Here is a 224,853-nt window from a genome sequence, read left to right as displayed (position 1 = left end):
TTCTGTAATGTTAAACATGCTAATGCTAACATGTTAATGCTACCAAAACCAGCTAACATTGCTTAATGCATAAAATGCTAATGTTAACATGGTTAATGCTAAACATTGCTACATGTTAACTGCTATCCCATCGTGTTAACCATGCTAATACTAACATGCTAATGCTTAAACATTGCTAATGCTAATGGCTAGCCCATCATGTTAACATGCTAATGCTAAAATGCTAATGTTAATTGCTAGCCGAAGGTAGCGGCTCTCCTGTGTCTAAATAAACATGTTAAAATGACTGTTTGAGGTGTGCTTTTTGAATACAGACCCCCAGCAACAGCCCACTCGTCACTCTCAAAATTTCTTTTCTAGTACTAAATTTGCTGAGCAGTGTCGACGGGGCCAGAGTCAGGCACACTCAAATAATTTCTTTAGAAATTTTTCTAGTTGATCGACTACTCCCCACCAAGGCCTCATAGACTCCAATGTTATTTTGAGCCGAAATAGAGAGACAGACACACCACACACAGGCAGACAGACAGGCAGACAGGCAGACACGCGCACACACACACACACACACACCACACACACACACACACAGACAGAACAAGCACACATGCACGCACACACACACACACACGCAGTTGGAGGAGCAGACGCAGTCTGTAATCCCACCTGACGCAGGTTCACTTTTCGCCGAAGCCTCTAGAAGGAGCAAGAGGAAGCATGTTCTGGACACGTCTTAATGTCAGGACGAGAGAAAACAGAAAAGTGGATAAACTGGAAAAAAGTGATTAAAATCTCGGAAAAAACCAAAGGGGAATCTCCCCGACGACCACGACCTGCAGGAGTGCAGTTGGAGGATTCGCTCGGGTGAAGAATCGCAGCGGTGAGAGATCGTCCTGCTGTGCTAATGCTAAATGCTAAAACGCTAATGCTACAAGTAAACGGCTAAGTCCGTGAGCTAACCACTAGCCTCAATGCTATTCGGAGCGCTAGCTCCGGGGCTAATCAGCACTGCTAGTCACACCAAGTATTGATGAATAAGCTCTGATGTAACAATTTTGTCTAGCTTTTACTTGAGTTATGGTGTGCTATGTGTGTGACTGTGACCATATTTGTTTATTTTAAGCACATTAAGTTTGGTTTCTTACTGTGAACATTACAAGAGTTTACTTTTTGTTATTTGGATAATTAATATGTTAATTGCATGTAAATAGACATATTATATATGTGATGGTACTGTTAGAAAAATAATCATTTGGTATCATAATATACTTATAATTATTTACCTTTTGCTACTGAGAAATTGTGATCTTATTTTGCAATACAAGTTTAGTTAAAGCACTTATTCTTCACGAATATAGAGACAATTTAAAGTGATTCATAGTTTAAGATCTGGGAAATTGAAGTAATATGTTCTGATCCTACTTATTGTAGGTCAGGTTTTTGAGGAACCCTTGATTTCAATGAGCCTGTCTGGAGGACGGAGCCAGAGAGAAGACGCTGATGGCGAGCCGGACCCTGGAGGATCATAGACGTACACCCGGAATTGAATCCTTTTGCTCACTTTTACACATACACACACACCCACACAATCGTGTGGCTGGACTGACACCTAAGGGTGCAGTATAGAGAAGTGAACAGAACATAAGAAAAAAACACGTGCAGCTGCGAAAACTTTTTATTTTGTTATTATTTTCTATACCTACCTGGGTAAGGCTGTTGTATGTATTTCATGTGGTTTATTATTCTCCCCAGCTTCATATTAAATAGGGGGCATTGTTCTCATTAACAAAAAGAGCCACAGTGTCGTGTCGTTCATGTGCATCGGTTGGTTACACCTGGGCTCCGTAGCCGAATTTAAATCTTCTGTTTCTTATTCTGGCCATTAGTTCAAGTTATTATTATCATTACTAATACTTAATAACTAACTAATATTCTGCTTCAGAAGGGTTACACTAATATTAACTGTTAGCCCATCAGCGCTAACATGCTAATGTTAACAAGGCGAATGCTAAAATGCTAATGTTAACATGCTAATGCTAACATGCTAATGTTAACTGCTAGCCCATCAGCGCTAACATGTTAATGCTAACATGCTAATGCTAACTGCTAGTCCATCATCGTTAACATGCTAATGCAAAAATGCTAATGATAACATGCTAATGTTAACTGCTAGCTAAAAATGCTAATGTTAATTGCTAGCACGTAACGCTAGCTGCTCCTGTGTCTAAAAAACATGTTAAAAATGACTATTTGAGGTGTGCTTTTTGAATACAGACCCCCAGAAACAGCCCACTCGTCACTCTCAAAATTTCTTTTCTAGTCTGCTGAGCAGTGTCAGTAATAATGCATGGGGACGACGGGGCCAGAGTCAGGCACACTCAAAATTTCTTTAGAAATTTTTCTAGTTTGTTTTATTGTCACAACAGAACAGAAGAACATCAAAATATATTAAAGTTCTGATAAATAAAATATATAAAAATTAGGGCTGTCAATCGATTTAAAAAAATTAACTAATTAATCGCAAAAATGTCTGTAATTAATCGTGATTAATCGCGATTAATCTATCAATAAATGTATCAATAAATTAAATGCATTTTCTGAGACTGAAGCTTTTAATGAATATTTATTTATGGAAAATGATCAAATTAATGTAGAATAAACTCAGATAAAGTATAAAATTCATTCATGTTATTGGCTTAAGGTGCACATATGCACAGTGCAACAGAAAAAAAGCCAGAATGAGGAAATATACTGACGAGTGCCACACTCCTGTAGTGTAGACTGGGTGTTTTGCTTTGAGGTGATATGTTAAAGTCGTGTTACTTCTGTGGAATTAAATTCGGCTTTGCAAACTGTGCAAATTGCCTTGTTTTTGTCCAACGAGCCGTCGGGCAACTTTTTAAAATGAAATGTCCCCAAAAGTCCTTATCCATCTTTACACCATAGACTCTCTTTAGTTAGGATAGCTATAGATATGACAAAAGACAGACTCTCCTTTAGTTAGGATAGATCATAGATCCATACATAGTACACGACTCTCCTTTAGTTAGGATAGATCATAGACATATACATAGACTCTCCTTTAGTTAGGATAGATCATAGACAATATACATGACTCTCCTTTAGTTAGGATAGATCATAGACATATATGCACAGACTCTCCTTTAGTTAGGATAGATCAAGACATATATGCAAGACTCTCCTTTAGTTAGGATAGATCATAGACATATATACATAGACTCTCCTTTAGTTAGGATAGATCATAGACATATAGCACAGACTCTCCTTTAGTTAGGATAGATCATAGACATATATACACAGACTCTCTTTAGTTAGGATAGATCATAGACATATATACATAGACTCTCTTTAGTTAGGAATAGATATAGACATATATACAGGACTCTCCTTTAGTTAGGATAGATCATAGACATATACACAGACGCCTCACTGAGCAGGTTGGTCCGTTGCTGCGATACGTTAACGTGTCCGCCATATTGGATGTGGCAGATCTGCCCGTAAACTAATACAAGCAGGGCCGGTTTTAGCTATGGGCAATGTGGGCGACCGCCCAGGGCACAGTCTCCGTGAGGGCTTTAAGTTAATGCCCTTATACACCCATTCACACACACACTATATATCTGGGAAACAAAGCTCTACTTTGCCACATCCAAAATGGCGGCCGCCACCGGAAGTAAACAAAACCGCGTTAATTGCGTTAATTTTTTTTAACGCGTTAATTCTTTAAAATTAATCGACAAAATTAACGTGTTAATTTTGACAGCACTAATAAAAATACAAACTTAAGATATGAAACTCAAAGTCCTTTGAACAAATAAAGGACAACACACAATAACAAAAATACAAAACAAAAAAAACTAAGTTACTACCATTAATTAGGTTGGTAAGCTTCATAAATATAACTCTGAACAAGACTGGAAAAAAAAAGTATATTTCTATCTAAGTTCTATAAGTTCTGATAAATAACAACAGCAAAATATAAACTATATACAGTATATGAGGTAGTGTACTGCATCAGTCCTCCTCTGCATTCTCTCCTTTCAAAGCGCTTCACCTATCCTCATAAATATTCCCTATGGTGCTGAACACTCTTTCGCTTTCCACAGAGGAGGGTGGACAGGTGAGGTACTGCCTTGCTAAAGCTGACAGTCTGGTAAAACGGTTGCTATTGTGTTTCCACCAATCATATCGATTTCCACTCTTTCTGTCAATGACAGGTTCTCTGCAGTACCGTTCTAGCTCTCGGATTATCCCCTCTGGTTCCACTGCCTCACTGGTGGAAGGAAGGAGCACAGTGTTGTAGACTGGGTACTTGGTCCTCTGTTCTCGGCCTTTTGGGATCGCTCTCCTCAGAGTTTCAGTGGCAGAATTTGGTGGACTGGTTTCAACCAGGTTTTCACTTTTGTCAGCATTTTTGGTTCCAAAGGATGCTCTTCAAAGTCAAGGACACAGGCAAGCACCACCTCTTTAGAGTCCTTAACTTTTGCAAACCTTTTTTGCAAGCTATCCAGCATGGTTTTTCTGTTGTTTGAATACCTCTGGTGGTTGGTCCCTCTGACTCCATGTGCATGGTAAAATGCAGGATGTGGATGAGTCTGCTCTACTGAATTCCAGTAACACCTCCTCCAGCTGTGCATCTTTTTGCGTTGATGGGCCTTTTGTGAAATACTCCCATATTTGACTTCGTCCACCACTTGCCATCTGTTAAAATATAAAGTAAACAAGGCAGGTAAGACATACAAAATAAAAAGAATATTATTACTGCTACAGCCACAACTATTACTATTACTAATACTATTATTATTATTATTATTATTGGCAGTAATAATTTAAAAAATCAATGATGATAATATTATCATCATCATTATTATTAAACAAGACAAAGGTCACTCCTAATGTGCTTTAATGTTAGTCCCTATTGAGCTACCTTATAATTACAATGTCAAACTGCTTATCCCTTTACCTGCACTCTTAATTCTATCCATCAAGCTACAACAAACAATTTTCAATCATCATTTGCTGCCTCCCTTCTAAAATCTACTACTTAGTGATGCACTAAATCCATTATGTGACTATGTGTGAAAAGCTAACTTTTATGCACAAGCTGTTTGATACTTTTTCTCTATGTCTATGCACTATGTACTCCAAGCACTGTGTCTGTGTCACTCCTCGCATGCCTAACTTACGTTTTTACAATGTCTGTAACTACAGATATGCTAGTTATAACATATAACTAGTATCATTACTTTATTTAGGCAGAATAAGTCTGTTGTGGTTTCCAAGCTTATTAATGTTAGCGGTCTTCCATTGATAGTCATGACATTAGCTAGCTTTGTGGTTAGGTAAAGTCTATGATAATTTAGCAGTGGATAACGTCATATGCTGCTGCAAATGATTGTAAAACATTTCCAAATAATGGGCTGGGGAGAGATGATACGTCTCATTGTTATAACTGTCACGCTATTAAAGAAATACATCTTCAGTCACATTGTCAAGAGTTAAACCGACAGTCAGTCAGCTATACTGTAACAACTAACGTACTAGCTAAATTCGTTTCACTCTCAGCTTACACCTAACAACAGCAAAACTGGACATGGTAGTCATGAATTTTGTCATGCTTATTTGAGTTTAGAGAACTGATGGGGATGTTCTTTTAATTGTTATTCAAGCAATGTATGTCTCATGACAGTTGCCAGCTTACCATGAACACACTTCACCGATGATCTCAGTCGTGGATAACCCGTTCTCTCTGCCCGACTCTGGCTGGATCAGCTGGTTGTAGGGTTTGTAATGCAATGCAACAGCAACACTCATAACGTGGTTGAAGGGGGTTTCGTCCATTTTTTAAAGTATTAATTTATCAGCCATTATAAATGCAGATACCTGTAGTTTGGAAAATGCCAATGCCCAATATCAGCCGATAATATTTGCCCGCCGATAAATCGATCGGGCTCTAGTCCAGTTACTGCAATAGTATATTTCTATTGTTGATTGTAGTGTTGACTGTAATGGTAAAAACACTCATTAAAAGTAAACTCAAACTAGTTGTCAAGCAATAGTCCTCCTGTCTGAGTTTCGCAGCTTCATGTGTTATTTTACAGTAAAAGGAACAGTCTCAGGCAGACATCAACAACTGCACTTTACGTCAATTAAAAGTGCTACTCTTAAACATTTCTGTACCTTTTACTTGATCTGGTCTATGAAATCTTCTCTGTGGGCACAGCACAGGTTCTTCATCTGTATAATTACTCAAATAAACCATCCCCATTGTCAATTATGCTTTCTTGACTCAGTCATTCAAGCTGGTGCAATATGCTCACTGTTTAATTCCAGTAACAAGTCTTGACTTCTTCTTCAGTGAGACATGGTTAGGTTAGAAGAGAAAAAGTTAAGTTTCCCTGCCATCTCCATTGTCCTAAAGAAGTTCATTGTAGTCTGTTTTGTAGCTGCAGAGTGGATCATTTGCACTCATACTGGACCACATTTAAAACGTGTTGTCCCCATCAGTCACTTTGACATAAAATAAGATGAGAACACAAGGTCCAGGTTAAAAAATTAGGAAATTAAGTTAACCTTTAAGGCATCTAGGGATAAGCTCCAGCTCCCAGAGGTTAGAGAGCATAGAGAATGGATTTATGGATATTGTTTAATATGTGCTTAGTGCAGTGTGACTGAAATTCATTATTGTCTCATTTAGCAAGACTAATTTCTTCTCCATTTATCTTGTGTCCTCATCTTTACTGCACTGATAGCTGCTCTTGCCCCTTTGTATGAAAGCTTGAATCGATCAATTCCTGGTTTACTCTGAGAAGACAGTCAAATGACAGACACTGATCATTCAAAGTGAGCTGACAGGGACGCCGAAGTGTGCATTTAAGTGCCCATTTGAGCAAAGCTATGATTAGGCAGATTGGACAGGATGAATGAGCCATATATGCAAATAAGCATATGTTAGGTATATGTGGCACAGGCAAATTAGCATATATTATAATACAGCTACTACTGTAATGTTTGGTCCAGCTAAAATGTATTTGGTGAAACTGATCTCCCATTTCTACCTTAACCCTCTGGTGATTGCTCGGACAAAGTTTAAACTGTAAATATACTGGCAGCTTTGCATGCTGTCATTATGGAGACCAGCAGCCAGCAGAAGACCTTGTAAGGTTTCAGTTTAGTGAAAATGTGGCAACAGTCCTGGATAATATGATAATGTTCATAGCCATCCAGGAGAACTGGACTCTGCTTTTATAGTGCAGACAAAGTGAGCCCGAAGTGAAACTCAAAGAGTAAAAAACAAATTTAAGGAAGTTAAAGCTCCTTTTGAAGAGACTTCTGCTTTATGTACATGTCAGCAGCATTGGTGGCACTTGCATTTCAAAGGTACTTTGGTGGAGTTAAACTCTGTAAATGGCTGCGGTTTTGACAGTACATGAAAAGGAAGCATGTTTCACAACGTACAACTACTGACATTTGTCAAGTCTCAGAACTCATCAGCTACTGTCTGACAACTAACTCAGACTACAAACCAGAACATTTGCAGGGCTAAAATCTTGGGTTTTCGCCTTGTGATTGTGTATTCATATGCAGATATCTGTTTACAGAGATTAACATTTTCCTGAACAGCATTTCAGATAAAAAGAGCACCAATGAAACATACCACAACATAATCACAGCTACAGAAAGCAGCTCCACACACAGTCTGGCAGCAGGCTATGGAGAAGTCTGCTCTATATGACAGCAGAGAAAGAAAAGTTTTTCACAGATATCGCATCTGTTGCCAAACTTTAAACTTTCATTCATAGAAATCATTAAATTAGAATCCATTTGAGCAATAAAAACAGGTCCCATTTTTGATATTAATAATGGTCAACATTTGTTTATGAAAAAGAAATTCAGTGTTCACCTTGCAAGCTAAACCACATGTCCGAACCAATCAGCAACCTCCATGCCATGTCCAACTTCACAGCAGAAATAAACATGTTTACAGCCTGGTACAAAAAACAGTTTTGCTCTCTATAACTAATTTCCCCGTTCATGACAACTGTACTGAGAGTGAATTTATATACAACTCACCTGTTCACATTATATTAAGGCTTAAAGTTATGCAGAATTAACAGCATAGCCACATTGATTGACAGGTAAGTGCCATTACAGATGGCTTGTTTGAGCACCCAGACTTCATTCAGCCAGCCTCAGGTCTGTAGATGATCCACATCTTTGCCGGTTTTTAGATTAGCCAGGAGTCAGAAGAAGACTGGCAACACAGCAGCATTCCAGAGCGACATTCAGTGCCTTGTTTGGATTAAATGGCCTGCTACATTTCTGTTGAAGATCACTCTCACCATGTTTAAAATACACAATGTAACTAACTGATGAACACAGAGAAGCAATTTATAGCTAAATAGTCAAATACATTTTTTTTTTCACGAAAATATCTGACTATTGCTAAAAGAGGACTAAATGTTGGACTGAAATTCATCGGTGTGTGTCCGAAGCAAATTAATACTAGGAGTGCTCCTTGTCTGGCAGGCTTGGAGTTTGAAGGACTGCACATTTTCCCATTAAGTTTTTTAGAAATCCCAAAGTTTGCTGAGAAAGTGGTGCATGGCTTCTTTCGTGCCCACACAACATGTACTGTATAAATGAGGCCCCTGGTCTTGGCAGTAAATGAATCAGCAACAGCAAGTAGTGGCCTCCTCACCAGCTCTCTCACCTCCTTCCTCCAAATTCCACTTCCTCCTCTCCCTCCTCCATCTGTTGTCCCATGAGGTATCATCATGGTAAGTTATTCTGGCCTCTGCTACACTTGTCTTTCTTGTTCTTTTTTCTATTTCATGCTCAGGGCATAAAAAAATGTGTAAAAGCTTTTTGTGTGACAAAAGGATTATATAACAACAGAGACAGATGAACAGTGCCACTGTAGTGCAAGAAGAATGTCATGATTACGCAGGAACTGACCCAATGCAGGCTCAGACAGAGGTTGGCAATAGAAGGGGATTTATTTGTGACGTGGGAAGAAAGGGGAAGGAGATGGTCCGATGATGAGGTGGAGGGAATAGCTGAGGTGAAGCAGTGGGTGGAATAAACAGTGGGGGCACAGAATGTAGGATGTCCGGAGATGGTTGGTGGAGAGCAGGCAAGCAGGTATATGGCAGGAGGTGATGATGGTGGTGGACCTGTGCACAAGAGGATCAGAGGTTAAAAAAAACAGACTAGGAAACCAACTGGAAACACAGTTAAGGAGGTCCAAACGTAGACTACCACAGTAGCTGAATGATCTGACAAGGTGTGGGAGGAAGGCCAGGGTTTGTATGCAGTTGAGGTGATGAATTGATGGAAGGCAGGTGAGCTGAAGAATGGCAAGTGTGCTTCATCCGTGATTATCCAGGAGAGAACAGGGAAATGTGCCACGCCCACAACACACAAACACTGACCCTGAAAATACACTGCATGCGCTCAGGTGCATCCAAGCATCGCAGTCGTTCCGGAGCCGTGACGCAGCGGGGACCGAGACTGTGTGAACTGACACATTGACTAAAACTGAAACGTATCCGCCACGGCGACGGAGCTGTTCCGCATGCAGTGTATTTTAGGGGTAACAAGGAGAGACTGACAAGTAAACACCCGAAAACAAGGATGGGGAACACAGGGAATCAATAGAGTCATGGCTGCCATCATGACAATGAAGATCATATTAAGAATGACTGGTCCAATTTTATTCCTAAATATGTAACACACAACTGGCTGAGCATCTCTGTTCCATGCTTTATGTCAACATGTAACTGTCACGAGTATTAATATTGTTTAATTGTTGTATTTCTGGACCAATGCACCTCTTGTTTTATTGCTCAATCTTTTTAGTGTATGTGCTGCTCAGGTCACTGCACACACAGCACGTTGTACATTAAGACTTCCTGCCCTTAGTTGTACACATCACAAATTCCATGGTAATTCCACTCAGAAGCTTTCAAAAGACAGCACCAGTGCTTCTATACATCTACATACATCAGAGTCAGTGTCACACATTTAGATCATTTTGAACAGCTGCCTCAGAGCCATGTTAACTCAGAGTGAATAAATAACACTCCAATCAACACTTGTCATCTCCTGTCAGCAAAAACTCAGCTCCAATTAGAGCTTGAAAAATGGCTTTCAGGCTGGTAGAAGCTTACTTAAGGGCACTTTGTGGACTGGTGTATCTAGTTATTTTTGATACGATGTTATCTTTTATTTAGTGTTCTTGTTTGATCTTGTTAGGGAATTGTACAAAACCACATACAGAAAACCACAGAGTGCAGAAAAGTGAACCAAAGAGTTCCACTAAAAAGTTCTGAACACATCTGGATACACCTGGGACACTATTTGTTGCCATGGTTTGTGGGTCATGAAATTCCTGAAGTCGGCTATCCATTAGTTTCTTTTTTAATAGTCAGATCGCATGGTTGAGATATTATTGTAGATATTTGCAGGTAACCTTGCATTCGTTTTTTGCTGATTACTAACCGCCATTCACATTATAGTACGTGTTATGAATATAAATCACGTAATCAGAATGTTCAAATAAAATGATGGACTGAAATGCTTATGATGTGTCTTTCATTCATCTCTGCCAATATATTTATATGTTCTCCACCCACAGGCCCCCAGACACACCTGGTGGAGACCTGCACTCTACGAAGTAAAGATTACTTATGGAATTAACATTAATTAGCGAAATGACCTGCCACCAGAGTCATTAGTCATCTTAACTGGTGAAAGTGATGGTTAGTTCAAAATTAAAAGCTGCTACCTGAATGATTTGTACACAATATGCTAATTTTGCTAATTAGACCTGCAAATCACACATTTGTTTCTGTTTCGAATTGATTTATATTGCCAACCTGGCTGTCAGAACATATTTAATCACCAGTGCAAACAAATTATTTTTTACATTCACACACTCACTGGCATATAGCGATTATGGATGAGAAAAAACACAGTAAATTAAAGAAAGGATTCAACTGTATTATCAACTTCATGAATTATTATTATTATTATTATTATGATAATTATTAGTACTAGTATTAGTATTACTATTGTTTTCATCTTCACCAGCACATACTGTATCTACCACTGGATCAGACTGACCTCAAAAAGCAAGCTCATCTTCTCAGTGGACTCACCCTGTTTACCAAAAGCATTTCTATGTGCACACACACGCGCACACACACACAGACCACACACACAGTCAGGAAGAGGTGTGTGCAGATGGATATTGGTTTTGCAGGACACAGGAGTGTCTGCTGGCTACTGATGAGATTGAGGTTGCTCAATTCAATGTAACCTTTTTCCAAACAACAACAACAGTCCCCTGAGAAGCCACAAATTAGAGGAAACAAATGTATGATGAAATTACCACAACCTACTTTGAAACACAATTTGGGGAAAAATTCAGTGGAAGGCCTGAAGGCAGGCAATTTCATCTGTCGCTTTAGCTGCTTCATTCTTAATCACTAACAGTGTCGTAGCCTCCTGGTGTTTATATCGAACCACTGCAATGCCATGGCAGTAGGTGCCCTTTATGGATAATTGGAGGTGTATGTCACTCACACAACCTAGCGCCAAATACCAATGCTGTCTGCCACCCAGTGAGAAGGTATCCTATTGAGAGGAATCGGAAATTGCCCTCAGATATTCGGAGCACAGAGTCTCACAAAGGTGTGATTTTCAGGATAGGTGAGCAGAACTGTCCACTGATGAAGCCCTAAAAATGAAATACCTCTCAGCTGGAATGGCTGTGGCTCAGGAGGTAGAGCGGGTCGTCCACTAATCAGATGATCGGCGGTGCGATCCCTGGTTCCTCCAGTCTGCATATCGAAGTGTCCTTGGGCAAATTGCTCCCGAAAGCTGTGCCATTGGTGTGTGAATGCATATGAATGGTTAGCTCCTAAAACTGATGAGCAGTTGGCACCTTGCATGGCAGCTAATGACATCAGTGTATGAATGTGTATGAATGGGTGAATGAGATATGTACTGTAAAAGAGAGACTAGAAAGACTAGAAAGGAGATATATAAGTACAGTCCATTTAGCTGCAGCTGTGGTTCTTGGGACATCACAAAGTAGAGAGTGACTGTTTTATGAGGTAAAACCTTCTATGTGGAGTTTGCATGTTCTCTCCGTGTCTGCGCGGGTTCTCAGGTACTCCCCTGTCCTCACACAGTCCAAACACATGCAGGTTAATTGTGTGTCTATATTACCCCTATGTTTGAATGTGAGTATGAATGGTTGTTTGTCTCAGAGTGTACTCAACTTCATGTTGACTTAAACTGGAGGAGACAGAATGTATATTTTTTGTGTTAATCAAACAGATCTAATGAAGTGTAATAAGATTAAAATTTCCGCCACAAAGCTCTTGCAAACTGATGTTCAGATTGACTTGAAATTGGGTTCCCACATTGCCCTGACGTATCCATACATATTTAACTGTTACCCTTTCATTTTCCATTTGTTCCAGTCCAATTAGGACATCATCAGATCATAAGTGCCATGGATGTGTAAAGTAACTCAATATGTCACAATCACAGAGGGACAAAATGGGAAATCTATTTCTTTTAGGAAATGATTGTCTTCAGTGTGTTTATCACACAGTCAGAGCATGTGAGCAGGCAGGGAGTGCAGGGATTTTGAATAAAGTGCAGAGTGGTGTTGTCCTGCTCCATTTTCACTCCAGCACCACTGGTACCACTATAAGTGATGTGATTAGTGTTATGACTGTGGTCATATTTGTTTGTAGTCTCCTGTGTTTTTTGTGTGCCCTGTGTTTGTGTATCCATTTCATATGCAAATCCCCGGGAGGCGATTGGTGGAGGGGTTTCCGTTCCTCACCCGTGAGTGGCTCCACCTGATATATAAGGAGCTAAGATGGCGGCCGTCAGGCGGACACCAGCACGTCTTCATCCTCCTCCTCTCCCAACTAGCCACATGTCCTATTGTAAAAAACCTTTGTATGAAATTAGAATTAGATTTTTGTTTAAAGAGTAGGGGTGGACTGCCATTTTGTTTTGATCATGTTTTCTCCTGTTTTTCGTTAGTTAGGAAGGAAAGTTTATTGTGATTTTGATTTTCTGAGGAAAGAGATTTATTTTCTAGATAGTTTGTTTTGGTTGTTGTTTTGGCCTGGGTCCACCCTGAAGATGATTCCTTAGTTATAGTTGTTTGATCTTTTTAGTTTTGTAAATAAACCATTTTCTTTTGTACATAACACTTGTTGTAAGTGGCTACTTGGGACTCGGGGAAGATTGGGACACCTATTTCTTGTTATGCTCTAGGCCCCTAGACTGGGGCATAACATGAATTGGGGGCTCGTCCGTCTTGTTGCGTTTTGCTATTTCAGTGAGTAAATTGTTTTTCTGGTTAGCAGTAAATTTTGGTGTGTGGGGGGAATTATGGAGTTTGCACTGGATGATTTCATGGTCAGTCCATCTCTGAGTAAAATTGAAAAATGTAGAAAGACAGACCTATTGATTTTGGCAAATTGTTATAATGTGCAAGTGCCTTACAGTGCCAGGAAAGCACAGATTAAGCAGTTGCTGTGTGCGGAGTTGGTGGAGCAGGGCGTCCTTCCAAACCCAGCTGCGGATGCGGCTGAGGCTGCTGCAGGTGACAAGGCCAGTGACGTACCTTTAGCTGAGGTGAAAGCAGCGGAGGCTGCTAGCACGCTCACTGCTGGTGTGGAGCTTGGAACAGTCACAGATCCAGTCATGGGGAACATGACTATAGAGGATCTCAGCCTAGCCCTCAAAATAAAGGAGGTTGAAACTAAAAATAAGCAGCTGGAGGTGCAGGCTATGCACCTGCAAATAAGAGCTCTTGAGCTTGAGAAAGAAGCCCCTGTAGCCTCCACCCCGGTGTCTCCTCTTGGCCCCAGCTCTGCTTCTGCTCCCACTTTTGACATCAGTAAGCACATTGTACTAGTCCCTCCATTTCGTGAGTCCGAGGTGGACTCTTATTTCAGCGCTTTCGAGCGAATAGCTGCTGCCCTGAGTTGGCCAAAAGAGTTCTGGTCACTTCTCCTCCAGTGTAAACTCGTAGGGAAAGCTCAGGAAGGCTGCGCCAGTCTATCTGTTGAAGATAGCCTTAATTATGATGTCTTGAAGAAGACTGTGTTGCAGGCCTACAAGTTAGTTCCCGAAGCGTATAGACAGAAATTCAGGAATAGCGAAAAAAACTGCTAACCAAACCTATGTGGAGTTCGTGCGCGACAAGAGCGTTTTGTTTGATAAGTGGTGCCAAGCGTGTAATGTTAAGGCCATAGCGGAAATGAGAGAGCTCATATTTCTCGAAGAATTCAAGACATGTTTGCCTGAAAGAATTGTGGTTTATTTGAACGAACAAAAAGAGACATCGGTAACAAAAGCAGCTGTGCTGGCTGATGAGTTCATTTTGACCCACAAAAGTGTTTTTTCTAAGCCGACACCTCGTGTTTCACAGGTAATGCCCAAGCACAGAAACAGATCGCCAAAGCTAGCGCGTAAAAGCACTTTACCAGCTGCGGGTGAGAACCGCGAGTGTTTCTACTGTCATGAGCCAGGCCATCTGATTGCTGTCTGTCCAGCTCTTAGGAAAAAAACACACCACAAAAACACTAAACCTCCCGCAGGTGTGGGTTTCATAAACACCGCATCCCCGCCTGAAAACCGTCCTGAGCCGTTACCTATCACAGAGGTACAAGGGGAGGTTGACCTTCGCTTCAAGCCGTTCATTTCTCATGGGTTTGTGTCTGTAACCGGTAAGGAATCTGATAAAGTGCCGATAACTGTTCTTCGCGATACCGCCGCCTATCATTCATTCCTGCTGGCTACTGTCCTACCACTCTCCAATAAAACTTGCTCGTGTGGGGAATCAAAATGAGTGAAATTAACGCCCCACTTCACATGATCCACTTGGATTCATCGCTCGTTTCAGGACATGTGAAAGTTGCCGTACTTCACGGTTTCCGATTAGTGGCATTTCATTTATTTTGGGGAATCTGGGCGGAGGAAATGTGTTTCCTCTTCCCGAAGTAGTTAACGATCCCATTTCAGTTGTGCCTGTCCCACCTCTGTTTCTTCTGTGTCTGTGCCAAAATTGTAGGCTCGTAAATTGGGTGAAACTATGAATTTGTCTGAATCATTCATGGCTACGTTAGGTGAGGGTGAGCCCTCCTTTTCAGTGTCTCCTGCTACTGAGGGTGACGAAGTAGCAAAATGTGTGAATGAGTTGTTTCCTACTGATACGGATCTGAGTTTGAATGTCACCTGTGAAATGTTAATTGATGCTCAGAGAAATGATCCGTGATCCGACAGAAAATCGTATGTGTATTTTCCCGACTCCACATGGTAAATCAGGTGGTGGTACCAACGGCATTCAGGGCACAAATTCTGAGTCTCGCACATGATTTTAGCATCTACTTTAGCTGGCCACCTTGTATGGAAGAATTATCCTATCTTTATTCAAGAGCGCACATTTTCAGTGAGACCATGATTTCTCCTTCTCCTATCTAAAACGACGATAACTCTTTTTAGGGTTATTTAAGATTCATTATACATAAATAAGTTGGCGTCTTAAATAGGTGACAATTCAAATAGCTGGCTAGTATGGTAAATTGGTGTATTTTAAGAGAGAGGCAGTTTTACAAACAGACCATATACCCGCCCCTGCGGAGCGCTCAAAAAGAGCGAAGGAACACACCCAAGATTGGGCCAGACTATAGCTGTCTCCCTATTGGCTGGTGAAACACACTAATTTAAGCGCAGGGCGGGACATCCTTCAGTCTGAGCAGACACTTCAACCTGAGAGGACGTGCTGTTTTGTGCGAGAGCAGAAAAAATCTGAGCGCACAGGACATGTTTTGAGTGCGAGCACATTAGATTTAAGCACGAGCACATTAGATCTGAGTGCGCACAGGACATATTTGAGTGCGAGTGAAATGTTTGTGTCCAAGCAGAAGAAATGTGAGCACAAGCATGTGATTTTTGAGTCCAAGCACACATTTTGAAAGAAAGCAGCAGAAATCTGAGTACGAGCACAAAATCTGAGCACGAGGACAATAAATCTGAGCACGAGAAGGAGAAATCATGCTCTCAGACTGAAAATGTGCGCTCTTGAATAAAGATAGGATAATTCTTCCATAACCTTGGTATTAAAAAAACCTACCACCGTGTGTTGCGCAATCTCTTTTGGCCCGGCTTAAAAACCGACGTAACAAAGTATTGCCGCACCTGTCATGTGGGTCAAGTTGTCGGAAAGCCAAATCAAACTGTCCCTCCAGCCCCCCTGCATCCAATTCCGGTGCTTGGGGAGCCGTTTGAACGTGTTCTGATAGATTGTGTAGGTCCCTTACCGAAAACTAAATCAGGACATCAGTACATTTTGACAGTGATGTGCGCTGCGACACAGTACCCTGAGGCCATCCCGCTGCACACGCTCCAAACCAAACCCGTAGTGAAAGCCCTCACTAAATATTTTACAACTTTTGGTTTGCCCAAAACAATACAAAGTGATCAAGGCACAAATTTTACATCCAAACTCTTTGCGCAAGTAATAAAAGAACTAAAAATCACACAAAAACACATAACATCCAGTCCTTACCATCCAGAGTCCCAAGGCGCACTTGAAAGGTTCCATCAAACCTTAAAATCCATGTTGCGAAAATACTGCCTGAAGTCTGACTAAGAGTGGGGTGAGGGTCTCCCTCTTCTGTTGTTTGCCGTGCGTGAAACTCCTCAGGAATCGTTAGGTTTCAGTCCTTGTGATTTGGTCTTTGGCCACACTGTGCGTTGTCCTCTTCAGCTCCTTAAAGAAAAGTGGCTGTCAGAGTTGCCAAAACCTGAACATAATGTGCTGGATTATGTCAGTTCTTTTTGCGAGCGTCTCAGTTTAGCATGCCAGTTAGCTCACGATAATTTGGCCCAGAGTCAAGTGAAAATGAAGCACCGATATGATAAAAAGTCAGTCCTCCGTGTATTCCAACCCGGTGGGGAAGTTTTGGTCCTGCTTCCGTTACCTGGATCCAGCTTGCAATCACAGTTCTCTGGTCCATACACGGTGGAGAGAAAAATCAGTGACACAGACTATGTTGTTCAAACTCCAGACCGGAAAAGAAAATCCAGAGTGTGCCATATAAACATGCTGCAGCGCTACTTTTCCTGAAAGAGTGATCTCCCACAATCTCCTACTGCTGTGTCCGTGATGTCTGTGTCCGTTGTTCCGCCTCAGTACAGTCTTGTTGATGACGGTTTGGCCGAGAAAAGTGGCTTGATGCCGGCCGCTCGTTTAAGAAATTTAGAGGTACTGAGTAATTGGGGTCCATGCAGCGAAGTGAAACTAAATTTTCAGCGGTCGCAAATTTTGCCGGATTCTCACGAAAATCGGCACAGAGTATATTCAGGCCAATACGCACAAAAGTTATTAGTCGGATTTCTCAATTTCGACGTTGTTTGTGTGCTAGAGCCAATCGAAATCAGCGGCGAAGGTGCCAATTTCGATGTCAGCTCATATCTCAGGAACGCTTTGGCGAAACAAAACCAAATTGCATGGCATGCTTCGAGGCTGTGTCCCAAGTGCAGGAAACAAATATGGTGTCATAACGTCTCTAGGGGGCGCTATAATTAGCAAAACATTGTTTTTGCTCATATATCCTGAAGTGTTTGTATTTGAAATGAAATTGTCATATCCACAGATACAGTGGGTGGCCCCATTGATAGTTGATGCCAACTTTTCATGTTAGCCAATCGCTGTTGGCGGCAACGCCGCCAAACAGGACGTTTGCTCATATCTCGGCAACGCTTTGACTTCCGAAGACCAAATTTGGTCACGTGCATCGAGACCCGCCCCAAAGTGTGCCAATAAAATTTGGTGTCATTTGTCCACTAGGAGGCGCTGTAATTGACAAAATTGCATTTTTGCTTGTTTGTCTTGATGCGTTTGGATATGGCGTTAAATTTTCATGTCTACTAATACACTGGAAGGTCACAATTCAGGTCGTATCCAAATGTTCACGTCTGCGTAAGATTGTGGCTGCCATATTGGATTATGTCAAAAGTGAAACTACATTTTCAGCGGTCACAAATTTTGACGGATTCTCACGAAAATTGGCACAGGGTATATTCAGACGAATCCGCACAAAAGTTATTAGACGGATTTTTCAATTTCAACTTTGTTTGCATGCTACAGCCAATCGAAATCAATGGCGAAGGCGGCGATTTCGATGTGAGCTCATATCTCAGGAACACTTTGGCAAAACAAAACCAAATTACATGGCATGTTCAAGGCTGTGTCCTAAGTGCAGGAAACAAATATGGTGTCATTTCGTCTCTAGGGGGCGCTATAATTAGCAAAACAGCCCATAGGATTGTATGGTAAAAAGTTGTGAAATTTGGCACATTGATTGAGGACAGTCGTATGTGTAATGTCACCAAGTTACATGTTGCCAGTAAACACAGTATAGCGCCACCAACGGGTCAGAGTTTTAGGTACATTTGTACATGTAACTTTTGAACCGTTAGCCCGATTTTCAAAAACAAGGTATCGTTGGATTCCTTGGATCATAGCGACTTCAATGCACCCTATGACGTCATAATGCGCCATGATAGATTTTGCGCAATCTTGGATTTTGTTGAAAGTGAAACTAACTGTTCAGCGGTCGCAAAAATTGGCACAGAGTATATTCAGACCAATCCGCACAAAAGTTATTAGACAGACTTTTCAATTTCGACTTTGTTTGCGTGCTACAGCCAATCGAAATCAGAGGCGAAGGCGTCGATTTCGATGTGAGCCCATATCTCAGGAACGCTTTGGCGAAACAAAACCAAATTTGATGCCATGCTTTCAGGCGTTGTCCCAAGTGCAGGAAAGAAATCTTGTGTCATTCGGTCAATAGGGGGCGCTGTAATCCGCAAAAAATGCATTTTTACTTTTTTCTCTTGAGGTCTTTGGATGAAAAACTAAATTTTCATGTATGCTAATAATTACTATTATTACATTACATGATTGCATGATCTGCATGGGCCCCTCATTGCTGCTTGCAGCTATATTTTGGAGAAGTTTTTGTCCCATCTCTCTGCCTAAGCCTGTGCAGATATTACAAAGTTGATTGGGGATAACTTGTTGCTTTTTTCGGATTATCCCAGTCAAACTTCTGTCCTGTACCACGACATTGATGTGGAGGGCCACAAACCAATAAAACAACATGCCTACAGAGTAAACCCGACTAAAAGGGCCATGATGCAGCAGGAGGTGAGTTATCTGATTGAGCATGGGTTAGCTGTTCCCAGTATAAGTGTGTGGAGCTCACCCTGTGTTTTGGTTCCGAAACCTGACAGCACCCCTCGTTTTTGCAACGATTACAGAAAGGTTAACTCAGTCACAAAACCTGACTCCTTTCCACTCCCCAGGATGGAGGATTGTATAGACCATAGGTCGGCAGTAGGCGGCCCGCGGGCCAGATGTGACCTGCAAGCAAAAACATCTGGCCCGTGAGATTGTTTGAACTAGAGAAAGAAAATAAAAATATAAAATATACTTTTTAAAAATCGGACTGCCAGTCTCAAAAATGCTTTATTTGGAAACTTCATTTTCCAGAACAGAAAAATTTCCTCAATCTAAATGGTTATTTGTTTAACTGGATACAAGAGTGAATAAGCACATCAGCAAGGTGCAGCGTGAACGCTCAACATGCAAAAACAAATGAAGTCAGTGGACAGTGCCTGGTGCTGAAATTCCAAACTAGTCCTGTTATGACCCCGGCTCTCGGGAAGCAACACAGGTGACAAACAAGTGTGTACATACATCTACTGATGCCTAATCTGGACACATCTTCAGTGATGTTCCTGGGATCATTGGACGTTTCGGGTCTTTCAACATCATATGCCCTCCTCCAGGTGACCCAGCCGGGGCTGATCAGACCCCAGCTTGTGTCCAGCTAGCTAACTACCATGACTCCATGGCTCCCCTCTTTTGAGCCACAGCCATCTTGAGGCTCTCTCTGCCGCATCGGTGGTATTGCGGATGGCTTTCCTCTTTCTCTCACCCTCGATACCTAAACTACTAAAGGCTCTGGCCAAGGAACGGGCTGCAAATCCTCTGCATCCAACCTCCACAGGGAAACACCTTGCTCTCCAGCCAGCCTGCTGGCAGTCACTGACCAGTCCTGCGTACTTGGAGAGCTTCCTCTCGAAAGCTTCTTCCAGGCGATCTTCCCACGGGACTGTCAGCTCCAGCAGCACTGCTTGCTTGGTGGACTCAGACACAAGGACAATGTCTGGGCGCAGGGTGGTGACTGCAATATGGCTGGGGAACTTCAGCTGGTGTTCAAGGTCCACCAACAACTGCCAGTCTCTTGCAGACGACAGGATGCTTGCAGATGATGTTCTTCTCGCAGGAGTTGGCTTGTCCCCAGCTCTGACAAAGGCGATGGTTTTCTTGGAGGGTCGGAACTGCTTTGCCCACGCCAGTCCTATGCTGATGGCTTCAGCAATGGTCTTGAGGACTTGGTCATGCCTCCACCTGTACCGACCATCTCCAAGTGCCCTTGTACAGCAGCTGAGGATATGTTCCAGGGTTCCTCGCTTGGAACACAGTGGGCATGCTGGTGTCTCTGCTATGCCCCATATGTGCAGGTTTGATGGGCTTGGAAGCACATCATACACTGCCTGGATGAGGAATTTGATGCGGTGAGGCTCAGCTTTCCAAAGCTCAGCCCAGGTCACTTTCCTTTCGACCACATTCTCCCACCTCGTCCAAGCTCCCTGCTGCTTCATCCCCACTGCCTTGCAGGTTCTCGTCTCCTCCACTGCTGCTCTCACCTCCTCCTGAACAAGTCGTCGCCCTTCCTTCCCCCTGGTGTTCATTTGGGGAGTTGGAAAGGATCCTAGCCCTGCTCGGCTTCGTGTGACCACTCCCACCAGGCTCCTGTGACGCAAAGATGAGTAATCAATGAATTTGGCAAACAAAATGCTATTCAGTTTGTTGCAGCAGAGACAGGGCTTTTATTGCTACTCTAAACTGATAACATCTTGCCTTTCACAGGATGCATGTTACTCCTTGTGGCTGGATATAGTGGCTACAGGTCATAAGTCCCGCACCCTTCATAAAAGTGACACTAAAAACTCAAATTACTCTTCAAATAAAGTTTCTCCAAACGTGTTTGTAGGTAGTTATTATCATGATAATCCATGTCCAAGAGTCCATTTCCCCGGATAAGATGGGATTTATTCGTTTTTTGCCACTATAAACACACTCCTCGAGCTTTTATTTTGGCACTTCCGGTTATCGGCATTTGAAATTGCATATTAGCTAAATATTTAGTTTCACCCGAAACATTTAGATTCAACATTTAGATTTAGATTTATATTTAACATTTTGACTTATATTTAACATTTAGATTTAACATTTAGATTTATATTTATATTTAACATTTATATTTAACATTTAGATTTAGATATAGATTCAACATTTAGATTTCTATTTAACATTTAGATTTCTATTTAACATTTAGATTTCTATTTAGCATTTAGATTTAGCATTTAGATTTTACATTTAACATTTAGGTGTAACATTTAACATTTGGATTTAAATATTTAAAATATCTCTAAGTTCACAAATATTGTTCTAAATGTGCAAAAAAGTGACTCTCAAAAATTCAAACCAGTTTTTTAAACATGTTTTTAGCTAAATGTGACAAAATGTTGCTGTTATTTTCAGAGTGAGATGCTTTACAAACGGCACCACATAGATACCATGTCCGTGTTTTATACCATCTATGGTTTTAAGCTAATTAGCTGACACTTGCAGTTAATAAACACACTTGTCTATTGATTGCATGTACTCAAAGATGAACAGCACACTGAAACTTCCAGTGACGTCAGTAAGAATTTCAGTGTTACATTGGAATGCTTTTGACTGAGAACAATGAGACATGGCAGAGATATTCAGTCCTAAGATGTATCCAAGGCTATATACAGGCCTTCAACCTCAATAACTCCATTCTGAATGTGTGATTTATTTATTTTCTTTCCTTTGGCTGACACTTCATTCAAGGATGTAACTAGTTTCCAGTACAAATGCAAAGTTTAACTGATGAGATCAGAAAAACAAAAGATATTTTTATGCACTTCAGCAACAGAAAACATGTAATATGATTCAACATTTAATGTTTGGCTTTCTACCCACTCCCAATCAACAACTAGCTCATTAAGCTGCAATAACACCTGTCTCTGATCAATAAAAATAAAGACATACAGTATATTGTCATAGAAACAACTACACACTCCATGAGCTATGGAGCTTGCTTGCCTCAGTATCCAATTTTATTCATACCCATAAATTCCTGTGTCTTTCCATGCAGCTTCCTGTTGGTACACGCATTGGCATCAGATTATAAAGATTATAAGCAGGCAATAATACTTTTTGAAAGTGTTTATTTGCAGGTTGTTTTTAACGAATGCCAAACTCCAGTAAAAAGGAAGAAATAGAAAATAAATGGAAGACATGCATAATGCTCGACAAAACATTTTGTTTTGATTAGTTTAACTTTGTTTTGGCTTAAATGTGGTGACAAAATGAAAAGAGTGGCTTTCAGACTTCCTTTCTCAGGAGTACGCTTTTCTTTTGGTGGGGCTTTTCTTTGTCATTACTTTGGACAAATTTGAAATTACAGATGACAAAAAAACAAAAAAACAAAAAAAAAAGGGGGGCAGTTGTGGCTCAGGTAAAAGGGTTGTTGGCTCCCACCATTCTGTGTGTCGAAATGTCTTTGGGGAACATACTGAACTCCAAATTGCTCAAAAGTTGTGCCATCGGTGTGCGTGAATGATTATTCTACTTTCTGGTGAGCTGTTGGCACTCCACATTGCAGCCAGCCTCAGTGTAAGACTATGTGAATCAGTGAATGTGACATATCATGTAAAGCATAATTAGAAAGATGGGATTATAAACCCATTCACCAAAAGTCACATGGTTCTGGTCACATCTGACTACAGGCCTACATTGCACACTGCAAATAGAAGATGCACTGACTGTTACACAGACTGTCCTTCAGCAGCATGACCTTGACTGAAGCACCATTATTGTGACACTGAATTCTCCAGTGTGAAGTAAACAAATTTCAGGTTGTGCATCTTTTTTTTTTCATTTCCTTTTCAACAATGACTAGCCATTGGTTTGTGTTTTGATTTTTCAATGACTCAATTTTTGAAATGACCTTTGCAGCATTTTAACCAAATGTATAAAATTTGTAAAGTAAAGTATCCACATCCACAACAAAGAGGAAAAGGACCTTTTAATGGTGCTGATATGATGGCATGCATGAATCATGTGACTTATTTGTCACTCAAGCCTTTACCTACTCCAAAGAAGAAAAACTGAAAACATCTCATTTGTGTGCATCAATAAGGTCAGTGTAACCTTCCTCAAATTAATACATGAAACTAATATTCATTTCATATCTCTATCACATTTTCAACATGATTTTCCACCATTTGAGTCTAGACTGGAGTTCTTTTCATCGTGGCATTTCTTTGCACTCTCTGTGACGATTTCATGTCACAGACTGGAGAATTAGTGCCACCAGCTGTTTATCCTGATGTGCTCACCTCCTTATATTTGCATGACTATCATAGAAAAATTTTCATTTTCATCAAATGTGACTACATTTTGCACTAAATTTGAAAGATCTCATCACATTAATTGTCTTTACATTCTTTCTTCAGGCAATGTGGTGGCTCACATACCCAAAGGTTACCTACATGTAACTTTGGGCTCCCGGTACGATCACCTGTGAGAATTTTTTGAACTGGTGTGTTGTGTGTGTATCAAGCTGTCTTTTCTATTTCCCCTTTATAAATGTAGTTGGATGTGAGTCAACACTCCTAAATATAACACAGAATTTTGCTTCTGTATGGGTTGATTATGTTTTGGGTTATATCAGTCACAGCTATGGAGGGATCTGTTTTCATTTTTTGTCACAGGTATCTGTCGATCAGTAGAAATCAGCTTTGTATTAGATTCTTTAAACTCTTCATCTCTCCTTGTTTTCTAATGCACACCAGGTTATGCAGCCCATTGGGCTTACTGTTGTAACATTATGCAAATTGTGTAATAATGATACCACAAAAAAATGAATAAATAAATAAATAAATAAATACCACATCCTAATTGCTGACTTTGGAATTATTCACAGATATTGTTTTAAATAATTTTTACAGTGACATAATCTAATTTAATTCTGTGCCCCAAATATTCTTAATTATGACAGTTTAACAGAACAAGAATGCCAAGAAACACTTCTTGTACTTGGCAGTCATAAGCATTGGAGGCCTGTGTGGCTCTGCTGTGTGACTGAAGACACAACAATCATTTATCACACTGACCACATACAGTATGTTCTGACTGTCAGTCACTGTTCCATTCTTTAGTGCAGTCCAATACTTCCAGCACTGGCCAGAACATAACAGTGCTGAACTTATGTCTGCTGCATTACAGTGAGAAGATATTTGATGAGTAGGCCTACATGTAGCCTACCCCACGGTCTCCTCCTCTCCGCCTTCTCACTCTGCCATTGGTTAGCACGAGGCAGGCTCCGGGATGATGATGCCTGGAAAGGGGGGTAAACTCGGAGCGCACGTCTCCCCCGCTGCGCACACACGCACAGCAAAAGTGAAGTGAAGATGCTTCTTACCTTTCGTTCAACAGTACAGCCCGTAAACCAGTCACTTCTTCTGCTTCTTCTCCTCCTACCACAGCGCCAAACTGTCCCCTTCCCTGGTTTACGGAGCTCGTCCAGCTCGGAGGAGACGCGAGGAAGCACCAGAGATCCGGAGCCCCGTCGCCCTGGTAGCGTATCTGTGGAGAGCTACGCGTCGGTATGGGTGCGCTGACAAAAGGACGTTACCTCTCCATGACTGGCCTCCTGCTGCTTGTTTATTGCACAGTGTCGGTGATCTCCAAAGGTAAGAGCTGTGTCCGCGTGCATGCATGGCTACTTGGTTTACCCAGGGTGCTAAACAACAACAACAAAACAACAAATCAACAAACAGCCTTCATGTGCCATCCGCGTGGTTACGCACCGCTTGTCACGTTTCGGTCGTGTTTGCACTTATTTTTCTGAAGCTTTGCAAATGTACAGCTGTGCACCTTCATTTTTCAGCGTGAGGTTTTGAATCACGCTCGGACTTATTGTGACTGTTGGAGCTTTCTCTTCCCCCAATGCGCAGCAGAGCTTTTGATGTTGATTCATCAAGCCACAGCTCATACTGTCAAGTTCCCACACTGTTTATCTTTTTTCATATCAACCTCAAATCGTTGTGAATTGTCCCGGTTCCACTCTAATGAATCCATCATCATGACCGCGCTGCATCCAGCAGCGGGCTTTTAATAGAGACACGCCTGTGCAACAGGCATGTCGTTTTCTCCGTGAGTTACTGTACTGATTCTCCGGACGCCTGTCTTCATTATAAAACGATCCACTGCTGATATCATGAACTGGGGACAGAGTCAGGGAGAATTAGGGGCTGTGGAGGGTTGTTTGGGCAGGGCGCAGGGAAAGGCAGTTCTGTTGTATTCAAGCACAAAATTAGAAAGCATCGTGCCACCGACGCACCTATAACGATTTCTGGACATCAGCGGGGTTACATGCATTTTTATGGACATTTTGATAATTAGTTGAGGCGTGTGTGGTTTATGAAAAGATCATGAACATATTTTACTCTTATTCAAAAACACACCTGAATGTGGGCTGGTTGTGTCAGGCGGGGGGCCTGATGAGGACTGAGCATCTGTCTGAGTTTCATGTTATTTTTTTTATTTTCTTTTAATATATTAGATTTAGAGCCCATATAACAAAATAAAAAAAGGAGATGTGACATTTGATGCAGGGACTCTTTAGAGCTGAGGTTTCGGGGTGTTAGCCGCTTCACTGAAACCCATTTTAATCAAATGTTACAATGCAAGCACACAAATCTACAACAACATGTTTGCCTTCCAGCCATCTGATTGTTTTCATCTGAACTCTTCAAGAAATTGACATTCACATAGGTTGAGTGTGTACCATGATGCTATTTGAATCTGATATGATTTTACTTTCCTCTTCATAAGACTTTAGAGATTTTATGCTCTAAACTCACTGCATGGCAGCCCAGCTGGACTGAGTGCAGTAAGAGATTGAGGTCAGAGCATCAGGACTCCATTGCTCCACTGAACATAGGTGTGCAATGTCCAGTGTTAGACTGAGCTCAGGAGCCCTCCAGCTTTTTCATCTTCTCTGTGAGTCTCTGGAATCTGTTGAGTGGTTTCTATATTACAATTTATTGGTGTATTGTGAGAAGATTGAGTGCTAAACACTTAAGTTACTGGGCTTTTGAGAGTTTTGTATGCAGCATGCATAAGTGTTATTACGGGGCAGTATTGTTTTGAGCTTATTTTTGTAAAAACGTAGACCAGTGTCATGTCCTGTACAAATATGAAAACCAAAAAAGCACTTGTTGAAAATAAACAGAAAAACAATGAAGGTACATTCTAGGAAAAATAACTAAATGTATAATTACAGTGCCGCTATTTATTTAAACCAATGCCTTGTGATCCCTCAAAATAAAACACTGCCTTCTGGCATCCTCCATCATCACAGTTTGGTGCAGTATTTTTATGAGCCAGGAGAAGTTTAAGAGGTACTCCAGCTATTTATTATTGCACCTCTATAAAGTTGGGGGACTCACAAAAGACAGATTTAAAAAAAAAAGAATGATAAAAAGGAGAAGCAATGGCCGAGGTATACAGACTTTTAGTCCTTGTTATGGGTCAAGCTCAGGATCCTACAATTCCTGCAGTGTGTCTTAATTGCATCATTATATTGCCCTTGCATGACAGACGGCATAAGTGTGAAGCCTGATGACATCATCGAGATTGTCTGATGACTAGCAATGTGTCATCATAACGATAAATTCCCGCTGATGATGTATGTGCGCAGCCCAACACGCATATTGACAAATATGGCGGAAGGCAGAGCAGATACGCCGGGCAGCGAGGAGCTCTTTCTCACACTCCGGCTGCCAATCAGACACTGGGTCGAACCTCCACAGGCAGCCTGAAATGTCTCTGAAGCAGAGACTATCCAGGTGGATTCATGGACTGAACTCTGATCATCTACCTGTGCGTGTTTTCACTTTGTTTATTTCATGTACCAGCTTCTAAATCTGAGTCTGACTCGCAGTTTACGCCGCAAAATATAATGACACGAAGAAGTTTAATTAGATTTGTGTCCGATGATGAGAGAGAGAGAGAGAGAGAGAGCGAGAGAGAGAGAGAGAGAACGCTGTTATTAATCAGAGAAATAAAAAGTTGTTTCCTGATTGTTTCACAGTGGTTACATTTAGCATGTACAGACACGCCCACCACCAGCTCCCCCTAGCCTTTATTATTGTTTTGGTCATAGATTTATAGTCATAAAGATTAGGCTGAATTGGTGTTTATTTATTGTCATTTTTATTGTTACCGTGATAAATACCAGAAATGATCAGGATACATTTTGTAGTCCATATCGCCCATCCCTACTGATGACACCATTATTATCTGAAGACAAACAAAGAAATGAAGAGTGCCCCCTCATCATTTAGACAAGCAAATGTCTGACTTATTGCAAAAATCCTTATTAAATGTTACAGTGTTGATCATTAGAATTTTATTTTCTGTCCACTGACTGATCAATAAATCTCTTTAGCTCTAGAAGCAGCAACATAAAAACTCACTTCATGCACCCAAAATGCTTCCATCATGTCTGCACGAACCAAAGAGAGATGCACACCTTGCGTGTTACCATTTCTTTGCACATTACATCAGTCAAAGGCCATAAACGTAACAACAGGTGTCCTCACAAGGTCCACTCTATGAAGCAAACAGCAGCAGGACTCGGAGCTCACACTCAGAGAGATTTAAACTCTTAAGGATCAGCAGTGATGTTCACAGGCCATGTTAGCCGAGGCGAGACTCACGCAAGGGGTCACAAAGGAGGGCTCTTCCCGTGTAACACGGCTGTGAGTAAGCATGGTGTGGCCCAGAGGGAAACTTTAAAAGGCTTTTCAAGCATGTCGCACAGCACTGGTCATGAAACACACAAGAGAGACTTCCAGCTTCCTGAGCAGTGATATTAGATGACTGGTCACTTCCTTATAGATGAGGTTTCAGCTAAAACCATGTATTTATCTCTCTTAATATCTCTTAATGAAGCCCTACTGTGGTTATGTAATATCCCCTATACTCATGATGAAGATCTTGTTGATTCCATTTGACACATAGGCATCGTCTTTATTTGGGACTTGATTCATTTTTGTGACGTCTGATTTAACAAGAGAGCAGGTGTGTGTATAGAGTAAAGACAAATAATGATTGTCTTATTTGATAAGTTCATTTGCCAATAATTCATCACGCTCTGCTCTAAGTTTTCCTAATGCTCTATATTATTAGAAGAACATCTTATGAGATCATGGTTCTCATCTGCTAATGTTTACCCTGCTGGAAAGATTGCACACATGTACGGGCCCCTGGTGGTCAACTCATTAGATAAATATTACCACAAACAGCTTCTTGTAGCGTCACACATTCACAATTGAGTCGAGTCAGTCGCCACATGGCATGTGGTGTTGTGACTCTCTGTTTTCTGTTCACTGCAATCTCATTCAACATGAGGACTCATCAGTTCTCTCCAGGCTTTAGTTCAGCATTGACCTCACACTGCAGATTGCACCGCTGCGTTCTTGCTCTTCAGGTAGGACAAAGAAAAAAAAAAGAAAAGAGAGGGAGGACAAAGGATGTACAAAACTGTGGCTACTTTTGTTTTCTAGAAGAAAATGGAAATCTCAAGGTTTTTTTTTTTTTTTTTCCCCGTGTACAGGGCTTTCATGAAAACAGACAAAGGTCAAATCTGTTATTTTCCCTCAGAGAAAGTAAAGGGGCTCTTATATTTTCCCTGCCGATCCCAGAATGAATCATCATAGTCAGGCTGCCGTGGGTGACAACGTGCGCAGTTCAGTGCCCAGATTTACATTTAAATGAAACCAAATGGCTGTACATTCAGAAATGATATACAGTAATGATGATGGTAATAAAAGCAAAGTCCTCCTTCATATTAGACAGGCTTCTACTTGGGATTGCTGTCATTTGGGGCCTTTGCAGGTACAGTCAGTGAGTTATGTCTTTGCTATGTCAAGACTATTACCTTCACATTTCAACGAGTGGATTCATCAGCATGCTGCCTAAGAGACTTAATGTAGTCAGCAATCAGCCCGGCAGCTCATTGGATTCTCCTGTTCACTATGTGGCTGAATGATACTTAAACATTCAACTTTTTCCAGCTAGTGCATGTCATCTGTAGCTGTAGGTTTATGTGGCAAAAAGCCCTGACACATTCAGGGTGCAAACAGCCAGGTTCCAGATCATCCACAGACGGCATCTTCCTGCAGCTGAGCCAGAAGAACTGTGACAGAGAACCAAAATGGCAGTAAGAGTGAATGAGATTGCCGCAGCTGTAGGCTGTTGTGGGTCAACTTACAGGGATAAAAGCAGCACATGTATTTTATATACAAGAAAAACATTGAAGCCGCACAAAAAATGACTGTAAAGTGATAGGTGTTGCTGAAAGTGATAAATGCACAGAGAAATATCACCTGACTTTGCAGTTCCCCTCAGTTCTAATTATTGTTTTAGCCTCTCTTAGTTGTTGTTTTGGTTTTATGCTTCAGTCTCACAGATTTTTGCTTTGGATAAAAGCGTCTGCTAAATGACTAAATGTAAATGTAAATGATTTAAACAACCGCTGTTCTAGCAGCAGCAGATTACTTAGGAAAAGCTTTGAACTCACTGTAAACTACCTGCCTAACACCAGTTAGCTGGTAAACATAATGAAGCATTTAAGAGCCAGACATTTTCCCTTGGGAGCCAACTAAAACATATCTACAGTAAAACAACTATATGTTAGAGGTTGACTGATATTGAGTTTTTAAAGGGTGATATAATAACGATATGTCGGAGCAGGAAAAATACGATTACCGTCCCTTTCCCTGCCACCTGCCAATATTTGACTGAATTATACACTGAATAACTGAACATTGAACATCGAGGTCAGTAATTCCAGTTGAGAAGCCAGAAATGACGATGGGATGCAAAATGGCGAGGTGATGTCTACAGTAGCACCCTGACTCTGAGCCAGGGTCCCAGGCAAAGTCAAGTCTGACAAAGGTAACATGTTATTCATACTGGGGTACGGGCTGATATTTAGAATTCCTCTGAAAATGCTTGAGTCACGATGGCCTGATCTGTCCTGGATGAAAGCTGTGGTTTCTATCTTACTTAATGTGAGGGGACGGTAATCAGGACAGGGTGAGAAGGTCTGCTCAGCCATGGTGCTGAATCATGTAACAAAGCTGCAGATACCCTTCATTCATCTCAGTCAGGAAATTCAATCAGTTGTGCTCTTACAGCCACACGTCTTCATTCCACAGTCCCGTCTAGATTGTGGCAGGGTAGGTTTCTCTTTAGATATAGCGGTCTTTATATGATACATGTGGAAAAAAAATTTTCTCTGTTTTTTCATTATTTTCAGCACCTGCAAAAGAAGACCCCGAGGGTGAAACACACTTGGGAATTGAATGTGGTGGGCGGAGGATTCACTGTATGGTATAATGATGAGGAAAAAATGACGTAGGCAGGTAAACTGCCTTTGAAAGAAGTGCCGAAGACCACTTGTATTGTTTATTGTTGCAATGAGTTTCAAAGACATCTGTATTGATGTTTAATTCAATATTTATTCATTTTAGACATTCAGCTGATGTTTTAACACAAAGTAGCAATGGCCCAGTCTTAATTTAGTCTGCATTGTTTATTGCAGAGGTCAAAACAACAGACAGACAGCATCAGCAAAATATATTGTAAATATCCATGGAATATTTATACATCATAAATAATAGATAAGAACTATGGATAGAAATAACATCTAGATAGAAAAACTAGTTTTTCTATCTCTGTATGGGTGACTTGTTTTGTACCTAAACACACACACACAAACAACTGTAATAAAGTGATATACAAAACTGTGTTTAAATATTCATAGCTATTAATTGAATATCATTTTAATTTTTCTAATCTTTCAAGATTCTTACATGTGCCCTAAATAAACACATATTTATTGCTGCAAACTGTAATTAATCACACTTGTGCTGTGGAGCAATTACTCTCAAGCTTCAGCACAAGTAGAACAGTCTTTATGAAAAAGCAGCGCTAATGTGTGTGTGTGTGTGTGTGTGTGTGTGTGTGTGTGTGTGTGTGCGTGTGTGTGTGTGTGTGTTTCACATTAATTTGGCCTTTGCTGTAGAGCAATTGCTGGCACTGTATTGGTGCAGTAATATACTCCAAATTTAGAGGTGTCAGGCTGCGCAGGCTCTGTGATCTTCTTCATATCTGTGTTTACAGATCGTGTGCACCAGATGAGCTTTTTACAAGGCCGCTTTATGATAGCATCCTCCAAGCAGCCATAAGACCTACCGTGCATGTGTGTTTGAGAAAGTGAGATGCACGCACGCAGACATGCATAGTAATTAGGAAACCCACACACAGCTCTGTTTAAATTTTATTTATACTACATTGCTGGATAGCATCTGACTGTGTGAGGCGAGTGAAAGGCAAGACCTCATCTCTTATCAAGCCGGGGAGAATTAAATATTGTTATCGAAAAACATGCCCCGTTGATGTGTGGGTCATTGCTGAAATCTTTGTAAGCTGATCTCAAGTAAATGACCCTTTGAATGACTTCAAGTGACTCTCATAGTCCAAACCAATGTATCAGAGTGTCATTAATTTTTAGATTGCATGGCGCTGACCACCTTTTGTTTCTATTAGCCATGATAGTGGCTATATGGATATGTCTGTCTGTCTATCCACCATAGGATGTCATGCAACTTTGTACATTGCTAGTCTTGAGAGGATAAATCCTGCTTACGTTGGTGACTTCATCTATTAACAAACTCCATCAGCCTCTATCAGATAACAATTGTCACTTATCCTGTGAAATATTTCAACACCCACTAGATGTGTTGTCACAATAAAAAGCTCTGAGATGACTCCGGTGATGCCCTGACTTTACCTCCTGTGTCATGTGAGGTTGACATTTGTTGTTTCAAATGAAATATCTCAACAACTAATTGATGGGTTGCCAAGATCTGGCACAGACATTCATGTTCCCTTTAGGATGAATTAGTGATCCCCTGAATTGTCACTTTACAAAATGACATTCTGTCCTATACTTTGGTCTATAGTGGTAAACATGCTCAACATAATAATAATATAATTTGGGCACAGTTTGTGATGTCGCTGTTGCGTTATCGTTTTGGTCCCTTCCCCACACGGCTTCATGCCACGCCAGGAGCATTTCAGAAGCAGAGCTTCTTGCCCTTTGTTTACTTGCTCAGATTTGGTCATATTTTTTTATTTATTTTCAGGGATTATACTCTAATAAAACAAAATTATGAATATTATATTAAATGTCTGCCATATTCTGTCAATAGAGCCTGACTGGACCTTTAAAGCCAGTATGGATTGTTGAAAATAGAGACAGCGATTTAAGGGCAAGATTTCATTTAACTGCTAAAGCAGCCAGAACAGTAACCCAGCGACATGAGCTGCCTCCACTGAAAGGCAAGTATTTGTAGAAAAGCCTCTCCGAGTAGATCACAGGTATTTTCCTGGACACCTGATGTATGGCCTTTGATATAACTACCCTGATGGTTCTCTGCTGTTGCTTTACTCTCTTTCATGGCCTTGGGTCAGCTGTTTAAACATGTCCTCTGTTGATCCATAGTGCAGCAGCGGGCCTACCGGGACAGAACACTGCTGAAGGACAAGTTGTGATGAATGGACTGTGAGCAGCGGTCTCAGCTCGCTGTGTCCTGTCCTGCCTGGAGGACCTCTCAGTCTCTTGCTGTTGGGCACACGTTAGTCATTGGACCATGCTGTTTGTGACCAGCGGCTGACACACAGGTGTTGCAGAAAAGGACACAGAAAGACTTTGATAGTGTAATAAACATCCATATGATGGACACGACTATGTAAAAATTAGTGAGTTTAGTAATTCCTTCTTAAATATTGTTATTTTAAAGCCCCCCATGAGCTGCTGTCTGCATGTTTACTCTTTAAGAATGTGTAGGTTGGAGATAAAATACAAAGGACGAGCCTCAGCTGCACTGTGCTGCAGTCCTGGAAAAATAACCAATAACCAACAATCATCTGATTATTTGTAAAGCAGAACAGATCTACTGCTGATTGGTTGGTTGGAGAAAATGAATCTGTCACAATTTGTTCTCATTCCAGCTTCTAAATGTCAGCGTCTGCTTCTCTGTTTTAGAGCATGGACTGTATATTTGATATCTCTGTGGACTGTTCAGTCACCTCGGCTCACAAATGCTGTCTTTTTAAGTCGAACCTTAAGATTTATGATGAAATAATGAATAATTAACAAAATACTTATTTACATAGGCAAGTCCATAGTTATGTTTTGGATATTTATGTTACATAATAAAATTACATTAAAACATTTTTAAATAACTGTACAGGACCATTTACCATAAACAGTAACAGAGACTATAGTACTTGTAGCCCATTCTGGTGTTCTGTATGAACCTCATCAGACACCGTAACCAGACTGAATGCACATGCGCAGTGTGTTGCCGCTCTGTGTTGTTAGCTCCCCAGGTTTTCATACAGCTACTGTGTGTTTGCTGCAGCATCCAATAAAGCTACTGTGGATTTAAAGTGCATAGTCACTTATTCTTCTCACACACACGTCGATAGTACTATAACTATTGCTACTGCTGATTAGGCTCTTTTTAACCACTATGGTCATTAAAGTACAACTTTGACCTTAAAAAGATGGCGAAACATGAAAGCAGTCCAGTGATGATTGATTGATTGAATCATTGCAGGAGTCTAACAATCAGACAGATTTTTTTTATTTTAGGAATGATTACATTTAAAAAAAACATCGAACTGAAAGGTGAGAATGCCAAACATTTGTAAACGTATTAATTAATTAGATGTAATTTGCCCTCCAGTGTGCTCCTAAGGATTCAAATTTTTTACAGAAAACAAAAACTAATTAATCTCAGTCACTGCTTTAAAGGGTGCCCTTTTTGTAAATGATTTTAATGATGCTTGTAATTATTTGATGTCTGTCTGATCTGCCTATTTGGTCACTTTTTTATTTTATGTTTTTGTGTTTTCTGGCACTTCCGTTCTTAAAATCTAGCCTGATAAAAGAAATAGTACATTTAATAATGATGATAGTAATTGTAATAATTAAATTAACAACTTGTTAAATGAGGCCTACTGATACCTGGAACACTGTTACCAGACTACAGAGCATCATGTTAAAGAAAGAAAACATTCCAGCTCTGACTCACCTTGTGTGCACGGTGTTCCACCTTGCTGTACTTGCATCATTTCTTTCAGCACAGCAGGCCCACACATCCTTTAACATCTGATGACCAGAACAGCATCTTAGAGAAGCAGACTCCCTCCTCCCTCCACGGCCACTAACACAGGCTACTCATACGTACTGTAATAGTGAGGAGGATTAATTGAGGAGTTTATGTCGTTAGGTTGGGATATTCTTCTCTGCATGCTTTCGAGCAATTACTACAGTGGCCGGGAACCCTCAATGTCGCAAATAAAAGAAACGCTGCAAACAAAAAGAAACAGCACTGCAAATAAAAGAAAGAAACGCCTCTGCAAATAAAAAGAAACGCTGCAAACAAAAAACTCCACAACGGAAGTGAATTACCGGGGACTATTATTGCCAGTGCACCTGTAGTTTTTTATGTGAGCAAAGAAGAAGAAGAAGAAGTACAGAAGCGTATTGCATTCACTTGAAAAAAATAAATTAGACACCTGATCTCGTAATTACGAGATAAGGAAAGGTGCCTTATTGGCCACTGCAATTCGGTAAAGTTAGAAAGATATTGGCACTTCTGGGATCAATAACTCTTAATTGAAACGTTGTTAAAACACAAAACGCATATTTTCAACCATAGTAAGACAGACAACAAGCTACAACCTAATGTTCATCACAACGAGCTACAACCTAATGTTCATCATAACGAGCTACAACCTAATGTTCATCACAACAAGCTACAACCTAATGTTCATCACAACGAACTACAAACTAATGTTCATCACAACAAGCTCCAACCTAATGTTCATCAAAACAAGCTACAACCTAATGTTCATCACAACGGGCTACAACCTAATGTTCATCACAACAAGCCATCCTCGGAGCCACACCAACAACATTAGTGTTTACTAGGACTTTTCATAATTTCTGGGAATTTTTATTAGGAATATTAATTAATAACTTTAATATGATACAGTACTGCGGTAACGCTATCTACACTTTAAAATCTAATACCCAACTACATCGGTTTGCAGCACTGTTTCTTTTTGTTTGCAGCGTTTCTTTTATTTGCAGCATTGAGGGTTCCCAGCCACCGTACATTACAGATGATGCAGTGTGTATGTGGTTTCACATTTTACAAACTTTTAGGAAATGATTCACTTTTGAAATGCAAAACATATTTCTCTGACTATATTTCAAAAAACTAATTCAGCATCACATTTTGACCTTGAACTCAAACCTCAGTTCTTCTGTCCATGGTGCTGTGCAGTCGATATCCAGAAGTGAAAACCGAATCATGTAAAAGTGTCAGAAACTGCCTCTAAGATCACAATTTATTCAAATATTCACCCTCAAACATATTTTGTCCCAGAGATGATCAACTGCAGCTTAAACGCAACACATGTAGTATTTGAGTGAACGTAATGTCTTGGGATCAGCTTTGGGAACTCCAATCTGATGTGCAGATAAAGACTTGAATAACTCTCTAATTGTCTAATTGTAGCTAAAAGATTGCTTACAAAACAGTATTTTGTCATACATGGATTAGCCCATAGTAAAGCCTCAGTGTGCAGAGCGCCTGGCTCCTGATCAACATCTTGTACAGTAACTTTGCTCATTAGTAAACTTTTCCTTCAGCTTGATGTTTTCAGTTTGCACCATGGCAGTTTCACATCATTTCTTGTGGCAGGGGTCGGAGACAGACCAAACAAGTCAGTTTAAAATGACCACCACCAACACCAGCAACAGGTCATCAAATCGTTGTTGCTATGTGATTTCAGACTGTGAGGAGAAATTGTCAGTGTGCCTAAATTTAAAATAATATTTATTATAAATAGAAGATCACATGATTTTAACAAGATGGTGAAGGGTGACTCGGACTGACAGTGTGGTGATCTCTGAGCTGGATAGATGGCTAATGGAAGTAATGTTTTCCGCTAAATTGGTAGTTGAGCCAACATCATGCTGATATTACTGCTTAGTTGGTGGGCGGCATGGTGTTACAGTGGTTAGCACTGTCGCCTCACAGCAAGAAGGTTTCTGGTGTGAACCTCAGCTAGTGCCTTTCTGTGTTCTCCCTGTGTCTGCATGGGTTCTCTCTAGGTACCACAGTCCAAAGACGTGAACTCAACAGGTTAATTGGTAACTCTAAATTGTCTGTAGATGTGAATAGGAGTGTGTGTGTGTGTGTGTGTGTGTGTGTGTTTTAAAGATACAGACAGGAAATGACAAAGGTCTCCCAGCCTGGAGCATTTAGCCCGTTTTATAGAAGCTCTGTTCTGTGTTGCGCTGTAGTGATCGGTTCCCCACAGGTTCAGAGTTTCAGTGATGAAGTTGGCAGACTGGTGGCTTTGGATGGAAAATGCATCATGTTATTGTGCTGAAACAACTTTACATTAGACACAGGGCTATTTGGGTGCTTCATGTTGTGACTGCATCCAGCTCTGTCAAGCAGAAAAGATCTAATACTAGCCTGTAAATAGCCTCATACTATAAGGTGTAAGAGAGGAATGAAACTTTGGTGAAAGCAAATGAAGCTGAATCATCATATGTAATCAGTCACACACACCAAACACAGACATTCTTATGACATTTTTAACATTTAAATATGGCTGCCTACTCACTGATCCATGTTAAACCAATGATGCTGGCAAAGCTTTGCCTCCACCACACCAGCCTGCACATTTTTAGTTTAGGGTACACTGAAAAGTAGTCTTCACTTTGAGAAACATCTCTGGTGTGAGATAACAAGCCACCAGTCGCCTCACCATGGTTTCATTGCTTAATGGTCACGACACAAAAACATTACAATAAATAAGACAGTTTAAAAATGCTGCACATGCATTTTATTTTGTTTTTATGTCAGAAAGCTTCCAGCTTTGCTTTCTTTCTCAAAGGCACCTTCTTGACCGCTTCACAGTTTTATGGTCTATCTGTTTTTGACAGTCTGTTCACTCACCAGCCACGAGTCACATTCCTCATAACATTACTCACTGCAAGTATCAACCTGGATTGACAAATGATCAGAACCAGCGTCTCGACAGCCGTGGCCACTGTGAAACGGAGGGTAATATGAAAATACATTTAAAGCCTGTCACCGTGGGAGAGACATCAGGCATTAGTTTACAGCGTGCTGTGATGGGTTTGGGCATATTTCAAGATAGACTTCTGGACAGGAAAATAAGGTAGCCATGTTTTCATGATAGCAGACAGCTGCTACTATTTCCTCTGAGTTTCTTAGCTGGAAGCTAATGAAACCCTCCAACCTCTCACTAGCTGTTTTTCTTTTTTATTTTGTTTTATTAGTTGGTGACTAATGTATCAGTTTGTGTGTCTATACTGTATGGAGCCTATTGTTTTAATGAGTATGGAGTTTGATGGAGGGACAGACATATAGACGATATCACTGGTGTTCTGTTGACTAAAGAAGGACGGACAGCTTGAATTGGGACTTGGTAAAGCATTTAGAATATGAATATTACATTGTACTCTGCTGTGCTTCGTCTTGGCTGGTAGTGGCTGTTTAACTCTTCAGTTCCTCTTGTGCCTACGGCATCCTCCTACTGCCTTCTTTTCAGGCTTGAAATGTTCTCTTTTGAAACCCATTTCGGCTTTTGATACAATCTCAGAGTTCTTCAGGGTCAGCACCACTGTGGATTACTCAACCCTCCCATGTAAACCAACATGTATTCATCTCAACCTTGTGGGTCATGTTTGCATCTTTGCTGATTTGCTGTGGTTTGTGCCCACACAGGGTTGCAGGAGAATGGTTCTTTTGTTGCTGTTGTGGTTGTCTTTTAAGTTGCATTAGTGTTCATTTGAATCGATTGTATTTATGAAACAATGTGGCGTGCTCTGCAACACTGTCCTGAAGCTGCTGCTTGCTTGGGAAGATGTCATATCATGCTGCTGCTGTCTGTATGATCCAGCAGACCTTTTCCAACAGTTTGACATGAAAAGTCGACCAGATTAATGCTGTCTGAAGAGATTCTTTTGTCAGTTGGATGAATAGCAGTGACCAGTGTTCAGTCATGGTGGCAGTCACGCTTCCCTGTCTTTCCACAAGTACATCTGTTTTATAAAAAGAACCCTTTTAGCCAATACCTTTGACACATACTATACTATGACAATGGAATGTATTGCATGTGTTTCACAGGCATGGAAAAGGTTTAGTTGTTAAATGCTGTCAATAAGAGCTGCCATCAGGTCAAATACGTTGAGGTGCAAATAAAAATATATATACAATGTCAAATATAGATGACACGTAACTATGTATGCACAATATCAAATCTGAAGTACAGGTAGGTTTATATGGTTGATTCAAAAAGATCATGTTCATGCCCCTTACTGCACATTAGACCAATGCATCCCATAAGTCAGAGTTGTAATGCTCATCATACAGTCAGTCAGTGAGAGAAGAGGATGATTTCAGTGAACATTTTAGGAAAGAGCTGAAATGGAGGCTGGATCTTCCTCAGCTCCGCCTGCCTCTGCTCTCCTGCTCTCTGCCTGAGGTAGACCAGTTGTAAAGTTTGATAGTGCTGGTGTCCTGTGGTGCAACATGGTGTTAACTCCCTGCTGCTGAAGGTGCTCCTGTGCGGTACACAAAGTTGCACTACGTACCTGATGCAACTGTAATGTGGGAGTAGTGTGTGTAGTGTTAATATAGCTTAATGAGTAGACAACACTGAAATGAGAAGTGAGACACAAACCAGAGGAGTGAATGTCTCACTGACATTGTTGTCTGCATTAACAATGTGTTGTGTGGGTCTTGAGCTGCTTCTCAGCTGGGAGTGTTTGGAGGCTGGCCAGTAGGAGAAACATGCATTCAGTTTGGCTCTCATAATGCTCAGTGTGTACAGTCTAAAGGATAGTGTTAAATAAAAGTGGCATAAATGTGCAATATTCTAAGAGAAATGTTTGTGTTCCCCTGTATTATGGAAGGTCAACAGGTCATTGCCAGTTACAGGCTATATAAGGCGGCCAGTTTCCAGCAGGAGCAGCTGCTCTCAGGACCAGGCCTGTGCCCTATAGTAGTTTATTTGGAAAATGTCTGTACAGTGGTCCTTCGTTTATCGCGGGGGATACGTTCTAAAAATAACCCGCAATAGACGAAATCCGCGAAGTAATCAGCTTTATTTTTTAATTATTATACATGTTTTAAGGCCCTAAAACCCCTCAAACTTTCGCAGATTTAACAAAAATAAGTACAATACTATATATGTACTGTAAATAAAACTAAAGATCAAAACCTGTTTTCAAGTCCAAACATTTTTAACAAATTTAATTTTAATGATCAATCTACGAGGTTTGACACATAAGAAATTATTACCAGTAACTCACGTGTATTTCACAGTTCCTCTGACTGCAAACATACAGCACTTCAGAGTCACACTGCTAGCGATTTAACATTTATGTAAATCTGACTAGCCAAACGCATTTTGTACAGTACTCCCTTAGCCAATCAGGACGCCGAACACAATGCGTGTTCATACTGTACAGTGCAAAACAGCGAGACCGCGAAAGGTGAACCGCATTATAGTGAGGGACAACTGTGTTTTAGTGTGAGAGAAATAAACACTTGATTGGGATGCACCTAACCAATGCTTCATGTCCGCTGCTACATGGTTATCCTACAATGGGACACATATATGTATGTGTTATGTGCCCTCATGCTCTTCATTACATAAGTGTGACAGCATGTAAACCTACACAGGTGCCTCCAGACATGATGCAAGAAAGGTAACTACAGCGACATATTCTGTAGTTTAAGCCCACTGAGCAAACAGCAGTGACTGAGTTGGTAGTGAGAACATGATGGCTTTTATAAGCTTAGATAATTCTCAAAAAGTAAATATCTGATTCAAATTTGTATCTCGAAACCTGTGGTAAATATCCAACCACTGATGTAAGACTAATTGCAGTTGCATGCCTACTATAAGTAACAAGACCTTCCCTGGACCTGTGAGAATGGTGAATTGTAATGTCACGTTTGTAGCAGAGACACACACTGAGTTGAGTCGTCTCTTTTCGTCAGCCACTCTGTTCTCAGGGCATGTGAAATTCATATCCGCTCTGCAAAGTAACAGAAATCACCTCCCAACACTAAAAAGCTTTTAACGTCACCCGCCAGCAGGTCAAGGATATATTCTGCCATTAGTCTTAGTATTAAGATGAAGTGAGGAGTTTGGGAGAGGAACATTTCAGCATGATATACAGACTGTGGCACTTACCTATTAACTACATCAATAATGTTTTACAGTAATATGAATTTTGAATAAAAACCTAATTAATTCAAAGACATTGGAGATGACAAATGCATCAAACAAACAGAGCTATTTGGCAAACGGTGAGATTTGTATTCAGTCAGGAGTACAGGTGGATATTTGGGAGTTTAAAAAACCTGAATAGGTGGTGGAGAAATATCAGGAAATATAACCATGTCATGTCACTACTGATTTTCTCTAGAAAAGTGTCAGCATCCATGGCGAGGCACTGTAACTGGATAGATGCATGCTATATATGCAGACTGTGTGGAATAAATTGAAGTAGTCCATCACCTTAAGTCCTTGAGTAACGAGTAGCCCTCAGGGCTGTATGGAAAGCAGAATGGTAATTGCAGACAAAAAGATCTCAAATCATTTCTAAACATTTTGTTGCACTTCAGTGGCATCCAGAATATTCCACATTTAGTTCTACATCTATCCTCCAAAAGATTCTCTCATTCTCTCATTCAAGGAAAGTGAAAAAGGTACAAGTAAAAAACAGTAAGACAGATATCCAGACAAGAATTAAGAGGCATAATGGATTACATAAAATATAAAGTATTAAACCTTAAATCCATGTCATTTCTTATAATCCCCTCAGCTTTAGAAACATCAAGTATTACTTGCACTGACTGTAAAAGCAGCATTGACTGGAAGAGTCTTGTTTTTTATTGCTCCTCTAGTGCTGATAAAGACGAGAGTTTTGCTTGCTATCTAAACTTATACTGTAACAAGTGCATATAGCTTCTCTTCAAGAAGCCTTAGGTATGTGTGTTTCTCTGTGTGAGTGTGTGTGTGTGTGTGTATATATATATATATATATATATATAAGTCTGGAGGTCTGTCTTGCTTATCCTCCGCTGCATCTGTCCCCCGAGCGGCCTACTATTGATAGTTCTATATCGTTTGCTATGCGCTCACTTGGAAGAACAGCGTAATTGAATCTCCATTTGCAAAGCAACACAATCAATGGAAACAGGGTTGCTTAAGAGTTTACATTTAATGGTATGGACATCGCAATAAGGGAAATAAAATTAAATTTTTCAATTGTATGGAAGTACCTTCATAGCAGCTTCATTTGCATCATCCATTAGTTTTTATGATTTTCTGCAGGGTCATGCTAATTGAAATGTAACTTAATGCAATGATGATATTACTGTAACAACAGGGCACAAAGTCTTTGAGACTTTATAAAATGTTTTTTTCACAGGCTGAATAGTAATCTCCACAATTAGCTAACTGACATGAATGTGTAAAATTGGTGGAGTGGTGGTGCACCTTTAATTTTGTATGGTAAGGTGGTGCAGGTCTGTACTTTAATAATTTTCAGTTTTGTAATATTTCATGCTGTTGATGAAGGTTCCTGTCCAGACACTGAAATTTCAGACGATCATCAATTTTTTTTAAATGGCTTAGCTCCCTCTTGTTTGGTTTTGAGCTGCTATGGTATTAAACTCTGATAAATGTTACTTTGTTGGGATTGTCCCTGGTCAAAGGCCTCTTCTAAAGGCCATGTTTGTCATAATCACTTCCTTGCTTCTAAATGTAGTGAACCATGCTTAGAGAAGAAGACAAGAGCTTAAATGTCAGCCACAGACTGGGTAGGAATCCTCTGCAGTTTTGCAAGGACGTCTTGTGTGGCTCTCTTTGGCAGACGGCAACTTGAAGTAGTAATTGCTTTTTAGCATTGCTGGGGTTTGAAGCCAGAGCTAATGTAAATAGGATCAAATGAGATTCTGATGGTGGCCTAAGAGGTGAAGGGGGTGAAAAGTAATAAGAAGAAATGATATCACTGGGGAGAACAAAGTGCAGTGATTACATTTATTTCCACTGGCCTATTACTGGAGCACTGGGGGAAAACGAGCGCTGAGCTTTCTGTTTTTGCAGTAGGCCACAGGCCGTTAAGAACTCGCAGGCCTTTTTTATTCATGATATGTCAGAAAAACAGCTCGCTTTACCGTCATCCTTTGAGACTTCTTGGATGATTTTGACTGAATTCATTTGTGAAAAAGCATTTTTATGCTTAGAAATTTTAATTCTGGTTTTAAATATCATCATGTACCCCTGTAAAAAATGGATGTTTAAAGTTTTACTGCGAGTCACCTCCTTTTCCTGTTATCAGGTGTGCCAGTAGGATGGATACCTGCCTCTATTAGGTCTTCCTATTCACTGAAATAGACTGGATGCTTAAATGGATGCACACCTCTTAAAATATTAGCTTTTTATGCTTTTTACTGCTCGCGTTAATTTTACTGAAAGCCATTAACTGATTTTAGGTACAAACAATGATGATTCATAATGTAATGTAAGGCCACTGTTGACTTGCTGTTGCACATCATGAGTCTGGGTGGCAGTTGCAGTGTCCTGACTGGCAGACATGATGGATACCCCTCCATTATCAGGGTGTGCTTCTCTGCCCCTCGTCCTGTGGGACTCAGCTGGTGCGACATTTATTAATTGACCACAGATAATTCCTAATAAAACAGCAGAAGTGCCAAGGCTGCACCACTGAGATCAGGAATGGCATACATTGTGTAAGACATGATGCATTACCATGCCAATGCTTTCCCCTGACAAGAACCTATTATTAACGTAAGGACTGCAAGCCTGGTGGTTTTTGCTTCTGAAGTTGCACATCTCAGCTTGAAGATTGGACAGCTGCACTGTACATCAGTGTGACATGACTTTTCATAGATGGTCAGATTGTAGGGTGCATTCACTTATCTCAGAGCTGCTGTAGTTGTAGAGGGCATGCCAGTAACAGTTTTTGCAACAGATTGTTTTTTATGCCTTTTAAGTAAGCGATTTTTAAAGGTATGATATTATTTAGTGCCCAGTGTAGTGTTCATTTTAAATTTGCATGGCTTCACATGGCTTCACCCATATGTGCCTTAGACAAAGCTATTGATCTTTTTGTCCTATTAGCCTGTTTTTAAAGTGGAAATACAAACAGGGGGTAGTACACTGATCCAGCTCCTGATTTAATTCCTGGGGCTCTTTAGCTCCCTAAAAGGGGTGTCAGTAATATTTCAGAGCTAGATGATACACTGAGGCAACTCTTGTCTGTTCTACCGAGCCACACAAGGCCAAGTATTGTCCATTAAGTTCCTGTAATGTGGAACAACCTTAGTCAGTTGTCCCTTGTAAACGTTTTTTGCAAATGTTCTGTCCATTACAGTTTCTGTTAAGAATCCCATGTGTCCTGGTGCTTGGGATATAATGACGCCATTCATGGAGTAAAGAATTGTAGTCAGTGTAAGCCTACTTTAACCTTAAGCCAACTGTGTGTGTTACTCTGCTTTGGCTCCACCTCAGAGGGGCACTTTGGTTTATGATCAGCAGGGGTTAGGCACCTTTCCCATCGTCCACAATGTTCCTGGACCTGCAGCCCTTCCCTGTGGCCTACCTATGTCATGGTAAAAACCAAAATGCTGTTGGAACCATGCCAGAACATAAATATTCCCGTCCTTTGTCAGGCAGACAAAGCACTGCACTGTGCCACTTAGAAATGAGCTACTTACAACTGAGTGGTTCTATATGCACACACAGTATTACACTTTGCACTTACCTTTGAGCTATCATTGTTTGCCACTGTTTTGTATGTGTGTGTGTGTGTGTGTGCTAAAGTGCATGCACAATCATAGGGGGCTGCTTTATTGTTTTGCCAATGGAATTCCATTTCACAACTCCATGCTGTGAAATGGTAAACGCAAGGCGGTACACAATGTGGGCCGGCAGCCAAGGCAGGAAAGAGCTTTTCATTAGTCTAATATTCCTCCTGTGCATTGGCCACTTTATTATGTTCCCGTTTCTTTTACCAGAGAGACAGAGAGAGGCAGTGATGAGGAGTTGTAGCAGAACCTTTTGACCTTAGATTTAAATGATTTGAATTTTTCCCTAGGTGCTGTGATAAATGACAAAGATGTATCACTGTGGTCTCTATATCCCTGTCATTTGTTGTCCACAAGCCAAGGAGAACTTGACAAAATGTTTTAGAACAGCTATTCCAGAAGTTTGGTCTAACCACTGTTTTTAAGTACCACTTTGTTATGATTTGCTGAAGACAAAAGAAGCAATGCAGTTGCTGGCGTCCAGTTGACTTTTATCCCCCTGGTTGTGTTACTGTGGTGTAATGCCTGTCATTGTGTAGACCGTGTAGTGGGATTTGAATGATGAAAGCAACATTTTTCTAATGGTATCTGTGGTGAGTAAAGAGGGCTGTGGTGGCTCAAAGCTCCCACTGCTCTCTGCAGACTACGCTATGACAGTGGAGAAAAATGAGCCAGATTTTTTTCCAGCAGTGAAAATTTAGATTGCCATTATTGTCATTAGCTTACATGTGCCATGAAGTACAGACTTTTACCCCATTAGAATACTAGTACATACATTTTTAGCATCTGTGCCCCAATTGGATGAATGAAACCTCTGGGGTTACCTCAGTCAGTGTTAGTGACAGCCGTTCACCATTCGAGAAATATCTGAATGGCTTTGGCAGACTGAAGCAGAGCAGAATTATTTTGATGTGCAATGGTCAGGTTAAGCCTCAGTGGGCATCAAAATGAGTTTAAAACTGAATGTTTTTGTGGTTCAGTCCGGTAAAGCCCAATAGAAAATACAAGGAGATTAGAAAACACAGCTATTAATATGCCTCAAAATTGGTGGCCATTACACTTACTGTATCAAGGTTATAGATGGATCGTGACCATGGTTAAATATTAATGAAGAGCCAACTAACTGCTGGTCTTAGATTGGACATTTATACATTCCCTATGTATTCCTATCTGTAGCTGTGTAGCATGAACATCATTGGATGATTGGCACCAAATGCTGATGATCTTTGACAATCATAGGCAGTATAAAACATAAATGTAGTGTCCATGATGTCACCCACAGGTTTCTGAAGAGCTGTTTTGAAGCTCTCTGGAGCTGAGGCTGAATGAAGCCATCTGTGATGGCCATCTTTCAATCAAAGTGGCCACCTTCTTAAATATGCATAACTTTAGGCCTTAATATGATTTGAAAAACATTTTTTGTACCAGCCTGTCATCATGTTTATTTCTGCTGTGAAGTTGGACATTTTAACATGGGGACTTATGGCTCATTCTGTTGCCAGCCTAAAGTGGATGTACTGTACTGTTCTATGTTGGCTTCACTTCAGTCATGGAGGTGGTCACTTGTTTGAAAAGCCTAATTCAAAATATATTTATAACAAAAATCCATATACCACCAATCCACATATAACATAACATGGCTGTGTTGTTCACTAATAAATAAAATAATCTAAAATTGTTGTGTTATTGAAACCACAAAGAGTGAAAAGTCTAAGAGGCTGTTGTGTAATAGATACTCAGATAGAAATACTTTCAGAAACTTTCAGAGACTGCTTTGAGTGACTGAAGCTAGTGAAACAGCACCCAGCTAGGACGTAAGATGCCAGCTTTCTATATTTCCTCAGTTTACAGTTTATACATTAATAAAATACTCTTTATGTACTTTTAGGCAGTCTTGGTTCCTGTATGGAACTTGAAGACCTTCCACGTTCTTGGTTCATGGTCCTAGACATATTAATATTTACACGTAGCTTTGTTGTGCCTATAAAATAAATGGTGTCACTGAGCTCTACCAGCTCGCTAACTTGCTCTTAAGAACTGCTTCTGCTGTGCCTGTTGAAGTTTAACTAAAACAAAGATATTAAACATTTGGATAGATAAAACTCCAATCTTCAAGTGCTGTGTGAACAAAAATTGTAGCATTGTATGATTCTAGCATTAATTAAGTTAATTATTACAAAGTGTTGGCATAGGAAGTAAGCTATTGTTTCACTATGGAAATTGATAAACATAATTAACAGGGGATGTTATACTGTGGGCAGACAACTTGTTATGATATAGCTGTTCTGGGATCCCAACTCTTAAGACAAGGGAAGGAGTTTAATTGTCAAGCTAACATGAGAAAATACTCCATTATGTTACACTACTTAGTTAATAGATTGTACTGTGTGAATTGGCTTAGGCATTTTGCCTAAATGGTTCCTTAGCTTTTATCATTAATCCAGGAACAGTTACTCCTAATCATCCCTATCAGATGCCTTTCCATGGTACACTGTTCCTGGCTCTGCATCTAAAGATTCAGGGAAAATCAATTAGGAGGATAGGGATCTGTGTACCTAAAAAGCACAAAGACTTGGGTCCAATCCCGAAGGCTGGCGTTGGCAGTAATGATGCAGCTTTTTTGCATACAGTTGGGTTAAATGTCCTGTGCCTGCAGGTCTTCCTCACTGATGATGCCTAAATAGATGTTTTTCTTGGATCTGCAGACATGTCTGCAAAAAGTGGCCAAGTCAAGCAATTAAGCCCACAAAGTGCCAAGTGAAGTGACATTAAAGAAACTGCGTTTGCAGAGCTGGTTTTCCCCTCTGCTGCAATTGGATGCGAATAAATTCTTCAACTTCTACATTTTCCCTGGAGAATTACAGTGTGAGTTACAGCTGAGTAGCGCAGAGAGAGAGAGGGGGGGGGGGGGGGGGGGGGGGGGGGGGGGGGGGGGGGGGGGGGGGGGGGGGGGGGGTCCGAACTCCAAGCCATGTGATGCTACCATCTCTGCCTGAGTGCAACTTCATCCCTCTTCAGAAATTGACAGGATGAGACAGGTGCAAATTATGTCCGCTTAACCACATTATAGTGTTAGGCAGCGGTGGTGAAAAAAGGGGCTGTTTGGTTCCCTCAGTCATCATTTTTAATGGATGAAAGCACACTCCATGTCTGGATTTAGAAGCGGGAGAGGTGTGTTTGGTCGTCTGGATGTAGCTCATAGCTCCAGTAGGTGTATTGATGACCAGTATGCAAGACTGAGGCAGCTCAGACCTTCCCGCTCTGCTCCAGCCTCACCTTCCTTTTGCTTCTTTTCATATAAGCTCCTTTAATAGATTGTAATGTATAACCATTTTCTGTGTGTGCTGTATAAATGGTGTGAATCATTTTGATCCAATAAAAGTGGGAATTTTGTTTTCATTGGCAGTGAAATAATTTGGTATTATTACGTAGTTGACCTTCTCTTTTATTGCTGCACAAATCTGTCCATTGAATTCCCTTCTACTTCTTCTATCCCCTTGAGTCCTTCGAATATGAAAAGATATTAGCAAAATCAGTGCTGTTGGCTGCTGATGTGGGCATATGTGCTGCTTTCTGTAATATCTGACTTGAGGTTTGTAACATTCTTTCAGTTCTAAAAAATATATCCCTCTTTTTAGAGCATACAAGTATCCCATGACTAACAATAGGAATACAGTTCTTTTATTTGCAGTAAAGCTACAGAAGCACATAATGTCATTTTAGCTCTTGAATTCAAAACCATTTTATTTCAAATAATTATTTAGCCCTTCACTACTGCCTTTGTAGCCATTTAACACAGTTTAAAAACAAGACCTTGGGAAATGAATTAATGTGAACATAACTTTGAACCAGTGAAGCTCCACATCCCTTTTACCTTTAGACCAACTTTGAGATGAATTCCTACTCTACAATTCAAACTTTGCACGTAAGCTTCTGCCGCAGTGCAGAATCCATCACCCCCCCATCGTAACGCCTATCATTTCAATGTGTCATACACAAGAAGAAGGGCGATACATAACCGTTACCTGCCATGTTGGGACATTGTTCATCACTCAGGGTGAGTAGTGAGAGCTGTTCTTTCTTTTCCATATTTTAAAAAGGTTCCCTGTGCTTTGACGTTCCTTCCATATCCCAGAGGGAGAATTAACGCTAATGAAATGGTGGAAAGGGAGACATTGTTTTTGTGGTAAAGGTGCATGAACAAGCCTGTAGAGGATGATGCGTTTTGTCTGAGGGCACTCTCTTCAAAGAGCTGTGAGCCAAAAATTGCCCTTAAGTACACACAATGCTGTATATTAGAGTTTCATGTGCAACATGGCCCCTGTAGACTTTGCAGCTAGATGCTTGTTTGGTGCTGACATTGTACTGAGGAGAGTTTCTCTCTTTCTTTCTCTTTGTACAGAGAAAATTAGCAAGATAAGAATAGCACCCTTGGTATTAAAGTAATTATCATCCATTTAGGTATTGTTTGTTGAGTCTCAGCGGAGAATCCAATGAATGAAAAGTAATTAAGTTGTTGGTGGCTTAATCTGTTTCGCTTTCAATAGATATCAGATTTGAGGATTTAATTCTTTATTTCTTGTAGCTATAATGCTTGACCTTGTCTTTTCCTGATCTTCTTAATTTTCTAGTGATTTGTACCACAAGAATCCACTGTGCAATGTACAGGAAGACATTCTGCAATATGTTGTTGATTTGATATGATAAGTTAAAAGAGATTATGTTATTTTGTGTCTTGATGAGACAGCTCCATATCTGTGGGATTGTACCAATGAGATTTCAAAGAAGGGGGATTAAGGACACTTTTAGCTAAAAGGGAGGAAAAGTAATTTTTTTCAAAAATTTGTAACGCTGATTATTTCTAAGCATTCTCTAGTATACACATTTAAACTGAGAACAGATTAAAGTATAGAGTTGATAGAAGAAATTAACCCTTTGGGTCTAATTAACATTTCCTAGATTAGCATAATATTATCCACTGGGATGTCATTTCCGCTTTGGCTCTTTCTTTAAATGAAACATCAAAGCTGAATTGGCTCGCAGACATCCCAAGTCTCCCAATTTAGCGAGAAGGATGCGGACCCCGCAGACCACCACCAGAGAAAAGCAGTGCTGGGATAATGAGGAAGAGGACGTGTCAAAAGCTCCAGAAGGTCCTGTATTGGGAGATTATTACTCTAATGGCACCGCTTCAACAGCTTGTGCTGCCCACTGAAGATTCATCCTTCAGTCATTTTTCGGAACAAAGAGTTTGTGTTATAGACCTCATCGTTTTCACTTCAGAAGACAGCAGGCAGCCTGCTCCCCTACAGGAGGAGTTGAATTTTGAAAGTACAGTGACTCTGCTGTCACAGAGCCCATTACAGTGCTATCAGTTATATTCAATTCAAGAGTTTATTGTCATTGTCCAAAGGCAACGAAATTATGTGTGGAGTACAACACAGAGCAGTAGTTACATTTACAAAAAAAAGTGCCAGTGCCCCCCTCTCCAGTTCCCCTTAAAGTGCAAAGTGACAGGATAAAGTGACATTTGTGCTTGCCCCCCCCTCCCAGATCCCATGCTTAAACAGACAGGCTCCCCATCCCCATACTGAAAATATGAATAAATAAATAAATAAATAAATAAATAAGTAAATAAATAAATAAATAAATAGCCCCAAGATACCATAATATGAATTACTATTGCAACAACACATCATCAGTAGGGTAAAACTAACCTGTCTCACGACGGTCTAAAGTTAACCCAGCTCACGTTCCCTATTAGTGGTTGAACAATCCAACGCTTGGTGAATTCAGCTTCACAATGATAGGAAGAGCCGACATCGAAGGATCAAAAAGCGATTCATAAAGACACTGAATATATGTAGATGAAATGCAGTTTTTCTAACTGTAAATATTGCTCCGCCTACTGCGCCTAGACTGATGTATTTGCCAATATGTCAGACTGACACCAGCACCTGGTCATATGATGAATATGATGCAGTTGGCTTGATTCATCAATACTACTCAGGTTGTGTATGTGTATTTACAGAATTGATCACATGCAAGTGTGCATGATTAACCTGCTTGGGGAGGCCCATGGCAAAAATGAGCTGCTGGGACTAATAACTCTGCTTACCCTGTGTGCAGCGTCCATTTGCTGGAATATCACACAGACAGGTTTGGTCATTTGATTGCAAACAGATTAAATATGATAATGTAACATACAGCTGAAACAGACTAGATTTTGGCAGGCCATGTGTTCATGATCAGATGAACATGCAGAATTAGTAGTGCAGACCCCCATATCCTAAACAAAGTACAGTGAACTCAGGTGCAAGTGCAGGTGCTTGCTATGCAAAGAGTTAGATGAGATAAATATGGAGCTATAAGCTTTGCATGAAAACAAAACAATACAACAAAACAAGTAGTATGGCATTCTTCAGAGTTCAGGAATACACAAGGTCACTGACCGTCACTAATCAACACAATGTATCGTGTTTGTTTGTGTGTATGAAACGTTGGTAGGAGGATAAACACACAGATATCAGTTTAACTCATCAACCAGCATTATTTAGGAAAGATGAGTCTGTCTCACAGTGTGTCTGACACACTTGTCAGTAGAAGGGAGCCCTCAGGAAGTCCTCAGAATGAGGTTCCACCATTGGGCGTTAATCAGTGCTGGTTACCCCCCACTCTCTGACAAAATTGAGACAACTGTGAGTCAAATCTGCAGCTAAACCACAATAATTAACTGGCCTTTATTTTTAGAACACCTGCATGCACCTGTCCCTTTTCACCTTACGCAATGTCATTACCTCTGTGCCTCCTCCACTGCAGCTTTCCTTCCCCAGTCATGGGATTTCAATTTTAAAAATTTCCTCTTCAAATCACTCCACCCTGTATGATTTGATTCTGATAATAACCGCCTGAAGAGTGTGTTGTTCTAATCTGTCCCATTTAGCCATTCATCCAGAGATGCATTGACATGAAACATAACTTTTAGGCTGATGTGAGTTCAGTCATGTGGGGCTGGGGTGTTACATGTTCTAATTTAGTTTAAATCCCAGGCAGCCTGCCAAGAGGGTTACTTTTTGGCAGCACCTTTTATTTCTAAATTAAAAGAATCCTGTCACATCAACATGAGCAGTTGAATGCTCTGTTGATGTTTGGGCACAGTGTTAATGTTTCAGTTCAATGGAATCTAGGTGGAGATTTATTTTCTGTGAGTGTATAGGAGGCTGGTTTGAGGCAGTAGCCATCTCATTTTAACGTGAGACAACTTGGATTCATCCTCCAGCAGATAGTTGACTCAAGCAGTTTTTTGAATAAAGTCTGAGGCATTAGTTGAAACTTTGTTAGCCTCCCATTTCGTCTCAGGAGCTGCTACTGATTGCTCTGTGCCCATGCAGTGCTAAGGCAAAGCACGCGAGTGGATCTAATTGTGGCTGTGCTCTATGTCAGTAAGCCAGCCTTTACCACTGACTCCAGACAATATTAATATCCCAGCACCTAGACTTTATTTAGCTCATCTCTTATTTATTCTTCAGGCTGAGACCTTATTGCACTTTATTGATGCCAGTGCTGTTGATAAGGCAGATTTCACCAGGGTAGTGAGAACGCAGACTAAGATTTCAGGGGATGTTATCCATTTCAAGGTGAGAGATGTACCCCTCTGCTGCCAAGTCAAGGTCAACCTGATTAGTTGATGGGGGAGGATGTAAGCTGTTACAAAAGGAGGCGATGCTCCTTGTTTTATCCTGCCAGTGAGCTTCACAGTCCAGCTAGACTGAGCAGAGCTTTCTGCTGAGTCTCTGTATGCAGTAATCAGCTGCACTGGGAATCCAAGGTGCTGTCTTCTCTAGGTACATGATTGATGCATGATGATGAACACAACTTATGCAATTACTCACAGAGAGGAAATATCTAGTGTAATTATCGCTGTGCTTTCTTCAATTTTAGGACAAAATAATGAGTACTCAAGCTCAAAAACAGCAAGTAAATTCATGTTCCATTTTCCACAGCTGCAAAGGAAAATTAAAGTACACAAAACATGATCATATTATATGGAAACACATATGAAAAAATCAATTTATATTATTATTATTAACCTTTCCTAAGAGAAATGCAGAGTGCCTCAGCATTGTGGTTTGCAGGTTTTTTGTTTTTTCAGTGTACCAGAGCCAAGCATGTGATAGATGTGTCACTTGGCTTATTTGATGAGTTAATTGAAAGCTGTGCTCTGTCCTCGGCGAGATTAAGTGCTGCAAATGACAGGTTACTGTCAATGAACAGGACAAATGCACCAGGCACTCACTTAACTGGAAAATCAGTCTTCAGAGTTGCAAAGGAAATTGTTCCATCTCAAGAACGCCAATCACATAATTCTGTCATGTGGTCCATTTGCTTAATTTGATTCACATGTAACTAATTCATTATAATGCAAAACTGCCTGAAGTTATTTGCGGTTGACTCAGTCAACATTCAGATTGGGTGTAAATTATTAAATATGGTCATTTCCTGTGGAGAGTTCAGAGAACAAAGAGTATTGGCTTATTGAGCAAAACAGCATCTGTGCACACTAGATATAAATTACAAAAACATGTCGAGGTGTAGTATTTTTCTGCCTACAGGAGTTGCTGATGTCTCTTTCTCTTGTTTCCTTGAGTGCTTCTGAAGTCAATTTAGTATATGGTCCCCCAAGAGCAGGTATAAGGAGCCTCAGGCAAATGTATGGAGCGTTCCATGGAGAGCCAAGTGCAACTGACAGACTTCCGATAGCCAGCCGGCATAGAAACCCATTACAGCCGTCAGTCCAGCACTGGCAAAATCCATTATATGATCACCAAAATCAATCCATAAGGTAGCTTTTTTGATGTCTGCATTTGAAGCAGCTGAGGGTGATGGATGATTTTAGCCTCCGGTTTTCAGGAACCTGTTTGAAATTCTGCCTTTTTCTCAGATTGGCCAGTCAATATGTTCTCAGAAGCAACAGCTCCACATCAGTGAGTCTAGGTGGAGGTTTTGGTACAGTACTACCGGGAGAAAAAAAATGGGAACCCTTGGAAGCAGGTTTCCTGTGGTTCAGGAGACGTCCACCACTGTGTTTCTCAATAGACAAAACACTGTCCCCTCACTGAATGACTCTATTACACATAGAAATCTCAACATAAACATTTTCTTCCTCTGTATTGACATGGCATGATAGATTGCCAATGAAAAGCTGCCATCCATCAAGCTCATACAAGCCTGTATTGCTGTGGGGAAGTACACAGACAATATTTCTCAGGGTTTAAATGAGCATGCTCATTGGAGGCAGCATGGGTCATTACTTTTCCCAAATATCCGAGACACTTTTGCAAGTTTCCCATTCTATTTTTATCTTAATGCATTTTGCTGCAGTTTAGGATAATTCACATACGTCTCCGTTAATGTAATTGAGCAGTGATGTACTGCATGTTGACTCTGATTTAATGAGCTATTACCCTCCATAAAACGTACGCTGAGAATCCTTCTTTCTTCTCCATATACAAGCCTCAAATCAGACACGGCCATTAGTTCAATCTCTGACATTATCCGATGACTTCACATTGTTCAACAACCTAAAGAAGAAACCTTTTGAAAATCATGGTCCGAAATAACTGCAGGGAAATGCTCACTGGAGATTACCAAGAATTTAGCACACATTGTCTGACTGTTCTAATGGCTTTTCACAAGAATTACTGTGCACCATGATTATTGGGTGATTGCTGCGAGTAATCACACGTCGTTCTTTTAATCTGTATTTTTTCTACTCATTGTGTGATTGCACATAGAAATCATTGCAGTTTTCACAAGTCTCTAGGGTGGTCTTTATGATGTGATATTTTTTTATGTTTTTGTTGCAGTTATCATAATGAATATTTTCCTGTAATATTTTTTTTTAAATAGCCATCTATGGAGAACAATGTGTGGTTATTTTCAGAATTTATAACCAACATATTGACTTCAAGAGTTTGAAGTTTAAACAGAGGCCGGTAATTAAACATGGCTAATACATTATAACCCTTCGGAACAGTAGTATATATATATATAACCCGTCTAGATACTCTCTTTACACAGACGCCGACGTCTTCCTCTTCATGTTTACGCAGTCAGAGTGAGGAGATTCAAGAGATGTGTGGCGGCGAACATAAATCCAGCACCTTCATGCTTAAAAGCAGAAGAGCCCCCACCACTTCAGGTTTAGGATGTCTAGTTTTACATATCTGTGAATATCTCCGAAACTGTTTATGATGGAGAGATGTGTTTTTTGCACTGTTTTCCTGAGAAAAGTGACTGCAGAGTGACAAAATAACTACTAAATACTATTTTTTATTTCAAAAACTAAACTATCTCATATCTCACTGTTACCTCACTGTTGTGAGGTAACTTGTTTTTTTTATTTTTTACTGTTACTGGTTCTATCTAACTGTTATTTATACATGTGTATATATTGTTTAAAATAGGATATTGTATAGGGTATATTGTTAAAGTTTTGTTTCTTACTATTGTTTTTCTTGCCATCACTTACCGTTTGGGAGCTGCAGTAACAAAAACAATTTCCCTATGGGGATTAATAAGGTACTTCTGATTCTGATTTTATTGAATGACAGGTTCCCCTCAACTTTCTGGAGGCCCTTTGCTTTGTAAGTGGGATCCCTGAGGAAAACGAGGCAAAAACATATGGGACCTTTTGTATAAAAGGGCATTATTTTATTGTTATTTGGTTGAAAAACTGCATATGTATGTCAGGCAAAGGGAATAAAAAATAAAATTTGTACTCAAAAACTCTTCACTAGTACTGTTTGAGGTGTGATATGACTAAAATCAGATTCATTTCGTCCAGCATTTGCAAGAAGGAGACTCTCTGTCCAGAATCACATCGAAATTGTGTCATGGTTGCACAGGTTGACCCAGAATGCAGGCTCGGACAACGGTTAGAAAGAGAATGGGATTTATTGAGGTGTGGGAAGAGAGGGGAAGGAGAGGGCCTGATACGAGGTGGAGGGAATGGCTGAGGTTATGCAGTGGTGGGAAAGGATGGAGGAGGCAGAGAGTCTGGACTGTCTGAAGGTGGTGGATGGAGAGCAGGCAAGCAGGAGGTGACGATGGTGGTGGACCTGAGCACAAGAGATCAGTGGTTAGAGTTCAGTAAAACAACAAGGAGCACAAGGAACAAGTAGTTAAAGGCGGTCCGAACGTGATCTACCACGGAGGCTGAACAAACGATCTGACAAGGAGTGGGAGGAAGGCCACGGTTTATATGCAGGTGGAGTGATGAGTTGATGGAAGGCAGGTGAGGTGAGGAACGGCAGGTGTGCTTCATTGATGATGATTATCCAGGAGGCCCAGGGAAATGTGCCACGCCCACAACACAGACAGACAAGTAAACACAACACAAGGATGGGGAAACAAGGGGAAACAGAGAGAAACAACCACAGTCACGACTGCCATCGTGACAGAATTGTATTGTATCGCTGGCTGAATATTGTGTATCGTATCGTGAGATTAGTGTATCACTACAGCCCTATATATATCAATATTACTGATACAGATCACATATATTTCCTCTATAAAGATTTTCCACCAACTTGAATTAAATGCATGATTCAGTTACCACATATTTGGGCATTATCTTCTAATATCTTCAGATTTGACACACCAACACTTCTTAATGGGACTTTGAGAAGTTGGACTAGCTAGCAGCAGCAGCAGCAGATGCATCAATCACAAGCATTTCCTTTAGGAAATGCAAATATTCTAGTCAATATTGAAATACAGCAATCCCTGAATGTCCCTGGGCCTCCTGCAATGTGCATTGCCGTGTAGTGAACAACTGCTGTGGCTCTCGTCTCATGCTGTCTAATGACCCTACGCAAATGAGCTAATAGGGTTCCAGCACCATACCTCTGTCCTACCTCCCAGCTTCATCATCCATAGCTAATCGTCACAAACCTAATGACCACGGAAATTAGCAAAATAGAATCTGGACATGTGTATATGCTCACACACACTGGATGTAGTTATACATTTTAACCAGAGGCATTCAAGTACTGTAGAAGTATAGATACTAGGGTTTAAAAAGGCTTCTGTAGAAGTTGAAGTATCAACTTAAGGTTTTTACTCAACTAGAAGTGTAAAAGTACTGGCTTCAAAACTACTTAAAGTATAAAAGTAGAAGTAATGTAAAGGAAAAAAAAAGCCATCAAATGTTATAGGCCCCGTGGCACAGGGGCCTGTAGTTCTCTACACGACCTCCCCCCAAAAACATCACTTTTCTAAAGGCTATAATGTTATATTAAAATGTTAATGTTGAAAAATTTGTTTCAGCCTCATATATGCCCAATGAAAATCAATGCATTGTAGTATAATGCAAATACATTAAAGAACCATACTATATGTGTGTGCTACTGAGCACTGACATGTGTTTCATGGAGCGGAAGATATGATGACTAGTTATATGACTATGAATTGTAATGGTATACATGCTATGCTATGTATAACAGCTCCTTGCTTGCATGTGACAGGATTTCTAATGTACACCAATAGTGTGACAGAATGGTATATGTTTATACTTATCATCCAGTCAAAATCAAATTCACTTATCAAAGATTAAAACAAAACAAAAAAATCTTTTGACTGAAAGTTTTATTAAGCTGCAGCTAAGTCATATTCCACATTTGCAATTTGTGAAAGATGTTACAGTAAACGTTACTTGACATGTGCTAAAAATATAAGATAAGATGTACAGCCCCACTGCACTCATAACCATGTTCTGTAATGCAGACATCAAGTTTAAATACTTGACCACCACAGTTTTACAGCAGGATGCTTTAACAAGCTGTTCTGTTCACACTTTTCTTTATTGTCTTTTCAATGTCATTTTTTAACTATGAAATCAAACTGATACTTTTTTTTGCCAAGCTTGTCTCAAGTTTTACTCCTTCAAGTAATCAAGCATCTACAGAACTTATCACTACGTTATTTTTCTGCTTCTTCTTCTCATTATCATTATTATTTAATTCTTATATTAATATTGTTTCCAGTGAGCCTCTTATAATTTAACAGAAAAATACATCAAACAAACAGCAGCAGGATTAAATGACAATCAGAGCAGCTTTTGCAGCCTTGTGACAGTTTCAGTGTTGAGCTCTCAGCTTTCTGTCATCACTACATACTGTTAATAATCAAAGAAGCTCTGAGGCTGTACATTTGTTATATATGTTATAATACAAGATTTCAGCATTGAGGTACAATCAGGCTTCATTCATGATTTTGTACAGTCATACTAATTAAAAACTTATTGATCATTATTATAAAGTTTCAGGGCATTCCCATAACCATGGTAACTCACGGTGCCAGAGGAGAGACACTAAATGAAGCCGTTCACATAGATACACTCCAAACAAAGTCCAGACACACAACAGGAGACACTCTGTGTCAGACGAGTTCTCACATGTTGACTAAACTTTACAAAGTGAGTCTCGAAATGATGTCACAGCTCTGTGATGCAGTCACAACGAGTCCATGCTTGCTAAGCAGTTAACATCAGCCAACACTTTTTTTCTTGACCTCTGTCAACTTTGAATGATGGAAATCGAGTAACGAGGCTGTTTTAAAAATGTAAGGAGTAGAAAGTACAGATAATTGTGTGAAAATGTAAAAGTAAAAAGTCGGCTGAAAAATAATTACTCCAGTGAAGTATAGATACCCAAAATTCTACTTAAGTAAGGTAACAAAGGATTTGTACTTTGTTACTTGACACCTCTGATTTTAACACATTACAGGCGCCCGGTAGACCCGTGTACCCGTCAGTCATGCCAGTCCTCGAACGGCACAGGGTTCGATTCCAATCTGTAGTTCTTTGCTGCATGTCATCTCCTCTGTCTCTGTACTCTTCTGTCACTCTCCAGCCAACACTATCAAAGTTCCAAAAGCTCAACATAATAATAAGAATAAAAACCTTCAAAAAACAAGAACACATAACCACGGGTGTCATTTGGACTTCCAGTTGGTTTATGTTGTTTGGTCCGACTGTCAAACACTTATTTTCATCCCAGTGGCACGATGAGACCAGCGCTGACATTGTGTTTCTCACTATAGCAGCTTTCCTCGTGCGTCTCCAGCAGGACCATCGCCTTTGTGTTGCACTCTGAACCAGAACCTGTTGCTGTTTTCAGTTTGCAGAGCTGGTCAGACACAATCTCTAAAGCAGTTATTTGTATTTGTTTGTGGTCCCTGTCCCATTTTCTGGCACGCTGAACTAGAACTAAACCAATATGGTCCATTGCCAGGTGCAACCCAATGTTTTCTTTTACTTGAGCGTAATTCGATATGGTGCTATTCATCAGGGTTCATTCTTTTTCAGATCAGTGGGATCTATCATAGATTTCTTCTTCACCTTATTTCATACTTCAGAGCGCCGGGGGTGGCAAATGAGGATAATGTGCAATATTGCTAGAAGAATTGGTTACACCTGGCTTATCAAGACCAGCGCACACAGAGCGAAATGCTGTGATCAAAATAATAATCACACTTCAGTTTGACTGGATAACAGTCAAAGCTCTTGTTTTTTCCTGAGGTACACTCCCAAGGTTATTATTAGCTGGATGTTAACATTTTGTACATTTCCAAATTACACATCAACATGCAGCCAGATCTTTGGTGTTTAGAGTCACTGCAATGGTAATCATTTGAAGAAAAAAAACATTTGAGTTGCACCATCTTTTAGCTATAATTACACTCATTAAGGATTTTTGATACAGTGCAATGTGCAGAGAGGAATAAAAAATGAGAAGTGCAGACAAACAAAATCAGTCCTCTTTCTGCACTTTAGTGTGCCAATTAGCACATGATAATTAGTTATGGACAATTGGTCTCCTGGATGGTTTCATTAAAAAGTATCACACTGGGACCTCATTAGCACACTAATATAAGAGGAACTGTTAGACCTGTACTCTGGTGGATGGATCTCATTTAAACTGCAGTGTGATCAAGGTCTGGTACATCTGAAGCCTCCTATAAGGAGTGTCAAGTGGTGCATTTGATTTGTTCATGTCTTACCTTGTTGTTAGATTGTATGAATAACTGAGCATTTTATGAAGTGTTTACAGACTGTTCTTCATGTGTTCAGTGTGTTGCCTGTGTTCCCCAGGCGTGCAATTATTCATGGCCACCTTGATAGGCAGAGTCAAGAGAAGACAACAACAGAAAAAAATGGTGCTAATTTTGAAGAAGTCAAACATAATGCCTCCAAATCCCCCTGCTGCTTTTAGCTACTGTCATTGACGGAAAAGGTTACTGTTGCTTGCTGCCAGCTGAGGGGGATACAGAGGGGGAGGGAGGGGAGTCTCCCTGGATCTTATCAGAGCAACCCATCCAGCAAGGCGTTCCACTTCCCTGCCCTCTTCTCACTGAGTCTCCACTGAGCCTCTGACAGCTCCAGGTTGTTTCACAATAAACCAGAGGAACGGTGTATAGGAGCTACGCTGCGAGGATAAAGAGCAAGGGCCACACTGTATCTGCTTTTCATGAACTCATCTATTCTAGCCCTCAGAGGAGAAGTAAGCCATTGTGGAGAGACTCCATTCTTCTGATCACACACCAGATTCAAGCTTCCTTCCTGTCCCTGCTGCCAAACAAGTGCTTCATGTAGATGAAGCCCCCCCTCCTCCTCCGCCTTCCAGTCCGAGCAGGGAGAGTTACAAATAAAGTCAGTTAGTGAGATGGAGACAGTGTTGGCAGGACTTCCTAACAAGATTTGTTTCATAACAGGGAAGGGAGTTGAGCTACGAGATGAATTATTGATATGAACTCTGCGGTGACCCGCCACAGATCAGGGCGGAAAGGTTCAGTGCTGCAAATCCTTGACAGTACTCATTATAAGACAGAGCCAGCTGCAGCAATATGTCCCTCAGTACCTTTGTTACTGTTCTCAAGGAATAGCTCTTCAAGTGTTATTGGGTACCAGATGCTAAAACCACAGTGTGACAACAGGTGTCAAAAGCTAAAGATGCTAGAAAACAGTGGACCCTGTAGTGCAAATTGTTTTACAAAATGTGAATGTGAATGCACATTTGCACTTGTAAAGGTAATTTCCTCTGAGATTTTAAGCCACTTGAAGAAGCGGTGTTCTGAAAAATCCTCTCCAAAGAGAGATGCTTCATGTAAAACTGTACAGTTCCCAAATTCCTTTACATCATTTTATTTCAACTGTGCCATTGAAGTCATGAAGGTAGTTTGGAACTTGGTTGATAGCAGTCACTGCATCCAGACATCAACCATGGCCCCTCTGGTGAGTGCTGAGTGTGTTTAGCTGGGAACATAGCACCTCTAACTAATAATCACATTCTCTGTGATGAAACAGCAGCAGCCGCATAGAGAGTGTCATTATTCAAACTAATACAGTGGATGCATGCTCTGTAATAATAACCTGAAGCCCTGCCAAGATCTGACTGAGCAGAGCAGCAGAAGACAATGGCATCTATCATATTAATTTCAGATAATTGTCTATACTTATTAAGTCACCAGGACAGCGGCTGGCTGAATCTAATTGTCTGACCTTAATTACCATTGGATATGCTTTGCGCAGCCGAGGCCAAACATGATAAAGCGTGGGGAACGTAGAGGAGGGTATTTGGGAACTCAAGCTGAAGGCAACAGTGACTGAACACAGCAACACAGCCATTCATAACAGCAAGTGCTGCACAAGAAGTAAAAGTGGTTTCCAGAGCTGCACATAATGAAAGTCATGAATAAAATCCAAACACTCACTGTGTGGGATGTAAGGCTGAAAATACAAAAAGACTATATATATATATATATATATAATTCAATCGATTTTAAAAAAAATAAATGGTAAATGGTAAATGGACTGTACTTATATAGCGCCTCTTCTAGTCTTCCGATCACTCAAAGCGCTCTACACTACATATCTCATTCACCCCATCACACATCATACACTGATGGCATTGGCTGCCATGCAAGGTGCCAACTGCTCATCAGTTTAGGATCTACATTCATACACATTCACACACCGATGGCACAGCCTTCAGGAGCAATTGGGGTCAGTGTCTTGCCCAAGGACACTCGACATGCAGACCGCAGGAGCTGGGATCGACGCCGCATCATCTGATTATGTAACTAATTAATCGCAAAAAAATCTGTAATTAATCACGATTCATTTATCATAAATTTATCAATAAATTAATTGCATTTTTCTGAGACTGAAGCTTATAATGAATTTTATTTATGTAAAATTATCACTTAATGTAGATAAACACAGAGATATATTTAAATTCATTCATTTTATTGGCTTAAGGTGCACATATGCACAGTGCAAATAGAAAAAAGCCGGAATGAGGAAAAATACTGACGGGTGCCACACTCCTGTAGGTTAGACTGGGTGTTTTGCTTTGAGGTGATATGGTAAAGTCGTGTCTCTCTGTGAATTTAAATTTGGCTTTGCAAACTGTTGCAATTGCCTTGTTTTTGTCCAAGGAGCCGTCAGGCAACTTTTTAAAATGAAATTTCCCCCTAAAAGTCCTTACCCATCTTTCCGCCATAGACTCTCCTTGTTAGGATAGATCATAGACATATATACATATACTCTCCTTTAGTTGGATAGATCATAGACATATACATAGACGCCTCATTGAGCAGGTTGGTCCATTGCTGCAATACGTTAACGCGTCCGCCATATTAGATGTGGCAGATCTGCCCGTAAACTAAAGCAAGCAGGGCCGGTTTTAGCTATGGGCAATGTGGGCGACCGCCCAGGGCGCAGTTCCGTGAGGGCTTAAGTTAATGTCCTTATTCACCCATTTACACAACACTATTATCTGGGGGAAACAAAGCTACTTTGCCACATCCAAATGGGCGGCGACGTACGATTCAGCGCTCAAAAAGGTTATGGGTCAGCCGCCACAGGAAGTAAACAAAACCGCGTTAATTGCGTTTGTTTTTTTTTTTTTTTTTACGCGTTAATTGTTTAAAATTAATCGACAAAATTAACGCGTTAATTTTGACAGTTATATATATATATATATATAACCATGTTACTTTAAGGCTTTGATTAGCATGTGATATTATGAAGCAATCCTTAATCTTCATGTCTGTGTGTAGAATAAAAGGTCACTACAAAGTGGTTATTTTCCTCTTTTATTTTTAATCCTTCCTATCACTGTTGTATTGTACAATTTAAAGGAATAAATCATTAAATAAATCAGGCCAGTGGTCGCCATTTTACATTTCTGCTAAAATGTGTTATTTGTTGGGTTTTAGAGGTTGTGAACTAGGACAGATGGTTCACACTGTTTTTAGTCTCTATGCTGAGCGCGCTCTATACTTTGTGTATAGATGTCAGAGTCTTGGCAACTCTTGGCAAGAATAATTAAATTGTTTGAAAATAAAATAAAAACTGATCTGTAAAATTCATACCCAAAAGTATCACAGTTTACAGATCTATTTTGACCTACAGTACTTGAGTTTTCTTGAGCAATGACAAATCCAGCCCAAATTCCCAAATTTTTGCCTTCTTTACTTCAGTGAGCACAAAACTATGAATATAACGCAATTGGATTGTTAAGATAAATGTACAGTGCCAACTGCTGGCCCTAAATCGCAGACTAACCTAGAAAGCAAATAGAGTTTAATCAAGTGGTAACCTTCATAGCTGTGAAGTAAAGCCAAGACAGATTTCACAGGCTTAACGTTACACCTATTTAAGAGTGTGGCTGCTTTGATTGGTGGGTGCTGTAACAGGTGCTTTGTTTGACCAACCAGGCTTCAATCAGCCTGCCTGAGCTCCACCTACACTCCATGTACAGTATTTGCCCATTTTTGGATTAGACAGTTGAGATATGTAGCGTAAAAGCACTTTGAGTGGTCAGAAGACTAGAAAGGAGATATATACTGTAGGTAGAATCAATTTTTTTTGGGTGGGGGGAGTTTGATTACCTACCCCACAGAACCACACCTGATTTACTTGGCAGTCCATCATGCACCCTATTAACCTGCTTTCCTGTGGCTCCCGATGGATGGGGTCAGCTGATCACTGGTGAGACCAAGGAATGTGAAGGAAGCATCAAGATAATTAAAGTTTAATTCTCAGCCAACATGCAAGCTGCTCCCGAGCAGCCTTTGAAAGCTCATCTGAGAAAAGAGCTGCACTGTGATAGTCCAAATGGGCTTTTCTTGTTTGCTAAAATCCTCCTGCTCTCAGGTGCTTTGGCTTACAAGAGATTTGTGCAGATGCACTGGAATGTACACCCCTCGCTTCTTTGCACTTTTCTTTGTGACTTTTTTGATTCAAGGCATTTATAGGATTTGGATCCTTTGGGCAGTTTGTTGCCAGCTGCTGTAGCACTCAATTGGCTTTGTCGCTCTACTTTGGATTCTTTGAAATGGTATCACTGCTCACCTGAGATGTGATCCATGTATTATACCACAGAACCTCAAGGCTCCCTAAAACTCCCTGACTTCTAAGATAGAGCGCCCGATCATGGTTCCTGTGTGCAAAAAAGAAACCAGATTTTGATTTTTGAGTATTATTTACTTTGCAGAAGGTTGCTGCACCATATAAACATTACTTTGACTGCATGTAGATTAATTCACCGACCAATCTGACACTTTCTACCAGTGAACTGGACCGACACACCAAATCCCAGACGAGAGTCTCGAATTATCATACAGATTGAAGTGATTTCCGGTCTGTGATTCCTCAGATTTCCAGTACATAAGCTGGAGGCAGGAGGTCTGACTACCTTGAATAGCTGCTGATCAGCTAAAGGATGCAGAGATGCTGGAGGAGAAACCCCTGCAGGCTTCTGGATTTCAGCCTGAATCGATTTTTTTTGGTGGTCAGGGTGTTACGTGCAGTGACAGTTATGCAAGGATCACTGGTGGTAACTGACCAGATGGGTGGACATTAGAGGCTATGAATAACTAATGAGGCTAGGAATCACCTCATTTGACAGTGGAGAAAATGAGTTTTCTCCATGATCATGTTATTACAGTTGCAAGACTGTAATGACTGAAATATTTCTAGCTGGTTGCCTTTTGTATCTTGACAGTTCAACTTATTATGATATAAACATATACAAGAACAGCCATATTATTGCTACTAAGGTTTGAAAGTATTAGTAAGATTTGATGCAAAGGTACTAAGAGAGTCTTGCTTTGAGGTAATCTGATAATATGATAAATGGCAATGTAGAACCCACAATATTGTATGTTGTGTATAATATAGTGCTTACATATTGAATGTTGATTTAAGATACAATGTACTGTATATGTGTAGCCTTTTGTATGTTGTATGTCCTACTCTGTATCCATAGAAATTACGTCCCTGTGTTGGCTCCACTCCTAATGATTATTACAATGTCAACGTTCAGTGCCACTGCAGGAAGTAGTGCGTCGCTCATATGAGGTGGAAAGTAAGGTTGTAGAAGTCCAGTGGTGAACGGGCATGTAGCGTGGTAAACATTGTGGAGCATCTACCAGCTGAAGAGACTGATATTTCCCTCTGGATTTGGTATAAACCAAAACCGGAGGTAAAAGAAAATATATTATTGACGTACATTGACCCGAAACAAGACTCAAATTAATGTTACTATTTAGCTGATGTGTAAATAGGCAAGTATTTGCCGGCAAAGGTGAACTATGTGTTAAAGAAAGTACGAATTTTTGTCACTTTTGAAATAATTACTAGCATACATTGACCAAACTGACTAGACCCATCATTTCACAACTTCTGTTAAAATGTATTTTTCTGGTGTGCTTTCACAATGCTCATATTACGCATGTCTATTTTTATGCAGGTTGTTTTGTAGACCCTATATTGTCTCATATTTTGAGGCTTCTTCCTGATGATTTGTCAGAACTGCTTCTATTGTCTCTCAATAATTGGCCTGTTTTTGTGCTTCTGTATTAAGTATGGACTGTGAGCTGCGTTGCATATCTCTCCTGAGGGATCCAGACATTGTTTGCAATCCCAGACCTTTGGTTTGTTAACAGAAAGTAGCACAGCAGCAGTACAATAACAGCTCTAATAGTAAAATAACCATAGCTAAAGAAACATTACATATTATGCATTGAAATAAGTGCTATGGATATATAATATCTGCATATATTTATAGCGCTGCTGGACTTGGACTTGGACTTGTGTTTTGTTGATGGTTTTATAGATTTTTACAGTACATGCTAAGTGCTGTGAATGGTTCCCAGAGGAAACCCTAATCCTAATCCTAACCCTAGGAACTCCTAATCCTGGATATGTTCAGACCACACTGCAGCCATTTCATTGTAGGGTTGCACTGATGTGATAACATGTTCCACTTAATTGACTGTGGTGTGCCTGGTAAGTCTATCATCATGTACAGTAAAGTCACTTTAGCTAACCTTGACATGAAAACCGTTGCTTGGGATATCTCCCAGTGGAATTATTCTGCTCCTGGCCGTCCTTTTGTCCCTGCAGTGATAATATAATGAAGAATGAGACCATGACAATATTTTGACATTCATCTGTGTGGCTGTAATCAGCGCTGAATCAATATCTCATCTGTTATCGTTTCATTCAACACCCTCTCCACAGAGGGTTTGTCCCTAGTGCAATATCAGTCTTTTATCAAAGCGTTGGGCTCCCTAGATCTCTATCCACTGAATCCTGAGAAATGCCCTTGGTGACATATAAAATATACATACAAAATTATGGCTATGAATGAAGTATGAACTGGAAACAAGGCTCTGGACCAGCCAGGTTAAATTTTAAGCCTTTGAATCACCATCACCACATCCCCCCTCTCTTCTCCTCCTGTCTTTTTCTTCTTCATCCATCCAGTTCTGCAGCAGCTCAGCTCCCCAAAGACCACAGAGAGGCCACGTCAGAGGCAGCAATTAAACGGCCATGCTTGGTTTATTTATTTTCTGCAGAGATTACAGTAGGCGTCCTTCGGATTTTTCCGTCCTCCACACTGACTCCCCTGACAATAATTTAGATGATGTGTGTAAAATATTCCTCATAACCCCTTTTTCCCAAACATCCTTAAAACAGCACCAGTCAAAGCCATTGGACATAGCTGTTGGACATGATTTATGTAACTTATTGCCAAGAAGCCAATGACAAAAGCCCTGACTTCATTCAGAACACTTGAGAGATTAAGTGCTCTCCATTTTGGTGCCATCTTCATTCCAACACGCCATGTATTGTTGAACAGAGGGAGGGCTCTCATGCCCTCAGTGTAATATAGCCTTTGGTTCGCTTTGTTGTATTCCAAGCTGTTCCATTGTGGAATTATTTACTCATACTTAATTCTTACGTCTGTGAAAATGTTTCCAAGCCAGAATTTTTTTTTAGTTTATGCTTCCTGAATATTCCTTGGCCATGAACAAAACAGAATGGTGAAACAATCTATTCGCTACAAAGACATTTTGCATCTCTCCTCATTTCTTACATTACACATTACCGTGATGAAGACATCATACTAGAAATTCTTCAGCACATGTGGTAGTGAAAGACACTTTCATCAGACAATTCATGTCTCTGTTTTACATATGAACATAATTAATCCTTCTTGATCAAAACTAGGACCTCCTACCTGAGGTAACTGGATGATTTTTAATCCTAGTAAACCCAGACATTTTGCTCTTCACACCCATGACAGCCTTTTTTGATTCCATATTCTTCTCAAACAGAAAACAATGACTGTCTCTTTTAGGGTATATTGTTAATACTATCAATATCCCTCTTAGATGGAATATGTATTTGGCATTTTTTAAGGTGATATGGATCAACGTGGTCTTTCTAGTTATGAATGAAATATTCAAATATTTAAAGTCAGTGAGCACTTTAAATTGAAGTCACTTAATGCCTTAATTTATCATCTTAATATATGTACAATACAGGCAAAAATCTAGATTACTGCATTATTAGCCTAACGTGTGATTTATCCACCTGCTGAGCCTGTATCTCCCTGTGATTTGAATATGCCTTGCAATGTGTTTATTTAGGATGTCATATTAAATGGCCCATTGCTTTGCTTTTATGTTAATGGTGAGAGTGATCACAATAATAGCTTCAGTATTTGAAATGGCAGTTGCCGTGGGACCACCACAAGTGGCTAGCTAATTATCACCTCATTTTGTACCTTTGAGAAAGTTAGACAGGAGTGTGTCAAGTGGAAATGAAATAGAGAATTGCTCATTAAAAGTGAACCCTGTCAAAGGGAACACAATGACAACATAACCAATTCACTTCAGGACTTGATGGATGACTTAATCATACAGCCTTACTAACACGCATGTTCACTTTGGTGCGTTTTCATCAGCCCCACTGTAACTGTGCTGTGAGACAAGTGAATAAAACTCTTTTGCTACATTTGGCAGAAAAAAGCTTTCAACAAACAACATTGACATTAACACTTCTTTGAACCTATCTGTGCAGATTTAAGGCACGGTAGAGAAGAGAGAAAGGAACATGAAGGGGAACAGAGCACATTTAATTACTCTGAGCATCCATGTGGTGTAATAGCCGCCTGCTGTTCAAACAACTAGCAGAGCCTCTTCTGCCTCACTACAATGAAAGCTGCTGATGCTGCAGCTTCACTCCCATCGTAGAATCTCTGCCCTCAATCTCTCTTGATCAGGAACTTCAGAGATATCTTGCAAAGTTATGCATTTTTTTCTGAGCCGGAGAGGATAGCCCAGGATATGCCAAATAAATTTGACAGCAAATGGCCAGCAAGTGAAAAAAAACAGGAAACTTTTGCATCGATGGATCGTAGCTTGGCTTTATATACTTACATGTTTACTGCATCAAACAATTTTTATTTACAAAGTTGTATGTGATGTTAGTTGTGTTACAGCAGAGTACTTATTCCCAAAAAATAAGGTGGCAATTTAGTGGTGATGTTAAATCAATAACCGGCACTTAATGGTAAGACAAGCCTTCTCTATTCTCCTCAACACATAACTGAAAAGACACATTTAAGAGATTTGACCTTGAGAAGACTTTGGCTCATTTAACGTGGTCAAGAACATTCTAAGAGCCTTTCAAAGTCAATTGAGTTTCCACCAAAGATTCAGGCGAGTCCTGCTCCCAGCTCAATCTCCAAGGCTATTTTTATCCATCCGACTGACAGATCAAGTGGCACTGATCAGCACACCTGCTTCTCTGTGCTGAGAGGGAGAGCGAGCAAAAACTGGAGCTCATACATCAATGTGTCACTGGCCAGGACTGTCCACTGGGCTCTTGGGAGCAAGCTCCCACCACTAGATCATGACCGGAGACCCACCCAAAATCCCACTTCCAGGCTGGGCTGGCTGCAATGCCACAGTAAACTTCTAGGAATTTGAAGGTTGGTGAACTGTTCCTGGGTTGAACAGCCTTTTACTTAAAAAATGGAATTAAAAAAAAAAGGAAAGGAGGAAAAAAAAGCCCAGGATGCCAGCGTAGTTTTGATATATTAGGGTTCTTAAAAAAATATTTCCACAACCTTGCCCCACAAACCTGCGCTGAGTATTTCCAATCTTCCCTGTTCTTGAGTTGCCTGGAGATTTCCACCCCCCACTTACTATCCCTCAGGTTGCTTGAGTAAAGAGTACTCAGGAATTATCTGACATGCTTTATTTACTGTGTATGTGTCTTCCTTGAAGGAGCGAGAGCAGCAGCCTGCCAAAGTGTGGCAAACATTTCAACCAAGCCGTGACAGCCATTGAAACATAAGGCATTTTAGGCAGTGGCTGTTGGCCTCTGTGGTCTGAAGAGCGATATTAATGTGGAAGTGCACAGTTCTGACGGATGGAAGACCTCTGAGACGATCCCCTGCTGGGCAGGTGAAGCCTTCTAATTGGGACTGCAGCAGAGAGACAGCATGCGTAGACCTCCAGAGGCCTTGTCACAACATGGATGAGTGCTGATGGAACAAGTGTGACAACGGACAGGGCAGGATGGAACAACAAGGCTTTTCAAAAGGGTCGCTAGTTACTGTACAGTAGCAACCCTGATAGGTCATTGATACATTGCTAATGTTATTGTTTCTCTTCTCTTTCTGCTATGTGCTGGACTCTGTTGCCATCCACTGACTCCTCAACAAGGTGAGTAAACCTTCCAAGATGTTGCTGTTCATGTTAAATTTTATTACAGTTAACGTTTGGTCTGGTCAGCAAATAGATCCTCTACCAAGACTTTGGAGTTCCAGCCCAATGGCTGCACGTCATACTCTCTCTTCTCCTCAGATAAATATACAAATTCTATCCATTTTTATATAATTTAGTTAGTCTTTAAATGAAAATTGCACAGATTTATAAGGAGGTCTCCAAACAATCAAAATAATCTGTTGCTGGAAGTTGCTGGGATTACCCTTTATAGAAAATTATTTGCCTCATGAGGTTGCTTTGATTGCCAAACTGGCAATATTCCACAGTGGAAACCTCTGACTTGTCAGTACAAAGCAGCTAAGTAAAAAGCTCCACCACCATCTTCGGTGCCTCAGCCTAAAGGTGCAACATCCCTCCTTCCATTGAGTTGTTGACGGGTGGTTATTTGATCACGGTGTGTACATCAGAAGAGATGCATAGATCACTGATTTATGCCAGTCGCTGTCTCTTTCCTGTGTGCATTCCCTTGTGGTCAGCTGAGGTCAAATCATCTGGTCACCTCTCAGATGACCTGTTATACCTCCTCCAATAATGCTCAGTGCAGACAGTTATAAAAGCTCCCCACGGTCACCCTCCTCTTTCTGTTGTTTTTGTTGTTGTTGGCTGTGATGTATCAGCCTAATAATGAGTGCCACCAAGCCGACCTAGAATATATTGTGAGACAGTTGGTGGTGCCTTGGGAGAATCTGCTTTATAGTGGTGAGTACATTACATCTTATTGAAAGAGTAGACAACATGCAGCTTGAGGATTGTTGGTTTGAGACCAACTGTTGGGAGGATATATAAATGTGTAGGTGCTATATTCCTCAGTTTGAAGAGAAAGAAAATATAATAATTCATAATCTGAAACTATAGTGTGTTATCCACCTGGTGTTCAGGCTATCTGAAAACTGGAGTATGAAACGTACAGTTTAGGAAAGCTGCTTATGTTGTTCTTTTGTGAAAAATGTTGGTGTGTGTATGTGTGTGTGTGTGTGTGTGTGTGTGTGTGTGTGTGTGTGTGTGTGTGTGTGTGTGTGTGTGTGTGTGTGTGTGTATGTGTATGTGATTGGTTGGGAGTATATTGTACCAAATAGCTAAACTGTCACCACTAACACACACACAGATTTCCGATTACTCTGAGAAAACACAGCAGCATATTGGCTTTTTACTGCATTGAGGATTTGGTTCATAGAGACGGTTTGATGAATGTCTTGACACATCTGTGACCATTATTTTAGAACACTCCAGAAAATCAATAGTGTTTGCTCCGTCTGCCCAAGGCAATGATATCCATGAATGCTTTATTTATCTCTTTATGCGTGAAGATTTGAAACACTGCTCAGTGTTGACTAATGAATGAACTGCCCTGCCAAACACTCTAGCTATGGTGCACAAGAGTATCTAATCACCTCCAAATGTCACTGTGGCTGTCTCCCATTCATATTCCATTCACCCTCCGCCTCATCAATAATAGGTAAGGAGTGAGCTCAGTGGAGATGCAGCAGGGAAAATGTGTGTCCCTCTGCCCCTGTGAGGGCCCACGGAGGCCTGGAGGCGAGGATGGTCACTAGCTTTCTCCTCCTGTTCCTCCAAGTTAATGAGGCAGATGTCAGTTAGGCCAAAGGAGCTCTTCCTCTGTGCATTGAGTTTAGAACCAAATCAGGGCTCGCTTCTATAATTGGCACCTGATGTGTCGGATGAGCTCGGTACACTGACATTCATTACACTTAATAATGCACTCTAGGCTCCATGCGCCCCTTTCTAACCAGCTGTCTGCTCACAACCCTAATGCCATTAGGATTCAAAGCTGGGGTGTCAAGCATTGCTTTTGACACAAGTCCTCTGCGGTGGAAGACCATGTGAGCACAAGCTATTTGTCCACCAGGCTGCCCTGTTCGCTTGGCCTTCCATCACTCCACTGAGCTGGAGAGAGCCATGTTCGGCTCAAGAGTGATTTCCTCTATCCTGATGTAGATATACCCAGGGTACAGGCAGCACTTTCAGAAGAATGTATGATTATGGCTGACTGTCATGCGGGCAGCGTCAAGACAGCCTTATCTGGCTGAACCTCACTGTCATCAGGTGTGCTGCTATTGAGCCATGGTGGCTCCTGCTGCCAATCAGAGCCCAGTGGACCGATGTCCCTGCCAGGACGTTGTTACATATGCCGAATCCTGAACACTCTGCTGGCAATAGTTGACCAGTCTGTCCTCTCCAATCAGGCTTGAGTTCCCCAGTTTTGCTGCATGTGCAGGAAGCGTATCTGGGGAGAGCAAAGCTCCTTCAGCTGAGGATCCAAGGCCCTGCTCAACTGGAAAAAAAACACAACCATCTCCGATTCTGCCCCTTCTACACTTTCCTGGCAGGGCATGCAGAGGGTATAGAGTACTAATAGTGTCACACACTTTTCTTTTCTTTTTTTACTGACTTGCTGTGTATGTCCCTTCCTGCATAATATAATCCTTCAGTATGGTTAGGTATGGTTAACACAGTTAAATATGAACTGTCAATATCATCATTGGTACACTCCTACTTTAAGCCTGGAAAATATGATTCAAAACAATGATAGAGCTGTAAAAGACCATGATACCATCGGTCTTGTTGGCTTGGTGCTTTTTTGTGTTATACCATTTTAGCAATATTAAATATATAGCAAGTACAATGTACTGTGAGGGTGTTTCTAACTGATATGGATGATTTTGCATGGATGCAGTGGCAGAACATAATCAGGAGTTTTCATCCTGCACCAAATTATAGCAGATGCATGTTGATTGTTGATTTTTCTTTTTTTCTTTTTTTTTTTGATGTTGTGAGATTTGGTGGAGGGAGACAAAGATCAGCATTTTAAAAATGGACATCCCTGCCCATTCAATATTATATTAATTTTACTGGTTCATTGTCTTCACCCTGAGCTAAAGTCTGCAACCAAGAATAGAGTCAGCCCAGATAGTCAGCCAAGAAATGACGGAGATGTTTAGGTTATGCAGATACTAATGTTGAAAAGATGCAGCTTATCTGTTGTGTCTGATTTATTAAAGAATTTTAAATAAATAAATAAAATGAAGTGATGTAAATGTGTTCCATTGAAGAACCTTCAAATCATTTTAACTGTTTAAAATGTTGAACATCTACCAGCCACAGTCACTCTGAAGCAGTCTAAATCGTGATTAATCCATCATCCACTTTCATATTTTAACAGTATTTGGATTCAAATAGATTATCTAGTCAGTAGACACTGAATGAGCAAACTCTCCTTTCCTCAATGAGCTCATGTCAAAAACTATTTGAAATATGCAAATAATGGGCTGAGAACTAAGCATGGCCGAAAGCTCCAGATTCAGAGAGGCTGGAGACAGCCTGCCTCTTTGTATCCGTATGTCTAAAGGCAGCGTGAGGCTGCTCTGCAGCTGCATGGGCTGAAGTTCTAGACTATGTCTGCTGAGTCTGACCAGACACTGATCCATTGTCAGCTTAATATCAGTCACTATGAGCAGTCACTATGGCAGAAGGGAGGGACTTCCTGAACAGGTGTTTGAATGTGTGTGTGTGTGTGATGTGACTGTGCATGTTGGATACATTCACTCTGCTTGAGCAGTAAATTACAAGTGCTTAAAATGCTAGTGCTAGTACAGCTAGCATCCATCACAGGTGGCCGACCATTGTTGTTAAGATAAGCTACTGGCTAAAGATAAGCTTCTGACTAAAGCTCTATTCACACGTTCACTCTGAGGGCAGCCGGCGCACTGGCTTCTCACCAGTCTGCAGCTCGTGGGTGTTCACATACTCACAGTGATGTTGTCTCTTTTCCACTATAGTGCTGTGTTAAAGTCATTACAGTCATATCATACTGAATTTCTATTTGTTTTCAGGATCCGTTTTCACCACTTTTGTTTGAAATAGTCGTCACTCCCTCATTTCAGAGGAAATTTGCATGAAGTTGAACCTTAAACATAAACATAGCTCATGTCTGTGTATGTATGTATGTATGTACCTTTAACTATAACATCAAGCTTAGAACATGTTAGCAAATAATTGCTTATATTCACCCAACCAGCAGATATAGTGCAACATTAGCTTCCATCTGGGAATTGTATAATTGGCCACCAGACAAATATTTCATGATCCATGTGGTTTCATGTCTCTACAAAGTCTTGGAAAGCTCCACTGCATGTTCCTTGGGTACAGTAAGTGCTAAATTGTCTGTCTGCTTCTTGGTGCTGGGCACATAGCACATAGCTTTTTCAGCTGCCTAGTGTATCTGTAAGATTAGGTTGATTAGGGCAGTGATGGTAATCGAAAAACACTAATGTTGTGGTCCATTAAATCAAAACAAGGAGCTAAAACAGTGATTTTCAATCTGGTGGTCCAGACTCCAAGAGGGCTGTGAGGTCATTTCCACAGGTCGCCAAGTGGTTGTTGAGAATAAACTAAAATAAAATAAAATAACATGAGGATTGGTTGGTTGGTCGATATGCTCTTTGTCTGACCAAATTATCATAGGTCAGGCTAAATAAATTCTGTTTAAATATTTGATGGTTTGATAGATGAGAGCTAAAAGTCCAGAAGTGTTTTTACAACTTTCTAATGGAGTTTGCTAGTCTTAACTTAACAGTTCCTGAAAATGTACTCAGCTCCAAAATAATTGACATAATGTCAAACAACCAGCACAAATGGCTACATCACCTCCCAGTTCCAGAGGACAGTCTATTCCTCTGGACTGCTCATGGCTGTGTGTAGGTGTGTGTGTGTGTGTGTGTGTGTGTGGTTTATTTCATGTGTGTTAATATAAGGACAAGGATTAGGGCAATTTTAAAATCTTTTTTTTCCCACTAAAAACTCCACACAAAACACAGTTAAATAGTTATTTAATAATTAGATGAATGTGCTCTTCATGAGTAAGTATATTTGATAAATTAAATGAGGCACACACTGTAGAATTGTGTTGAACTGTGTTTAATATGAAGCTAACTTTGGAATGACCGGTAAGTCATACTCTATGGTTAATTTATGCATTGGAGTGATATTCATTCAGACTTACTGTAATGAAGCTTTCGTGTGTTTTAGCCTATGAGAGCGCCAAATTAATGCAAGGCCATAATCATATCCATTTTCTGATTGTGCAACAATGATCCTTAATCACACAATAGCATTTTGTTTGATCATCAACAAGCATTAAAATTTTATTGCAAAGACAAAGAAGGATTTTAGTTTTTATCATAACCAATTTATTTCAATCTGGGCTATTCAGAGAGAAAATGCCTCACATTACAATGATGCATTATGTATTTATTCATTAGTGAGGGAGCTAAATGATAGTTGAGCGTCTTGTGGCAGTACGATCGTTGGGAGAAAGAAATCGGATGCATTTTTGTCTCTGATATTGAACCACACAATAAAGGCTGTCAGCAAATTCTGGGCAAAGTGGAGCAGCTGAGACAAAGGAGAGATGAGAGGCGTAGATAATCGCTGGTGTTGTTTTATTCATCTGCAGGAATGAATGCTGACCAGTGTTTGTTTGTGTTGAACTCATTGTGTTTGCAGTCAGAACTGTGAATCTGTGAGTGGGTAATTAATTCCCTTCTGACTGCCAGCCAGCATTGGCCTCTGATGCACAGGGAGGAAAATCGAGTCCAGTTTGCTCTGTCGACACAGTGTGGAACACAGCAGTTGTTTAAGTGACTTCCTGACCCGCTTGGAAAAAGACCCGATGGAATGTACTTTTCAACTTTACAGCTACAGAATGCATCATTTACACACAAGGAAATAAGATTTTTCTTTTCTCCATCACTGCCTGATGTAACAGTATGACCAGGTTTATTCTTTTCTCTATACACAGTATATATGAGCCTCTCTCTCTGAAGTCTATAGATGAACACCTACATATTAATAATGGATATTATTAATAATTTAATAAATATAATTAAATGGCACTATGGTGGTTGTGGTTTATCAAGAAACCACACAAAAATAGATTTTTAGATTAAACTGTTCACTCCATAATAGTTTTGCCACTCATGTTTAATATGTCATTGCTGTACTTCACCAGACTAAACTTTATGTTCCAATGTCACCATTTGCAGTTGCATCAACTGCAGCTAAATATCACATCCAAGGTGTCTGAGGCAGTACTCGTGTCCTTGCAGAGACAGATCGTCCCAGGTCGCCTCTGAGAGAACAAACTCCTCATGAATGACTTTAAGCCGGGCTGTGTGCTTGATGTTGAGCCGGACAACATATTATAGACATCCGCTCATAAAAGCAGTGAATCTTTAACTGGCAAGTAAGCCTGTCTTAAGTCTTTTGGTCAGTTGACCCCACTTTGTTACAGACTGAAATATTTCAGCAACTTTTGATGGTTCACCAATCTGTGTTCTGTATCTGAGTGTGGATGGATCCCTGTGGCTTTCCTCCAAGCAGAAGATGTTACATTCTTTTAGTGATAGTTAATAACTGTGACTTAATTAATTAGATAAATAGTTAAACATCACTAGGTGGAGTAAATCTCAAGTAAATCTCAACCAAGACTCATTGACCCACTGCAGTGTTTGATTTAATATTGATCGTGTTTGGGTGATTTAAGTGTTAATACTGGTGCAAAACTGATACCTCCTATAGACTCCAGTGTCCTTTATAGCTACATCTTAAAGCAATGACCCTTTAGCACCAAAGATATGACCAAGATCAAAGAAGAACCCTCAGTTATTCATCTTTAAAGCAGACTGATGTATCTGTAAAGATCATTGTTCATTCCCTGTCCATTGTAAAACATTTAGGTGCTCTGTGTTTTTACAAGCTGGCTGCACAGGACGAGCGGCCTCGATGAAATAGTCGTGCCCTCTGTGTACTTTTGCCCTCTGTTAAACTTGGCAATGAGCAGCACTTTCAAGTCTGTTGAATGTGGGTCACAGTGCTCCGCTTGTGGTCTCTGTGGTTTTGCTCTGCATAAATAACAGCACATCAGTAGCTACTTCAAACAGGCTCCACAGGGCTGAGACAAGACTCACTCTGCCAAACGTTGGAGTAGACTCTGTTGTTTCTTCACCTCCGTCCACCGAAAACGTGTTTTTGAACACTTGCAGAATTGTTAAAATGTTGCTATTGGTCCAAACTCTTAAATCAGAACTTTACATTGTGGATGCTGCTGTTCTAGTTGCACCTACTGTACGTCTGGCTACTTGTACATGTTTAGGATGTATAGATCAACTCCATTATATATATATACTGCACCTCTGGTTTGACAGCCTTAACTCTGTCAAAGCTGAATCCTGTCTTCCCCTTGTATTTGTCTTGAGAGCCTTTGAGCAGATTCTCTGTGGAAGATAATGAGGCCGCCAGTGGAGAAGTAATGTTGAATAAGTGGGATCCTCTCCTGGCTCTTGTTAAATGTCAGTGAAATGGAGTAAAACCTTTTGGCAAAGCTGTCCACACCAACATGAGGCGAGCATATTTTTATTAAGGCCTTTTAAAGCCCTGTCTTCAGAACATCTTTGTCTGTCATGGAAGAGAAATCCTATCCAGCTCTTAGACAGCTTTAAAAGACACAGATTGTTCATCGCAGCACGGTTGCCACTCTTCATGACTTGAAGTAGTAAGCCGACCTAGCATGAAGGTCAAAGATGACAACTTCAAGATGCCAATTTTGCAGAGTATGTTCAGTGTTTCCTGGGAGGCAGCAGAAGCTTTGAACAAACCAAAGAACCTCTGGCCACACAGGATTCAAATCCAAGATCACAGTAATATTTAACACTAATGTGCAGCACAGTAAAAGAAACTGCATTGCCAATAGCAACAGTGACCGTGGTAATTTGCTGGGGTTGAGTGTGGACTGTGGTGGCATGATGCAAAAACCTGTTTGCAATATTATATTTTCTAACGAACAGATGTTGGAGATTTATTCAAGCGAAGAAGTTCTAAGATTAATGACTTGACTGCATGTTAAACAAGTTAGCTGCACAAAATCTGTTTCGCATTTTGTTTTTTGCCTTAATAGTGCGAGACAAGCGATTAACAGGGAAGACACACACATAAGACATGACATGTCAAGAGAGAAAAAACATCAACAAGAGAAATACAGATGAGATAAAATTAAGATCTTCTATAAAGAAGCTCTAAAGGTGTATAAAAAAATACTTCCTTTAGGCGCATAAATGATGCTCCAAGGAAGTTAAAATAGAACCATTTTGTGCTACAGTCCTCTAAAATGATGCACCATGAAAGAGACACAGCTCGCTACTGCTACACACATCTCAAAGACTCCTGCTTGTATTTTCCTTTTAAATCAGCTCATGAGTTTATGACTAGACAGGGATAGGATCCAGCCCCCCGTGACGTTGATCAGGATAAGCGGTTACGGATGGATGAATGGATGGATGGATGGATGGATGGATGGGTGACGTCAGAGCCTGCAGCTCACCTGTAGCATGATTTTCCTGGCCAAATGATGCATGTCATTCACATACAAATGAAGTAGTTGCATATGCTGTAACTAATTTACTTCTTAAATACTGTGAATACAACGATTACTCAGCAAGAAGTGTGGATTTTTGATAATTACTTTTTAATCTTACAAACAAAAATGATCAATGTTGACTAAAAGAGCAGCTGCGCAGTTACTTCAGTACACTTTGGTTCCTCGTTTCACTGTTTGATAGAATGACTGTCTGCGCAGAGATCACAAATTATTAATGATGTGTTCTATACCTGCATCGGTATTTTTGGATGCACTTGAATCTTACACTGTCTGATTATGAGGGTCAGTGTCAAAGAAAAGGCAAACTGCAAATAAAGTTGCACTCCTCACCTTCTCTTTGACAGTTGTGACATAACAAAAAGCCTGCCTGTTCTGTCATCTTCGAGATGCACTCCAAGACACTTACCAGATTTCGCTCTGTCTCTGTCTGTCATTCAATTCTCTGCTGACTCAGCACTTCTCCTCAGAGAGCGTGGAGACGTCAGCAAAGCCACGGGAGAGATCAGGGCGTTCAGAGACCGCTGCTTTCTATCTCTCTCTCTCCCTCTCTTTCTCTCTCTCTCTCTCACTCTCTGTCAGCTTTTCTTTCTTACTTCGTGTGTGACACAGGCGGAGTGTTTGAGCAGGCAGGCTGCAGCCCAGCCACCTTTGGAACAGCATATTTAATTGCATCAGGCGGTTGTTAGGGCTGAACTCAGCTGCTGGGAGCAGGCACCGAGAACAGGCAAGGTCAGCTGCACAAGTATTCACTCAGACATGACAACACACACACACACACACACACACACACACACACACACGCACACACACACTCACACACACATATTCCATTCTTAATTAGCATTAATCACTGGCCCTTTTGTAAATGCTGCTGGCTGCCAATTATCAATGATTACGCACTGTTAGCTGCTGGGAAGGTGAGGAGGGTCAAGGCTGGCTCTTTTCACTGGACATTATGCAGTAGAAAGCTGCATGGTAATTCCAAGAGAAAAAAAAAAAAACATTTGACACATATTTATCATAATGACCATTTAGCTTAAAAATGTGCCACCAGCAGTAACCTGGCTTGTCGTCATATTCACAACAGCAACATGGATGAATTTCTGTCATTGTTTGCATTTTCCCTGTGATGCTTGATGTCCTACTCAAAGTGACTTTCAATTATCCATTTGTATGTTAATGAAACATTAAGACCATTCAACTGGCCATTTTTTCAACAACAAAAAAATCATGTACTTTCTTAATTTTTGTAGTGTAAATATTTTATTGTAATTTCATCGATTTATCTTCAGTTACTATTTGACATGAAAAAGTGACAGCTAATCATCATGCTCTATTAGCTGGTTATTCAAGTGTTCCTCCATCTCTCCTCATGGCTAATTTTTATACTTTTTCAGATAGATATGACATCTGATTCATAAAGCATTTTTTTTATTAGAATTTTGACCCCACAGAATTACTAATGATTCTCTAGAAAAAGCACATAATAAAATAACATTATAATGTAATGAAATGAACACAAGACTGTGACTATAATTAAGTGATTGTTCATGTACTTTGCTTTAGTGATGAGATGTGCTATCTAAAGATGAAATGAGATCCAGTTCACAGAGGTCCAGCAGGAGCTCTGATTGGGCAGTTGTTGTGTTGCATGGTGCCAGTCAGACCTCCTAAAAAAGTTTAGCAGAGAAATAATTAACCAAATTTAAAATACTGCCTATACTTTATCAAACTAATTAAGAATAGCTGTATTTAAAGCTGTGTTCATACATTGTTTTTGGCCACTCTGCACAAACAGGCTGAAACACTGAATGTGCTCACTAATAAACACAAAGCAACATTAGCATCCATTTCAAGTTGAAATGTTTCTGTTGAATGTAAATCCAATATTCAGTCTCATTTTACCTCTGATAGGATCTCTCCTAACATTACACTGATCCATGGTTTATATGGAAAAAATATTGCAGTAGTGCAGCTGAACCTTGCAAATTAATATCTAATAATTGGTGTTACAAATGAACTTATTTTGACAGCTGCCATGTTCCTCACAGTTTCACAGTCAAAAGCACAAACCAATGGCAGCTCAGAGAAACATGCCTTCATCCAATGAGATGTATCTGCTGATGTCTGAACAGGAAGAGAACTGCCAATCATCTATTCTTTGTCTGTACAGCCAGGTTTGAAATTACTTCTGTCCCAAGCAATATGCCTATTCAGTCTTGCCAGACTACAATAAGCAAAGTAAAAATTGTGGGCTGGCGTTGCCAGGCAACAGTAATTTTTGCCTTTTTGGTCTTCTCACTTTTCCTCAGTCTGCCTGGTCTGCTTCCTCTTCAGTCTGCGGTTTCCAATGTGGAGAAAGTAATAGGAATAGTTAGCAGTAGGAATAACCCTGTTCCTCAATATACACCGATGGAGGATGGATTTCTTCCTCTATGACTTATTTTTTTTAACATTGATGCAAAATGGCAACTCTAAAATAACCTGCTGCTTTCATTCTGAGATCAAAACTTGACGTTTCCTGTTGATTTTTTATTTTTGATAGCTGAATTATGTTCTGCTGTCAGACTGTGCTGTCACTGCGCTGGAAATATCCTGACATCTCATTTACATTTGACTGCTTATCCAGAAAAAAAAAAAAAAAAAAACAATATTAAAAAAATAATAAATACACCAGCACACAACAAAATGGACCCTGGCAGACAGCATACATTCCCATTCCCATTTCAGGGTGTATCTTTCCTTTCATTTTCGCATTGTTTGGATCATTGAAATGAAATGGGATGGCAATCCAGTTGTACAGTAGTGCAAACATGTTAATAATGATCTTAAAAACATTTGCTTATTTTATCTCTCTTAGCTGTGAAGGAGAAAAAAAAGAGATAACTAATCCAGCGGGGCCGGGGAGCGGGGGGTGGGGGCGTCGGGATTTGAAACTCATTTGCATTGCTCAATTGATTTCTCGCAACTACCCTGTCCGCAATGTCAGTCATTCCCTCTTTTGAGTTTTAATTAAATCCCAGACTGAGTTCTGTTCGAATTTCTGATTTGAAGCAGCAGTCAATAGCAGCAGAGTGTCCAAAGATTGGGCCCCGTTCACTAAATCAATTCCAACAATGCTTCCAGGCCTGTGCCTCTGCAGAGGGAGTCAGCTACACAATGGGTGTCAGAGGAGATAATATCTACCCGCTTGTAACCATCCCATCCCTGCTGGGGGGAACACTTCAAAACAGGCCTATCAGTTCGCCTTCCTCCTCTGCCTCCTCATGATATGATCTCATTTCACATAATTATAATGTGATGCTGTTCATAATGGATGGTAATGAAGATTGAATTATCCACATTTTAATGGATATGGAAGCACATAGCCTTTATATTACATGATAATTCATCTTACATATTACATGATAACATCATTTACATGTATCTGGATGTACCTATTATATATTCACCCTTTATACATAATACAACATGCATGCACATACATGCTAAATACTACATATACAGTACATTATACATGCAAAGCTTTCTGCCAATCAGATTTTAATTATATCCTACAGGAAAGCTATGCACTAAACCCTGGTGATGAAGTGTGGAAAATATGAGGTTTCCCAGACAAAGCCGTGTGGTAGCCCATCTGAATAGGATGGACTGAGGACCCAGGTGCCTGCTTCCGCTTCCACCTCCGGCAGGATCTGTGTTGCATTTTTAATGAAATGGAACAGGGAGCAACAGCTTTCATTTCACATCCCGCATTCCTTCGTATAGCAAAGTCATCTGTCAGAGATGATACACTCCAATTTGGTGAGAGGTCAAGTGAAATATTAACAAGGGCCTTCAACAAACCACTCAATCAATTACTAAATGATATATTCATAAATCAATGAGATGGAGCTGACAGCTGAAAGACAAAATGCTCCGTTGCAGGGAGACTGGCATATTGGCTTCTGGAGCAAATTAAGATTTTCCTTCATCTTGGCTAGTTCTTCGTGTTCAGGGCAAAATTATCAGTTTCCTCTGATTTCAATCAATCAATTAATTAATAAGATTTTATTTGTATAGCCCAAAGTCACAAAGTACATTTGCCTCAGAGGGCTTTACAATCTGTACAGGGAGTGACACCCTCTGTCCTTAGACCCTCGGTTCAAGTGAGGAAAAACTTGCCCACAAAAAACCTTTAACAGGGAAAAAAGGTGGAAGAAACCTCAGGAAGAGCCACAGAGGAGGGATCCCTCTCCCAGGACGGACAGACGTGCAATGGATGTCACGTGTACCGAACAAATCAACACAAACATATTGTACAATTACAATAAATGATAAAATGATTACAGTAGCAGTGGAACCTGTGATAGAGATAGAGAGACACAATGCACAGCAGCAGCAAATCATACTAAACTATAAACTGTAATGGAGATATGTAACAATAGACAGTAATAAAATGTAGAGACGTCATGCAGGATCACAGCAGCAGCCACGATCCACGAGAACCTGCTGGACGACAGAGCACAGAAACTCTGGGGAAGAAGTTTAGTTAGTAACATGCATTAATGAGACATGTATTGAGAGAGAGAGAGAGAGAGAGAGAGAGAGAGAGAGAGAGAGAGAGAGCAGCATAACTAAGGGATGACCTGAGCCAGCCCTAACTATAGTCTTTATCAAAAAGGAAAGTCTTAAGTCTATTCTTAAAGGTGTTGACCGTGTCTGCCTCCTGAACCCAGAATGGTAGTTTGTTCCACAGAAGAGGAGCCTGATAGCTGAAAGCTCTGGCTCCCAATCCACTTTTGGAAACTATAGGAACCACAAGGAACCCAGCGTCCTGAGAGCGCAGTGTTCTAGAGGGGTAGTAAGGTATTATGAGCTCTTTTAGATAGGATGGTGCCTGACCATGAAGAGCTTTGTAAGTAAGGAGAAGAATTTTAAATTCTATTCTAGATTTAATAGGCAGCCAATGCAAGGAAGCCAAAATGGGAGAGATGTGATCTCTGATCTTGGTTCCTGTCAGAACACGTGCAGCAGCATTCTGAATTAACTGCAAAGTCCTAAGAGACTTATTAGAGCAGCCTGATAACAAAGAGTTACAATAGTCCAGCCTTGAAGTAACAAATGCGTGGACTAGTTTTTCTGCATTCTTCCACTTACGTAACATCGCTAAAATCAGACTTATTAGAGCAGCCTGATAACAAAGAGTTACAATAGTCCAGCCTTGAAGTAACAAATGCGTGGACTAGTTTTTCTGCATCCGCCTGAGAGACAATGCGTCTGATTTTAGCGATGTTACGTAAGTGGAAGAATGCAGTCCTCGAAATTTGTTTTATGTGGACATTAAAGGACAAATCTTGATCAAAAACAACTCCAAGATTCTTTACAGTGGAGCTGGAGGCCAGGGTGATCCCATCTAAAGTAACTAAGTCTCTAGAAAGAGAGTTTCTGAGGTGATTTGAGTCAAGATGTGTCACTGTGGTGAGTCCAAAGTTACAGTCCTACTACGTTTAACTTGAGGGAGAAGCAGTATGTATGTCTTTAGTTTATAGATACAATTACCTGTGCACAAAGTCAGAGGCTCAAAGAAAAGGCTTAGGGAAGTTAAATTCATAAGCTATGAAATATACCCATGCAAAATTCTCTGTTCAAATTCAATATACTCTGCTACAGCATTGTATGACCTGTAGTTTATATTGGCAAGTGGTATTGAATTTTGGCAAACTTTAGATGCTGTGAAACTGTAAGTGATCTATGTACATAATATGTGAGATCATTTGGTTGCCATATATGTGCATAAGTTCAAGTGTGGGAGGTGAAAAGGGTTTAAATGTGTTGTCTCATGCTCCATGTATTTCAACACTTTTCATTAAATAAGACTCAAGAGTCTAACGCCATTGGACAAGCCACTGCACATTTGGTGTCTTTTGGATAAAAGTTAATACATCTTGCTAACATTTGCTAATTAATGCAAAATACAAACTACAGAATAATGTTAGGAGAATATCACTATAGACTAAACTAAAGTAATGGACAAATTAAAGTTTTAACCTGTGATGGCTCTAGATGCAAAGTGAGAAGATCACTAAGTAATTAGGATTCACTGGGTACGTCTTTCTCACATTGCGGTTTTGGTCCGTCCCTTACATCAGTGGTCCCCAACCACCGGGCCGCGGACCGGTATCGGTCCGTGGGTCATTTAGTGCTGGGCCGCACAGAAATATATATATATTAGTGCTGTCAAAATTAACGCGTTAATTTTGTCGATTAATTTTAAAGAATTAACGCGTTAAAAAAAATTAACGCAATTAACGCGGTTTTGTTTACTTCCGGTGGCGGCCGCCATTTTGGATGTGGCAAAGTAGAGCTTTGTTTCCCAGATATATTAGTGTGTGTGTGAATGGGTGTATAAGAGGCATTAACTTAAAGCCCTCACGGAGACTGCGCCCTGGGCGGTCGCCCACATTGCCCACAGCTAAAACCGGCCCTGCTTGTATTAGTTTACGGGCAGATCTGCCACATCCAATATGGCGGACCCGTTAACGTATCGCAGCAACGGACCAACCTGCTCAATGAGGCGTCTATGTATACATCTATGATCTATCCTAACTAAAGGAAAGTCTATGTATATATGTCTATGATCTATCCTAACTAAAGGAGAGTCTATGTATATATGTCTATGATCTATCCTAACTAAAGGAGAGTCTATGTATATATGTCTATGATCCATCCTAACTAAAGGAGAGTCTATGTATATATGTCTATGATCTATCCTAACTAAAGGAGAGTCTGTGCATATATGTCTATGATCTATCCTAACCAAAGGAGAGTCTATGGCGGAAAGATGGATAAGGACTTTTAGGGGGAACATTTCATTTTAAAAAGTTGCCCGACGGCTCGTTGGACAAAAACAAGGCAATTTGCACAGTTTGCAAATCCGCATATTTAAATTCCAACAAACAGAAGTAACACGACTTTAACATTCACCTCAGCAAAAACACCAGTCTACACTACAGGAGTGTGGCACTCCTCAGTATATTTCCTCATTCTGGCTTTTTTTCTGTTTGCACTGTGCATATGTGCACCTTAAGCCAATAAATGAATGAATTTAAATATACTTTATCTGTTGTTTTCTACATTAATTTGATCATTTTACATAATAATATTCATTATAAGCTTCAGTCTCAGAAAAATGCATTTAATTTATTGATATATTATTATAGATTAATCCGATTAATCGCGATTAATTACAGAATCTTTTGCGATTAATTAGTTAATTTTTTAAATCGATTGACAGCCCTAATATATATACAGTGGTATGAAAAAGTTTGGGCACCCCTGATCGTTTTCAGGATTTTCCTTTATAAATCATTGGTTGTTCGGATCAGCAATTTCAGTTAATATATCATATAGCAGACAACACAGTGATATTTGAGAAGTGAAATGAAGTTTATAGGCTTAACAGAAAGTGTGCAATAATTACTTAAACAAAAGTGGACCGGTGCATAAATTTGGGCACCCTTGTTGTTTTATTGATTTGAGTACCTTTAGCACTAATTATTGGAACACAAAGTTTGTTTGGTAAGCTCACTGACCCTTGACCTAACATACACAGGTGAAGCCAATCGTGAGAAAGGGTTATTTCAGGTGGCCAGTAGCAAGTTGTTCTCCCTTTTGCATCTTCTCTGAGGAGTGGCACCATGGGAGCCTCAAAACAACTCTCAAATTACCTGAAAACAAAGATTGTACAACATCATGGTTTAAGGGAAGGATACAAAAAGCTGGCTCAGAGATTTTAGCTGTCAGTTTCCATGTGAGGAACATAGTGAGGAAATGGAAGACCACAGGCACAGTCCTAGTTAAGGCCCGGAGTGGCAGGCCAAGAAAAATCTCAGAAAGCAGAGGCGAAGGATGTGTGAGACAGGTCAAACTCAACCCACAGACCAGCTCCAAAGGACCAACCACATGATTCTGCTGCAGAAGGTGTCACTGTGCATCGTTCAACTATCAGCGCACTTTGCACAAGGAGATGCTGTATGGGAGAGTAATGCGGCTGAAGCCTTTTCTACACGCACATGCCACAAACACGAGTCCCTTGAGGTATGCTAAAGCACATTTGGACAAGCCCGCTTCCTTTTGGAATAAGGTCCTATGGACTGATGAATGTAAAATTGAGTTATTTGGACATTACAAGTGGCGGTATGCATGGCGGAAGAAGAACACAGCATTCCAAGACACAAACACTGCTACCCACAGTAAAATTTTGGTGGCGGTTCCATCATGCTGTGGGGGCTGTGTGGCCAGTGCAGGTACTGGCAATCTTGTAAAGTTGAAGGTCGCATGGATTCCCGTCAGTATCAGCAGATTTTTTGCCAACAATGTTCAAGAATCAGTGACAAAGTTGAAGTTGCGCCGGGGCTGGATACTTCAACAAGACAACGACCCCCAAACACTGCTCAAACTCTACAAGGCATTCATGCAGAGGAACAACTACAACGTTCTGGAATGGCCATCTCAGTCCCCAGACCTGAACATTATTGAACATCTGTGGTGTGATTTAAAGCGGGCTTGTCCATGCTCTAAAGCCATCAAACCTGACTGGACTGGAGTGTTTTGTAAAGAAGAATGGTCAAAATACCTTCACACCACACTCCAGACCCTCATTTGAAGCTTAGGAAGCGTTTAGAGGCTTTTATTTCTGCAAAAGGAGGATCTACGAAATTTTGATGTAATTTTTCTGTTGGGGTGCCCAAAATTTATGCACCTGTCCACTTTTGTTTAAGTAATTATTGCACACTTTCTGTTAAGCCATAAACTTCATTTCACTTCTCAAATTCACTGTGTTTGTCTGCTATATGATATATTTAACTGAAATTGCTGATCCGAACAACCAATGATTATAAAGAAAAATCCTGAAAACGATCAGGGGTGCCCAAACTTTTTCATACCACTGTATATATGTATAAATGTTTTATTTTAAAAAATGGCCGGATTCTTTCCCAATTACATCCGTCTGTGCCTCTTGACACACGTGAAGACAGGTCAAGACGCTCGTCTCGGTCACGTGATACGTTACCCCACTTAAGCCCTCAAAGCTAGCAAAAATGAGTAGTAAAAACAAACGTCTTTGGAAAGCTTCTTCAGCGACCAAAACTGAATTACGGATAGCCTGGACATAAGGAACACACTTCGGGTGTCATTGTCTCCTATTACCAGTAGTCGAGTTGTAAAATAAAACCGGGGGGATGGGTGAAATTTTTCATTTATGTGACATATTTTCCCGCAAGGGGTCTGGGGTCCTCCCCCAAAAAATTTTGTATTTCTTAATTTCCTGCATTCTAGTCAATTTTAGGGTGACTTGCTAGACATGGCAAATCCTAAATCCCATCTGATTCATAGCTTGCATTCTCAGTTGCATGGCCTGCACAAGACAATACTATTTGTCAGAAAGAAACAAAAAACACTTAACTATGGACATCATGTCATTACCCTCTTTTTTAAACATATTTGTAAAAACATTTTAAATATCTTTATATGTGAATGTGCTCAAATATTTTTTTAAACACAACTTTGTGTATGTTTTTAACATTTTTTTTAAACACATTTTAACATCTGTGTGTTTTTAAACATATTTAAATACATTTAAACACATTTTTGTTAAAAATCTTCACTTAAAAAAAAAACACAATTTAAGAGGAGGAAAGAAGACTTCGGGTTTTACGGACAACGCGATGTTTGAAACAAGCTGTATTAAAGAATATGAAGCAGCAGGTAGCAGCTAGCGGTGCTGCTAAGGCTAAAACAACACAGAGTGTGGATGATTGACACCTGTCACCTGTCGACCAATCAGAGTCAGGAGAATCTATTAGTACCGCCCACATTCACCTTTGACCCACCAATGACGATCCAGAATGAAGTAAACCCAAAGGTAATATATCGCAGCAAGAGGTCACACTTCACTGTCAAAGCCTGTTTGTCTTTATGTAACAACCAGGAGCTTCGTGACTGATTCAAACTAAAGCAGAGACATAGCAGGAGACATTAGCAGCGTTTCTTCGCGCAGAAATAGAACTTTTGACACGAAACAGCAAAGATAAGACATACTGTGTCGTTTTGTGGATTTTTTTTGCTACTCTATGTGGGCTAGCTCGCCGAGTTTTCATCGCACAGTGATGAGACACATATCTTTGTAAGATATATATTTATTTTTTCCCCCGCCGCGCCTCCCCTGAAGTCCTCTGGCGCCCCCCAAGGGAGGCGCGCCCCACACTTTGAAAACCGCTGACATAGGTAATAGACTGATTTTCATAAAGCCCCCCTAAATGTCGAATGGTAAGTCTATTTCCAGTGTTAAATATAAGTAATTTTCACATGCATTGATAAAATGCCATAAGGGATGGAAGAAGGGATGACCATTTTAGAAGAGGGATGATTTTGACCATTTTTCCCCCAGGGGGGATGCCACCCCCCCCTCAACTCGAGTACTGCCTATTACTCCTAGATGGGACCGGTTCGTTGCGGAGAAACAAGCTCAGGGCTCCCACTAATTCAGCGTAATGGTGAGTTGTATTTTTATGCACTTTATATTTGTTTTCATGCCGGTCACATCATTTTATTTTGTCGTATTTACCCCCCACACCTTGAAGGCCGGTCCGTGAAAATATTGTCTTACATGAGACCGGTCCGTGGCGCAGAAAAGGTTGGGGACCGCTGCCTTACACGGGACTCACACCGAACGCGGAACAGAAGCGGAACGGAAGCGGAACGGTACTTTGCCCGGTGTGAGTTGACACCGGGCAAAGTACCGTTCCGCTTCCGGCGGAATCTGCGGATCAGCCGCGGAACGGCAGCGGAGCGAGCCGGCCGTATTCACGCGAGATCACGAGATCACGCGAGAATCCTGGACATACCCGAGACCCCGCGATAAACAGTGTATAAAAAAACAACAACAACAAACAGCAGACTTTGCTTCTCCGACGTGGAGCAGATTATAAAAAGCATCTGTTGTGTCATAAATGATTGTGTGTTGTTCCACTTCAACAATTAGTCTCTCGTTGAGACCCTTTGATCGATCTTTGATCACCTGGTGCCACCAGTCATGACGTCACGTTGATGTGAAGTTGTAAAAAGCTACATGAACTGAGTATTGTGTTTTATTTTGAAAGGGGACGGAAGTTTATTACGTTGATTCAAGGCCCGGTTTCCTGTCTGGTGTGCAGTGCTCTGTTGAAATTTACGAGGTTCAGCCGCGGCTCGCGGAAGAAATAGAAATCTTGCGGAAAGCTCGCGCCATGGCGCGGAGAGCCGCTTCTGGGACGCTTCTGATCCGCGCCCGGTGTGAGTGCTCTCATTGACTAGACTGGATTCTATTTGCTACGGTGACCGCGGCGGTGCCGTTCCGCTTCCGTTCCGCGTCCGGTGTGAGTTGGCCTTTACATGACTTCAAACCCCACCGGAAGAGGCGGAGCGTTTAGCCAGACTTTGTTTACTTGCTCAGATTTGGTCATTTTCCTGGTTTATGTTCTTCCAAATATGCTTCTACATGTGTAAATATGCTACGTAGCTAATTTGTTTCGCTTTTGTCTGTTTTTTACGACCGCCAGTTTGCACAAGGTATTTTATTTTGAAAATCGATTCTCTATGCTGTTTCTGTGTCTGGCTTCCATCCAGCTTGAGCTGCTCTGTTGTAAATTGAGGCATCCCTCAAAAATATAACAGCCGGTGGGGTTCAAAACATTACATTCAAAACCACAAATGTTGACCTCATGAAAGTGCTTAAAAAAAAGAGGTGAGCAAAATCTGTAGGATTCGTCCTCTGAGGAACATGAATGAACATACATCTTGTAGATGTTGAAGCATTTTACTGACGGTTCTAGAATAAAGGCCAAGCTTCGTAGCTGATGAACCAAATAATGTTTTGCCATTTAGAGTCATGCTGTAATTGTAAAAGCTTCAGTGGCTGCCATTCATAGTGACATAAGCTTAATGTTATGTAGTACTGTCAGTAAAGCGCCAAAAGATCATGGGTTTGATCCTGTCACATTTGCACGAGACTGTGGGGATTTGTTTTAAAATCCAAAGACAAGTCTTGAACCAAGTGAAATGTGCATTGGGGATGTCTGTGATAGGATTGTCCGCCCTGTGAATGCTTGCATAGGTTCAAACCCAATGACTCTCACAAAACTAAATGTTGTGTAGACTACAAAACAGCATGCTCCAATTACTCTTGTGCCACAGAAGAACAAGAAATAGAAATTCAGCAGAGCCAGAGGGTTGTGTTAATGCATAGAAACTGTTCTGTCTGTATCGGTGACTGTGTGAGTACAGCCGTTGGTGGAAGCACCTTAAGTTTTCCTCCGCAGTATAAAGCAGACTGTTAAATAAGATTTATCAGAGCCGCCTCAGCTCGGGTTTAGAGGCCATTTCCCCTGAATCCCAGTGTGGGCCCTCTGTGGCCCTCATCAGCCAGCTTGTAAATAAATCAGCCCCAACCGTATGGCTCTCGTCTTTTGAGATTCAATTTACCTCACGACCGCTAAGCCGCTGTGCACTTCTCACATCACGAGACAGAAGCAAGCTGGACAGTTATGTGTGTGTGTGTGTGTGTGTGTGGGTTGGGGGGAGTTATGCAGAGTGAGTCTTGAGTTTGACAAGCTCCAGCTTCCGCCCCCTCTCTCTGTTTGACAGGGAAAATGAGTTGGAATTGGAGCTTTGTCAGGCAGTCGCAGTTGGTAATTAGTTTCTGGCCTTTCAATTTAAATGTGCCAGGAGACAGCACAGGTAACGCTTAAGGCATTTGCCATCACTGAAAGAGTGATCAAAGCCATTCAGTCAAGCAGACACGCTCCATTCCAAAGGGGCTGCAGACCTTTTCCCTTTTTCAAACAAAGTACAACTGTCTCAGTTTAGGGAGATATCGTCAATGTGATATTTCATTTATGTCTGTTTTTATTCAGATGTCACACTCCGAATGGAACGCCACACAGCCTAGTGTCTTCTTATTTTAAAAAAACAACAACAAAAAACAAATGTAGAAAGAGTCTTGTTGTCACTGTGACGTTGTAAGGCAGGTGGAAAACTGACGTTAACCCCAGTGACCCTGCTATCTGTTCATCCCCAGCTTCAGCAGCTCTGTCCCTCTGCTCTGCCTGGCTCCATCCTCATGTTGGACTGAGGACAGTATGGGCCAAAGCTAATTACTTAGCATGCTAATTTCAGTAGATGTCTCTGCAACACAATTCATAGACATCTTTGACATAACATGGTATCTGTCAAAGTGTTATGTTGATAATGTTAGTTCAGGTTTTTAATGTTTTTAATATTCAACTAACTATACTATAATTCTGGCCCAAACCTGTTTATATTATTATCAAACTCTTAGCAAGGAAATAAATTACAGACAAAATCAATTGCAAAATAATTATTTCAATGCAAACAGCCTCAAAGTATCAATCTGAAGAAGGTTTCTGTGCCAAGTTGTGCCTGTCATGAAGGCATGGCAGGGTATTTCCAGGCAAGATATGTGTGTATAAGTGTCTGCCCATGTATTTGAAACAGTCACTGACTGCAAAGGATTCTATTTTTTACTTTAGTTTATGTTACCTTGTCAGATTCATGTTTAGCCATTTGCCATTACCGCTTAAATTTGGGGGACAGTGCAGTGTAGGGGCGGCTGTGGCTCACAGGTGGAGCGGGTCATCCACTAATCAGATGATCGGCGGTTCGATCCCCGGCTCCTGCGGTCTGCATGTCGAAGTGTCCTTAAGACACTGAACCCCAAATTGCTCCCGAAGGCTGTGCCATCGGTGTGTGAATGTGTATGAATGCTTAGATCCTTAAACTGATGAGCAGTTGGCACCTTGCATGGCAGCCAATGCCATCAGTGTATGAATGTGTGTGAATGGGGTGAATGAGATATGTAGTGTAGAGCGCTTTGAGTGGTCGGAAGACTAGAAAGGCGCTATATAAGTACAGTCCATTTATAAAAAGATCTATAGTCGATGCTGTTTATCTCATGTGGATGTTGCACACTCAAATTAAAGCAGCAGAGAGTCAGTTAGCACTTTAAACTCACAGTCATTGTTTCCTTTCAAATCCAGTGTATGTGCAAAGTCAACACACTGTGAAAATGTGTCACTGTCCATGTTTTCCCAGCCTGTGCAGATAAAGCATGAAAGCTACCCCCTCTGAAATATATTTGAAGTCTCTGATTATCATTTCACAAAGAAACAAATTAATTTAGCTACAAAATGCTCTTCAAACACCTCAGATTATCAAACAGAGGACATTAAAGCGTAAAATGAATTCAGTTTGTCTTAAACAAGTTCTTTATTGCACAAGGCTTGTGTCAGGGTCTATGAATCAACCTGACAACATATCTATCTGTGTCTGTCTATTCTTATTTGGTGCCTTGGGATTCATTTTTTAATCTCATGAGCCTGTGATCATTAAAGCAAGGTTAGCTTGCCTAGCAGACAATCCATGGCAGGGGTAGATCTTGTAGTAATATGTAAATCAGTGTCATCAGTATTTCTGGCAACAACATTTCTACAGTGGCTTGAAGTCTAATAAAGGACAGATTGATTCAGCAGAATTGTGAGGATTAGGACAGCAGACACCTCATGTTTATACATGAGACCCAAATGTAATGCTGATGAGCCTGCGGCTTAGTGGTTGAACCATCGGTATCCATTATGACTGCTAACAATACTAATAAGCCATTTCTCAGTGAACTGTAATGCTAATACAGGAACTTTTTTCTCTGTTTTGGGGCCAAGCGCCTGGGGAAATGAATGAACATGACAAAGTGTGTTGTCTTTACAGCTGTAATCACCTTTTGAAGCGGTAGTGTTTGTCTTTGGATGGAGTATTAGTGATTTTCTGCAGTGGTTTATTGCTTGTTTTTGCTTTGGAACCCCCAAAGTGTTCAATATTAAATATGTTTAGGGTTAAATCAATAAAATACATCACATGCAAAAAACTGTACAGAATACATTTGAGTATTACTCGATTGTTAATAATTACTTCACAGTGTATTCATATTCATAATGTCTTCTATTGAAGACTTTAGGGCTTGTGGTCACAGTGTTTTGAGCAGAGTGAATCTGCAGAAAACCAAGTCCAGCGCTCCATCTTCTTTATGTGGCTTCTCCGAGTGCTTTGAGTTGAAACATTTTTCAGGAACCTGCTGGTGCGGTCACTGTCGCTCCTTTTCAGGCAACCATTCATATATTAGATGGAGAGCTCTCATCACCCTGGTAACCAAAAGAATGGAGGAGAAGCTTGTGCCGGTTTAAGAGACGGAAAAGCCCTTGTGTGGGAGCAGACTGGTCAGGCAAGTGAATGTTGCATCACAGAAACTTGTGACATCGTTCCTAACGTGTTAAAGATGTAATGTGAAGAATAGCCTGAAGACAACAGTGGAATACTTGTTGATGAAAAAACATCTTCTGGTCTCACACTCGTAGTGTGATCTGGAATTTCACAGGATTTCACCTATCATCATCTTGAGAAAGGGAAAATACACAGAGCCTGAATAAGAGCTGACACAAGGTGTTGAGGGGTTGAACATGTGCAGATTGTGGAACACTATACTGTAGTTTTCAGACTCAAATATGGCTGGCTCATGTCCAAGTCTTTCTATTGGACTAATTGTCTTATATTTTGTCCATTTATTCTAATAATGCTGGTTGTTAATGGTGTGGCTGGTTAAGTGTTGACATTTACAGCAAGTGACAGTTGACTGTTAAGGGCATGGTTAATGGTGTGGCCCACTAGCTCTCAAGGAAATTGCAAAGGTTCATTTACTTGCACTGTATACAATTTTGCAAAATCAGCAGCAGTAAATCTGCTCTCAGATGTCTCCACGTCTTTTCAGAGCACAGCCAGTGTGTATTCGAAAGTGCTGTCTGTTCTCAAACATTCCATGATGAGTCTTTATTTTTGTCATTTTTGGGGCATTTTCTAAAACGACTGATGCTCTCCTTTTTCTTGGGAGATCAGTCCGTTTCTCAGTCGTAATTTCCTTAAGCCCAAACAGAAATCTTCTTCAAAGACGTTCAGTTTACTGTCACACAAGATGAAGAAACTGAGCAAATCCTCAGTTTAGAAGCTTGAACTGGATGACATGTGGAAATTTAACTTGAAAAATGACTCCAGCCAATAACTGACCAATCATTTCAGCTGTATGTTGATGAAGAATAATGAATATAAATGAATTTTGCAAAACTGTGTCACATAGACTCCAGATTTGCCAGATTTTGTAAGTTTGGTCACTATTGAGGTTTGTTTGAACTTGATTTTTTCCAACATACTATCAAAATAAAGGCAGCAGGGCAGAGGATTTCCTCTGAGGAAAAAAGGCCTTCTTAAGCTTTCTATGCTGAGGACATATTGTGTGGTATCTGTCAGCAGTGGGTCATAAAGAGCAGCCAAAGAAACATTAATAACTTAATTGCTGTAAACTGGTAAGTTTACTTAACATTTTATTGTTTTTCTTTTGTCGGGTCATTGAAGTGAGGATATTGTGAGTGGTAGATATTTGATAGTTAATAAACAGTCGATATCAAGCCATCAGACCAGAAGGAAAACCTTCAAATAAGACAAAGGAAAGCATAGCACTTTGAGATGAAGCAGAAATAGGATATGTGAACAGCCCTAACATCAGGATTTGCTTCCCAATCACTCTCCCCCTCTCTCTCTCTGTTGCCCTTTCTGGGAAGTGCAGCAGCCTGTCAATAGCTGTCAGAGGCTGTCTCAGTCAATCAGGCCTATAAGGCTGCTTGGGCCTCGGGTGTAACAGGAGGATCTAACAGAAACAACCTATAACTGACACAGCTCCAGATCTATGCTCTGTAATCACTGGGGAGCCCACCTCTCAAACTGCAGCCTCACCAGCTGCCTGACAGTGGACACATGTGCCGTGTAATTGCTTTTCATACCATTCAACCTTTTAAAATTGATTACAGGCCATGTAAGAGGCTTTACTGAGAAGCGTACAGTCGGGGTGAGGGGCGGAATATTGCTTGACAATGTCATGCTACAAAATGTGTATCTGTAAACAATGTTGCCGGCTCGTCTTTCATTCGGTGAGGCTGCACACATTGACTCATCACCCACAAAGGGGCTAATCCCCCCAGGCTTGTGTTTCACAGACCACCTAGCAAATGAAAAAAACGGAAAATCTCTCCCAGGTCTTAGAGTTATTTTCTCCTCAATTACTTAGCAGACGCAGCTGCTATGCCCTGACGTCTTTGTGCAAGTGGGCATAGTGGTGTATATAAAAATATATAGCGTGTATGGATACCTGTACTTGCTTGTGTGTTTGGATTCTAAGCTGAATGCGGTCGGTTTGTGTGCTCTTCTGCATGCATGTGGTTGCAGTTGTAGGACAATGACATGACTCTTGCATTTTTAATAATAGACCAAGAAGGAGAACAGCAAAGGACACAGTGCTGATCTGCTCTTGATTAAAGATTTTCATAGCTGACACTGAAGTGAAAGTTATTTCTTTTATTTATACTATTAATTAACCAAATAAGATGAGCTGTCCTGTCTGCCTAAATACTGTAATAATATGATGTTTGTTTATTGAAAGTGTTTTTTCTGTAGTTCTGTCTGATAGGGGGCGGCTGTGGCTCAGGAGATACAGCGGGTCGTTCACTAATTAGGTTATTGGCGGTTCAATCCCGGGCTCCTTCAGTCTGCATGTCGAAGTGTCCTTGGGCAAGATACTGAACCCCAAATTGCTCCCTGTAAGTCGCTTTGGATAAAAATGTCAGCTAAATGCCTCAATGTAAATAATCTTTCCAAGCCTGTAACCTGGATGAATATGCTGATAGTTAAATTAAACTAACCAGAAGGTCAGCGGTTTGATGTCTAGTTCCTCTCGGTCTGCAAAGGTTCTGAACCCCAAACTGCTGACAAAAAATGTGCGAGTGTGTGTGTGAATGTGATTAGTTACTTTCTGATGAACAGTTGGCAGCCTCTGCTTTGGCATCACTGTGTGAATATGACCTGTAGTGTAGCACTTGGATTGACTGGACGACTAGAAATGCGCTCTGTACAGCCCATTTATTATTTCACCATCCTGTCGCTTTTTGTTTGATTTGGTAATTTTATTATAAACAAATATGAAAACAATAAAACACAAAATCAACTAATGTGCTCCCATGTGATTTCCCAATGTTGTAAACAGTTCAAGGTTCATTTACTTCCCTTTCTCGAGGGTTATACAGTGACATTTATGTGACATTATGTATAGCCGGAAGTAGGACACTGAGTTTGAGTTGAGAGTCTCTGAGAAGAGAAGCTGCTCTGTGGTTTGGTGTGCAGATACGGATGCTTGTAGATGGGAACCAGGGATGTTCTTGGGCCCACCTGTCTGAACATACATACATACTATATATGTAGTACATAACATTTTTGTATCTATGCAGCTAGTCAGCCATGTTCATGTCTAAAATTCTGCTGTTTCGCATCAGAACTAGAACTCAGCAATTTGTGAGAGTTTTATAAAACGGTCGTCCTCACATACTTACGGAGTCTGTTGACTTTCACGCTGTAGTAGTATTAACCGAACCCAGAGAAAGCCTGCAAAATAGGAAACATATCTTTGAGAAATGGTTGGCACCAATATAAACTACAGAGCTAAGCATCCAAAACTACGTGTCCCTCAAGTTTCAAATCAGATTACTCTTGGAGTTCATATTAAGGTTAGCGTGAGAGTGAATGTCAGTGAATTTACCCACAAGTATCACAAATGGGAGTGTGTTTCTGAGTGTGTGTTCACTAGAGCTTCTGTCCTCTCAGTGCAGCGCCTATTCTGGAGTTCACTCAGCGGTCTCCCTATCCTGCCATGTGCGGAGTCTTTTGCTGCATTTTTGTTCAGCCACTCTTTCTCTTTTAGTGTCGAGGATTAGTCTGACATCTCCTGACTCTGCCTTTCAAATGAGGAGGACTCCTGCTGAAAGGCTGAGAGGGTGCTCACCATGTAAAGCCGATACTCACACTGCTGACGCTCCTCATCCTTGCCCTCCGCCTATCTCAGCTCCTGTAAAAAATCCATGAGAAGTCCCCAGTGATCTCGCAGATGTGAGAGTAAGAATGTGTGGTTTTCAAGGACTTTGGCTGTGGAGGAGCTGTGTGAAATAGTAATGTCCAACTCAGTCAGAAGGCTTGGCAAAGAAAAGCGCATAGGGCTGTCAGCTTGATCTTTCTCTTCCAGTGTCCATTTCAGTGGGGATTGCAAAGGATTGATGCTGAGGCAAGCTGTCAAAATAGCGGCAAAAATGGATTGTGGTTTGGAGACGAACCAGTGCCAGTTAATAAATCACTGGCCATGTTCGACATCATCTACCTTTTAAAAAGGAACTGTTTCAGAATCACATTCAGTTGAGCTCTTGCCAAGTCCTATTTTTCAGAGTCAGTGTTTTTTGGTTGCAGCTTTCTGTGTAGTTTACCTCAGATTTTTTGAAACATAAACGCTAACATATTTCAGTGAGATACCTTAAAAATTACTGGTCAGATTACCATGAACTTTAATATGATCCGAAGAGGATTTCTTGTGCGCTTTGTAATCTAGTGTCATTGCCTAATCATGGTACATTTAATGAAATGAATGGATGATGAATCCCAATGATTTTGATGACCTCCTTGGTCTACATTCATGGTCCCCTGAGGGTGAACTCTTTCCAAGACTATAAGAACTTTCACCACCCTTAAACCAAAATGTTAACACCTAAATACTGCAAACATAACCATTTCAGCAACAATTAGCCTGTCCCAAACTAATTTTGGATCTGAGGCAAAAACTCACACATCACAATGTGCCATCTGTGTGTCAGCTGTCCCAGTGTTACATTTTTCAGACTTTTCTAATTTGTCATTTGTTGTTGACGGGCCTTTTCACACCACTCACAGATTTCTTGTCTTATCAACACAGTCTCTTGTCTGAGATCAGTTAGGGACATTACCACAACAGCTATCTGGGACCAAAAACAATGACTCCAAAGTTTTAAAAGTCTAGTCATATTCAAAGGTGTGTTTGCATTAGCTGAATAAATTCATGCTGTCAACAAACCTCATGACCTCCATAGCCAACTTTACAAAATTGTCAATATGTTGTTTGTGCTCCAACAGCTTTGTATGATGAACCTGGCTTGATGGTCTTCTAACAGATCTTGTTGTTGGCTTAGCAGTCAATATTCAAAAGTCCAAAGCTGCTCTTTTAAATCTCTATGACTGTCATTAAAACCTGTATTGTCTCAATCCCTCCTTGCATATCCAAACAGGCCTTGTAGTGCTTATTGCCCTGGCACGTCTCAAAGAGACGTTGATTTAAATCTGTTTTGTTCAACATGCTCCCTTGGCTCCCAAGCGCTGTCAGAAAGCCTGAGCCGACAGTACTACCGCCATGTCGTCTGTGTCCCTGTATGCAGATTGATACCCAGGGCATTTATCAGCTGCAGGTCCACTGCACTGAGCCTCATGTTAAGTCAGGTGGAAACCTGTGACTGGCAGCAGATAGGGTGAGAGAGCAGTTTAGAGGCAGTGTTAAAATTAACCAGCGTAATGAGGAAATAAGTGACTTATTGGTGTGCAGTCATTTCCTTCATTAAGGCTGATATTTATGAGCACCCATCATGAGTGGAGCAGTCCACTCTATGGCTCCAGGTTTATGGAGCGTGGATTGCCACCTTGTTCCAATTATCTGCTACCTTTGAATGTGCTGATTGTTTGAACATTAAGAGAAAAGAACATGGCACATAGTGCAATGTGAAAAAAAAGTGAAAGGGGAGGCTCATCTGGGCTCTGCAGTGTCTGACTATTTTTAGTCATCATTCAGCAGCAATTAGCTGATTAGAGTAGTGCCGAGGAAGGTGCTGGATGGAGGAGGATTACATGCCCCAACCATTAAATGTGTTAGTACTTTAAATTATGTTGAAGCAGTGTTTCTTTCTGGTTGAACAATTCCAGTTTTATTAGCATGCTTCCATACAGTATGAATTTGTTAAAGCAATAAAAGCTGTTTCCTTGATCTGTAGTCATGGCATTCATGCTTCTGTTTCTGACATTCATTATCAGTAATTAACAGACTAAAGACAAAATTAAAGAAGTGTTGTTGTTTAGTTTTTTTATAAAATAAAATTGTCTCTCAGAGTCATTACTAAATATACGGTATGGTAATCCTCTAAGGTTTGAAGGTCTTAAGAATAATGAAAATTAACATATGAATCTGAAGCTTTTTTGAGCCTGTGTTAGAATTAATTTGTAAAACAATAGAAGTAACTGTACCCAAAACAGTGAAATCCTTTCACAACCAGAAAACTGTGGATTACCAGAACCATCTGGGCTGCCATAAACTTACACTTAGCAGCCTAGAAATAAGAGCTATGGATGATTATGAAAGAGCAGTAAAAGAGACACAAAGAAACTACAGGGGAAAAAAACAATTATAACAACAATTCCAGGAATACAAGAAGCGTGTGGGCGACCTTGTGCCGACTGACTAGCGGCAGTGTTCACAACGATATTCAACCTGTCTCTGGCTGTTGCACCAACGTGCTTCAAAGAGTCCATCATCATTCCTGTGTCCAAGAAAACAAGACCAGCCTGGCTGAATGACTGTTAGTGCCACTCACCTCTGTAATGAACACTCTGTAAGTGTTTTAAGGGCTCAGGGATTATTTCTGCTCCTCATTACCTAGCACACTGAACCCAAAGAAAGGGAACTATGAGTATGTTGTTCATCAACTATAGTTCAGCCTTTTACATTGTTCCATCCAGGCTAGTTACAAAGCTCAAGGACCTGCAACTGTGAGGGTGGGTGGACACACCTCATCCATAACTTCGGAGCACCACAGGGCTGTGTTCTCCCCTGTACTCCCTGTACACAAATGACTGTGTAGCTACTTTTGACTTAAACACTATCATTAAGTCTGTTGGTGGATCTAACCCGCTGGTGTGAAGATGACTACCTAAACATTAACAAGACTACGGAAGCAGTAGTAATAGTAGAAGAAGCAGCAAAAGACTTAGACCCCCCCCTAATATCAACGGGTCCTGTAACTGTTCTTTTATGATTACAACAAATAAATAGAAGTGAAGTAAATATTGAATATTAGAGGAAAGCTATTCACAGTTTTTTAGGTCTATCATAAATTAATAGTCACATGCTCATATTTAGATTGATCTCTGCAATCTGGGAAGAATTTTGTCTTAATGTCTGTTAGCTGATTTGGACAACTCAGGCTTCCACTGGAATTATGTTGCTTTATCTGTGACCTTCTAAAAAGCTAATGAAGCTGCTTTGTTCTTAACTTGACCACGATGTATGTGTGTTTTTTAAATTTGTGTTATGAATGTTCCTAATCCACTGAAGAGTATGTAAATCCCTCAAGTAAATCATAACGTGTGGTAAAATGATAACATAAAGACAGGGACCACTGTGTGAATGTTATTTGCTTGTCTGCTGCTGTAATCAACCCGTAGATTCTCTTCCTTCTATGGTTATTCCAAAGTAGTTTTAAATTGTTTTGTTGAAATTGCATCACAGATGATAGTAGCCATTATTTATCCACACCACTTGTAAGTACTCCATTTATATATATATAGCAAAATGTAATATTTTTACTGGTGATAAAAGATAATTATACATGATAAGTGGCTCAGGTAAAAGTTGTCTGGTTTTCTCATTAATTTGCGCACAACAAGGAAAATGTTGCATTTTTTAAAGAAAAATGTCTCTAAAGTTTGCCAGAGATGCAGCACAGTGTGCACGGCCCCAGTGATGTTCTTTTAAAAAGAGCTCTCCTACAGACATGTGTTGACAAGGCACGGGTTGCATCAGGTTAGACAAAGTCCTTACATTCTTTGAAAATCCAGCTAAAGGCCAAAGATGAGAATGATAACTACCTGCATGCTGTCATAGTAAATTGTTTCATGTTAAATAAGAAAGAATAAAAAATAAACTGATGCAGAGGATGCACAATTTAAAGAGCCAAGACAAGCTCAGTGTGTGTGAACACAGTTTGCGGTAGCTCATGTAATGGCTTGCCTCCACATGTGGTGTAATGTATGGGCAAAGAAATACTGACATCCCTCTGAGAGTCCGGCTCAAACCCCAGGTCTGCCTGCAATTTTCAAAAATTTGAAAATTATCGCCACAGCGTATTCTTTTGTCTTTTGTTGTTTTTTAAATGTCAAGTATGACATGAATATGTAATTGCCTGTAAAGCTATTAAAGGCGATACGGTTTGGAGCAGGGCTGGGAAGATGTGTGCACTGGCCCGAGTTCCTACTCACAGATAGATATAATGAATTGATTTCATATACTGTCCCATACATATCATGCTGTTTTCCCTCTCATCATATATTAGCAAGAAATAATCTAATCTCATCTGCTTGTAGGACTATCAACCTTTCAAACACTTTTATTTGATTATGGATGATTTGAGCCGTCTGTCATGTTCCTCATGACACCTCTATGTGCAGCAGTGTTTTCCAATTTACTCCACTTCTCACATTTACTTGCCTTTACACCACCATCTCTCTGCATGCAATTAATGTTTATACTTAAACATAACATGTAACACTGAACAGAGGATTTCATCAGAATAGTTTGACTTGATTATCATATCCTAAGGTAACAGTAGTAAACAGTAGTTGTTGACACCCTCCTCCACATATTGACTTTGTTGTCGTACTCACCTGTCTGAACGTCATTCTGTGAGACGTGTGTCCTCCTCAGTCTGCTCTTGGTTCAGTGTCTCTGTTCTGAAAGAATACCTCCCAGCCTCTTCGTCCTATTATAACCTGTCCACGCTGTGCCGCTTCACTCCTCTAACTCAAGTTTTGAGCCAAATGAGCGCTCTGCAGTCACAGCTGTGACAGGGCTTATCAAAAACATCAAAAACCAACAAGCCCTCACATGCCTCACTAAAAGTAAAAGTTATGAAGTCAACACAGATGTCAGTCCACTGTGAGCATTTTAGCATTTAAAGGTCCAGTGTGTAGGATTTAATGGCATCAAGCTCAGTAGCAACCCCCTCTGTTCACCTCTCCTTCCTAGTATGGAAACTATGGTGTTGGGGAAAGTTAATTATTAAACAATAATCTGTAAGTACATCCCCCGAAATGTAATACATGATAACATGTTAGTTATGCCTTTATTGCACACAGAAATATGATTTTCTTACAATAACAAGTAAACATAATTGGTTTTCTTTTTCTGTTTGGTTTCTTTCCATGGTCACCCATAATTCATTGTCATTTACCTTTACATCATCAGGGATGGAGGTTTGACATACAATGTAACTGACCATGTCGCCTAATGGAGGATTTTTTTTTTTAGGATACATCTGTAACAGCCCTGTCAGTGGCTTATTTTTCAGTCATTTTCTGAACACAAAGAAAAACAGGCTATAATGGTGATACGAATAGCTAAAGGAAGAACATGTAACAATATGATAAAGACATCTACCTGTCCTACAGAAGGTAATGTCAGCATATTATTTCATTCACCTCCCTGACTGTTTGTTTTATGTGTGGTCTCTCTTTACACCTGCATCCATTCATTTACCCATTTAACAAGGACAACATTGATTGAGAGAGGTGGTGAGAGGGCCGATTCAATTCCAGGGGACAGAATTGGATTTGATGGTGGGGCATAATAGCTTTCATGGGCTTTTACAGCACTGAATAGCTTAGCTGGAGCTGCCTTGATGGGACTGAGGTGTAATTCTGAGAAGGATCCCGGGGATGGCAGGAGCACAAACATCCTGTTTCTTATTGTCCCAGCTCACAGAGCTCTCTGTGCTTTACGCAGAAGAGGCCAGCACAGGATGTCATGTTAGACCAAGACCTGCCATCAAACTAAAAATAATATCCTGTATGAAAAGTCACGCTCTCACAATCTCTCTGATCGGTGTTTCCAAAACTACACTTAGATCGATGAGCTGCCATGATGAACAATACTTGTGAACTGGGCCAGGTGCTCTGCAAACTGATAGAAGAGGAGGTAACCTGCTGTGAATTGTCATTAAAGACGGTGGCACGTTGGTGGCAGCACACAAGGTGCTTGTGCATGGACCAAAATCCAGGCCTTGTTGCTGAGATAAGATGTATTCACACAGCCACACTTTGGGTAATCAGTCCTCTCCTAATTCCTCTCCAGTTGGTCTGCTCTGATTTCATTCATCTGCAAATTGCTCTGTGGAGAACAGTTTTGTTAGAATGGAGGACAGATAGTACTGTGTATGCTTTGCCTTTCTGTTGCTGCTATACTTACTGTAGTGATAGTAAAGTGTTTTTTTATTGATAAATTTCCAGCTGAAAAGAATTCGACTGGCATTTATTTTTGTAAGCCTATGCTGCTGGACATTTGGGATGATGAAGTAACTGAGGTGTTTGTTTGCAGGTGCCACGGGGGATGCTCAGCATGACACCATACCGTCAGTGCAGGGAACCTTGCCCCACTTCATCCAGGAGCCAGAGGATGCCTACATCGTCAAGAGCAACCCCATTAAGCTGCGCTGCCGAGCAGCACCCGCCTTACAGATCTTCTTCAAATGCAATGGGGAGTGGGTGCACCAGAATGAGCACTCTTCACAGGAGTATAAGGACCTCAACACCGGTAAGATGGAGCTTGGTGACCTTTTCCAGTCTGTGCTGTGCTACATGTAATATATAGGAAAGGTTGTGCAGTCATAAAGAGTGTAACAAAACAGAACCTGTTGATTTGGTGTGATTCAGACTGTTGGGGTCACAACTAGTGTTGGACACCAGGGACTCAGATAGCAATTATTTATTTCTCATAAAATTTTACTCACTATTGGAGGGACCAAGCATCAAGCAACCATTTTTATCATGTGCCTGTTTGGTATGACATGGTTATGGACAGGAGTGTAAAATCTGTAGCTCTCCACATTACCACTATCCAACTGCAACAATGCTGCACAGAAAAAAACACACTACAACTGATACATGCAAGTAATTGGTCAGGGTTTAAAGAGGGTTAGAGGTTATGAATGTTAAGTTGTGAAAAACTAGTAAATTTATATTTGGTTAAGTATGGTCTTATTATCTGTTATTATTATTATTTTTATTGTATCTGGATCTGACCGATTTAGCACTGAGGAAACACTTCCTTTTCCTTCTCTAGTGACAAGCTGCTGTATTATTAGGGTGCAGATATTGTCTTCTGTTAACACTGAATTTTACCAACAAGACAAAGAGAGGTTTTAATTAAGGCGAGCACAAGCATGTGCCATTTAGTATTCATTTTTAATGTAATATTTCATTTAAGGGCAGCTACCTTAGAGTTTATTACCAGTGAGTAGATGTTATGGGTGACCCCGCATACCCTGAAAGAATTTCATTAGTGTGGGTGGAGAGTGGAGAGTTTTAATAAATTCTGAGAGGCAACACACCGTTTAATGTGGCATGAAAATAGAAAAACTTAATGATATGACACATGTAACTGCATACTGCTCCTAGTTTGACAAATCAAAGTCAGTACTAGTGGTTATTTGCCCCATCTGATTGAAACTTCTTCTAATGTCATGTGTTATTTGATAATGTTAAATAATCATGACTAAATACGTCTTAGTTAAAGTTTAACTTCACAGAGAAAAAAATAAACATTCATAGTTACAGTATTTATTAGAATTGTATCACCTGAACTCCACAACCGTCATAACTTTTACATTTTCATCCAGATGTTACTTTTTTCCTGATTGGTGCTTGAGAATTTGTGATATCGTGTTTCTCTAAATGAGTCCTGTCCACTTCGCACGCAGTGAAGACGACACAGACAGATGACTGTCACATGAAATACCCCAAAACTTTTCTAATTTGTAACAGAAATAATGTGTGTGGGACTCCATTCTTCATTGTACAGTAAGAAGTTGAAATAATAATTTTAGAGGTTTTAAGAAAAGATCTTTCAATCTGAACTGAGTGGATGACAATGGAGTCAAGACAACAGCATCAGTCATTTTTGCTCAGAAAGATTAAACAACCAGTTTTACTTTTATCTTGGACCTCTTGGACTATTTCTTGTCAGGAGCAAAGTTGGAAGTAAGTTGCGTAATGTTTTTCAGTGCCAAAAAGAACTTCTAAGGAGAATGTTTGGATGGGTAAACAAAGCATTTGACTTATGACATGTGAGAATGCTATTTGTTGCTGCTTTCTTGCCAACGTTCAGTGTTGGTTTCTTTCAACCATGACCATGGTATTTCACAAACAAAAGAAAAACATTTAGGTACAGTGCTTTCACTTTGAAGTACTGTTTTATGTTGGAGACATGGAGAGAAAGCTCTCTCTTTATAATAAAACTTATTAAAGGGGCACTGATTTTACATATCAAATTTACAGCAGTTTACTTTATGTTTACAGTTAGTCATTTTCAGCCTGTGAAAGAAGGCATATAATATTTTCTGTGCCTCTGGCAGGATCCCATATATGTTTGAAAAAGACTAGGGCTTGGAGACAACAAATTCTCAACTGAACCAGCAATCTGCAAACCCAACAGCAGTCTGATGACAATTTATCTTCTGGGCAAATATTTTGTAGCCAGTGCATATCTGGACAACAGATGATGGCTAGACTTCCTCTGCACACTGATTAGCAACTTGATAGAAGAAGGACACATCATGTATACAGATATCTGCATATGATAAAGAAAAGGGAGAAAAGAAGATACATTTTTAAAGAGCTAATAAAAAGCTAAATCATCAAATCATCATTACTTCAGAGACTGCATGCATTTATAGATATATTGTTTATTAGCAAACTGGTTTAAAAGCCAAGGGGTTAACCAGCCAGGGGGGTTTTAATGAGATACTACCAAACTGCATTGTGGGAAATGGAAGATCTAATCTAATGTCGTTTTTTTTGTGTGTCACTAAAAATCAGGAAGTCTTTTAGTTTTTTAATGTGTATCTTTTGCATTCCTCAACTTTATGGAAGTGTAGCAGTAAATCACTGGAGTGGCCCTTTGAAAGCCTCTTTTATTAGTAGAGACCTACCATAATAAGCCAACTTGTCTTGAACATGACTTTATCTCTCTTTATCCGTCTCAGAAGAACACCTGCTTTATTGGCCTGTGGTTCCTCTTATTAGGCAATAATTAATGTGATGCTCTAAAAATTAAAGGTTTTTTTAGAGGCCCCAATAACCCTGATTCAGTTCATGGTTTTAAAGCCTAATTTGAGGTTTGTATTCATTGGATTTAAGCCGTAGATGCTCTCTGTTTATTTTTGTTGTTGTTAAGTAATTCTATGTTTGGACCATGACTCAGGATAATCACATATGTGGAGCCTCAGCTGGAAACCTTTAAATAATGTCTGAACACTGTTTCATCTAGGTCTACATCCAGCATGTGTTCAGCTAAGTCTAATTTGAGATTAAAGTGGAGGTTATGATTTGGAGTGTATAGGAAGCTGTTGCATGCTGTACCAATTAAGTCCCATTAGTTTTTGTCAGGTGTAAGCGTGTTGATTAGAGGACCTGACTGAGGCCTCCTGAAGGGATTTCTGGCAAACAACAAAGCCAATGTGACACCTCGGCTGGAATGCTCTGTGATTAGAGGATGTGAGAAAGCCGTCTTTCTTGTATTCATGAAGGTCCCTCCACAGGAAAGAGGCTTTAATTGCTTCTGGAAGTTCATTATAGTGTGATTGCTGTGCTGTGAAATTGTTGTAAGCTTGATAATGACAAAATTAAATTTGGAACTGCAATTGTTTGCTGTTCTATGTGCAGAGGAAAAGTACAAGTTCACTCGGTGGTATTTGCCAGCTCACTTCATATGCCACATCAGCATCCAGCATCCAGCAGGGGGGAAGCTAATCTGTGGATTTGACAGATAAGAGTGAGGAACTATACCAAAAGCCTGCCTCAGCCTAAGGCTACAGCATGCAGCTGTTGTGTTAACAAACCGCCAAAGTAGAATGTGAAATTTCTGGTTCCAGAATTAAAGCAAGACTATGGAAACTTTTTGAAAAGAACAAAGAACACATTCTTCCTCTCTTACATACTCTAGTATGGCCACTAGCTTGTGGTGGCTAATGTCAGCTAATGTTCTAAATTTTAAATTAATACAGTATTTAGATGAATTTCATTTCTGCTTAATGTCTATATATAATCATATAGGTACAATCATAGTGACATATATTTCAACAACATTAGCATTCATTTTGAGTTGTGTTTTAGGCCACCTGACAAATGTAATATGTCAGTATGTCATGTGCTTATTAGCTCTATTTCTATATCTGGCTCTCACCAGCCAGTTGGTGTGCTTACACAGTAGCGTAACTGATGTACAGTATATGTTAAGACTGAACCACAACAGTAAAAACCAAAACAATGAGCTGAAATACACAAACGTACACAAATCTGAGAGCATCCCCATTTATAATAACTAAATCCATAACTAATCCATTGTCAATATAACAATATTGTTTTCTAGCAACTTAAAATGGCACACTTGTATTGTAATTTATTCAATGATATGTAAGCAGATTTCATACAGGCTGTCAATAGCAAAAAACACAAACAAAAAAGCACGTGTGCTTCATAATTCGACCATGTCCAATAAGAGGTCCACTAAGGCATTACTCTGAGTTGTTTGCATGAGGTGGGTTCTATTAATAATCCTGTCTCTATGCTACAGAAGATGTGTGTGATTAATTGCTGAGATGCCTCCTCCTCATCACCAGTTGCCCTCCAGTATTCACCCTCAAACCTGAGCTTTTTGTCGAGATGTTCCTGTGATACCCTTGTGGACACCTTTTGTGCAGATGCTGTAATTAAACTGTGCTTGAGTCATTCTGTTTCAACATATGCAGACAAGGCACTGGTTAGTAAATGGACACCATAGTTCTCCAAGAAAGGAGCCAAGTGTTAGTACACAAATAATGTAATAATGCACTTGATAATGATAATGCAATGCGCAGTGAGCTATCAAAATGCATCAGCCACATGAAATTTACCTGGATAGGGGAGTCACCTGGACACTTAACAACCATGTTTATTTCAGCATCAAATGGTAGCTTGTTACTAGCTTTGTAGCTAACAGAGGTTAACTTGATTGGGTTGGTGTTTGAAAGATGGTGGAGTGATGGGCTCTTACACTGAAGCGTTCTAGAAGCAGTTAGGGGTTCAGTGCCTTCAGTCCCCAGCTACCATACTCCATGCTGTGGTCCATGCTGGACTCAAACCACCCACCTTCACTTCCCAAAACAACTAATCCATGATGAAACTGTATGTTAATAGACACATTTGTGATGATAATTCAGGACATGCTTTCCTTATATATAGCTTTGCGTGTTCTCAGCTGGCTGGATGGCATGCAGCGGCAGATACTGTAGAACACCCATTACAACCATAAAAGACTTGGACTTGCAAAAAATGACTAACACTGCACTGTCTGAGTGCTGACAGTTCTTTGTCTTTAGCAACAATAAGTTTAGTATTATGTTTTCAATTGCAAAATGTAATCTCAAGCGGGAAAACACATTATATATGTCTATTCCACAAGGGTTAAACAAGTGCAGTACACTCTGACACCACTATTGGGTATTGAATGTCACTAACAGTTTCATTTTATAATAAACATTGTCACTGATGGCACAGAACAAAGTATGGACGGAGTAAAAATATGTCAAATAATGATTAGGTTCTGTTTTGGTCAAAACAAACAAGCAGTCAAATTAAAATGATACACATTATGGAATGGAAATAAAACACAAGAACAAAAACATGATCTTGAGAAGCAACTTTTCCTCTGCTCTGCTCACTTTCACTGTCTGCTGCTCACACCCACAAACACATTATGCACTGACTTGTAGCATCACAGCCCGACACACAACTGGCTCTTTTTGTTTCTGACTGTCCAACATGATTCAGCCACAAAGTGCAGCTGCTGACTAGGCAGTTACAGTAATACATTTGTTTTATTTCCCTAAATTATCCTTGGAGTTTAGTTAGTTGGAATAACATTAGAGGCCCCCTAAAGTTGCTTGCTTGTTGTTTACTGCTTGTCTTTCTTTATATAATCTGTGGCTTTTTTGTGTATTTGCACTGAATAGAATATGGGATGCATGGTCCAGTGCATGCAGTCACACACAGACTATACGGCTAGTTCTGATTTAGTTCTACACTGTTAGCAACATGTGCTAAAGTTAGCACAATAATCTGACTGACTCTTAAAGTTAGCAGTCACACGGTTGCAAATGAAACAGAGGAGCTGGAAGAGCGACCTGCAACTATTAAATTAGTTGTGTAGGAATAAGTCAGGGTAGCTACAAAAACAACAGACAGTGTATGTGAGTGGAAACACGTGGATGCTGCTAATTTTGCTGCTTCATAAAGTGCAATACATACATACACGTTTGGGTGCTTTGAACGCTTGAGTTTCCTGCCTATTGTGACCTTTAAATGCTTGTTCACTGTTTGCACAGTGCAATAGCAATGTTTTTAGAATAACATTTATGTACTGAAGTTGGGCAAAATGCTACCTCAGTGTCCAGCAAAGGGAATTTTGTCTGTTTTTGACACCACTGTCTATTTAAAATATATGAAAAAAAAAAATAACATCCTAATGCAACTCCTAAATTGGGCTGTGAACTGTGTGTACTGTTAGAGCCCCAGTAATTCAAGTTTAATTCACTGGAATTATCCAAATTAGATGCTGCTTTAAAAAAGCAACTGAAAGTAGCCAGTAGTTATCTCCTATACCTGGTGTGTGGGCTGCATAATTCATAGATCTATGGACTAATGTGTGTAACATGACCATTTGAGATTCACATTCATTGTGTAATCATTCTCTAGAAGCTAAACTCTGACTAGTTAATGCAGATTAATTTCCTCTTCCTTCCGTTATGCTCATCGCAGATCATTTTGAAAGGGAAATTTGATGCATATTTCATATTCATTAAGTTAAATTAGGCTCGGCTTGTTCATCAGCATTCCCACATCAGTAAGTGCCTGCTGCCATTGCCGCTCTTTGCTGACTGACAGCCTGCCCGCCCTCCTTTTCTTAACCTGCTTCATTATCCCTGCCACTCCACTGTCTCCCATTCCGATTTAAGGGAGTTGAAAAATTACAAGCCATTTTACCTCAACCTGCTCTGTCTGTGCACTGAGTGGTTACATCTCACTACAATCACCACATTACTGCCTGTGGCTCTGCCATGCCAAGTAAAATCTCCTTGCTATCTGCTGGCCCAAGTGGATTAACAATTAGAAGAGCCTGAGGATGTCCTCGCCATAGCTCCTGGCATAGGCCTGCCTTATATCAGTAGTAAACGCAACCACAGATAAGGGCAGTCTAAACGGGAAGGCTTTGTCCTGACTCAGTAATAGACAGCAACATTGTGTATTGGATTAGTACGGCTAATCAGAGAAGGAGATCAGTGAAGAATTGGAATGTTATTGATTAGGACATGGTCCCTCAATGCCACCAGGAGCACCTGATAGCATCTCTTATTTACCAACCAGCCTGATGAATCACTAGGCACTGATAAAGCTGACAATGCCCTTGACTTCCCCAGCAGTAGAGGCTAACGGAGGACTGTGTATATCTGCACTGTGTGCTGTACAATGGCTGACAGGCAATCCTGCAAAGTGTGTGCATGGATATTGATTGCATTTTTTAAAATATATTATTCCAGTCCCATCTATAAAAAAACATTGTCAGCAGCTGTTTGCAGATACAAATTTAAGCAAGTTCATTTGAATGTCACTTAAATGTGATCAGAAATAAAAGGACATACAAATCTTATAAATTTTGCTTGTGATTGTAAACTTCAGGTTTTAAAGTGAATCTATATCTGTCTGCTATATTTCACCGTTTTGGACACTCAACAATCATACGGGGAGAAATCCATCACAGAGAAAAAGAGATACCTTTCCTTCCACCCACAGTAACCCCACTGGACCAGAATGCAATGCAGCTACAAGGCAATTGACATTTTGAGAAAGGGCCAGGTTGCAGACACACCCTGATGTTCACAGTGGTTGGGCCGTGGGCAGCAATATATTTATTTGCTCACAAATCCCTCTGAGATGAAAGGCAAGGATGACACCCCTTGTTGAAAGGCATTGCAGGAAATGTAGAAGAGGCAGTTTGAGGAGAGATGGGGGGATGCCAAAGATACTACCTCTGGAATTCACTTCACGGACGTATAAAAGGGTGCAGGAGAATGAATGTTTCCTTAAAGACAGGACTGATGTTCTTGTCAATCATTCAACACTCATTTCAACACTCGACTGGAGACTCCAGAGTTAGGTAAATCAAGGTTTAGTTTGCCTCTCCTTCTTTATGATAATGTTCTCATCAGGTCAGTTAGACATATTATAACAGCTTAACAATACAGAGAGATGATAGGATATGCCAGATAATTCCCTTTATTCTCAGACGCACAGCAATACTTAATGCAGCTCAATGCAATTATGCGAATATCCTGATGAAGTCTCTAGTAAATGCCTTCTTCTTATTAAAAAGGTTTCATCCACCTATTTTAATGCTAAGGCAATATTGAAATACAAAAGCTGTTTGGCAATGTAAAAATTAGATACAGTCTCCAGTTTTGGACTTTATGCAGGTTTTGCAAACTTAGGCAAATGTCAATATCTGTAAATTAGAAATAAATCATAAAACCTGCACTGTGTGGCAGTTTGAACATTCCTCTGAACATAAAATATTATTAAAATATGTCCACCACATTGTCACAGATGTCACATGTGGTGGATGAATGTCTGTCTGCATGCAACAGATATACAAATATTACCCAATATTACCATCGCTAGAGTCACATGTGGCTAAAGTCAAAGTCTTGTCATCACTCTTTGGTGAACAAATGTAATTAAGACACAACCTACCTCAGACATATATGCCCGGCATGTCTGTACTTTATGTTGGTTTTAATATAATACCTATGATAAGTTAAGCCCATATATTGAATATTTATTTAGGAACATTGTAAATAAAACATTCGTTCTTTTCTAGTTGTGTGGCCCTGTTCTAATGGAGTATACAAATCTATGATGGTGAGAAATAAAGTTATGTTTAAAAAAATAAAGGTTGTTTTTTTTGTAACCTCAATTTGCCAGATGGTTTGTTACACAGAACCATCTTTATATATAAATATATATATTTATTTTTGTTTTATTTAATATTGTATATTTGTAGTAAAGTGAATGATTTGTAATTGTTTTCCTGTAGCACCACAATCAGACTGTGATTTCTACGTTTTGCATATGAGCTTAATGTTGCTGTAGACTTTCATGGCCTTATGGAATGGTTCTTAGACTAGCACAGGTGGTTTAGACTCTCCTAAATTCTCTAAGTTGTAAACTGTGCACTGTGTACTTTTAACATACAGCAAGTAAATGTGCAACGTGAAACTATTTTTGTTTTTGTTGTTTCTTATCCTAAATTCTATTCTCACAGATTCCACTGATATTGTATTCATATTAATGTTGTCAGTTTCAGACCTACGATGCAACAAAGGACATCATTACTTAAAATGATAAAGTAACACTTCAGTCAGTCGATTCTCCTGAACCAAAACATTTAATAAAATGTAGTTTTAAAAGTCTGCTGCAGTGTTTTCACTATTGTCTCAATGATGGTAATGTTAATTGACGGAACAAAACAGCATTGGTTGTCTGAGAGTGGTGTGTTGTCATCAGTACCAAAGCCACTGTCTATGTCACCATTCATACTTGGGTTATGCACTCCTGCATTGTTGATTATGCCCCTTTTCCACAGCTGAAGAGGAGTTTGTCAAAATCCAATGCCCTGAACACCAGCTATGAATAGTGACAAAACACTAGAGGCTCTCTTGTTGTCCAGACAAGAAAGGTAGATGGTGGTTTTACTGAAACCATCAACACAGCCATGAAACACCTCCTCCACCTCACCAGTTTGTGGTTTCCATCTATGTAAATGAAAATGAAATGTAATAATAATAATAATAATAATAATAATAATAATAATAATACTGCTAGGATAAGCTGACCAAGTCTTGAATATGCATTTCCTGGTTGGGGACTGACTTCCTGTTTAAGGAGGAACTTCCTGTGTCAGTAAAATGTGCTTTTACATATTTGGAAGTGACAATATATGTATGTGAACACAGAATGTATATGTGTGTGAGGATAATATATGTGTGTGAGAGGGCCCTCATAATAACATCAATAACATTCTTAACATTAACTTCAGAAAACAGGAGAACATTTAGGCTACATAGTTGAAATCACAGTGCATTAAATCATCATACACTGACAAATAAATTCATGAGCATCATCAAACTACAATACAATTTCAAATGCACAATACGCCAAAAGTTACACAAAGCTCTCCATGCCCTGTGCCCGCTGGGAACCCCGACTTCGTGCACAGTGTCCTCATAGATGGAGTCAAGTTTGGCCTTTACTCTCTTTGTGGTGCTGCAAAAGTCATCAATGCTGGACAAACAGAACTGCATGTCGGAGTAGACGAACACTTGAATGTGGCGAGGAGAAAGCAGAACTCAAAGCCTGTCAGCAGTGCCATGTATCCATCAGTGCTGTGTACAGCATCATCATCAAAGCCATTGTGGTTGTCAACAATGAATTCAAAGAGCTACAAGAGTTCTTCTCTCCGCTTATACACAGTGCAAACCAAACGTGATGAAAAGTTCCACCGTGTTGGAGTCTGGGCAGTCTTTGCTTTTATCCAGGAGTTTCGTGCGTTTGACTGACTTTGTGAAAAAGGCTGCGAGGCCACTTAGATGGGAGAAAAAAATGTTGCACACTTTGATTTTAGCAGCACTTTGAGACATGATGAGGTTCAGAGAGTGTGCATAACAGTGAACAAAGTTTTCCTTTATTTTAGCTTGGACCCCATTCAGTCCAGAGGCCATGACTGCAGCTCCATCGTAACACTGGGCAATTACCTTATTGGTGCAGGCACAGTCCTTCAGAAACTCCAAACTTGACCAGCTATGGCTTCTGCGCGCTTATCACCACTGACATCACCAAACTGGGAAAAGCGCAGGACATATGACATCTGAGCGGTGTTACTTGCGTCAGTTATCTCGTCTACCATGACGGAGACAAAAGGCGTGTTCCTCACCTCCTACTTCATTGCTTCGGTCATTACTTCTGCCATTGAATCAGGTCATTCTGAATTTGCTGGAGGTGCCGATGAAAACAGTGGCTGAATCCAGATGACAGCGCAGAGGGCTGTCATACTCCAAAAAACTCCAGCAAGTGGTTCCCCTTGTTTTTGGAATCTTTGCTTTCATGTCCTCGAAATGCCAGCTCTTGCTTTCCAAGAAATGTGACAACATTGATGAGATGTTTCAGGATCTCTCTGTTCTGCCTGACCTTGTGGTTGTGGGCCGTAGTATGATTACGTCACTCTCATCTCCCGCCATCCCAACATGTTTTCAGGACAGTAACCCTTTCATTGCTGATGTAAACTTCACAGTAAACTTAACTTTAGAAAATAAATGAGAGAACATGTATTAAATGTATTGTATTAAATGAAATGAGATAGGCCTTCACTGAAGGTGTAGAAGGCCCTGAAGGTTCCCCTCTGGTCCTAGACATGTTTCTGCTGCTAAACTCTACTATACTCTACTCACTATATGTGTTCATATTTTAACTGGTGCAGAATTAAAATATTGAATTGAGTTTTAACAATTGGCTTCACAGTTAAATAAAAATAAAAGAACAGTGACGGGTGCTTTTATTAGATCATATTTAGAGTTCTTGTGATGATACCAGTCACTTCATCAGAGGACTTTTTGGACACATTGACATTAGTCAAGTAAATCTGTATATTGTGAGTGAGCTTGGAAAAGTCGGTACAGCTGTGGAATTTTTACAGCCATCTTTAATGCCTTCTGCTTTTCTAGTAATTCTGCTGATACATATCTGAGACATGAGAGTGAGAGAAATATGAGGGGAGTTATATGAGAAGAATATTACCAAGGCTGAGACCAATATGGGATTAGGATTTGACTCAACAGTGTTTGGGGTGTCAGTCAGAAAAGCCTGTAATAGAATCTGCCTCACCCTGCCATAAGGAGCTGCAGCCAAAGAATTTCATTAGTCTGTCAAACAGTGGGGAGTTCAAGTGTGATGATCACCGGAATAAAAATGTGCAGGACAATATACAGAATATTGGCAGAAGCAATCTTAAAGTTACTGGTTTCTGCTGGTCACATGTAGTAAACATGAACAATGGAGCATTTAAATTAAACATGAAGCAAATTTTGGGTTTACATGGCAGACACAAGGAGAACTGTACGCCCATTTAACTTCTCAAGGAATTCTGATATATCAGGCAGCACAGGGAAAACAAACTACTTTATAAAAAAGGAGATGTAAAAGGTTGAATCATTTTCACCATCAAAATTAGAATCAAATAAAATGAATCCTTAAAACATACAATCATTACAAACTTCACTTTGACTGATATTTTCTATATTCCTATTGTAAAGAAACCTTCAGCACTTCCTTACACGGTTGCCATGAAAACCTTCCCGTCTCACCAAATCTTGTAGACACTCAGTGGGGTGCCCGCTAAGAGAGCTGATTGGTCCCCTGGGTGCTAGGTGTAAACCGGTCCCCTCCCATCCATATGTCCGGGACAGCAGGGGGAGCCGTCACTCAGCTGCACCGCCTCTCTTGGCGCTTCCCTAATCATGATTACTGCCTCCAACCTGGGAGAGGGAGAGAAAATCAGCATCCACCTGACTCTATCAGGGGAAACTCTTTATCCTTGTTTGTTCTCAAAGAGGAGACATGCTTATGCTGCTTGGAATCGCACATTCTCCTTTATGTGATTTTAATTGAGGCAGTTAAGCCTCCCTTGGAGGAATCTGGCTATTAAGCACTTGGAGTTGCACACAAACATGTTTCCATATAGAATCCCAGTGTTCAATAGTTACCCATGGGGCCAAAGGAAAGAGGGGGGGGGGGGTCATTGACCTTTTCTTTCAGCATCTGTGGAGTGTGAATGTTATCATCGGTAAGCAGCGAGCAGACAAAGCTCCCGCCTTCATACACCACAAAATCTGAATCATGTGTATGTGTGAGTGGGTGGTGTGTGTGTGAGTGGGTGGGTGGGGGGATCACTATCAGTTTGTACATAATGTGTTTGTTTCAGAGTTAATGTGCGTTACATGTGCAGCGTGGTCACCTGGGTCTGTATGTAACTTGCATTGGTATTGTATGTACTCGTAAGTGCATAATGACACAGTGTGTAAGGGTATGTATAGTGTGTATAGTGCTTAGGTGTGTGTTTGTATGTATTAATGCATGTGAGTTGGTGCACACATGAATGTTTATATTGTGCGTGTGTATCCCTGCATAGTTTAGAGTGTATATGCGTTGTTGTTGGTGTGTGTGTGTGGAGTGTGAAGGCCTGACTAAGGCAGATAAACCGCGTCGGTCCTAACCTGCCAAGCAGCCTGGAGTGAGGGGATGGTGGGGGCTTGCTTATTGTAGATTTGCTGGTGTGTGTGTGTATGTGTGTGTGTGTGTGTGTGTGTGTGTGCTTGTGGTCAGGATGGGGTTACACAGTGAAGGAGGGCTGAGCTTGGCAAACAGGTGATGACACCTTACCGCCCTTCTAGCTACTCAGCTGCCGCAGCCTGACCTCCCCTCTCCAGCACGGCGTGTATCTCAGGCTGAAACATAATGGCCTCTAAAGCTGGGATTGATGTTATCGTTGCCACAGGGTTGCTTTGTGAGCCAGTTAATGGGGTTGTTAACCGAATGTGGCCCAGACACTACAACTCACACACACACACACACACACACACACACACACCTTCTTACCACCACTATATACTCTTGGAGGGAAAGCAGGGTGGGTTACAATTTCTCTTTTTCCCAGAGATGATTTTATTTAGCCTTAGCACGTTTGCTACCAGAGCTGAGGACTGGGCTGTAAAGGTTAGATTTTTCTTTTCTTTTTTTTACGAGAGAGGAAGGAGTTGCTGCTGATGAGTCAGCAAGTTCAGCTTTAATACCTGAGCCGTCACAGGAGTATCGATGCATGCACTAGTGTTTTTATATCCAATTCTGACCCTTGGGAAGGTGCTCGGCGACACTTACCCGAGAAAGTGAAGATGCAGAATGCCTCCAGGAGCCACTCAGTGTTGCATGATGTCAGCAGGACGAAATTCAGGAGAGGAAGGTTCACTTTTATTTTCATATTTGATAGTTAATATGGGGAGAAAGAGGGAGGGGCCGAACTGTAGAGGGGGCATATACGACAAAGGTTTCTGGATGGAATCAAACTGTAAGCTTACTGTTTACTGCTCATTTGGCTGGACTGCACCACGGCAGAGCGATCAAAATGTCTTGCACTTGCAGGGAAAATTAGGATAATCCAGGTATAATTTAGATAAATTTAGCTCTAAAACACAAAGGGATGTTAGTCCCAATGATTAGAATTAATGCGCTCAATATGGTGTAGTTTGAAACACGTCCTGGAGATGCTACCTGAAGCAGAAAGAGAAAAGGAGAAGGATAAATGTGGAAACACAAAACACTGAAAACATCACTGCTAAATGCAGTTACAGAGAAAATACTGAAGTTAGTGATGACTTTTCACTTGAGTGGGCTACTTGACATATCAATCTGCATTTAGCTCCTCACTTAGACACAGCTAGAGAACACCAAACTACTTTTCCTTGTTGTTGTTTTTTATGTGTTATAATTACCTCTGTTTCCCACCATCACTGCAAAGTGTCACTTCTCTTCTCACTGTCTCATAACATTGCAAAATGTGTCAGCTGGTAGTGGTATGTTTTGAGTTTGTCAGGCTAGATTTCATGTTTTTGCAGGCTTGAAAATGGGTATCATTTCAAGGAGACACGGTTGTGGGTTGAGACTGTCTCTGGTTACACAGCTAAGAAGTGGGCACGGGGCCTAATGGAGTCAGGAGATTAAAGGTTCTCTTTTTCTGTGAGGGGAATAAAAAAATTATGAAAAAAATTAAAAACTATCAAATACCTTTCCCCAAAAATATAAGTAAAACAGATTCTAATTGCTCCATGTACATGGATGCGTACAGTACAGTGTGTCTGAGTGCCCGGGCTCTCTGTGCGAGACAGTTTTGCTGTATGCATTATGAATGTGGGCAGAGGGAAATGGCGGCTCATTTGGGGAACAAAGCCTCAGAACTTGAACAGAAGAACAGAAGTGCTCCGGTTACTGAACAGCAGGGAGAGTTTTCGCAACTCTACCTGCAAGACTCAGCAGTAAGTCCTGGTCTGGAATTGAGCCATACTCATTTTAAACACGCCATTTTAAAAAATAACTGTCCTGTTGGTTTTTAGCATGTTCGGAATGTGACCATTATATTGAGTCTACTGATTTAGATTTTGATGCTGAAATTAAATATTTCCTTCTCTGCATGCATGGAGCCATCACCTCCATTATTGATAGAATTCACATAATAAACATTGTTATATCCCAGCAAAAACTTACCTTGTGGTTTATTATGCATGTAATGAAATAATGAACTGATAATTCATACATTTTTAGGCCACTTTTGATAAAAACTAATTTATGGAGGAACTGTGGCCAAAATGTCTGGCACCAAAGCTAAAACTATTCTACAGTCTATAAAAATAATTATAAACTTAAATAATTATGAATTCATGAGGAAGAAAACTGGCCCGCCATCAATTATATCTGGCCTGCTAGATGACGTTGATTTATTTTTAAATATATATATTTTTTTTAAATATATCTTTTAGACCTCATGTTTCCTGTCAAAAATACAACAATTCCACAGATTTCACAACATTTATTGAAAAGCAGCTGATAAGTAACATGACAGCAGCCAGAACATCCTCGCAGCCTCTTTACTTGACGCACAGGTTGAAGAGCTAATTGGCACGTGCGTGCGTGCGCTGTAACCTGTGGAAAATAAAAGTGTCCCTCTTGCAACGCACAACGTGAACAAATATGTTTTATTAAATGACAAAAACAAAACCAAACAAGGTCGGCTCAAATATCAAATAGCCTAAAAAATGTGAATGCACTTCAGCGGCAGATCTGCGCTGCTGTATACATTAGTTACAGCAGGTTGCTAGGGCAGGTTGTCCGTTTCATGACAGACGCCAGGAGAATGGACGCATGGAAGCAAATGAATTAAATTAAATGCATTTTTAAAGTTAAATAACGTTTTTTTTAATATAATAGAAAAATCTTTTTTGTTGCAGCCCTGCTGGTCATCAGAGAGAATGCAGGTTTCACACATTTGCACGTTGGCGTCATGAACTGAGGAAGTGTCTGTAAAATATAATCTTCTTGTTTAATGAACTGCAGGATCATCTTAAGTTTAGATTAAAAAATAGACATTTTGACAGTGATTCACTCTCCTTTGTTAATGTTAAGCTTGAGCTTTCGACAGAGCACTGAACCCACGATGCAGGCCACAATCAAGGTTCAGTGGTTCACAATTGAGGTAAAACCCAGTGGAAAAATCGCAGTGTTGTGATTAGCCATGCTCTGCGAGCACTTGACACTACAGCACAAATATTACAATGAGCTATGACTGCTGACCATCTCTTTCCAAAAGAAAGCATAGAAACCATTTTGACACAAAGGCATTGAAATTCAATGAATTTATAATTAATAAATGCTTGGATTGGACTGGAATTTGACCTCAGTATGTGGAACTGTGTAGATGTACTAGTGAGTTAAGACAATAGCTGTGGATAAGGAGTGCACGTGTTCAGGTTATTCACAATGAATGATCTCAAACATTTCAAGAAACAGCCTGTGACAGCATGTTAAGCTTGGTTTGATTAGCTTCATTAGCATGTTAGCACACAGTGCAGCAGACCATTACAGCCATCTCCATTGCTGGAGATACAAACACGTGTTTGCATCAGTAATGGGATCTGCACGGCCCCTGAAAAGGAGTTGACACAGAAAAAAACATGCTGATAAGAATGCCTTAACATACACGCACACAATGTGATTTGCTCTGTGTGTGTGTGTGTGTGTGTGGCAGTGTGAGAGGTTTACTGAGTGGAAAAGAGGCTCTGATAGATGGGTCACACCTGTCAAATGCACTAGCTCAACAGTCACTGTCGTAATTTACTTTTAGCGTAATTTAATTTTACACCTGGCTTCTAAGACATAGGAGCTAACAGCTGAAGGTGGCATCGAACATCTAAACCAACTGTGTTACGTCATCTGTGTGTGCTGATGAAGGATCTTACACATACCTCTGCTGAAGCCAGTGAACAGTGGTAACATTTGAATTATAATAATATAACAGTGCAAACCAGTGACATTATCTCCTCTCTGTGTTTTAGATGTATTACATACAAGGGTGTAGTTTCCACCAGGGATGGAGGGGACAGTTTTATTCATACATTTTTGTTTTCTTACTGTTTGATTGATCATCAGTCAAACATAATGGGGTAAAAGACAGTGCCCTTTGTGCTAAAGACACACGCTGTGTCCCAATTCAGGGGCTGCCTCCTTCAAAGAACACATTCGAAGGCCGATTACGTCACAACGCTGTGCAAAACCTGTCCCAATTCGCAGGCTCCTTCAAATGCAGCCTTCTTTCCGCTCTTTTTAGAGGATGCACCGCAACTATCCTTCGCGGCCTCCCATATCCCAAGATCCTTTGCGCACCACTGTTCAGTGCCGGGAAAAATACAATGGCGACACCAGTCGGCGATGAATTTACATTTATTAAGTATTGGGTTTTTATATTTAATTACTTTTACTTATTACTACTTATACTTTTAATAATTACTTATATTTTATTACATTTTTTCAACTGACGACTAACTGACAGGCAGCGGCTACGTTACAAAGTACCAACTGACGGCAGGTCACACAGCTGGTGACGCAACCAGGAAATGCTTCGAGGCTAGACCGTCTCATTTAACAATGGTTGATGCGTCCTTCGAAGCATGCAGCCCCTGAATGCTACAGAGAAGACATTAGGTTTAGAACTAACTTGAATTCTATACTGTGAACTCATTTTTTCAAATCACAACTTTGTTTTTGTTTTTGTCATATACAGATATATGGTAATGGTTTCTGGGTAGTTTACAGGTTGTATTTGTCCAATGTTGAATCTCTATTTGATCATGTGACAACATAATACGGTAGTCATGTGGCCACAGGGCCCATTATAATAGTTTGCACTGAAAATGTAAAAATGTAGAAAAGAAAAAGAAAATGTATTAATTAATTAAAATAACAATAATAATAATAATCATAAGAATAATATAATAATAACCATCCACAAGAAGTCAATTTAACATTAACAGCAGTCAGTAGTCAACAAGAAGCCATTTAGTTTTCACTTGTGTGAATGACTTGTGAAGATACCTTAACTGTAACTGTTACTAGTATATAACAAATCATGTAATTAGTCATTTTTATGTTACAATACTATTTCAAATATCTGAAATCTGATCTGATTCTAAATACCTGAAAATATTTTTTGATTTGTCAATAAAAAGAATGTCAGGACTGAATCTAGAATTGTGAAAACTGTTAGTACACATCTGAAATGAACATTGTTACCAGTAAGAAATGAATGGACGGCTGTCGAGCAAGTGCAATTATATTAGCATCGTTTTAGCAGGTGCAGGTTAAAAATGATAAAAGGATTTGCCTTATATCACCTAAACAATTAGGGCATGACATTTCTAATGAGAGTCACAGATCTAATTATTTCAGCTTCAGAGCCAGTGGACCAGTATTTTGGATTTGCCATTACCTTTCGGTAGATATTGCCATTTTCTAGAAAGTCTAATATTGATCTATTGTATAGCACCCCTTTCCCATCTTTCCTTTATTGGATGGTTTACAGGATATGTGGATATATGTGGGTGTAATCGGTGGAGAGAAAGAAAGAGTGGTCAAAGATAGGACAAAGGTTTTCTGTTACGTTAAAAGCTTTTAAACAGAACTGAACCAAAGTCAATATTTTAATTCTTGTCATCCACATCCAAAGTTAATAAGACAGACTATGGCGACGCTTACAGCAGCAGCAGCACTCTCTTCTCTGGATCTCAGAGCAACCAAACCTCAGTTCTTATTTCAGTCATCTTGCCAGTCTTTCCGTGAGTGATTCAGCCCTTTGGATGGATTTATCAAGTGACAGTAAACTGTGAGCAGTGAGGAGAGGATCAGGGAGGAGAACAGATCAAGTGGTTTACTCTAATGAGCCCTGTCAACAGTGTTCTGCCTATAAACAAATAGGGTTGACAGATGACACAGTGGTAGCACTCGTCTCCATCTCTCCGGCAAACCACCTGTCGATGCTGGTTTGGACTGCAGGAAATGTGTCTCTCTGTCGAGGAAGCTTACCGCCACCCTCTCTCTCTCTCTCTCTCTCTCTCTCTCTCTCTCTCTCTCTCTCTCTCTCTCTCTCCATCAGTCTGTCATCCCCTTCCTCTTCGTCTTCTCTAAAACACAGACTCACACTTTTTAGGGCATCGTGGAAAGTCATTAGTCATTATTTTCTCCGCTCTCTTTCTCTCTCTTCCCACTCATACACTGTCATTTGCCAGCTCTCTGCCGCTGCTCGAGAAATTATGAATTATGCTTGTGTCTCACTCTCTGCAGGGGCTGCGACTAGGATGCATCAGCCATAGAGCTGCTGCTTTGTTTATTCCTTTTCTTAAACATGGATTTTTTTTCTCTGGGCCTGTCCATCACAATTTAAACTGCCACGGTCACCAAATACACTGCAGTGCACTACAATGTGACAAAGCACCTAATTTGTACCAGCATTTCACAACTTGTCAAGTGTATTTGGTGTGACAAAATGTAAGACGCCAACTTTTCTGTTGTTGTCATTTATACCGGCACAGTAGAGACCGCCTGCCACTAAATGTTCTCCATTTATTCATTTTACCGCGAACACCAGCATGGATCCATCGGCGTAGCCGCGCTGCCATTCACTCAGGTTTAATTGGTATTCACTCAGAAGCCTGCTCAGCACTTCACAAGCTGTGCAGGCGCAGTATGAGACTGTATGACTTTAGTAAAAGCATCTCAGATTAAAGTGTTATTTCTAAGAGAGTCAGAAGAGTCATGGGTGGAGGGGTTTGGGTATTGGTCCTTTCCAGTCCCCAGCACATTGCACATCTCTTGCCTTTAATCCAGCAGTGGGTATGAGGCCTGCGGGCTGCAAAAAGAGAAAACACATGTGACAGGCCCTAAGCCGATGACTCTGATTAAAAATGGAAGCTCTATAGCCATCTGAAGCTGTATGACAGGGTGACTAACATTTCCAACTCGAGGCTTGCAGCGTGTTGCCTAAGAGGGTTTTCAAATAGACGGTGTCTTTTTCTTCTTCTTCTTTAATGCATTCAATAGAATGAGTGCATTGTGCAGCGTGCTGTGTTCACATGCCTTTTGTGTTACATAATATGGTATATTGTCCTTGTGTCGCTTGCAACAGCGAGCCTACATATGCTCTTTGAAGTGGTTAAGTGTACTCCAAATTATTAATGCTAATTCTCCTACAGCTGATTTAGCTTTCCTCTTGTTAGCAGCATTGAGCACTCAAAACATACAGTAGAGGCCCGAGGGGACTGTGTTTCTGCCAATTTTCTTAGCAGTGCTCTCAGAGCTCAGCAGAGAGGGGGAGAATGCACTGATTTAGGAAGTGTGTCAGCCTTACTTATGCATAACTAATCCTGTAAAACCCATTGATCACTGGTGCAAGCCTGCAGACGTATCGAAGAATTGATCAAAGATTCCATAAGGACCCTTATTTAGAATGCGTGGCTGTAAATAACTGTACTGCACATGCCTAAAAACAAAGGCCTGAACCCAGTCTGTAAACACCCCTTCATGACCTCACCTTCAGCTACTACTATGTACCGTACTACTGTCTGCTATACAGTATACAACCAAGTCAGGGGTAATGTCGGTGGTAGTTCCTTTTCCACTGAAACTCCATGAAACTCACTCACTGTAGATGTTTTTGCAGATTTGATTCCAGAACTAGGCATCAGGAGTGATGGACAGGTCCTGTTCCTATTTTATTGCTGGTATGGCTACTGCTTTCTGAGACTGTGATATTATTAGATACATTTTTCTCTCTTGGGAAAAGAGATTAAGTGAGGAGGATCTAGATTGGTGGGCATAATGTTAATTTAGATTAGAACAATTTAAAGATATGCAGATATTCCAAATGTTGCTCCTGATCTGATGCTTTGGGGCCAAGTAAGATGTAACTTGGGTCTTATGTGAATGATCTGTTTAAGATGCCTTTTTTTTAGATTTGTTTGGAATTATACCTTCATTCTGGGCTGTTGGAATATTTGCATAGATATTTTTGAGTTATTTGTTTTTTGCTCCATTTCAGCTTTTTGTTGCTGTTTTTCTTTTTTTATAAACAGAGAATTAAATTATTTTACAGCATAGTTCTTGTTTCACATCGAAGTTTGTGTGAAGAGAGTAATTTATTTATAGGAAGGACGCCCATGCTTTTTTAATCTATCTGTCAAGCTTGTTGTCACAGCAGTGTGTTAAAGCGCCATATGGTGATGGGTTTTGCAGGTTGTTTTCATTCCTTGTAAATGTTACAGGGTGCATAGTTGCTAATGTTGATGAGATCGTATTTTGAGTCTGAAATATTAGATATAACTCAATTGCTGGTGAGGAAGAAGTCAGTACGTGAATAAAAGTACATAAGTGGTGAACTAGTGAGAAAAATCACTTGCTGCAGTCGCTAACTATCCAAATGACTCATGAAGTGTTTTATTGTTTCTGTGAAGATATGGTTTTATACAAAGTGTTTGTTCTGTTTACTGATGCATCAATCACTGTGGTAAAGTCTTATCCTTTTATGAGTGGGCAGTTAAAGATGTTTGAAATTAAATAAAAATGTATATATTGTTACTGAGCTGTTGTTAATGAATATGTTTATGATCATAGAACATTCTTCTGGGTCTGTGACGGTGATGTTATGGATCATTAAACTACATACACCACTGTTTCATGTTGTAATGAGCCAAAAAATGTGTCAAACTCAAACTTTATCCAAAGCTTTAAATAACAATATGGCTCAAACCTGACACACAACCTGATACTTGTGAATCTGACTTTGTTTACAGGCCATCCAACATACTTTTTTTGCACATTGTTTCTAATGATTTTATCTTCTCTGTCGTCCCAGGGTTGAAGGTGCGTGAAGTGATGATCAACGTGTCCCGTCAGCAGGTTGAGGATTTCCATGGCCCAGAGGACTACTGGTGCCTCTGTGTAGCCTGGAGCCACCTGGGCACGTCCAAGAGTCGCAAAGCTACTGTCCGCATTGCCTGTGAGTATGGAAACATATCAGCATCAAATGCTAACGATAACAAAGACTAACAACCAGACAGCAGCCGTAAACACACAACAGCTAACATGTTGAAGCAATAATCCACATTAGCTTTCTAGCTGATGTCTTTTTTTTCTTTTCTTTGTCTTGTCCAGCACCTTAGCTTACAATTCAAGTTACCTGCCAGACCTGGACCCCAGCATGCAAACCAGTTAGGGGTGAAAAAAGTTAGAAAAAGACAGACCTTGTTCAGGATTATTCTCCCCTGGAGCTAGTCCACTATTTCTGAGGATTTATATGATTACACTTGGTCACAAATTATAAGAATTATGAGATTGTACAAATTTAAAGTACAAAGTAATAATCATTAGATCAAATTTGTGTTTGTGTAATGTAAATATAAAAAGTGTTCATCCTACCCTGATCTCCCCCTGCAGTGTGATAAGATCGGGATCATTGTGTAATATTGACAAAGGAGAACACTTAAATAATTATTCAAAACAACAAACAAGTTTGTAATTGCAAACTATCAAAAGTAGTGAACTGCTTTGTTAATCATCTGGTCTATTGTTTACTATTGTATCCATCATACTGTCTTTATGAAAGTCACTTGCCTGTGCACGGCACTTTAGTGTTGCTGAGAATGTTAGCACTTGAGTGATTGTAATTTCAGATGGACATTGGGTGATTTCTGGTGTGTTCTTTCAACTCTTTGCTGGCAGAACTGAACCGAGATCTTGACCTACTTCCAATCAAACCTACACGCTTTTCATATATGGTGCAAACACCAGATGGTCCAGGACGTGACGTATGACTGTTGTTTGTATCCAGTTGTTTTGTTGGCACCAGATCAGAAAATAAATGGAAGAATAAATGAAAGATAAAAGCAGATAAGTGCAGTACACTTAAGTGTGCCTAGCTGTCAGTCACTGGGAAAAAGCTTCTGCTGAAGTATTATGATCAAAACTGATTCATAATGTGCATGTGGTTTAAACCCAGAAAAAAAGGCTAAAAGGCATTTTTTCATTTTTCTCTTTGGTTTGGGGTGAACTCTGTGAACACAGCATCTTAACAGAAAATGAATCGGATTTATCAGTGGTGAAATAATCTATTCCCAGAAACAAATGCTGTCTGATCAAGTTTAGGCACAATCAGCTATTCACAGCTGGTGTTGTCCAAATCCAATACTGCTGCCAGAGGGTGTTATAGGTTATCTAAGAACCCTCGTCTGTGTGGAATTTAGTGTTTCAACTGGATTTTATATGGCCCTGAAGAGAGAGCCGAGATAAAGCCAAAGCAAAGAAGTCTTTTCTTTGACTTGAAATTTGACTTATGATGTCATAGTCTTCATCACTGAATATCATTGTGTTTGCACTTACTTAGCACATAGCACCTGCCAGCTGACATGAGATTCTGAGGCACTGTTATGGCATGCCCCCCCTTGTATTTAGTCCTTCTGTATGCAGATGATCTCACATGATCACAGCGTACATGGAACCGTATACTTTGAAATTTCAAAGGCACACTGGGCTTTCCAAATAGGCTGACATTTTAAAGGTTTTCAGTGGAAAGAAGCAGCGCAATGCAATAACCTGCCAAAGGCAGTTTTGAAAATGGCTATAATGGGCTCTGTCACTATTGTATGCACATGAATGCCCAAGATGTTCAGAGCAATCTCATGCACTTCCTCTATCCGGTGCATCCTCCAAACCACCTTGTCAACAGATTACCTAGCACAGGGCCATGGGATCCTCTCTATCCTATAGTGGCTGTAGTGGGTTTTGAAGGTCGTGGCATGCAGAGCCGGAAGCAGGCCGGCGTGTTAACTGCTGAAGAGGATTGAGGCCGGGCTGACCGTAACACTTGACACCTGACAGCTGTCTCTTATCTCCCCACACAGACCTGAGGAAAAACTTTGAGCAGGACCCCCAGGGGAAGGAGGTGCCAATCAACGGGATGATCGTTCTGCACTGTCGCCCCCCAGAGGGAGTGCCTGTGGCAGAGGTAAGGCCATTGTTCCTTGTTCCTCCTCTCCTGAAAGAGGAGAAGCTTATACCCCCACTGAGCGGAGGAGATCACATCAGAGCGGTCTTCCTCATTCTGCGAGAGAAAATTTCTGCTCAAACTCTCCCTTCAGCTCTGCTTTCTCTGACCTTTAACAGTCTGATACAGTTGGATAGCAGCGATAAGTGCACATGAACATTTAGAAATTAAGGTGTTGCTATAAAGTGAAACTGAGATGAAGAGTGTTTGCTGCATACATTTGAATCAAATCTTCACCAAACAAATGTATAATGTATCAGCAAAATATATACACACCATTAGCCTCGCAGGTTCACACTGTGAGAAGCATCTGGCTTCAAGCGGGTCGGGCCACAAGTAAACGGTCCAATTACAATTTTGGAGGATGATTTAAGGGGTGGGTATAGGGGGTTGTTGCTCTTCTGCAGGTTTGATCCATCATCAGCTGCTACTGTGTGTTGGTTAAGAGATAAAAGTCATGAAGGGGAATCTCCTTTGAGGGTGCTTTGCATCACTGCATCTAAGACATCATCCATGAAAGATATTGAGTTGTTGGTTGCTTATTTAGTTTATTTACTTACGCACTAGAGTCACATTTTATCCCCCCTAATTTTTTCCTCTTGTGGATTTATGGAATGAGACACTGGATGAACCACGTCTCAGAATGCATGATTCTGTGATTTGCGTCAGTGCAGGTATGTCTTTGACATCATGCCTCAAATGTGTCACTTTGGGTTACAGTACCTCAGCAGCCACAAATGAACAGTTTGGATTGTGGCTGCCAGTTGTGATTGTTATTCATTTACTTTTCTGCTGGATCAAAATTATGCATCTAATCATTTGTAATAGGAGATAATATTATTATATTACTCACTTAGTATGTGTGTAAAATGATATGATATACTGTGAGGGAATCTTTATCCGTATTGCCAACTCCTAATCTTGTGCATTGCCATTCATTTCAGATTGTGGCTTAGCATTACATTTTAATCATCATGTTTTGTTTTGTAACTCAGATATAGATGCTACTCTAATAATGCTAATATGCTGCAGACAGAGCTGAGAGGATTAAGTTAACATCGCTGCTTCGACATGTCAGAGGTGTGCTAGCCTGCAGCCTTGAAGAATAGCGCCACTAACAAAGCTCTACTAACTTCTTCACAATAAAACAACTACGCACTTTGCATGCTGGAACTAAACTCTAAAGCACAGACATTATAGTAAAACCTTAAAGTAAAGAGCTGAGCTGTGCAGACAGAGAGGAGATGGTCATGTTGCTGCCTAGCAAGACCACAGCAGTCAACTCTCCAGGATTTAACATTCAACCTGCTGAAGTGCCGTGGATTGTGAATTTTTGTTCTGATTGCATTCCACATTTAAATGATACCTGGTGGTAACTGAAACTGTGCTTCCAGTGAGACGAAGAACAGATGTTTCTCAGTGTGATCAACCTGCGAGGCTGAATTGTGGGTCAAACATAGCTTTTTAATTCCTCTGTGAAAAGATGTCACAAAAATGCACATTCCTCTCCAAATGTGGACTGTGTCCTGTCATACAGTATGAGGTCCTGTGGTAATCAGCATGGATGTGTAATTGACATGTGCAGGGAACAGATTTAAGTGGAGGTCAACCTCCAACCCTGCGCTGTATAAATGATTCAGCATGGAAATGGAGGAGTAATGTCATTCCAGCGCCGCAGAGTCCACATTGGGGATAAAAATAGTATCTGAGAATCTGAGCAGTACAGACTGAATCACATCCTCCCATCTAGTCCTTTGTCAACACAAATGAGCCCGGCCACAAGAGGTTTGAGTGAATAATGTAGAGAGCACATGGCAGATACCCTCAGCCCAGTCGATATCAGCGCACCTCGTCCATGAAATATTGAGATGGCATCCATGACTGTGGTAGTGTGAGGTTTCAGAGTGCAGCTGCAGGACGGATGCTACTTTAGCAACAAAACGGAGCCTGCGGTTGGGAATGCAGCGTAAACACTGTGCTTCTGAAGGGTGTGTTTGGAAATCACCCTCGTCAGCAAGCATGTCAGAGTGAGCTAATGAGTCTCCAGTCACTCACAGTGGAATTTTTCTGGAGCGTGTGGTTCCAACAGTTTATTTAAGCAAGAGTCTAACACTTAGCAGGAATGTCTCTGTGACTCTGGAGGTCTTCATTTACATGAGAGAAGAGCCCCAGTACCTATTTCTGACAATACTGTAATTCACCACCCTTCTATCCATCAAACTTGTCCCATTAGACTGTAATGTTTCACTAGTACTTAATTCACTTTCAGTTTAGTTTTGTTGGAGTCAGTAATGGCATAAAAACTGGATATCAGCGAGACTATAAAGTGCTGATAATCTTGCTGATATCCAGTTTTTGCACTTGTTTAGAACTTGTTTTTCTACAGTGGGCGAATAACAATGACAGTAGAAAGAATGGACAGAGCATGATTTCCGAAGTCGCCATCTTGGTTGTACTGCTTCTTCCGCCTCCCAGTTAACCTAAAAATCAGCAAAGATGTGGATCATCAGCAGACCTGAGGCGATCAAATGATGCCTGGGTGTTCTAATAAGCCATCTTTAATAGCACCCACCTGTCAGTCAAAGCGGCCACCCTCAAAGTTGTTATGAGCGGGAAATTAGCTACAAAGAACAGTAAACATGTTTATTTCTGCTGTGAAGTTGAGCATTTGAATAGATGCACTTATTGAGACTGACTCACTTCTGCAACCAGCCTCAAGTGGCCGCTTGAGGAATTACAGTTTTTAGCACTGGATTCATTTCCCAGCCACAGAGGTTGCTGCTTGGCAAAGACTGGGAAGACATTTCTGTAATTCCTTAAATATCATTATGAAATTCTAATTTTTAGGCCTGCAGCTAAAGATCGTCTCATTTCTCTCAAAATATCAGAAAACAGTCTAAATTTCCCTTTGCTTATGGATATGCCTGTTGTATTGACAATTGTTTTTTGATGTCACAAACAGAGATTTAAATTGATTTTGTTTGTCACACGTTGTGCTTTAACATCATTATTGGCACGACAGTGATGCAGTCTCTTTAGCGTCAATGAAGTGCCAATAATAAGTTAAACGAGGTGCACACCTGTATTAACGAGGTGCACACCTGTATTAACGAGGTGGCCTAACAGCTCTGTAACACACAGAATATCCATTAAAGAAAGCTGAAATTGTAAATTCAGATGTATGACTTTATTAAAGTTGAATTCCAGTTGACTATTTGTTTACATGTTCTATATTTTCAGGATGTGACAATGTGGAGATGGTGCAGTATATTTTTAGTGATGAGTCAGGTCTACTGTCATGCTGATTTAAGCACATTCTAAATGTCTAGTTGACCAATCAGATCGATCGACCTACTTGTTTTATAATTCTCCATTATCTCAGTCTCAGTTTTCCATCAGTTATATAGATGGCATGATATGTTATTATAATATGTTTTTTTCCAAAACTCCTTTTTCATCTGGTTGAAACGTCATTACATGCTGACACCAAACTACACGCTTGCTGTGGGACTTGACAGTTCAGTCTAACACTGTTCATTCAAATGTAACATCAGCACCTTGCAAAGCTGTCAGCAGATTTAAGCCTCTGCAATTAGGGCTGCAACGCTAATTGTAGAGCAGTTGATTATTAAATATTTTAGACAGTGTTATCTCATGAAAAATGTTGCACTGAAAAGCAAAATGTGTATTGCATTTCTGCAATAAAAGATATTCCTTTGGTAGAGTTACATGTGAATACCACAGACCTCCAGAACTAACCCATCACACTCTATTTGTGAGAACTTTTTGCTGACTCTTGTCAAAGGTCTTGTATTTAAATTTTGCAACACTCATTGACAAATATAGATGTACATACTCGTAGCACAGAAAACCAAACCTTTCCATGACAGTAGAGGTCACTGTTAGAACCCACTCTATATCCAATACAATCCAATGCAAATGATAAAAATATAGCTAATAACTGGAGGACATCTCAGCCTGTCTTACAGGTTTGTATGTTATTTTATGTTACGAAGAAAAAGACAGGAAAAGCTTAATTTTCCTACTCTTCTGGAGTTTTATCCCCACAGTTGTCTCTGTAGTATCTTCCAGCAGGTCCCCAAATCATTTCTGCACAACACATGCCACAACAATGGGAGTAAAAGTGAGAGCATGTAGAATGGGTCTGTTGGGAAGCACAAGGGGACATCTTCACAGGCTGAATTTATAATAACCAAGTGCACTCAAAAACACATTCAAGAAAAAAAATAGATTAAAAATGGAAACATGTTTCAAGCTTTGCTGAGGTTATAAAAATGCATGGGGACTGAACTGATGTCAACATAGTGAGCAGCTCAGTATAGACATCATCATGCTATCCAATATCTTTTCAGCTAAGAATAAATCACTTTTAGCCCATGCTGTGAAGTCAAGTTTTTCATATTTAAAAACCACTAAAACATTATAAGCTGCACTAAATATTTCTCTTCTACCTCATTGTTCTTGTTTTCAAGCCAGCAAACTCCACTGTCATCACATTTTGAGCCTAATGCTCTGCTAAGCCCAATGTACACTCGCATCCCAGCACCAAAGATGCAAAGTTAGCAACTAGCTGGAGAAGAAAGTGAAAAGTGTACTAAATTTCCAAACAGGCAACTGATAATTGACTCAGTGGCCACTTTGGGTACACCTGTACAATGTGATGCAGTCTAATTCAAAAGTGCTGTCATAAATTCTTGAATTTCATTGTCTGTCATTCTAATTAAAATGATTATAAATCAATAGTTATTGTCTTCCTGCATTTTCAAAATGCCCATACATGCATTCAACAGTTAATTGACAGAGAAATACTTAGGTGTTGTTAATTCAAATTTAGGACACAGATGAGGTGTGTGTGAATATGCAAATTCTCGAGTGTTTTGCTACAAAAATTCCTTCATAAATAATATTAAATAAATAATGGTTAATAGAATGTTGGAGCAGTTTATTTGTGATTTCGTTGCTGTGCTCCTGATCAAAAACCAGTTCCCCCCTTTTACTTCACAGATATCGGGGGGTGAATGCAGAGCAGATCTTTTTACTCAGGGAGAAAGGAGTCCATGAGAACCCTGTATAATGAGCTTCTTTTGAGAGGTTACTCTGAGAGAAAGTGTGAAATGAACAGCCAAACTGGAAGCCAATTTCAACTTCCCTGAATGAAAGCCTTTAATCCAAGATGAATCCCCTTGATCTACAGTAGCTCAGGTAGACAGCCCGGGCTACGCCACAAAGGGGAATCAACTAAGTGCTTCTGCACTGCGATACAAGCTGTTCTCTGTTGAGCTTCACAAAGACATTTGCGATGCTATTCCAAAACAAGTTAGCATTTAACTCAGTCCCACCTCCTGCCTCCCCTGCACTTGTTTCTACTTTCTGATCCCGCTGCCGAGTGCCTCTGTTATTTTCACATAGGTCAGAGAAAGCCTCCTGAGTGTAGATGATGAGCTTCGTTATTAAACTAAGCAATTACACCCCCACCCCCAGCCAAGACAGGAGCTCCCTCTATTTATTTCGTTAAGATAAGACAGATTGGGGTGGAATAGTAACGCTGTGCCACATAGCTCAGAGGGGAGGCGCGCTGGCATTTGGGAAGCAGCAGGGGAGGTGGCTGGGCGACACAGGCCCACTTTGTGCTCTCTCAAAGTGTCTGCAGGTATCTTGGGTGAGGCATGAGCATGTAATTCTTTACATGTACTACTGAATGGTTGCAGGTGGGGGTATCTTTGGGTGGATTATCTCCATTCTCAGAAATACAATTTCTGATGCTGCTCACAAGGTCGCACTGGGGACCAGGAGACGTTTATATCATGTAATTGCATTGATTGTGATACCCAGTAATTAAAATCTTCTGCTCCTTACTCCATCTTCACTACAGTAGCCAGAAGGGGATGAGATCATGCTAAATTGTGACACCTAAGCATGACTCAGCAGGCGGATTTCACTCCTGCACTGAAGCGCAACGTTTGTACTGCGTCACCTTGACACCAAATGACCATTAGACCCAAGAGTGAGGCGATGAGGCACATGGAAAAGCATCAGCTGGCAAGGTCTTGATCAGCGCGCTCCTCATAAGTCTTGATGATGGCTGCAGTGTCACCCGTTACATTGGTCTTCTGTCCTCTAATTGCCCCTCAGCCGCCACATTTCTCAGCATCTAATCATCAGCAAATGTCATCTGAATGAGTGTGTGTGTGTGTGTACTTAAGTAGATGAGAGGACCTGGCTGCTGTGCAGGGCTGGATGAGGTGACCTTCAGGGGTGGTCCGTGTATTGAAATCACAGGGAGGAAGCCCTGATGTGGGGCCCCGCCTGGAAACCCCTCCGTCAAGCTGACACTGATGACCGCATCCTAATTGAAACAAATGTGCCAATTAGGCCATTCATTTCTCACATCCTCTGCTACACACTTGCCAGGCTAATTTGTATTTGTCCCTTCATCCCCCCCCCCCCCCCCCTCCACCTCCCCCTCGTTCTCTGCCTCTCTCTTTCTCTCTCTCTCTCTTCCCTTCTGCCCGCTGAATCTTTTCATTATTACCCAAGGGCTGTTAGCAGCAGACAGACAACTAATGTGCGGTGTGGCCCCAAACACTGTGAGGACCGGCTTGTGCCACACGTTAATTGCCTCCTTTAAGTCACAAATTTCCCAGGATAAAATTGGAATAAATACATAAAGAGTCAGAGGATGGGGGTGCCACTACTTGTGTCACCCATTCAATGACAGACTACTTTAATCATGAGAAATTAAACTCTGTCCCCCAGTCTTCTGTCTCTCTATTTTCTTATCTATCAACGATGCCAAGCGCTTTACCTCTGATGAAACCCGCACTGAAGGCTATCTTTTAATTGTAGAGAAGAATCTAGAAACCTTTGAAGATCATCTTCAAGTTTTCTTCAAGGCAGACAAGGAAAAGAGGCTCCAGCCACTGTGATTTTACTGTATTCCTCTCCTCTGTAACAGAAAAATTCCCACTTCTGCTAACAGCGGTACAATTGAACTCAAACAGGTGTGAAATATACCGAATGTGAGAAATGATTACTGTGTTATGATGTTCATTATCATTTTTATTTGTGTCAATATATACCTGCAATCCATCATCCCCGGGTTCTGTGTGTCATTTCTATTTACCCAGTGTGTGCATGCCCACAGGCACTTCCTATTTGCATCCTGCCTGAGTGTTGTTTATTATAAAGGGTGCCTGTGTGCTCCTATAAATCCATCAGCCCAGCCCATTCTGCCACACTATGAATATAATTTGCAAATGCTGTGAAGCAGCTCCTTTACCAGGGTAGAAGCACTAAAGCGTCACTAAGTTCGTAATTCATAATTAGTTTTCCTCTCTCTTGCTGGTAATTGGTTATAGTACTTCTCTTGACTGCCTAATGGCTTTAGTCATGGTGGTTGTGCTGAATAGCTGTGATTATATATAGGGGAGTAAATCCAAATATGAGATCTGCATTTTCTCAGAAGGGCAGACCTGAAGGTTGAGTATGCTTGTAATAAACTGGCTGGTATGACGTGTTGTCAGACCATGTCTAAAGGAAAATGTGTTCCCAATGGAAAGGCTCAGAGGTGGGGGAAAGGGCCTGCTATCACTCTTGACTGCATCTCCCTGATCGCTCTCTCTCTCTCAAGAACACCCAGAACACCCATCTACTCGATGCAAACTGGGATAACACGGATAACACTTTCAAACATTCTACCACTGAAGGTATTCATGGGGTTGATGTCGATGTAACACACGAAAATTGACAGAATCAGTTGTGTCAGGACTGAAAATTGAGCTTGATTGGTTTCATAATCCTGCCTGTTAGTGCTGTAGGGAGAGGTGAGGAATACAATATTCACCAGTGGTGGAAAGAGTACTAAAAATCTGTACTGCTACAGTACATTATTGAAATATTACTCAACTACAGGTGTTAAAAATACTTAGTTACTTATTAACTGCAGATGTTTAATGCATTATCAATTGTATGTGTTCGATTGGAAGATCATGCTCTACGTTCAACAAACACATTTCTCTGATAAATGATAAAAGGTATGAATGGATCAAACTGATGCTGTTTGTTCTATAAACAAATATACAGATAAAGCAGGATTTTAGTCTGTTAAAAGCTACTAAAAATGCTCTTGGACCTGTGTAGAACACATGGAATTGCAAACAAACAGCAAGTCCAGGTCCTCTCCTGAATCACCCCAGCTTCCCATGGGGACAGAAGTGCAGTCCGAATGGTGCTTTAGCTTTTTACCTTGAGTTTATGCAGTTGTATTGTTGTGGATCCATTTCACAGCTCTGTGACCTGACTGAGTGAATGGTTTCATCTGTGAGCTGCAAACACCTGACATCATTCACAAGTCACTGTTGCTGCCAAATCCTTGGTCTCCAGCTGTCAAATTAGCAGCACTGACACGGATGTTGCACGGATAGCACACATGTTAAAGCTGACGCCTTTAAAAGTGATGCAAAAGGTGAAAAAGTGGATAACTTGTAAGCAATGAAAATTTCAATGAGAGATTTGGAGGAAAGAAGACAGAGAAGCTTAATACCACTAAATGTTATTTGGGCAAATCAAGCAGGTTTGGGTTTCTACCACTGTGTTAGTGGAACAGTTAAAAAATGATGTGTAGTTGACTAACAGACACTAAAGCGATTCAGACCTTCACATCTGTGAAACTCACAGGGAACAAAGGACACAAAGGACACAAAGAAAAGTTCAAAGTCAACTTTTCATGACTGCCCCCACCTTCAAAAGTGCTGGATCATACATTTCTGATGATGTAACTTGTAACACCATTCTCCACCTGGACACCTGCCACACATCTCAAACTCCATGTCCATGTATGTAATGAATTCTGCATCACATACTTTCTGTTAGAAAGCTCCAAGCTGTAACGTTCCCCATGAGACAAAGCAGTCAGACGATCAGTGGTTAGTGATGATCTAAACAACCCGTCTCATCATCTGCCACTCGTTCTTGTTGTCCTGTCATCCTTCTACAAACATGAGATACAACTTGTAATGAACCAAAATACTCCGTTAATAGTTGCTTAATGTTTAAAAGTAGTTATATGATGTGCATCATATCATATCTGTCCTTTATCACCTCTCTTGTACAGGTGGAATGGTTTAAAAATGAAGAGCTGCTGAGCTCTCTGAATGACGACAACATCGACACCCGAGCAGACCACAACCTCATCATCAACGAGGCGCGACTGTCGGACTCGGGCAACTACACTTGTCTGGCCAGCAACATCGTGGCTAAGAGACGCAGCGCCACAGCCACTGTGATAGTCTTTGGTACGCTGTCCTCCCAGATGTTGTTACAACACATTGCAGTGTACTGACACACTGTTTATGTGGCACTTCACATCAGTTTGTTTGCTTTCCTGCACCACTAAACAAGTGATTAAGAGACCTATCTCCATGTTTTCTCTGAAGAGCGATGTTTCCTCTTTATTTCAATGAATGTATTATTCAAAGACTCAATTTAATGCCTCTCATTTAAAATCAATGTGTACTTTATGAAAGAAAATAAGCCACTGTGTCTTAATCTCATTTAACAGGAATGTTGCTTATTAAGTATTTATTTGCCAGAGGCCTTCCAGCAATGCAGGTTCACCAGCTTTGATTGCACTGCCAAACATTTAGCTTCCGTGCACAGTAGACAGAGTGATCATTGAGTAAACCGCTTCAGTCAGAGCGCTAAGTGGTTGACTCCAACCTGTCCACCAGTATGAGTCAGTGTCGCCTTTGGAAATGGCAATTTCGTTTAATGGCTGTTTTCTTTGCTTCTGCACATTTTCACGTTTTTATCTTAATCCAAGAGCAAGGAACATTGAACTGGCAATTAGGAAAGAGGGAGCTGTATATTCACCACAATGAATGTGCTGTGCTCAGTCTGCTCCAGCGGTTATGCATTGTTACTTTGCAGTGCCTCGGAGCCTGCATAATCATTAATAACCACAGCTCTTGTTAGAGTATTTAACTATGCCAGAGTTTTGGAAAAGTAATATGTGTTGTTCGCTTGCTCTACCCCATCTTATTCTCTAACTTTCTTGAACTCTCTCCAGTGAACGGCGGCTGGTCCCTGTGGACAGAGTGGTCAGCCTGCAACGTGCCATGTGGGCGTGGTGTCCAGAAGCGATCTCGAACCTGTACTAACCCGGCGCCTCTCAACGGCGGGGCTTTCTGCGAGGGCATGTCCGTACAGAAGATCACCTGCAACACACTCTGTCCAAGTCAGTTCCACTTGAACTTTCCTGCATGCAAATACAGTATAACACTACAGTACAACTTTTTGGTGTAGTACAGATACAAAAGTTACTTTTCTCTAGAAGTCAAACATTGTAGTTATAGGAATATCAATCAATCATATTATTAAGATTATTATATTATTAATATAAGGATGGGACAGATGCATGTGTGACCTGACAACATCTCTGTACCTCTGGTATGTGTCTTTGAGCAACATACTGAACCTCAATCTTCTATTGGCTGTGACATCGGTGTGTGTATGGGTGAGTTCAGTATCAGTGTGAGCGCTTTGTAAATGAACTGCTGATGAGCAGGTGGCAGCCCCTGCTATCAGTTAATGAATGTACTGCACATAATATATAATATGAATACACCATTTGACCAAGATAGTCAGAGGCAATAAAACAAGACTACAGTGCTATTAGTTTAAGCACAACAGATGTTTGAACTGAATGCTAAAGTGCAGATGTTAAACAGGAAATGCTTACCATGGTCACCATTTTATTTCAGTGTGGCACTTTTGTATTTTGACTTGCCTCATGACATAAAGAAAGCACAGATCAGCCATTTATTCTTTTTGCACCATAATTTATAACTGGATTATGCTCAACCATTTTGATTTAGCATTGAACAGGATGCAGATACATTCAATAGGAATATTTCTTGTATAAGTTTCTTACTAAATGTATTTGCTAATGTAAATTGTATGAAAATACTCATATGAGAAAGAATTGTTCCAGAAAGCTATGAACACCATCACTAGTAGGACAAAATCATGTATGGTTGGTATGTATGACTTGACATATTTAGTAACTGTGTTCTATCTGCACAATTCCTCTGCTGTCTACACTCAGTTCTGAAATCTACATACCTTTATGAGAGGAAAAGGAATAGAAAAATGATTGGAACCAAAAAAAAAGGAACAAATAAAAGGCTTCCAGCAGAAGTTGTTTTGCTCATAAATAATAATAATAATAAAAAGAGATTGCACTAGTTAGTGTTTCTGAGCATTTAACCACTTCTCTGCAGAGCTATGACAGACTTAAAAGTTGAATGTAAAAACCTCCAGTCGGGGAAATGAGGCAGTGAGGTGAGGCTGCCTATGACATCCATTGTCTTTTGTTGAAAGCCTTTATAAGTAAGCTTAATTGTTGTTACCTAATCTCCTAATCTAATCAGTATATGAGAATACAAATGACAGGTTCTGGAAGGTGCCAGACTAGTATGTGACACACTTATTCAAGGAAGATGTTAAGGTTTTATGAAAAAGTGGTAAACCGTATATTTAGCAGCTGTCTTTCACATTGCCACATTGTGTTAGCATGGTCCTCAGCTTGAGTGTACTCAAGTCTGCATGTCTATATCCATTATCAACATGTGTGAAGTGAACATATGTTGATAGAGAATTCATCTTCATGCCTTGTCACCTCTGTGCAGATGTTGGGCCCCTGCATACACTGTTGCACATCTCGTATACACACTGTAAGCTTCCACATATTGTCTCGTTTTCCCAAAGAGCTCAGAAGCTTGGAAGCTGGAGCTCAGAAATCAGCGAGGTCATCCAACAAGCATGCCTGATGCGAATTTGTTCAGTTTGTAAGGGCCTCAGACTGCCAAGACACAGATGGGCACAAACAGTCAGGTCAAGCTTTTAATGACAGGACACTTTACAACACTTGTCACATTCACCCATTTACACACACTTTCAATTGGTAAAAGTGGAGGCTGCCATGCAAAGTGTGACTGCTCCTGAAACTGACACTAAGCTCACCAATACACACATTTCCATGCAATTTGGGGTGCAGTATCTGTTGTGTATTGACAGCCTAAGTTTGTCCCTCCAGGGATACAGTTACACCCCAGTGTAATGCGTTGTGAAGTGACGTCTTGAGTTCTCTGTCCTGAGTTGAAGAGCAATACATGCAGCCATGCAATTCTTCCTGGTCTCCCGTTTCCTCATTAATAGTTATAATACTAGATAACAAAGTATATAACAGTATCCTGCTAATGGACACTCCGATTTGACTTGACTAGTGGGGCAGAGAATCAAACTTGCGTACGAACCCTATTATACTTTCCGAGGTTCTTCTGTAGCTGTGGCAGTGCTTAGAAGGATATGATGTAGTATAGTCTAGTATAGTATAGAATTGAGACACAGCTATAGTTTGATATTATATGAGATAGAGGCAATGATGCATCCTCACAATTACTTTACTAGAAAACTCTACAGCTCAAAATGATCTAAGAATGCAGAGTTTCTTATCCCATAGCTACCCTCATTTTGTACTCAGTAATCCAAGACCAATATCTTGGTCCTGGTCTTGGTCCACTTTCTCATCTATTATAAAAATGCTCTTCCCTCTTGATAAAGTCTGTCAGCTTCAGAATATTTGTACAAGCCACATAGCATCACATAATTTATTCAGTTTTAAAAAGACACATATTATAATCTATCTCTTAGCTTTTTGATCTACTCCCCTGTTCCTTTAACCAAAAAGGGGGAGTGGGTGTCATTATTTTATTTCGTGCTACAGTTTCTAGTTAAAATTGCTGTCAACATGCATCTTTTTATGAAGGTTGCACAGAAAATGACACTGTCAGCCGCCTAGGATTCCTGTGCAGGAGAAACTCTGATGAGGTGGTGATCGATAACAATGACTCAGCTTTTGCTTTTTAAGGTGCTGTGATGTCGGGCTTTCAAAACTCACTTTCTGGCTCGCAGTCAAAAAAATAGCATTTTCTAGACACTGACTGATGTATGGGTATCGAAGTTTTCAACTAGCTGCCTCTCGCTGCCAATTCAAGCTGTCAACGTTAAATGTAGCCAAGAGGAGGAGGGTGGGTCATGTTTGCAGTGTGGAGTTCACATAAAAAATAATTTAGTGCAAAAGAAGAGGAATAAGAATTGCCTACTTAGGCAGAGATAAGCAGATATGCTGCAACACTGTGGCCTGGAGGCCTTGAGGAATGACTGAAGTAACATGCAGCAGAGAGGGAAGCGGGTGTCGCCCTCTCATCAGGGTTGATCCATGTCTTTATGGGAGGAAGGAGATGCAGACAGGAGCAAAGCGTAGGCTGCGATGAACCCAGCTGTCTGAGCTGCTGATTGACAAGCCTGTCCGATTCTGACAAGCTAGCCCAGAGCATTGTCTTAATGATGGTCTGAGTGCAGGCAGTGCACGGAGGATGGATGAGGTCAGAGGCTGTACTATGACGAGGCAGATAGCCAGTTAACAAGAAACAGTAAAGAGAGAATACTGACACAAAACTTTATATTATTGTGTGCTAGGAGAGTGCAATGATTCAAACCAAGTAAATACTGATTGTACACCGTACTGTCACTCTATTTTGCATTTATTTCCTATTTTATCTGCAACTTGAAATGTGTATTTTACAATTCAAAGCAAAAGAAGACAGAATAACAAATTCTTCCTCTTACAAATAAAAAGATAGAGTCATAAAGAATAAAATGCATCCTTGCTCAAACATATGTGTTACGAGAATTTTCAAAGAAGTTCCCTTGAATAAGGCGGACTGGATTCAAAGTATCAAAGTTTAAGTTGAATTTAATATTCTTGTACAAGAAGGAGCGTTTAACAGTGCAACACACAAGAGGGTTACAGAGAAAATGCTCCCTGTGGAGCACTATCAATAGGTTCTTATACATTGTTCAAAAATGGGCTGTCTCTGACACCTCCCCACTGATACAGATAACATCATAACATTCCTTTAGTTGGTTTACTGCGCAGTAATGAGCACTCTATTTTACATCCACATGGTACTCCCCTAGCCTGTCCCTCCTGTCCTTATACCACTAATTTATAATTGTCCCTCCCTACCAGCCTCAGTAAATCAGAGGCCAACTAAGGGAGGTATGCGAGACATACAAAGAACAGGACAGACACACACTGTATGAGTTAAGACATCTGCACCCCAGTATAATCCTAATTTTTATAACAATATGTACACTCAGGGGTTTTTGTTTTGGTCAGTATGACCCATCACTCTATGTGGCTAATGTTAGTTAACAGTAGCAAACTTTGAGTAGATGCTGCTGTGTAAGTGATGCTGCTGTTAGTCCACTGACTATGATTCTTAAATGTTTTAGCATGTCACACCTTAAAAGGTCCAGTGTGTAGGATTTAGTGGCACCTAGCAGTGAAGTTGCAGATTACAACCAAATGAAACTCAACCTCTTTTTCCAATTATGTAGGAAAAAGGCCATTTCTAGATCAGTGTTTGATTTGTCTGTTTCTGGCTACTGTAGAAAAATAAAGGTTCAACATGGCAGAAGCGGACCTGCACATTTTAAGACAACAAAAACACAATGATTCTTATTTTTAGGTGATTATACATTGAAAAAAAAACTTACTAATGAATGTTGTATTCCGTTCCTGCTGATACTCAAAATCACAGCTTACAATTTGCCTGAGGGAGCTTTACAATCCGCACAGTGTACAACACCCTCTGCTTTTAGACCTTTGACTCGGGTAAAGAAAAAACTCTCAAACACTTCGTCTCTGAAACCACGTACATTATTCCAAACACTGAATCATCATCCTGTTGCACTGACAAGTGTAGTGTTATATGACTATAATTTCCACATCAGTCAAATAATAAGTAGGAAACAGGGAGTGTTTTGTGCACTTATCCTGTAACTGCAGTGCAGCTGGGATAAGTTGTTGTCCAGAAACTATGAAAAACATCATTGGAGTTTATTTGAGAGAACACCAAATCTGTGGCTGGAAATGGTCCTTAAACTGGTCCCAGTGAAACGCAACCTATTTAACATATGTTTGGTGTTCTATATATAGCCAGTATAAAACCTAGGTGTAGTCTCTGTGACATGCACCTCAGGTTTCTGAAGAGCCATTGTCAAGCTCAGTGTGGTGGCTCCTGGCTAATCCAAAAATGAGGTGGGCTGAATGAAGCCTGGTTGCTCAAACAAGTCACCTGTGACAGCATCTGCTTGTCAGTCAAAGTGGTCACCCTCATAAATCCTGCAAAAAGACCAAAAGACCAGGCTGTCACTGCAGATACCAACAGGTACAGTTATTATCTTAGAGTTACAATAACAATCCTTCATGCAGTTTTGGACATGTACATCGGGTTATTGTCTGTTGTTAGTTTATGTAACGTGACAGGGGTTTACAGAAGGTTGTTTGGAGGTTCAACCAGAACCTGAACCAAGTGAACCACTTGAAGAACCTTGATCTAAAGAATTCAGCATGCAGCAAAAAATGAGTTTGAAACATAAAAAGTTTCCACAAGGTGTTCGAAGTGATTCAGAGTTTTGCAGTTACAGTTTGTCAGACTGTATCGTTTGTTTACCAGTAGGCAGATGAGCTCATTCAACAGAATCACAGCAACAAGTCATTGGGGAACTGTCAGGAAAAACGATATGTATACACTCACCAGCGACTGCGGTCAAACTCAGAAGCACTCAGCATTCTCTCTGCATCATACAGACACATCATTTGCATCTCAAGTAGCTGAGAAGAAACCACAAACAAATGCAGAGTGTAGGTCGGGACGATGGAACACCACAAAGGAAGATTACCTTCTCCACGCCCACAACTTTGTATTATCGGCATCGCAGCTGCTGCCAAAGAATCTTCATGATCTCCAAATATTTGTTAAGCTAGGCATGATGATTTCTTCCTTGATCAGATGACAGAGCATGGTGGAGGACTCCCAGCTATTAGCATGCACCAGCCTATCTTGGTTTTGTAGCCTTGCATCAAATCTGATTATCTAAACAGGCTCAAGGGTTAATGAGGAGAACATGTCTCTCAAACTGACATCACCACATCACCCTGTGTACTGTGTGTCATACTGAATATGTGTGTGTGAGGCATTTGGATGTTTATTGTTCGTCAATATAGCATCAAAATGAAAGTTGGGATAGTGTCTGTGGTTATATAGCAGGTATGCTGGATGTAAATATCTTCATCAGGTCGTCATAGGAAAGTGAAGACATTTTGGGAAATGCAGTGAAAATAAACCTCATGTAGAGTAAAAACAGGAGTCAGGATATGTTTATGAGGGCAGTTCTTGTATTTTTATAGTCAGTGTTACAATGCTATGGACAGGTCCAGCAGAAAAACGGATTTTAGCCAGATAATAGTCTCACCTCAAGAAGAATCAATATCCGTTTAAGAGTATCATTTCAGACAGCCATTTTCCTTTTCAACAGTAGAGCTTAGCATTTTAACTTAAGAAGGAAATCAGCTGGCCTGGCATCCAGAAATGAAGTTTTTCCACTGAAAGGCAACTTGCTAACTTGCTCAGCTATCAAAATGTTGAACTAAGTCTCTTGAATATCTGTAATACGAATGCTGATCAGGCTGTTATGTAATGTCGTACTTTCTGGTTGCCATCTTGGTGTGTGTGCACACACATGCATCATCTCTCTGTCCAAATTTGTGTGTATATTCTTGTGTTGCAGTTGATGGAGGCTGGGATGAGTGGAGTGAGTGGACCGTGTGCAGCAGCCAGTGCGAGAGACAGCGGAGTCGGGAATGCAACTCCCCAGTACCCAGACACCGAGGCAAGATGTGTGAAGGAAACAGCGAGGCCACTGAGAACTGCACAGATGGATTATGTACCCAGAGTAAGGCCTTTGTCCCTGCAGGGCACCATCATCGTCATTGTCATCATATTTCTATCATTATCATCATCATATATACACTCACTGTAACACAGCATCACAGGCATGTTTGAACAGGAGGTGTGCGTTGGAAAAGAATCACTCTGTGGACTGACACAGATGCCCAGTGCATGATAATGTCAGCGCTCTTTCTCCTGTGTGCTGCTCACTTGACATATTGTATGTCAGACTGAATCTGTCACAGGGGAGGACGTGCAGACAGTCTTGAATGATGCTTGACGTTTGGAATGGAATGTCATTGCACTGTTTGAGTCGTGCACATGCGATGACTTAAAGATTTCAGTATTTTCATCAGTGGAGTAAATACTGACTGCAGTGTAGGGCTGAACACAGGCTGTGATTTGAAGAAGTGAGGATGGGTGATCATCTTACTCTCAGCTTACATTAAAGGTCCAGTGTGTAGGATTTGGTGGCGTTTAGCGGCATAGTTACTTGATGATTGCACTGATGGTTGATTGCAAGCCCCTCATATCACCTTAAAAAAAAGGTGTGTTTAATAAGTTTGTTTGTTCTGGTCTGCTGTAGAAACACGGTGGTTTAACATGTGGCCCTACATCTGTAGATATAAAAGGCTTATTCTATAACACAAAACACAAAGATTCTTATTTAAACTCATGAAAACATATAGTTATTTTAGCATAATATTATATTTAATTTCTGATATACTATAAATAGAGCCCATTAACTCTGACTCACTGGACCTTTAATTTTGAAATTAACTGTAAAGTAACAATTAACTTATTTCATAAATAATAATAAAAGTTCTTATTACCAGGACAAACAATTCCAGCAGCTAATTGATGTTAATTCTGTGAGTCCATATTAAAAAATGTAAGACTCTCTGCATGCTGGTGTCCATAATAAAATACCACTCTGTCTCATTTTAGTGTTTGGAGAGAGAGAGAGGGAGTGGAGAAACAGGGTGGTAGCTCAGTGTTCATCAGCCATGAGAGAAAGGACGTAAGCAGTAAACAGTGTTCAGCTTTGAAGCCCAGTATTCCACCGTTCAGTTCAGGATGTGGAACAGAAAAGCTCTGAATGTGTGAACTTTAAACTAACATTAGCTCAGCAGCTACAGTGTCATTAAGGCAAATATTACATCACTGTGTGAAATGTAAAATTTATTATGGTATGCTGGTTATTATTATGTAAACTACCAATACACAATAATTTTTAGAGCCCTACTAGAACATGCTCCTCTTTAAGATGTTTATTGTGGTTTCCACAGCATACATTATGAGACGGGTGAGTGGAAAGACATGTGACTTCCTTTCTCTTAAATTAATCAAACTTGTTTTTTGGATTTGGGATTATTAGCCCACGTAGAAATATTTCAGAGCCTTTGAGAACTTTGCACCTCACCACTATTATCTGCGGTGATATGAGGGCAGTAATGATGCCTGCCTGGTCATTATCAGATACTGTACAATCAGCAGAAGAGCTTCTTTGTACTCAGGGTGTTGGATCCGAGTCCAAACTTGTTAGTAACTTCACAGAGGCTTGGACTTTAATCACCACTTTCTCTCCTCTTTGTCTCATTCTATCTCTCTGTCTTTGCAGATCGAAAGCTGCTACATGACGTTAAACCTCAAAGTGAGTCTTCCTCTGTGATTCCTTTCATCTTCAACCCCCGCTCGCTCCCCACCTGCCACTTATATGTACTGCCCTGAATTTTGGGGACATGAGATGATATATTCTAAGTTAGCCAGAGAAAGGAGTGATAGCGGTTTGCATTTTCTTAGTACGTACTCTAGAAAGAGAAACATCATGAATTACCAACCTTTAGTTCACTTTGATCTGAGAGACTTAACCCAGCAACTGCTCATTATGCATTCATGTCATTATTCAGTGCCCGACTTTTATGACAGCCGTGACATCACAGCTGTGCTTTACTTTGAGCCAGGAGATCTATTGGTTGTGACAAGTGAACATGTGCTACGTTGTGGAGGATTAATGGGTTGTAATCATTGCAAACGAGCTAATTTGACCAATTTACGGCGCTGTCCTCACATTCCTGTGGCGGCTTTCAATCACTTGCTGGAGTTAGCCTGACTAAGTGATTGTCAGGTACTAGCTGGAGCGCTTTCATTAGCCTGTCACGTCAGTGTTAAAGCCGTGCCTGCTGCCTTCTTCACAGGCTTTAAGGAAAACTGAATGATTGAATGGGGACTACATGAAGCAGTTATTTGGCGAGTGATCACCCTGGAAGGAATACTCTAAATTAATTAGCCTCTTATCGTCCTCGCAAAACGACCAGTGACCACAAGCTACACCGCACAGGCTTCGACTGCCTGCACTGTGATATCCATCATAGCTATTGGATATAGACCGGTGGGTCTAAAGGCAGTTAGGCTAATCACCCTCCATGTTAGCAGCTTGAGTGTGATATGTAACAGTTTAGAGTAACGGCTGGACATGTTCATTTATTCCTATCTGTGGTGCATAATGTGGCATAGAGAGATGAGACAGATGGTCTGCTCCATTTTACCACTTTCCATCCTTCTTGTTTCATTTCCATGCCGGTGCCAGTGTAACATATTGTAACTCTTGCCTGTGTTTGACCTTGAATGTATGTATACAAAATGACAATTTTCTTGTATTCCTTGTTTCTGGGTCTTTATCAATATAACAAAAACTAGCCTGTTTCTATTCATTTTTTTGGCAATGCAGCCTTCATCACAGTAACAAGGAATAGACCCTGATGCTAGAGAAATCTCAGAAGAACACATTTACAGTACACACTGTAAATTCTAAAATACTGACAGGGGCCTGTTTTTTTATATTTACCTCGGTGGCAGGGAGGAGCAGGCCTATATTCATAATTTCCTCAGTTAATGCAAACACAATACTTCCTCCATGTTTTCCTGCTGTCCTAATACATTTATTATGTGTATTTCTACATCACCAATTCTGTCAGAACAGAACAAAAGTTACATCATTTATTCTACTTAGCCCTTTTCTGCCAATGATGTTAAGATGTCGTGAATGAAAATGACCCTTCGCCCCGGATTTTCACTTTAAAAGTCTTACAGTACAGCCTTTATCTTCTTATGTGGGCTTTTAATATGAAAGAAAAAAAAACTGGCATCTACATTACCCACAGTGCTACTCAACCACCAACAATAGTTAATGTAGCTTTGAGTCACGAGGCTGAAGCAGCTTGGAAACAAACAGGAGTTTCTGTTTAACATCAAGGAGTTCCCTTTTGTCCGTGCAGGCCATGCCCGGTATAATTTGGCCATTATTTTAATTCTGGCTTTCATTTGAGAATTTACGTTTGCTTCTCTTTTTCATGTGTCTCGTGCTTCAGGTATGGACAGCTCCAATGATGTAGCTCTGTACTCGGGCCTTGCAGCTGGCATCATCGCAGTGGCAATCCTGGTAGTGGCCGTCATGCTGTACAGGAAGAATCACAGTGAATATGGCGTGGACGTCATCGACTCCTCAGCCCTCGCTGGGGGTTTCCAGTCCTTCAATTTCAAGACCACTAGACAAGGTGAGAGAGAGTGCCATCAGCTCCACGCTGACACACGCCAATGACCACAAGGCCAAAAGGCGTCGTCATCAAAGACCCCAGCTACAGGGCCGCCTGGTGATTGATGGCATTTGTTTGCATCAAGCAGCATGGCGTGCAGCCTCCCTATCTGCTTCGGATTTATACCTCCATAATCAGTGAAAGGACCTGTCCTTCTATTTTGACAGACCGGCTCCTCTGTTATTGGGATGCAGGAGGCATCAATCTTTGATAGAGACCACCCTTTCCCCGCAGACCACACATTTGACTGTCAGGCAACCAATCTCCTCCATCAGATTACACTGGCCTAAACCACTGATGGATAAATGTGAGGGGTATGGAACAGTGAACATCAATTCAGTTTTTGTTGTGCACAGCAATAACTTCTGTTGGTTATGTGACTGCGGCTGTCCTGGCCAGCTTCGCTACAGGCATTCATATTACTGTCACTGACACTTCTGGGTTAGTGCAAGTGATAGCCATCGTGGCGAAGGGTGATCCATCCTCGCTGCCGCAGTGACAGCACTGTGAGAAGAGCCACGCTGTGCCCCTCGCTCCCCCAAACATGTGGAGTCGGTCAAGCCCCACCCCTCGTCACACAATAGAAAAGGGGGGGGGGTGGTATAGCTAGGTGTACATTCAGCAGGTCATCAATCCTATTTAAATAGGCCAGCTCTCAGTGCAGCCCGCCTGCTGTGCCCTCCACCGGCCACCATCACTCCATTTTCCTCTCTTTGAGCGTGGCCGAGGTGCCCAATGAAATGTGGAACACTTGTTGTATTTTATATATTAGCCTACTTCTGCCGTGATTACATTGTTAATATTTTACCGTCCTTTTCATAAACATGGCAGGAAATGAAACACTTCATGCCTAATAATCACGAAAAAAAAGGTGCATTTTTAAAGTTCTTAAACGCTTTCGGATGGCTCTCTGCTGCCAGAGTGGCTGTGAGGCAGAGTGCTGAATGAGTCTCTGGCCCTGACCCTGTCTCTCCGCATTACTTCTCCTTCTGAGTGATTTTTAATCAGAGGCCCAATTCCAAACCTATCCCTCAAGGTATTCAACCTGAGGTACATTTCATTAACTTCTCTCATCTCACCACTGCCATTCCATTTTCGCCGCCCCATTCTTAAAGATGCACACTCAAGCGATAATCAGATCATTCTCCACTCGACCGGAGGGGAGAAAATTTAACAGTGATCGAATGTCAGCAGCAGAGAGGTAATGTCCACTGGGCTGCAGCTCTGACCGAGAGCTGGAATATCCGCAGAGCCGCCTATAGGTTCACTGTCACTATAAAACTGTTTAGAAATGAAAAATCCATCTTTCCATTTTTCTGCAACATTATCTTGAAAAGTTTATCTGAAAATGTTATCCTTTATATCTGCTCATGCTTTGCATCAACTGTAATGCAGGTGCAATCAAGGAGCATGGTGACCAAGTTCATGAGCAGTAATACAGGGTTCAATCACAGCAGCAATATTAATACATAAATAAAAGCAAACTCACTGATTAGTGGATTTGGTGATCAACAGAAAATTATCATCAACACTATTATATTATTATAATCAACACATTAATCAGCAAAGTCAGTTAACATACAAAAAGGACAACACACGACCAAAAACTATAGAACTCCTTTTGTTTGTTCAGTTCCTGAAGAATATTCATGAAGGAAGAAGCAAATGTTTGAAATGATGTAGAGTTAGAATTCATTTCATTTGGCATGTTTACTGACTCATTCATAACAGGAAACATAACTCCTGTAAAATACAAAACGTACAGTGTTGTAATGCTGGAAGCATCAAACCATCTTTACACTACTGTAGCAGATCACTGGTACAGCAGCTGCAACAGGTTGACAGTAATTAAAAGGAAATCAATTTAATTTGATTTTCTTCTACTTCCATACAAATGAAATGTGTGATCACAAGTCTGAGTAATACAATGAAACTGACGTCTGCACTGTGAGGACTGAACATGTGATCATTCAGGACACTTTGTGTTTCACAGTTAGAATTCAGACATTCGGAAGGAATTAGGAAGTAGCTCTGTGGGTGGTGAAATGTGTGGTACACATACTGACTAATTTATGAATCAAGAAAATATTCAACATATTCATTGAAGCATTGATTGGTAAGTGTGAATACATTCCTGCTCATGTTCCATATCAAGAATTCTGTTGGAAAGATAAAAAGTTGAGCTTTGAAAAACAAGTCAGAACCAACACAGCCCATAATGCTCATCACAAATCACACCCCTGGTAATTAATGATTTCCCTAAAAATAAAACAACATTAGCCTCCCGCCTTGCAGCAGGCAACAGCTGGGCAGCAAGGACTCAGTGACTTCGCCGTTATCTTGGCACAGCTCGTCCAGGGGCACCACATGCTGGAGTCTGCCAGATAGATGCAGCACACTCCTCGCTCCGTTTGGCAGCGTCGTCACAACTAATGGCCACAGATGAAGACCCCCCTCCACAGGCTGTTGAGTCCATACTGGGAGCTGAAGGACTCCCCTCATTTACAGAGCAGTCACCTACACCCTCCTGGCCCTCCCTCCTGTCCTTCTGGAGGACGACTCATTGTCCAGCGGAGCTGACTCCAGCAGATGGATTATGGAGATCAAGCTGTGTGTGCTTGGTAATTAAATCTGACGCTCTGACCGTGGCTTTGAGCCCTGGACCTCCTGCCCAGGTTGTGCTCCCTCACCTCTGATGCACTGGTCACCTGCCCGGACATGTTGTTTTAATTGCTGCTGGAGCTTTACTGGTCAGCTGCAGGAAACTTTAGTCAGAAGTCCAGACATGTGCCTCTTAAATTTCTATTATTTCTGGAGTTTGAAGGTGATTTTAATCTCAAACCTGCTTTTTGTCAAATAGTGTAGTCTATCGGTGCTATCTCGTGCTGCAGACAGAATATCACTGATGATATTTAATCCATGCAGTGGCACACATTCTTTCTCCTTTTATCTTTGTTCTGTCATGGAAAATGAATAATTCTTGGCATGTTTTTGAGTTTTTCAGCCTTTTAAAATTTTAACTTTTGCTATGCTAAATCAAGAAATAAAAAAATAACAATCTTGACCTTATTCTGTTGTATTTGGGACACCAGTGAATTCCATTATCCAATGTGAATGCTGCTCAGGAAACACAGAGGTTGGGCTTTGATTCATTAATTAAACGACTCCCCTACATAATGTGAGTCCCATGTGAGCAGGGCTTTTAGGGGACTATGTGACTGTGCTATATATCCATTTCTGTAGGCAACCCACTGCTTCTCAACTCCTCGATGCAGCCTGATTTAACAGTGGGACGGACATACAGCACTCCCCTCTGCTTCCAGGACAATGCAGACAAAGAGCTCTTTGACGCCCTGCCAGACATAAAGGTCAAAGTTCAGAGCTCCTTTATGGTTTCACTTGGTGTGGCAGAGCGGGCAGAGTTCCACGCCAAAGCCCCTGCTGAGACCTTCCCGCGGGACCTGAGCCGGGACTACAGCAGTACTGTGGACAGACGCAAGAAGGGCCTACTCACTCTCAATGGGCCCTTTAGCACCTGTAAAGAGCAGCTGAGGATCACCGGCATATTCGGCCACTCTGGAGGACGTCTGGTGGTGCCAAACACAGGTGAGAAAAGAAAAGTTTGTGAACAAAAAGAAGAAAAAAAATACTGCCTCAGTCATAAAACATCATGAAAAGCACCAGTCTATGACCACACTCTTAAAACAGTCATAAAACATTATAGATGTGACTTATAATGAATGATGACTTCAGCTGCCTTATGGATGCTCTGGGCCAGTTATAAACTCCAGGTTGACTGTTGGGGCTTTTAACACATTATGACTACCTATACACACACCTCAACAATCAGCTGTAGTAAGAACTCATAGTGTGCTATAACAGTCTATGCAGTGTCATAAGTTGTCATTATTATGTGCTTGGTCAAGTCGTTTTGATGCATCTATAATAATTCATGCTTCATCATCATGTTTTGTTGTGTGTGATGCATTTGCTAGTTTCTAAGCTAACAATAGCTATTGTTGCACTCTGTAGGGAAGCAGAGAGAGAGGACATAAATGTCACATCCTTCAGATTTTCACTGGGAATTTGTCCCAAGTCCTTTACATAGAAAGGAGTCCACAAAGACAACGGAGAAAGTTGTGTTTTAATAAAGTAATAAAATAATTTTAATAAATAAGAGGAAAGAGAAAAAGGTCATTAGAACATAAAATGAACACATCTCTCGCTATCTCTCTGTATTTATCTGCAGAAGAATCTAACATGTGAAGAAAAGAAGTAATGTACAAGCATTGATAGTGTAAGCTTGTCACAGTTTGTCCTTCACAGCTACGAGTACATCTTCACACTCCTTAGACACTAAGCTATTGCTAAGATCTATCAGTGCTGTTGCAGAGGCAGGTAGCTCTTTGTTATTCCTCCACATCCTCACTAACTCTCTCAGGCAAACAGGGGTCACACTGTCATCATGTCGCACCATCACAAATGGTGCGGCGGGAGGAGTTTGCGTGGACCGTTAGAGTTATCACCAGGTCAACAGTCCATGCATACCGCTGCACTTACATCCTCCTTCTGTGGTCCTCATGTACGTAGTAGTGGTGGCCCTCAGCTGGCGTGAAGAGGTGAAGACAAATCAGCCCCCTGCAGTTGTCTTTCAGGCTGATGGTCCATGTGGAGGGGTCACTGCTGTCGAGTTCAGCACTCACACAGCCTGTCTGCAGGGACCACTATTCATTAGACTGAATAAGAGACCATATGCAACACTTCACTGCAGATTACTAAAGCTTTCCCGTCATCTTAGTGATATGGAACTGAAATAGAAACATTCTTTGCATCTTAACAGTTCAATCAGTAGCCTTTTAAGACATATTTCCTCATTTACATTGTCTAGTGTCTAATCATGTAGATGCTTTTGATTTTATAACTCCACCTTTCAGAAGCAATGTCCTGATTACACTGACCACACTTTGAACATTTTACACTGTAACTACTTTCTAAAGAAACAGAGCTTAACAGACAAACATACAAACAGACAAAATGCAAGTACTCGAAACTTCGATCACACATCACATACATACACACATAAAATGCTGCAAACCGTGAAACACTTGTCAATCTGACAACACATATGTGTCTTGAAGAAACACGGTGTGAAAAGGAAAACCCCAACATGTGAGAGCTATCTCAAGGGTAGCTGTGAAGGTACAACTGTTGTTGTCTACATCTATAGGTTTTCTTGAGCTGTCTGTATATACAGCACTTTTCTGGATGCTGTGTATGTGTTGTCTAAATAGGTAAATGTACTTCTTAGAGCTAGAAAGATTGTGTAGATTTTTGTTTTCCTGATTTAGCACCCCCAGTTTCAGAGTGTAATCCCACTGTGGTAAATATGTTCAGCTGTACTCGAGTATTTGTTCTGATTACATTACTTATGATCAAAAACAGCCAATCATCAACCAGGTCACCAGCAGCTAATATTACTGACTAGTCCAACAGCAGTCAGCCCAGCCCTTTTATTTCACCAAGCTCTCACCAACCACTAAAAGTCAGTCCCACATTTACTCTTGTCCGGCGGCTTCTTGCTCGCTCACTCACTCTTTTGTTCTCTTCTGAGCTTCCATCAACATCCTTTTGGTAATTTTGCCTCTGGCGTTGTTGTACATAGAGGCTGCTGAGCATTCCCCCACTTCTTGGTGCAAAACGCCTGTGGTACAAAAACTGACACTCTCCCGGTGCCCTGAGCTCACAGCCCTAGCAGCCTGGCTAACAAACTGAGCTAACATTAGCTAACAGCCGCTACAGTTAATCTTTTTTTTCACTCCAGGATTTTCTCTTCTGTGGCAGCAAAAAATGAGAAACCATAGAAACAGGTTGAACTGAGATCTTTTTTATGGTTACAACTCTAATATACTCACTAAAACCAGGCATTAGCAACTGGAAACTATTTCAAGCTGAAATGAGAGCTTTTATTCTGAAAGGTTCTGACCTAAATTCAAAAGATTCTGCTGCTTGACAGACCTCTGAAATTGTTGACATGCTATGTGTGGTATGAAAGAAAAATGTCAGCAGTTCAGTAAACCATTCAAGCCACAGAGCCACACATGCGAGCGACTAAACCCATTCAGTTTGATTTTATGAAAAACACTGACATGAAAATCTGTCACTGATGCTAACAAAGTGTCAAATAATGATTCAATTTTATTTAAAGAACAAGTTAGACTTATGAAAACAAAGAAGCAGTCATTATTAAATTAAAATGATAGGATAATGATAATGATAATGATAATGATAATAAGTGTATTTAATAAATCAAACGTTTGTTTTTTCCATTCTCTGCATCTCACACGCATGCTTACATCTTATAAAGCGCTCTGCGCTACAGGTTGGTGAACAAAGACACTATCCAGATTATCTGCTGCTACAAAACACAGAAACAACTGTGGCTCTTTTCTCTCTATTTTGTCCAACACAATTAAACAGTGTAGCAGCTGACTAAGTACCTTGATTCTGTTTTTTTCCCGCACTGTAGAGCAGCCTGCACTAACATGTGGTGCAGAGTGTTTATTTAAAGAAAACACACAGGTTTAAATGTTTTTTTAACATTTCGGACGTGGCCGATGTATTCAAAAATTCACTTTCAACAGAGCTGCCAAAAAACAGCTTTATCTGTCATCTTCCACTCTGCTCCTCTGAACCTTTGATTTGTAAAGCAGGCCTTTTGTATTCTCTCCTCTTCAATGTGAACGCTTCTCTAAGCAGATGAATAGTGTCAGGCAACAGTGGCGGGACAGTGTTGCTCTGCAGACATCTCTACTTGCTTCTTGAAAGATGTTGCATGTTGCTGGGTGGGAGATCAGAATAAATAAAAATAGAGTCAGACAAACTGTGTTTACAACTTTATTCAAAAAATCTCCATATCCAAAATCCATCTATGGTCTGTACCCATTTATTTCTATCCAGGCTGATCAGTCTGCAGATTTGATCAAGTACCAACATTTCAATTAAAAACTGTACGATTACTGTCGGAATAAAATCCTCTCAACCCTCTAAACCTTTTGAGAGCTAAATTCTTTATTCCGCTTTCTTACTTTGCAAAGTTCATCTCCTGGCGATCTGCAGTCAGGTCTCCCTTGACAAGCTGTGTTTTAAAAAGTCCTCTCGGTCTTCATGGCTGGTCGGTTTTAGACATAAAATGTTCCTCAACTCCTGAGTGCAAAATCTAATACTGATGCAACTGGTGACAAATCAAATCTATCTGATCAGTGAGAGAAGCATCAGCAGACCGCAGACCCAAATCATTCAGATACTGTATATAGTTCATAAAAGTCTTCATCGATAGAGGCATGCAGGACTTCATCTTGTATCTTAAGAAACCTAAACTGAATAATACAATAACAATAATAACATGGGCAGGACTCCGTGGAACAGTCCTAGAATGGTTCAGGTCCTACTTGGAGGAACGGAGTTATTTTGTGACCATTGGAAGTAATCAATCAGATCGAGTGGCTATGACATGTGGGGTTCCTCAGGGGTCAGTTCTTGGACCCCTTTTGTTCAGCCTATATATGCTGCCTTTAGGTCAAATTCTGCAGAATTCTAATGTCAACTATCATAGTTATGCAGATGACACACAGATATATCTTGCGCTGTCCCCAGATGACTGCAGTCCTATAGAGTCATTGTGTAACTGTCTAGAGCAAGTCAAAAACTGGATGAACCAAAATTTTCTTCAGTTAAATCAAGAAAAAACTGAGGTCATTGTTTTTGGCAATAAAGAGAAGAGGGTTGCTGTCAGAAAACACCTTGAGTTACTGTCTCTAAAAACTAAAGACCAAGTCCGAAACCTTGGCGTATTGATAGACTCAGATCTGACCTTCAACAGTCACATAAAATCAGTCACCAAAACAGCCTTCTACCAACTTAAGAACATATCCAGAGTTAAGGGCTTTATGTCCCAAACAGATCAGGAGAAGCTGATCCATGCTTTCATCTCCAGTAGACTTGACTACTGTAATGGTCTTTTGACTGGACTCCCCCAAAAAAGTATCAAACAGCTGCAGCTCATTCAGAACGCAGCAGCTCGAGTTTTGACCAGAACAAAGAGATCAGAACACATCACCCCAGTTCTTAAGTCTTTACACTGGCTCCCAGTTAGCCACAGAATAGATTTTAAAGTTCTGCTACTAGTTTACAAATCACTGAATGGTTTAGGCCCACAATACATAAATGAAATGTTAGTAGAATATAGACCCAGTAGGGCTCTGAGATCTACTGACTCAGGTCAGATAGTGGAGCACAGAGTTCAAACCAGACACGGTGAAGCAGCATTTAGCAGTTATGCTGCTCACAACTGGAACAAACTACCAGCAGGACTGAAATCAGCCCCAACTCTTAGCACTTTTAAATCCAGGTTAAAAACTTTTCTATTTTCACGTGCTTATGGCTGAGCTCTTTTAAAGAACTTTTAAAGAATTTTTAATCATAATCCAGTGATTCGTTTATTGTTTTAAATTGTTTTCAAATTTGCTATTTTAATGATTTTAAATGACATTCTGATGTTTTTAATTAAATTTTCTTCTCTTTTTATTTTTTTATTTCTATTGCTATTGCTTGTCTTAATGTCAAATGTTTTTCCTTGCCTCTGTAAAGCACTATGAATTGCCTTGTGTACGAATTGTGCTATACAAATAAACTTGCCTTGCCTTGCCTTGCCTTGCCATAAGATAGAGAAAAATGTTTTTTTTTTCTTTCTGCACAATGTAGTCATATTATTGACACAGAGAAAAATAAAGTGTACTGGTGAGTTACTTTTACATTGTGAAACACTTTTCATCACATCAGCCATCAGTGACAGCTGTTGGTCACAAGAGGTGAAGGGAGAAGGTCGAGGCCAATGTGCCTTTCACTTTTCACAGTCAGTCTTGTTTTCTATTAATCATGCAGTTTGTGTGCCTAAACCATAACATGTCATATTAATCATTTGTTTTGGAACATATATTTTTACCTCTTTTATTTTGAAGGACATTTAGAGTAAGGAACATTATGCTGAGATCAAACAGTTTCGTGAACAGGTTGGTTACTTACAACGTAACATTTTGTCAACGTTACCTGCTGATTTGTTTCAAATATGTATCAACAGGATGCTGTGTTGGACCATTGATCCTCTTGGACAGGAAAACATTTATTTATCAAAGCACGGTGAACACTCAGGTTCACTAAAATATTTATCAGATATGTCCATAAAACAAAGGCATGTTTAATATGAGAGGAATACATACAGTCCATGCATATTAAAATTGTAGTCTAAATTCATATCCAATTGTAAACAGCTACATCCTCCTGCACTCTGTAATATACTCAAGGTGATCAGCGTTTGCATGTACCATGATAGGTGTTCATTGTTTTCAGTGCATTTCTATTCAAATCACTTGTATTTTTTGTTGAAGGTCACATTTTAGTTGGTTCTCTTTATTCTATCAGCCACAAAATGAAGCTCTCATACATATTCCCATAACCCCTGCGTGTACGACATGCTGTAAGCCCTTATTTTGCCCTACACTGTCAGGCTGCTGGAGTTGTTGATGTTGACATGTTTGTGTGTGTTTTCCAGGGGTCAGCCTGCTGGTGCCTCATGGAGCTGTAACTGAAAATGTGTCCTGGGAGATGTACATGGTGATCAATCAGGGAGAGGCAAGGTGAGGCCAGAGTTTACCCAAATATCATTTCAAGCATCTATCTGTCTGTCTCTCTCTATCTTATCATCCATCTCCCCTGACTCTCCATCCTCTGTACTCACTGTCCTGTTTCCTCTTTCTCTCATTAATTACCATCCTTCCATCACAGCTGCAGTGGTAAGTCAGTACACACTCAGTAGGACTTTCATTTCCCAAGACTTTGAAGCAAATTATAAAGTTGCAAGTTTAAAGCGCTCTATCATTGGTGGCTTAATTACAGCAGAATTAGATCCAAGCATGCTGCTGTCAAAGAAATATGTTTTCATACCATTTATTATCTGAGTTCAGCTTAATGATGTGTGTTATTTCTTATCATGCCTCCTCCACTCATTCATTTTTCCAAGTATGACATTCAAAGATATTCAAGCTTAGAAAAGTAAATTAGAGAATTTATTGTCACTGTCTTTAAAACTGTAATAAGACGGCAGGTTGATCTGAACATGCTGCTCGAGAATATATGAATGAACTACTTAGACTTGTATGTGTGTGTAAGGAGTTTACAGGTTGTAAAAGGAAAAGAACTGAAGTGAGAGGAAAGGGTATGAGAGCAGAATGTTTACTTTCATTAAATAAAGCTGTGCTCAGTATTTGATCTCAGAGCTGTTTTTTAAAACGTCTCTCATTTTAATAGTTTGCCCTCAAATACATTCTATGTGCTGCTCTTTTGAAAAAGGTTTGACACTCTTTTACTCATCAACAACTCCTCAGAAAAATTCAGACTACCAATGAGTGAGTCTGTCTCACTTACTACTGACGTTCCTACATTCCCCGACTCTCAGCTTTAACTTCACTGGTTCCTACTGAAGATGTGAATATTTACTATCAACTCTCAAATATTATTTCTTTTATAAATGGCTGTGTAATTCCCTAAAGCAGCTGGGTACTGCAGTTTCTAGTAAATGTTACTGCATCAGATGAAGCCACATTTGGTGCTTTACAAATAAAGAATAGACACATGGTTCATGAGTGCATGTTCAGTTATTTTAAAATAATAAAGTGAACTAACTAACTGTTAACTTAAAGGTAGTAGTAATTTTGGTCATTTTAACCATGGGCAGTTCTAATGCAGTTGTCATCAGTACTGGCCCTAAAATAAAGAGATAAATAATAAATGTATTTGTGGGCAGTAGTTCATACAAAGGCTAGATGTGTGACCCTCCCTGTGGCCATCCCCACATCTCTCTGTGTTTACTGGCAGGTTGTGTGACAGATGGGCCCAGCAAGCACCGCAGCCTATCTCCCACTCCCTATAGGAGTCCTCTAGATGTCACGATATGGGTGTTCATTTCCAGAAGCCCCTCACAGGTGGTAGTCTGGGCTTTGATGTCCCAGCTGCTGTGGAGAAACTAAAGTTCACGCTGTGAGACCCCAAGGGGCCTTTCAATAGAGTCCTTCATTTAGCTAACGGACTCATAGGAAGCAAAGTCAAACCTCCAATCCTCCAATCTCTTTTTCGTCCCTGCTACTCTGCTGAGAGTCAATATGTAGTTATGTACTCCACTCGGTGTCAACAATGTGGCGCTCTGGGAGAGAGTCACGACCCAGGAAGCTTGTTTAAACGATGATGAATGCAGTGATGAATGGAGCGTGGTGCACTGATGGACATGCACAGCGGAATAGAAGGCGCACACGTCTCCTGAGGCCTTTCATCTTGGCAGTACACACATTATTATTCTGATCACAGCTAGGTAATGACCCTTGGATGGGCTGAGCTTCTCTCTGTGGTGGAGGGGGGTGTTTGCACATTCTCCCCTGTGGAGAGCCACAAGGGTCTCCAGTTTCCTCTGAAGTGTCGCTGTTTATTGACACTGCTCTGCTTGAACAAAGTCACCGAAGAAAAGAAACCACACAGAATGCACACACGGTAGTGGAACACCACAGTGCGGCACTGAAAGTATAAGATGCAAACACCACCTGTCATGACAGAGTTTTTCCTTTAAATGAGTTATGATAAATGTTTTTTTACTGACCTGAAAGAATGCAGAGCAGCTGTCAGCGGCACTACAATACACTATACAGTGCATAGAAACCCATGAATGTCAAGCTTTTGCTGCAAATCCTCTTTAAGCAGTGTTGTTGAACACTGCAAATGTATGTAGTTCATGTGTTATCCATCAGTCTTCACAGGAAGGTCTAGAGCTACCTTCATCTCTCCTGTTATAGATTCTTACCTGCCAGCACAGAGCGTCGGCTTTCTCCCACTGCTTTCTCCACCTTTGAAACACTTAAATGTGTTTCAGACTCCACCCTGGCAGTATTTTGGTTTGGACCAGAGAGGTGGTTTTCAAGTGCTTATTTTTTCCATCACTGTGTGTGTGAGCGGAGAGGTGTTTACTGTAGACAGCCATATTTCTCCCTGTGGTCTGTTGTGCTTGTCATCTCACCAGCTGTCAATCACTGTCTACATCCTGGCAGGCCAGCGAACATGCAGAGAATTGTATCCTTTCTTTTACCCACTGCAGCATCCAGGCCCAATCCCTGCCCAACCTACTTTTCCACACCCTGATAGAGTCTCATTAAACTGAGATTAAAGTGCCTTTTTAAAATGATGGGGTTTTTTTTTCAAAGGCTCATCTAAATCTTTTTGAAGGTGTGGTTTTGCTTAGGTTGGACATATTCCCCTTGCCTCCAAGGTTCTGTGAGTGCTTTGTATTGTGAGATAATTCCTTCAACCTAGTGAGGCAGAAACAGCTTTGTCCTGGAAAAAAAGGAGCTATTAATGATGAAACTAGTTTCCATGTGTGTGCCCAGCTGAACATTTGGGACATAATATTGTTTGTTATTTATTGTTGTCTGGATGCCCGTGGTTAAGTTTTAAATAATCAAAGGAAGAAAAACTGAACTTACAAAGTGCACTGCAGTTGGATAGAGTTTGAGGGCTAAAATGATCATCTAATAAGCATGTCTGTCCGTAGAAACGCACCAGTGCGTAGGTGTGACATGGCTTTCCTGCTTGGTGCCTGGCCCTCCAGTCAGAGTCCAGTGTGCCCACAGTGACTGACCCTGCTGATCTGTTTTTCTGGAAGTGGCAGCTCTTGCTTTGAGCGATCAGCTCTCATGGTCCACGGATCTCGCAGCACAGATCTCTTGGATGGACATGTCCGTGGTTTTTAATCCAAAGCATACAACTCGATGTCCCTGCCAAGGTGACATTACACGTTTACAACCAACAGCTGTCTGAGATCCATCCCGATCCAAATGTTTGGCTGCTCCAGAGTTAGAAGAACTCATCTATCCGTCTACTGTATGTTGAAGACAATGACACCCCCGCCTGCCTGTCATACCATTTGCTTTCTGTGGTGTAGCATTGGAACACCCTCTCATTATTTTATTTTTTACATGTTTCTATGAATAACTGAAATGTAATAGCCAAATAGTACCTCAGCAATCATGTTTGTGATTTCACTGTGATAACTACAGTGTATATACCTCCTCACGCACTTCTTATTATTCCAACACTGTGAAAGAGAACTAAATGGCTTAGAGTGATTCTGTGAATGTGTTTACTGCTCTCATTTACTTTGCTCTTGTTGCTATTCATGCAAACTCTAGACTTTCTCCTCATTTTCCTGTTGCCTGGATAATGCACATTTCCACATCATGAATCAATCAGTACAGCATCATAGTCATATAATATTCAGAATTATTCAAAATTGCATCCAGTCAGTTACATTTAGTTGCTTTTCTATTTGCTGCTAAGCTACCATCAAGGACACACTTTCCTCTCTTTCATGCAGTGGAAGGTTAAATGTCCTTGCACTGTGACACAACACATATATCTCTGACCGATCCACAGAAGAATCACAAAACACACATAGATATTCCTAGCTAATTGAGTGTGCCTGAAGGAGCACACTCTTTAAAACCTCTCGGGCTTATTCTTCCGCTTATTGAGTGTGCCTGAAAGCGCACACTATATGTTATCCACCGCGCTTATTCTTCTTCATCTTATTATTCTTACGCCGTTTTTTTGTCACGCTACTCCTCCCAGAGTTTTTGTCGCACATACACAAAACAGGTATCAAAACGACCGTCTCGGCCGGGAATCGATTGCTATGACTTTTCTAAGAGTTTCACATGTTTTTCGCGAATTTATTGCGAATTTATTGCGAATTTATTGCGAAAAATTTCCCATAAGGAATGAATGGGGAGGCCCGAAAAAAAATACATTTCAACAGACATTTTCAACAATTAACTGCTCTGGCATACTTTCACTGAGAGACTTCGTTTGAACTTTAAAACGCAGGTATGCTTCCCTTATCTTCAGGGATTCACTACACTCATCGACAGCTTTTACCGTTTTTAAACTATCAAGGCTCAAAGTTGAGCAGGTTTTTAGTCAAATTTCTGGGTTTATAATGGGTGTGTATGTGGCGGAATGTTTGTGCTAGAGTGGATGACATCATCAGCTAGAGTGAGGAGCAGGGAGAAAAATCAGTGAAAAAATAAAACGTATTTGACTACCGTGGCCTCAAATGCCCCACTACAGACACGATCTATGCATAGAAACGTAGGAAAATTTGTCGTCTTTACTCACATTTGCCTGCTAAAGCTGTCCGACATATAGTTTTGGCTCCGTACGCGCCCCTTGATCGACTACTCCCGCCAACAGCCTCATAGACTCCAATGTTAAAAAAGGAGGGAAATTTTCTGGAGAAAGGCAGAAGTAACGTTTCTCTCTCTTGCTCCTGAGGGCACATTTCTTCATTTATCGACACAAAACGAATATGTAAAACGACCAGGAAGGTCTCATCGTGCCCCAGGTTAAGCCGGTTCAATGATTGGAATTACGGTTTGGCCAAAAGTCCTTCCTTTTCGAGAGGAGTTCTCAGCATTTTCTCTCAGTCTCTAACTGACATTCTAACAGGTGCAGTAACTCCTCCCCTGATTACAGTTGGTCCTGGTTGCTTGGCAACCTCAGGCTGCTTGAAGGAAGAGGGGGGGAGGGGCCACCAGAAGCCGAGCGTCAGCCATTTTAGTAGTTCTTGGCACTTAATTTGAACTTGTCTGTCTAAAATGGCAGACAGAGACAGCAGAGCAGCTAGCTCATTAACATGCTAATGATAATTACCATTAGCCACTAGGAATTAAATACATGCTAATGTTAACATGGTAATGCCAACATGGTAATGTTAATTGCTAGTGCATCAGCGTTAACATGTTAATGTTAACATGTTAATGTTATCATGCTAATGGTAATTGCTAGCGCATCACCGTTAACATGTTAATGCTAACACGCTAATGTTAACATGCTAATGTTAACTGCTAGCGCTTCAGCGTTAACATGCTAATGTTAACATGCTAATGGTAACATGCTAATGCTAACATAGTAATGCTAACATGCTAGCGCATCAGCGCTAACATGCTAATGTTAACATGCTAATGTTAACATGTTAATGCTAACATGCTAATGCTAACATGCTAATGCTGAAATGCTAATGTTAACATGCTAATGTTAACATGCTAATGTTAACTGCTACCGCATCAGCATTAACATGCTAATGTTAACATGTTAATGCTAAAATGCTAATGTTAACATGCTAATGTTAACTGCTATCCCATCAGCGCTAACATGCTAATGCTGACATGTTAATGCTAACATGCTAATGCTAACTGCTAGTCCATCATCGTTAACATGTGCTAATGCTAATGTTAATTGCTAGCTAGTTTGAGGTGTGCTTTTTGAATACAGACCCCAGCAACAGCCCACTTGTCACTCTCAAAATTTATTTTGTAGTGCTGAATTTGCTGAGCAGTGTCAGTAATAATGTATGGGGACGACGGGGCCAGAGTCAGGCACACTCAAAATTTCTTTAGAAATTTTTCTAGTTCAGTTTTAATGTTTCTCTGTACTAATGGTGCAGAACTGATTGCTTTTGTACAGGGACAGACCTTGGCCTAATAATGCTGATGAGTCATCCGTGGACATTAACAGCAGATTTCATAACGAAATAGTTGTTGAGTTGTTGAGATATCTTGCGTTAAATAAAGTTGAAACAGATTGTCTGACCGCCCGACAACTGACATTGCAAAGCCCACAACAAAATCTTCAAAACGAAACCTGTATTTTCAGTATGGTCATCATCTTTTCCATTTCCTGTTGAAACAGACTCATGATTTAGCTAATACACACACACACACACACACACACACACACACACATTTGATTAACTTTGATAAGTTGCAATGACAAGCTGAATATTGTACATACATACCACAATAATTAAAAAAGACATGTTATTATATCAATATATATTAAAAGTGTTAGTAGTAAAGCAATACATCTCTAAACAGAAGCGTTCAGCATGAGCCAGACATTGACCCTGGCAGTAAGTGTCTAACATTTGATTTGATGTTTGTACTGGATGAGTCAAGAATCACTGTCTGCAGAACAAAAGTAACAGTTACACAATAATGCCTCAACCTGGCAACATGCGATTGATTGTACACCAAGCAAGTGCTTCAAACGTGTATTCAACTTGTTCAATGATTTCAGTGTTTTTCTTTGAGTTATCTGCGTAACACTCTCAATCATAAGTCACCGAATAGCATGGTGAGTCACTTCAAGTGATTAGCCTTGTTGCTTACACTCATTTTCAGAGTCAAGTGTAGTACACCAAGGTCTAGGATTAGAGATGAAGAGGTATCACAGTTAGCTGAATATTCATTATGATGGTATTATAAATCAAGGCACAGTGCTTTGTGATGACGGATTGGTAATTAGTTGCTAAGTTATTGTTAATGTTTTACAGATTTGTTCTTTCAATCATGCAACTGTCTGCCCTTGATTACTGAAGTTGTTTTGATGAATGCTTTGCAGTTCAGACTGCAGCTAAAAGAAGACTCGAGCAGATATTGTGAATGATTAAAGCAGAAGGACTAAAACTACAGTGATAGCTCCACCTCTAGGTGTCTGTTTGATTCATGTATCCATGCGGCACATAACGCGTCTGCATCACCGTATAAATGGAGAAAAGCACAGTGGGACAAACAGGTGGGAGACTACAAGCAAATAAAGGTGAAGCTCATGGAGCGTGCTAATGTGTGCATTTATTAAGTCACCATCTCCTCTCCTGGTCCAATCTGCCACTTTGCATGGCTCCCTGGGTCTGTGAGAAGTGAGTCATTGCTCACTTCCAATAATACACCTCATCTTGGGGCTCAAGAAGTTTCCGTACAGAGGCCTTCATCATGATGACAAGTAGAATTGAGAAGAGTCTGCTAGCTTCGACCGCTTCTTTAGGGTTGTCGGATTCTTGGGCCCGAGTTGCGGGCTACTTAAGGATCTGGTAATCTGCTCTTTGCCTACACTTTACATTACATGTGTGAAGTGGCTCAGTGCTGTTGGCTGAGGGATCCAGAGGTCTCTCCTGTTGACATAACAGCAGCCTGCAGCTAATGATCTGAAAGTGCTGACGTACTATGACAAGCTTATTGTGTCACGTCCGGTTATCGGTGTTACTGCCACGGTGCTCTCTGCTCTGTTTACCTAAACAGATTTTCATATATTTCTCACATCAGCGATTATCTACTTATCTCTGCACTATCCTTTGACTTGTTTTGTCTGTGCACGAGCAGGTCTCTTAACTCTAGTAACCACTATCTGCTAGTTTCACCAGTTTCTGTTAGCCACACTAACTAGCCTAGCTATAGCAATGGCGTCCCTCTCCTCTCCTCCTCTCTCCTCTCCTGCTCTCTCCTGTCCTGTGTGCCACATGTTCAGTTACTCCTCGTCCTCCTTTAGTGATAACGGTACTTGTAATAAATGTAGTTTATTTGTAGCTTTGGAGGCGAGGGTCAGTGAGTTAGAGGCACGGTACCGCACCACCGAACAGTCAGTAGCTCAGATAGTTAGCCAGTCCCCTGTAGCCGGTGTGGTACAGCCACAGGTAGCTTCAGCTGGACACACCCGCTGAGAGGCCAACTCTGGTCATTGGCTGCTCCATTTTACGAAACGTGGAGTTAGCGACACCGGGGGCCATAGTTAAATGCATCCCGGGGGCCAGAGCAGGCGACATCGAGTCCGTTTTTGAAACTGCTGGCTAAAGATAAGCGTAAATACAGTAAGATTGTTATTCACGTTGGCGGTAATGACACCCGGTTACGCCAATCGGAGGTCACTAAAATTAATGTTTCATCGGTGTGTGCATACGCCAAAACGATGTCGGACTCCGTAGTTTTCTCTGGTCCCCTCCCCAATGTGACCAGTGATGACATGTTTAGCCGCATGTCGTCATTTCACCGCTGGCTGTCGAGGTGGTGTCCAGAAAACGATGTGGGCTTCATAGATAACTGGACACCTTTCTGGGGAAAACCTGGTCTGATTAGGAGAGACGGCATCCATCCCACTCTCATATCTAGAAATATGGCCAAGTTTATTAGCTGACCAAAACCATGTCGACAACCCAGAGTTGAGACCAGGAAGCAGAGCTGCAGTCTTACACGCTTCTCTGCGCCTCCATTAGAGCAGCTGCCCACCCTTGTCTGCTTCCTTTGGCCCCTCACAAATAGACCATCTTGTTGATAGTATTACAGGCTCATTACGGACAACTCTAGACTCTATTGCACCTCTGAAAAAGAAGACAATTAAACAAAGAAGGCTAGCACCATGGTATAACCAGCAGACTTGTAACTTAAAGCAAGAGGCACGTAAATCTGAACGCAAATGGCGTGCCACTAAACTGGAAGAATCTCATCTAGTCTGGCAAGATAATCTCAAAACATACAGGAAGGCTCTCCGTAATGCCAGAGCAGCCTATTACTCTTAATTAACAGAGGAGAATAAGAACAACCCGTAAATCGTTAACCCTACCATATTAGCTGTAGTTGTGTGTGCACATTTTCTTTGCAGTGAAGGGTTATTACGGGTTTCTGGGTGTGCTTACTTCCTTCAGACCAATAACCATGCATCACTGTGTCAGATGTTATGATGTTATTTGTGTTAGATTCAAACTCTACAGGCTCTGTGCGGCAGTAGGCCTACTTCGTTGTGCAGTGTTGGTGTGTTGGGCATTATAACAATTGTCCCTGATAATAATGGCAGAATGGGAGAAGATTGGGAATCTTCAAAGTTATTAAGGGTTCAGCCTTGGGGATCATGAATACATGTACCATCCATCGACTATGCAGACTATGGAAGTTTCACATGTTGGTTGTGGAAGAGGAAAAATCAAACCAGTTATTAACCTATTTTCCAACAGACCTCTCTGCTAGCTCGACTAAAAACTAAAAACAGAAGCAGTTGCTTTGGTTGAGGTGTGTTGCAATGAAGGTTCCAAGGTTCCAATGAGCCAATTAAATCTAAATTGGCCAGTTTGAGCAATTTATTTCTATAGCACCTTTGTTGGTTAGATGTCACAAAAGACTTTACTATAAAAACTATACTATAAACACGCAAAATAGAGATACATATTAGTAAAAGTAAACAAAGGCAAATGTATAAACAGTGAATGGTACAAAAATCCTGGTATATATTCAGCAGTGCAGATGAAGTGTTTTGCACTGTGGCAAAAGTCGAGCTAAGTAGAATTGGTTTGCTCAATGAGGCGTCCTGATAGCTTACTGATTAAGGCGCATATCAGATAACTGCAAAGACCACGGTTCAGTTGCAGCCACAGACTGTGTCATACCCGTCTCTCTCCCCTTATTTCCTGTCTTACTCTACACTGTGTTCTGTTCAGAAGCTGTCTGTGATAGGACCTCCCATGCCAACTCACTGAAATGAATGAGGGCGCATATATTTTTGAATGGTGCTACCGTCTTTCAGGACAAAGCCGTACATCTAAATCAAGTGATTTGCCTGATCATACTCACTGAGCATGCTTCTTTCTCCTTCTGACGTCAATGTAAAATCAGTGCCAAGTAGATTTTCACATATACTGTATATTAATATGTAGCATTGTCATTGTGTTTCCAGATCTCAACGGTTTCTCTGATGGTTACAATATAATCATAACTGATGTTCAAAAATACAAAAATAAAACCCACATATTAAACTAAAACTGTTCTTTTTGATGCAGGGTCTGTGTAACAGCAGATTGTCTTGAATCCTACACTAATCCACTACAACACTATTAGGCATTTGTCCTTATTATCAACCTGTCACTTTCAAGTTATTGTGTAGCGTACTTATGTTAAAGCTGCTGCTCCCATGACAACTACAAATCACTTCTCATTCAGAAGAAGAAATCTTAACAAACCAATATTTCTGATCTGTGATGACTGATGAGCTTAGAGAGCTTTGTTGAGGCACTGATGTCCTCTGCCACGATCCCGCCTGTCCTTTTTCTTTTTTTTTCTAAAAACCACTCACTGCTGCTGCTGCTACCAGCCACTGGCAAGACCTGCTTGTTGTAAGCCGCTTTTAATGAGCGCACTCCAGCTCACTGGCAAATCGCAGTGACTTTTTCACCTGCACTGGAACAAATTCCAGCAGCCTGGCTGAGTAGAAATAATTTAAACTTGAGGAGCATGTGAGTCCATAAGTGTGGAGTTGTTCATGCAGCAGCAGCAGCAGCAGCAGCACTGTGGTATGAAATATAAACTGTTAAATATAGAAAGTCAAGAAGAACAGAGTCTACAGTATTAACAGTGCTTACAGCAGGAAATATGCTGCCATGGACAGTCCCTGACTCCATCTGTCTGTGTTTGTTTGTTTGCTTTTTGATTGAAAGGTTTAGTTTCTCACAGATTATGGATCATGTAATTGAGATTAAAAAATTAAAAAGTACAGGGACACATTAATTATTAAGAGTGACGTGCTACGGATACTCAATACCCTGCTATTCATAACACATTTATGAAGCACTTTGAATGGAAGCAGCTATCAAAGCACCAATGACAGGACGTCTAACAGTCATTCTGCTCAACACCTCAACACACACACACACACACACACACACACACACACACACACACACACACACACACACAGGCACACAGGCTGTGTCTTTTCTCAGCAGGACCATAGTTTATTTGCGTGTCTCTTTTACAATGTATCTTATTCTCTCTGTTTGTGCCTGTGTGTGTGTGTGTGTGTGTGTGTGTGTGTGTGTGTGTGTCACAATGTGCCAAGTGTCCAAACACTGGAAGGCTGTGAAATCCTCCTGGGCCCTGAGGTGACGTATGGTCCTCCAGATCTGGATCCCTTCTGCCCAGTGGCCATGACCATTGCTCATTGCGCCGAGGTGGACGCTGAGAACTGGAACATCCAGCTCAAGAGGAAAACCCAGGACAGCAAATGGGAGGTGAGAGCTTCAGGCCCACGCCTGTCAAATACAGTACAACCCATCCAGATCTTATCCTGGCTCAGACGTGGCGCTTGGCTCTCCTTCGGTTGTCTTTTTCCTCGATGGCTCTATTTGTTGTTTGCAGCCAAATGTCAACAGGAATGAAGCAGGTTAAAGCCAGGAAACCTTAGCTGCTCCTGTTTGTGTTTGCAGTTCACAGCCTGTGCTGTTCCCCAGCACTACACAGTAAATAACACCGAATGCAGATGCATTGATTGTGTAGACAAAGTTACAGTAGTGTGTATAAAGTATACACACTACTGAGGTCCTGCTGTGATGTCACCATCTATAAATAACAGTGGCTAATTATCATGACTTTAATCAGTATTTTGCTTGTGACCAGAATACTGCTCGGCTGTTTACGTACCTGAAATAGTTTTGAATGTCTAGAAACGATGTGAAAGAAACAAAAGAAAGAAAAACAGATAATATTTAAGCTCATGGTTGGTTGATATTTAGCTGGTTGTTCATACCCTGATGATAGAGGTCATGGATTCTTTTTTTACCATTCCATATTGGATGACTCGATGTAAGACAGTGATTTTAGTGACTGGACGTTAAAGTCATGTTCCTTGACATAAGATGCCATGTACTGTTGACTTTCCCTCTGTCCACTGACCTTTATATATGTGCACCATGTGATAAAAGGTCCAGTTAGTCAGTGTGACATGTGGCTGGTGAATTATGTCCGTTGTACTGTTGGGGCTTTGTAAGCGAGCTGATTGATCCGGCCTTATGCTCTCTGTGGGTCCAGAGGGTGACATAAGGCCATGAGAAGGTAAGACCACCAGTCCAGCAGAAGGAAAATAAAGAAACAATTACAGCGTGTAATGGCCAGGAAGAGGCATGGCTGCTGTCACTCTGTGGGGAGGTGGGGGTAACTTGTGGTGGTAGTATAACGGACCGTTAGACAAAGGAAGTATTGATTAGTGGATCAGGAAAGACATGGCATGGTGAATTTAGATGTGAGGCAATCAGGAGAGTCATGACCTCCCACCTGAAAGCTGACCACGACTCTCTGTTTACCCCCCAACACACACACACACACACACACACACACTCACACCAAACACACACACACACACACACACACACCCAAGACACCATCGACAGCTAACACAACCAAGCGGTGCAATTCCCACCCAATATTTTCCATTTCTTGTTAGTTTCACTTTGATGCTCTGGAACAGGACACATTGTATTTGTCCAGCTCTTTATGTGTTTGTTTTTTCCAATAGTGTCAGCTTTTTTTTTTTTTTTCCCCTCCAGTGAATGAGGATTTTTACTGGTCTGGATAAAGTCCTGGGAGCCTATTCCCAAACCCAAAGGCAATAACAAGCACAATCACTATCGTCGCTCCGCATTATGTGCTGACATTTTTTGAACGATAGCTAGCAAGATGGTAGTCAGGCGGTAATGTAAATATAAATCTGATGTAAAGTTTTGGCAAGCTGAGCATGGGTCAGGATAATGAATACTGCAGGCTTAGCCCCGGCTGTGGTGATGGTCAGCTTTTAAAAGACCTTGTTATTTAGAGAAAGACCAGCGTGATTTGCCTGCTTTCTTCATTGTCTTCTTTTGTCCAGAGTCAGAGTTACATGTCTTTCAGTCCGAGACACAGTTCTGTGTGTGTTTGTAGAATAGTAGCAGTAGATGCTCAGAGCAGACAAACTTTTCATGTCTAGTTCATCAAGCTAACATGTAGCTCACCATAAAGCCTCAGTTTAACATTCACTGTGCACACTCAGTCTTCATGCCATGCTGAACAGATCTTGATTGTTCAACCTCTGGCTCTCTTTAGCTTCTCCAAACCTAACACTGCTGATTCTGGGTCAGTTACTCTGTGTGTTTTTAACAACATATTTTGAATAAGTGAAACACGTATTCAAAGTCAAAAAAGGAAAGCAAGAACAAAAACAATCTTGAGATATGCTGTTCTAGAGCTTTCGATCATATCGCAGGATCTTCCTCAGCACAGCGGCCCAGTTGTCATGAAAATGTACATTTGTTTAAATACATTTTATCTGAGCACTCTGAAGTCTTAATCTGCTCTGCTGCTGCTGTATCCAAGGTCAAGAGCGCAAGCTGAACTAAAGTAAGGCTGTTTCTGCTGCACGAGTAAAAAAGTTACAGATGGTCAAAACACTGTTGGAACAAAAGAAATAAATGCCTAAGAAATAAATAAAATAATAATAATATTGAATTTTAAAACTGATGAATCATTTTAATTTTAAATTTAAAGAGTTATTAGAAACCATGTGGGCTCATTCAGTCAGAGATTAATGACGTTTTGTTGAGTTCTTCTGCCCACATTTATTTCCTCACAGAGGTTCATGTTTACGTAACCTCACTCAACATTCTTGGTTCACTATTGTGACAAAAAAAAGGTTTCTTTTCAGCGTAAGACGGCGATTTCTCAAGATGTGCAAGTGTTGCAAATGAGGGATGGAAGGAGACCAGAGGCAATATGAATAAATACAAGATTCATGTCGCTTTGAGATTTTACTCTAATATTAAAAGTCTGCAGATCTTCAGAGCTTCTTGGTTAGACATAATGACTTAGCTCTGAGGTCTAACCTAAAGAGAGAGAGACGGGAGTGTTTTGAAGATGCGTAATACCTGCAAATTCACAGTGCCATTAAAATAGCCTTATTTCAGCTGTCATTAAAACACAGCACTCACAGAAGACTCCACAGCACTCCCCACATCAGTATTTTATTATTCAGTGCCATATTGCGCTGTGTTAAGCTGTGCTTATGAGGATTCAGAAAGCACAAGTTCAAAATGCATAAATATAAGTATTCACAGAAGGAGCCCGACATGAACGTTGCTAAACGGAGTGCTAACATTTTTTTCACTTTACATGAAGTAGTTCCTGATTAGAATGTATGAGCTGATAAAGTGTGTTTGCCAACAGAACATGAATGAAACACTGTATTGTGTTTGTGTGTGTTTTATTTTTCCTGATAAGTTGTGATACAGTTCTGCTAAGATGCCAAGATCATTTATTATGGCGGTCCATCAGAGAATAAGTTTATTCTGAATTTCTTTTATTGTCAACAAATCTCATTAAGAGACTAAATAAAAATATAATTATATAATAATAATAATATAAATGTGTTCATTTGCCCCTCACTACTTTTCAACATGTACATACAGTATGAGCAAATCTTTAAAGGAACAGTGCACGGGATCTAGAGACATCTAGCTGTAGTTCTAATCTAAGTGCAGGTACTGATTGCAACCCCCCACACTCACCCTTCTCATACTAGCATGATGGTGAAACTACAGTCTATACAGCCACTATTCAATTTGTCTGTGCTGAGCTACACAGAATATCTGATATACATGCATAGCAAAGGAATTACATGTCAGTCATTGTAGTTCATCTGCTGATTTGTCTTCCTTCCTTCCTTCCTTCCTTCCTTCCTTGGGTATTTTCATGTTAAGAAGCTAAAAATGAGAAAAATATAATTGAGAAAAATAATCTCACCACAAAGTCATTTTGCAGCTCTGGAACATCGACTGAATGGACTGTTTCTAAGGTCAATGAAGATAATAACTGAAAATAATTGAAGATATTAATATAAGTATTTCCATGTTGTTGCACTGTTCTTCTATAGGTCAAAACACATGCTATGCTGATAAGATAATAAATGATAAACTGTATTGTAATCTACATGACGTTTGATTGCCATACTGCCAGTTAACTTGTGATTATTTGTGAGGGTATAAACACTACTCCTCAGGCTGTGGGTTAGCGCGCTGTTTGGTCTCGCAGCTCCTCATTAAGTTGTATAATCACACGTATTTCATGGATGCCATCTGCTTGCTAGGATGGGGGATGCAGCACACTGTGAGAGAATACTGTGAGATGGTTTGGATAACGGCAAGAAGATATTTGAAAGTGAATTTGGATTCATGCAGGAAGCCCTTAACTTTTGTCTCCAAAGTATGTTGACACAAGTATCACCTAATGATATGTACAAAGGCTCAGTCATTGCTGCAGCAGCCCAGGGTTCAATTCCGACCCATGGCCTTTTAAAGCATGTCATTCCCCCTCTTTTGTCTTCACTCTTTCCTGTCACTCTTCAGCTGTATCTAACAAATAAAGTTAAAACAAAAAGCCCCAAAAAATCTTTAAAAAACGTTTTCTATTTCTTGAAATGAAGTTTTAATTTTGTCTTGATCACAGCATTGATTAACCAAGAGGACTCAGGGGAGCATTGGTTGGAGTGAGCTCATTCTCAGTCTCATTGCAGAGACACACAGATACAATTTAGTGGTTACGAGCATTTCCTTTGGCTTGTCATTACTTCTAATGGTATGATGGAAGTCCCACTTCCTGCTAGGTCAATTTCAGATCATTTCAATAAAAGAAAGAGACGGTACATAAAGGATTCTTTCATTCCAGTCAGAAATAATAAAGTGCTTCCCAGCTGCTGCTGTCATCTCATAAATAAAACTCAGTATTGTCCATAATGACTATTTTGTGTTCTGCTATGTACTAACACCATCACTCATGTGGGAAATGTTTTTCCACATTCTCTGGAGACTGCTTACAGCCTGTGTGGGTTTTTGCTTTATGATTTAAACCTGTCTTATGTATCTTACGTACACCATTATTCAACAGCAGCATAGCAGAACTCAATACATAATACATTCCACTGTATACAGAGGTTCATTTGCAGTTTTCTAGTCTTGATATCTATCCAGCTCTGGGCATGAATATTTACTTCTACAATTGTCCACAGCAACAAACTCTGTGAGCTGCTGTAAGTATGACAGATTCTAAAACACGTTGAAGGGTTTCTCTGCAGATCCGCGGAGTCTCAATCATGGGTACCATTTCTGTTCTTTATTTCAGGAAGTGATGTCAGTGGAGGAGGAGTCTACTTCCTGTTACTGCCTGATGGACTCGACAAGCTGCCACCTACTGCTGGACCAGCCGGGCTCATACGCCCTGGTGGGCGAGCCCCTGACGCAGGCTGCTGTCAAGAGGCTGAAGCTGGCTGTGTTCGGGAGCATGGAGGCCGACTACATGAGCTACAGCCTGCGGGTGTACTGTGTGGACGACACGCCACACGCCTTTCAGGTGGGGGGGAGTTCACCGGTTAGGTGTTTGACTCATTGTCTCATTCCTAGCATTGCTGGGTTTCACAGTTTTAGCTTTAGTAGCAGTGTTGCAGTCAAGACCACCCACACTGGATCCAAGACCAGTGTATCGAGACTGAGACAATACAGTTATCAGCAGACTTTTAGCTTCTTTCAGCTCATTGTTTTGTCTCTGCAGCCCACACCTTTTTGCTTCACTCTCACGCCTCTCAGTAGAAGTGTTTCCAGCAGCACAAAGCTAAATATCTGTTGTAGATCCACTGCACACTGCCTGAAAAGCACCAGACAGCGGACAGACACAGTGAGCTGGTGAACATAGCAGAACATTTCACAGCCACAGAGACAGATATTTCCCTCAGGTGCTGGTGAAGGAGGAAAACAAAGCCTAAAAGGAGAGTGAATATTGGACTGACATTAGTCAGGTTGCCAAATGAGTGTTGCTCTTTGTCTGCAGTGTCTTGCTCAGTGTCCTTGTTACTCCGGATAATCTACAGAATGCACTCTCAAGTTCTCTTAGGAACTGTTTTTTAGTCCTAGGAAAACTCTTAATGAGGTTTGTGGATTATACACAGTAAGTGGGTCATTATTTCTCGAAAGACACTTTGCTTTTGAATGTCATTTCTCAAAGCTGCGAGCACAAATTAAGTTCCATTCATCACCATTGTGTTAGGGAGGAGGCAAAAGTCTCTGAGGTAAATATCTCAGAATATGAGCAAATTAAAACACTCTAGCTTCATCTCTAGGTCATCGCAGGTGATTTGATGTTGGCCGATGAGTGGCTTTAATGTTACTATTGTAGTTTTTTGGTTTGTTTGTCTGGTTGAGTTCTTGTTCATTCTGCCAACAGTCCAGAATTCAAAGGAGCAAATTCAGCAGTCTTTCTGCAACACAACTTTGGCTGTGTCTGACCTCTTTCACAAAAACGTGAGGATGCACATTTTCACTTTAGCAATTTTTACTCTATTAGGAAGAACATATTGTAGGTCATGGCCTAGATTCAAACGGAATGTCTTGTGTGTTTGTAGTTTTTGCCTGGGCTGTCTGAGGCAGCAGGGACCTCAGCATGTGCTGTCTACCAGTTAAACCATGTGAGTGATTGCAGATTCATTACCACTGGGAAACAATACTGCAGAGCCGATAGTGGCGACTCTGTAACAGCCTGACAGCCTCACTCTCTCAGAGGTTGTAATATTGAGAGACAAAGGCAGCCGCACTGTAATCACTGCCATTCATATGTTAACCAATCATCCTTTTTTTTTATCTTGTTTGATTTGATTATCCTTCAGCGACCTATAGAGTTTTTAAGCATTGAGATCTCATCAGTGAACATCAGGGAAATCAAGCTTCCCATCCTCCCTGGAGAGCCTAGACTAACAGAAGAGCTGAGCCAAGCTGAACAGAGCACCAGGAGCCTCGTGACTGACTCTGCCTGCCGACCGCCTTTCTGTCATGTCGCAGCCGTCAGCGGCATCTGGCTTTAAAATGCATTCTGGATTTGGTTTATGAATTCCCAGCCTGCCGAGCAGATGTCAGACTTTTGCGCGTCCCTTGGGCTCCTGTCTGTTAGCACCACATCTCTGCTGTGTGTTTTTCCGAGCTCCAACGCAATCACAGACTGGATTCTGGATCAACAGGAAGCCTGATGTAACACAAGCATTTGTGTGACGGAGACATTTTCTTCGGCTGAGACCAAAAAATGGTTATGATTGGAATTTGTCTGATATTTTCTCTTGATTTTACACAACACTGCTCTCTCTTTCTAAATATTTATAACCAGATTCATGAACTTTTAAAGATTTCATCACCTCTTCATCTCATTTTAGAATGAACAGATTATCCTTCAATTAAAAGCTTAAAATCACAGCTGTAACAATAAAGGCAGAAAGTGTTGATGATTTAGATTTGGCAGAAATAATGCCCCTACATTACAGGTCAAACTGGAGATTAATATTAGCACATCACTGCTGGCAGAATGCTACTGTCTGATGTAAATGCTGTCAGGAAATACTGTTCACCTCAGTCTTCAGCCTTTATTGTGTGTCATTTCTGTTTATGTCTTGAAACATAACCAATAGAAGGTAATGCATTACATATCCAGGCTAGCTACAAGCTTTCTCCAGACGCAATTTTTATTAATTAGCAAAACTGCAGATACTAGAAAATATTCTTCACCTTCAGTGCCAGGATGCAGCCAAAGAGAGCACTGTGATATGATTTGTCTGCTGGCAACACTGTTATCAGCTTTGTGCATGCAGGAAATGAACTTTTGGAACCTTAACTCCACCAACTTTGCAATTCTTTTGTCTGGATTGCTCATTGTTGGTTGACATTGCAACACTCCCTTAGCTGTAAAACATGATCCAAGATGCATCAGTTGTGTGTGAAACAGCAGCTCAGCAAGAGTCACAGTCTGCACGAAGCCTGAATCGTGGCATCATGACAGCTTCAGATGAGTCTAAATGAGAACCTTGTCACAGATCCAAGCTAGCAACATGCTATATACAGTAGGAAAAGTATGGAAACCTAATGTTGTCCAGTGTTTTGATGTTTGCAATGACAGACGCAGATGGCAGAGGAGGAGCACCATATTTCAGGGTCCCTGTTGCCACATTTGTCTTTTCTATGAGGGTCTAAGGACAGAGGGTGTCACTCCCTGTACAGATTGTAAAGCCCTCAGAGGCAAATGTACTTTGGTACTTTGGGCTATACAATAGAATTGATTTGATTTGATTTGATTTATGAACGTCTCTCATCTGATGTTTGCCAATAGCTTATTGTTCTCTATGCAATGTGTGAATGTGATATGTCATGTGCACGCTTTTCTGCAGACACGTGTAAAAAACACACTAAACCAAACATACATACATGCATGCATGCATAGCCATACACACGGACACTGTCAGAATCATTCAGTGTGGCCTGGCATTAGTCACAGCTCTGTTCTCGTCTTTTCCTTTTGTGACTGAGATGGCTAAGGACAGACAGACAGACCAGACGTGGAACCATCCCACCAGGACACTGAACAATGATGACAGATGAATACCTGCAAGCCACAATCAAAGTGCTCTTTCATCATCACAAATTCAATTTTGGAGATGGATGTTTGCCCCGCCCCTCCAGACACACACCTTTCCCCAGCATTACATTCAAGCTTCAATCTGTCATGTTTCTGCAAATGTGATGCTAACCTGAGCGTGAGTCGTATGATTTGTTCAGCAGAGACTGGACGTCACCGCTTGGCTTCTGTGTTAATATATGTGATGAGTTAATTAGTGGACGTGACAGAGGAAAGGATTTGCAACAGGTGTTCATGTGCTATGTGATATGCAAAGATAGCTTACCTTTAAAGGAAAGACTTTTTCTAACCTTTATTTTCTCCTTTTTCCCCTTTTATTTTATCTTTCTCTCTCATGCCTCTTGTCTTTGACCCTTTTTATTCAATGTATTCATATTTATTTATTTCCTTTCCTTTCCTTTTCTTTCCTTTCCCCTCCAGGGAGTGGTGGCAGCAGAGAAGAGCAGAGGGGGTCAGCTCCTCGAGGAGCCAAAGATGTTGCCTTTCCAAGCGAACACCTTCAGCCTCCAGGTGTCCATCCAGGATGTTCCCCAGTTCCTGTGGAGCATCAAACCCTTTACCACATGTCAGGTAACCATGGCAATGATTGACAAAATATCACATCAACAGAGATCGGATACTGAAGCACTAACTTGCAAGATCCTGTTTTTGCTGCTAAGAGCTAATTACTGTGGTGTTTTGTGCACTGCCCCTCCCAGGGTTCACGGAGTGCTGTGATGTGTTTGTGCTTGTTAGTTAGAGATTCTCCATTTGGCCCTTTTCACTTTATGTGTGTGTTTTAATGTGAAGGTAATCTGATACTACTGTCTACAAATACTTTCTGTTAAAGGATTGTAATGTTTAACCAATGGTTTGTATAAATTACATCATATCTATCACATAAAATGTGAAAGCTGAATACTTCTTGAGCTCATGTTCAGCTTAGCTGAACAAACTCTAAACTGCAGTTGACTGGTCAGATGCTACATGAGCGACAGCGTTTGGTATCCTTTATTATCACAAATACTTCTACAAAGAAGAAGTCAAATGTATAGCTTGATGAAAAATAATGTCTCTTTAGCTCATAACATTCATCTGGTTTTGACTTTAGATTTGTGTTTGTGTGAATCCATTTCTCTCTTAAGGACCATAACTTGAGATGAATAAGCTTGCGTTGCTTGTTGTATTTGCAGGAGCACTGAGATGCAAACAATATTAGATGGAACGCAGCGATGGAATGCAGCTTTGTACCTGTTGTGTCTCCACTGTACGCTGCTCTTGCTTAAAGATCTGAATGCGGGGGGAAAGCTCTGTTTCAAAGACATCCACCCTCTCTCCGCAGCCTTATTTATGAGGGCCTCGGGATGACAAGGCAGGCACCGCAAACGCGCTTTGGTGGAACAGGCGTGGAATAATAGCTGAGCGTCGCGCCATACATCAAGTCAGCTTTTAGTGCTAAAGAGCACCCGAGCTTTCCACGTCCATCACCCCTCCCCCCTCCTCTTGCTCCGCCACTGCTCTCAGGCTCCATTATCTGTAGCTGCTGTGAGCTGCACTGGGCAGCCAGGACCAAAGCCACAAGGGTTAAGTCATCAGTAGGTGAAGCTGCCACCACTTTTAATGCCACGCTCTTCACTAAGAATCGTTTACAGGTCACTTTGAATGTACAGATAAGGCTGAGTCTAGCAGAGGTCAAGGACGTTTCCCCACAGATGTGCCCGTTCTCTGCAAATTAATTATACATCAAAGGCAATCTTTTTCTTGCTGCACATATTTCTGCATATATTGCTTACAGTACAAAGCCCTCAAGCTGCTCCTGCTATCAGAGCTACTGTACGAAGGAATCAGACTATATTTGTAAATGATATCCAGATATCTTCTTTCTCTCCTCCAATATACTTATTTCTGTGCCTAAATATATCAAGCCATGGAATCAGTGAGACTTCAAAGCTGGCTCTTACCTTTCATTTCACTGCATGGAAGTGGCTGCGCGTGTGACAGTGTGGCCACAGGGAGCTGAATCATCTCATTTAGGTAGCATATGTTAACGCCGCTGTGTACTGTTGTGTTTCTGATGTCCCTCCTTTTTCTTTCCGTCTCTTTAGGAGTTCTCTTTCCCCCAAGTGTGGTGCAGCAACCAGCAGCCCCTGCACTGTGCCTTCTCTCTGGAGAGATACAGCCCTGCCACCGCCCAGCTCTCCTGCAAAATCAGCGTGCGCCAGGTCAAAGGCCACGAGCAGATTCTGCAGGTCTACACGGCTGTGGCCGAGGTGAGGCTCTGCAGCTGCCGGTGGGGTGGTGGTGGTGGTGGGGTGGGGGTGGCTTTCACTTTTACGCTCAACCTTTGTGTAACCTTCCTGGAGTGTGTCCACTGACAGCAGGGACAGCTCTCCTGAGCTTGCATTGTGTATTAATAGAGCGAGGAGGACATTCTTACTTCTCTCACTTTTCTTCACAAATCTATGCTAAACACAGACATCAGAGATCCAGCTGTTCACATTCACTCTACATGTTTTTTTTTAACCTTTATTTGTCCAGGAAGACATGTTCCAGCAAATAGTCTGCATCATATTCACATGCAGTAACACCTGGGAGCTGCCTGCTGTAACAACAGTCTTCTGTCAGCTGCCGAGCAGCTCCACTGGAGCAGCTAGGAGTTAGAAATCCTCACTCAAGAGCACCTTGACACTAGTTGTTAAGGCAGAAGAGAGTGCTGCTCATTGATTTCACCCAACTGCTCATTCACGAACGTGTTTGTCCTGCCTCAAGGCCACCAGAACTATCTAAACGCAGAGCATTCCTTTTCTTTGTTTTAATCCTACCTAAAACTGCTGATTGGAGCTGGGAGTTCAAATCATCTTCATATTCAGCAAACACACATGACAATTTGAAGTCTACATTGTGGGTCACCAGGTGTGATCAAATCAAATCAGATTTTATTTGTATAGCCCAAAGTCACAAAGTACATTTGCCTCTGAGGGCTTTACAATCTGTACAGGGAGTGACACCCTCTGTCCTTAGACCCTCGGTTCGAGTGAGGAAAAACTTGCCCACAAAAACCTTTAACAGGGAAAAAAGGTGGAAGAAACCTCAGGAAGAGCCACAGAGGAGGGATCCCTCTCCCAGGACGGACAGACGTGCAATGGATGTCACGTGTACAGAACAAATCAACACAAACATACTGTACAATTACAATGACTGATAAAATGACAATGAATCACAATGAATGATAAAATGATTACAGTAGCAGTGGAACCTGTGATAGAGATAGAGAGACACAGATGCACAGCAGCAGCAAATCATCAACTAACTATAAACTGTAATGGAGATATGGTAACAATAATGACAGTAATAATATATGTAGAGGACGTCATGAAGGATCACAGCAGCAGCCACGATCCATGAGAACCTGCTGGACGACAGAGCACAGAAACTCCGGGAGTTTAGTTAGTAACATGTATTAACATGCATTATCCTCTACATATAGAGAGTTATAGAGCTTCTTTATGTCAACATGATTTCACCCAAATTAAGCAGATATTTTAGCCAAATTTTCAGAAAATCACGACATTTACATTTAGTCATTTAGCAGACACTTTTATCCAAAGCTACTTACAGAGAGGGAAACAATGAAGGTACAGTGCGATAAGAAAGTGTTAGTGCAGCAGTAAGTGCTGTGACAATTCTTAAAGGGATAGATTTAGATTGTCAAGTTGTTGGTAGTGTTGGAGAGGAGGTCTTCAGGAGGTTTTTAAAGGTAGAGAGGGAAGCCCTGATCTGGTAGGAACTGGTTTGACGTTCCACCAACGGGGAACAACATATGTCTGTAGAAGGGCGTTCAAGTAGGTAGGTGAAGAACTGGAGACTACTTTGTGGTCAGCATTAGTGATTTCAGTGTAATGTGGGCTGCTACAGGCTGGGAGGCCTGTACAGAGATGAAGGCATCAAGATAAACAGTTAATGACACTAATTCCCAAGTCGTGTGCCATTCATCATTTGTTAAATAAGAGGACACAACAAGAATATGTAAAAAAAGAGCACAAATCAACATAATGGAAATATGACTTTTTTTGTTTCAATTAAGAATTCATGTATTCATTTAAGAATCAAGTGTGGTATTATTGATACCAACAATTTAGAATTTTCATTCCAACTTTTGAAATCAAAAAGTTGTATAAAAGTCTTTTTTAATCACTTATTGTCAGATTCTCTCAAAAATCACGTTCAGACTAATCTGAACTAACAAAACACGACCTCTCTGAAACTAAAGCACCCATCCAGCACCACAGCTGCTTTACTTGAGTAAAAAAGTTAGTGGGCTGTTGCATTTTACAGTCAGCAAACAGCTTCTCGTGTAGCCACGGTCTTTTCATATCTGCTGTTGTATCCAAACTTCTTCCTCATATTACTTCTCAGATGGTCTGATGTTAGGATTATCAGTGCAGTGTGGCTGAAGTAAGCTGGGCTCATAATAGCCTGACAGGTGACAGAGGTACACATACAAAGTAATACTACACGTTATGTTTCCTCTGCATCCTACTATGTGTGTCAGGTTGAGCAGTTGGTGTGCAGTGGGCTGTGGTGTACGCTCACATTAGCCTTCCATTTAACCAAACGCTCCAGTGCTGACAAAGAGTGTGATGTCAGGGTTTTAAGGCTAATAAATAAATAGCGAGCACAGCCGTCACAGACTGTAAACAGTGAGAGAGAGCCATGCTGTTGGTAGTCTCACAGTGCAATGGCACACAGGAGAATAACAGTACTGTATGTCCAAACACAGTTCAGTCAGTGTTTCTATCGGCCAGTAATGCACATCCACTTTTTCACATCATGCGTATGCAGACACGTATGTCTGAATTTGTTTTATGGCATTCAGTAAAAGTGGATGTTAGATGGAGCAACCCTTTGGCAGAAGAGTAATTCAACCACACCTTCAGAGTTGGGGTCAGTCACTGTCTGGTAATGAAATAAAATTCAACCCCAGCAGAGTTGTAAAATGTTGCTGCAGTCACTCAAATGAGCATTTCCTGGTTGATCTCAAAAACAGACAGAAAGTATATGATATATGATATATAATGAAGATTTGAACAAACATGTCCTCTTTCATTTGAAAGCCAATATGTGACATTTGTAGCTTTTTAAACCCAGTTTGAAGAAAAAAGCATCAGAAAGAAAAAACAAATGGCACTACAAACAGTGCAGCTACATTAGAACAGCACAGAATTATGGGAGATGTGGTTTTATAGTAATACTCCACCCCTCAAATCCTGAGCTTTGGGTTGGTGTTGGTATTTTATATATATATACTATCTTACTGACCTGTAATTGGCTAAAGTTTCCTGTCATGGGCTAGATTTTCTAAAACCTGAAAACAGCGCCAAGATGAGGTGCACTTTTTATTCTGAAATAAACTGCCTGTCACAAAGCTTTAGTAGTTCAATTGTGAGTCCACCTGTTTGCTGTATGGTCTTTATAATGAATGAAAATGCGTGTGACAGTCCCAACCAATAAGCTGGAGGCACGGTCACCTGGCTAGCGAATGTGTGAGCTGGTTTGTGGTGACAAACTGACCAATGGAAGAGGCGTTCTACCAAATGTCTCCACCATATTATTTGTTTACAGTCTATGTACTGATGTCTTGTATGTTCAACATACCTGTCTGAACTGTCCCCAGTAAACCCTGCCCGTCTGGATCAGCAGGCTGCTTAAAACAAGCACAAAGCCACATTTACAAATCCTCTCTGCCCCCCTTCTGATTATTGTCTATTTCTGTTCTCTTCCTCCAGACAAAAGAGTCAGTTCCATTTTTTATGCAGACAGACTGCACCGTCACGTCCCAGACGGGGCCTAAGGCCTTCAAAATCCCCTTGTCCATCCGCCAGAGGATCTGTGCCACCTTCGACACTGCCAACGCCAAGGGCAAGGACTGGCAACTCTTAGCCCAGAAACTCCACTTAGATCGGTGAGCGTATGATGTGCATGCTCTCTCAGATCGCATGATGCATGCACCCTTTTCCTCTGAAATGGTCTCTTTGAACACACAATGATGAGAATGAGGACAATCCAGAGAGTAGTGTTGATCTCATGAACGTGGCCTGTTGCCAGGTGTCTGTTATTCTTCAGTGGGTCTCTCAGCAGCAGCAGACAGGACTGATTCTTCCAGCTTCATAATACCATTGACTTTTTTTGAATGCATTATATAGATCTCTGTTACATTTCTGTTAATGTCCATCAGTCAGACTTCTTTATATCAAGAAAAAATATGCGTTTATAATGAGACACTATACTAATATTTACTCAGTCCAGTTGTTGTCTTAGCTTGGTCTTAGCTTGTGGCAGCGATAATCTCTTGTTAAGTGTATGATTCATGAGATGCTGGTATCTAAGAGTCTTCTGGGATTCCAAATTATCCAGATAAGCTTTCCTCTCCAAGTTGGGCGGCTTTGAACAGAGCCTGGTGTGACCAATGGCTGCAGCCTTTTATGTTGCTTTATGTTTTTTTTTATCTCCTGAGAAGCAGCAAATAGTGGCAGTGAAATACTGCCCCCAACTGGATTTACCAAGTCATGACACATGAAGGCTTTCCATTGGCATGGTAACAAGCTCACTTTTCTTTCATTTTAGCAGCACCTGAGAATGAAATCCCCAGTCATAATGTATATTTTTTTGATTACATTTCAATATTCTTAATAGGTCAACCATTTTGTTTCACCTACATGTAGAACTGGTACACAGTTTTCTTTACCATACCAAGACAATTTGTGCTCAATGAATTTTCAGGAACAGGCAGAATTAAGAAGTCGATTTTTTAAAAGTTAAATGGGCGCGTCACAGACTCAGCTGGGTTCTGTTAGTATTGGCTGATCTGATTGTCATGGGGCGTGTGGATGATCTTTCTTTGTACAGTACTTTAGCTCCTGAGAACCTAAAAAACAAATGTCTGCCTGTCTCAAATACTAATTATTGTATATTGATTATGACTGAAATGAAACTACTATCACAGAATGTCATCATCATTTGTAAATAGAATAGAATAGAACTTACACATGATGCATTTTACCCAAAATACAACCACGCACACACACACACACTTATACACATGCAAATAGATGGTGGAGTGAACGGCACCCTGGCAGCAGTTAGGGGTTCAGTACCTTGCTCAGGAGGTGAACTGGCCCCTCTCCAGCTACCAGTCCACCTTCCAGTTCCCAAGCCAAGTCCCTACAGACTGAGCTACTGCCACCCCTTAAGTTAACACATAACAAAATATCTAACAAAAGATGCATTTAGATTGTTTGAGGAGAGACATTATCATATCGCTCATCCTCATATATGTATATCATATAAGTGTCACCGTCGTGGCCGGTCCAGGCTGAATCAGACAGCTGCTTTTATTTCTCCCTTTAAAATCTCTCAATGGATCAATAAATCAAATTATGCAATTGCACAATATTCATATTTCAGGAAAGCTCTTCACAGTTCAAACCTGCTTTATGATGTTTACAGCAACATTTGTCATGTTCAAATGTTTAATATAGTTTTGTGGTCCAGCTAATTTGAACTCTTGTCTGCTTGGGGAGTGCATGAGAGCCACTGATGATCATGTTAACTGAATGTCATCACTGACTGGATATGAAAGTCTGATGATATTCTATGCTTGTCTAGTCTAGATGTGGATTTATCTATATTTAGATCTTAAATAAATATTAAGGTGGACTTCGACCTATTGTCAAAAAGAAAAATATAGAATCACATGAGCCTCATCCTTTAAGGTCCACAGTTTTTCTGTGCATGAAAATTTCACTCAATATTCTCTCAAAGGAAATTAAAACCATTATTTACAGATTTAGTATGTCTCATGTCAGATAAATACACGCAGTCCAAGGATACAGTCCAAATCTGTCTCTGAGGCTGACCTCTTCCTGTGTCATTCATTAATCCAGCTTTTGTGCTCCTCTACAGAAACCTGGGTTATTTTGCAAAGCAGCAGAGTCCGTCGGCAGTCATACTGAGCCTGTGGGAGGCTCGCCACCAGGACACTGCTGACCTTGACTCTCTAGCCAGTGCCCTCGAGGAGATTGGAAAGATCCACTCCAAAAGCTCCCCCAAGGACCAGGATGAGCCGGAGTCTGACTTCAATCACATACAAGCAGACAGTCTGTGCGGAACGGGCACACTAACAAATACGATAGAGGACTCTGCTCCTGAATATACAGGCTGAGCCAAAAAAAGAGAAAGTGAGTGAAAACTGACAAACTAAGGCATATATGTGTGTACGTGCACAGCCAGAGATGGACAACACACTGTGGCAGAGCACTGGGAAGTCATCAGGTTGTCAATTAGTAGACGATGCAAGCGGTCACCATGCCGACCAAACATAACAGGTCGAGGTGAGCCAGTACCTGCTGTGGATCGATCCCTCTCTCATAACAATCTGCCTGAGGATGAACTGTAAATCTTTTTCTGCCTTTCCACTCTATTTTTAGTTCATGTTTCATTTATTTGTTATTAATTTGTTAAATCTGCTCCTCTGTATATTCATTTTTCAGCTCAAAGGGTGGGGTAGTGGTGGTGAGGGAGTGGGTGTTCCCAGTGGTGGCAGCTGGACATATTTGCATAGAAGTTCTTATATGCAAATAAGATAATGTCAACGATAGTGTCAACAAATGAGTGAGAACTTAGAAGCTACTTTTTTGACGTCCGATATTATATTTTTAAAAGGAAGCTGCTGATTGCTTAAATGTTGTGATTATTAACTTTCAAAGCCAAGTATCTTGAAATTCACTCATTATCATCCCTTGAAAAAAAATCAAAATCTAGTCTGTTGGATGTTTCTGATAGGCAGTCAGTGTTGTATCATCATTTCTAAAAAAAAATGTAAAAGAAATCGGCCTCAGTCTAACCTTGAAGGACAGCACAGTCAGAGGGTGACTTCAGATGGAAGAAAAAAAACCATGCTTGTGGCGTAACGTGGCAGAGTGAGATTTCTAACCGTGGCATTACAGTCCATTACAGCTTCCTCCACCAAGAGATAGAGAGGGAGGAAGCTGTAAAACATGATTTCCCCGGCACCACATCTCGCCGCGTCTTATCATCCAATTCCCACCATTAACACCCGTCACATAGACCTCATATCAGGCCCTCACACACCCGATAACCCCCCCCCCCTCATCGTCACCTCCTCATTGCCCTCAACACACATGCAGACACACACGTTTGTTTTTTGACATTTGATGGTTACGGAGGTCATGTGCACACATACTGGGAGTTTGCATATTGTACAACAAACAAAAAAGAAACTCTGATCTGAAAAACAGCAACACACTCATACTGACAGAGGACGACAAGGGGCATGAGGCTTGAAATCCAACAGCAGTCACTGAGGTAATGGTAACTGGTAAAAGTTGTCTGATCTCTAGTCCGAGTAGTGAAATTGTCTGACCTTCATCATGAAGGAAAAAGATGAAGAAAGGCAGTGAACTCAGTAATGAAGGTAAGACGAGATCCAGTTATCTACTGTGCCAGTTTCAACACACACACATACAAATACTTGAATGAATCCTTTTTACATGAAATGTATTCAGAAACAATATCCACCTCAGTGCTGCAGAGAGGTTTACATGCTGTACTTCAAATCACAGTCTGCAAGAGATATGCATGCTGGGTAAACTCCCTAGTGGTATCTAGCCATGCAAATAGTGTTTCTTCAGCTTTCCAGATATCTGCCTGTGATTTCTCCGCCCTGGGTGAATGGAATGTCAATGTTGGTGTGTGGTGAAAGATTATGAGCAGCGATGTATCTTTCCACAAACGAAACAAAAGTCCTGGAAAACCCACAGAACATTCTGTTAGCAGGTTTCATGCAAACACCAAGATGATATTCCATTCACCTCAGCTGTACTGAAGTGGAAGCAGAAATGTCAGTGTCACATTTTTTTAAAAGAAGTATATTGAGTGTATACATGTATCCTGGTGTCCTGATATGGTAGGCTAATTGATGCACTCATTTTATACTCAAACAGAGGAGAACTAGTCAGACATGTGGAGCTGACTGTATACAATTCCAAATGTTTCCTTCCTGTTGTCACACACCAATCACACATCTGCACCTTTGTCTTCATACACAGTCTGTGTTCTGAAGGTATGACCTCACACTCCCTACATTCCTCTGTGGTTCGGTCGCACAGTATAGCAGCAATTAGTTATTTTCCTGATGTCTATCTGCCCAGAATATTCAAATGTTTGCCTGGGATAAAACATAGAACGGCCCATTATTTTGAAACCCCAGTAGTCTGAAAAGTAGCGCACTGGACTAACAGCCTCTTATTAAACAAACACTGCTCCAAATGTCCCGACAGATTAGTGATTGTTATCATGGCCATGCTGAATTTGGGGTTTTATAATCTTTCTGACCATGTTCTATTCCCACCAAAACTGCAACCATCACCTGAAATTTTATTTTGACATTGCATATTTATTATCTCTAACTTGACTTGACCTGACAACAGAGAATACCATGTCAGTGTCACCCTGCTTAGGTGGACCAGCATTTGTATTACATGCCTTAGCTTGGTTGGTTGGTTTTCTTGCAGGATAACAGGCTGTCAGCTAATCAAAGCTAAGCTTTACGATGGAGTGCTTAGGTGACACAATGGGACTACATGTACTGTACGTCTGTGTTGATAGCACCTGCTTCTGTAAATCATTATTAACACGAATAAACAGGTAAAAGCTCATTTGGACTGGAAGACTTTGACATGATGCATCTCACTCACGAAGACTCTTCCTTAGTAAAGATAAGAAAAAAACATATCACTGAATGTTCAGTACAGAAATTAAACATAGGCTTAATAATCAGAGTACCTGGGACCATGTGCACACAGTATGAGTATGGTACAAATTAAAGCACCGGCTTGGATCTGCTTTCTCCTGTACGCACTTCATTTAGTTGTAGCACTCAGTTGCGTCAGTCTTTGTTTTTAACTCATCTCAGTGCTGATACTTCAAATATCAACTGTTAAGAGATCATTCTTCATCTTCAAACTGGTACCTCCAACTATGACTGACATACATAATTGATTTATACAATTGACCTATATAAAGGGATGTGAAAGCCTTTCTGTCTGCTAAAAAAACTTAACCTACAGTTCTCATTTTTTTTTGTCTATAAACCCAAATCTTCAATATTTTGGAAATAAGAGAGCCAAATATATTTTGAATAGGACCTCTGTGGTTTCTCAGGAATGCTATGGTGAAATTGAATACATCACTGAGCATTTCTGACATATGTGAATGGTTTCATCCTGCTATAATCTTTACGTCCCTGCATAATTTCTATGCATTTCTTATCAAATTATGTTCACTTTTTATGTCATTCAAGCTGGAAGAAAGTGAACGGCAGCCCCCCCCACGCCCCCCCCCCCCCCCCCCCCCCGATATGATTGTTGATCAATCCTTAATTGTAACTAACTGAATTCTCCTTCTCATTCCTGCAAGCATCGAATGTCAAAAATGGAAACGTGTGCTTTCGTAACGCTTAGCAGTGGCTTAAGTTGCATCAAGAGCAACCTGTCTGTGCGGTACACCCCATCACACTCAACATTCATCCTCATTCTGGATGTGTTTCAGCTATGTCTACTGTATCTCATCAATGTGTTCAAATTCTAAGTAAGCTCAGACACACACATACATACAGAAACGTATTTCCACTATGTATAATGCTTTGGTGTAAAACTAATCCTGTTTTATGAGATTAAAAGTTCACTGTTGAGTCCATGATTTTTTGTCACCTGAGTTGTTCGGTCTCATGCTCTTCTTTGCTTCACGCATGGCCTTTGGCTTCATATCACTATTCTTGTGCCTTGTTTAACTACTGTAGATGGTGAATGTTGTAAAGTACAGATGGGGATAAAAAAATAATAATCATAATGACATACATTTAAAGGTATTAGTTGAAGAAGTATTTAAGATTATAATATTGAATAGGCTGCAGAGCTTTTCTAGTGCTGAACATCTATGTTTGGTAATGCCAGGGCAGCTTTGTGGTATATTGTATCTATAATTATGGACATTTTGGATGTTTTCTGTACAGTAGAATTTGCAAATGTATATGCAGCCTTTTGGAAATAAATGTACAGTTGAAAGATCTCAACTTGTCTAAACACTAGTTATTTTGCATCATGCAGGAAAGATATATCCATGAATGAATTATGTGAGTTATTGAACATGTGCAGTGTTGATATGTGGTGTTTAGGCTCTGACTTTGTCACAGGAAGTATTACAGCACAGCAGGGCTTGAGGAGTGGTGATAGAGGCTCTGCTTTTTTCATTTTATGTAAACATTTCCATGCACAAAAATATATAATATTTCTTTTTTCTTTTGTTTTTTTGATACTCCAAAAGCGAAACTGAAAAAAAAATCAATTTCTCAAACATTTAACACGTGTGCTCATTTCTGTGTACAAAATATTTACATTTTTACACCTGCTATGTCTGTGAAAATCTAATCAGTGCAGCAGAATGAGAGACATGTTCTTTTTTGTTAAAACATGCCACCCACATAACCCACAATGCAACTCAGCCCTCAACAGTGTGATCAGATCTTTGGGTGTATTTCACCTTGTAGCCTCAAGCTACGGTGGCCGGGAACCCTCAATGCTGCAAATAAAAGAAACTCTGCAAACAAAAAGAAACAGCGCTACAAATATAAGAAACGCTGCAAACAAAAAGAAACAGCGCTACAAATATAAGAAACGCTGCAAACAAAAAAGAAACGCCGCTGCAAATAAAAGAAACTTTTCACAACGGAAGTGAATTACCGGGGACTATTTTTTGCCGGTGCACCTGTAGTTTTTTATGTGAGCGAAGAAGAAGAAGTACAGAAGCGTATTGCATTCACTTGAAAAAAATAAATTAGACACCTGATCTCGTAATTACAAGATAAGGAAAGGTGCCTTATTGGCTACTACACTTCGGTAAAGTTAGAAAGATATTGGCACTTCCGAGATCAGTAACTCTTAATTGAAACGTTGTTAAAACACAAAACGCATATTTTCAACCATAGTAAGACAGACAACAAGCTACAACCTAATGTTCATCACAACAAGCCTCGGAGCCACACCAACAACATTAGTGTTTGCTAAGACTTTTCATAATTTCTGGGAATTTTTATTAGGAATATTAATCAATAACTTTAATATGATACAGTACTGCGGTAACGCTATCTACACTTTAAAATCTAGTGCCCGACTACATCAGTTTGTACGGTAAAGCGTCTTCATGGTGCCTTCATGACACCTCGGAAACTCAGAAATCAAATAATAATCTCTTTTCTAAGATACATATGCAGATTTAGAAAAGTCATTAAATAAACAAATCAAATTGTTTTCTGACAACTCCACCTGATTCTTGTTCTACATGTTCCCAGCTACTTCTGGGGTGATTTTCAAGTTCTTTTACTGTACCGTACCGGTTTGTACTTTACCGTACAAACTGATGTAGTCGGGCACTAGATTTTAAAGTGTAGATAGCGTTACCGCAGTACTGTATCATATTAAAGTTATTGATTAATATTCCTAATAAAAATTCCCAGAAATTATGAAAAGTCTTAGTAAACACTAATGTTGTTGGTGTGGCTCCGAGGATGGTTTGTTGTGATGAACATTAGGTTGTAGCTCGTTGTGATGAACATTAGGTTGTAGCTCGTTGTCTGTCTTACTATGGTTGAAAATATGCGTTTTGTGTTTTAACAACGTTTCAATTAAGAGTTATTGATCTCGGAAGTGCCAATATCTTTCTAACTTTACCGAAGTGCAGTAGCCAATAAGGCACCTTTCCTTATCTCGTAATTACGAGATCAGGTGTCTAATTTATTTTTTTCAAGTGAATGCAATACGCTTCTGTACTTCTTCTTCTTCTTCTTCTTCGCTCACATAAAAAACTACAGGTGCACCGGCAAAAATAGTCCCCGGTAATTCACTTCCGTTGTGAAGTTTCTTTTATTTGCAGCGGCGTTTCTTTTTTATTTGCAGCGGCGTTTCTTTTTTGTTTACAGCGTTTCTTATATTTGTAGCGCTGTTTCTTTTTGTTTGCAGCGTTTCTTATATTTGTAGCGCTGTTTCTTTTTGTTAGCGCTGTTTCTTTTATTTGCAGCATTGAGGGTTCCCGGCCACCGTATCAAGCTGCTAGCCTGCTAGCTCACGCTGCTAGCCTGCTAGCTCACGTCCAAGAGTCCATTTCCCCGGATAAGATGGGTTTTATTCGTTATTTGCCACTATAAACACACTCCTCGAGCTTTTATTTTGGCACTTCCGGTTACCGGCATTTGAATTTGCATTTTAGCTAAATATTTAGTTTCACCCGAAACATTTAGATTCAACATTTAGATTTAGATTTAACATTTAGATATATATTTAACATTTAGCTTCAACATTTATATTTATATTTATATTTAACATTTATATTTATATTTAACATTTATATTTAACATTTAGATTTAGATTTATATTTAACATTTAGATTTAGATTTAACATTTAGATTTACATTTAACATTTAGGTGTAACATTTAACATTTGGATTTAAATATTTAAAATATCTCTAAGTTTACAAATATTGTTCTAAATGTGCAAAAAAGTGACTCTCAAAAATTCAAACCAGTTTTTTAAACATTGTTTTTAGCTAAATGTGACAAAATGTTGCTGTTATTTTCAGAGCGAGACGCTTTACAAACGGAACCCCATAAAGATGGAGCTCTTTTCACAGATCTGTGAACTCACTGATCATAGTGAATTCATAACAAAAGTGATCTCATGACACTTTTCATACAGAGCCGGTCTAGACTGTACCCAGATAGCAAATATTTTGGCTGTATTATGGCATACATTTGGCGTTTTTGGCTTTCTTTTGGCATTAAGAAAGCCTTTTAGCTCAACTCTGGTATGATTAGGGTTATCCATAATAGATAAGGAGGCGCCACCAATATATGGCTGAGTTAAGGCATGTTTATGGCATGCCAGAAGATTGGGCAAAGAGCGGGAGCAGCTGATTTGGGGCTCTTCTGGGACATTTATGGCTATATTTTGGATGTCCACAATTTGTTTTGGGTGAATTTTGGCTCCCTTTTGGTATGATTTTGGCTTTCCTAATTTGGGCCAAAGCGAAGCCAAAAGATTTTTTGCTATCTGGGTACTTTTTATTATTTACAGAGACCCACCATGATCAAGCACTTGGTGAGAGTGCTGAGTAAAGACTTTCTTTACCATAACTAGTGCAGTGTGTAACAACACATTATACCAATGCAGGTTCCGGTGGAGAAGCCAATCACAATGACTTTGTGGTCAAGCAAGTAACTGAAGCCGCTGATCATGAGGCAGGCGGGGGAGACTGCCGTTTAGCATTGTTCGCTTTGTGTGGCTCACTACATCTGTCTTGCAGTCGTGGCTGTGAAAAAATATCACAACTTGCCACCACCACCACAGGCCATGCCAACCTCCAGAGCCCAATCAACCAGTTTAAAGATTTAAGTAACTACCTTTGCAATTGAAATAAAGCTGCTGACTGAGCCAAGCTCCAAGCAGATGTGTTCATGTGAAATCAAATCACACATTACTACTACATTCCTCCAGGTGCTGCCCCCTGCATTTTGTCCCCCGTCACATTAAAGCTGAACAAATATGTTTAAAATGAGTCCACCACTTTAACACTTCATCCATAAATATATGGAAAATTGGAATCTAAAATGTAGTGGAGTAAAAAAGTAAAATATTTGCCTCTGTACTTAATTTGTACTTAAGTACAGTTTTTGAGTAAATATACTATACACCGTTGTGTATTAATGACATTCCACTTAGCCCTGCTATTGTGCATGTTGCTTCACTGGAAGCACTGGTTGCTTTACTGGAACTCCTAATAGAACTGAGCTATGGTGTGTGGCCAGCTTTGGAAGTGTTGTAGGCTGTCCTGCAGCTTTTTAGTAGCAGTGAATCAGAAATAACTCATGTGTATTTATAATGTGGTTTACTGTATCTGAAACAGCTACATCTTGCTAATATACTGAAAATGAAACTATTTGATCAGTGTGGATATTTACACATATGTGTTATAGCATATTGCTCAGTTGTGGCTTTGCTTTGCCAAAGATGCTACTTTTTTCACTATGACTCCTCCTGCAGTAGAACCAGTCCACCTGCGATGATCATCACAGTAATGACTTCAGCAGCTTCTCCTATTCATTAAAGCTGACTTCGCTCTGAACTCTTCGTTGTTTGAAGCGTGATAATATTCACCACAATTGCGCTGCTGCATTCCTGTGCATGAGTAATCTATGGATAGAGTTCAGAAGCTGTAGTACTGGTCTGTGGCATGTTCTGGATCCATGAAAAACATTATATCACTGTTGATGAAATACCATCTCATAGTGCATGTGGTCTGACAGTAAAGGGCGTGGCTTACACAAATTATTAAGATCACAGCACCGGTGTTTGTTCAAGATTCAAAGACGTATCTCTAACAGCATGCCAACAGGACTGACCTTACACTATGTTTTATTATAGTTTATTTATATTTAGGGCCCGAGCACAGCACGCTGGAGCGAGGCCCTATTGGATTTTGAACGCTGAACAACGTTTAAGAGTAAATTGCATTTTCGATGGCCCATATCCCCCCGAAAACTCACAAAAATTTGCCTATCCCCCTCACACATGGACGTGCGCATATGCCTCGACAGCGCCACCTAGGTGTGTGTTTTTGGCGGTGCCCCTCGCCACGGTTTCATCCACGTGTACGAAACTCGGTGGGAGTATGTAACATGCCCAGATGCACAAAAAAGTCTCTTGGTGCCCCGGGCTACAGTGAAGCGTACGGCGTCTAATTTTTGTCAAATTTGGACTTTTACGGTTTTGGCCTCATTTCCAGGGGTCGCATTTGAACGAACTCCTCCTAGGGATTTTATCCGATGTGCTTGAAACTTGGCGTGTGTATTCTCAAAGCCTCAAAAATGAAAAGTTATCAAAATCACAACTTTCTATAGGGCGTGGCCGTGACGGCGCGTCAAAGTCAATGCTGCCAATTTTTTCGAAAAAAAAACAAGACTCCATTGACTTTTGGGCTGATTTTCGGGCAAAAGTGTGCGGCTATCAGATACTTTGTCAGAGCTGTCTATAACTTGTTAGGGTTGTTAAGAGCAATATTATGCACAATTCGGCTGCATAATTAATGAGGGGGCCGGGCAAAAGCGCTCTATAGCGCCCCCTGGAATTTGTCTTTCGAACAGCCCCGCCACAGTTTTGGACACAGAATTATGAAACTCAGCCGAATTGCATAACACGGCAGGACCTACAAAAAAGTCTCTGGGACCAATGGGCTACAATGAACAGATATTTATGAATGAAAATCGTCATTTTTGCTGTTCTGGGCTGGTTGACAAGGGGTCATGTTTGAACGAACTCCTCCTAGGGATTGTACCCAATTCACTTCAAACTTGGTAGGAGTGTTCATATAGACGTACTGAGTAAAAGTTATCAAAATGATGAATTTTAAGGAATCGCTGTGGGCGTGGCGATCAATAAAAAAATTCAAAGAAGGCATCGGCAGGAAGCACCTTCTTAGAGCTGTCTGAAACTTCTTGCGGTTATCAAGGTTATGTAATGCACATTTCGACGTGCGCACATTTCGACGTGCACACATGTGCGAGGGCCCGACCGTCGCTGCTTGCAGCTTTAATTATTATTATGATCATTCAGTATTTTAAGTTTAATCTGCATAAACAAGACAATATTTTATCATGTGCTTATTTTTTTAAAAAGTGACATGCAACATTACAAAGGCTTACGTTTCCTGAGTAAATTGTGTTTAAAGCCCATTTAAAGTAAAAATAAATATGTGTTCTGAGTTCATCAGACCAAAGTGTTATTAATCATCCAAAGTTGAATGATTAAAAATATCAACAAGTTTATGAAATGAGGTGTCAGAATCAGGTAAAGATGAATTCTCAGCTCCAGGACTGTGGGGGCGTGTCCTCTGAATGTGCTGAGGCCACACCCACTCATGGGAGGGGTCAAGCAAGTTCAGAAAATGACATGACTCACTTTGAAACACTCTGAGTGAGACTTCAGTTTTTCTCAGTTGCTACACTAAAACCCACTGACTGAACAAACTTCTCAGTTGCCTGAACTCATTTAGTTAATAGTTCAGTCTGTTGTCATCTTAAACCATTTCACATGGTAAAACACAATGTGCAGATCTCACTTACACTTTTCACTCTCTGCACATGTAATTCAAACTTATAAATAGGGATGGGAATCAAGGACTCGTTGAGAACCGGATCCATGTGTTTCAATTCAATGTAATCGTTTGGCAGTTTATCTAACGATTCTCTTATCGATTCCAGAAAACACAAATTACGTCATGTAACTTCCGCAAGAAGTTATGCACACTTGATTCCAGCAAGCACGACAAATTACGGCACGTAACTTACGCAAGTTTGGCACGTGCAGTGCAATCGGTAGTAAACAATGGCACCCACTCGGTTCAAACGCTCCAAAGTTTGGCTGCATTTTACCAAAACAGACGGCAACAGGGTGACTTGCAATCATTGCAAAGTGGAGATAACAGCGTCAGGAGGGAACACGATGAACATGCAGAAACATTTGCGCACACAACATGCAATATTTTTAAATGAATGTCGTGTTTTTGACACGCTTCGGACTGGAGATGAATCTCAGCCTAGCAGCAGCGGCAGCAGCCAGGCTATGACCACCTCTGTGATTACTACGGAAGGTAAATAACACACTTCCTACCATGTTAGCACGATGTGCTGCTTTGTAAAACATGCTATAACAGTTAACAGTTAACATTAAATGAATGCCTTCTGCATTACATTTAGAAAATGGCCATGACGAGAGAGAGTGTCTGGCTGGCTCAGAGGCTGGCAGCTGTACTAGTACTCGCTCCAGTTCACTACCTCCTCTAGATGATGCTGGTCAAACTGTTTGTTCTCCTTTTTTTCCCAAATGAGAATCGATAAGAGAATCGATAAAGAATCGAATCGTTAGGCAGAATCGATAATGGAATCGGAATCGTAAAAATCTTATCAATTCCCATCCCTACTTGTAAATACAAATAGAGCAGCCATGTCATTGATTAAACACAACCACTCAATATTGATTTCACTTGTTTCAAATGATGTGACACAAGCAATGTAAGCCAGTTCAGAGAGCAAACAGGTTGTTGAAGGTGGGAATGAGAAAGTCTGAGAATGAATAGAAGAAACTATGTGAGAAGACGAGTGCGTATGTGAGGTGGGGACAAGGAGGAATAGGAGGAGGACAAGAAAGAAGAAGAGGACGACGAAGAGGAAGACAAAGACAAAGAGTGGATGAAATGAAATTCAAGCAACAATCATAGACCATGTTCTTGTCCATGGACTGACAATGAGGGAAGCAGAACTTAGACTGCAAGTCAATCTGAGACAGTTTTCTGTGTCCACCATAGTAAGGACATTCAGAGAAGAGAACAGGTTCAGTATACTACTGTATTTTTGTAACTACAAATTTACTGTACTACTCTATATGCAGCTGTTCCAACAAACCTTGTAAAGTTCATCACTGTATGTATTGTACTGCATGAATATTTTTTGGAACAACTTTTTGTCGAATTGCAATAAACAAACTGTCTGGCCCTGAATATTGTGCTTTCCATTTATTTACAGTATTGACTGCTTACAGTTTTTTCCAGTTGCTAACACACTGAAAGGACATGGATAGCACAAATATTTAAACACAGGAGCAAAGCCTCATCTCAAATCTCCAAAACTTTAAACACATTTTCTGCTTTACACACATTTTGCAATTGGAAATGTCTTTAAGTGTACTGAACGCGGTTCTCTGCATAAGACACAACAATCTGACATATAGTCACATGTTTGCAATTTCAAAACACTGCCATTTAAAATGACACTACATGAGCTCATTGGCCACTATATGTGCCACCTGGCCAAACAGGTGTTATGTAATTGTTAACACTTCAATCAGGAAGTAAGCAATAAAAGAGCATAGGTGAGCATCTTTGGAAGACATTGCTGAGAGAGGAAGAGGAAGAGGGAGGGTGAGAATGAGAGGGGGAGGAAGAGTGAGAGGTCGGGGTAGAGCAGTGTTGTCAAATTATTTTGCTTTCCTCTTTATTTTTTTTATTTTTTCTGACATTTTTTCTGCAATTGTATTTTTCAGCTTACTGTTTTGTGAGCATATTTTAGTTCACTCCAATGTAAATATATCTGCTGTGCATATGTTGCACTGACCTGTTTGGTGAAAAATAAAAAATAAAAATATCTTAATAGCACATGTGTGTATCTGCAAATATTTCTGTGCATGTGAACAATCTGAAGAATTCTCTACAGTTTGAACTATGTTAGTATTATGGCAAAGCATACTAAAGATAAGAGTGCTTTTCATTATGCCCAACAGTGTGTAGTTGGTTAGACAGAAATCAGTAATACGAATGAAGTCTGTGCCATCTGGTGCAAAAGTTTGATTTTGGTTGCAGTGCTTCATTTTGCGGGATATATGAGGTGTTTTGCAGTTTGGGTGTGTGGTTTGGTGAATTGTGTTAGTGTTTTGATAAAAGCAGCCGAGGTTGCAGGTTCATAATAACAGAGAACAAGATGTACAGTATCACAGAGACAGAGGACAAGTTTTTGAGATGCAGGGTACAGTACTGTAAAAATACAAAGAGGAGGAAGAACAAAAAAAGAGCAAAGAGCAAAGCAGAGTAGTCATTTCTGATCAATGTACTTCTCCCTGAGAACTATATGTTTTGAACTATGTGTTTTCTATTTTTTGGTGTATTGTTTACTAACTGCTTGATATTCTATATCATTTTGATCGCTTTGTTTATGATTTGAGAGCAGTGTTTGAGCACAGGTAAAACTGTTTTGAGGCGAAAGTTTCATTTTGCAAGAGGAGTCGGAGGTTTTGTGAATAGTACTTGAAGATGAGGTTTTGTGTTTAATGTTTTCAGAAAATGGAGCATGGTTTCAGAAACTCAGAAAATTGAGGAAAAACTGTAATTCCACCCACAAATGTATTTTACAACATTTGACACTCACTCTTACAGTAGCAGTCAACAAGTTTGGACACCTTCTCATTCGAGATATTTTTTATTATTTTCTACATTTGACTGCACATGAACACTGAAGACATCAAAGCTCTGAAATTACACACATGGAATTATCTGGTAAACAAAAAAAATGTTTTTAAAGTAGCCACCTTTCACATGACAGCTTTGAAGGCAACTTTGTACACTTTTAGCATTTTCTTACTAATTGACTGACATTACTTCCATAACAACCACCATTATTTATTATGTGTACTGCCCTTTAAGTGAACAAATTGTAGGCACTTACAGATACATTTACATTTACATTTACAAATACATTTCACTATGAGTGTACCTGTATGATTATATGATCATTGAACTGAACTGAATACATTTAACTTAAACGTTAGGCAGGCATGGCTTGTGACTGGAAGGTTGCTGGTTTCATACCCAGACAGGCAAGACAAATGTAGGTGAGGAAAGTGAAAGAATGCTTGCCCTTCCTTCATTGCCACTGGGGCACCCCATGAGGAAGGCAGCAGAGATGCACATCAACAGTGTACTGGACAGTCTCCAGCTGTGACTGCATGCAATATAGTGAGTCTGAACAGGATCCTCCTGAGAAAGAGAGCTGTGCTATCAGGATCCAGGGATTGAACCACCAAACCTGCAAATTAAAAACTACCTGCTGAGCCACCACTTATGAGTTATGAAACTGACTAGGAATGTAAAAAAAAAAAATCTCTGTATTAAATTATATTATATTATTTTTAGAGTCACAGGATTCATTCTTGAGGAGAGTATTCATTTGTTTTTGGTTGAGGTTTGTACTATTGTGCCATTTTGACATGAAATAGCAGGGTCAACACGTGTGTTTCCAGTTATACTAATGGATAACTGGATTTGTCTGTTTTGTTACGCTGGAAATAAATACAGACACAATCGGAAAATACAGAGATGGCTTTGTCGTCTGTGTAGCGAGTCAGCAATGCAAAGCTCCCTTACTTAGCCTCTCAGTGACTTCTCTTTTCGTTTGGAGTCACTACAGTTACCTTTCACTATATCCCAATGCACTGTGTTAACATCCTCTTAACCCTACACAACACAACTTCCCTCTCAGTATACACAGAAGACTCTGGAAGAAAAGAAAAAAAAAAATCTATTTCCATATCATTAGAAGTGATCTTGGCCTCAGTGTAACAGATGCACAGACGGCAATACAGTCTGTCTGAATGCAACATTTATGTCTTATCTTGGAAAAAGTGGCTCAGAGGTTTTAGCCTCCTCCCTGGTCTTATCCTCCGAAACACAAGTTCCAGCAGTGTGTGGGGCAGACGGTGCAGAACGTCTTCCACACGCAGAAGACAGGAAATGATTCTGCCAATAAAATTGGTAAAACAGAAATGTATTGTGAACTTAAACTTAAGATGTTGATGCTGCAGTGCACAGTAAGCTTGCAGAGTGATTGTATGATGATAGTCTCTGTTTCTCACTCTGCCAAGCAGCCTATGAAACCATCAGTCCCCCTGTGAATCCAATATTTGAATAGCCCCGTATGGCTTTTGGCCAAATTGCCATGAAAACTGTGACAGTTAGGTTAGCACCACAAGCAACAGACTGAAACTGTGGATCAAGTTTTATTTCTATCCTGTCACATCTTCTTCAGTCTGCATCAACACATATTCCACATCTCAGCCAGGGATGTTCAGTTGAACCGCCCCTTCCTGTAGATAGCATATCAGTTTGCCACAGACAACTGCTCATTAGATAATTTTAAACTGGCACACAGGCGAATGAGGTTTGCTAAAAACTGTGATGATGGCTGACTTCATGCAGTGTGCGATGAGAGGCTCTGTCTGTGTTCCCCATTATCCTGCAGAGTCCACTTGTTCTTCTGCACGACAAGAGCACTAGTGATGCCGTCCTTACTCAGCCTGTAAACACTGTCGCTTTCATATATCCAAGGTGACATACAATAAGTAGCAGAATATATATATATATTTATATATATAGAGAATATATATTATATAGATATATATAGATATATATATGAACTTATAAAATATGATGTTTTATTACAAATGAAAGCTGCACCTCCACGTAGGCGTTGCTATAGCTCCACTTCAACCAGACACATAAAAAAATTAATTGATTAATTAGATCTGAAGAGAAGTCTGTCTTTTTACAGCACCCATGGCTGTGGTTAGGGTTAGGTGTTGGCAGCCCAGGAGCATAGTGGAGAAGTAGGCCCAAGTGAACTCAGTTTATCCACCCCTTTGAAATGAAATTACTCTCTTCTTTTCTCACTGTATCCTTTTTTTTTTCTTTTTTCATCTTTCTAAGACAGGGGTCTTCAACCAGGGGTCTGTGACCCCTAGGGGGTCCGCAGAGGGACTGCAGGGGCTCTGCCGATTAATAATTGACAATTTTCACTAAAATATTTTGTGAGAATTTAAAAAAATTATATTGAGTACTGCAAGCATTAATATGCAATAATAAGTTACTTTTGACAAAATACAAAATAAATGATTCCATTATGCAATTTTTTTGTATCAATCATAAACACATACAGGCTAATAACCCAGTATATAAATAGGTTGACAAGGTGAAATAAAAGATGAATAAAGTCAAAATAAAAGTAATTATAGGGCATTTTAAAACATGAATGACATGTTGGGTCTCTGTGATGACATATCATCGGCTGGCCCCGCCCAGCTGAAGTACGTCATCGTCATTACCTCGGAGTCGTCACACCTGCGCTAAACTTTGAGACAGAGGCACGCGCGCCGGCACACCGGCATGAGTGGACAGATGTGTGTGTGTGTGTGTGTGTGTGTGTGTGTGTGTGGATGGTGACAGCTCTCCTGAAACATGACCGCGTTCGTACAGTACACGGTGAGTGTGTGTGTGTGCTCTGTGGACCAGCTGTGGACACTGTGAGGAGTTTTAAGGTAGGAGTTGTTGGACTGGACTTGAGTTTCGCTCCGTGAGGAAGACATTTCCTCAAGGTGGCAAAGCCTTCCTAAACGGCGGTTCTAAAAAGTTGGCTGCTCTCTGTAGAGATGGTTTCAGTGTGGACACACTTTGTCTAAATTAAACCGGGTTTGGGGCTTTTCCGCTCGGCTCGTGTGTGTGTACACGAGCCTCTCTGCAGAATGTCACAGTCATCTGTCAGCTTCTCTCGCGCGCTGTCTGAAGACCAGGTGCTAAATTCCTCTTAGTACTCGCGAACTGACGTCAGACACGAACCACAGCGAGCTGATCCGAGCCAGGCCTAACATTTACTAAATGAATTGCTTCTCAAATGTTAATGATTTATGAACACCTCCCCAAAAGTTTGAACGTTATTAATATGAAGTTTTGTGTGTTGCATGCCGGTTCATAGTAAAGCTCCCAAATATTGACAAGATGTTTCTTACAGTTTGTTTACACCTCTTCTGTGTTTAAGTAAGTGTGTGTGTGTGTGTGTGTGTGTGTGTGTTTGTGCGCGCGCGCATGTAACATGTCTTTAATGCTGCATCAAAATACGTGGGTGGGTGTGGGTGTGCGCACGTGTGGTTGCTGTGGAGATGTGATCTGTTATGAAGTAGGGCAGTATGGGTGATGTTAAGAAATCCTGGGTGTGGACAACAATCTGTTCTGTGCCTTATTTGGTTATTACCTCCACCTGGCCAGGTAGTGACTATATTTGGTCACATCCTGCTTGTGTTTTGCTGACAGGAGTTTTGGATCAGTTGTTGTAAGAGCTGTAAGTTCCGGGTGGCATTGTTGCGTCACAGTTACTGGGCTGTTTTCAGGCTCTGCAGAGAGGTCCAAAGGACTGAAGGAATTCCCCTCCTTCAGTCATACCCACCTGCTCAGCCAAGGTCTTGTTTATAAGCTTATGGCCTGATTACAAGTGCATTCCATTGGACGGCGCAGTCCTCTGATGTGTTGCGTCATGTTAAATGAAACAATAAAGCTTCCGCAATAAGTGTTCCACATTTCCTATGAGCGGAACAGGCGTGTTTACACTGAAGAGCTTATCAAATCCACTAATATGAACGATTGAGACACACTAACACTGATATGTAAAATAATGATCTATAGCCCTGTTTTATAAATCATTTTGACCATGATTTCTTTGTCTAATCCGTTTGTCCCGTACATGTAAGGTTACAACTAAACTTATAAGATTTATTAACATCAATACAATTGATAGTTTCAATTGACCAGGGCAGAAGTTGACCTGTTTAAATGTCTGGTTTTATCTGTCCATAATTAAAAAGAGTGTACCAAAACTTAAAGTTGCTAAAATTATTAGTTGTAGTAGTTGTTGTTTTATTATTTTAAGTGATTAATTGTTTTGTCAATCCACAAATCTACAACACTACAAATCAATAAAACAATATAAACAACAGCTGATCTAACCATAAGCATATTATTTTCTATATTTTCTATAGTTTCTAACACGTTGACTGCCTTTTTTTCCCCAAAGCTTTTTGTGGTATTCATTGGGACCTCCAAATCCATGGGGGTGTTTCCACAGTCTGGCCTTGACTCAGGAGGCAGCAGGATATGGCGAAGCGTCAACTGCAAAAGTGACCAGGAGTACCAGAACGGCAACATCTGCTGCTTAAATTGTCTTGCTGGTGAGCCACATAGAGCCATACTTGATTTAGTCCACTGACACTTAAGTTATGTCACCAGCTTGAATCAGAAATCCATCAGCAGAGCTATGAAACCATTTGAGTTTGATTGTGATTAGTTATTATTTAACTAGAATGATAGGTTCATTTGAAAGTGTGTGTGTGTGTGTGTGTGTGTGTGTGTGTTAGGTACACGTATGGTATCAGCCTGCACCACATCAGGAAGAAGGGGTGTGTGTGAGGAATGCGACGATGGAACATTCACTGAGCACACCAACAGTCTGAAGCACTGTTTCAAGTGCACACAGTGTCGCTCAGGTAATTCTGCTTGACAGCTTTACACTATTGATTGAAATTCTGTGGAAGAAAAATCAATATTCAACCTTTTCAAAGTGCTTTGAGCGTAAACTCCGACTTAACAAGGTCATTTCATGTTGCTTTCTCAGATCAGGAAATTGTAAGGGCGTGCAGTCACACTCAAGATACTGAATGTCAGTGCAAATCTGGAAGATTTTGTGCTCCTGACCAAGCATGTGAGGTGTGCAAGACGTGTTTAAGGTGAGTCTATGCAACCCACAACAAACCTGATGCATGATGGGGGAATAATCCTTTCTAATTCACTCATTTCTCAGTTGTAGTGTGTTCCTAAGACTTTAAATTCCTTCATGTTTTATTTCATCTTTTTGCCTCCAAACTAGGTGTAAAGAAGGTGAGGAGATAGTGAGGAACTGCACCCCGACTGCCAACACAGAGTGCAAGAAAATCCAGCCCAAATCTGACCCTGCCTCAGGTACATGACCGAGTGGAAGTTGACGCGACACCAGTCATCACTGCAGATCTGCATGACTTTTATTTTTTTAACTTGGTTTCTATTTCAGTGTCAGCTATTTATATACTGACATACACACACATACATTTCATCTGCTGTTTCCCATTGATGACCTGCTTAATACCAAGACAATTCATGATTAAATGAAAAGTATGCATGTTACAAGGAAATAGACATACATAAATCACTTTAACTTTGTTAAAGATTTCAGCCCAAAATGCATACTATGACTTTACATATCTAAGACCAGAGGAAAGAATCAAAGTATGAAACTTCTGGTAAACATGGCTCATTCACTCAGACTTAAATGGTTCCTAATCATGAAATATTTTGGAACATTTTATGCTGCTAATGGTGGTCATGTACATGATTTCTTTTCTGTCAGCAGGGGCTTCAGTGATTGTGCTGCCTGTACTGGCTGCTGTTGTTGTCCTTGCTGTTGTTCTGGGGATTGTTGGGCGTAAGTGGAGTCAACGTAGACCAGGTAGGTGGAAATCAAACTAGATTTTCATGTTAAACGCACAAACAAGTTGTGGCACAGCTGGCTTTGTGCGTGTGCTCCACACAGCCACGCTAACATGCTGCATGTTTATGTAGAAGTATGGATACGTAAACCTGCTTAACAGGACTGCACGTGGCAGGTTCTGTATGACGTTGATAGTTTGAGCTGACGATCACACAGCAGCACGTGCTGCAGCAGATGCTGTGCTAACACTTCTGATGATGTTGGAATAAAGTGTAGTAGGAAAAAATGTAAACGTCAGGCTTACATAACAAACATCTTACCACTATTTCGCCAAATGTGGACTGCTTCACTTTTTGGAACAAAACAGTAAAATTCCTCTCCCCCGCTCCTGGTTTAGAGCTGACTGATGTGAATCCCAGCTCTGAGGGGCTGCAATGACCCAACGCAAAGCAAGCAGCAGCAGCTTTTTGTTCATCAGTGTTGATTTATCCATTAATGTCATTTCAAATTACACGTGTGTTATCACATAGGTTCTTGTGGACTTTTTGGGAATTTTGTATAGTTGCATAATTCTCTTTTCACATCCCCTCTTCAGCTTCTCAGAGAAATCTACGTGACGGGTTGAAAGCAGAACAGGTGAGTTGTATAAACAAATGCAAAGTTTCTGCAGATTTTCTGGATAGACTTTCATTCAAAGAATTAAGATGAACATACATGCCTGTACGTCATGTACAGTGGACCAGTGTTTTAGAACCAAAAAGCTAAACGTGTGCCACACCCTCTCCAGAATTGTCGCACTGAAGAAGGGAGGAACGGAGAATCCGGAAGGCTGAGCTGCTCAAGTCTGATCCTGCCCCGCCAACTGGTGAGAGCCAGATCCTCCACTCATGTGGAAGATGAGCGCAAAGTGCTGTGTGAAAGCCTCAACAGCTCAGCCAGTAACTCGCAGCACAGTCTAACCGGCCCGCCCTCTTATGCCTCCCCCACATCTCCTCCTCGAGCCAGCCCCACGGCCCCCATACAGCCCGACAGGAGGGTGAGAGCAGCAGCTCATTTCCATCCTTGTTTCCGTGCTTGCTCCTGTTTGTTTCTATGAACTAATGCTTGCTTGCTTGCTCAGCTGTCTGGTTACACTGGTCTAACAGTACTCCTCCAGTTTCCCCACATTAATTCCTACATGGCAGAATGTATTTGTGATCCTTGTTAATTGATCAGAAATGTGTGATCATTGTACATGAGGATGTAGCATGCTCAAACTGACTGACTCTGTCGCTATCATTATTAGTAATATTACTATTGTTCACAATATTTTTTGAATACATTAAAATCATTTCAGTTGAGATTTTCACTGTTGCACAAAGTCACAGTGGTGGTTGATTCCGATGGTTTCCAGTGTTAAGCATCCTCAGTTTCATTGCTAGTCTGTGTTGGCTGCACTCACTCAGTTGTAGTCTAACTGTAAATGTGTTGTTGAGAGTTATTGATGGGAGCAGAGGTTGATGAGTCACATTTTCATGGGGCACCTTTCTAAAAAATAATCTGAAGGGGGATTTCTTCATTGGCCTGCATTCTTTCCTTTCAAACATGAATAAACATCTTGGTATTTCTAGAAATGTCTTTGGCAAACAAATGATTTTCACTGCAGCTCACTGAAGCACCCACTGGGATCATGGGATTTCTGGACATGCCAAGTAACTGAATAAGAAATGATTTGTGACTTTACAGGCTTCTCTGAATCTTAATGAATATTAATGATTGTTTCTCTTTTGTTTTTTAGGAAGATGAACAGTTTCCCAAGCTTGTTCCAGTGAATGGTAAAGTGATAGTTTAATTCCTACTCTCAAATATTAGACCACTCCTGTGTCACTCAGTGTGATTTGCTCGTACACACTCTGTCTGTATGAATAAATGGCTTTATCTTCGATTGCAGGCGAGGAGTCTCTGAGGAAATGCTTTGAGTATTTTGAAGAAATCGACGTTGATTACCACAAGAGATTCTTCCGTCACCTCGGTATTCTCGACAACGTGATCAAAAGCAAAGAGCACCACACGTATGAAGACAAGATCCATGACTTGTTGAATATCTGGGTGGAGAAAGAGGGCAGAGAAGCCAGCTTAAATGACCTGCTGGCAGCCTTGATGGATATAAATCAAAGGAGAACAGCTGAAAACATCATGGAGAAAGCTGTTCACTATGGTCATTACTTCTGCGAATGTTAGAGGTGACATAAGAATACCACTTAATGTGTGAGGTGCACCATCAATACTGGTTGGAGGAGCACTGCACAAGAAACCAGAACAGAGAAACTACAGATTACTGTAGGGTCCTTAATATTAGTTATGGTATCAGGTTGTTAAAGGAGTAAGCTTTTGTATCGTCCACTACTGGCCACTTTAGCAACTCCCAAACTACCCTAAAGGGAAAAAAAAGTTCTCATCCGAGAAAGCATGAGTACTGTAGTCTCGTGACTTCTGCTGTGAGGTGCTTGTTGCTCCTTGTAAGCTAAAACTTTGAGTGTAAGTAATGTACACTTACAGTGCACGTTTACCTAAAGCTGTTGCTCCCACTTCAGTAAGAGCATGTTACTCTGGTGTACAGTTCTGATGGGGAAATGTAGGGACTTGTTTAGTTTGAGCTTGCCTCAGTTCCATGCCTGCATGACGTCACACACTCTAAAATGACAACTTGAATTCAGTTGTTATTTTTGACTGACAAAGTGATTGTTTTCCTTCTGGCCTATGTTGAGTGTTAATAATGAAGTATTAATTCTAAGGTGTTTGTTGTTTTGTATTTCACATTCATATAGTGGCCGTACTGATAATTTTATTTCTTAAGATATGTTTATTTATGTAGGGACAGACCTCCTGTTTCCAGGAATGAATGTCTTAGTGGTCACAGTGATACAGCATGTAAAGCATTTAAAAAGCCTCAGGATCAATGAAAAAAGCCTCAGGATCAATGAAATGACTACGACTGTTTGAAGTTACTATGGTGGAGAACAGTTATATAAGAGTTATATTTGATTTTATTTAAATAGTATGTTCTCCTACTGACTGTATTGTACACTGATTGATCTTCATTGTTCAGGATGCCTGTTGCTCAAAAACCTGATTGAAATGAATTCATATTCATCTCTTGTCTGTGTTACACTTCTCATTGTGATCACAGCAGTGACACATCATGACAAGTTCTTCTGGGAGCCACCAAAGTGCCTCGTCTGCCTTGTCAAGGTTAAGGCAGCGTTACATCAAGTTTTGTTTACATCTTTCGTCTGTAGCCTTCTGTCTCACTTCCCTCTACTGCCAGCCAACTCTGCATTCTTTCTTTTTATATATAGATGAGATTAATATATATAGATATATATATATATATATAATATATATATATATATATATATAATATATATATAATATATATATATAGATATAGAGAGATAGATATATTTTTTTTTTTCAGACTTTAAGTGTTTTTACAAGTTAATTTGATAGTAATGAAATCATTTAGTTTAATGTGAACGACAGAAGGCCTCAGAAACCAAATAAAATGTGTGTAACCTGTGTGTTTAAAATTAATGAACACTTCCCACACGACTCTCCGTTTTTTTCTTTATTGACAAATTACTTGTTTTTAAGTTGGAAGTAATCAATACACTGCCACACTACGACAATTCACTGTAACTTGTGGAATCACTTCTCTGATTCCATAGTTGATCAGCTGCCTTCATCCTTCTGGAGAGTATAATAATGATGAAGCTAATAGTGACAATGTTACCACAGTTCATACAGCAATTCTATTTCTTCACTGTGTTACATTGAAGTGTCCCACACATGTACTATACCAACACATCCTCTGTGTTTTTCCTGTTTGGTTGGTTTCTGTTGAAACTGTGGCCACTGCTCAGTCATGCTTCCAATTTTCCAGCAAAAAAATAATCACCTGTAGCCCAAAAATAAATTTCTATATAGACCATGTCATAGAAAGATAGAAGTGTTAACAGGAGACCTCAAACTGCTGTGTTTGAGTCCATCCAGAAGGTGTCAAAAAGGATTGGCCTTATGTTTCACTCAGTAACCACCTCTCACAGCTCCTGTAGTTGTAGTTAAAATGACAAACGTGAGTTCTACATCCACTCTTTAATCTGTCTTTATGAGTTACTCAGACTTATTTTCACTTGCCAATAATTTCTGTAGTTTGCTGCCTCATTTTCTCCTTCATTCCTCGTTCAGCAGGTTGCATGGCATGCTGCATTAGCTGTTCATTTACTCTGATGACAAGCGTCTTTGTTTTACATTACTATTATGAATGTTGATGGGATAAGTGTGTCCGTTAATTCAGATACCAGCACTACAGTGTGTACTCTGAGCCAGAGCATTTAACAGAGGTGTCGCAGAAACATTCAGCTAAATGATACCTCTGCTGTAACCAATCACTTTCTGACTCTCATGCATCACACTGATGTTGGCTGAGAACATGATCAAACATTCTGTCCCAGCCAACCACTACCAACCAAATGAACACTCAGGAAACAGAGTTCTGCTGCCCTAATATAATTTGTCACATAAAATACAAATGTGTTTAACTTTAAAATAGGTGTTTAACCTTTGAAAGCGTCACTGTTTCTGTTCAATCCACTCAGTGTGAGAGAAGAAGAAGAGTAACAAAAACTGAAGGATCCGACCAGAAAACCACATCAAATGAATCTAACTCTTCAAACATTTACTCAGTTTCAGTGTATAATATGCAGAGACGACTCTCAGTGGTGAAGAATGAAGCTTCACTACATTGAAGCTACCCTCAGGAGAGATGAAGCAAGCTAGTTTAACTACATCAGAGCTAAAACCCAGCTCCACACTGTACACACTGTATAAAACATGGATGTAGTCTCTGTGACAGATTTCTGAGCAGCCATTGTGAAACTCAGTGTGTCGCCATCTGATTCAAAACTCCAAAAAAGGCAAACGTGGATTGTGTGTGGAGCTGAGGTGGGCCAAATTAAGTCAAACAAGCATCCACCTGTCAATCAAAGCAGCCACGCTCTTTAAAAGGTGTGTTTAGAGAGAGTTCCAGCTACGGAGAAGTTTCTGTTACCCTGGGTTTGGTGCTTGGTTCTGGGTGGTGGAATCAGGAGGTTTGCATCAGATGAACATTGGCTGATTGTGGCAATAGAGCAAGTCAGTTAGATAGGAGGGGGCCTGGTGATGAGGGGGCTTTGTGTTTGAGGAGGAGGATTTTTAACTGAATGCTGTGTGACTGGGAACCACATAATAAGCCTTACTATAATTTAAACAGGTAAATCACCCTCAGTGCAGTTGTCATGAGCGGGGAAATTTTTTTGTACCAGGCTGCAAATATGTTTATTTCTGCTGTGAAGTTTAATACAGGGGTTTATGGAGATTGACTCATTCTGGAGCCAGCCTCAAGTGGACAATTGGGAAACTACAGTTCAGCTGACACTTCAGCCTTGCTGCCACTTCACAGCCATGGAGGTTGCCGCTTGTGCCAAACATGTTCACCACATAACAAAAATCAGCTGTCAAGACTGCATGCATGTTATGTTTGTGTATATGTGTATGTACATGTACTGTATGTGCCTGTGTGCATTTATCTGCATGGGTATGCTCTCTTACTTCTGCCACCTTTCATCGAGTAAGCTCAAGCTTGTATGTCTGTTCCCCTGCAGCAGAAACATTGTAAGCATCAGCCCAAGCACTGGTACGTCACCGTCACCGTGATCGTACAGAGGTGCTTCTGTCTGCTCCTCACACATATATGGCGGTGGCGTCACTTACTCTGACACTTACTCTAAACAGTTTCATTCCAGGCTGGAGCAGAAAGCCCTGCTGCACCTGAGCTTTAGAAATGTTTAGAAATGTAGCATTAGCTTGTCTGGAGCTACCACACTATTTGATTAGTGTGAGTGAGTATACATCATCCCAAATGTTTCTAACCATGTTCAAACCCAGAGAAATCTGCAATTTTATTGAACAGTCTGTTTATTTGATCACCTGTCAATGGCATCATATCTCTCTTTACTTGCTCTTTTTGCTCTAACTTTTAATTCAGTTAAATTTTATTTACATAACGCCAAGTCACAATAGAAGTTCCTGTGTCTGAAGATGAATTGGTGCATGTTGAGGACACGAGGTGATGAATTACGTCAGTCTGGCTACAGTACTGGAAAAGAAACCTGAGGTTGTTCTTACTTTCCTGTTTATGAGTAACTCACGATGAATATGGTGCTGTACGGGAGATGACAAATCTAACGTTGCTCAACATCAAAATTCCACTGAAATGTCACCAACTTTCACTTTCACTTTCTGTACATCAGAAGAAAAACTAAAAAAAATCATCGTCCAAAATGAACATGTCGGAGTTTAATCAGAAACCAATCATTTATTTTCCAAACAATGTTTGTCAGATCTCAAACTTAGATATGATACATGACACACCAGAATTTGATGCACTGAAACCTTATGGTTTAATATTCTGTATGACTGTACTACTATTCTGAGCATGGTTATATCATACTCTACAGTGTTATGCCAGAGGCAACATAATTTCAACATCTCGCTTTGAGATTCAGTCAGCTCTATAACCAAACCCCCTTCAGACTCCCCCGGCAGTCTAATCCTATATCAGCATAACTAAGGGATGACCAGAGCCAGCACTAACTATAGTCTTTATCAAAAAGGAAAGTCTTAAGTCTACTCTTAAAACCGTTGACCGTGTCTGCCTCCTGAACCCAGAAAGGTAGTTTGTTCCACAGAAGAGGAGCCTGATAGCTGAAAGCTCTGGCTCCCAATCTACTTTTGGAAACTATAGGAACCACAAGGAACACAGCATCCTGAGAACGCAGTGTTCTAGAGGGGTAGTAAGGTACTATGAGCTCTTTTAGATATGATGGTGCCTGACCATGAAGAGATTTGTAAGTAAGGAGAAGAATTTTAAATTCTATTCTAGATTTAACAGGTAGCCAATGCAAGGAAGCCAAAATGGGAGAGATGTGATCTCTGATCTTGGTTCCTGTCAGAACACGTGCAGCAGCATTCTGAATTAACTGCAAAGTCCTAAGAGACTTATTAGAGCAGCCTGATAACAAAGAGTTACAACAGTCCAGCCTTGAAGTAACAAATGTGTGGACTAGTTTTTCTGCATCCGCTTGAGAGACGATGCGTCTGATTTTGGTTTAAATTAGTTTTATGTGGACGTTAAAGGACAATTCCTGATCAAAAACAACTCCAAGATTCTTTACGGTGGAGCTGGAGGCCAGGGTGATCCCATCTAAAGTAACTAAGTCTCTAGAAAGAGAATTTCTGAGGTGTTTGGGTCCAATTACAAGAACTTCAGTTTTGTCTGAATTTAACATAAAAAAATTGTAGGTCATCCATTTGTTATATCCTAAGGCATGCTTGGAGTTTAGTTAACTGGATTGGTTTCATCAGGCCTGATGCATAAATATATTGGGTGTCGTCAGCATAACAAATCAAATCAAATCAAATCAATTTTATTTGTATAGCCCAAAGTCCAACAAAGTACTTTGCCTCAGAGGGCTTTACAATCTGCTACAGGGAGTGTACACCCTCTGTCCTTAGACCCTCGGTTCGGTGAGGAAAACTTGCCCAAAAACCCTTTTAACAGGGAAAAATGTGGAAGAAACCTCAGGAAGAGCCACAGAGGAGGGATCCCTCTCCCAGGGACGGACAAGTGCAATGGATGTCACGTGTACAGGACAAATCAACACAAACAAATGTACAATGACTGATAAAATGACAATGAATTATAATGACATGATAAAAATGATTACAGTAACAGATATGGTATTAATAATGACAGTAATATATATGTAGTGGGCGTCATGCAGGAATCACAGCAGCAGCCACGATCCACGGAGAACCTGCTGGACGACAGAGCACAGAAACTCCGGGAAGTTTGGTTTAGTAACAATGCATAATGAGACATGTCCACAGATTGAGAGATATGCGCAGGAATCATGAGAGAGATATAGAGATTAGATATATTATAGAGAGAGAGTTGAGAATAGAGAAATAGAGAGAGAGATAATATAGAGAGAGATGAGATATATAATACTATAGATATATATATATATATATTAGAGAGGAGAGAGAGCGAGAGAAAGATCCTATGAAGAGAATAGAGAGGAGAGAGAGAGAGAGAGAGAGAGAGAGATAGAGAGAGAAAGATACGAGAAACTAGTATAGATATTATAGAGAGAGAGAGGAGAGAGAGAGAGAGAGTTTTTCGGTAAGGAGATGTGTGCACTTCAACCAATACCGCGCCTGGCTAGGCATAACCCCTCGTTGGGGTCCCCCGGCCAGTTTAATCCTATGGCAGCATAACTAAGGGATGACCTGAGCCAGCCCTAACTATAGCTTTATCAAAAAGGAAAGTCTTAATCTATTCTTAAAGGTGTTGACCGGTGTCTGCCCTCCCGAACCCAGAAAGGTAGTTGTTCCACAGAGAGGAGCCTGATAGCTGAAAGCTCTGGCTCCCAATCTACTTTTGGAAACTAAGGAAACCACAAGGAACCCAGCGTCCTGAGAGCGCAGTGTTCTAGAGGGGTAAATAAGGTACTATGGAGCCTTTTAGATAAGATGGTGCCTGACCATGAAGAGCTTTGTAATAAGAGAAGAATTTTAAATTCTATCTATTCTAGATTTAATAGGTAGCCAATGCAAGGAAGCCAAAATGGGAGAGATGTGATCTGATCTTGGTTCCTGTCAGAACACGTGCAGCACATTCTGAATTAACTGCAAGTTCTAAGAGACTTATTGGAGCAGCCTGATAACAAAGAGTTACAAGTCCAGCCTTGAAGTAACAATGCGTGGACTATTTTTCTGCATCCGCCGAGAGACAATGCGTCTGATTTTAGCGATGTTACGTAAGTGGAAGAATGCAGTCTCGAATTTTTTTATGTGGACGTTAAAGGACAAACCTGATCAAAAACAACTCCAAGATTCTTTAGTGGAGTGGAGGCCAGGGTGATCCCATCTAAAGTAACTAAGTCTCTAGAAAGAGAGTTTCTGAGGTGTTGGGTCCAATTACAAGAACTTCATTTGTCTGAATTTAACATCAAAAAATTGTAGGTCATCCAACTTTTTATATCCTTAAGGCATGCTTGGAGTTTAGTTAACTGATTGGTTGCATCAGGCTTGATCGATAAATATAATTGGGTGTCGTCAGCAAACAATGAAAATTTGATAGAGTGATTCCTAATGATGTTCCCTAAAGGAAGCATATATAAACTGAATAGAAGTGGTCCAAGTACAGAACCTTGTGGGACTCCATGACAAACTTTGGTCTGCATGGAGGATTCATCATTGACGTGAACAAACGGAGATCGATCTAAAAGTACGATTTAAACAGCTTAGGGCGGTTCCTTTGATGCCAATTCGATGTTCCGTCTCTGTAAAGAATTTGTGGTCAATGGTGTCAATGCAGCACTAGATCTAACAGGACAAGTACAGAGAGAGTCCTTTGTCTGATGCATTAGGAGGTCATTGTAACTTTGACTAATGCGGTCTCTGTGCTATGATGCACTCTAAATCCTGACTAAAATCCTCAAATAGACTATTGTTTAGGGAGAAAGTCACACAGCTGATTAGCTACAGCTTTCAAGTATCTTAGACAGAAAGGGAAGGTTTGATATCGGTCTGTAGTTGGCTAAGACCTCTGGGTCTAGAGTGGGCTACAATGAAAATTGATAGAGTGATTCCTAATAATGTTCCCTAGAGAAAGCATATGTTATGACCCAGGGTCATAATTTAGTATGTGTTATTTTTGTGTTTGTTCCCCTGGCCTAAGGGTGGTGCTACCACCTTAGGGTTTCTCCCTCTCTCCAGGTGCTCTTCTCTTGACCTTACTCCCCTGCACCAGGCTGTATTGTATTGTATGTATTGTATTGTATTGCATTGCATGCATTGCATTGCATTGCATTGTATTGTATTGTATTCGTTCTGTGAAGTCATACTTGTCTACTTTAGCTCAGCAGTCCAGGTAGTTGTAGGGGTGAGTAGCTCTTTTGGTTTATCTCCTTTTTCTCCTGTTTATTTTATAGGGAGGCAGGTTAGAAACCTGTATTTATTTTTCTTTGTTTTGGTTAGGTAAGTTCGTTTTGGTCAGATTGTTTTGTTTGTTGTTTTGTTTGGGCTACGCTCACCCTGAGCTTTAAAACTGGCCACTTTTTGAAATAATAATATAATAATAATAATAAGTAATAATAATAATAATAATAATAACATTTGAATAAATGATCTTTCATTGGACTGCAGCTCTGTGACCTTGGTTATTCTTGGGAGTGGGGAAAGAAGGGAGCGTCCTTTTCTTGTTATGTTTGGTTCCCCTAGGCCGGACGTAACATGAAGAAGCTTACAGCACCTGGTATTCCCAGGCGGTCACCCATTCAAGTACTAACCAGGCCTGACCCTGCTTAGCTTCCGAGATCCGACGAGATCGGGCACATTCAGGGTGGTATGGTCGTAAGTGAGAGGTCCCGGGTTCAAATCACAAACATTTCCTCCCAAACAGGAAATTGACACACTAAGACCTAGACAGCACATCAGCCATGACATTGTCTAAGCCCTTTTTGTAACAAATGTCAACGTTAAAGTCCTGAAGCAGCAAGGACCAGCGCATAAGGCGCTGATTGCTATTCTGCATTCTAGTTAGGAACATAAGCGGGTTGTGATCGGAGTAAACAACAGTTGGCGCAGGGTTAGAACCAAGGTACACGTCAAAGTGTTGCAATGCCAATAGTAGGGCCAAAGCCTCCTTTTCAATAGTGCTGTAATTTAGCTGGTGTCTATTGAGCTTTTTAGAGAAGTAGCAGACTGGATGGTCGATGCCACGCTCATCTTCCTGGAGAAGCACCGCACCTACACCAAGCACACTGGCATCCACCTCCAGTTTAAAGGGACGCGCAAAATTTGGAGCAGCGAGCACAGGCGCACTACAGAGAAGAGCTTTAACGGTCTCAAAAGCAAACTCTCAAAAGCAAACTTACATTTCTCTGACCGCAGGAAAGGAACTTTGGGGCTTGCTAAGCTTGTCAGTGGAGCCACTACATCCGAAAAGTTCTTACAAAAGCCACGATAATACCCAGCCATCCCCAGAAAATGGCGGAACTCACGGCATGTTTGGGGAGCTATGATGGCCTGCACCTTAGCAGGTACGGGACAGACACAACCTTGTCCCACTATCTTACCTAAATAGGTAACAACAGCCTTCCCAAACTCACCTTTGGCCAGATTGAGGGTTAAGGAAGCCTTACACAAATGATCAAAAATCTCAGAGAGGGTTTTTATATGTTCAGTCCAGCTGGAGGAATAAGCCACAATATCATCAAGGTAAACCTCACAGTTACCCACACCGCGCAGAACTGTGTTCATGAGCCTCTGAAAAGTGGCTGGGGCGTTTCTCAGACCGAATGGCATGACTGTATACTGTAAAAAAATGGTCCGGAGTGACGAATGCACTTATTTCAGAGGTGCGTGGTGTCAAGGGAACGTGCCAATATCCTTTTAGGAGATCTAGTTTTGTAACATATTTGGCTGAACCCACCTGATCGACACAGTCGTCCATGCGAGAAAGCAGAAAAGAGTCTGGCTTAGTAATGGCATTTACCTTGCACTAGTCATTACAAAAACGTGGAGTCTGGTCAGATTTCGGAACTAAAAGTGAAGGAGAGCTCCATGGACTAGTACTCGGCACAGCAGTTTTTTTTCCTGCGATCGGGAGTGTGGATTGCATAGTTGGTCTCGCTGAACTTACGGTCAACTACATATGGACCACAAAACTTTGCCTGCAGACTAGAACCAACAAGGGGCAGAAGAACTAGTACACGGTCACCAGGCATGAAGATCTGTACAACAGACTTTTTGTCAAAATGTGTTTTCATTTTGGACTGAGCAGTGGAGAGTGAATCACGGGCCAAATCGCACGCGTGATGCAGTCTCTCCCTAAAGGAACTAACGTAGTCCAGAATGTTGTCAGTCAAACTAGTTTTGTTTGAGAGAAATTTCTCTTGTAACAGGCGCAGAGGGCCGCGCACGGTGTGGCCAAACACTAAATCAGATGGGCTAAAACCAAACGACTCCTGTAAAGTTTCTCTCACAGCAAACAACAGTGGCAATCCCTCATCCCACTCACGATTTGTTTCAGTACAATATTTGCGAAGCATGATTTTTAGAGTTTGGTGAAATCTCTCTAATGCACCCTGACTCTCGGAATGATAAGCACTGGAAGTGTGGTGGTTCACTTTTAGCTCGGACATGACCTGGGTGAAGATTTTGGATGTAAAATTTGTTCCTTGGTCACTTTGAATGCGCCTTGGAAGGCCAAAGGTGGAGAAAAATTTGACAAGTGCTTTTACAATGGCACGGGATTTTAATGTGCGCCACGGGACAGCCTCAGGGTAACGGGTCGCAACACACATCATAGTGAGGATGTACTGATTTCCGGACTTGGTTTTTTGGCAAAGGACCCACACAATCAACGATAATATGTTCAAACGGCTCTCCAACGGCAGGGATTGGTTTTAACGGAGCTACGGGGATCACTTGGTTCGGCTTACCTGAGACCTGACAGGTGTGGCATGAACGGCAAAACCTCACAACATCTGACTTAAGTCCAGGCCAAAAGAAATAACGGAGGATACGATTATAGATTTTTCTAATGCCTAAATGACCGGACATGCTATGATCATGAGCCAAACTTAGCACCTGAAAGCAAAACTGTTGTGGCACTACAACCTGAGTGACAGACTCATATGCTGGACCAGAATGAGGGGACCAGCGGCGCATCAGACTTATTACATTTTGGATCTGTAACAAGGAGACAAAGTGGCATCAGTTTTCTGTGCATTCATTAGCTGTTCTCTGTCTACTAAGAGAGTCTTATCGAGTTTTATCGTCAGGCTGAAGCTCCATAAAAACATTCTCTTTAATGTCTGAGAGAGAACCTGTGGGATCAGAAGTAGTCATGAAAGAGTCACTGAGATCCACCAAGTCTCCGAGTTTCCAGGCTTGAGCACGGGTTTCAGCACACACAGGGAACAAAGGTGGTGAGCCGGGCACAACAGAACTGGAAACGCACAAATCTGCAATTGGGTTTTCAATTACCTCAGGAGACGGGGAAAACTTTACCACCGGCCAAATCGTTTCCGAGGATCAGATCAATACCAGCTATTGGCAACTGGGGTCTCACAGCGATTTTGAATTTGCCTGACACAATCTTAGAGTTTAACTGAACAAAATGCAATGGGGCAAGTACAGCACTTAGCTTCACCCCCCATACTATAATGTCTGAACCACAGTAAGTCTGAGCTGAAAAAGGGAGAACACCTTCACACATTAGGGACTGTTTCGCACCGGTATCCCGCAAGATAGTGATTGGTACTGGTTTATCTAAACCAGGGGTCTCAAACTCAATTTACCTGGGGGCCGCTGGAGGCAGAGTCTGGGTGAGGCTGGGCCGCATCAGGTTTTCCATAAGAAAAGCTTTTTTTTTAAAATTCCAATCTTGTCAAATCTCTTCATTTTTTAACACAAATAAGTTGAAAAAATAAATAAATTAAGAATCAATGAAAAAATAAATAAAGAAATTAAGAATCAATAAGAAAATAAATCAATCACTAATAAATAAATAATAATAATCATGAAAATAATAATAATTAGATTTATCTCGTTAGCGACTATATGTGGTTTCTTCAGTCTACTGTATTCAGATTCAAATGTCTGTATTAACAGTTCTTTAACCTTTAACCTTCTTCTGAACATGAATGGAACATTGAAGAACATGAACTGTTCTTCTGAACATCTGGACCTGGCAGCGCCTCCTCTCGCATAGCCGAGCCACGTTTGGCTTGTTGTCACTGTCGCATTGACGTTTCAATCAAGACAGTGAACGTCTCACTACACATACGTCATTCTCGCTTCTTTTTACTGTAACCGCAGCACGGCGGTCGGCGGATAAAAGCCCGGTAGCAGTCTGCTTTGCTTTTACGCTCTTTGTTCACGTCTTTCATGATGACATGAACACCATGGCATTTGTACTGTAGATGGTAGAAAGTACCGAGATAGCGAGCGCAAAAAAGGCGACTGCACACGGACTGTTATAGGCCGTGCTGTTGTCGATGTCATTTGTTTTGACTACTTTTACATCATATAGAAATATATGTTATGTTCATTGTGTGGGGCAATATTTATTTATTTATTTATTTAGATACGTCTATATATGTATAATGTCCCGCTGGGCAGAAACTTAAGAAAACAATTTTTTTTAAGTGTTGTGAACGCAGCGTGCTCCATGGCAACGCTGCTGTATCTTTCATTGAGAAATGTTTCTCTGCTACATCAAGCCTGGCCGATGTCCCGCCCCCGCGAGCCATATACCCACCGTGATTGGTAGGTTCGTTCAGCTCCGCACACAACACTGTAAAATGCCATACATATCAAACTCGCGGGCCGCGCTAACATTAAACTTTCATATTATGGCGGGGGCCACAAACTATCGCCCGGCCCGCGGGCCGCGAGTTTGAGACCCCTGATCTAAACCCTCAAGAGAAACAGAACCCTGTGTAATGAATGGTTTGAAATCCTGGTCAATTTCATCTACCACATCCACACTTTGCGGGTGTTGTGGTTTAGTATGTATGAAGCCGATTGAGGATGGGGTTTTGACATTCTTAGATTGTCCTTTTTTCTTAAGAGTGGGACAGACGGCGATGAGGTGACCCTGCTCATGGCAATAGAAACATTCTCGTTTCTCAATGTCACCAGTAGCAGCAGTGGGGTTACGATAGGAGGTTTTGGGTGATCTAGGGCTCCGGCCAATGGGGACTGAATCACAGCACACTGGTGAAGAAAAAACACTTTTGTGAGTCAACAAAAACTCATCGGCAAGTACAGCAGCATCAGTGAAACGGGTGACTTTTTGCTCATTCAGGTAAATGACAATTTTCTCAGGAAGTCGGTTTTTAAATTCCTCTAACAAAATGAGTTCTCGCAAATTATCAAAAGTTGTTCCTTTACTGGCCTGGCACCATTTGTCAAACAAAGTGCTCTTCTCTCTGGCAAACTCAACATATGTCTGATTGACAGTTTTTCCACAATTCCTAAATTTTTGTCTGTATGCTACTGGTACCAATTCATAAGCTCGAAGGACGGTGGCTTTCACAATTTCATAATTAAGGCTGTCTTCAATGGACAAAGAATTGCACACTTCTTGTGCTTTCCCAACTAACTTACACTGGAGTAACAGATGCCACACACTCTTTGGCCAATGTAGAGTAGCAGCGATGCACTCAAACACACTGAAATACTGGGCGTAGGGTGTCTGCATGGGTAAAGGACTGGCAGTTACAGCAGCTCCCCGCTCTAACTCCAGAGCCCTTAATTTTAGATGCATGGTTTCCACCTCCAACTCCTGCTGTCTCACCTCCACCTCCTTTATACAGAGGGTGAGCCTCAGCTCCTCGGCATTCATGCCAGTTTGGGACTGGGAGGTTGGGAGTGTGGTAGGAACACCAGCCAGATCACCCAGCTCAACTCGATCTGTGGGAGCTGGCTCACCAACCCATCCCCTTTCAGTCAACATTTCATAGAGCAGATCATATAACTCTTCTTTTGTTGCTGAAATTTCTGGGAAGCAATTCACTGACACAAAATAAGGATCTTGAGTCAATCAATTGGTCTTTAAAGGTTTTGTCATTTTATTCTTGCAAGTGGAACAGTTCTACAAATGCACAAGACAGTCTGCAGAAAATGTTCAGGGTGGGGCAGTCCCACGCTGATTCTTATACATTTCTAAGGAGTATTTGTCATTATTATGATTTACTTATCTAACTGTACCAGATGGTTACAATGAAGTGTGTTCAACCCCATCAAACCTCACTAACAAGCTCTGCTGGACCGTGAGAACCAAGGTCAATGTTTATACATCAGAAAACTACTTCTTCAAACAACTTGCATAAAGAGAGAGAGAGAAATATTTCTAAGTGCAAGGTACTGAGTGAAACCAAACAAGATTATAAAGCACACAGTGTTATACTTCAAAAACTTTTTGAATATTACTGAGATCAAACATGGCTATATACGGTTATAAAAGAACACACAATCATGTTAAATTTTCCATTACACTTTGCGCTAGATGACACTTGCACACCGAATGAACTAGCGATAAGGCACAAATTAGCCCTTTTACACTTTTTTAACATCTCTGGGGTCGGATTAGCCACAAACTCAGCTAATCTGAACTCCATTTCACTTCCGCCACCACCACCACAAAAGAAACTGCCAAACAGACAAGCAGAGACTACAATTGGGAAACAAAGCAAATCAACACAGATCAATCAACAGAGAAAGAACGGACGAGCCCCCACTTCATGTTACGTCCAGCCTAGGGGAACCAAACATAACAAGAAAAGGACGCTCCCTTCTTTCCCCACTCCCAAGAATAACCAAGGTCACAGAGCTGCAGTCCAATGAAAGATCATTTATTTAAATGTTGTTGTTGTTGTTGTTGTTGTTTCAAAAGTGGTAGTTTTAAAGCTTCGGGGTGAGCATGGCCCAAAACAACAAACAAAACAATCTGACCAAAAACGAACTTACCTAACCAAAACAAAGAAAATAAAATACAGGTTTCTAACCTGCCTCCCTATAAAATAAACAGGAGAAAAAGGAGATAAACCAAAAGAGCTACTCACCCCTACAACTACCTGGACTGCTGAGCTAAAGTAGACAAGTATGACTTCACACAACACAACACAACACAACACAACACAGCGCAACACAATACAATACAATACAATACAATACAAGGCAGCACCTGGAGAGAGGGAGAGAGGTGGTAAGGTGGTAGCACCACCCTTAGGCAGGGAGGAACAATGGCACAAAAATAATACATACTAAATTATGACCCTGGGTCATAACACATATATAAACTGAAAAGAAGTGGTCCTAGTACAGAACCTTGTGGGACTCCATGACAAACTTTGGTATGCATGGAGGATTCATCATTGACGTGAATAAACTGAGATCGATCTAAGAAATACGACTTAAACCAGCTTATGGCGGTTCCTTTGATGCCAATTTGATGTTCCAGTCTCTGTAAAAGAATTTGATGGTCAATGGTGTCAAATGCAGCACTAAGATCTAACAGGACAAGTACAGAGATGAGTCCTTTGTCTGATGCCATTAGGAGGTCATTTGTAACTTTGACTAATGCGGTCTCTGTGCTATGATGCACTCTAAATCCTGACTGAAAATCCTCAAATAGACTATTGTTATGGAGAAAGTCACACAGCTGATTAGCTACAGCTTTCTCAAGTATCTTAGACAGAAAGGGAAGGTTTGATATCGGTCTGTAGTTGGCTAAGACCTCTGGGTCTAGAGTGGGCTTTTTAAGAAGAGGTTTAATTACAGCTACCTTAAAGGACTGTGGTACATATCCTGATAATAAAGACAGATTAATCATATCCAATAAAGAATGACTAACTAGAGGTAAAACATCCTTGAGCAGCCTGGTTGGGATGGGGTCTAAGAGACAGGATGACGGCTTAGCTGCATAAATGATTAAAGTTATTTGATGAAGGTCGATGGGAGAAAAACAGTCTAAATACATATCAGGTTTTACAGCTGTTTCCAAACTTGCTGTATCACAATGCAGATCAATGCCTGTTGAGGGCAAGAGGTGATGAATTTTGTCTCTAATAGTTATAACTTTATCATTAAAGAAGCTCAAGAAGTCATTACTACTTAGACCTAAAGGAATAGATGGTTCAGTAGAGCTGTGATTCTCTGTTAGCCTGGCTACAGTGCTGAAAAACACAGAGGTAGAGCACAGGACAAGAGTTTGACAACTGAGTCATACTTTGACTGTGGCAGTGTTTCACAGACATTTGATTTAAAGTCAGTTAAAGGAACTGGATCATGTCACAAAAGACTTGAATTGGGCTTAAATTAATCTGGTTAACAAAGACCAGACAGAGACTCAAATCAATGCTAATGTTCCTCTTTATCTACTTAATGTGTAAATAAGGGTGAGAATATGTCAATGTTTCCCAAAATAGTCAATTAATCTGATTTTATCAAGCCATCGGCAGCAATCTAACACGCCCTACACCTTTTGACTCCTTCAGCATCTTTTCTTTCCCCCATTTTAGCGATTTCACTGCAGTTTCCTGTGATTATTAGTAAGACCACAAAAAGCCCAGCTGCCACTCCAGAGAATCCATTCCCATTCTGTGATAACAGCTCCACTGGCTCGCCACAGCTGCCAAAGGCTGGAGCTAAGGCAGAGGCCCAAACCATCAAGTGTGTGTGATTGTGAACCAAAAGGCATCTGGGATCACACTGACACTCGGCAGTGATATCATTATTTGTTGCCTTTGAAGAAAACACATTTAGGTTTTCTCTCATTGCCACAACACAATACCTACAACATAGCAATGTTCAGTTCCATCCCTTCCATTTGATTTGAAATGACCATTGTACGTTGAAGTAAGAATAATAAATTAGATTTCCTCCTAAATCATCTTACACAGTTCCGCTCACATCCATGTGAAGTGCCATTCCAAAGGTTGCTAACTTCTTCTTATGTGCAATTTTGAGTGAATGGGGCCTGATTTTGATGAGGGCTATGATGATCACTCCATTCAGGCCATGTAAGAAGGATATGAAATGCCTCTGCTCTGTTAATCAGTGTAAAGAAGGGAATAAAAAAGCATTCAGTCTTTCTTTTTTGGCCTCTAGGGCTACTCCGGACAGCTAAGTGAAGAAGTGAAATTCAACTCTAAAATGTGAAGCTATAGGAGAGTGTAAAATATATGGCGTCCTTTGATGGAAACTAGGGGAGATCTCCTCTATTCCTTAATCTGAATCTGTTATACTGACGTACAACTGCAGAGAGTAAATTGTAAAAGGTAGAAAAGGTCACTGTGACAGGATTCAGGATGACTTCCTCAGAATAAAAGGGGGTAATTTCGGATTCACAAAGTCAGCCTTCTATTCATCGCCAACAGAGTGGCTCCACACTGTATATCAGTATGACATCACAGATTTAAGTCTTGACTCCTCAATTTGTTTCAGGACTGAATCGTTCATTGTACTTATTCTGCAGCATAATAACCCAAATGTCAGTATATCATACACTCTACAATCACACATTCTTAGCACAAGTCTGCAAGTCAGCAGTTCAGTCTGGTGTCATGCCGCGCATTCACAGACAAATTTGAATATGTAAATATTTGCAAATTACAGCTTAAGATCTGAGCATGAGTCACTACAGGAACTGAAGAGAATCAGAGCCAAGTGATGACAGGAAATGAAGAATTGTTGGCTTCACACTGTGCAATCAGATGAGAGAGGCATTGTTCTGATCCAACTCAAAAAAGGAAGTGAAATTCTTCAAATGTTCAACTCTCAGTGCACACTTTACTCTACTTTGGCAAGACTCCAAAACATAGACATTCATGTTTGCCAAAGGAAATCATAATCACTTGGGTAATCCCCTGACTTTCCCACCACCTCCAGCATGACATCGATATTTGTAATGCTAAGTAAATGTCTCAACAGCTACCAACTTGGGGTTTATCGCTAAACAACTTGCAAAATGAATGACAATGACAGTGAACACTATATACCTCTGTAGTGTATATTACACTTTTGTAACAAGTGAATTTCCCCGTTGTGGGATAAATAAAGTATAATCTAATCTGATCTAGTATCAGCCATTTAATATGCGCTTTTAGCATTTAGGAGTAAAGGAAATATAGCACATTAACAAATGTCCCATAAAAAACCTGATGCTGTCCCACTCTACACAAGCACCGCCATCCTCCAACACTGTGCTGCTGGGGCCGGTCACACTGAGCGGGGACTTGGAGAAGCATTTTAAAGATGACTTCAAGGATTGAGATGAAGTCCTCTCTCAGAGCCAGCCTGTAGCATAGGCAGTATAGGCAGATAATAAGGGAGCCGTCCATCTAGGGGGCGCCACAACTTTTTACTTTTCTTCTACTAAAACTCGTTGGTACTATTATTCTTGCATTCTGCTAATCAGCAGTTTACTGTAATGATATGAATGAATGAATGTCAAATGTCAAATATTCTTGTTTGTTTATATGTAAATTGGCAGTGCTGCAACGCAAGCGACCATTTTAGGTGGTGCCCCCACCTAAAATCTTGCCTAGGGCGCCAAACTGGTTAGGGCCGGGACTGTTCTCACTTTAGTTACAAATATAGGCAATATAAGATTGAGAGAAAGATTCCAATCAACCACTGTTTTTCTGCAATATCCCCGCCAAACAGTCAATGATTCAGCCTGAAACCAAACTGTGGTTGATATGAAAAAAGCAAGCCTCCATTGTAGCATTGCAGCAAATGTGGTTCAGTCTGGGGCAAGCTTGTTTTAATTTGAATATACCATCATCTTTATGGCGCTTCAGCTAATGCACGCTGAGGAAAGCTGACACCAGCTGCTGTATCTGCTGAGTAAAACACAACATGACAAATAAGAGTACATGCAACATAAACCTGGGGTTATGAACACTGTTTGCATTATTCTGTGACAGTGAAGAAGTCACATGTGCAGCACATGAACAGGAATGAGCCTGTATGCAATCCTTGTATGTCTGCTGTTATTGATTCATGATTGTTTTATACATACAAAACATTTGAGAAGCATAAAACATCTGAGAAGTCATTCTGTGGAATTTCTGAGTGTGTGCTACTTTAAATGTGTCAGATTTCCCATGTGGGACAAAAAAGACTGAATGGTTCACATTACAACACATGACAATGACATTGAAGATATTTCCATTATGTTGCAAGTGCAGACATCCCAGCATGAGTCAGTGCTG

General features: G+C 40.6%; 2 protein-coding genes and 1 non-coding gene across 8 annotated transcripts; 2 read left to right on the top strand and 1 right to left on the bottom strand.

Moving 5' to 3' along the window:
* Positions 1-24,553: 24,553 nt before the first annotated feature.
* unc5db (unc-5 netrin receptor Db) lies at positions 24,554-187,758 on the top strand. Of its 3 annotated transcripts, XM_019262980.2 has the most exons (17): positions 24,554-24,984; positions 103,341-103,556; positions 125,112-125,255; positions 127,156-127,259; positions 136,432-136,612; positions 137,386-137,553; positions 144,018-144,182; positions 145,800-145,832; positions 147,550-147,735; positions 151,018-151,380; positions 157,382-157,466; positions 168,580-168,751; positions 173,661-173,888; positions 177,405-177,554; positions 179,069-179,233; positions 182,750-182,925; positions 184,926-187,758. In XM_019262980.2, the coding sequence occupies exons 1-17, from the start codon at positions 24,900-24,902 to the stop codon at positions 185,182-185,184; spliced, it is 2,880 nt and encodes a 959-aa protein (XP_019118525.1). In that variant the 5' UTR covers positions 24,554-24,899; the 3' UTR covers positions 185,185-187,758. The 3 variants fall into 3 exon arrangements, with proteins under 3 accessions (XP_019118525.1, XP_019118532.1, XP_019118528.1); XM_019262987.2 differs by lacking the exon at positions 103,341-103,556; XM_019262983.2 differs by lacking the exon at positions 145,800-145,832.
* Positions 187,759-200,795: 13,037 nt separating this feature from the next.
* On the top strand, positions 200,796-207,069 carry LOC104939559 (tumor necrosis factor receptor superfamily member 10B). 4 transcript variants are annotated; one of them, XM_010756112.3, is made up of 10 exons: positions 200,796-200,949; positions 202,532-202,685; positions 202,872-203,000; positions 203,129-203,240; positions 203,381-203,472; positions 203,897-203,995; positions 204,573-204,613; positions 204,765-205,013; positions 205,755-205,791; positions 205,908-207,069. In XM_010756112.3, exons 1-10 carry the CDS (start codon positions 200,926-200,928, stop codon positions 206,195-206,197), a joined length of 1,227 nt encoding a protein of 408 aa, XP_010754414.1. In that variant the 5' UTR covers positions 200,796-200,925; the 3' UTR covers positions 206,198-207,069. The 4 variants fall into 4 exon arrangements, with proteins under 4 accessions (XP_010754414.1, XP_019118567.1, XP_019118546.1 ...); XM_019263022.2 differs by having other exon boundaries at positions 200,796-201,005; positions 204,765-204,842; XM_019263001.2 differs by having other exon boundaries at positions 200,797-201,005.
* Positions 207,070-214,361: 7,292 nt separating this feature from the next.
* On the bottom strand, positions 214,362-214,480 carry LOC113745720 (5S ribosomal RNA). The gene has a single exon (XR_003462347.1). It is a non-coding gene; the product is annotated as a 5S ribosomal RNA (ribosomal RNA).
* Between the last annotated feature and the right edge of the window lie 10,373 nt (positions 214,481-224,853).

Source organism: Larimichthys crocea, chromosome III (assembly GCF_000972845.2).
Source record: "Larimichthys crocea isolate SSNF chromosome III, L_crocea_2.0, whole genome shotgun sequence".
In the NCBI taxonomy this organism is placed as follows: Eukaryota; Metazoa; Chordata; class Actinopteri; family Sciaenidae; genus Larimichthys; species Larimichthys crocea.
This window is presented reverse-complemented; position numbering and strand designations above follow the sequence as displayed.

Excerpts from the sequence above, each read along its gene's own strand:
- LOC104939559 (XM_019263001.2), top strand. The coding sequence starts at position 200,904 with ATGGTGACAGCTCTCCTGAAACATGACCGCGTTCGTACAGTACACGGT. Across the intron at positions 203,473-203,896 it reads CAAATCTGACCCTGCCTCAG|CAGGGGCTTCAGTGATTGTG; the intron begins GTACATGACCGA and ends CTTTTCTGTCAG. Across the intron at positions 205,792-205,907 it reads CAAGCTTGTTCCAGTGAATG|GCGAGGAGTCTCTGAGGAAA; the intron begins GTAAAGTGATAG and ends CTTCGATTGCAG.
- unc5db (XM_019262980.2), top strand. The coding sequence starts at position 24,900 with ATGGGTGCGCTGACAAAAGGACGTTACCTCTCCATGACTGGCCTCCTG. Across the intron at positions 24,985-103,340 it reads AGTGTCGGTGATCTCCAAAG|GTGCCACGGGGGATGCTCAG; the intron begins GTAAGAGCTGTG and ends GTTTGTTTGCAG. Across the intron at positions 173,889-177,404 it reads ACACGCCACACGCCTTTCAG|GGAGTGGTGGCAGCAGAGAA; the intron begins GTGGGGGGGAGT and ends TTTCCCCTCCAG.